Source organism: Microtus pennsylvanicus, chromosome 9 (assembly GCF_037038515.1).
Source record: "Microtus pennsylvanicus isolate mMicPen1 chromosome 9, mMicPen1.hap1, whole genome shotgun sequence".
NCBI classification, from domain to species: domain Eukaryota; kingdom Metazoa; phylum Chordata; class Mammalia; order Rodentia; family Cricetidae; genus Microtus; species Microtus pennsylvanicus.
In genome coordinates, this window is record NC_134587.1 from 40,474,962 (window position 1) to 40,752,627 (window position 277,666).

General features: G+C 52.0%; 10 protein-coding genes across 44 annotated transcripts; 2 read left to right on the top strand and 8 right to left on the bottom strand.

Annotated features, from left to right (window-relative positions):
• Window positions 1-961: 961 nt before the first annotated feature.
• On the bottom strand, window positions 962-53,006 carry Ccdc187 (coiled-coil domain containing 187). The gene is made up of 27 exons (XM_075984609.1): window positions 52,879-53,006; window positions 51,989-52,485; window positions 47,620-47,712; window positions 46,053-46,145; window positions 38,303-38,419; window positions 36,660-37,825; window positions 36,130-36,224; window positions 29,722-29,791; window positions 29,238-29,580; window positions 28,809-28,980; window positions 25,570-25,682; window positions 20,692-20,777; window positions 20,282-20,395; window positions 19,718-19,842; window positions 19,523-19,596; window positions 16,967-17,073; window positions 16,078-16,271; window positions 15,053-15,140; window positions 14,288-14,434; window positions 13,357-13,487; window positions 11,160-11,302; window positions 9,613-9,701; window positions 9,326-9,392; window positions 7,272-7,384; window positions 6,825-6,919; window positions 6,293-6,369; window positions 962-5,818 (listed from the first exon to the last, which is right to left on the bottom strand). The coding sequence occupies exons 1-27, from the start codon at window positions 53,004-53,006 to the stop codon at window positions 3,828-3,830; spliced, it is 6,528 nt and encodes a 2,175-aa protein (XP_075840724.1). The 3' UTR covers window positions 962-3,827.
• A 20,751-nt stretch (window positions 53,007-73,757) lies between these two features.
• Gpsm1 (G protein signaling modulator 1) lies at window positions 73,758-102,042 on the top strand. 7 transcript variants are annotated; one of them, XM_075985459.1, is made up of 14 exons: window positions 73,758-73,939; window positions 81,123-81,344; window positions 83,073-83,208; window positions 83,472-83,614; window positions 83,967-84,090; window positions 84,333-84,448; window positions 84,973-85,128; window positions 85,935-86,043; window positions 86,934-87,057; window positions 93,450-93,520; window positions 94,186-94,365; window positions 98,482-98,638; window positions 99,051-99,259; window positions 100,587-102,042. In XM_075985459.1, the coding sequence occupies exons 1-14, from the start codon at window positions 73,872-73,874 to the stop codon at window positions 100,791-100,793; spliced, it is 2,022 nt and encodes a 673-aa protein (XP_075841574.1). In that variant the 5' UTR covers window positions 73,758-73,871; the 3' UTR covers window positions 100,794-102,042. The 7 variants fall into 7 exon arrangements, with proteins under 7 accessions (XP_075841574.1, XP_075841575.1, XP_075841577.1 ...); XM_075985460.1 differs by lacking the exon at window positions 73,758-73,939 and adding an exon at window positions 74,033-74,378; XM_075985462.1 differs by lacking the exon at window positions 73,758-73,939 and adding an exon at window positions 75,585-75,699.
• Window positions 102,043-104,156: 2,114 nt separating this feature from the next.
• Window positions 104,157-111,096, bottom strand: Dnlz (DNL-type zinc finger). Of its 2 annotated transcripts, none has more exons than XM_075985475.1 (3): window positions 110,765-111,074; window positions 110,297-110,436; window positions 104,157-106,558 (listed from the first exon to the last, which is right to left on the bottom strand). In XM_075985475.1, exons 1-3 carry the CDS (start codon window positions 110,978-110,980, stop codon window positions 106,432-106,434), a joined length of 483 nt encoding a protein of 160 aa, XP_075841590.1. In that variant the 5' UTR covers window positions 110,981-111,074; the 3' UTR covers window positions 104,157-106,431. The 2 variants fall into 2 exon arrangements, with proteins under 2 accessions (XP_075841590.1, XP_075841592.1); XM_075985477.1 differs by lacking the exon at window positions 104,157-106,558 and adding an exon at window positions 109,424-110,123 and having other exon boundaries at window positions 110,765-111,096.
• Window positions 111,097-111,138: 42 nt separating this feature from the next.
• On the bottom strand, window positions 111,139-121,645 carry Card9 (caspase recruitment domain family member 9). 8 transcript variants are annotated; one of them, XM_075985472.1, is made up of 13 exons: window positions 121,538-121,645; window positions 119,130-119,386; window positions 118,581-118,718; window positions 117,524-117,828; window positions 117,271-117,450; window positions 117,014-117,157; window positions 116,561-116,686; window positions 114,860-115,051; window positions 114,326-114,367; window positions 113,891-113,939; window positions 112,416-112,489; window positions 111,441-111,517; window positions 111,139-111,365 (listed from the first exon to the last, which is right to left on the bottom strand). In XM_075985472.1, the coding sequence occupies exons 2-13, from the start codon at window positions 119,311-119,313 to the stop codon at window positions 111,266-111,268; spliced, it is 1,611 nt and encodes a 536-aa protein (XP_075841587.1). In that variant the 5' UTR covers window positions 119,314-119,386; window positions 121,538-121,645; the 3' UTR covers window positions 111,139-111,265. The 8 variants fall into 8 exon arrangements, with proteins under 8 accessions (XP_075841587.1, XP_075841583.1, XP_075841584.1 ...); XM_075985468.1 differs by having other exon boundaries at window positions 112,315-112,489; XM_075985469.1 differs by lacking the exon at window positions 121,538-121,645 and adding an exon at window positions 120,588-120,712 and having other exon boundaries at window positions 112,315-112,489; window positions 119,130-119,330.
• Window positions 121,646-122,800: 1,155 nt separating this feature from the next.
• Window positions 122,801-143,202, bottom strand: Snapc4 (small nuclear RNA activating complex polypeptide 4). 7 transcript variants are annotated; one of them, XM_075985479.1, is made up of 23 exons: window positions 143,114-143,193; window positions 140,686-140,824; window positions 140,231-140,277; window positions 138,476-138,643; window positions 137,840-137,965; window positions 137,294-137,372; window positions 136,783-136,864; window positions 135,755-135,859; window positions 135,607-135,679; window positions 135,089-135,253; window positions 134,013-134,160; window positions 133,662-133,768; window positions 133,453-133,547; window positions 131,398-131,492; window positions 130,325-130,404; window positions 129,690-130,070; window positions 128,610-128,937; window positions 128,193-128,263; window positions 127,558-127,668; window positions 126,662-126,689; window positions 124,634-126,075; window positions 123,681-123,802; window positions 122,801-123,054 (listed from the first exon to the last, which is right to left on the bottom strand). In XM_075985479.1, the coding sequence occupies exons 2-22, from the start codon at window positions 140,813-140,815 to the stop codon at window positions 123,689-123,691; spliced, it is 3,975 nt and encodes a 1,324-aa protein (XP_075841594.1). In that variant the 5' UTR covers window positions 140,816-140,824; window positions 143,114-143,193; the 3' UTR covers window positions 122,801-123,054; window positions 123,681-123,688. The 7 variants fall into 7 exon arrangements, with proteins under 7 accessions (XP_075841594.1, XP_075841596.1, XP_075841597.1 ...); XM_075985481.1 differs by having other exon boundaries at window positions 140,686-140,828; window positions 143,114-143,180; XM_075985482.1 differs by lacking the exon at window positions 143,114-143,193 and adding an exon at window positions 142,970-143,034.
• Window positions 143,203-144,272: 1,070 nt separating this feature from the next.
• Window positions 144,273-151,279, bottom strand: Entr1 (endosome associated trafficking regulator 1). 4 transcript variants are annotated; one of them, XM_075985485.1, is made up of 10 exons: window positions 151,117-151,279; window positions 150,884-151,033; window positions 150,497-150,565; window positions 149,666-149,781; window positions 149,024-149,434; window positions 148,165-148,238; window positions 147,662-147,773; window positions 147,260-147,322; window positions 146,820-146,959; window positions 144,273-145,260 (listed from the first exon to the last, which is right to left on the bottom strand). In XM_075985485.1, the coding sequence occupies exons 1-10, from the start codon at window positions 151,184-151,186 to the stop codon at window positions 145,164-145,166; spliced, it is 1,302 nt and encodes a 433-aa protein (XP_075841600.1). In that variant the 5' UTR covers window positions 151,187-151,279; the 3' UTR covers window positions 144,273-145,163. The 4 variants fall into 4 exon arrangements, with proteins under 4 accessions (XP_075841600.1, XP_075841603.1, XP_075841602.1 ...); XM_075985488.1 differs by lacking the exon at window positions 150,884-151,033; XM_075985487.1 differs by lacking the exon at window positions 150,497-150,565.
• Window positions 151,280-151,315: 36 nt separating this feature from the next.
• Window positions 151,316-158,477, top strand: Pmpca (peptidase, mitochondrial processing subunit alpha). The gene is made up of 13 exons (XM_075985491.1): window positions 151,316-151,400; window positions 152,091-152,293; window positions 152,696-152,775; window positions 152,970-153,052; window positions 153,445-153,539; window positions 154,123-154,223; window positions 154,510-154,773; window positions 154,997-155,089; window positions 155,167-155,285; window positions 155,382-155,472; window positions 155,597-155,659; window positions 156,902-157,046; window positions 158,160-158,477. The coding sequence occupies exons 1-13, from the start codon at window positions 151,333-151,335 to the stop codon at window positions 158,327-158,329; spliced, it is 1,575 nt and encodes a 524-aa protein (XP_075841606.1). The 5' UTR covers window positions 151,316-151,332; the 3' UTR covers window positions 158,330-158,477.
• A 1,266-nt stretch (window positions 158,478-159,743) lies between these two features.
• Inpp5e (inositol polyphosphate-5-phosphatase E) lies at window positions 159,744-172,190 on the bottom strand. The gene is made up of 11 exons (XM_075985490.1): window positions 171,909-172,190; window positions 170,666-171,712; window positions 165,471-165,594; window positions 164,906-165,003; window positions 164,078-164,202; window positions 163,161-163,280; window positions 162,791-162,898; window positions 162,140-162,301; window positions 161,959-162,074; window positions 161,333-161,469; window positions 159,744-160,860 (listed from the first exon to the last, which is right to left on the bottom strand). Exons 2-11 carry the CDS (start codon window positions 171,490-171,492, stop codon window positions 160,728-160,730), a joined length of 1,950 nt encoding a protein of 649 aa, XP_075841605.1. The 5' UTR covers window positions 171,493-171,712; window positions 171,909-172,190; the 3' UTR covers window positions 159,744-160,727.
• A 149-nt stretch (window positions 172,191-172,339) lies between these two features.
• Sec16a (SEC16 homolog A, endoplasmic reticulum export factor) lies at window positions 172,340-207,849 on the bottom strand. Of its 12 annotated transcripts, none has more exons than XM_075985498.1 (32): window positions 207,350-207,483; window positions 201,572-204,103; window positions 200,441-200,878; window positions 197,882-198,018; window positions 195,052-195,149; window positions 193,494-193,617; window positions 192,794-192,992; window positions 192,478-192,652; window positions 191,771-191,913; window positions 191,260-191,321; window positions 191,014-191,152; window positions 190,392-190,637; window positions 188,810-188,907; window positions 188,442-188,523; window positions 188,135-188,252; window positions 187,847-187,958; window positions 187,549-187,654; window positions 186,693-186,833; window positions 185,771-185,884; window positions 185,350-185,533; window positions 183,875-184,120; window positions 183,245-183,327; window positions 181,515-181,664; window positions 179,458-179,535; window positions 179,204-179,260; window positions 178,950-179,061; window positions 178,533-178,670; window positions 178,210-178,274; window positions 177,252-177,326; window positions 176,373-176,432; window positions 175,512-175,589; window positions 172,340-173,822 (listed from the first exon to the last, which is right to left on the bottom strand). In XM_075985498.1, exons 2-32 carry the CDS (start codon window positions 204,035-204,037, stop codon window positions 173,754-173,756), a joined length of 6,393 nt encoding a protein of 2,130 aa, XP_075841613.1. In that variant the 5' UTR covers window positions 204,038-204,103; window positions 207,350-207,483; the 3' UTR covers window positions 172,340-173,753. The 12 variants fall into 12 exon arrangements, with proteins under 12 accessions (XP_075841613.1, XP_075841612.1, XP_075841608.1 ...); XM_075985497.1 differs by having other exon boundaries at window positions 192,761-192,992; XM_075985493.1 differs by having other exon boundaries at window positions 192,761-192,992; window positions 200,441-204,103; window positions 207,436-207,507.
• Window positions 207,850-219,727: 11,878 nt separating this feature from the next.
• On the bottom strand, window positions 219,728-266,301 carry Notch1 (notch receptor 1). Its single transcript, XM_075985505.1, has 34 exons — window positions 265,988-266,301; window positions 264,350-264,428; window positions 247,510-247,772; window positions 246,683-247,021; window positions 243,971-244,093; window positions 242,989-243,222; window positions 242,259-242,414; window positions 241,955-242,140; window positions 241,550-241,663; window positions 240,708-240,821; window positions 240,187-240,420; window positions 239,993-240,103; window positions 239,281-239,473; window positions 238,682-238,827; window positions 238,373-238,486; window positions 236,478-236,597; window positions 236,023-236,175; window positions 235,149-235,377; window positions 234,428-234,629; window positions 233,494-233,647; window positions 233,176-233,360; window positions 232,623-232,755; window positions 232,159-232,416; window positions 231,962-232,074; window positions 230,543-231,114; window positions 229,942-230,343; window positions 228,769-228,917; window positions 227,675-227,891; window positions 227,373-227,460; window positions 227,117-227,282; window positions 225,551-225,846; window positions 224,157-224,304; window positions 223,963-224,060; window positions 219,728-222,811 (listed from the first exon to the last, which is right to left on the bottom strand). Exons 1-34 carry the CDS (start codon window positions 266,046-266,048, stop codon window positions 221,366-221,368), a joined length of 7,596 nt encoding a protein of 2,531 aa, XP_075841620.1. The 5' UTR covers window positions 266,049-266,301; the 3' UTR covers window positions 219,728-221,365.
• Window positions 266,302-277,666: the final 11,365 nt, after the last annotated feature.

Consider the following 277,666-nt stretch of genomic DNA (forward strand, 5'->3'; position numbering starts at 1 on the left):
AGACAAAGGCAGACCTCTGTGAGTTCGAGGCCAGCCTTATCTACAGAGTGAGTCCTAGGAGAGTCAGGGCTATTACACTGAGAAACCCTGTCTCCAAAAAACCAAAAAGGCAAAAAATGAAAACCACTTGGTTAGAAGAGCCCAGAGAGATGGCTCAGCAGCTAAGAGTACTTGGCGCTCTGGCAGAGGACCAGAATTTGATTCCCAAGCACCCATGTTGGTGGCTCACATGTTTGTGACTCTAGTTCCAGGGACTCAAACCCTCGCACCAAAGTACACGCATGGTGCACATATATCCATACAGACAAAACAGATGCACACTAAAATCTTTTTGTAAAAAGTTTTTAAAAGAGAGTAGAAGGGCAGGGGTGGTGGTGGGTGGGGGATGAGACTCACAGTGGAACACTTCACTAGCTCTACACTGGGCCTTATATTCCAACCCCAGCACTGGAAATCAGTGGTAAAAATGTAAGCTGACCACCGCAGGCCTGTGCTACTCAGGAGGCTGAGAAAGGGGGATCGGAGGTCGAGGGAGTTCAAGGCCAGCCTGGGCGTTTCCTAAGAACCTGTCCCTCCAGGTCTTTCTTTCTCCAGGTGCTGACAAAAAGTAAAAGGGACTTGCTGAGATGGCTCAGTGGGTAAAGGTGTTTGCTGCCAAGTCTGATGACCTGAATTGGATCCACAAAATCCACGTGGCAGGAGGAGAGAACTGACTCCCAGTTGTTCCGTGACCGCACAGACACTGAGGCACCGATACACATACAAGTAAATGAATGCTAAGTAAGTGAAGAGGGGCTGGGAATGTATTTCAGTCTTAGCACATTTTCCTAGCTTGTGCTAAAGCCTTGGGCCAATCCTCAGTACTGGGTGGCAGGGGCTATCTTGGCATATACAGAAGTATAAAGATGAGAAAAGATTTTCTGAAGACAATTTCTTCATATTTTAGACTATTTACCCAAGTAGTTCCTTTATTTTTAAAAATTATATATAAAACAAGAATATAATATTACCTGGCTACTGTGTTAAGTGTTCTACTGCTTTCATGTGTGGAATTTCTCATGATCAGAGAACTAAATTTCCCATGGTCATGAACTGAGCGCCAGCTCAGCGACCCAGCCTTTTCATGGAGCACAAGCCAATGTCATCAGCCCAGATTACGCCTAAGCATTGTTGAGGATTAAAGTAAGACGTGAGTGAGGCTGAGGGACAGAAGGGGAGTGGGGGAGGGAGATCAGGGCAAAGGATGAATGTAGTCGAAGTACATGATGCACTTGGGAAACAACGCCTTTATGAAATCCAGAAAACATCAATAAACAGGGAATTAAGACAAAGCAAATGGTGCGTGACAGATGAATAGATATGCACGCCCATGTATATACAAACACGCACACGCTGTACAGGTACGTACGCACGCATGCACACCCATGTATGCACGCCCATGTATATACAAACACGCACACGCTGTACAGGTACGTACGCACGCACACCCATGTATGCACGCCCATGTATATACAAACATGCACACGCCGTACACATACGTGCGCACGCACGTGCTGATTTAAGACACGGGAAAGTAACCTCTAGGAGTTCCGACCATGTATGTGAGCCCCATCCCATGAAATCCTTCTCAACCCTGATGCAGAAAACAGAGTCAAAAGCGGCTTCTTCTAAAAGACTTCTGGGTCTGTGTAAAAGCCTTTAGGGTGTGTGGCAACTCATGCCCATAATCCTAGCACTTGGGAGGCTGAGGCAGAGAGATTTACTGAATTTGAAGCTAACCTGGGTTATAGAGCAAAACCCAGTCATATAGAAACACATACATACAGTGCCACTTCCCCAGGGTACTGAAGACAAGAAGACAAAGCTGCACAAATAAGATGTACCAGGACAATCCCACCTGCATGGGGCATCCAGGCAGAGGAGTCTACAGGGGTTTCTAATATCCCTAGAATCCCTAAAGATAGCCTATGCCTCTAATCACTCTGGGTCCCAGAAAAGCCTCCGAGGAACTAAAAAAGCAGAGAGGTTTCCACTGTTGTCTGAGGCTGTGGGCCAGCACCCAGCAACTACAGTTGGTTGGGACAGCTCTCGGAGACGGGGCTGCTAGGAGGAGTAAGTGACAGGCAGGCTGTTCTCCCTCAGGAACACAGCAGAAACCACTAAGGGAGGAGAAGGTTTTTCCTGACATGTCACTGCTTTAGTGGCCTGTCTTCACCCTATATACGTGCTCCCAAATTGTTCTGTTCTAGGGGACTGACTAAAGGAGCCCATCCCTGGGCCACTCCACTTCCTTTAGAGATCCTGTACCCTAGACTCCTGGTAAGTCTAGGGTACAGGATCTCTTCAACCCCCAGCTGGATGAAGCCCTGGGCACTGCAAACATTTCCTCCTCTTGATTTTTTTCCACACAGCAAATCCTTCGGGGTTGGATCAACAAGTCCTTGGATGAGTGTCCTGAGGAAAAACGGCATTCTTGTGAAGAAAGGCCACTGCTCCCTTCTACAAGAGCCACCGGTGTCACTTGCCCACACTCTCAATCACCACTCTGGTCATTCTGTCCTGGAAGGGCCCTAGGGAAGAAAGCAGGCAGTCTAGGCCTTTGTCTAGTCAGCCAGGCCTATAAGGGACAACATGTCTTTTCGGGGCCCAGTCACTGTGTTCCTGAGAAAATTATTGTCTCAGAAAGTCCCATGAGAGCAAAAAAATCAAGAGCAGGAGAGACCCTCAGCCCCTGGGGACAAGCTCTAGGCCTTGTTTGTCAAGGGTGACCAGGTATCCGCTCTCCATCTCCATGGGATGAACAAATGCCCCCCAGTCAGAAGCACTCTGTTGGAAACAGGAGACGTAGCAAGCTTGAGATGGGACCGAAGAGATGGTTCAGTTGATAGAGCACTTGCCCTGCAAGTATGAGGCCCTACATTCAGTTCCCAGAACCAGTGTTTATAAAACAAACAAACTGGACATAGACAGCTCAGCCTGTAAAGCCCTTGCCATGCAAGCCTTGTGAGCTGAGTTTGATCCCTAGAACCCACTGCAGAAGGAACCAATTCCCAAAAGTTGTCCTCTAACCTCCACACAAGGACCATGGCATGTGCTTACACACATGCATGCACACACACCCTGCTCTTCCAGAGTACCCATATCAGGTGGCTCACAACCACCTGTAACTCCAGTTCTGGGCTTCTGACTCCCTCTTCTGGGAATCCAAGTACACCTGCACACATGTAGCAGATACATACCACACACACACACACACACACACACACACACACACACACACACGTCAAAGGTGAACATTGAGCATTCACAGGCTGAGACAAAGCTCCGGACAGTTTCTCCATGCACTCTAGTCACTCCCCCGTCCCCATGGTCTCCAACACTAATTTTCCCCCCTTGGCCTCACTGACTCCCACACTGCCTAATTCTAGCTGGAGCCTCTGACCTGGGCTTTCCTTGGCCAGCCATTAGACACCATCCCACGTAGCCTTTGATGTACATGCCTCAATCTCTGAGGTTAGGACCCCTCAAGAGCCTGATAGAAAGTGTGGATACTCTGCCCAGGGAAATACAGAGCCAGCCTGTAATGGGCATGATAGATTCTCACCCATGAGATCAACAGACTGCTTCAGATAACCATCCTGCCAGCCAGAGGCAGCGTGAACATTCTGTATGACAGTCCACAATGGGGAGACCTGGTCCCTCAAGTCAGGTTCTTGTATAGAAAGGACAGACAGACAGACAGACAGACACACACACACACATACACACACACACACACACACACACACACACCAGTCACATGTCAGATGGCTATGAGTTCCTATCGCCTAGGGACTGTCTCCAGGGGCCAGCCCTGACACTGCAGCCAGAGAATCACATAAGATCCTCCTGCTGAGCTGGGTGGACACCACATCCAGTGGCCCAGCATCTCCTGTCCCTGGAAAATCAACACAGGCACCAGAGGCAGGGCCAAAAGCCCAGTCTCTCCTACAGAGCTGCTGTCTGTCCAACAAATCCTGGAGCGTGGGCTGGTTCTCTATCCAGCAGCTCTGGCCTTCTGTCTTCGCACTAATGTGTTTAAGGGATTCAGCCTGGCCACCAACCACCGAGGGCACTGGGCCTGCGGGCGGGCTTTCAGAGGGTCCAAACCAGGAGGGTGAAGATGTGGCTGCCCTTCTGTCTAAGAGGTGTTCTATTCCTTGCTGGTGCTCTGCACCCTCAGAACACTGCACTGCTTCCCAGGGTCTACCCTGACTGCTTGAGGCCTCTGCAAGATTCTCTCTGGCCGCACAAGCCATTGGGGATGGACTCGGGGGCTGAGCTGACGGTCTTGGGGACATCTCAGGGGCACCGACCACGCAATTACTCAAGGGAGGTATTGAACTTGAGTCATCCAGGCTACCACCGTGCCCAGATGCTCCCAGGCAGTGCCCTGACTTCTGGGGACCCTGAAAAAGGGCTTCCTCCAAAGCCCCCTCAGATAAAGAGGACATATCCTCAGCAGTAATGGACATATCCTCTCCTAGGGTGTCCAGTGAGTCACCTGGAAACATGGCCTCCTCAGGCGGAGAAGGGAAGTCTTCTGAGCTGGGGTTGGGCTCATTTATGTCACTCTTTGCTTGGGGAGTTGGAGGAGGCAGAGGGAGATGAGCGTCCCTGTGGATGGAGGATGGAAGGTCCCCACTGCCATAAGACAGCTCCTCATCCACAGGAGACAATATTTCAGTCAGGAAGCCTTCTATATATGAGGGACTGGCTACCTCTGTGACAAGGGGAGCTTTGTCCTCAGAAGGAGCCTTCGGGGTCATGGTGGCCTTAGGATCAGGCAAGGCCTGTAGGGGCTTCTTTTGTATGAATGGACCAGTGTCAGCATCCTGTGGTTCCTCGGGAGGCATATTTTCTTTACTGGGATCTGTTTTCTCCGAGGTGGACGTGTCCAGACAGAAGGACAGTGGCAGAGTTGAGTCATTAGTAAAAGGGGTCTGATGTGGGAACACTGTGAAGGTGGCCACAGGAGATATCTGCATGGTTTTCCCTGTATTCGATGTCCCAGTCGGGCTTCTACAGGTTCTGGAAGCTTCTTGTTCCTCCCCAGATCCCGGGGAGGTATGAGTGGCATAGGATGCTCCATTGTCTTCCATGCCCAGGGAACCACGTGCAGGCAAGGAGCTCCCTGAAGGTGGCTCAACACCAGGGCTAGGTTCTTCAAAGTTCTCCTCATTGTTCTCATCCCAGATTTGGCTGGAGGACTCTGACAACTCGGACCCCAGTCTTGGAGAAGGGGCACGTGGGAATGACAATGGCCAGCCTGCCTGAAGTAAGTTGTACCCTGGCTCTAAGTCTCCTGCCACAGCTGCCTCCTCAGAGAAGCCACTCAGGAGTCTGGTCCTCCTGCCTTCCAGTTTCTGTAGGGTCACTGGACCTACATCCCCAGGAGCCCCCTCCAGCTGAGGAAGTCCCTGGGGGCCCCAGAAGGCAGGCAGGCCAGGTTCCTCCCAGGAATCATGAGCAGAAAGCTCCCTAGACCAGCTGGGGTCTGCATGCAGGGTATCTTCAGCTTCCAAGCTAGACAGGGATGTGGAGCTGTTAGAAAGATGGACGAGGGTGGCTGTGGCTTTCTGGAACTCCTGGAGAGATGAACAGGAAAGACTACTTGCTGAGCCCGCTGAGGGGGTGAGGGATAAGGCAGGGGCTTCCGAAGACCCTGAGCAGCTTCTAGAAGCAGACTTAGAACGTGTGTCCAAGATGGCAGCAGGCTGGGACGGAGGGCTGTCTAGGTGCCAGGCAGGCTGTGCCTCCTCCTCGCTGGCCACAGGAGCTGCTGAGATGAACTGAATTAGGGAGTGGCTCACAGTTCCCACACCCCTCATAGTAGACTATCCCGGAAGCAGTCCCAAACAGAAAAGATGGTCCAACAGAAGACACTAACAAGGGCTCTGGTACAAGCTACAGTCGGTACTAATGTGCTCAGTCCTTTGATAACCCCTAATAATTGTCCCAGCCCCTTCCCTACTGGTAGGTCATCATGTACCGATCCCTGAGTGTCTAGATTCAGTCTATACCACCTCAGTTATTGCTAGATCTGGTGGGTAGCTCTGTTTGGCTTGTTTTGAAGTTTTAGACTCAGAATGTAGCCCCTGGGGCAGGGGAGGGGAGTCAGCAGGGTACCCCATCCCACCCCAGCAGTATGGAAAAGCCTCACTTTGATTTGAATAGCCTCTAAGTGAAGACTTAAGGGTCTCTGAATAGCCCAGGGGTGGAGGTGAGAGTCCTAAAGGGGTGGGAGTCTCACCTGGGGAAGCAGCCTCCTGGTCAGCTTCCAGATGGGTGGAGGGGATGTCTGGGTTCTCCTGCTGAGAGGTTCCTCTCCTGCAAGCACAGGGTGAAGTCCTGGCTGCTAGGGAAGGAGTCTTGCCTTCCCGTTGCCTTTACCCCAGGGCTCACAGTCAGCGACCCCTATGACACTCTTCTGAACAGCCCTGGCCGATCACCCACCATTGGAAGCAACCATTGCCACACAGGGGGTACCCGGGAGGGGGTGGAGGGTGAGGGCAGTGGGAGTGTGTGTGAGGGGGTGGGGGACATCTGACTACCTTGATCAGGTGACAGATGGAAACACTTTCAGACACCTGCGTCCCCCAGCTGTGTCTTGGGCCTTCACTGTCCAACAACTTTGATACCAAGAGGGAGTCAGAGCCAGTGGTGTACAGCTGGGCCCAGTTCAGGTGGGATGGGGGTGGGGTCTGGGCACTGAGAGGTCCCAAAAGCTGACCAAGACTGTCTCTCTCCACGCTTCGGTGCCTTACCCTACCCACGTTCCACACCTTTGCTGCTCTAACTTCCAGTGTGCCTCTTCCTGGGGTTCCCCCTTTGGGCTTCTAGAAACATCCAGGCCTTGACTTGTTCTTTTTTCAGCCACCTGCAAGAAACACATTGGAAAAGTATGATACCCATTAGGGCCTCCCCCACCTCCTCTGTTGGGGATCAAAGGCTGTGCTTCCAGAGACAAAAGGAGTCCTTGAAGAGGGCCCCAAAGATCCCAACCATTAAACACCTCCGTCCAACCTGGGAAGACTTTCTGCTCACTCATTGAGTGCGAGGTGAAACCCATGGAAGCTGCAATTTGCAGAACCGCATGTAGCACCTGGAATGTCCTCTGAGCCCTCATCCCATGACAGCATCATGTGGTGTATAAGGCAGCCTCCAGAGGCCACACAGCAGGCCAACGCCCCCAGAGTCTGCAGACAGCACATGGCCACACCCTGACTCACTCTGGCTTCTTCACTTAGGGACTCTCCACATGGTCCATGCAAGCTCCAAGCATGGCTGTCCGTAGGCTGTCTCTCCACTACCCAGGCTGCACTGGGCTTGGTCTGTAGGTGGCCTATGGGACAAATAGACCGTGAATACTGACATGTATAGATCTTGGTGTGGGGGTGACTCCCAGGAAAATTATCTGAAAATTCAAAATGGATGCAAGACTGGACTGTGGCATTTGATTAGTGTGAGTACCTAAAAGATGTGATCATGTGTTTCCCAAATTATCCTGTTAGATAGTTAGTGATATGAAGTCCTAGGGGGAGGTGAAGAAATAATAATAGAATAATAGAAAGAATAATAGAAAAATTATTTTAAATTTAAATCCGGTTGGTGGCACCCACCTTAAAACAAGAACGTGGGAGGCAGAGGGAGGCTGATCTCTATGAGTTCCAGGCCAACCTGGTTTATATAGTGAGACCCTTGTCTCAGAAAACAAACAAGAACTGTGTATTTCTCTTTCCCGCTTTTGGGGACCTCCCCCGGGAGCCGGGAACCCTTGCCAGGGCTGTTCCTTTCCTTGTCTTAGCACTGTGCTGAGGCCCTTTAGCGCTGTGAGGGGATAGGCACTCAGGCAAGGGTAGGCCTTGGCCACGGCATGGTCTTCCATAGCAATCTAAAAGACCAGTCAAGTGGGCACAAAGCAGGCCACACAGAGTCAGGCTAGACCTCCGTATTCCTAGATCTGAGTCCTGCCTAGACCATGGTAGACTTTTGGGATCCTGAAGGCCCAAGGCTACTGGCCTATGGGACCAGAACTATGTTGCCTTAAACTCTCATCCAGAGCCTGGGATGGAGGCTAAGGTGGCAGGGTCATTGCAGGAAGGACCTTGGACTCTCGAATGGCCATACTGGGGTGCTCCCAAGAACCTTGCAGGAGCCATCTTCTGACAAGACAGCAGCTAGCACCAGTCAGACAGCTGAATCCTGGACCATTCCTAACAAGCTCACCATCGAGGTACTTCCGTCCTCAGTCTCCTCTCCTGCAGGGTCGGTAATGAGTATGCTCAGCTCAAGAGACAACTGGCTCCCTGGTATGGTGTAAGTACTGGTTGGCTTCAGTACGCGACAGCTAGCCTACACATGGCCACAGGGCAGAAGCCAGTGACATGAACGGCGAGGGGCACCCGGCCTAACAAATGTCCGCAGAACCTTGAACAACAGCCAACAGAGGTGTGGCTTCAGCAGACAGGAAGGCCATGGAAATGTCCTCTGTATGTCCCCTGCTCACCCTGGTCACCTGTGGACTCCTGGGAAACCCCATCTGTCCCAACCCTCCTGGATAATCCTATCGCACTGGGAAGGGCTTGCTTCTTTCAATCCTAACCGACTTGGAATTCACTCTTTCCAGCCCCAGATACAAAGAGTGCCCTGGTGCCGCAGAGTCTGACAAGATTTGGCTTCTGAGGGTCGATGCTGAGTAGTGGGTGGAGGGGTGGAGCTTATGAACCTAGGGCTGCAATCCGGGGGTGGGGAACTCAGAGGTGGAACCAACTCACAGAGAGCCAGCCAAGCCATGCCAGTCTCTCAATGTCAGTCCCAGGGCAAACCCCCAGAGTGAGAAGTCGACTCTCCCACTCCCTGAAGATCAGGAGTTCTGCCCTCAGGGCCAAGTGCATGGTTCAGAGAGTAAAGAATTTGATATGGATACAACTGGCGTCCGCTAATGAAGATGCTTCTGGCAGTGCTGCTTTCTAAGCTCTTGGAAACATCTAGATAAACCAAGCTACAGCTGAAATAGCCAGATAAGTATTGTCTTTAATGTCCCCAGAGGAGTAGCCAAGTCACCTCCCACAGGCAATGGAGTTGGCCAGTCTTCTAGCCAGGAAAGGGTCTGTGGTCTCGGGAAGGGGCCATGAGCATCCGTCCTCTTCAGCTTTCCCTGGGGACCTCCCTGTTCCTGCTTGACCGCTGGACACCAGACTTGGACAGGGTCCACTGGATGTGGGGGAAGCTCCTGGAAAGGTCCACACAGGGATGGCCCACAGACAGTTTCCAGGGGCATTACCTGGAAGAAGCAGTTCCTTGGCCTCCTGTGGCTTCAGCTGAGAGACCGGGTTATCATCTTTCTCGACCTGTGTCAACAAGATAGAAGGAGAATCATGACGAGAGTCCAGGAGCCACCTGGGGACAGAACTCCAGGGACTAGGATGAGCAGGGCCACCAGCACCACGGGCGCTAGCTCATGGGCACCCAGGAGTCCCAACCAAGATCAAACTATAGACTGGGAGAATGGTATGGGAGGTGCCCCAAACCAGCAGGGCTGGGGAGAGGGACTTCCTGGGGGTTGCATACAGGAAAGGCTGAGAGTTTATGATGTTCAGAGTCCAGGGAGCTCGAGTGCAGCAGACCAGGGGGAGAGACACAAGGCTGTTTTCCAGGTCCTGAAAAACACAATTCCTGGGGTCACTCACGCTGATTAGCCTGTGTAGAACCCCGGACTTAAGATACGCCACATGGCTTGCTGCTTTGGAAGCTAGATGAGGCTCTCTACTGCTTTCCGCTGCTGCTCCCAACACCCTCCCCTCCACACCTGCCTCATATTCCGGTCATAATGTTGTCTAGTTTTCTGCCCCCATGCCCAAACCTCTTCAGCATCACCAGACATAGATGCTAGTGTCTGGGGGGTGGGTAGCTCCACCATGTGTCCCCCCAGACTGTGTGCTCAAGTATTCTGGGGTGCTCAACTCATAAGCTGAAAACCTGGGAACGAGAGCTTATTTGTAAGAGGGCCTTTGCAGATATAATAAGAATCTCTAGACAAGCCCATCTTAGAGTTGGGCAGATCGTAACTCTAAAAGAAATGGGAGAGGGCTGGAGAGATGGCTCAGAGATTAAGAGCATTGCCTGCTCTTCCAAAGGTCCTGAGTTCAATTCCCAGCAACCGCATGGTGGCTCACAAACATCTGTAATGGGGTCTGGTGCCCTCTTCTGGCCTGCAGGCATACACACATACAGAATATTGTATACATAATAAAAAAAAAAGAAACAGGAGAGGAAATGGACACAGGAGAAAAGAGACAGGCACAAGGAGACAGAGTCTGGAGACAACCTTAGATCTGGGGAACATCTGGAGCCAAAAGGAGCTAGAAGGACCTTGTCCTGGAGCCTTTGGAGGGAACATAGATTTTCCCCTTCTGGTCTCCAGAATGTGAGAACACACATTTGCTTGAGTCATTCAGCTTGCAGAACTCTGAGTGGCAGCCTCCAAAAATGAATATGACATTTATCTCATAAGGAAGAGACTGAACATAGGAGGGGAAGAACATGGTGGAGGCAGAATGGAGCACAGGCCAAGTGGTCACACCAGCAGACCGTGGATTGATGGAGGCAGAGAGTGCACCCTTATTTTCCTGGATTCTTCCTTGGGGGACAGAGAGCAAATCTACCAGGCCATGGCAAGATGGGGAGGGACAGCCAGGAATTATGTTAGACTGTGTCCTACTATGTTTCTGCCCTGAACCAGGAAAACACTCCTTTTATGCCAGGGAAGGGCATGCTCAGCCTCAGTCTTTGCCTGGCAGCAGTGGGATATGACCAGGCCTTGCTGCTGACAGGTTTGTGTTCTGACAGCCCCAGGCCTGCAGTGATGGCCAGTCACATTAGCTCTGAGCAGCTGCTCCTGCCAGGAACCCTCTGCAGCGGGAGAGCCTGTCTGTGCAGTTTCCCATGACATCCCATGTTCTGTGTCTCCGAGCATGGTGAGGGGTGGTCCAATGGGCACTCTGCTGCAACTCACTGGCCTGGTGGCCTGGTACGTAGGACTGTCTCGCCCCAAGCTTAATGTTGCCCCCACAGAAGGCCGGCGCTGACAGATTGAGCAATTATCTGTTCTGGACTACCTTGGCTGTCATGTCCACTCTCCACAGATGTGCTTCCAGTTCCCAGTGTGACATCTGCACACTTCAGCCTCCGAGGCTGCAGGAGCTTATCTGTAGCTGAAGTTGTCTGGGGAGGTACCACTTCCTTCTGCTCTGGAGAAAGGCTGCAGGACAAGACACAGCAGACTAGATGTGAGTGGACCTCCAGCTGCTCCAGCCAGGGTGCCCATCCCTGACCACAAGACTCAGCAAGTCCTTGTCCAGGGTGCCCATCCCTGACCACAAGACTCAGCAAGTCCTTGTCCCTAGAACCACCTTGAGCTACATCCAGGGGCAACTGGACCAGTGGCCAAGCAGAAGACAGGGTCCTGGTCCCTTTTCACTCAGCAGCTTCCCAAGCAGGGCCTGGGCCTCAGATGGAGCAGCTGCTATGGGGCATGGATGGGGACCTAGGAGCCTCTGGTCCTTTTCCTTGTTGCCTGGGCCCACCATCGTGTGTGAACCAGTCAGCCTGCCTCTTAGGGCCCTGGGGACACTCTAGAGGTTCAAAAGGGAGGGCTCTGCCTAGGGGCAGCTTCTGGGTCCTGGCAGTTTCACCAACATCAAGTGCTGTAGGTCCGTTCAGGGCCTGGAATAGGCGTGCTATCCTGGCCCAGTCTGTACTCTGCTGACAGGCACAGAGAGGAGGGTCCAGAGTGACTGTTCTTGCCAAGGCTGTTGAGAGGTACCAGAGAAAGCTCTAGAAGATCTTTTCTCTTGCAGGCCAGCCTGAGGGAGGTGATTCTATCTCCAACCCCACCCTCAAGGTGGAGGGAAGAAGCCCAGGAACTAATCACTAGGGCCTGGGTGGTGATAGCCTTCCCAGGACTGGCAGTGGGTGCCTGGGGAAGAGGAGACTGCCAGGATGAGAACCATCCACAGATCACTCCGCCCCGACAGTGCTGCTGGGTGGAGCACAGTGTTTCCTGCTGTGGACTAGCACTTTAACTGTGTACAGGCTGTTAAGTTTGTTTACCCTGCGTCTGTTTAATGTTGTAAAGATATGCTGCATTTGTTCATGTAAAGACATGTTGCTTTGTCGGTCTAAGGAACTTGATTACTTGATTGGTCTAATAAAAAGCTGAGCTGCCAATAGCAAGGCAGTGGAGGGATAGGAGGGGCTGGCGGACAGAGAGGGGAGAGGGAGGGAGAGAGAGAGAGAGAGAGAGAGCTGGGGCCAGCCAGGCAGCTGCCAGCCAGGAGGAAGCAGTGAAAGTAATACATACAGAATGAAAGAAAGGTAAAAAGCCCCAAGGCAAACCGTAGACAAAGAGAGAAGAGAAGCAGGTTAAATTAAGTTCTAAGTGGGGGAGGGGGAGAGAAAAGGGAGGTGGGGAGGAGGCGGAAATTTTTAATAATAAAAAAAAGAACTAAAAAAAAAATTAAGTTCTAAGAGCTAGTGGGGCGAGCATAAGATAAAGCCAAGCATTCATTCATTAATAATAAGTTTCTGTGTCCTGCTTCTCAGACTGGTGGTCTGAGAAAGCCTGCTACAGTTTCCAGCATGGGGAAGCCACTATGGGGAAAGGCCTGCTGCTCCTTTCACTCATCTGTGGTCAAGGGACACTCTTCATGTCTCTCCTCCGAACACAGGCAGGAACCTCACCCCCTTTTGCTGCAAAATGGCCAGGCCTCAAAGAAAGTCCAGCTGCTGCTGGCCATAGAACAGCTCCTACAGTCCCAGAGGCTGGAGTGGTCACACACATGCTTTCTGCTGCCCCAAGCCAGGCTGTCTGTGTGCTCTGTCATCCTATGCCCCACAGAGTGCTCTAGGGAGCATCATGTGCCCATATCCCTCAACCACAGAGCCAGTAACTGTGGCGGCTGTTTGATCTGTCCTGGAGTTCAGGGCAGGTCTGGTCCTCCCACGCCCTTCTGCCCACCCCACCCCCATCCTCCTGGAGGAGTTCAGGGCAGGTCTGGTCCTCCCATGCCCTTCTCCCCCCATCCTCCTGGAGTTCAGGGCAGGTCTGGTCCTCCCATGCCCTTCTACCACCACCCCCCCCATCCACCTGGAGGAGTTCAGGGCAGGTCTGGTCCTCCCATGCCCTTCTCCCCCCCCATCCTCCTGGGAGCAGCGGAGTGAAATGGATCCATGCAGCAGAAAACAAATACACGAAAGGTTTGTCATGGTATGTGCCAGAGCCATCTTCCCTCACTCCCACTCTCCCCCACTCACTCTGAAACTTTCAAGCTGTCTGAGAGTTCCTGGGGGTTGTGGCTTTGGGGGCTCCCAGGTCTGTGTTCCTCTGTTTTCTGATGTGTATCAGAGACCCCTTCCCAGGCGACCTTGACGCTGGAGCTGGAACTCTAGGAAAAATAGCACAGGGCAAGCCTGGGATAGCTACCTTCAGCTGGTGCCCTCTGCAGAAAAGCAGGGGGGCAGGAGCACATGGCAGCGGCCACCGCAGGACACCCTTACCACTGTAGATAGAGTGGGCACCAGCTGAGACAAGCTGCCCCGTCCCTTACCAGGCCTAGACACCTGCTGATAGGTACAGACAGAAGACAGAGCTCGCTTTTCTGCCCACAGTTGCCAAGAGGCATAGAGAATTCTAGAGTCAGGTAGTCCAGAGCCCCCTCTCCTGAAGGTTGGCCTGTGGCAAGTGCTTCAGAGATGAAGCCACTGTCTTCCTGCTTACAGAGTTAGGGGTGTCTTCCTGCTTACAGAGTTAGGGGAACGCAGAGTGCCCAAGGGTCCCTTGCCCTCATCCATATTCCCTCTCATGCTCTTATCTGGGTGAAAGGAGCAGGGACTCAGCTCCACAGACACAGTGGGTACTTTGTCTGAGTGGCCTCTCCAGCACACCCAGGCCTGCTAGGGACAGAAGTCCCCATTGCTACCGCTGGCCCATCTGAGTGGTACCTGGGCCTCCTCGAGCTAGATCATTACCCCTCCACCCCCACCCACCAGGCTCTCCTCCTCCTACAGGGCCTTTCTTCTCCCCCTGGTCTGTAATAACTGCCATAGCTTGGAAGCCTGGCTCCTCCCCCAGGGCCCCCGGCAGGTCATCTTCTCCCTCAACACCATCATCCTGTTCCAGACCCTTTCCACCTAGAGTGGCAGGTGGGACACAAAGGGACCAAGCGAAGATGCTGGGAGCGCCCACCTGCAGCCGCTGGGTCCGGGCCTGGAGCTCCTGACGCAAGTGAGCCATGGACCTCTGCACATCGAGGATAGACTGCTGGTGCTGCAGGAGCTGCTTTCTGTCACGATGCAGGGACGCGTACACCTTCTTCAGGTACTGGATTTCCCTCTGAAGTTCCGGAGGAGAAAATTCCAGTTAGGACACCGGGGCAGGGAGGGGACGCCCAGGGGCCTCTGCCTCTCATGCTGCCTGACAACCCACCTCTCCTCCCCCAGGCCTTTTGCTTGGCCCTCCCTGCTCAGCCTCTTAGCTTTTGCTCTCCTCTGGGTTTGGTCTGGGCAGGAGGGAACCCATGAAGCTGGGGTACTCATGCACCAATGACTTCCATATGGAGGTCTCTCTCCCTATTCCCCCCTTCTCCCCTCCCCCCAGGTGTTGGCTACTGCCTTGCCTCTGTACCACCCTTTTATTCTAAAAGCCTCGCCAAGACTTCGGAAACAGACACTGCTCTACAGTGGGAACTTGAAGCTCCCAGAAGCTAAGCGACTTGTCGCAGGCCACAGTTAGCAGGAGGTTAAGCGTGGTTTAGACCCAGGGACATAGGGCCATGTGCCACTTAGATTTGCAGTCCTCTGACCGTGGGCTCTTCCAGGCCCCATAGAGTTGTAAGCATTACTGGAGGGTGGCAAGAGCTCAAGGACGTTCTGAGACACAGGGGCATTCTGGTGCCCCCACTGGGCGGGCCGCAGGCCTGCTTCTGTGTGGCCGTTCCTTGTCCGTGCCTACCTGTTCCTTCTCAAGCCTGCTGAGGGCTTGTTGTTGCTTCTCCCACAAAGTGGCCCGTGCCGCTTCGCGCCCCTTGAGCCCCAGACACCTAGGGAAGGGAAAAAGCCACAGGCAGTCTTGAGAGTCTCTCCAGATTGGGAGATCCACAAAGCAGGACCAGGCAGCTCCAGCAGCCAGGTACACCTAGATGTCCCCCAACCGAGCAGAGTCTGGGAGCCCCAGGGACCTTAGCCTGGGCTGTCAATCGTCCCTCCCAGCATATTGATGACTGTCTCATGGTCAAGGGTGTGAAGGCCTGAGGTGATGAAGTCTCCCACCTGCAGACTACATCCAGACAAGGGGTTCCCCACTGATAGACAGTAAGGACATGTCATGCCCAGGGTGGTGGTGGGCTGTGAATAGAGGAACCTCCAGAGGCCAGCCTCAGCAAGGCCAGAGGATTCTGGATTCGTTTCATTTATATATGAAAGTCCTATATCTAAGAAATCACTCTAAGGAAAAAGTTTCTCGGTAGTCATAATGGCAAAACGTTGGCTACACAGCGAAGGTCTGTAATTAGAGACGGGCCAAGGGAATGCTGATGGCCTGCAATGCCCATGTGCTGGCACGTATGTGGTGACGTGAGGCTTCCTGGCATGCAGCAGCGTGCGAAGCCTAAGCCCCCAGCAACACTCTGGAACACTCTGAAAATACTGCAGACACTACAGAGACAGGGACCGTGGCTGCTCGTTTAGTCTTTTGGGGACACTTACTATCTTCCCTAAATTTCTCCAAGTGCCTATCACTGCCTGGATCACTTCAGTCATCTTTCTGTGTCGTCTGGTCTGTGTGTGGGTAAGAGGGTGGGCACGTGGAGGGTGAGCACGTGGAGGGGGTGGGCACGTGGACAGGGGTGGGCACGTAGACTGGGTGGGCACATGGAGGGTGGGCACGTGGACAGGAGTGGGCACGTGGACGGAGTGGGCACGTGGGTGGGGGTGGGCACGTGGACGGGGTGGGCAGAACCAACCACACGTTGAGCTCACCCTATCTGATGCTCCAGGCAGGCCAGCTCAGCATGGGCTTTTTCCTCCAGCGCCATTTCACGCAGTCGGAGAACTGCAGCCTGGTGCTGGGCACGCAGCTCTTCGTCTCTCAGACTCTGCTCCAGCATCGCAATAGTGAAGCGGTGGAAGGTCCTGGACCTTTCTGTTCCTGGCTCTGGTCTCTCTATGTCCCGCTGCAGAGACACAGACCAACCCAGTCTTGTCACTACAAATTCCTCTCAAGGGCTGGGAGCGGTCCCAATTCTCTGGAAGATGCCACAGACTCCAAGAAGTCCTCTCTAAACGCCCACCAGCTTATCCCCTTCACAATGCTCCCTTCCTGGCAAGGCACCCCTTCCTGACTAGTAAGCTCCCAGAGGGCAGGCAGGGTCCTCATCATCCTGGACTCACTCCCATCCCAAGCTAGGCAGGACACTTGTTGATGCTCTGCAGGGTTTTAGCAAGGCAGGCTGGGCTGTGCACTGTCCTATCCAAAGCACCCTGTTGGCATGCAGGTCCTCAGCTATCACCCAGGGTGAGAGGAAGAGTTGGGGTAGCTACCAGCTGCAAGGATAGACACTGGAATGATGGGGTGACCCTTCCCAGATTAGGGCCAGTGGGGACCCACTACCCACCACCAGTATCATGTAGCCTTAAAGTCATGCCCCATTCTTTTTTTTTAAATATTTATTTATTTATTTATTATATTATGTGTATAGCATTCCTTCCACGTGTGCCTGCAAGCCAGAAGGGGGCGCCAGGTCTCATTATAGATGGCTGTAAGCTACCATGTGGTTGCTGGGAATTGAACTCAGGACCTCTGGAAGAGCAGTCAGTGCTCTTAACCTCTGAGCCATCTCTCCAGCCCCTCATGCCCCATTCTTTGTACCTTGTAGGTGGTTCTGTCTGAAGGGAAGAACTTGGTTAGAGCCAGCTGGGAGGGGGCTGGGTCCTGCTGCACCGGCTCCAAGACAGAAAACAGGCCTTGGTGGGGTCCTGAGGGAACCATTAACATGTGCTTAGGGCCTTTCCTAAGGAGGGCCTCCCAAATGAAGTATGTCCAAGGCAAGAACATACTTCATGCATCTACACACAACCTCTGACACACAGCATCCCACCAGATCACAAGGTAATACTGGAAGGGACTGGTGGCCTCTTGTTTCCTAAACTGGAACTCCAAAATGGAACCCACAATTGTACACAGAACCAGACCAAACACAAGGTTCTCAGAATAACAGCCCTTGCTCTCACACACAGAAGGAGACACTGAGGCCAGAGGGGATGTCCCAAGTCGAGTACTAAGTTGGCACAGAGACACACAGAGACCAGACTCCCTGCTTACCCAGCTCCCTTGCTGCTGACCCCTGCCTACCACCCTGCTATGGTGAGTTTCATAGAATAGGTGCCCCTCACCTTCACCCCCTGAGACAGGGTTTTTCTGTGTAACAACCCTGGCTGTCCTGGCATCTGCTCTTGTAGATCTGACTGGACTCGAACTCAAAAAGATCTGCCTACCTCTGCCTCGTAAGTGCTGGGATTAAAGACACTACCATGCCTGGCATAACAATACACATTTATAACCCTAGCACTTGGGAGGCAGAGGCAGGAGGGTCAGAAATTTAGGTAATCTTGGCTAACAGTGAGTTCCAGGCCAGACTAGGAGACCCAAGGCAAGATGCAAGCATAGTATCCCCATGCCCGCAAAACAAACAAACAAACAACAACAAAAACAAAAACCCACAACTAAACTTACATACAAAGTGGGCTCTAGGACAAAGCACACTGCAGAAGTGTCTCCATATCAAAAGGGTCAGTTCATCAAAAGTGTCAGGCTGGGGGTGAAGCTGTAGGCTGGCATACCTAGCTCCACAAGGCTCAAAGCTCATCTGGGAGGTTTTACAAGGTTCTTAGCCCTGCTCTACCCCTTACCTGCCAGCACACATCACAAACATTTACGTACTATAGCACTAATCGAACTGCCCAGGGGTCTAGACAACCTTCCAATCTGAAGGTTCCGTAGTGTGTCTCCCAGCCAACAATAGTAGAAACAAAGAAGAAAAGTCACAAACATGGGGTAGGTCAGAGCAATTCTGTCACCAACTGGTAACAGACGGTTCCACCCAACAGAGAGTATGGCATATCCCAACAAAAGCCTGAGTGTGGAGATCATCAAAAGTCTACAAATGGGGCTGGAGAGATGGCTCAGAGGTTAAGAGCACTGACTACTCTTCCAAAGGTCCTGAGTTCAATTCCCAGCAACCACATGGTGGCTCACAACCATCTATGATGAGGTCTGGTGCCCTCTTCTGGCATGTGAACATACATGGAAGGAATGTTGTATACATAATAAATAAATAAATCTTTAAAAAAAAAGTCTTGGCTATGGGAAGTAGACAAAATTGCGGGGAGAAAATTGGGATCTTGGGGGTGGGGTGGGATTGGGGTAAGGGGAGATGGGGAGAGAAAAATTAGAAGGGAAGGAGGGGGGGACTTGGGGAAACAGGAGGATTGGGATAAAGGAAGGTTGGACAGGGGAGCACAGAACCACAATTCTTAGTTAAGGGAGCCACTTTAGGGTTGGCAAGAGACTTGACCCTAGAGGGGCTCCCAGGAACCCATGGTGATGTCCCCTGTTAGTCCCTTGGGCAGCTGAGGATAGGCAACCTGAAATGACCCTATCCTATAGCAATACTGACGAATATCTTGCATACCACCATAGAACCTTCATCTGGTGATGGATGGAGATGGGGACAGGGACCCACACTGGAGCACTGGTCTGAGCTCCCAAGGTCCCAATGAGGAGCGGAAGGAGGGAGAAGATGAGCAAGAAAGTCAGGACCACGAGGGGCGCACCCACCCACTGAGACAAGGGGGATGATCTAGTGGGAGCTCACCAAGGCCAGCTGGACTGTGACTGAAAAAGCATGGAATAAAACCGGACTCTCTGAACATGGCGAACAATGAGGGCTGATGAGAAGCCAAGGACATTGGCCGGGGTTTTGACCCTACTTCATGTTCTGGCTTTGTGGGAGCCTAGCCAGTCTGGTTGTTCACCTTCCTAGACATGGACAGAGTGGGGCGGACCTTGGACTTTCCACAGGGCAGGGAAACCTGACTGCTTTATGGACTGGAGAGGGAGGGGGAGAGGAGTTTGGGGGAGGGGGAGAGGGGTGGGAGGAGAGGGAGGGAAAGGGGAGGCTGGGAGGAAGCGGATACTTTTTTTCCTTTTCTCAATAAAAAAAAAGTCTACAAATGTACTTTATGGCCACCAGAAATCAGCAGAGGGGCCAAGCTTTCCAGGGAAGTAGCTATGTCAGGCTGGAGATGAAGCTGTAGGCTGGCATACCTAGCTCCACGAGACTCAAAGCTCATCTGGGAGGTTTTACAAGGTTCTTAGCCCTGCTCTACCCCTTACCTGCCAGCACACATCACACAGGACGCTCACCTGCAGAAGCTGCCCTTGCCTCCTCAGGGTGCCTCAAGGACTCCGTGTTGTCTCTTTGTGGGAAGGGTGGTAATCTGAAGGGCCAGGAAACCACCAAAGGTCACTGTCACTGCCAGCACCTGAAACCTGAATTTAAGCCCGCCCTCGCCCTCCTCTACCCTGTGGGGCGGCATCTGGTCCCAGCCTTGGCCTCACCTGGATTTGGTCGTCACCGTATTGAGAGACGGTGTGCTCGGCTCTAGGCCACCACACGTCTGCTGCTGTTCCAGCTTCAAAGCCTTTTCTGGCTTTTGCTGGACTAGGGGTTTCTCCATCTGCTGCTGCAAGGAAAGAATCTGATGTTGCAGAGAGTGAGAGAGGAGGTTTCACAGCCAGCTGGGCCAGGCTGGATCCCAGAATCAGGCAAGAGAGGCATACTGGGGTTTGTATATCACACACACCATAGATTATAAACTCTGAGCTCCAACAGAGACCTCGCTGCTCGGGGCCTAACAGGCCTAACAGACAACGACCCCTATCTGTGACCCAGGTCTGGAACCAGCCATGGGCACCCCAGTGTGGGTGTTTTCAGGACGTTAGTGGCCAAAGCTTCCAGTCCCTTCAAACAAGTCCAGGGCCCCCAATTCATGTGGCTTTGTACTCCCTCCTAGACTAGTGGTGCCCACTTTAGAAGGACCTCAGCCTGGGTGGGGTGGGGTAGAAGGGACATTGGGAGGCGAAGCACACCAGTTAAAGTCCCAGAAGGGGCATCCCACTGACCTTCAGCTGGTGTTTGGAGACAAGCTCATCTAGCGCCATCTGCGTCTCCCATACCTCTTGCTCTGCCCGCTGTCTCAGAAGGTCCAGCGCCTGCTCCTGCTTCTGCTGGTCCAGCTGTCATGAGAACCCATACCCCACGGTTCACCGGTGCCTTGTTGGCGACAGACTATGAGGATCACTTTGGTAGATCCGACGCCTGGGCAGGGCCTGCCTCTCTTAGCGAATTCTACCTGGGACTTCCCTATCGGAGTTGAGTACCAGGGGTGGGGGCTGCTTCTAAACCCTCAGCTCTGTGTTTTGGAGCCTTTTACTCAGCCTCAGGCAAAGGCTGCTCACAGCTAATCTCCAAACAGAATATGCCTAAAGGGGACACAGCTGTCACTGGCCTAGTATCATGGGGCAGGACATACCTTCAGTGACTGGAGAAAATCCAAGGATTTCAGCTGGAAACTGGTCAGGTGCCCTCCAGAATGTGGCCCCTTGGGCTCCTGTTGACCTGCGGACCACGGAGGAGGGCACCTGAGTGGCAGGTACGCTCTGAGCCTCTCTCCTGGTTGAGCCTCAGCACTCACAGCTTCTTGGCCTGCAAGGAAACTCAGGCCAGAGGCCGGGAGGGAAAGCCCACACGACGCCAGAACTGCACTGGTAGCCAGCACTTCAAGAAGGGCCCCTTCCCTGAAGCCCTTCGAGACGGCATGGCTGCCACGCGGCTGTATTCCCTCTCTCAAGCTGGCTGTGCCTCCCTCTTTCCACCATTCATTTCAGAAGCAGGAATCGAGTTAGCATAGGTGACAGGAGCAACCAGACAGACCCAGGTACCAGTCTCAGCTCTGTCCTGCACTTTCTAGAGGACCCTAGATCATTGGCCAAACAGAGCCTTTGTGTGTGTGTGGGGGGGGGGAGATACAGCTTACCCATGTAAGGATTCCATAATAGCTTAACAGGGCCCGAAGGTCACTGTGGTTGACAGTGGTGCTCAGGTGTTACAGAGGTGAGTCCAGGGTGCTCCTCGGAATTCTGGGGTGTTCCCTCTTAGATTACAAAGTCTCCAAGGGTAGCAGATCAGGCTTCTTCCCCCTCCCCCTCCATGGCCAAGGCTCTACACACTGCTGGTGTTCACTACCCTGTAGGGGGTTCCACCAGGGGAGCTCTGGGGAAGAGCTGAGTTCAGGGGTTGGCTCTGTTCCCTCCTGACCTTATCCTTATCCTCAGCCTCATTTCTGCTAAGAGTTAGCTGTTAGGGGAGGGTTCAGAGGATGGTTGACTTGAACCCTCTGGCCTGGATGAGAGGGTCTTCCTGACAGCCCTCGATGGCCCTCAGTCACTGGCTAGTCATGATACAGGGAAGGCTACAGAGAGACTCTCAATCCTCCCTGGCAGACTGCATGTCATCACGGACAGAGAAGGAGCAGAAGAAAAGCTGTGAACAACAGCTACACAATCCCTGGGTATTACCACTGACAGAAAAGATCAAACAGTAGCAGGGTGCAGCCACAAGACATACAACGAGCACTCGAGGACTCTCGGAGGACCCCCGTGTAATTGGGCACAACTCTTGGGTTGACTGAGTTCCAGTTCCTTTGGAGAAGAAGAGGTTTCACTACTATGTCCAGGCCCTTGAGGATTCTAAGGCCAGAGCAGGTGCCCAACTCCATCATCCTTCCACGGACCTAAAGACTGAAGCCCAAAGCCTCTAAGCCATGCATCTGAGGGGGGTATCTCCTAGTCTTCTTGGGCCATACCAGCACCCCACAGGCCACAGACTGCATGTCCCTGAGCACTGACCCGTAACCCAGAAGAAAACTAGGTCAGCCCCCAGCTGAGATCACCATGGGCCTTAATCCCTAACTCTCCTCAAAAGACAGTTAGAAGCCCCCAGAATTCAGCACCTCCTAAAGCCAGTACTGCGGGTCCCAGTAAGAGCCAGTACTGCGAGACCCAGTAAGATGGCCTCATGAGTGCCCAGCACCCACGGCAGCCGGTTGATGGCAGGAAGGACAATGACAGTAAGTGCTTAGACTCTGGTTTATCTGCCACCCCCTCCCCCGCGGAGTCGCTGAGCCTGAGGGTAGAGCTTTGCCCCCAGAGAAGCAGCAAAAGGCACAGATGGCGTTTATTTTGGTACATTTAGGGGAGGAAAATGGGGCTCCAAGTTAGACTTCAAAACCTGTATATCCGAGGAAGAAAGAAAGAAAGAAAGAAAGAAAGAAAGAAAGAAAGAAAGAAAGAAAGAAAGAAAGAAAGAGAAAGAAAACCTGGGTGTGGTGGCCTGCACATATAATCCCAATGTTTCAGAGATGAGCCAGAGCAGAGCCTGGGCTCACCAGACAGTCAGGCTAGTCTGTGTGGTGAGTCCCAGCCAGCGAGATACTCTGTCTTAAAAACCAAGCTGGGAGTGTCTGAGGAATTATTACCCCAGATTGGCTTCTGGCCTCTACATATGCATGTGAGCATGTTCGTTCTCTCTCTCTCTCTCTCTCTCTCTATCTATCTATCTATCTATCTATCTATCTATCTATCTATCTCCATAAAACATAACATTTTCTGTCCCACCTCTTCACAGTTCCAGGTCTTGACAGCCACATGTCTGATAGCTACCACAGTATCCCCCATCAACAGACATCCCACTGAATAGGGATGTCCGGGTGTTGAAGTTCAGAAAGCTCCACCGGACAATGCTGCTTGTATAAACTAAAGACTGGAACTCTTGTTGCCGTTCCCGTGACCGACCAGCACTTCTGCTCAGGGAACGGCAAATGAGGCTGAGGGATACAGCAGGCTCCCCCCCCCCCAGCACACACACACCCCGGTAAGGAGAGGGCCACCTTGCTGTAATTAGGAATTGCTCTTGACTCCCACACAAAAGCAGACCCTGCCCAGTCAGTCTGGAGGAGGAGAGCGTATAAACCTAGTCCCAGGTGGGCAGAGCCCAGGGTATTCTGGAAATCTCACTGACTCTCTGGGCTACACTTTCTGTCAACAGATAGGGTTTTCCACTGATTTAAATGATTTTTCTCAAATTTATGTAAACATTTAGTAGCCATGGTAACAGAATAACTGATGAAGCCTTATCTATAAAGCAGTGAAGCCTTACACTAAAGTCAGGAATGGACTGATTATAAAGGGGAGGGCTGGCGTGTGAGGGTAGAGCTTTAGGTGTTTACCTTGGGTTCCATCTGCAGTACCCCATAAACAGGGTCTGGTTGTACATATCTGTTATCCCATCTCTTGGGAAACAGAGGCAACAGAATCAGAAGTTTAAGGCCACCCATGGCTACACAGTGGGTTAAATAAAGGCTACCCTGTCTCAAAAGAAAAGAAATGAGTACCAAAGGGAGGGTTAGCTCTGTGGCCTTCTGCTGCGATGGGGTAGCAGGAACCCACAGCAGTGCTCTTAACCCCCACCTTCTGAACCGTGAGCCCACACTTCCCTGTTCATCGAAAGTCCAGCTTGTTAGAGCAGCCACCCAGAAACAGGCTGGAGATCCAAGGAACACTGTCAACTGGGCAGGCTCTGGAGTCATTCAGGAGACAAGTCTCAGCAAACCTGTCGGGTCTACCTAGAGTGGGCTAACTGAGGTGAGAGACCCACCTTGTCTGTGGGTCCTAACATCTCTACAGTTATCTCTGGACCAAGCACTAGCATCTGCCATCTCTGCGTCCTAACTGCTGATGCTATGTGACCAGCTGCTCCGAGCGCCTGCCATTTGGCTCTCCACTATGACAGTCTCTACCTTTGATAACTTTTTTCCCTTGGGTTTAATTCCAGTCAGGCATTCTGTCACAGCAATGAGGCGAGTAACTAAAAAAAAAAAAAATCAACCAGGGCCTTCTCTGGCCGAGGATCTCCACAAATGCCCTTTCTGCCTCTCCTGACCCAGAAGTCTCACCTGCCATCTCCTGGTGCCCCCAAAATGTAGATTTTGCTGGGATAGAGGCTTGAGCTCTGATCAATAACAGGTGTGAGGTCATGCTCAGTCAGTATGGCAGGAGCAATAAGTCTGTGGACCTCTGAGGTTTTACTGTAGCCCTGGAGCCTAGGAGGGTTGCCAGCTCTTGCCTGAAGGCCCCCAGATATCCTACCCTAAGAGAAAGAGTCCCCCAGGTCCAGGGGCCAGAAGACTCCACCTGCTGGTTCTCACATTGTGTAGAGCTGGTAGCCCCTCAACACAAACACACACACTCAGCTCACACATATGAGATGACTCACACCTATCAGCTATGTCCATAGCTCTGAACCCAATATGAAACACTCCTCACCCACCCTGCTCTACCTTGGAGGCTAAGCCTGGGCCTTTCTCAGGCCTTGATGCCTATCCTACAATCCCCTAGGGTCACTCTGATTGAGGAGTCCGGGCAGAGCTAAGGGTGACATTTAATGTTTCTCTAAGACAGGCGTGATCACTTTTGTTGTTGCTGTTTGCTTTGGTTTCATTGTGCAGTTCTGGGAACTGAACCCACGGCATCATACATGCTAGGCAAGCACTTTACGTTTGAGCTGTATCTCCAGCACCGTTTACCTATTGTGTGTGTGTGTGTGTGTTTGCACCTTTGTTACTTGTTTGGTCGTTAGGTCTCACTGTGCATCCCAGGCTGGCCTGGAACTCTGTCTTACCCAGGCTGGCCTTACATTTGTGACCCTCTTCCCTCAGTCTCCTAAGGGCTGGAAGTACGGGATATGTTACTACCATATTCAAAACCTGTTTTCTGCAGAAAATAAGCCGATAGCAACGAAAGAGTGAACAGAGTCTCAGGCTTGTTCAAACCTGGCACCCATCTCCTGGCCGTTCTGTGCAGGAAGACTTCCCCTGCAGCCTAGAGACCGCTACCCGGATGCACCCTGAGGGCAGGTAGGCTCCCCCAGGATTCTGTGGCTACTGTGGTCAGCAAGAGGATGCCTCGTACCCCTTCTAGGTGCCAGATCTCCAGTCCCGAGTTCCTTCAGCTGAAATCTAGGAACAAGGACACTTAAGTACCAAGCAAAAGGAATAACCTGGGTGACAGTCATAAGGAAGGAAAGAAGGGTGGCACTCTCGGGCTGCAGGAGTGTGACTGTTCTGGAGACCAGCGATGACATACGTCATGACAGGCGCAGCAGGAGCAGAGTCGGCGGTGGGGGCTGGAGAGCCTCAAAACACTTTAATACGGACATGTGCCTGCCGTCCACATAGAACAAGGTCTCTACCCTGCGAGATCAAGCTCAAGCTAGGCAGTAGAAGAGGCCCATGGGAGGCCCCCCTGGCCACCCGACCAGCCAGCCCAGGGCCTGTCTTCAGGCTCGCCCTTACCGCAGCTCTGGGTGGTCCAGGGTGTTACCAAGCCTGCCTTTTTGGTTCCCAGTTTCTCCTCCTGCCAAAGGGAGCCACAGGTGGCGGCTGGTGCAGCTGGTAAACCAAGTGAGCTAGAAGACAATGATGAGTAAAGCCAGGATCAGGATGGGGGAAGAGGATGAGCACAAGTGCCCTTAACTCAGCAGGAATCTGCGCTCCTATGGCCGCCAGCAGCTCTAGGACCCAGGCAGTGTGTCAGAGCCAGACCTCAGGGCTTTAGGTCTGGTCCATCAGTCAAGTATGGTCACAATGTGTGTGTGTGTGTGTGTGTGTGTGTGTAGCAGCCTATCCAGTATGCAGTGTTAGCTCCATCACTACCAGCTCTGCAGGTGAGATCACAGCCTAGTGTGCCAATGTAGCTATCCTGTTCATCCCTGTTGGCTGATAAGGACACCCCCACAGGCTGTGTGGAATGAGGAGACACCTCACGGCTACTGTTGTGGCTCTGCCCTATCGCTGTGTCTGATGTAGAGCCGGGCCATCGGGGAGAGGTACAGCCATGACTAAGGACCCTAATTCTTTCCTCTGCACGGTCTCAGGCAGCTGCCCTCCTCAGATGGGAAAGGTCAAAGCGGCCACAGTGGGCGGCAAGCTGTCTGGTCCAGGTGGGCCTGCAGCAGGTGCAGGGATTAGAATGCTCTGGAACACAAAGGATGAGTATGCAAATTGGCTGGTGTGGGCTGTGAACACAGCCTCAGCTCAACTCTCCCTGAGGCACCATCTGTCCCTTGCACATAGTGACCTGGACTCCACCTGAATCACCAAACATGTCACCCATGCCTGTATCCAGCAGCCCCTGAGGCCCACAGGCCTCTGTCTCTGGCCTTCTTCGAGTTAGGTGCTGTGCAAGGCTATAGTATGGCATGACCATACCCAACCCCCACCTGGAGTAAAGGTCACTTTCTGAATATGTGGACATATGTTAAGGCTGCAAGGCACTGTGGGAACACAGACATGGAAAGAATTTTCAGAAAGCAGGAACAATTGGATAGAAATAAGTGTGAAGATAAGAGGGACCAAGTCCCATGGAGAGCTGGCTAGATCCCTGGTGTCCTTAACTGTGAGAAGATGGTGACAGACTGGGCCCTCACCCATCACCAAGTGCCTGTGGGATAAGGGAGAGGGTCCCACCTCTGCAGACTCAGCCTGGTTGTGCAGCTGAGGGCAACAGAAGGGGAAACACAGCCTGGAACACAGGAAGGCTGACTTTGATCCTCAAAAGAAACCCGGCAGGGCCACCTGGCTGCGACCAGCAAGTGACCTCCCTGCTCTCCTGGGCCCCACCTTTCTGGGAAACAGAACTTGAGTATGATTTCTGTCTCTTCTGGTCTCTCTTGGCTATTGGGCTTGCTTGTACCGGTCCTGTAGAACTCTGTGACCCACACAGGTGTGTTCATCTGGGGCAGGAGCCCAGTGGAAGGAGGCACAGGTATGTCCAGCCTCAGCCCACAGACAGTATGTGCCCCCAGGAGAGCTACATTTTAGCATTTAAGAAACTCTATCGGTGACTCTTAGGTGAACTATGGAGATCACAAGTGGGATACCCCTAGAGGGGAAGCCACAACCCCTGTGGCTTTGTACCAGGAATATCGGCACCAGGACCATCTGGGCCTGGGTCTGGGATATTGGGGTCACCTAGCCTGTCAGAACCTGGGACACTGAAATTAAATTTTTCTAATTTCTGGAACAGTCTATGGGGTTGTCGCATTAGCAGAGGAAACCCTTAGCACAATGCTGCCCCCTAATGGCCATTACGCATCAGTGATGACACAGGCTCTACCATCCGGGAAACACCAGATCTATCAAGAGGTTCCTAAGAGGAGGGGTGGGTTTCCTAGGGAGGTGGTGGCTGGAAGGAAGTGTTCCAGCTCCAGGAAGAGCACGGGTGGGGGTGGGGGAGATCACGTAGGTAAGTGCGCTCGGCAACCTCACCTGGGGAGGAAAGTATGTGCTTGATCAAGGTAAACACACAGCTGAGCGAGATTGGACATAAACGCCCTCCCCAGCATTGGGCCAGAAGTGGAGAAGCTTCCCCGCAGCAGCCATAACCACAGCCCCCTTCACAGTCCGTTCTCCCTGCTCCGAGAATGTGGCTCCCGCTCTCACCCCTGGCACGAGAGGGGCCACCCTCTAAGATAACGAACCAGCTGCTGAGTGGAAGGCAGCTCAGGCTGTAGTTAGCAGTGTAACGTAGCCCCAGTGCCAGGGAAGCAAGACGAGGTCACAGGATATTCTGGTGACCTCCGTCAAGCACAGACACAGGGCCTCCCGGCCTCCCCCAGACTGTGCACCCCTGCTTTGGCCACAGCTCCGCGGAGAGGCTGGAGTTACCTGTTGAGGATGCTGTCTAGGGACAGCAAAGTGAGAAGGACATAGGTTGTCCCTCTGGTGGGTAGCACATGGCACAAAGAGTCCCAAGGAGGCGGGGTGGGTGGGTGTTGGGGATCACAGAGCTTCTAATGCTGGAGGAGGCCCTGGGTAAGGCCCAGGCGGAAGGACAGTAGGCAGGTGCCGGGAAATATTGGAGGCAGAGAATGTTTTCTAGAGAGTGACCAAACATACTTCCAAGTTCTTGAAAGGACAGAAACCACAGCTGCACATAGAGGAAGCCATTAGCTTTCTGGTGGGCAATTGCTGATTCCTACAGGAAAAAACCCTCCTGGGTCCTCTCTAACCTTGGATTCAGTGGGGCCACTGAGGGCTGAGTGTGGTGGGGCAGAACAGGCCTTTCCAGGAATGGGAAGGAAACAGGGTGAGATGGGTGTGAGGGCCATGAAGGCTACAGAGGGGACATCTTAACCTCCTGTGTGGACTGCGCTGAGAAAAGGCTGGGGCCAGGGTCGGGGACACAGCCAGAAGAAGGTACAGGGAAAAGTCTAAGAACTCCTGGGACAGTGAACCCAGACAGGCTGACGAACCCTGTGTCAGCGTCCTCAGACATGGTCACCCTGCTAGCAATCAACGAGGAAATTAGGACAAATGCATCTCCCATTAACTGCGGGCCAGCACAAAGGAGTGTCTGTCGGTGAGTATGTCTCCCTGACCAGAGTGGCTCAGGCCAGAGGTAAACCAGATGTGTGAGGTGGGCCAGTATCAGAATCAGTACAACCCATGCCCCTCTCCACTGGCCGATGCACCCAGACTCTGGGCTCTGGGCCTTAGGCTAACACGAGGGGACGTGAGGGGTGGGCTCTCACCTCCTCATGCAGGCACCGAGGGCCTGGAGAGTAGCCATCTCTCTCTGCAGCTTCTTCTCCAGCTCCCGGTGTCTCTCCTCTATGGCACCTTTGGAAAGGGCGCCACGACTTGATGAACCAGCAAGGCAAGGCTGAACCTGAGACTCTGAGGCAGGGGTGCTAGATACAGGACCTGCAGAGCATCGAAGCCTTGCTGGCCTTCTTGCCCCTTGGGAAGGTGGGGCAGATAGGCAGCAGGCTTTGGGAAGAACCTCCACCCTCCCCCGACACGGTCTTGCTATATGTGACTCAGGGAGCATCTACTATTGTCACTACTCTCATTGTCTGGGCAGCTCCCATCCTGATCCCCAGACAGGAAAAGGAATGGGGCCCCGTCGCTCCCAGCCCAAGGATCCGCCAATAGGCATGATGCCCACTGCCCAGTCCCACCTTGGGGCTGGCTCTCAATGTGAGTCCCCAGGTTTGAGCTCAGAGGCTTCCAGCTGGGGCTGTCCTGGACGTAGGTGCTGGGGAGAAGGGGCTTGCCCTGCGTGTCCACCCAGTCCTGGGGAATTCCTCTGCTCCCGTCAGACACTAAATTTCTGAGGTAAGAGGGAGGCGTGAGAGTGGGGGTGGTAGGTGCTGTGCTGGGGCCCAAGGGCGGCATGTCGGAGGCCAGGTCACCAGCTGTGTCCGGCGATGTCGACTTGTGTAACTTGGTGGTTAAGATGTCGATACGCTGCTTGAGGACATCGGCCATGGTCTCCAGTGCCTGCAGCCGGGCCTGCTTGTACTGGAAGTGCGGGAGGCCCGATGGGCCCAGATGCTCAGTGTCCTGGGGGTCCAGGTAGACACATAGCCCCCCGGGCAGGTCCTGGAGCTTTATGGGGTCAGGGGAGGAATCAGTAGACAGTAGCAGAGGGGCACCACTTACGCCTTCCCGGGGGCATCCAGTGTCCTGGGTCTCAGCACAGTTCCATGGTTTGTTCAAACACAGACAGAAGCTGCAGAGAGAGAGGAGTGATGGGACACTCATCCCCAGCAACACGGCGTCGAACCGTATGTGCAAAACACACGTGTGCAAGCCGGGCGGTGGTGGCGCACGCCTTTAATCCCAGCGGCGGGAGGCAGAGGCAGGCGGATCTCTGTGAGTTCGAGACCAGCCTGGTCTACAGAGCTAGTTCCAGGACAGGCTCCAAAGCCACAGAGAAACCCTGTCTCGAAAAACCAAAAAACAAAACAAAAACAAAAAAACAAACACATGTGCAGCAAGGAGAGACAATGAGGCCATCTGTGAGAGAGTCAGGGTTCACCACAGACCAGAGGTCAAGGCTAGGACACCACGTATCATATCACACGTGGCTCAGTAGAATGGGGACCAAGTGTGGGTGAGGTATAGAGACACATGCTGGCAGGAATGTCAGACTCCACCGTCTCTGGGAAATAGTCTGGTGAGTCTTCACATACCAAACACCAAATTAACACAACTGCCGGCAGTTCTCCGTCTGGGTAAAAGTACCAGAAGCCAGGGTGTGAACAGATGTCTGCACACCATGCTCCCAGCAGCAATGCTCCCAACAGACAATGCTAAACAACAAACAAACGAGGTCCATGAGCAGATGATGGTTTGGCAACACGGGGCCCATCCACACAACAGTGTAGTGATATTTCATTTGTATTTTAATAAATAAAGCTTGCCTGAAGATCAAGAGTAAAACAGCCCCACTGGACAGCCTTACAGACCAGGCAGTGGTGACACACATCTTTCCTCCCAGTAGCCACACTAGTTTGCCATAGAAACCAGGAAGTGCACGCCTTTAATCCCAACTTTAATCCCATTTTGTGAGAGGAACACAAAATGCGAGGAGACAGCTCTTTCACACAGTCTCATTCTGAGATTCCTGGAGGGAGGATCACCATTTTGGACTGAGGTAGTGGTCAGAGTCAGCGGCTGGCTGTTTTGCTTTTCTGATCTTCAGGTTGAACCCCAATATCTAACTGTGCTCCACAATGGGATGTTTCTCAGCTTTAAGAAGGAAGAGGGAATGGTCCCTGTTACACCAGGGGTGAACCTCAGAGGCATCAAGCTGAGCGACATCGGCCACAAAAGGACAAGTCTCACAGGATTCCACACATCTGAGTTCATGTAGGCCATCAGATCAACAGACGATGATGCCAGGGACTGGCAAGGGCTTCTGGGTTGGGGTTAATGGGACAGAGGACCCATTGTGTGTGTGGGGGGGAGAGAGAATGTTCTGAGGATGGATGGTAGTGATGACTGCACAGTTATACGAATTGATGCCCCTGGCTGTGCCTCTAAAAGTTAAACCAGGCATGGTAGTCTATGTCTGCAACCTCAGCACTCTGAGAGGCTGAAAAAAACTGCACAGTGAGACCCTCACCTAAAACACAGAGCAAATGCTGATGTGATGTTATACGCCTTTAATCCCTCCTAGCAGGGGGAGGAGCATCTCTATGAGCCCTAGACCAGTCAGAGCTGCACAATGAGACCCTGTCTCCAAACAAATAAAAAAAAAAAAAAAAGAAGCGAATCAAAACAAACAACAAAAGAAGTTAGGTGGCGGCCCAGGCCTGAAAAAGCCAGTTTCCTAGGCAACCGTGGCAGGAAGAGTTTAATACCTGCCTGGGCAACTTAATAAACTTAATACAACTTAATAAAAGGCTGGTTTTGTTTGTTTTGTTGTGGTTTTAAAGACTGGGAAGGGGGTAAATACCTTTAGTCCCAGCACTCAGGAGACAGAGGCAGGTGGATCTTGGTGAGTTTGAGGCCAGCCAGGGAACAGTAAGTATATAAATAAACAAAAGCAAGGGATATAGCTCAGTGGTAGAGGGCTTGTCTAACAGGTGTGAAGCTCTGGGTTCAGTTCCCAACACAGAAGACCAGGGGAGGGTGTGTGAGACACCAGCGGAAAGAAGCCGATCAACTGGGCTATAGTTGAAGCTATTCTAATCGCCCTTTATAATAACATACCGTACAATACCAAAAAAAGATTAGAAAAAAAGAATGTTGAATATATTTTATCATACAGAAATGATAAACGTTTGGAGATGGATGCATTTAACCTAATTTAAATATCATGCAATGTGTGCATGTATCAAAACACCACATGTACCCCAGCCATCCATATGTACAATTTTTATGTTTTTATGTATCAGTTAAGCATAAACTTAAAACAAAATCCAGATGGATTGAGGATTTAAAAAATGGTTATCGTTGTAAATGTTATATGTGTTTCAGTATAGTTTTAAAGAGTGGAAATAAAAAGGGGGCCAGGATGCAGTAGAGAGAGACAGGTCTACAGCTTCCCACAGTGATGGGGACACCCCCTCTAACACTGCAGGACGCTGGAGGAGCTATGCAGGCTGTTGAGGACTACCCATGGGTATGGCAACTGGTTGGACCTGAGTCCTCCTCTGTTTGGCGATAGAGGCTGCTTTAGAAGTTCACAGATCCAGGCATCTAGGTTTCACTTCAGTCATGTCATCTCAGGATACAGCCAGGGAAAGACTGGGCAGAAGGAAGGAGGGAGCTGGGGAAAGGCGTCAAGAGGAGGAGGAGCATCCATCCCATCTGGCTAAAGGTATATACAAAGGGGTAAGAGCAGGCACCAAGGAGGCCATCTCAAAGTTTCTCCCAACACTAATGCCAAAAACATACCCACGAATGTCCCTAGTGAGCCTAGGGTAGGATATTTCTGGGAGCAATCTCCTATGAGGAGCTGCCAATCCCTTGTGTCTCCTCCTCCTCCTCGCCTTCCTGTGCTGGCCATGAGTACCTTAGCAGGTGGCCAGAATGAGACCAGGCCAAGGAGTGGCTGACAAGATCCAGAGGTGGAGGAGGGGAGGAGCTGTCCTGTTTTGGTGGTGATGGAAGGGAATGAGAGGGAAGGAAGGAGGGGAGGAAGAAGGAAAGAAGGGCACACATGTTGCTGGTGGGGATGGGAGATGCTGAAGCCACTGTGGCAAACAGCTTGCAAGTTCCTCAAAGAACTCCACAGAGAAACACAGTTCACACAAACCCCATACATCATCCTGGAGTGGACCTCTGGGTCCCTGTGGCTGGGCCGTGTGTTCCCAGCCTGCTGTGATGGAAACAGGTGGGCTACCTAGGACAGGAGTAATGGGTTAGGAGCTGGACACACAGGTGAAGTCCTCTTCCAGGTACTCAGTGCTAATCACAAACCCACATGTTGAAATCTTGAAAAAATAAATTTCTCATAAGTCTAAAATCCTGGTCCTGAAATATTAAAAGTCTGAATATTGAAACCAAAGCCCTGGGAGCTCATATCCCAGGGGGGAAAGCCTCAGGGGGGAAAGCCTGTATGAGAGGGTGGCAAGCCAGACATTGTGGCTTGGATCCTTCTGCTCTCTGCATGGCCTCAGCTCCTGCATCCTGAAGAATGCCTAGAATCCTGGGGACATATTTGTATACCTGCAAGGGATTCTCCAAAGTCCAGTATTTGGGAGATCCTCAAAAGAAATGAACGGGAAAATGGTCCCCAAGAAGCAAGGCCCTAACAGAAAAACAGAAGCTTCCCGCCGTGACTAAGACTCCCAAACAAGCCCAAGGCCAGACAGGTAGCATCTCTCAGAGATGGCCTGTATACGCTGTCCATGTCCACCCTGTGGCCTCTGTGGCCTTTGTTACAAATCCTTCACTTTTTCCCTCATTTTATTCTGTGGGGTTCTTTTCCCACATCTGATTTGTCGATGCTGTCTTTCATTTGTGTTTTCTCTTCACTCACATCCTCACAGGGCAGGAGATGTAAATTCACAAAGACGTCTAGAGAGCTCTAATGAATCATTTCTTGGCACTTTCTGCCAGTGTGGCTCTGCAAAGAGCACGTTCATACACTGGTTTGGGTGCACAAAATGGGCAGGAAACACTGAGGCCCCCTTGGCCTGTGAGATGTCTTTCCTACAGACCCATTTCGGCGAAAGAGTAAACTGTTGGGAACCACTCTTTGGGTGACATCTCTCCCCAGAGGATAGCTTATCTATCCCTTATCCAGATGACTAAGATGAGAAGGCTGGGTACTCAGCCACACAGATAGTGCCCTGTCTCCTACTGAATGTAGCCTGTCTGTCCACAGCCACCATATATTCACTGTGATTGTCCCTGAGTATTAATGACAAGTACCTGTGTCCTGCTTGCCTATTATACTGCATAAAGTGGCCTCTGGAATGTTCTGCTACGTTTATGTCTCTCAAGCAAATCTCCCTTTGAAATGTCAATATATCTCTTTAAAGACTTCAATTTTTGTATGTTTCCAGAATTTAATTTTCAATATTAGAAATTTGTTTGGCCGGCTGGAGAGATGGTTCAGAGGTTAGGAACACTGGCTGCTCTTCCAGAGGTCCTAAGTTCAATTTCCAGCAACCACATGGCGGCTCACAGCCATCTGTAATGAGATCTGGTGCCCTACATGCCAGAACACTGTCTATATAATGAATAAAAGGATCTTTGAAATGAAAGGAATCTGTTTTCCTTTGGGTATTTCGGCATTTAGGGGTCTGCTGTTCTGGACTGTTGTGTGGCACGAACACCAGGGAGAGCATCAGGAAAAACAAAGGCAGATGTTCAGACAAGTGCAGGGATTCCAGGAGCACCCCTTGGGGTAGCTGAATGGGAGATTAACCTGAGTCACAGCACTGGATAAAGGAAATGTGAGGAGACCCTGGTGCACCAGCAGGCTGCAAAAGCTGCGTCTACATCTTCCCAACAGGGAACAAAAAGAAGGACACTCAGGACACCACTGCCAGAAAGTGTCAGAAGCTACCTTCTGAGGGCTGGGGGTGGGGCTGGCACCTTACAGTGTGGAGTAGGGGGTGGAGGTGGCAGCTTACAGTGTGGATCTCCTATAGGGATGCTGGAGGTAACAGACAAGTAACATTTGCAGACCACAATGTTCTCATCCTGTGCATTTAAAAACAGGCTGGGAGCAGGCAGGATGTCTCAGTGGGTAAAGGCTCTTGCTACATAAGCCTGGCAACCTGAGTTCAGTCCTTGGAATTCATGTGAAGGTGGCAGGAGAGAGCCACCTCCACCAAGTTGTCCTCTGACCTCCACAGGCAAGCTATACAGCACGTCCTCACCTCTATACACACAATACTAACTAAATACATTCATATGTTAAAAATAAGTTGTTCTGGGCAGCCACCACTTGGAAGGTAAAGGTAGGCAGATCTCTGTGAGTTCTAGGCCAGTCTGGTATATAGAGCAAGTTTTTAAGACAGCCAGAACTACACCAGGAGGCCCTGTCTTGAAAAACAAACACCCCCCCCAACAAAAACAAACAAAAAGAAAGGAAGAAAAAGAGAGAGAGAGAGAGAGAGAGAGAGAGAGAAAGAGAGAGAAAGGGAGGAAGGGAGGAAGAAAGAAAGAGAGAAAGACAGACAGACAGACAGACAGAAAGAAAGAAAGAAAGAAAGAAAGAAAGAAAGAAAGAAGGAAAGAGATGGCTCAGTGGTTAAGAACACTGGCTGCTCTTCCAAAGGATATGGGTTCAAATCCCAGCTCCCACATGGCAGCTCACAGCTGTTGCTAACTCCAGTTCCAGGATACAACATCCTTATATAGGCATACATGCAGTCATAAAATAAATACATAAATAAAAAGGAAAAAAAAGATTCCAGTACTTGGGAGGCAAAGGCAGGAAGATCTCTGTGAGTTCAAGGCCAGCCAGGTCTACAAAGTGAGTTCCAAGACAGCCAGGACCATTACACAGAGAAACCCTGTCTTGAAAAACAAAAAACAAGAAACAAACAAAAATGCTGTTCTGTAGAGAGCTCAGTCAGTAACATGCCTGCCATATAAGCGTGGATTTACTCTCCAGAATCCACATTAAAACAAAACAGACATGGTGGTCCATCTTTATAATCCCAATGTTAGGGGAGCGGAGGCAGGAGAATTCCTGGAGCTCACTGGCTGGCCAGTCTATCCTAATCAACAAGACACAGGTACCAGGGAGAGACCCTGACTCAAATACCCAAGGTTGATAACTCCTGAGTTCCAATATCTGAGGTCAACCTCTGGCCTACAAACACACAAACATGTGGAACTGTATACACACAAAGTCCATTCACGTGCATGCACACATATCTACACAAATGTGTTGCTTCTAATCACAGTGACTTTCCCACCTCAGCAAAACACAGCAGTGTCTGCTCCCTAAAGCACCGGGGTTGCCACGGCTGGTCCCCAAGGAGCCACACTGTCATGAGCAATGTCCTGAGAGCCCCCAGCATCCATCCTCCCCTCCTCCACTCCGAGCTCCCTATATTTTTGCCCAGGCAGAGGATCCCTGCCATCCCCACCCACCTGTCTGGAGCCTCCTGGTTCCCAAGCACCATGCCAGATGTCACCTTGCTCCACTTCTGCGGTGGTGACCCGAGACTCCCGGGGGCTTCCAGGTCCTAAAGCAGAGAGGACACATAAGACCCACACCCTCATTTCAGGTCAGAGTTGGGCTCCAGCCTCTACCAGGGCATTTCAAAGAATTAGGGGTGAAGAGGCAAATAGGTCCCTCTAGTCCTGTCTATCTGTGGGGACTGTGCTGGAACTCCCCCCAGACAATCAAACAGGAACCAAGTTCAGCTAGGAACATTCCCCAACATTGCCACCATCCCAGCCAGGGACAAAGGTGTCCCAAGCTTATCCTCTTCTCATTAGCATTGTCTCCATCCCAGGTATTCTCTCAAGCTGCCCAGAGCCAATGCCATCTCACCCCCCAGGGCCCAGTGGCACCCAACCACCCACCTGTTGATGGGCAGTAGGCAGGCGGGGGTAGCAAAGAGCCTCAGGCTCAAAGGCTTGGCTAATTCCCTTCTCATCACCCACGGAGCACATACCTCAGACTGTACGGAACTGGGAACAAAGGTGACGATGCCAGGGCTCCTCTGGGAAACCACAGGGACAGCCTTGCCCAGGATGGCCTCTCGCTGTTTCCGATATAGCTCCTGCAGCCTCTGGTTCCGCAGCTCCAGAGTGTGTGCAGCCAAGGTCTTCTGCTCCATGGCCTGTTGGCGTCGGGCCTGGGCCTTCCGGCACATGAAGTCACACAAGGACTCAGAGTTACGTGGCTGGCCCAGAGGCTGCCGTGGCCTTGGACAGGGTGGGGTCTCCAGGGTGTCTTGCTCCTTTGCTGGTTTGCTCTGAGGGAAGTCCTGGGCAGACTCTGTCCAAGCTGGCTTGACTTTTGAAGGAGGAGGGCCAGCACATTTTTCCTTACTGTAGGGACTCTGAACAGAGGCACTACTCCAGGGCTGCTGGAGAACAGGATGTACCCTCGCCACAGAGCTCCATGGGCTGTACCCAGGAACCTCCCAGTCTGTACCAGCTGTGTAAGTCCTCTGTGAACAAGCTTGGCCAGCCAGAGCGCTCCAGGGTCGCTGTGAGAAGGGGCCTGACATTTTAGGGGGGCTTCCAGACCTCTGGAAGGAGGGATCCTGTCCTAGATTTTCCCAGGCCCTCTGTGGACTGGTTTGCCAAGCCACGGCACTCCAGGGCCGCTGGGAGAAGGAGCCTGGCTTTTCTGGGGTGCTTCCAGGCCTCTGGAAGGAGGTGTGTTGTCCCTGTGCTGCCCAAGCTCTCTGTGGACAAGACTCCCGCTCAGCTGCCGCTTTCTTCCAGTGTTGCTGGCTGTGCAAATTTCCAGCCCTACCCAAGGAAGAGCATTTCCCTTCTGTTTCAGGCCAAGCACTCTTTGGGGAGCCCTGAATGTCCCAGGGGTTCTGGAGTCTCTGCTGGCTCTTCCCTGCCAGGTTTTGTGGCTTTGGTTTTGATGACGAGAGCTTCCTTGCCACCCTGGGGCGCCTGGCAAGCTCCAGACCAGTCTGGATTTGCTGGCACAGGTCTTGTAGGATCTCAATGGCACCCTGGATAGTTCCTGACTGATCATGGAAAGCTAGGTTGGGTGTGTGCTCAGAAACCTGCTGGTCACCACGGGCACAGGGAAGCTTAGAGAACCAGGTGTGGACAGATGTGTCCCCGACGGTTCCTGCTTCCTTGTCAGAGCCTGCAAAGACAAGCGATGAAGGAGTGTTGGGGTCTGTGGGCTGGGGGAAAGAACAGACTTGATCCTCCATTCTGGACATCATGGGGTGACCAGGGAGACTTTGGCCTTGGCCCCACAAGCTCCCTCTCAGTCTCTGCCCTTATGATCAGCGCACAGGAGGGCAAGTGCTGCATTTGAGTGAGCCAGCTCCGCATGTGTTGGTGGAGTACACGGAAGGGCGGCAGGTGTCCCCCACAGGAGTGGCCATTTCCATCCACTCTCTTCACAAAAGCCCACGTAGCACATCTGCTCTCAAAGCTGAGAAAAGCTCTCTTCAGGTTTGTAAAGGTAATTACTCCCAAATGTCTATCTCTCAGGGAAATCTCGAGAGGCTGCCCAGTTACCACCCTCCCCCCGGGGGGGCAGCACAGAAATCTCTGTGCCTACTCACAAATGCCACAGCAAAACACAGCAGGCTAAGGCTGAGGCAAGAGGTACCTAATTCCGTGGCGGAGGCCTTGCTCTGGAGCCGGGAGAAGGCAGGAGGGGGCCCAAGCAGCCGCCTCACCAGGGCTTGTCCTTTCCTCCAGGCGTACACACCAGTCAACTCAGAATCTTAAATAGAAAACACACAGCCGGGCCACGGCCCTCAGACCACTGGCAATGGTTCACACCACTTCTGGAGACAACTTGGCATACCCCGCAAGGGCTCACAGGGAAACCCCTCACATCCAAACCCCTGTGGGAACAAAGCCAGATGTTTAGTCACTAGCCAGCGTGGGTGAGGAGCACCCCAGAGTGACTGATGGTGAACCCCAGGATCCTGTTCAATGGCGAGGGTAATAAAGACTCCCCAACAACAACTCTCCCCATGAGCACTCCACACCAGCCTAGGCACACAGCCCACATTTGACCAGGAACAACTGCAAGGCCGCAGCTTCGGTGACACCCGCAACCAGCCACTCAGCCAGGGGCTCCTGCCAGGGCCACGACGGAAGCCATGTCACAACCACATACCTTAGCTGGGAAATTAATACACCCTGAAGCTGGCCAGAGTCACAGCAATGGGGCCAGGATCAGAGATGGCGTTAGGCCTCCTAAACGGCCAGAAATAAATGACCGGCGTGGCTGAGCTGCCCTTAACAGACACTGACATACGACAAACACGGCCAATCGAGGTTTTACTCCATGATCTCAGATTGCATCCACCAATACCAACGCTGACTGGCCACCATGACGACCCCAGTCACAGGGCTCCACAAAAGCAGGAAGGAAGCAGGCTTTTCACCCACACTCGTATACACTTTCCCACATGCTCACAAGGCTCATTCTTACTCTCTCAAGCCATACTGCTCGGTTTCCCACGGGCACACACACACAGGTTCACATGCTCCGTGGAAGTCTGTGCAGGACAGTTGTGAACTTACTGCAAATTACGGATGTGGCAGACCACGTTCTTCCTTGCCGGGTGGTGGCAGCGCATGCCTTTAGTCCCAGGATTTGGGAGGCAGAAACAGGCAGAGTTCTGTGAATTGGAGGCCAGCCTTGGTCTACAGAGTGAGTTCCAGGTCAGCCAGGCTGATGATTACACAGAGAAATAAAACAAAACAACAACAACAACAAAACAACGTTCTGTCTCCAGAGAATATGGACATGCCAGGGCACACCCATCATGTCCTTGCTTTAAAATGCATTCAACTATCAAAATGTTCGCAATTCTTTCTAGAAGGCCACCTCATGGGATGAACCATAGTTCACAGTTTTCTTACACAGGCTTACACAAGGCTCACACACAGACACACACATTCACATGTTCACATGCTTGCACACACTCACCCATTCACACAGGTTCTCAGCTCATGATAATCCACATACTCATACATTCACATACAGGCTCACATAACTCATGTTCTTTCACATTAGCTTACATATTTCCACATGCTCATATGCTCACAAACATGCATTCATTCATTCAGACATGACCACACACTCAAATGCACAAGCAACCATATACGTATGCTTTTTACACTCACATGTGTGCAGTGCACATGCACACACAGCTCTCACACACACAAATCGCTCACAGACACAGACATACTACTTTGGGTCCAATCAGCTCTGCAAAACTCAGATCACACCTGGTGTGTTCCCAGCCACTCCACCCATGCTCCTGCCCAAGGTGACACTATCTGAGGCTTGGAATCACATCTTCATGTGGACTCAGGCAGGACTTGCCCTGTTTCTTATGGCTAGCCCATCACAGCTTGGATGATGCAGAACACTGACTCCTGAGGGCAGCGTACCTGAGTTAAGTCCTTCTCAGTCCTCCTCCTCCACTGACCTGACAGCTGGGAACTGAATTAGCAATCTGCCAGAGTTTAGAAAATTAAGCCATTGGGGACTGGAGAGATGGCTCAGCAGTTAAGAGCACTGGCTGCTTCCTGGCTCAGATCCAACACCCACATGGCAGCTCACTAACTGTAAGTTCCAAGAAGCTTACACCCTCTTCTGGCCTTTTTAGGCACAAGGCATGCAAGTAGTGCACAGACATTCATATAATCAGAATGCCCATACACATAAAATTTAAATTAAATATCTTTAAATTAAAAAACCTCTCGAAAAGTAGTTAAATCATGATAGTTGTAAAATAGTCACCTATCCAGGCCAAAGAAAGACAAAGCCCTATTTTGCACAAACTGAGTGATCTCTTCAGCCGGAAAGAACTCTGCTGCACTGAGCTGTTCCAGGCTACTCAATTCTCCAGCCCTGAAACTACCTATCTTGGGCACCCAGCCACACCCGCCATGGGGACAAAGCTTCCAGGCCTTGCTTTCTCTAGGCCCCAGCTTCTTAAACTGTAGGTCTTGGTCCCATATGGGGCTGCATCCTTACAGACACAGACATACCACCCCCAGTCCAGCTAGCTCTGCAAAACTGAAATGTGGGGGCAGAAAACAATGGCTACAGTAAAAGGTTTCTAGACATACAGCATCTGTGGTAATTTGAATGTAATGGACCCTTATAAACTCATAGGGAGTGGCACTATTCAGAGGTGCGGCTTTGTTGGAGTAGGTGTGGTCTTGTTGGAGGAAGTGTGTCACTGTGGGGGTGGGGTTTGAGGTCTCCTATGCTCAAGCTACACCCACTCAAGCTACGTTCACTTCCTGTTGCCTTCAGATCAAGATGTAGACATCTGAGCTCCTCCCCCAGTCCCATGTCTGCTGCGTGCTGCCATGTCCCACCATGATGATAATGGACGAAACCTCTGAAACTGTAAGCCATCCCAATTAAATGTTTTTCCTTTTAAGAGCTGCCGTAGTGTTAACTCTAATGTAGATTTATAATGAAAAGAAGCAAGCTGAGAAAGGAAATAAGCAAAATGTACAGATTGAGAAAAGGGGTACCAGGAAGTGGGATGGAGCTAAATCCTTTGTTCAAGGAGATAAACAGATTAGGAAATGGAATAAAGGGAGTGGTGATCTCAGGATCTTGCCCCAAGGCCAAGGCATATGACATGGGTGGAGCCTGAATTGCCTTGGAGACCCCAAGATGTTAGAGATGCTGGAACTTGCTGAGGAAAACTACTAACAGAGAATGAACAGCCCAAGAGGAAGAAGTGCATTGTGGTCAACAAAGCTGAAAGGAGATCTAAAGAGTGTTTTGACGTCAAACATGAAGAGGCAGAGTTTGAAGTTTTCCTAGCTATTTTCATTTTTGCTTTGGTCTAGTATTTCCTCACTATATTCCCCTTTGGAAAGGTAATGGATATCCTGTATCATTATACGTTGGAAGTATGTGATCTGTTTTTTGATTTGATTTCATAAGGGATTACAGTTAAGAGGTTGCATGTATCTCAGAAGAGACTTTGAACTTTGGACTTTTAAACATTGTTAAGACTGTGATAGATATGGGGACTTTTGAAGTTGGACTTTGGAACTTTTAAATGCATTTTGCATTATGATAGTGTTACAAGCTTATAAGGACCATGGAGTGGAATGTGGTAGTGTGAATATAATTGGCCCCCATAAGCTCATAGAGAATGGCAATATTAGAAGGTATGGCCTTGTTGGAGTAGGTACAGTCTTGTTGGAAGAAGTGTGTCACTATGAGGGTGGGTCTTGAGGTCTCCTATGCTCAAGCTACGCCCAGTGTAACAGTTTACTTCCTGATGCCTCCAGATCAAGATGTAGAACTCTCAGTTCCTTCCCCAGAACCATGCCTGCCTGTATGCCGCTGTGTCCCACCATGATGATAACGGACTAAATCTCTGAAACTGTAAGGCAGCTCCAATTAAATGTTTTCCTTTATAAAAGTTGCATGGTCATGGTGTCTCTTCACAGCAACGGAAACCCTATTTAGTGCAAAATCAATTTAAAAATCCAACGCATCATGAATCCAGGATGCTTCTGGCAGTGCTTGTCCATGTTACATCACAAAGATTCCCAGCAGCCTCAGTTCTGAACCCATGGCAGACACACGGTGCATGCCGTCATTCCACACAACTCCAACAGATACACCTGAAGTGCCTCAGCAAGATCCCAGACCACTGCATCTCATAAACCACAGAGATTTTATTATACTCACAAAACATTTTGTCTTTCTAGAGACAAAGTGGTTTTATTATAAAATTGTACTTCCCTATGACCATTCATCAGTATGTGAGTCTCAGATCAGTACAGCTGAATTATATTGTGTTAGAGTGATTTAGTTTTTCAAGACAGGGTTTCTCTCTGTAGTCCCGGAGCTCACTCTGTAGGCCAGACTCGCCTTTAACTCAGAGATCTCCCTACCTCTGCCTCCCAAGTGAAAGGATTAAAGGTGTGTGCCACTATTGCCCCATAGAGTATTTGATTTTTAAAACTGCTCTTTGAGTCTTGGAAAGAGCAGGGATACAAGGAACATACCTAAACATAATAAAGGTAATATACAGCAAGCCAACAGCCAACATCAAACTAAATGGAGAGACACTCAAAGCGATCCAACTGAAACCATGAACAAGACAAGGTTGTCCACTCTCTCCATATCTATTCAATATAGTTCTTGAGGTTCTAGCAATGAGACAACAAAAGGAGATGAGATCAAGGGGATACAAATCGGTAAAGAAGTCAAACTCTCACTATTTGCTGATGATATAATAGCTTACTTTAACAGTCACAAAAACTCTACCAAGAAACTTCTACAACTCATAAACACCTTCAGTTATGTAGCAAGAAACAAGATTAGCTCCAAAAAAAATCAGTGGTGCACGCCTTTAATCCCAGCACTTGGGAGGCAGAGGCAAGCTCTGTAAGCTCGAGGCCAACCTGGTCTACAAGAGCTAGCTCCAGGACAGGCTCCAAAGCTACAGAGAAACCCTGTCTCAAAAAATAAAAAACAAAAAACAAGACAAAACAAAAAAAAGACGATTATCATATGTACTCACTCATAAGTGGTTTTTAAACATAAAGCAAAGAAAACCAGCCTACAATTCATAATCCCAGAGAACCTAGACAACAACGACGACCCTGAGACATACATGGATCTTATCTACATGGGAAGTAAGACAAGATCTCCTGAGTAAATTGGGAGCATGGAGACCACGAGAGAGGTAGAAAGGGAGAAGAGAGAAAGGGAGGGGAGCAGAAAAAAATATATAGGTCAATAAAATAAAAAAAATTAAAAAACTGCTATTTGAATTGCTGACTTGAGTTTCACTTTTAAAAAAATCTTTAAGGGGCTGGAGATATGGCTCAGTGGTTAAGAGCACTGGCTGTTCTTCCAGAGGACCGGGGTTCAATTTCCAGCACCCACATGGTGGCTTACAACTGCCTGTAACTCCAGTTCCAGGGGATCAGCAACGCTCTTCTAGCTTCCAGAGGCTCCAGGAATGTATATGGTGCATATAGATACAGATAGGTAAAACACTCATATATAAACTTAAAAAAACAACTGTCAAGTGGATTTTGGGGGTTGGGACAGAATTTCCAACGATTTCTGAAAAAGCCCCAAGCACACGCCTGGCACATATTTATGTGAAAATCAATCAAGTTTGAAAAACCTTGAGGATGCTTTCGCATCCTGCGCTATCAAATATTCAGAGGAGATTTAATCCTTTATGCAAAATATGCAAATAAATAAGCAAGGCATCCATTAGTATGCAAATGTGCTTTTGTTTTAGCGGATGTTTGCATAATTGAACAGAGACCGGTTAAGACGGTCTGCTGCAGAACAGGACACCAGGCCAAGAAAGGTTAACCTTGGGGCCTCATAGTCCAGACCTGGTGCAAATCCCAGCTGCTGTCCATGAGCCATGGCTACAGGGCTAGTGCCTAGACTTCTCCATCTATAAGAGGTTTAACAGTGCTTAACAGTGCCTCCTGACAGGGCCTAGCATGGTTCCTGCCTTTTCAGGCCCGTGAGAATAGGAGCAGAATTCTTCAGTCTCAGGGTGAGGTGTTTGCCCAGGCTGGTCACACCCGGGTTTCAGTAGGGAGGGGGATGGTTGAGCTTCCCAAGAAGCATCTCAGTCCTGCCTTTATGTGCCGCACCCACCTGATCATGTGCTCTCTCTGCCAGGCACTGGGCCAGAGGCCCCATGTAGGGAAGACGGCCCCCACTGGCCTCTCACACTCATCCAGCCTCCCCATTAGCCCACCAGAGGAGTCCTGGTCGATAAATGGGTCCTGATGGGCACATTTTTTCTTCTGCCGAGCAGTTTAATGGCAATTAATTTTTTTACGGGAGGATTTTTAATCTGTGGAAATGGATGGAGTCCCCAAGTGCCCTGTCAAAGCTCCAGACCGACCTAATCTATGATAAAAAATGCAAAGCGAGGTGATATAATCTGAAATTAAATATCGGGCTTCATTTTCCTTTGGCCCGGATGGATGAATATTTTATATCTATTGTGATTTAATTTTTTGTTAACTACAGCAAATTTCTAATTCATCCAATTCCCAAGTCCTGTGGCTCTGACCCCTGAACCCAAACTCATCTCTCCTTATCCCAGCTGTGGCTTCGTCACTGACAGAAACTAATGGTCACTACCATCAGGGTGACAAGGTGACTACGATGATGAATGCAGCCGGTGGCACGCCCTCTGACCCTGTGTCAGGCAGACGGCAGGTCATTTTTCAAGCAAGCCATTAAAACAAAACAACAGAAAGCGGGGCGGGGGGGGGGAATGATGATGATGCGGAAGGTGGTTGTATTTTATGCATTTTCAGGGCACCTTCCAGAACCTTCTTGTCGTTACCGTGTCTCTCACTCTTGGGTGCCAAAGGTGTTTGTCCTCCCTACCCTGTGTCACCTCCGGAAGACTTGTGTGTAGGCAGAGACTCGTTATCCTAGAAGACACGGCTTTGCTTGGGAGCAGAGGCACCTCTCTCTCAACATGTCTCAAAGACATCCTAGACTCTTCCTGACCCCCCAACATCTGAAAATATGGCCTTTCGTTGGGGTCCAGCTAGATGGGGGGTAACCCTCCAGTTTACCCCCACAAGCTATAGAGGCAGCACCCTGACTGGGAGGCTGGGTATCTATAAGGATCCAAGCTCAGGACAGGCAGTGGTGGCACGCTCCTTTAATTCCAGCACTCTGGAGGCAGAGGCAGGCAAATCCCTATGAATTCAAGGCCAGCCTGGTCTACAGAGCAAGTCCCAGGATAGTCAGAACTGAAACAGAGAAACCCTTTCTCAAAAAACAAAAAAAGGATCCAAGCTCAATCTATCCTAGATAGAAGCCCACCGGGCTCACCCGCCACCCACAGGTCACTATCTAGATCCCCTGAGGACCTGCCCTAAAACTGGCAGCCATCCCATGGGTCAGGGCAGAACACCTACCTGCAGGCAGCTCACAGAGCCTCCCCACCCCCACTGCCCAAACATGCTTTCACCTAAAATCCCGGATCCCAAATCAGGGAAGGCACACAGCAAAGTGTCCACACACGTCAGACAAAGGGGAGAGCCAGGGCTTCCACCTTCCCCATCTTTTCAGCATGTTACTGGGAGAGCAGCAGGGTGGCAACACTTGGCGTGTGGCCAAACGGCTTTATGTCATTCCCATCTGCAGAAGCTTAAAGGACAGCTCACATCACTTGGGGAGTTGTGAACTTGCGCTTCACAACAAAGAATCCTCAGATCTTAAGACTCCCAAGCTTCCTTGCCTGTGGTAGAGTTGGCAGCCATGTCCCCAGCACAGAATCAAGAGCCGTGTGTCACCCTCACCAGCTAGAATCACAGACTCTGTGGTCCCTAGTAGCAAATCTCACCTCTGCCTTTGACAGTTCTGCGGGGGACAGATGACTTTGGAGTCTCTCTTTTGTAAGAAGCACTTCTGATCCTTTTGATGTTTGTCCTTGGAACTGAGTGAGGAGAAGGGGAGAGAGGGTGCGGGGAACCTTAATCAGACAACCTGCAAGCAGGCAACACATTCACCTTGACCCCAGAGCCTGGGTTAGTGTTTGCTGAGGGAAGGAATGATTGAATGAACCAAGTCGCAAGGAATTCCAGGTGTAGTGTCTTTGCCCTGGACATGACTCCTACCAGGGAAGGAAGATGGAGGCTGGAAATGAAGAGTCCACTCTGATTGACAGACATGTTGGCATCACTCTGATGGGGGAGAGCCTCTTCAAAGCTCCACAGGAAGTTCAGTGGCCAACTAGAGTGAACTTGTTCACTTGGGAGGCTGAAGGAGGAGGACAAGTTCAAGGCCAACCTAAGCTACTAGTGAGGTCCTATCTAAACAGGAAAGAGGAAGAGCACTAAGAGGAGGAGAAAGAGGAAAAGAGAAGCAGGAGGAGGAAGACGGGGGAGGAGGAGGACATGTCCTGTGGGATTCCTGTCATGTGACATGCCCAGCGTCATCAAAGCTACAGAGATAGGAAGCAGAATAGTAGGTCCGAGGCTTTCCTGCATGTCTTGCTTTCAGAGGAAAAGGAAAGTGTGACAGTCAAGAGCTGGGGACCAGTGGGCCTGGGAGGGCTGTGACTTCTGCATTCCGTACTTGACCTGTAGCCCAGCGGCCACACTCATGGTATGGAAGAAAAGATGGCTTATCTGACAATTGCTAGAACAGGATTTTGTGGAAGGCAGAAGAGAAGATAGGGCAAGGCTCAAGGAGGTCCTGTCTGACCTGTCCCTCAGCCAGCTTGGGACCCTGCCTACATCTGCCATTGACTCGCAACCACATGGCAGGGAGTGCCTCAATACACCTATGCCTGCTGTCCAACAGGTGCCAGCTGGAATACTGACCAGCCTTTACCCTAGCTATCACCTATGCCCCTCCCTCTCCATCCCCTCCCTCGCATCTACAAAACCTCCTAAAAGTCTACACAGAGTCTAACATGCAGTCTAACCAACAGCCCCTGAGCCCAACATCCTCAGACAGGGTTGAGGCTCCTGCTATCTCTTCATCCAGGTTCCTTTTTTGTTGAGCAAAACCATAGCTGTTGGGATGTAAAAGTCTTCAGCCCCACCACCCATCCTTCAGTACCCTCAGGGCCAGGCAAGGTCATCTTGGGCATTGCCTTCCATCTACAAAATGGAATAACAAGCCTCAAGGTTAGAAGGGATCTCGAGGTGTGGGTTCAAAACAGGTGGGCCTACAAGACTGTGGGAAGGACGTGGCCCTTCTCTGCACAAAGGATGCCTTTGCTGGAAGACAGCACCTGGTCCATTCCTACCGTGACTCCTCCATTGGAGAGGCAGAGAGTAAGAATCCAAGCTCCTAAGCACAGCAGGATGTCATCCACTCCCTGACTGATCCCTTTCTAGCCAGGGTCCTTTCTAACCATAAGTGTCCTTGTTAGTCTCAGGGTCCAACCTAGAGCCACTCACCTGAAGCATGGTGCTGGGGCATCCTCGAGAGCCCTCGTCTCAGGCCGAGAGGTGCCCGGTTTTTGCTTCTATGTTCAGCTGCACGAAGGATGCCTGAGCCAGGAGAATGGAAAGAAGAGATCAGAGCGAAGTAACTTCCAGAATGGAGTTCCAGTTTAGAGACCCTGTAAGCCTTTAAATTGTTCCTCTGCTCAACACCTCAGGCCAGAAAACACATCCCACAAGGCCATCTGGACATATACCACGGTGACTAGCTAAGAAGTCACACAGTCTCGTCAAAGCCAGCACAAACATCTTGGCCAGGGAAGCTTTCTCAGGCCAACTATGAGCAGAGCCCTCTAACAGGCCAACTTTCTTCTTTTTACACAGTCTAGGACCCAAGCCCAGAGAATGGTGCCACCCACCACGGACAACTCAATTAATACAACTGAGATAATCCTAGGGCCAGTGAGATGGTTCAGGGGGTAAAACCACATGGCCATGTAAGTTTGGTAACCTGAGTTCAAACCACGGTGCCCTCATAACGGTGGAAAGAGAGAACTAATGCTACAAAGTAGTCCTCTGACCTTCACACGCTTGTCATGGAACACATGCTACCACACACATACATCATGCATACAGAGAGGATTTTGCTTCGTTTTGCTTTGGTTTGGTTTTGATTTTTCAAGACAGGGCCTCTCTGTGTAACAGTCTTGGCTGTCCTGGAATTCCCTCTGTAGACCAGGCTGGTCTCGAACTCACAGACATACACCTGCCTCTGCCTCCCAAGAGCTGGGACTAAAGGCATGTGTTACCGCCATCCGGCAGGATTATTTATTTATTTATTTATTATGTATACAGTGTTCTGCCTACAGGTATGCCTGCAGGCCAGAAGAGGGCACCAGATCTCATTACAGATGGTTATGAGCCACCGGTTGCTGGGAATTGAACTCAGGACCTCTGGAAGAAGAGTCAGTACTCAACCACTGAGCCATCTCTCCAACCCAAGAATTATTTTTTTTAAAAGTCCATTTCCCATAAACTTATTGCTCAGGTGATTCTACAGCTCATCAAATTGACAAGTGAGATTAGTCATCACACGAGGTGACTTTGGCATAAACACAGAGGCCACAGTACTAACAGCAATGCAAACAATAGAGCCTGTGCTCTTAAGGGTCTGGGTTCTGCAAGGAGTTAGATTTGAGACCTTGTGTATTGTAGCAGAGAACTCTCCACTTTGCTTTCTCTCTGAGACTGTGTCTGAGGCTGAGTTTAAAGGTGATGAATTGTTTAATTTCAGAGAAAAAAAATTCCAAGCAACGCAGTGTTCAAGCTATAGCATGGGTATTGCTGGCTTTTAGCCAGGTTTGCAGTGAAAATCAGAAGCAAGAAGCAGAGAAGGATTTGAAAAGCCTTCGGTTTGACCCGAAAAGAGCCTTTCGCAACGTCGGAGCCGAGGATGATCTGCATGAAGATTAATTTCAGGAGAGAGCTGCTGGGGCAGCCTGCTTGCAGAGGGACACCTAGGCACTCAAAGGCCACTGAAGCCAAAGTCCAAGTGGGCCCACTACAGCTAGGCTGGTGGCAGACCTTAGTGTTGTCCATGTGATGCTAGTTTTGAGGCACAGAGAACACATAGATAATGAGCTTGTGGAGGCTCCTGATGAGATTTCAAAGCAAAGTCTTGGGAGGCAAAGTGAAGATTCCTGCAAGTTAGCCGGGCAGTGGTGGCACACGCCTTTAATCCCAGCACTTGGGAGGCAGAGGCAGGGGGATCTCTGTGAGTTCGAGGCCAGCCTGGTCTACAAGAGCTAGTTCCAGGACAGGCTCCAAAGCCACAGAGAAACCCTGTCTTGAAAATAAAAAAAAAAAATCCTGCAAGTTGTTTGCCCTTGGAAGGATGGAGTCTGAAGCTCCGAAGGTGAAACCTAAGCTGCAAAAGAGACCCCAGGAAGTTAGAGCTTCCTGGGCAGTGGATGTGCCGAGGAAAGCTGCCGGCAGCAGCACAAACAGCCCAGGAGAGAGAATGCGGGGGCTGCAGCAAGTAGGGCCTAGAGGTGGGACTGCCCAAGCCCTTTGGAGCTCATACCATGTTCCATGCACCCTAAATGCTGGACACAAACTACATAATACATACTACAGGGGCTGGACGGATGGCTCAGTGACTAAGCACACTTGCTGTTATTGCAGAAGATACTGGTTTGGCTCCCAGCAGCCACTACAGGCAGCTCATACTGATGTGTTTATATGAGTTCATCTTCTGGCCTCCATGGGCACCAAGGCACACATGTAGTGCACATTCAGACACACAGGCAAAACAGTACACATGTTAAAAAAATTTAAGCTATAGGATATAATATTTTCCTGATAGTTTCAATCTCAGCTTGGCCTAACATCTCCTTGATGTTTCTTTGTTTTCTTTGAAATGGACGTGTTTGGCCCATATCATTGTATCTTTTTTTTTTTTATTATTATTATTTATTTATTTATTATGTATACAATATTCTGTCTGTGTGTGTGTCCGCAGGCCAGAAGAGGGCACCAGACCTCATTACAGATGGTTGTGAGCCACCATGTGGTTGCTGGGAATTGAACTCAGAACCTTTGGAAGAGCAGGCAATGCTCTTAACCACTGAGCCATCTCTCCAGCCCCATATCATTGTATCTTAGAAAAACAAAACTTTCTGCCTTGAGTCTCAGAGGAAAGTTTGATTGAATCTTTTAGCAATTCTAGAATCTTTGAGCTTCTTGGAGATGAGCTAAGTGGATTTTTGCTCTGAGGTAAGACCTCAGAGTCCAGGGCAGAATGGTATGGTTTTGATATTAAAAGGTTTCAAAAGCTCCTGTGTTGAAGGCTTGATCCCAAATGGTGACAGCACCTGAGGTGTGACCAGATGCTAATTCTAGGAATGAGTTAATCCACTGATGGGTTTCTAGCCAAATAGGCTAGGGGAGCTTGATAGGAGGACAGAGTGTGTCTTTGCAGGGTACATTTTATCCCTGGGTCCTTATCTCTGTCTCTGCTTCACGTTCACTGCGTGGTATGCAGGTTGTCTCCACCACGCCCTTGCACCATGTCTGCAGGATGTCTCTGCAATGTCCTTGCACCATGATGCTCTTGCCTTATGGCAGGTCCAGAAACAATAGATGACCGTGGACAGAGCCCTCTGAAACACAGCCAAAGAAAATCCTCCTCTTCTAGATTCTTTTTTTCCCCAATATTCTGTCACAGTGTAAACTAACACGCACCTCAGAGAGCATAGTAGGGCAGTCGTGGGGGTATGGTACACCGTGACTGGTGAACAGTGTACACTAACACGCACCTCAGAGAGCATAGTAGGGCAGTCGTGGGGGTATGGCACACCGTGACTGGTGACGAACTTTGTTGCTTCCTCTGTACTTAACTGTACTTTCCAAAAAAAAAAAAAAAAGTACTCCTTGAAAGAAAGTCACAGAAGGACAAGACCCATGGGCTCCCATTTCTGAGGTACCCAGAGTCATCAAACCCACAGAGACAGGAAGCAGAAGGAGGCAGGTGCCAGGGGCTGGGGAGGGGATAGGCTGTTGGGGTTGGAATGAAGGATGGGTCATTCTAGAGAAGGATGGTGGTGATGGCTACATAACAAGAAGCAGGTGCCTACAGTGAACAGAACACTTTTAAATGGTAAAGACGGGACTGGAGCCATGACTCAGCAGGTGAAGGTACTTATTGTGAAGGCCCACATCTTAAGTTCCATTCCCAGGATGGATGATAGAAGGAGAGCCCCTGACTCCTGCAAGCCGTTCTTGACCTCCACAGCTGGGCCGTGGCAATGATCCCACACACATATACATACACACACAAATAAATAAATGTAATCGATTTTTAAAACATTAACACAACTAATTTTATGTTCTGTACTTTACCACGGTTTTTTGAAAACAAACCTACTGCCTTAGAAAAGATCCTTCTCTCCCCCAGAGAAACCCCTAAGCAGCTGTTTGGCCTCCAATGTCTCTGCCAAAAAGCTCTTGAGGTATTTGCTTAACTGTCACCCGCCTTTCCGGCTCCAGAAAACACAACCTGTCTTGCTGTGGGTAGTAGGTGGGCTTTGCTGGTTGCACCTAATGGCGCCCAGGTCTGTTTGAACAGCCCCCGAGGCTGGGGAGACAAAACAAAGACCCCACTCCCAGGAAACCAGGTCCCTCCTTCGTCTCCCACAGGCCCTCTGGGTCTCTGTCTTCCAAGGCTCCATCTCTCCCATACGACATGTAGCTCCCAGTTGTCTGTCTCGAGGGTTGTCTGTCCCGTGTGCCTCGGTCACCACCATAGCCTGGTCTGAAACACTACCAGCCCTCCCCTTTTCCCACAGTCTGTGGTCCACACCTGCTGGGCAAAGCAGCCACTGACCTGGGCAAGCAGCCACCGGAAGGTCATTTGTCATCCTTGGCGTCTTCCTCCGGAATCCTGTCGAGGAAGTCTTGTAGAGGCACGAGGCACTAGAGGGGACAGAGGTGCCCAGGGAGGCACAGCTAGCCTGCCACTGTGCCTGGGCCCGGATCTTGTCCCTCAACTGCTCCAGACGAGGGTTACTCTTCCTGGGCTGACGCTGGGGCCCCAACACCAGGGGTGGCCTTTCTTTCCAGGGCCCATGGAAAAGTGCGCATGAATCATGTCCGCCTGAGGAGCCGGAGAGCCGGCCAGATGACACTGAGCTGTTCTCATCCCTGGTGTCCAAGCACGGGGACCACACGGGCAGGCTGCAGGTCTTCATGTAGGGGCTTGGCTCCTTGATACAATCAGACCAGGCCACAGAGGGAGCTGCCCCAAGAGTCCCCAGCTTCTGGGAAAGCATAGGCCACCTCAGAAAGCTGTCCTTGGCTGCATGAGGATGGAACTCTTCTTCCCTTGGAGAGAGTGACAGCACAGCCAGTCAGAGAGGAAGATCTCAGGTGGAGTCCTGTGATCCGCAGAACCCCTTTCTCCTTATCTCTACCTCAAGCCTGAGAAAGACAGGAGGAACCGAAAAATGCCACCACCACGTGGACACACCCTGACATTCTCAGACACTAACCACAGCCTTTTAAGGTTGGTACCATGGTAAGTTCAATTTATGGATGAATAAATTGAGGTTAGGAGGAGCCAGGCCAAGCCCAAAGGCACAAGCAGGATTTGGTCAGAGACCCACACACCGGACCTCGGCATCTTCCCACCTCCCACAAAGACGCCTTCCCTGGGGGAAGGTGACCACAGGACTAGTAACAGTGTTGATAGTTTTGTCACGTCCGCACAAACACTACCTGGGCTTAACGGTGGCCTTCCGACTGGCCATTCTCCCTGAGGCCTTGGGGGAGTAGAGACCTTCTTGCTGGCTGTCCCTGGGGCAGGTCTGCCAGGTTACCCTTCGGAAGGTGGGCAGCTCACCCATGGCTGGGGTTGGCATTGCACCAAGGCAGGAGGGTATGGATGACAAGCCACACCACCTGGGGGCCCAGGTCTAACGGTATAGTCACATGGTAGCCTGCAGGTCTACCACCCAGTGCCCATCATGGACTGGCTACTGCCTTGCTCTGGGTACTGTCCAGTATGGGTCCTCCGGCCCTCAGAACAGTCATTAGAGATGGGTAGGGACAATGAGTATTAGCCCTGGGTAGACAATGGCTGTGGGACTTCCTGATGGGTTGCTTCTCATGGGGTGGGAGAGAATTCCAGGTGACCCATGACAGCATAATAACCCCGTGTCACTGAGTGACGGCCTGAGGCATCAACCCCTACATGTGGCTCTAGCCAACAGCTGCCCCTGACATTCTGGGGAGCACACATTCAACAGAGACTTCTGAACGTCAATATGGTGGGAAGGATTGGGTTCTGAGGTTGGTAAGCCCTGTGCTCAGCACAGTTCCACAAACAAAGGACTCAAAGCCCAGCCCTAAGCAGGATAACCTTGGACACCGGGACCACGCCCCACCCAGAGGATTGTGGGCACCTCACAGGCCCTTTGTTGCCTGTTGGCTGGGAAGGGAAGGTGCGGACAGAATCAGGAATCCCACAGGACTTGGGGCTTTTCTTCCCAAGAGTTCCCAGAGAACAGAAGACTACAGCATGAAAATACCCAAGACTTGATGTTTCTGTTCCTTAACGGTGCAGGAGATGGTTTACAGGGCTTGCGTATGTTGGGTGAGCCTCTACCTCTGAGCTATACTCCATCCCTGAGACTGTTACTGACGGGTCTGATCTAGGGAAAGGGACACAAATCCCCAAAGACAGCCTGATTGTGAGCCGAGCCTACCTGTGTCCCACCAGCTCCTAGGCTCTCCCTCATAGCCAGGACATTCTGGCACAGAAAAAATGGGACCCAGAATTGAGTTCCAGGGCCCTGGACAGACCTGGTGCCAGCTTCTCCATCTACTGCTTTCCCAGGGCTGAGGGAGAAGAGGAGTTCTAGCTGGCTGTTTCTAGAAAGGTCTGCGGGTGTGATACCCTTAGTGGGGTGAGCAGCATACCCATGACAGGCATCTGACACTGCTTTGGAACAGCAGCAAGGGGATGTGGTGGGTGAGCCCTGCCACCTGGGGGCCCAGGTCTACTAGAACAGTCAAGTATTCCTCTTGGCAGTAGTAACTACATGGTTCTTCCTTGACTGCTAGCCTAGAGTCATCCTGCCTGGGCACATCTGCTCCCATGGGCAGACCTGAAGCAAACCCCATTCATGTGTTCCAGATGACATTTTTAAGAGATCAGTGGTCTCTATGAGCAAACTACAGGGTGGCATCAGGTATTTTTAGATGTCTGGAAAACTTGTAAGCCTTCTAGGCTTTTCCAAACATGCTTCAAGAGGTGACTAGAGAGCCAGCTAGGATTATGCCAGACTGGGGCAGGCTAACCCAAGTCAGGACATGAGGAAGCAAAATAACAGGGAATGACCACAGCACCCTTGGGGTTCAGAGAACTCTGCTTTAGACTTCTCTGCTCCAGAGAGCCTTCCCAGAAGGGCCTCTGCAGCCTTGCTATCCTGTCTCTAACTTTGCTGCCTGTTAAGATTGGGGGGTGGGCAGCCCTGAAGTACTAGGGCTATCAAATCTCCAGGGACTTGGAACTATGTTACGTAACAGCTTTTTTTGTTTGTTTTTGTTTTTGTCTTTTTGGTTTTTCAAGACAGGGTTTTGCTGCAATTTTTGGAGCCTGTCCTGGAACTAGCTTTTGTAGACAAGGCTGGCCTCAAACTCACAGAGATCTGCCTGCCTCTGCCTCCAGAGTGCTGGGATTAAAGGCCTGTGCCACCACCAACAAACCAGATTTATGTAACAGTTTTTTTACCAATATTGAAACATTACAAACTGAAGGGAAGCTCTCTAGGCAGGGAGGCAAACAACTCAAAATAGATTTCAGGAAGTCCCTGAAACCTACCAGATTTACCATGCTCCTAATGCCAGAATATGCAATAAAAGACTTCTCTCAGAGAAGCCAAACTTCAAAGCTCAGCTGCCTGAGAGAAGCAGGAACCAGCCAAGCAGCCTAGAAGAGTTTTAGACAAGAGTCACTTGGAAAGGACAGTCTCCAGCCTGTTGTGCTGCCTCCAGACTGTGCAGTGTGCTCCAGGTTCCCAGCTTGTGTGAGCTGTCAGCTATGCTGAGGTGGGCCTTGGTGATTTAGCTGTTTTTGAGTCATTCTGCTCCTGTAAGTCACCCCCCCACCCATATTCCTATAAGTAACCCCAGTAAAACTCCTTGTTTCCTCAAGCTGAACTTGAGTGAGATCCCTACTTTGGTTTGTTGTGGACTCCCTATCAGGGGTGAGTGTTGCGTCTCCCCAGGAAAAGATCTGACACACAACACCCTTGAATCATGGTTACCTTTGGCATCAGGGAGCCCATGAGGTCCTGTTATGTTCTCCTAGAGGCAGAGGAACAGGGTGGTTCTGAGCTCAGGAGACAGTATTTTCTCGCTCGACTAGCATCCCTACTTCCCACCCACAGGAAGCTGCCTTGGGGCTGAGCTGTTACCACTAACTGGGGTTCGACTTATCTGAAAGAAACCGCACCATAAACACAGCGGATTAGCCGTAGCAAGTACTTGACTGCTGCTTCCAGCTAAGTTATTAAAGCAAAACCCTGGTGAGCAGAAAAATAAAACCCAGTGAACAAAAGCAGCAGCAGCCCCTGCAGGCTGGCTCCCACCCACTGTGTGGGAGCAGTGCCACCATCCTGCAGGCCAGGAGTGCCTATCCCTCTGTCTCCCATGCCACCCCACGGGTTTGGCACTCTGCCCTCCCTTGTCTCCCTCAGCCTTGGCAAACAGCCCAGTGGAGGCTGCCACCATGTCATTCTCACAGCCCAGGTTCACCCCCGAGGCCTCAGCTGCAGCTCCGAGGCCAAGGTCAAAGTCAGGGTGCCCTCTGCCGATATCCAGTCCATGGCAGGATAAAATCCACAGACGGCCCGTCCTGCCCCAGGACTGATCCAGCAGCTGACCGGACAAAACTGCACCATGTCTGCCATAGGGGAACTAGGGGTAAGGCATTGTGGCCTCTGGGCAAACCATTGCCCAGGAAAAGGATGGCACACGCACCTCCCCCCCCCCCAGGCACGCCTGCTCTTAGTGCCAGCAGCAGCATCCCCGCCAACCTGGACACACATCGCAAGGCCTGGAGGTCTGAACCTCAAGGACCCTGCTCTTGGGCTCCTGGCACTTCCCATTCCCTTTGCCCCCATGCTTGTGAAGTACGAGTGCAGTCTCAGAGGCCACGTGTCCCCATCCTTCCTGCATCCTCCCTCAGCTCTCTGGGAGGGCGGTGCCCTGCCATCCTACTGACCACATCCCCTTCTGCCTCCCTCAAAGGGCAGGGCCCCCTTAGTCATGAGCACAGCCTTGCTAGCAGCCAGACTGGCCAGGTCCTTTTACAGCATTCCCAGAGCCCCCTGTGAGGTGCTGTGCTAGCCACTGGGGAGTGTGACCTTGCATCAGACTTTGACAGCCTTGTGAAACTCACTGTACCAGAGGGACCAAGTCACATTTCGAAGGTCCTGGCTGGGCCATAGTCCAGAATCCTCACTACAATCCACCCACCATACCCTTGCAGCCAGCAGCAGCCACCTGTGCGTCCTCGGGACCATGTAGAACTTCACCTGAGGAGCAGCTTCTTGTCAGGGAAGGGATAGGAACGTCCAGCAGAATAGTCTTCTGTCCGGTGACCTCAAACAAGTCATTCAGAGCTCTCGGTCTAAGGATGGTTCTCAGAAGAGTGGGCCGAGCCTTAGGAGGGCTCCTGTGAGGGCAGAAGTGCACAGATTACAAGGTGCTCAGCCGGCTGGGCATAGGATAATAATTGAAAACATGCCAGGACAAGGAATGCTGGCCAGGACCCAGTTCGCTGTCCGGTTCCTCCATGAACCACAGAGGTACAGCTAAGCGTGACAGCTACTCGGCAGTAGAGCCCAAGAGGCACCTCCCCTCCGTCCCCTGTGACTGCAAAAAGTACACAAGCTTCAGCACGCAGCATATGCTATGCTTAGGCTACAGTCTGGGTGGGCAGGTGGCAGCGGGTGGGGAGGGGCTTTCTTCTGGAAACCTGCTATGACTCTAATTAGCCCCATTGTTTATTTCTCACCGCCTCCTCCCTGGAAAAGCAAAACCCAGCGCAATCAGCCAGTGAACCGTGAAGGGGAGCAGGGCACCACACCCACCACCCTGGGGGACCCTAGGGCTTGAAACCTCGGTGCACTCTTCAGCAACATTGACTCAAGTCTGGCGTCCTCATGTTGGCATGGCACCCAACTGCCAACATGACCGCCTGGACTACAGCCCAATCAACACCTCCCGCTGCCACAGGCCTACCTGGAACACACCAGAGTGCTGAAGGCAAGGAAAAGAAGTGGAGCCTCGGGCTTCTAACAAAAGCATCTTACATTCCGCAGGCCAAAGCAGGTCACAGCTGGGAATAACAGGCAGATGGCAGGGGCACCCTGTGTATAAACACAATTCTCTTTCATGACACACAACATACACTTAGCACACAGATGCATGCACGCACACACACACACACACACACACACACCCGAGGGTTAGCCAGCTCGGTGGCTGGGGGTGGGGTGTGGGCATCTGATTTGGGTGCACTTCTAAATCCGGTGACCCTATCTTTCTAGCCCCCCAGCCTGTTCCAACACCGACTGCTCTCCAGGGAAGTCAGCTGACGCCTCAGTCTGATCTGAGCCCCAGGAGACAAAGGCCACACAGAGGTGGCAGCTGCAAGGGTGGAAAGGAGCCAGAACAATAGCGATGATTTGGGAAGGATGCTGCCGTTTAAACAGGCAGGAGGAGGCGCGGAAAGGATGGAGATGAAGCAGACAAGTGGAGTGGACACATGGCTGTCCTCTCCTCAGAGGAGATGGCTGGCAGGAGATGCAGGCACAGATGCCAGGAATGCTCCTCCATCCCCCACCCCAAGAGCCCTGCTCTCGCAAAGCCCCTCTGCTTAGCAACCGTGACACAGCAGCCCCGCTAAAGCTTGGGAGACTCTATCCCTGCCCCGCAAGGAGGGAGATGACTGGAGACCCATGTCGACAAGAGAGAAAAAGGCAACAAGAAGAAATCCCAACCCAGCACCAGCACAAGCCTGCTCCACAAGAAGCACAGGCCTGCAGGCCCCTCCAGTACTGGTACCCTTCCTCTGCCCCACCTTCATAGCCCACAGCAGTAGCCCCTGCTGACCAGGCCCTGGTAGTCCTCAGTGGCTACTGTTGACAACAGTTCTCAGCAAACAACCACTGGGGCACTCAGACTTATTCCAGCATGTCACCAGGCTCTGGCTCCTCACTTTTAGCCGTGATCCACTTTCCATACCACTTCCTGAAACGGCAGCCCTCAGAGCTCTGCTCCTAGCGGCTTGACTATGCCAGGTCCTGGCCAGGGAGCATACTATGAAAGGAGCCTGTGGGCGACCCTCCCTGAAAGGGTCAGAACAGGGGTCTGGGAGGCACAGCTCTGGGTTTCCATCCAGTGCTCCCTTAGCCTTCAACACACAGAACCCCGCCCTCTGGGGGGCATTCCAGCAGGACTTTCAGCCAAGTGGTAGTGCCAAGAGCCCTCCAATTGACATAACAATGGGGGGGTCCCCAACAGTGGGGCCTGAGCCCAGTGAAGAGCAAACCTGCAGAAGAGAGGGGCAAGAATACTTCAGGCTGAAGAAGCTGAGAAACCGAAGTCTCCTCCTGCCCACCTCTGCCATACTACCCTTTCCCAGACCTTTCTCTAGAGACCTGGGGAAGACCTGCTAGGATCCCCTCCCAGGTACTCACTCAGTGGAGGCCAAGCCAGGAAGGGCCAAGAGTCTAGGAGCCCAGGGCTGAGTCAGGGAGGGAGGCAGACCTGTACACGGGTTGCCAGAGAAACCCTGACTCCTCCCCCCAAATCCCTGCTCAGCACCTGGGAGACTCAGTGTCAGGGAGGGGCCTTATCTGTGCTGCTGGCGTGCGGGAATTGTGGGTGGAGTGCGGGTGGGGCTTTACACCTGGGGCTCTCAACCCCATTAGTCCCTAAGGAGAGATAAAGGAAGGTGTTGTACACACCCCACTGCTCCCCACCCCAAGGCTGTGGTGATGTTTCTTCAGCCTGGTCCAGAGCTTCCCCCGGGTTTTGATGTTGACTCGGCTCCTGGCCTCTGCATGCTCCCCGCTGCAAACACCCTCAATCCCTGCCTCCTCTGGCAGCAGCAGCCTGGAGACCTGCAGGACCCCAGATTGCTAACCCACAGCTTCTGAACTGTGGGTTGAGGCAGACTGGACACAACAACCAGGCCTGGAGAGCAGCCCTGGAACCTTCCAGGAGGGTAGACAGATACGCATGGCCCAAGGTCTCAACACTCCCGGGTCTGATAATACCAAACTCAAAGCCTGCAAAGCCACTTTTGTAGCTGGAATGGGCATCTCTTGGGACAGTGATAGGAGGATATTGGGGCGACAAGCTGCTGGACTCAGGCTCCGCCTACACACTGCTACTTTGACTCTGCACGTGCTGGATCTTTGGAGTAAAAAACTTACATTTTTCCCAAGGCCATGACGCTTGAACTTTTTTTTAAATTTATTTATTTATTAAAGATTTCTGTCTCTTCCCCACCACCGCCTCCCATTTCCCTCCCCCTCCCCTTAATCAAGTCCCCCTCCCTCGTCAGCCCAAAGGGTGATCAGGGTTCCCTGCCCTGTGGGAAGTGACCACCCACCTCCATCCAGGTCTAGTAAGGTGAGCATCCAAACTGCCTAGGCTCCCACAAAGCCAGTACGTGCGGTAGGGTCAAAACCCCATTGCCATTGTTCTTGAGTTCTCAGTAGTCTTCATTGTCTGCTCTGTTCAGCGAGTCCGGTTTTATCCCAGGCTTTTTCAGACCCAGGCCAGCTGGCCTTGGTGAACGCTTGAACTTTTAGCTGTGGGAGCTATCAGCCCGACTTCTGTTCCCTGCTCCTAGGACTCCAGATAACAGTCTGATGAAGGTCCTCTCCAGCTGCAACTTCCAATGATGCCAGTAGGTGGTGGTGAAGGACGCAGAGTGCTCCTGCCACTCACAGTCCCTCTTGCAAAAAAGAGATACCCCTCTCACCCAAAAAGTATTCCAGGGGGGGAAAAAATCTTTTCTCAAAAAAAAAATTCCTCTGGGTGTTCAAAAAAATACGATTCGAGACAAAGACTGGAAGATGGCTTTGCCCCTGGAATACACAGGGCACTTCTTGTTCCCTAGAAGGAGCATGGTAGGGAAGTAGATAGGGACTCAGTGCTGACCAGGCGTAGCCCCGCCATCTGCAGCAAGACCACACTCTAGGTTGCTCTCACAGGGCACTAATCAGGCAATCCTGAAAGCGTGTCTTCTGAAGCCCATAGTTCTAGAGTTCTGGGGACATGCCAACGGCCACCCCAGTCATTATCTAAGACCTGGCCCCAACATCTGAGGTTCGTTCCTGCATGTGGACAGGCCTCAGGTGTGTGCTGGTCCCCGGAGATGAGGTGACGCTGAAGGGACACTAGACAGCCCCAGCATGGCAAACACAGCTCTGGTAGGCCTTGCTCCTGTGAAAAACTGTTAGATTATGTTCCTAAAGCTAGCCCCCAAGGTCTGGTCCTTTATTTGGTCATTTCCCCATCCTAAGGCTAACTACCAAGCTCTAGCTACCAAAGTATTGAGCCCAGTAACAAGAGTCCCCCTTCCCACAGGTCAGGGAACCCTGATTGCTCTTCGAGCTGATGAGGGAGGGGGACTTGATGGGGGAGGGGGAGGGAAATGGGAGGCGGTGGCGGGGAGGAAGCAGAAATCCTTAATAAATAAATTTAAAATAAGAAAAAGAGTCCCCCTTGGCTACCCTAATTAACATGCCCAATTAAAATTAAACACATTATTCTAGCACGGGGTTCCTCCTTTTACCATTATAAACCACCATTTCCCTGTGGCCTGCATCTGTCTCCTCTTTGCCCCACCCACACCCACCCCTGGAACAAATAACCCTTCCCTTCTCCCTTGTTCCTTTTCCCTTCTCCTTGTCCCCTGTCTCCTGTCTTTGTCTCTTATTCCCTGCCTTTTGTCCCTCTGGGACAAACTAATCTCCTTTGTGTTGAGAACTTCGTCGTGTCCTGAGCCAATACCGATCCCTTTCAGACTTTTTGATGTCAGAAAAGCAAGAAGTCCTCTGACCCAAACGATAAACAAAGCTTATGCTGGCTAGTATTTTTATGTCATCTTGACACAAGCTAGAGTCATCTGCGAGGAGAGACCCTCAACTGAGGAAATACCTCCCTAAGATATGGCTGTAGGGAAGCCTGTAGGACATATTTAAAAATTAATAATTGATGCTGGGTAGTGGTGGCACCTGCCTTTAATCCCAGCACGCAGGAGGCAGAGGTAGGAGACCAGCCTGGTCTTCAGAACGAGCTCTAGAATGACCAGGGCTACCCAAGGAAATTCTGCCTGGAAAATAAATAAATAAATAAGATGAATAAATGAATGAATGAATGATTGTTGTGAGAGGGATCAGCTCATATGGGGGCAGTGTCAACCCTGGACAAGTGGCCCTGGGTCTAAAAGAAAGCAAAATGAGCAAGTTATAAGGAACAAGCCAATAAGCAGCATCCATCCATGGCCTCAGCATCAGTTCCTGCCTCCAGGTTCCTACCCAGTTTGAGTTCCTGCCTTGGCTTCCCATAATGGACTGTGATTCAGAATATGTGAGCCAAATAAACCTTCCTCTCCCTAACTTGTTTTTGGTCATGGTGCTTCATCATAGCCATAGAAACCCTAACTAAGATAGAGGCCAATCTGTGAGGACCCAAAATATTCCCGAGGGAGATCCTGGGTCATCCCCCAGCAGCAGCAACTCTCTCGCCATGGGCAAAGTCCTCAAGTCAGTAAAACAAGATGGAGGCACCTCTCAGGGTGGCCTGGGTTCTCTGGGGCTCATCTGCAGCAGTCCCGACTCAGCCCCCTGTTTCACTTCCAGAAGGTAATGGTCTTTACACCATGTTGTGTGACAAAACTTCCTGGGGAGACACAACACACAAGTCTACTCATGACAGACAGACCACCAAGTACAGATAGCACCAAAGTCCAGCTTGGTGAACCAATGAGTTTTACTGGGACTATTTCCAGGGCTGTGTGGAAGGGGTTATTTCCAGGAGCAGAAATGCCTCACTGAGAGCGGCATCACCAAAGCCCACACCAGCACAGGTGACTGTTCACAAAAGCTGGGGAACCTGGAGCACGCCTCACAGTCTTGCAGGCAGCTCAGCAGGTTAGAAAGTGACTCCGTTGATTTAAGTCTCTTGCAGGCAGCTCAGCTTGTCTCAAGTCTTTGCAGCTCGGCTCACCTTAGAAGGACTCTTTTAACTTTTATTGCTTACTCTGGGTCTGCTCAGGAAGGGGTCTGGTGAATGTGTTCAGTTTCAGGGACTTCCTGAAGCTATTTTGAATTGTTTAGCTTCCTGGCTAAGGAACTTCCGACAGGATGGAACATTCCAATCTAGGAGGAAACTCTTACACAACATGCCAACTCTGCAGCTGGGCCACCGGATAGTCAGGGCCACTCGAGAGCTGCCTCGTGGGTATTAATTTCCATGTCACAGGCACTGGGCAGAAAGGATGATACCACACAGGTCTTGGCCAAAGTCAGAAGGCTTCTCGTTCAAAAGCACAAGGTTCTTTCTTTTCTTTTAAGATTTATTCATTTCAGGGTTGGAGAGAGGTGTCAGAGGTTAATTCCCAGCAACCACATGGTGGCTCACAACCATTTGTAATGGAATCTGATGCCCTCTTCTGGCAGGAAGGTGTATATGCAGATAGAGAACTCATACATAAACAATTTTTTTAAAAGATTATATTTCTTTATGAGCATGAAATTTTTACATGCATACATGTGTGTGTACCACATGCATACCTGTTGGATCCCCCCGAAATGGGGTTATGGATGGTTGTAAGCCACAGTGTGGATGATGAGAATAGAACCCAGGTCGAGGGGCTAGAGAGATGGCTCAGAGGTTGAGGGCGTTGCCTGCTCTTCCAGAGGTCCTGAGTTCAATTCCCAGCAACCATATGGTGGCTCACAACCATCTGTAATGGGGTCTGGTGCCCTCTTCTGGCCTGCAGGCATACACACAGACAGAATATTGTATACATAATAAATAAATATTAAAAAAAAAAGAACCCAGGTCGATCACAAATACAGCAGTGCTCTTAACCACTGAGCCATCTGTCCAGATCCCATAAAGTTATTTCTTTTCATTGACAGGTAATGTACTCAAACTACCTGGTCTCCTAACCTTTAAAAGAACTCTCAATCCTATGCCAGACTCTCCTGCTTTGGTTCCTATCCTTTTCTCCTCGGCCTGGCCTCCAGCCTCCTTTGCTGCATTGTCTCTGACCTGCAGCTGCAGAGTCATGGCTGTCCCTATGGAAGAGGAGAAGCCCAGCTGGAGCAGACATGAGCATGAACCTCACTATCTCTACATAACAGTCAATATCTTCTCTTAAGCAAACAGAGCCAAGAGACTCCGGGCTCCAAGTACAACAGAGTCCAAAGACTTGCTTCCAGGATGCTTGGATTCCAGGGTACTTTGCACACTTGTTATGTGACTTTAAGATTTCAACAGCATAAAGAAAGATTCCAGCATGTCTAGCTTGACAGAATGAATGAGTTTGCTGGGGTTATTTTCAGAAGTGAGCGACGCGTGAGCAGGTGGACCTCCAAGGAGGCCGGCCCATCTGTGTCAGCCTAGAACCCACAGACAATGTACAGAGGGAGGGAGTGGTAGCTTGAGTCTCATGTGCGGGCCAAGTGGCCCTCCTCTGTCCTTCCACAAGGGAATGTTAGCAGCCTCATCACCATAGACCTACTACTAACTATACCATTCTGTTTATTTTATTTCTATGACTGGGCCAAAGTCTCCTCTGGGTCACAACAGCACCGCTGCTTCATGAGAGTTACCAAGCCTGGAAGAAACAGGCATGCCATAGCACGCATCCCCATAGTGAATGTCTGTAACTGTCTTCCCCAAGTCTACCATTGCTCTCCCATCCCTACACTCAGCTGCTCTATGGCCAGGAGGAACGGGTTCCAGAGCCCCCAGAGTTTGAGGTTGCAGGACTTATAATACTACAGAATCTTCTTATTTGATCCACACTGACTTGTAGCCCTCTATCCCAGACGTAGAGCTGGCACGTCAACATCTTTCTGCACCCCACTCATTTGGAAGGTCCCCACACTGCTCTGAAAGAGCCTTATTCTTCCTTTTTCCTAGCTCTTCTTTCTAGTTGGCCTCTTAAGGTTTTGGGGACCCATTCTGCTAGCGGCTTCATGAGAACGGATGCTCTTGTGATGTCTTTGTCCCATTCTCCGTCTGAACGTTAGAGTAGTTAGCTTGACTAGGTATAGAATTCTGAGATATGAGGGCATTTCCTGTGACCTTCCAGCTTGCAGGTTGCTTTCAGAAGTCCAAGGCATACATCAATTAGAGGTTCAGGAAAGCAGGACTTGGTTGTGCACTCTTGTAATCCCAACTCTGGGGAGACGAAGCAAGCAGATTGCTGCAAACTCAAGGCCAACCTGATCTGCATATCAGGTTCTGGACGACAGAATAAGACCCTGTATCAAAAAAAAAAGTATCCAGAAAAACCTCTGTAAAGTTTATACAGGTCATGTGGACGGCCATAGTCAGTACATTAGCACCTCTAACGAGCTTGTACACACGATGATGGAGATGAGGGGACTCTAATATGACAGAGATCATGCTTAGCTGCCAAAAGTCATGTTGCGAATGCCATACTTAAGGGCAGGGACCAGAGGGTCTAACCCATGAAGTTATGGAGATGGCCAATAGAGAATGATATTCCTCCGTGGGCATCCTTAGCAGTTGGTTTACTTCCCATAGTGAACCCTTGGTCTTTTGAGGGACTATGGCATGACTGCAGTGAGGGCTTACGAGGAGCCTACGGAGTCACACCCCACCTAGTCAAAATATGAAAACCACCGACATGGACTGGGATGATGGAGACTTATCGCCATCCTTTTGAGGACCTAAAGATGTAGGGACATTCGCTCCCTTCACACCTCCTACCACCAGTCCTGCCCCTGCTAGAGCAGGACAGATGGGAGAGTGACGGAGAAGGCTGCCCAGCAGCTGGACCATATCCTCCAGGCTGATGCTGCTACGCTGCTCAGGTTGACGCGGCTCCAAGGCATCCTCCAAGCTACGCTGTGTGGCTGTGTGCGTGGCCCATCTGGCACGCTGCTCTCAAGACACATCGCTGCAAGAAGCTGGGCCCCATACAGCCCTGCCCGGACCAGGCTTCGATCTCCTGCCCAGCTGTGTAAACATTCTCCTAAGTGTCACAGCCACTGGCTTCCTCATGAGAAATGCTGCCTGCCGGGCCGGTTGAGCAACCGCACACACTAAGGGTGGTGGCCTCCGGTGACAGATCCCCGTCTGACGCTCACCAGCTATGATGACTGCAGACTCAGAGATCCTGAAGCCCTGACCTTACCAATTCCAGAGCCAGTGTTCAGAAGTGTTTCTGGGCGTTCCCTCTCCAGCAGAAGTCATCTTCCATGGTGACAGAGGAGACTGGCATCTGGCTACCTGCTCAGACTAGACAGGCAGTACAGTCCACACTAGTGATGTGCTCTGACCATCTGCACACTGACGGAAGCATCCAACTTTGAGTATGGCCTAGCACTGGAAAAGACTCCCAGCAGGCCAGGCTTCTGTGTGAGTGGCAGGTGGACACGTGAATGCAACGGGGATGGGTTTGTGTCTAGCTCCAAACAGAGAATCACAGCCCAGACTCGGGGCTCACATGAGCAATGAAACCTCACACACTGTGATTGTCTGAATGTATCCCCCAAGTTGATGTTGCATTAAAAATTAGATAAGGTCCTAAGGGTGTAATCCCAGTCTGCCAGGTCAGTGCTCTTATATGTTGGGAGCAGTGAGACCCCAGATCCTGAATTTCTTATAAACAACTTGTTTTCCCCTGATCTGAGTGCCTACAGCTGCTCTGAGCACGAGACCTTCAGGAGTTCCTGTGATTTCTGGTGGGTTTGGCTGGGGTGTGGCTATCTCTATATAATCTGCCCCTGAACAGTCTTGGGGAACTCAAGGATGACCCGTGTCGCTGTCTCTCTGTCTGTGTGTGTCTGTGTATTTTAACCTCCAGCTCCCTTGCCCGAAGCTTGCGATTGGGTGCCCGCACACAGAGCGCAGACACGGGGGCGTGGTGCGCAGCACTTATAAGAAGAACTAACAGGCCAGGTGGTGGTGGTGCGCGCCTTTAATCCCAACACTCACACTCAGGAGGCAGAGGCAGGTGGATCTCAAGGCCAGCCTGATCTACAGAGCCTGTTTCAAGACAGCCAAAACTGTTACACTGAGAAATCCTGTCTCAGAGAGAGAGAGAGAGAGAGAGAGAGAGAGAGAGAGAGAGAGAGAGAGAGAACAGGGCCTGGAGAGGTGACTCAGCATGTGAACTCCTTCAGCTTTCCTACTCACAGGCGGAGGTCATTTTGTCCCATCTCCCATTTTCTCTGGTCTTTGTCGGTATATTATTTAAAACCAAACCGCACAACTTATGGGCTATAAGTTTAAAAATTAAACTTATTTATTTATTTATTTTGCTTTTCAAGACAGGCTTTCTCTATGTAGCTTTGGAGCCTGTCCTGGAACTAGCTCTTGTAGACCAGGATGGCCTCGAACTCACAGAGATCCACCTGCCTCCTGAGTGCTGGGAGATTAAAGGTGTGTGCCACCACCGCCTGGCTAATTCATTCTCTTATTTACACACATATACACACACTGTGTACGAGCCTGTGTGTGTGTGTGTGTGTGTGTGTAAATGAAAGAATGAATGAGTTTTGTTTTTTAAAAAAACCAACAATTGTGATTTCAACGGTGTTTCCAGGGCGTCAGGAAGTCTGGCTTGGAAGTAAAACTTTACAGGCAGGCAAGGTGCCCTCAGCCTCGTACATCTCCACTTGGGCCCACATTTTAATTGGCTTTAGACCCTGGGATGTCGTCATCTGTGATAAGAACATCCAGTTCTCCCCAGCTGCAGAATCCCCCTGTAAGCTTTGGTGCCCTGGTCCTGCAGGAAGAATGTCTTAATTACTTTTTTATTGCTGTGATAAAACATTATGACCACGGCAACTTATAAAAGAAAGTGTTTAATTGGATTCTGGTTGTTGTTGCTGTTGTTTCAGAGGGTTAAAGCTCTTGATGGCGGAGCAAAGGCAGGGCAGCAGGAACAGCTAGCTGAGGGCTCACTTCTGCAACTGGGGATGCAGAAATCCCCACCCCACCCCCTAGGACACACCTCCTCCAACAAGGCCACTCCTCTTAATCTTTCCTAAAATAACTGGGTATCGATCATTCAAACTCGTGAGCCTAGGGGGCCATCCCATTCAGACCAGTATAGCAAAAGGGGAAAACTGAAGACCAAGCCAGCTGGCCAACTTTGACTGCTACGTTGAGAACAAGCTGAAGGAAAGCAGCCTGGGGGGGGGAAAGGGGGGGCTGTGAAAAGGACAGCTAGAAGCTTGTCACCAGGCTTGGGAGTGGGAGAATAGAGACTCGGGAGAGAGACTCGGGAGGTGAGGGTTCAAGTCCTCTCTCTTAAGGTCAATTAATCAGAAGGAGGTGCACAGGGACTTAATAAGGCACATGGAACAGCTGAGAAGTTTCCTGTCACATGACTAGGGGAGAGAATGTCCACAGCCGGTCGCACATTGGGGCTTAAATCTTGGAGGTCCAGGGAGGTATAATGAGCATCCCGGCTACATTCTGAGAACCTTGTCTCCTTGTCTCCTGCCATACTGGTCCTGCTCACAGCCCTTCAGACGTCCCTATGGGTCCCCACCAAGGTGAACATGCCACCCTATTCTACACCTATGCCAAGTTCCCATCTTGTGGCAAAGTGACTCTTGTCCCCAAACACTTGGTGCTAGAGCTTACGTGAGATCAGACGGGAGGACCATGGACCAGAGGACTCCTTGTGTCCCCAGAAGTTTTCCAGCATTATGACCAAAAGACTCCTGTTTCTCAGCCTGGAAGTTCCAGAGGTGTCCAGGTTCCCTGAGGTTTTTCTGTCATGGAGTAGCTGTCCCTGAGGGGGTTGTAACCCCTGAACCCACAGATGAGTCCACAGAATGGGGTCTGTGGGTGGGGCTATAGACAAAGCCATATGGGCTGAGGCTTCATTGTATAAAGAACTGAGGAAGGTTTGGACTAACCTCCTGATTTGTCCCTTTCTCTAGCAGATAGACCACATTACTGAGGCCCTGCTCTCTCTGATGCACCACCCATCTTGATGATTCCCGGCCTCTTCTCACAATGACACAACCTAGAATTTCAAACATCCTGGCCAAGACTCGAAGAGAGAGAGAGAGAATGCCCAGGCCATCCTCATGCCATGGTTGAAAAGTGATCCCAGTTATGGCACTGATGCTAAGCCCAGGAATCTGGTCCCCCACAGCTTAGGGGCAGCAGAGACAATAGTTTCTACCTTCCATGCAGGACACTGTCCAAATAGAAAGCTTGGTTCTGTGCTCAGTGAGTGTTTGCAGATCTGCTTTGTGCCGGGAGCTGCTGTGCTCTGGAATGTACAGTTCGGCCCCTACAGGGTCAGGTGGATCCAAGCCTCGGATCCACCCTCAAACCTGGCTGTGCAACCACAGCAGGCACCCACACAAAGTGCAGAAGATGGCCCTATTACTTTTGCTTAGACTGATGAGTCTTTGTCCATTTCAGCTGCTATAGCAAAATGCCTTAGACTGTACAATGTACAAACAACACGAGTCTACTTCTTACTGTAGTAAGGCTGGGACGTCTGCGTTCAAGATGCTGGCAGATCTGGTTTCTGGCGAGAGCTTCTCATTGCTTCCAACACAACACTTTCTTGTGTTCACATGGTGAAAGCTGAAGGGTAAAAGCCAAATGATGGCTGGCCCCCTGAATACTTTGGTGGTGTGGCTAAGTCCTACTGATGGAGAGGGATCCCTTCTGACTCAGTCATATCCCACAAGCCCCACCTCTTCCTCTATTTTTATTTTATGTGTATAGGTGTTTTGCCTGCATTTATGCACAACATGTGTGTGCACTGTCCATGAAGACCAAAAGGAGGCACTGGATCACTGGGACTGAAGTTATAGAAGGTCATGAGCTTCCATGTGGGCGCTGAGAACTGAACCAGGTCCCTCTGAAAGAGCAGCCAGTTCTCTTAACCGCTGAGCCATCTCTCCAGTTCCAGGTTCTCTTAATACTATCAAATCAGGTTGTACAGATTTGATCCCAACCTGGGTAAAAATAACAGTATAGTGTAAGTGAAAAAAATAAAAAGAGATACATATAGGTAGGTACTATATGACCCAAGTTCTATAATAGCCAGTGTAGGTGAGTGGGCTGAGCCATGGGTGCAGTGGCTGAATGGCACCCCCTGAATGGCACCTCAGAAGACACCCCCTGGAGAAAGGTGTTTGCAGATATAATGAAGGATCTCCAGATAAGATCATCTTAGATTTGGTTGGCTCATGTCTTCTTACAAGACACAGGGAGGAGAGAAGGCCGCACGGAGAAGTAGGGCCACAAGCCCAGAGATGTCTGCAGAGCCCCAAACTGTACCTGATGCAGATAGCTTCTGCTCTGAGTCTCTGGAAGGAGCATGTCCCGGATAAACACACATTGTGGGGAGCAGGTCCTGTTGCCATCTAGATCTGGGCTATCTAGCTCCGGCACTGTGGAGATATAAATATCTATTTTAAGCCACTCAGTTGTGGTCCTTGACTGCACCAGCCCTGAGACAACCCTGTGGAGGCACGTGCCTCTTCCTGGTCACAGTTAATGAGTACTTACTACCCATTACATCACCACCCTCGTGCACTCCATCTCAAGATTCTAGGAGGTCAGAATAAGAGCTGGGTGGTGCGTTAGTGGCCACACACACAGGAGGGCCTGCAGGCATATGAAGCTCCATTGCACAATCCCACTTCTAGTAAGCTTCAAGTCCGTACTCCTGCATCCCACTCCAAGCCTGGGGATCCAGAGCCTGTCTGTACAAGGAGGAACCTACTGGCTTCTGTTTGCTATGGGGGGGGGGTATCCAGGATTTGTGGGGAGAGCAGATGCGCACCTTCCTGACTCCGCTGGCTTTAGGCACCTGTCAAGTCTTTCCCACCATACACCCCACGCCAGGAGCATCTCAAACTACTCATGAGCCAGGTGCCTCCAGGTCCTGGTGAGTGCATACCTGGGTGTGTTACTCCCTGACACACTCACATCACTGGTCTGTGAGGTCCAGGAGGGCGCAGATGGGCGGGAAGCAGGACAAGGACAAGACCCACAGACAATGAGGAAGTGTAGGCCCACTTCCTGCGTGTTTCACCTGCTCCTGCAGGCCTCAGGGACAGCCTAGGTGACAAAGCTTACAACAGTCAGTGAGAGCCCCAGGAATGCTGTGTGGCTAGGTGTTTCGTGATGGCAGTGGTATTCAGTCTCACGTGGAGCTGGAGCTATTTTCCTCGGTGTGTGTGTGTGTGTGTGTGTCTGTGGGTATGTCATCTCCCTGAGGCTCTCGTGGGTGGGACAGACCATTTCCTTCTTGGCTCCTATGGAAAAATAACATAGACCCATCTATCTACTTGCTACTCCACCTCCCCAAGGCTTTGAAGCCCCCAACGACCATCAGTGGGTGATTCTGTCTTAGGAGAGTGTGTTTGATCAGGACAGCAAAGAAGAATTCACACCTACATCTTAAAAAAACAATTCTTTTCTTAGACCAGTGCACTTATTTGGAGACCAGGGTAAAATTGAGTACATTTTTTTTTACAGGTGAGTCTGGCTCTCTTTTCCTTCTCTCCCCAACATGTCTCCTTTCTTCTCCACTTACGTCTTCCTGTCTCTCTCACATACATCAGTTTGGAATATCTGGCAGAGGCTGTCTAGGTGCCATTGTCCTCAGTTAGACTTGGACTTGGGCTGGGCGGTGGTGGCACACACCTTTAATTCCAGCGCTCGGGAGGCAGAGGCAGGCGGATCTCTGTGAGTTCGAAGCCAACCTGGTCTACAAGAGCTAGTTCCAGGACAGGCTCCAAATCAAAGCAACAGAGAAACCCTGTCTTGAAAAAGCAAAAAAAAAAAAAAAAGACTTGGACTTGGTAGCACAACCAATGGCCTCTGGCCTCTGGGTTAGCCGCAGCCCCCTTAAGATCCTGAAGAAACAGCTCTGCTGGGGTAGGGGCCTGAGGAAGCAGCAGGTGGAAGACAGGGTCTAGATATTCATCACAGGGGTATTCAAATCCACTCCTGAACCAGGGTGACAGGCCCAGGACAAGACCAAGTTTAGGCTTGAGAAACCCAAGTCTGGCAGAAGACCTAGAATGAGTCACTACTGCCACCTTGTGCATGACACAGGCCATCAGGTGACGACCACAGGAAGTCATCTGGTCGTGTAGTGTGAAGATGACTGGAGCTGATATGAACCCCCTGGCGCTCACCTGATGCGCGGTGATGACAAAGCCACCCATCACCCACCCTTGGCCAGCATCAGTAGGATAGCTATTGGTGATGCCCAAATGGGAAATTGTTTTCTTCCCTCAAATCTTTAATAGGGAGGAAATACAAGCATTAGGGTTGAGGCCGAATTCTCCATTCTGCTGCTCCAGAATCTTTACGGGTGGAGGTAACTAGGTTCCTAGCTGTGCACAGGCAACGGAGCGGTGACAGGGGAGGGGTCAGAGGAAGGAGCTCTTTTTCAGGCTGAACAGATATGGGAGGGGGTACTCAGAGCTAGCAGGAGACAGGCAGAGATGTGGGTGGATACCCCAAGGATCCCTCCTGCCATAAACCCATCTTGCCCTTTTTTATGAGAGTCCTCTAGGTTGAGCCTATTCCCTCATCCCTCACCACATTCCACCTGAAAAGGCCCCTGATGAGAGAAGCTACCCTGGCTGTGTAGTGGAGGGTGTGCCCTGCATGAGGGCAGGGCTTCCCCAGAGTCCAGTACAAGTGTCACGGTGTTCTGATACCAGCAGTGTGTGTTGTTTACCAAGAAACATATGTACTGCACAGGCTGGGACAGGGTTGGCTCCTTTGCAGGTGACAGAACTGAAACAAAGAGAAAGTAGCTTGTTTCTAGTCACTAGGGACAGAGGTAGCCTTCAAGTTCAGGTCTTTCTCACTCAGAGCCAGAATTGTCAGCCATCGCGCTTCAGAGGATCCCTGCAAACGTGGACTCTCACAACCTGTGCCCCCCACCCCTGCCTCAAGGAAGAAAGAAATTGGTACATTTTGACAATTTCGTGGCCCACATATCCCCTTAACTTCAGAACTCTCTAACACTATGTGTGGGGCGTCTTGGTTTGGTCCCTGGCAAAGCTGGGGACCCACAGGGGATTGTATGGCTGTAGTGTGTCTCTAAGGGCCTCCTAAAGCCAGGAGCTGGAGACATAAGCCCAGCCTGACCCCCAGTGGGCCACAGCAGCCACTTCCATTTGGCGCCCTTTGAGGGGAATCAGGAAGTGCCTGCAGTCCAGGGCCTCCATGCTGGAGACTTCAGCAACCGTGGGTGGTTCCTGGCCAGCCACAACACCCACCCTGCCTCAGCCAAGTGAGAGCAAGGCCTGGCTCCTGTGGTCTTAGGGGGAGGTGTGGGGACAGCAGTCAGCCAGAGCCTCCTCGCCCCAGGCACAGATGGTTCTCATTGCTCCTGCCTGTTCTTTCCTTGGAAAACAAACCAGCTCTGGGCCAACAGACCCGTTTTATCTCATGTTTGTTTTTGTTGCCGGTTTTTTTTTTCTTTGCCTGAAGCCACTGTGGGCTGCGCCTGCAGGGTCTGTCTAGGGTGACCTTGGCATGGTGTCTGTCTTCAGGCCTGGGGCCAGGGAGGAAGAAAAGCTGCCCGGGAGGTAGCCATTTGCTGCACCCCGACTCAACCCTGTACCACTGAGGGTCACTGCTACTTTTCCAAGAATGTTGGGACTGGGCTGGAGAGCGGAGCAGAGAGCTAGGTGAGTCCCAGGAGGATTGGAAGATGAATGGTACCAGGCTCCCTGGTGTTCTACCAGTATGCTTTCCAAATGGTTGCATTCACAGGTACTGGCAACATGAAGTCTGGTGGTAAAAGCCCTAGGAAGGTAGGGACTTGCCCAGGGCCCCACAGCATCCCCCTCCCCCAGGTCAGGAAGACCCATATTCTATTCTCCTTAGCCCTGGGTGCATCTGCGTGATGTCTACCCCACAAGAGGTGACAGGAAAGGAACAGGATGAGTGTGTGCGTGCGTGTGTGTGTGTGTGTGTGTGTGTGTGTGACAGCAAAGGCAAAAAAGAGGTTTCAACACCTCAACCAGAGTGTAGGATGTAGTGATGTGTGGTGTGTGTGTGTGTGTGGTGTAAGAAAAAGGGATAATATGTAGGCACTCCAGGGGCTTACCAGGTCTTCTGCCAACAACAAAAAAGGGCATCCAGCATTGCCCTCACTAAGCCTACGACGCTCCCAGCACTGGACCTCAAAGACAGGGCCCCGCCCACCCCCGCCCACCCCGCGGAAGGCGGGACCGCCGCAGTGGTGGCCGGTGGGCGCCTGCCCCTCCTCACCCTCCCTCCGCCTGGCGGCGGTGACATCACGGCTCGGGCGGGAGGGGCGGTGGCACCCCAGCACATCACTTCCTCGGCGCCTCGCGCGGACGCGCGGACAGCCAGACGGACGCGCGGACAGGCGGGCAGATCGGCGGGCGGACGGCCGCAGCGCGGGGCGGTGCTCCTGCTCGGCGCGTCCCCGACTCATGGCGAGTCCAGCCCCGCCCGCGGCCGACGAGCTCCCGGGCCCGGCCGCCAGGCGCCTCTACTCCAGGTAGTTCGAGGACCGGGATGGGGACGGGGACCCGAGCGGCGGGCGCGGGCGGGAGGCTGCCGGCCCAGAACAAAGGCTGCGGCGGTGGCGCGCAACGTGGCCGGGGACGCGCCTCCCTAGCTCTGCGCAGAGAGCGGAGGGGACACGGGGCCCAAACATTGGCCCCGCGGTAGAGGGGCTGGGGGCTGGGTTCTGCCTGCAACCCGTCCCGGTGCCAGAGGGGCTTACAAGAGGGGCACTCCTCCACCGAGCTCTGCGGGCCCCTGAATAGCCAGAGATGGCAGGGTTCGTTGCCAGAGGAGTTTGCCTCTCAAGCCTGGGACTGCCATGACCCGGTGCTGGGGTGACATGGCCACGATCCAGGCAGTCATGACGGGGCCCTGCCTTCACTAACTATCCCCAGCCTCAGGCCAGCAGGACCTGGGCCTCAGCCAGGCAGGTGGGTGTGCCTCCTCACAAAGGCTTTTGCCTTCCAGGCAGGTTCACAGGTGATCCAGCGGTCTGTGCTCTGTACCCACGCCCACTGGGGATGACAGGATAGCCCTGCTTCTGGCTGCGTGCCTCCCTGGTGACTCCGTCCTGATGAGGGTGTTCCCCATGAGGTGTTGGTTCCAGAAGTGGACAGTAGCCGGGGTGCTGCCAGTTCACCCTGGCCTCAGGCTGAACTGGAAGGGCCTGAGTGTTGGGCAGGGTCTGCAGATTGTCACTAGCCCTAGAGGAAGGCCCAGCTCCTTGCTGTGAGCTTCTGACTCCCGCCTCTTCTAACCCTTCCCCAGATCTGGGGCCTCTGTGCTAGGAGCCAATCCTGAAGACATCTGCCCCAAGTGAGATGGCCTATCTGCTAGCCAAGCTCTACCCAGTCCCCCCAAAGATCAAAATGAAGGTTTGGTGGCTGGTGAAGAGAGGCTTGCCCCTCCCCATTCCACTCCGCTGCAGCTCAGAGACAGTATCCCCATTGTGTGGTGTTGAGATCAAGCCTGAGCCCTAGTCTCTGCCTCCTGGTTATAGTGCAGGGGTAAGAGGTTTGCTGGCAGCTTCTTCTTAGAGTCTCCCTGGGAATGGAAGCTGTACAGGGTCACATTTACCTCAGGACCAGCCACTTGTGAGGAGGAGGTGCTACGAGGCAGCGTGTGTGTGTGTGTGTGTGTGTGTGTGTGTGTGAGAGAGAGAGAGAGAGAGAGAGAGACACAGAGAGAGAGAGAGAGAGAGAGAGAGAGACAGAGAGAGACAGAGACGGTGGGGGGGGCACTATTCAAAGCACAGGTCTCCAAGCCGTGTCAGTTGCCCCCAGTTCTCCCTTGTGGTGACTCACTAGGCAGAATCCAGGCCCTGGGTAGCTCTCACTGGTTAGGGACAGTATTCAGGATACTGGTTGAGGCCCTGAGCTCAACCTGGCATCCCTCCAAGCTGAAACCCAAGCTGAGCTCAGAGGGTTGAGCTGGGACCAGATTTAAGTTTGAACAGCCAAGAGACCTTCCCACAGGGCCTTCCAGGCCTATGAGCTCTTTGGTCTCCATGGAGGGGTCCCAGCCAGGCCTGGGCAGCCAGTCCCTGGCTTTGATAGGCTGGGCAGATGTGACAATTTGAAGCAGGTCTTAGAGAGGGGTCCAAGAAGAAAAGTCTCTGCCATCAGGCCCAACAACCTGTGGCCACTGGAACTAAGAAGAAAGAAATCCATGCATGTCCTGTTCCCACGTCAACCCCCGGGTGACCAGGGAAGCTTGCATGCTGACGTAGGAGCCGGGACTGTGGCTGCTCAGGTACATGGATGCCTAGGTGAACTGGATCCACCATGTCTAAGAAGTCCTGTGGCTTTTCTGGGCTGATGGCATCCATCTTCCTAGGGGCATCCCCACTCTCACTGACGTCTGTCTGAGATGGGGCTGAGGAGCTGAGAAGAGCCAGAAATGTGCCACTGAACTACCAACTCTGCATGGAGTGTTGAGAGGAGCTGGCGCGGAGAGTCAGGGACACTGGGAGGGGCGGGGTAGAGGAGGGAGGCTCTCTGTTGAATCTCCCTGGTCCACTAACACTGGGGCCAGCGCAGGGGCTTGGGATAGAGGGTTCCCAGAGAAATGAACGAGCAGCTAGGAAATCCCTGCAAATCCTCTTTTGGCCTCCCAGCCCCAGAAGGCGGCACATAGCTAAGTGCCAAGACAGGCTGGGAAGGGAGGGGTGGAAGGGGAACATACATTGAGGTGGCCTTACAAAGGCATCCCTAGGTATGGGCAAGTCCTCTGTGGCTGCATGGCCAAGCAGTACTGGCCCCATCCACCCTACCACCTCTTTCTGTGTCTTTCCCCCAGCACTGGCCCGCACAGGACCATTCCCTATCCTAGCCCCAGTAGCACTGCAAACCTGATCCTCAGGTACCTTCCTGAAGCTGAGGTCTCCTTTCCCCTCCAGCAGTTTGCTATTCCCACCATGCTCCCTCCCAACCTTTCTGTTTCTTGCTGTCTCCCTCTTTTCCCGGCTGTTGAGGGAGGGTCAGTGGTGGTGCTTCCTTCTAGGACTGAACAGGGGGAGCTGGAACAGCAGTGAGCAAGGGGCTCTCAAGCCTTTGGCCAGGGACCAGTGCCGGGTGACTGCTCTCCGGTGAAGGAGGCAGGACAAAGATCAGGTAGAGCTAAGGGGCCAGCTGGTTGTAGGTACCAGAGGACACCAGGAGCCTTAAGGGGACAGGCAAGTGAGATCAGAAGGCCAGGGCGACATGGGCAGAATGTGTCTGGCCACTAGGGAGTCAATTACTGCTTCAGTGGCTGGGATACGGCAGGCAGTACCTGGTTCCCGGTTGTTGTGATCTGGCATATTTAAGTGGAACGGTGCAGGACTGTGATCTTTTAAAGTGGCTCGGTTGGTGACTCGGCTTGGGATCAGGACCTCAGTGTGGAGGTGGATCCGCTGGGGTGGTGAGGCGAAGGATTGCTGTTTACTTGTTCAGCAATAGGTCTGTCTAGCCAGAAGACAAACCCCGGGGAGAAGTTGCTCACTCCCAGGGTTGGGGTGGTGAGGCTGGTGGGAGACACTAAGATCCGAACCCCTTATGACTTCGATCCAGAACTTCAGGGGTAGGAATTCAGGTAAGGAGCAGGCAGGTCTTTCAGAGGCCTCAGATTACCCAGCATCTGTTTGTTCAAATGGCTGTAGCCCCTGGGCATATGAACACCTTGACAGGTGACAGCTGAGCAGTCCCTTGTGGGTCTGCGAGGTGATGTGGGAACACAGAGGTTTCAGGAACTTCTCTGCCCAGCCACATCAGTCTGGCTGGCCCCAAGAGTACAGGAGAGAGTGAAAAGCAAAGCGGGCACGTTAGCGAGGAGGCAGGGAGGCCCAAGAGAGCTCCCCTGGGGGCGGGGTTCTGGGCTGTACTCTGATACTCTTGGCCAAGGTATTCCATGAATGGAACCCCTGTCTCTACAGAGCCTCAGAGCAGAACTGAGTTATCCAGGGTCTGGAAGCCCTCTCCACCCTGGAGTTTCTATCTCCAGGACTAAGAGCTCAAAGTGCTGTCCAATCTCCTGTGACTGCAGCTATACCCCTTCTCTGGATTCCACAGCCAAAAGGCATATAGCTTGGCTGGAGGGCTTCCGGGGGTGGTCCTGTCATCACTGGGATGAGGCCAAAACGGGGCAGTGGTCTAGCGGAAGGCCTCTGAGAGCCCACCAGCACACTGCCCCCAGGCACTGGATTAGGCCCTCATCCTGTGGGCCTCTGTCCATAGGTGGGCATTGGTAGCTCCCCTCCTTTCTTGGAGCCCCTCCCTTTGCCCTGGTCGGGCTGAGAAGGTGTCTGGGAAATTAGAAGTTAAGAGGAAAATCTCAGCTTCCCTGGAAGCAGCATCTGCAGACCCCTCATGGCCCTATACCCTGGTTAGACCTGGAACCTGGAGCTTACCTTAAAGAGCTGGACAAGTGTAACAGCAGGCAGGAGTCCTGCAGGGTGAAGAGGACTCCGTGTTCCAGGTCAGATGAGTTGCCCATGCCAGGATCCAGGGCAGAACAAACGCCAGGGGCTGGAGAGAGTGAAGAGGCCAAGTACAACCTTGTCCAGAGTCCTAGCTTTGCCCAGCCGTGGGACGAGCTCTCCTAGCCTGCATTCCCGGTGGTAGGCTCCGGCTTCCTGCCAGCCTGTGTCAGCACGTGGTGGGGTGCAGAGCTGGATTTGGGGGCTCTCATGCACTATCCCTACCATCTTTCACCTCTAGTGTTGCCAGCGGCAGCTATGTGCAATCCTAACACTCCTGAAGTCCCTGAGTCCTGGGTCTGACCTGCATAAAAGTTAACCAAAGGATTGGCGCCATGCTTGCTGCCCAGCCCCCAAGGAGGACAGAAGGGCAATAGAGGATTACCTCAGGCTCCCCGCCCCACCCCCATCTACCATAGTGCTCATCCATCCATCCTGAGCTGCCCTTGATCCTTCCATCCACATCATATCCAGGGAAGGAGGGATGTGCTGTTGAAGAGCTTGGGGTCTCCTGGAACCCAGCCTTGGAGCCTGAGATTGGCACATCTCCTGGGACCATAACCAGAACTCTGTGATGCAGGCTACCACCATGGAGGGCCAGCCGTTGGCCCTGAGCTTGGCAGAGAAGGCTGTGTGCAAGGTGGTCTATGGTGCCCCTCGCCCCCGCCCCCTGCTACTGCCTGTGGGCCTGGAGCTGTGGCTGTATGTGCAGAAGATGCGCAATCTACAGAGAAAGAGGTGGGGACCAGGCAGGCGCCAGGCTTCAGGGCTGGGTGTCTGGGTGGGCCCAGGCATGATTTGGGAGTGTCTTGGAATCGGGGAGGGACAGGAACCTGCAGAGAAAAAGGTGGACTGGTGTCAAGGTGGGTGCTTGGCATGGTTCAGGGGTGTCTTGTGGGGAGGGGCTCTTTGTGTCGTGACCCGAGTCAGTTCTCTGTCTGGTACAAAGTAACCACATTGATGCCCCTCCCGGCATATTCTCCAGGGCTTCAGCCCCTAGCTTCTCCCAAACTTTTCCTTTCTGGGTGCCGGATCTCTGGACTAGGAGGATGGCAGGGTGCGATGGCAGTTCCCCCCAATCAGCAGTACCCCCATGTAGCAGACACTCCTGTATAGTCCTCTAGAAGGACGGCAGAACGGAGCCGTATCTGGCTGCTGAGAACCATGGGGCAGGGACAAATAGGCCTTAATTAAGAAGCCAGAACTTGGCACTGGCCACAGGAGAGATGATGTCTTGTGGCTGGTTGCCACGGTAACCATGCCTCTTGTGGCCAACGTGGCATCTGATGGCCTTTCCCAGAGGGCTTGGTAAGGTGGCTGTTGGGCAGTTCAGTGTGGATGGGAGTCCCTGAAATAGCAGGGTAGGTGAATAGCCCAAGGGCCTGACTTCCTGGTGTCAAGGCCACTGCCTTTCCCTGGAAGTGGCTCTGGGAGGAAATAGAGAAGTAGGGGGTGGGGAGAGAATCCTTGAGCCACTTCAGCCAGAAGCCCATTCTCCCGGATGCCAGGTGTGTTTGTAATGTCCTGCATACCCCTTTCTGATTATGTCACTGTCTTCAAATGTCACGCCTGGGCCTCAGCCCTGGTAAAAAAAAAAATGTCTGGACTGTGTGGAGAAGGGGCAGGCCTCCACAGTCTCCCTATGGCAGACAGACCTGACAGACCCAGAGAGTGACCCTCACACTGAACAGGGTCCTAGCTGGCATAGCATGGGTGTTTGGTAAGCAGACTGGGTGATAGCTAGAGATGCCCTAGCAAGAAAAGCCCAGACTGGACCACGAAGGCAGCTACCAGAAGCCTGAGAGTCAGGAGACAAGGTCTTGCCCACCCATCCTGAGAATTCACGTTCCATTCCCTGGGCAGAGTGGAGACACCTGATCTTCTGGTGTCAGAAGAGAAGGGCAGGACAGCCAGTGGTTGGCTTCTGGAAAATCAAGGACCTTACAAGTGGTGACTATACTACAGAAAAGAAGTCATAGGTGCTGTGGGCTTTGGGATAACACTAAAGGGACTTGACACCGTAGCGTGATTCCCAGGATACTGGCGTGTGGGCATGGGCAGGGTGGAACTTAGAGTGCTCTGAGCTCAGGGATGGAGATGTGTGGGCCAGCTTCTCAGGGGACCGTTGGCTCCACCATCTATTCACATGACAGTCTTATCTTAGGAAAGTTCAAAACACTCCATTTTCTTGATAACACAGAATACAGAGACTGTGTTTTGCAGTTTGTGTCAAAGAACCTTTGGTTAAAATGCTTCGCGTCTCTGTCCTTGATTTTTCTTTTCCTTTTTTTTTTTAAAGATTTATCTATTTATTATGTATACAACATTCTGCCTCCATGTATGCCTGCATGCCAGAAGAGGGCACCAGATCTCATTACAGATGGCTGTGAGCCACCATGTGGTTGCTGGGAACTGAACTCAGGACCTCTGTAAGAGTAGCCAGTGCTCTTAACCACTGAGCCATCTCTGCAGCCCCATTTTTCATCCCTTCCCTGCATCGCTCTGAATTTGACTGATTCTCGTGACACAGAGGAGGGGACAGCATCTTGGGCAGCAAGGCACTTGAAGTTGACCTTAAAATTATTCAATCAGTCCTGGTGGTGGTGGCACACACCTTTAATCTCAGCGCTCGGGAGGCCGAGGTAGGTGGACTCTGTGAGTTCGAGGCCAGCCTGGTCTACAGAGCGAGTTCCAGGACAGCCAGGGCTGTTACATAGAAAAACCCTGTCTTGAAAAAGCAAAACAACAACAACAAATTATTCAATCAGAGCTTGGTCAAATGCTACGTGTCTGTTATTCTAGTTTTGGGGGAGGCTAAGGCAAGAGAATTGCTTGGGCCTGGGTAGCATAGAGTGACTCCGACTCAACAGTGAAAAGTGAAGCCCGGAAGTGGTGACACACACCTTTAGTCCCAGCACTTGCGAGGCAGAGGCAGGCAGATCTCTGAGTTCGAGGCCAGCCTGGTCTACAGAGTGATTTCCAGGACAGCCATGATTACACAGAGAAACTCCATCTCAAAATAACAAGAACAAAACAAAAAAAGATGTGGTCAGGGCAAGCTGAACAGCTGGGGCACTGTATCTGCTCGGAGGCATGAATTCCCAGCAGGCGTATCGGTGAACAAAGCTGTGGCACGGGCAACAGCTGCTGAGGCACACTGTCTCTGTTGTGACCACAGAGGGTCCCCAGGGACGGGCCGTAATACTCCTTCTTTGCCCAGGATGGAGGCGTCCTGTCTGGAGCTGGCACTGGAAGGCGAGCGGCTGTGCAAGGCGGGGGACTTCAAGGCAGGTGTGGCCTTCTTTGAGGCCGCCGTGCAGGTGGGCACTGAGGACCTGAAGACACTCAGTGCCATCTATAGTCAGCTGGGCAATGCCTACTTCTATCTGAAGGAGTATGCCCGGGCCCTGCAGTTCCACAAACATGACCTCCTGCTGGCACGGTAAGTACTGGAGAATTGTGTCCTGATGGCACTAGCCTGGTACCCTGCCCTTGAGGAGGTTGGAAGGTGCCGGTCTCTCTGAGCCTGGAGAGCCCAGCAGGTGGCCCTGACCTGGAAGGGGCATTTGGGGGCCTCTTAGAGGTCTGTATTCAAGTCAAGGTGTGTGTGTGTGTGTGTGTGTGTGTGTGTGTACACATGTCTGTCCATGCGTTCTGTTTGGCCACCTGTGCCTGCTGGGACTCTTTCTCCCTGAGCCTATGTCTCTACCCCTATAGCTGTTCCTTTTCTGTGGTCTTTTTTTTTTATTTTAATTTATTTATTTATTAAGGATTTCTGCCTCCTCCCCGCAACCGCCTCCCATTTCCCTCCCCCTCCCCCGATCAAGTCACCCTCCCTCATCTGCTCCAAGAGCAATCAGGGTTCCCTGACCTGTGGGAAGCCCAAGGACCGCCCACCTCTATCCAGGTCTCCTAAGGTGAGCATCCAAACTGCCTAGGCTCCCCCAAAGCCAGTACGTGCAGTAGGATCAAAAACCCACTGCGATTGTTCTTGAGTTCTCAGTATTCCTCATTGTCCTCTATGTTCAGCTAGTCCGGATTTGTCCCATGCTTTTTCAGACCCAGGCCAGCTGGCCTTGGTGAGTTCCCGATAGAACATCCCCATTGTCTCAGTGTGTGGGTGCGCCCCTCGCGGTCCTGAGTTCCTTGCTCGTGCTCCGTCTCCTTCTGCTCCTGATTTGGACCTTGAGATTTCTGTCCCGTGCTCCTCTGTCTGTCTCTGTCTCCTTTCATTGCCTGATGAAGGTTAATATTCATGAGGATGCCTATGTGTTTGTCTTTGGGTTCACCTTCTTACTTAGCTTCTCTAGGAACATGCATTATAAGCCCAATGTCCTTTATTTATGGCTAGAAATCAAATATGAGTGAGTACATCCCATGTTCCTCTTTTTGGGTCTGGCTTACCTCACTCAGGATAGTGTTTTCTATTTCCATCCATTTGTATGCAAAATTCAAGAAGTCCTTGTTTTTTACTGCTGAGTAATACTCTAATATGTATATATTCCATACTTTCTTCATCCATTCTTCCATTGAAGGGCATCTAGGTTGTTTCCAGGTTCTGGCTATTACAAACACTGCTGCCATGAACATAGTTGAGCATATACTTTTGTTGTATGATAGGGCCTCTCTTGGGTATATTCCCAAGAGTGGTACCTTTTCTGTGGTCTTGAGTTCAGATTTACTCCTTCCTTGCCATCTGTTAGTGATCTTGCCCCCAGGGACTCCCTGTTCTCCCTGTGAACTTTAACCCCTTAAAGGCCTATGATCTCCCTCCTGCACACTGCTCAAATTTCCCACCATTCCTGAGTTTCTACCCTGATGTCTCCAGTTTTATCCAACCTCTGACTGTTGTTTTCTACAGTGTCCTACAGGGCCTTTCCCTTGTTCCACATTCAGCCCAGCTCCTTATTGAGACCTCAGAGCCACCCTGACTTCCTAGATGGGGATGGGGGTTTGGGGGAGCAGCCCATCCTCCCAGCCCTGCTCACCAGGGAGCCCATCCTGGCCTCAACACTCAGTCCAGATCTGGTGCTAGTGGCCTGAACAAGGGTTTGCTGATGGATGTGTCGAGCTAACTCTTGCCAGGCCTTCTCTAAGGCTTTTTTGGCCCTTGCTCAGCTCAGGGCCCAACTAGACCCCTGCCTGCTCCTCATTCCTTGCTACCTTCTAGGGCCATTGGCGACCGCATGGGGGAGGCCAAGGCCAGTGGGAATCTAGGCAACACACTCAAGGTCCTAGGCCGGTTCGATGAGGCCATCGTCTGCTGCCAGCGACACTTGGACATTGCCCAGGAGCAGGGGGACAAGGTGGGTGGTTGGCCCCTTGTATGTTCTGCCCATCCCATTCCTGGTGGGGCTCTTAACCTCAAACATTAGCAGACAGAGCAGTGACCCCGGCCGTCTCTGCCATCCAACTGGCAGAGGATAGAAGGGGTAGGGAGTAGAACCGGGTCTGCCCTTCCACAGGGACCTAGCAGGCCAGGGGACTGTGCAATCCCTGCAAGTGTACTTCGGGGTGAGTTCTCTGGGGGACTACAGAACATGCCCTCCTACCCTGCTGCTGCCCACAGGTTGGGGAGGCAAGGGCCCTCTACAACATTGGCAATGTGTACCACGCCAAGGGCAAGCAGCTGTCCTGGAATGCCGCGCAGGACCCTGGGCACCTGCCACCTGATGTCCGCGAGACGCTGCACAGGGCCTCTGAGTTCTATGAGTGAGTGAATGGGGAGGGCTGGCATCACGGGGTGGGAACTGCTGGCGCCAGGCTTGTCTGATCGCCCCTGTGTTCCACAGACACTTCTTGAGCCAATATGTGCCAGGCAAGGAACCGGGCAGGATCCCAGACACAAAATATCCCCACATACATCAGCCCTAATGCTTTGTGGCCACCCTTCCCCTCCCACACACCTGTCTGACCAAACCAGGCTGAGGCTCAGATGTCACCCTGAGCCACCTGTCTTCTGGGAGGACCCCTCAGTACTTTCCGACCTCAGGGTGGGGGGAAACTGTAAGCTACTCTTCTGGTGTTTGGAAGGGCACAGCTCAGACAGACTTGGTCCCCCTAGGAGGAACCTGTCCCTGGTGAAGGAACTAGGCGATCGCGCAGCCCAGGGCAGGGCCTATGGCAACCTGGGTAACACCCACTACCTGCTGGGAAACTTCACTGAGGCCACAACCTTCCACAAAGAGGTGAGTTGGGCCTGGGTGCTGGGGCAGGGATGCTACAGCAGGAAAGCTTAGGGTCACCCCTCAGAGTCCTCAACAACCGGGTAGCCCCACTGATCCCCCAGCTCCTGCTGTATTTGGTCCTGGAGTTCCTGTTTGCTCCCCTGGACACCCAGATCAAATCAGCACCTTGGGCAGGAAGGCATCCCTGGCTGTGTCTAGGGTTCCAGGGTTATGTGGTAATCTGAGATTGGGTCTGTCTGCAGCGCCTGGCCATTGCCAAGGAGTTTGGAGACAAGGCGGCTGAGAGGAGGGCCTACAGCAACTTGGGCAATGCCCACATCTTCCTGGGGCGCTTTGATGTGGCTGCTGAACATTACAAGTAAGCCCTGGGTGCACTGGATGACAGGCTACACAGAAATGCCCATCCCAGAGGGCAGCCCCCGGGGTGCACTGACCACCAGGCTACAGAGATCCCCCTCCCATGCTCCAGGGGGATCACTCATCACTTAGTATTCCCAGGAGCCAGTTGGGGACCCTGGCTGCCCTGCAAAAGGCCAATTCATGAAGCTCAAGGTGTCCCTGACCTCTGCTGAAGTATTTACTTAGTCCGTTGCTTCCTGGGTAGAGGGTGGCCTCTAGACACAAAGGAACTTCAGGACTGGGCCTACTGTAGGACCTATGTGCTCATCTGTGGTTCTGAGCTGTGGACACTTGGTCTTGGCTCCCCTGTGAAGTGTCATCAGCTTGGTGATCAGTGGCCTTACCCATTCCTTAGCCTAACCCACACACGCACGCACATCTGGGGCTGCGAATGAAAAGCTATGGCCACTTGAAGAGAGGTGTTCCGGGGAGGAAAGGAGACACTGCCACCCGCCTAGGTACTGACTCTCTCATTCTGCACAGGAAGACGCTGCAGCTGTCCCGGCAGCTCAGGGACCAGGCAGTGGAAGCGCAGGCCTGCTACAGCTTGGGCAACACCTACACGCTGCTGCAGGACTACGAGCGTGCTGCTGAGTACCACCTGCGGCACCTGGTCATTGCGCAGGAGCTGGCTGATAGGTGTGTGTGCCAACGAGGCCTTGGCCGGGCCCGGTACAGTGACGGCCTGGGTGTGAGTCCCTGCTCCCCTGCTAGGACAGCGAGGTCAGAGCAGCCTCCCACCCAGGCCCTGGGGCGGGGGGGGGCGCACACTTTAAGCAAATAGGTAAACCCAAGGCTTGCACAGGCCCTTGACAGGCCCTGGGATGGAGAAAGGTTTTTCCATCACTTAGACCTGCATCATTCTCCCCATGGCAACATAAATCTCATGGCCTCCAATTCTGAAATAGCAGCCTTAGATGCATATCTGCTGTACCAGGCAGGGTCTCAGGGCCACAGGTGGGCTATAGTGTGGGGGATTCTCTCCAAGAGCTGCCCTATCCCCAGGACTTTTTACCCCTTGGAGGGGCAAATAATGGAAGTGTTCTAGAACTAGAGACAGTGGCGGTACAACAGTGGGAACAGCTAAAGTCATTACTCGCTTGGGACCCTGGTGAGGGAGCTTGGAGCAGGGGATATTACCTTGATGGCCACTAGGGGGCGAGCCAGGCTTTGAGCAAGAGGACCCAAAGGCTGAGCCCTGAGGGCTCTATGAAGGTCTCAGCTGGCCCCAGGGTAAGCTGATCACAGACTCAGTTGATCAAGTTAATTCTTTCAGCAAGAAAGAATAAAAGTGCAGCTGGTTGTGCCCAGGGCCCATGGGCCCCTTGGGCAGCGGAGGAGTCACTGTGCTGTTGGTACCTTGTGTACCAGGGTTTGGAGACCGTCAGGGACTTGGGGCCACAGGCAGTCCTGGGAGGCAGGTGTGATTGTCTAACCTTCTGCAGGGTGGGAGAGGGCCGGGCATGCTGGAGCCTGGGGAACGCCTACGTGTCCATGGGGAGCCCCGCACAGGCCTTGACCTTTGCCAAGAAACATCTGCAGATCTCCCAGGAGGTGAGCTGGGCCCACTCCCCTAGGCCTCTGCTGGTGCCTCAGCAGCCGGTCATATCCTTCTGGGGGACCCCACTGGCCTTTCTGAACGTTGGGTCCCTAATGAATAATGGCCACGCATGTGTACAGGGGTCAGTGGATCTATGGAGAAGCAAGGATCTGTTTCCCACCCTTGGAGTGCTGGTGTCCCCTGTGTGGGGGACAGTGTTGGATTATGGGGATGCTGGGAGTAACCTCTTGGAGGGGGACCAGAGAGACAGAGGTTCTACTGTTCAGGAACTCCCTGGACACATCCCTAGGAAGCTGAGTTTCCCTCCTCTTGCTCAGTCACCTACTGTGGACAGTGCAGAGATATCCCAAGAAACCTGCCCTCCCTAACTAAGGGTGGGCCTCAAGCCCCCACAGCATCAAAAGGAGCTTCTTGGGCGCCCAGGTTCAGGTGGGAGGAGCAGAAGAGAGCCTGTCTGAAGGTCCCTCCACAGGGTGACCAGGCCCCCATCCCCAGAAGTGCACGCAAAAGTCACCAAAGACTGTGGCTCCCTGTATTCCTCATGTTGGGCTTGTACTCAGAAGGGCCCCACTGATGGAGCCTAAGAGACTGGCCCCTGGGGTTGAGACAGGTATAGCCCAGGGCAGGGACAAGCTGACCGCTCACAGGATATCTCCCAAGATCCTGAGTACTTCTAGGGTAGTCTAGAAGCCATCCAGAACACCTAGGAATCGACCTCTAGAATCAACTTTTGCTAGTGGGGACTGGCTCTCTAAGAAACCCAAGGTCTGGGGTCAGCCTAGGCTGTCCGGCAGGCCAAGGATGGTTGCTGGAGCCCTGTCACCACCACCAGAGCACAGTCCCAGGCCTCACCTGTCCATCTACCCACCCCTGCTTGCTTCAGATAGGAGACCGGAACGGAGAGCTCACAGCTCGCATGAATATTGCCCAGTTGCAGCTGGCACTGGGCCGGCTGACGAGCCCAGCAGCGGCAGAAAAGCCAGATCTGGCTGGCTACGAGGCACAAGGTGAGTTCTGGTCCTGAGGGCTGCGGTCTGCTTCTTCGTGGGCTCTGGCTTCAGACTGAGGGACAGTCAAAGCAGCATCCATCCAAGCAGGGGTATGGCAAGAGAGAAAATCAGGGGAAAAGACATAGGGTTCCATCAACAGGACTGACCCTTGGTTCAGGGAACAGGTCTGCCAGAAAGGGAAGCCCCGACAGCTGCTCCGTAAGGGGAGACCACTGCCCACTGCCCCAGGGAGCTCACAATGCTAGGAGAGAGACAAGTGGATACAGAACTGTGTTGCACTGTGATGTGGGGGATAGACAGGGTGTCCAGAGTTCTGGGGCGCAAACAGACCCCACTGGGGCAAACCAGAGATCAGGGGTAATTTAGTTGTTACTGTTCTGTTGCTGTAAAGAGACACCATGACCCAGGCAACTCCCATGGGGAAAGGCATTTAATTGGGAGCTTCTTTACGGTTTCAGAGGCTTCGTCCATCACGGTGGGGGAGTGTGGTGACAGGCAGGCGGGTGTGGTGTGCCCTAGGAGTACACACCTGATCTAAAAGTTGTGTGTCCAGCAAATGGACTTGGCTGGGCTTTTGATTTGAAGCTCTTGCTCTCTCTTTGGTTTTTTGTTTGTTTGTTTTTTCAAGACAGTTGTTTCTCTGTGAGGCAGGGACTGTCTTAGAACTCCTCTCTCTCTGGCTTTGAGCTCACAGTGATCCACCTACCTCTGCCTTCTGAGTGCTGCAGTTAAAGGCGTGTGCTACCACCGCCTGACTGAAGCAGGCTTTTGAAACTGCAAAGCCCATTCCAAGTGGCCATACCTCCTCCAACAAGGCCAGCTCTTAATTCTTAAACAGTTCCACTACCTAGGACCAAGCATACAAACATAGTCTTTAACAATAAGCATATAGGGGCTGGAGAGATGGCTCAGCGGTTAAGAGCATTGCCTGCTCTTCCAAAGGTCCTGAGTTCAATTCCCAGCAACCACATGGTGGCTCACAACCATCTGTAATGAGGTCTGGTGCCCTCTTCTGGCCTTCAGGCATACAAGCAGGAAGAATATTGTATACATAATAAATAAATAGTTAAAAAAAACAATAAGCATATAAAAATAGCCTTTGAGGGCTATTCCCATTCAAACCACTCCAAGGGGAAACTGAAAAAGGTTAGTCAGTAGCCAGGAACACCAATGAGGGATTGGTGGCCTGCTCTGCACTCTCCCTGAGATAGCGAGGACCTGTGGTCACCTCGAGCCCTTCCCTCCCTGATCCTGGTAGCACCACACGGCTAATGGCCAGAAGGCAGGAAATGGCTCCTTCCCAAGCAGCCTAGCAGCCAGAGTATCCATCATCCTGCTCTATAGGAGGGGCTTCTGGGAGGCTGGAGGGAGCCAGTCAGCGCCTGCCTGGAGTACTAATCAGGCAAAGCCATTTCAGTGACCTCATTCAGACTGATGATTGTCCCCTGCAGGTCAGACACTTAGTGAATGGAAGGACAGACTGTTCTCCACAAAGCAAACACATTAATACGAACAAAGGAGGGGCAAGGCAGATGCAGGCTGCTATGCTGAGTTGGCTTCTGGGGGCTCGTAGCTGCTCCCTCCCCCATGCCCCATTTCTTGAGTTTGCCAGGAGTGGAGCCCCAGCTATTCATGGGTCTTTTCCCAGGAGTACCCACTGACTCCAGCTCTCAGGATGTCGAGAAGGGATACTTCTTGCTATATGAGAGCCCCTAGTGCTTCAAACCTGGGAGTTTTCAGAGTGGCCCTGGTGTGGAATAGGAGGCTGGGGACAGAGGAGAGGAGCAAAGGCTTCTGGGACCCTCAGCCGTTCTATGTGGCGAGGGATGCAGCGATGAATGGGGTAGGATGGAACTGGACGGTGTGGGCCCATGGCGGGGGCTTTCCTGGAGTGAATATCTATATAGAGCTCTTAGCACAGCCCCCAGTCTGTGTACCCTGAGCAGGGCTGGGCGGCTTCTGGAAAGAGTCCCACAGAGGCGGCCAGCTCCTCATCCTGACTCTTTTTCCTCCTCCAAGCTAAGGGAAAAGTGTGTGTGGGGGGGAGTAAGTCACGAGTGAATGGCCAGGGACAAGGCAGCTCTGTCCTTCCCACATTGGCTTCTCTGCTCTGCCCTGCCTGCCAGACCCTTCCCAGCTGGGGCCCCCGGAAGTCTCCTCCCCACAGGGCTACTTGCGGCCAAAGGCCCGGGCCCTGGACACTGGAGAAGTTTATCCTCCAAGGAGGACATCAGGGAGAGGGAGCTGGTGCCCTGAAGTTCTGGGATGCAGCTGCTGAAGGCAGGCCGGCACTGTGAGAGTCTGGGTGGCCCTGAGGGAGACCCCCACTCAGGTGAGCAAGGAAGGAGCAGGGTAAGGAAGCCAGGAGAAAGCTAGACGCAGCTGAGACACTTGAGGAGGGCTGGCCCTGCCTCCTAGAAACTGACCAGGAGCTAGGCAGGTGCTTACCCAGTAGTTCTGGGTCAGGGGGGCTCAGTGGACACCCCAAAGGGCACAGACCCAGCAGGATTGGGGATAGGTGGCCTCCTGGGCCTGGGGAATTCATTCTGCTAGGGCTGGAGGGAAGTCACAGCCAGGGGAGCTGTGGCCTTCCGTTGTTAGACTCAGTCTGGTGTGGTATTTGCGTGTGGGCGTGGCCTGTGGGACTGTAGCACAGGGCACTCATTGTGGCCTTGCGAAAGTGGAGTGATTTGAGTGGGCTGTGGGGGGAAACGCGCATTTGGGCTTTGGGCAGTGATCCATGTGTGTTTTGAACTGAGCAGTGTGTGCTTGGAACATGGTGTGCTCTGTAGGTGTAATGGTGGCCAGGGGCTCGGGGCAGGCAAAGGTTCAGGTTTTCTCTCCAGAGCTGATGGACGTAAACAAGGGACTCGTTTGCAGGAAGACAGATCCCTTTACCTCCCCTTGGTGCTGTCTTCTCAGCCAGCAAAGCAGCAGCCCCAGACTGCCCTAGTCGGTGGGGCACTACCCTGCCAGCTGCTTCCCCTGCCCAGTCCCTCTGGTTGTGTGGCTGTCTGAGACCCTTATAGCATACTTGGCTATTCTGCCCATGCCACCCAGAATGCAGTGGTATGGGGAGCATTCAGGCGGAGTTTCCGAGTGACCTTTGGATGAGCATGCAAGGAAGAAAAGGAGCTAGTCCTGACCCCTGCCAGGCGTGACGGGCCTGGGCTACCCAGTGCACACAGTGACATGGTGGAAGCCCTCTGCTCTTGATGGTCTGTGGCCCTTCTCGTCCTCTGGGCCCAGAATTGTGGTATGAACACTTTGGGAAATGCACTAGAGGTCTTTCTCCACTTCACGGTCAGGGATGTTCTTTGTGCTTGGTGTGGTGTTTGAGGGACGGTGTAGGCTGTGGGCTCTAGTCTTGGTCCTGGCTGCCATAATCCTGCGTGTCACTGCCCCGTCTGGGAGGCAGACCTGCTGAGAATGACAGCCGGGCAAATCGCCAGAGTGCTGAGTCTGCTGCACAGATATGTCTGCAGCTGTTGGGGGCCGTAGAGAGGACCTACGGATCTGCAGACTCAGTAGACGGGAAGCAGATCTAACCAGGGGCTCACTGTGATCCCTGGCATGGAGAAGACACTAAAGGGTCAGGTGAGAGACTGACATAGGTCTGCCTGGAAGAAAAGAGCCAGTTTTTATGTATGGAGGTAAAACTACCACTAGCAGCCACCATGAACAGGGAATGGGGTGGGTACCTTCCCTTGTAGGGAGGGCTAGAACAAGGAACACACATACGTTTGGATGACTTTCCCTCAGACATAGTGGTCAGGAGCCTTCACAAGATAGTAACTGTCCATCTTGTGTGGGTAGACATGATAGAGAAGTTTCAAGACCTTGTACTATAGGTAGGGTGGACAGGAAGCTGAAGGAGGGGTTAGGGTCTGAGGCTTCGGTGGAGGTTTCTTAGCCAAGGAGGCCTGGCCGTTAGTACTGGCCGTACTTGACCTTTTTGACTCTAGACAGAGGATTCATTTAGCTGGGTCCAGTGGGCCTCTCCCTGTCTCCAGGAGGATGCCCGTCCTGAGCCAGCTGTGTGCTGTGGTTCAGAAGGACTGCTTAGTCACCACCACAGCTTGGGTCCACCCGTGCAGCATCGCAGGAGAAGGCCCTCTCTGCTCTTCAGAGAACTCATCCTGGTAGTCCTATCAGGACACGTGGAGACCCGGATGTCTCCATGCTCGTGTGTTAGACTTTCTCTCCTAACCCGGATACGGAGTGGGCACCAAGTGGCCCATGGCTGCTGTAACTGCCCCTGTGCCTGAAGGTGCAGGGTGTGTTGAAGACAGGAGAGACAGTGGCGGGGTTGGGGGGGCTCCTGGATGTCCAGAGCCACGCCTCTATGTATCTATCACTTGTTTGTAGTCTGTGTGTCGCGCCCCCACCCTCACCCCCCAACCTTACGTCCTTCTCAGTGGCTTTTCCTCCTGGGATCTTTTATTTCTGAACCACTCGAGGGCAGGACACAGGTTGTCTCCCTCAAAAAAAAACCCATCTTGGACAGTGGATGGAGTCACACATCCCTTTCTGATGGCCTTCCCTGTCTCACTGGGTGTGTGATGCTTTCACTAAAGGTTGGTCTGGAGCCATCTGACTAAAGGCCTAGTGACCATGCTGGAGACCTGGCTTGCCTTGCAGTAATCCCCATCATTTTGGTTTTTGAGAATATGGCTCAGGATGGCCTCAAGCTCACTACATAGCCAAGGGTGACCTTAAAGTTGCTGCTTTCACGAGTGCAGTGCTGACCACTTTTTCACACAATGCAACAGTGGCTAGGTCAGAGGGTAGCGGCCAGTTCCCCACACCTGTCCACCACTGGCGTTCACTCAGTACCCCTCCCCCTCGGCGGTGAGCCCTGTAGGGCAATGCTCCTCGTTGCACCCCCAGCCTCACAAGCCCCGCCCTGGATATGCATGCACTGTATGACGTGCTCATGAGCAGTAGGTGTCCAGTGCCTGTCCCGTGACTGCAGGATGCTTGGCAGACCCAGTGAGGGGTGGGAATGGTGGCAGGAATGTTGGGCTGTTAATGAGGTCCTGTTATCTGCAGCAGGCCAACAGGTCCTTTGAGAACTGGTACATCACACACAGGAAAGAGGCTGTGTCTTCAAATAGCCAGGCTCACTACACTCCTCTCTCCCCTCATCAGGGTCTGGGTCCTCCCAATACTGGCCCTTACCCAGTGTCCCCCTTGAATTGTCCATTTGTGGCTTGGCTGACCTGGCTGGCTCTCCCAAGACCTGGGCCTTGCAGGTAGTCAAAGCAGCTGTCTGCCGCGCACACCGTGCCCCCGTGTCTGCGCTCTGTGCGCTGACACCCAGTTACCGAGCTTCGGGCAAGGGGCTGGAGGTTAAAAACAGACACACACAGACAGTTTTTTTTTTTTTGACAGTGACACGGGTCATCCTTGAATTCCCCAAGAATGCCCCCTTTATTGTGTTCAGGGGCAGATTATATAGAGATAGCCACGCCCCAGCCAAACCCACCAGAAACCACTCTCCTGCCATCAGGAACTCCTGAAGGTCTCGTGCTCAGAGCAGCTATAGGCACTCAGATCAGGGGATTACAAGAAATTCAGGATCTGGGTTCTCACTGCTCCCAACAGCTGCTCAGACCAGGCTCACTTTCCCAGTCTCCTTCCCATCACTGACTGTGCTGGGAAAGACTAGGGTGAAGTAGCTCCCGACCCCACCTAGAAACGAAGGTCAGGGACCCCTAGGGCTGTGGTAGCACTGAGCAGTATGGGGTCAGGTAGTTGCTCCTTCCCTCCCAACTGTGGTTGTGGACTTGAGGGCTGGCGATATGTCTCCTGTGGGAGCCCAGAGCCTAGTTCAAACCATCTGCCAGGCCGTGCCCCCCCCCCAGGTTGTTCAGTGTCCAGAGTCCCCTGCAGCAGGACTGCCCTGAGGCACGTCACTGCTGCTCCAGTCTGGGTGGCCCACATGAGCCCCAGGGACCCAGAGGTTCCTCTCTGCCTCATCCCCATGTGGGTGCAGAAGGTCAGTTAGGGAGCTCAAGCATGGCTTCATGGAAGGGATGCTATGGATTACGCAGGCTGCCTTCCAGGAAGAAGGGATGGTACGTGGGGCATTGCTTGACAGGGAAAATCCCTTGTTTGTTGGACGGGGGTGGGGGGGACACCAAAGCTACCCCTGCTACATCCTTCCCAGGGCCACATTTGTCCTTAATCCTTGCCTGCCTTGTCTGGTGCCCACAGCCTAGTTTTTTACAAGACCCAGTGGACACTCAGAGACTATACTTCCCTGCACAAGAGGGATTTATGAACTCTGGCCCCAGGGCGTGGTACCGCTGTGTTCTTGGTCTCCCGGGTCCCTTGCTTGGCTGGTGGTCTCAAAGCTCAGGCTGATGGGCTGTGATCTCTTCAAGGAGCTAGACCCAAGAGGACACAGAGGCTGAGCGCCGAGACCTGGGACCTGCTGCGGCTCCCCCTGGACCGGGTGAGCTGGGGATCAGGGCTGGTGGCCCAGGGCCTGAGGAGCAGATGGCAGTGGAGACATGGTCAGCATGTGGGCCCTAGGTTAATGAGCCCCATGTGCAGTGTTTGCTGAGTTGTCAGCACCCTCTTAAGGGCCCTGTCCCCTGGGAGATAAATGTCCCTCCTCCAGCAGCCCGAGACCCTACAGGGAGCCCATCTGTCATTATTCCCCTGTGGGTGTTCCAACTCTACCCTCTGCATGAGCTTTCCCTGGGTGGCATGTCCAGGGTTCCTGTCTGCTCCCTGCCACTGGCCTGAATCTGGGGCAGGGAACACAGCTATTATTGTTGGAGAAGCTGGTGGGTTTTGTCAAACTTGGGGGGACTAGTATGGGTATTATATGGCCTGGACTCTCTGATCTTCTAGTTGTAAATAACCCTTGGGGCATAACATGAGTTCAAGCTCAGGAACACCTGTGGTCACCTCTGTTGCCTAGCATTCGAAGGCTGACATTTAAGGAAGATGGCACTCCTCAAATGTTTGTCTGTGCCCTCTCTGCTTCGTATTCCGTCCTTCAGAGTCCCTACTGTGTGTATCCAGGAAGGTGGGCAGCTGGGCCAGCTGCTGAGAGGAGACTTTGGTTTCCAGTTTCCTTGGCTCATGTCCAACCTGCCTTTCCCTCTCCAGGAGCAGAATGGAGACACCCACCACACAGGGGACTGGAGGGGGCCAGGCAGGGACTCGCTCCCCCTCCCCGGGAGGAGCAGGAAGTACCAGGAAGGGTCAGATGCCATTGAGAGGAGACTGCGGGAGGGCAGCCACTCTCCACTGGACAGCGCTGATGTGAGGGTCCAGGTGCCTCGTACGGTAGGTACCTCCTGAGCTGAGGGAATAGTTGTAAACACGGAGCTCTCCCTTCCCTTTCTCCCACCGTCCAGCCTATAGCCTGGGGTGGGGGTGGGGTCAACACTGAACCCATTACTGGGGAGGCTGAGCTGTAAGCTGCTGGGCCCTCCACCTGGCCTTGTGCAGTTCAGGCACTCTGTGGGGTACAGAGCTCATAACTGCACCTCGGGGAGCCCCCATGGGCACTCCAGGTCAGCCTTCCTGTAGACAGGCTCTGTCTCTGGGCCTAAGTTTCGACCTTTGACACCAGTCTTCAGGTGACCTCCCTCTGTATCACAGCCCCTTCTTTGCTTTATTGGGACACTTGAAACTTGGCTATACAAGCTAACAAAGCTGGACTATACAGCTTACTTCAGAGATTCAGCCTACTCCTGTGCCTCAGCAGTCACCTTAGAGGCTCCAGAGTGCCTGGACACAGGAGCTCTAATCGGGGAGTCGTCTGCTTCGAGCGCAAATGGTACAGCCTGTACCCCTCAGAGTCTAAGAGGCCTCCTGGGGAGTGGTGGCTGGAGATGGATGGGAAGTCCCCAAGCTTGCCCATAAGGCAGGTCCCCAAAGAAAAGACCTTAGTACTAGGGGCAGTTCAGTGTGAGAGGGGGCACATGCGTCGTCCCTGGAGTCGGGGAGTGGCATCATGTAGGGGGACATGCTGGGTGGCCAGTGCACAGCTGTGGAGCCAGGTGTGGAAGGAACAGCAGGGAGCTAGCATCTGCCCAGTTTCCAACAGGTCTGGGCTGGGAGGTGCCACCTACTCCAACTGGGCTTAGCATTGATCAAAGCTAGACTGGAGACCCGGTAGGGGGTTGCTGTGGTCCGGCAGGAGCCAACAGCACAGCCTGGATGCTCAAATCTGAGAACACTCGGCATTTCCGGCAGCACACAGAGATGGTAAGATGGGAAGTTCAATGGCCAGTTACAAGACTGGTGGCCAGCGGGTGGAGGGTGGGGCCTGCCAGGGCCAGTAGGTACCCACTGTGCCTGGGCAGTATCTCCAGGCACTGGGAGCTGGCAGAGGTCCAGAGGCAGAGAGTCTGTATTTAGGCTTAGAAGTCCCTGTGGAGGGCACTCAGGTCCTAAGGCTCTAGGAAGTAGCTTACAACACCCTCACCCTGCCACAGGCTCTGGCGGCCTGTGCTGCGTAGGGGCCTTGGTTATTCTTAGTGCCTGGAGCCCACCCTTCCTGCCGGGGCTGCTCCCTTCAACCCCACGCTCCAGCCCACTTTATTCCAATCACAGGGAGGCTTTGGAGGGGAGCTATGAAGGAAACACATAGCCTCTCATCCATGGGGCTTAGAGGAAGGTTGTGGTAGAGCCAAGGGGCCACCGTGCAGATGTCAAGGGCTGTCCAGGTCAGAGTGGAGTCCACCTGGGGTGGCCTCAGGAGCAAAGCTGAGGGAAGAGAGACTGCTTCTCCCAGGGGCCCAGATTTAGCTTTGGAAGGAAGCCCAGGGGCCAAGGGGTTGGGTGGGAAAGGGCTTTCAAATAAGCTGTCCACCCCCGCAGTCTTTAGCTTGCCCACCCACAGGCCTCAAGGGGTGTGCTCTGTTGAGCTGGGGGAAGCCAGCTCATTGTTGAGAGAGAGAGAGAGAGAGAGAGAGAGAGAGAGAGAGAGAGAGAGAGAGAGCGCTTGCACACTCGTGAGCTGCAGCAGGGAGGGTGGGTACTAGGAGAGCCCAGCCTTCTTCTCCCTGGAGCCTGGAGAGTGTGTGTGTGTGTGTGTGTGTGTGTGTGTGTGTGTGTGTGTGTTCGTTCAACCACTTGTGAGCTGCAACAGTGAGGGCGGGTACTAGGAGAGCCCAGCCTTCTCCCTGGATCCTATTTAAGCATCTGGAGAACACCGTGGGTCCCAGCAGCGGCAGTGAGGAGACACTTTGGGCAGGTGGTGGCGACTGTGCCTGGCACCTTGGCATCCTGCCTGGGTTGCACGTGGCCTGGCGCCTATACAGTTCCTGATTGCTGCTGCTGGAGGGAGCCTGTGATTCTGTGTGAGTGTGGGTTCTCGGGCATGCCGGGACTTTGGTCAGCCAGGGTAGGGGTGGGCTGGGCCAGAGCTGTACACATCTCTGGAACCTGGGCTTAAACTAAAGTAGTCGAGATTGCAGTCAGACCTTGGGAAAGAGCCAGAGACTTGTGGGCAGGGGACAGGGTTCAGGGAGGCCTTTACAGTCCTCACAGGACCCTCTCAGACATGAGATCATGCTCCTCAGGGGTATGGGGGGAGAGCAGGGCAGTGAGTAAGGGAGTCCAGGTCCCAAGTCTCCAGCCTGGATATGGTTCTACTATATCTTGACAGTTGAGTGAGGGCAAGAGGAGTCTCAGAACAAATGCAAGTCCTTCAGGGGCTTCCCTCAAGCGCTCTCTCTCTCTCTCTCTCTCTCTCTCTCTCTCTCTCTCTCTCTCTCTGTGTGTGTGTGTATGTGTGTGTGTGTAAGAACGGGGAGGGGGGAGGATAGCATGGAGCCACTCTATACTGCAGCTTGGACCCTGCAGCTATCCAGTTCTCCATACTGTGTAGCCCCTACTCCTCGGAGTGGTGGCTCAGCCAAGTGCTGCTTGTCCTCTGGCAGGGGCTGTGTATGTTAGCCTTCCTTTGCTTACAGCTCTGGTTTTTCTCCTGGCTCTGACAGTGTCGGGCTGCAGGACTCATTTAGGACAAAGCCTGAAGGAGAGCAAAGTCAACTTGAGGTCCCAGTAGGGTCTCTTTGCCATGTCACTGCCCTGTCCATAGCTCCCGTGACTGGGTTGCATTACCTTTGGAGCCCTGAATCTAGCTAGTCCTATGTTGGGCTTGTCTACCCGGTCTGCTTATATGCAGGTCTCAGTTCTGTTCTTACCTCTGTGTGACCTTGGAGAGGCCATACAACCTCTGTGCCTGTGCCTCTATTGCTGGGCAATCCCAGGCATGGAAAGTGCCCCTTATGGTAGAAACCTTCCTGCATTCTGAAGACCACAGCTTTGCAGGGTCAGGCCTTCCTGGGCATTGCTTCCTTGCTCTGTGTGGACTTTGATGGGCTAGAGCCAGGTTCCAGCTTCTTGCAGCAAGTGGTTCTGGACCTCCATTCCGTCCATTGCTAGGCTAGGACCCTGGGCCAGGCTTCTGAGACCCCACCCTGCAGAGTAGGCCTTTCCGTCCAAGGTTGTGAAAGCTGAGTCTGGGATGGCACAGCCTGCTCCAGTCACCTGATGCTCAGGATTCACAGACCCAAACTCTCCGTTTGGAAGTAGGCTCCCCCACCCCATAACTTATCTGGACTCAGGACAGTCACCCATGACCTAGGCCTTAGACTAGACCCCCACTCAGCTACCCATATATTGAAGAATAGATCCAGAGTCCAGTACGGACTCCAGAAAGTTCTTTCTCTTCAGGAAGGAACTCTCAGCAGTGTTCCCATCCTCAACCCCAGGCCCTCACCTCTCCCCCCAGCCAGCTCGCAGAGGACCTAGGGGTGTTAAGTCTTCCTCATACACCGGCCCCCACACCACTGGTGTCTTCTGAACTGGACATTGGTCTACCATCTCTGTGTGGCCTAAGCCCAGAAACAGGCAAGAAGACCATCGTCTCCCCACCTGGGTCTCCATGCCCTTGGTGATAAAACCTATAGATCCTTCTATCATTGCAGCCAGATTGGCCACTGAGGTCACATAGCTAGTGGCCAACCTGGCTCCATGCTTGCAGAGGTCGGCTCACTGGACATTGGAGGGTGACAGAATTGGGGGCCAGGTACAAATGGAGCTCTGTATGACTGACAGGGCCCTCTGGGGTGGAATCCATTTCTGAAGATGGTGGTTTCTGACCTGGGTCAGCTTGGGGAAAGTCCAGGCTGAGGCTGGGTAGGGGTGGCCCAGGCTAAGGTAGCAGCAAGACAGGAAGTGACTGAGACTGGCTGGAGGGGTGACAGCCACAGAACTGGGGACAGGAGACAGGCAGGTTTAGGGGCATCGTGTCATGGGGGCGGCATCCTGGAAGGTCTTGTGACCTCGCCTTGGGAATGTGTATAGTTAGGGTGGGCAGCCCTGTCAGTGGGTCTAGGACACTGAGGCACCGAGGGCTAAATTGTGGCCTCCCTTCTTATCCAGGGTATTCCCAGGGCCCCATCTTCGGACGAGGAGTGCTTCTTTGACCTGCTGAGTAAGTTCCAGAGCAGTCGTATGGATGACCAGCGCTGCCCCCTGGAGGAAGGCCAGGCAGGGGCTGCTGAGGCCACAGCTGCCCCAACCCTGGAGGAGAGGGCAGGTGAGGACAGATCCTAGGTGAGCCCACCAGCCAGACCCAGCACTAATCCTGTTAGCCCCCAACAAGCTAGTCTGGGGGGCAGGGGAGACCAGCTGCAAAGTGCCCCCATCACCCAGAGCTCCCTCCACACTTGTCCCTGAAGCCGCATCCTGGGAAGTATGTAATTACCCCACCCTGGAGAACACACAGTGTCTATGCTTCTCAGCCTTTGAGCGTGTGGGAGGCCAAAGCTTTCTCCTGTCAGCTCCTGAAGTCCTGGGAGGCAGGGCAGGGGCAAGATGGTTAGGAGCGGCCCCAGGCATAGAAGACTTACTGGGGCCATATTCCCTTTGAAGAGAGCTGGGCCAGTTCGAGGTGCCAGCATTCCCAGTGGTCGCCTCTCCAGGCCTCGCTTTCTGCTTGTCTCTTGCAGCTCAGCCCTCCGTGACAGCTTCACCACAGACTGAGGAGTTCTTTGAGCTCATTGCCAGCTCCCAGAGCCGTCGGCTGGATGACCAGAGGGCTAGCGTGGGCAGCCTGCCTGGGCTACGCATCACCCTCAACAATGTGGAGCACCTCCGAGGCGACGGGGACCCTCAGGAGCCAGGGGATGAGTTTTTCAACATGCTTATCAAGTACCAGGTGGGCCTGAACTCAGGAGACAGTGGGTGGGGTCTCTTCTAGGCCAGCCTTCTGGTGGTCCTCTGCCCGCTGCAGTATAGTCATCTAGCAGGCCCACAGCAAGCTCTGGTCTCTCTCTCTCTGGCCTTGTTGAAGGGATGCCTGAGGGAGACATAGTAACACGCTGGTGATGAGGATGGAATAGCCAGAGTCAGGGACCACCCCGCAGATGCTCAGGCCTGAAGCCCTCCTTCTGCCAAGGGGCTGAGCATGTCCTGAGATGCCAGCCTCAGCACATTTTGGTGCCAGAGGTCAGCCTGGGTTGCCAGGTCCCCAAATCCAGGGATGTCCACTTCAGCTTCCACATCTGGGCAGAGGAAGCTGAGGGTCAAGTGACACCCTGGAGTTGGGAGGGAAGAAGAGCTGGGGTGTTAACAGCTGGCTGGAGGGTTAGCGGCAAGAATGGCTATCACTGTGGGGTTGACAGGTAAAACGGAGAGCCCAGACCTGTGAAGACAGAACCAGGGTAGGGCTCCCCAGGGATGGGCTTCGGGATATGGGATGGGGTAGGGTTAGGGTGCTGCTGGGCTGAGCCAGCTGCCCTCCAGCTGGAGCAGTTATGTATGTGGTGGGACTTGGTCAGACGCAGGAAGGGCGGGGGCCGGCACCCCACCTCTGCATCAGGCTAAGCTTCCAGATCGATGTTCCTTCTCACAGAGACAGAACCCCAACAGCGTCCAGACAACCTCCTCTAAGTCAGCTCCTCCCGAGAAGCCCCGCCCACTCCAATACTTGGGCCATCAGCTGCACCGGCTCCAGTCCCTTCTGCTCCAGGCTCTGAAGAAAAAACAAACACCTTTCAGGCCCACGTCGGGACAGGCAGACAGAGCCCGTGGTGTCAGCTGATTGATCCAAAGGAGACCCTTGGTGGGGTGGGGGTTGGGGTGATTTCCAAGGAACAGGCTCTGAGCTGTGGCCCCCAGGGTTGTGCTAGGTTCCAGGGTAGTTTTAGGGGTACAGTCCCTGGATTAATGGGTTCCAGGAGTTGGCCCTAGGGCTGCCCAGTAGCTGCTGGCTTGCTCTATGCCTTTCTGTTTGGTTGGCCAGCCACAGCTCTGGGGAGATGTCATCAAGAGACATTGCTAGGGCAGGACTCCTAACACTATCCCAGAACCAGGGAGGCAAGAGGTGACTGAAAGCGGGTCCCACTTGGAGTACACTACTACTCTCGAGCCAGTGTTTGCTACCCTTAGATTTTCAGTAAGCTCATTGCCCACCCAGTGCTAGGATAGGCCCTCCAAAAGGCCTAAGAAATGTAAGACTGTCAATCTCCACTGTGTCTGCCCAGTCCTCCAGGATTGATGACCAGCGCTGCCCACCCCCGGATGTGCTGCCCCGAGGCCCCACCATGCCTGATGAGGATTTCTTCAGCCTCATCCAGAGAGTGCAGGCTAAGCGGATGGATGAGCAGCGTGTGGACCTTGCTGGGAGCCCGGAGCAGGAGGCCAGTGGGCTGCATGAGCCCCGGCAGCAGTGTCCACCAGGTGCCAGCTAAGGCCTCACCCCTCCAGCCAGGCACGCCGTGCCCTGGACTCTGGGGACTCAGTTGTCCACAGTGGCCATAACCCCTGATAAGCCAAATCTTCCCAAGGCCATGATGGAGAGCCAGCTCAGCCCCCCACCCCTTCCCACTGAGCCAATGATGGGCACCCAGCCCTCAAGGAACCCCCATCCCAGGGTGGTGGGCTCAGGTTAGAGCTGCTATATGGGGGAGGGCATGCTTCTGACCCCATATGGCCCATAGCTTCCTGCAGACCCCGCCCTACCCTGCTCCAGGCTGGGCCTTCAGCATGTTGGCCCCAAGCCCCGGTGCTGTCCAGACCCTTCTCCCTCAAGCCCTGCCCTGCCAAATGTGAAATTCTGCCAACTCCCCCAAGCTCCCCAGGGGAGCCTCAAAGACTCTTCTGGGGGCTACAGTGGCACGGCATGTTCTGTCCCCCAGCTGGTCCTGGGATGGCTATGCAGGAGGTACACTCTGTATTCTGCCTCACCTCCCCAGGGCAGGCCCTATCCTGGCCTGTCTGTGCCCAACTCCGCCGCAGGAGATTGACAGCTGCAAAGTTCAGACACCCTGACCAAGTAGTCGCCAGCCTTGCACTTGGCCTTTGAGGAAAGATGAACCTTCTCCAGCAGGGGGACAAGGCAAGCTTCCAAGCCAAAAACACAGGCAGGGTCTTGTCCTAGGAGGACTTGTCCTGCCGGCTGGCAGTGGGTATTATGAGGTATCTGTTCAGCTAGATCCTCCAGTCCCCTCAGTGAACACACACCCCTTTCTACTAGGGAAATGGTACCTTGGCTTTCTCCTCAAGGGGTCCAGCTGCAACATCTGAGTTGGACACAGGGCACTGCAGTTGGGGTGGAGATTCAGGCTGGACTGCTGGGGCATCCACGAGACAGACCTTTGGGGACTATTGTCCCAGCTCTTGCCTGCAGATCCTGCAAGTAGCCCTACTGGAGGGTTCTGTACAACCCAGGGCCTCTTACCCTGCAGCCTAGGGAGGGGGCCAGGGTAAGGGAAACTGTAGGGCCAGCCCTGTGATCCAACTTTTAAGAGGCAACAGCACCCCAAGGGCAGGAACAAATACCAGAGCACAGGGTCTCGGGCGGGACGTAGTGGCCGCCTGCATACTTGAATGTACATGCGTATTTATTGCTCACACGTGTTTGCCATGTTATCCACGGGTTCTTTCCAACCCGAGAGGTACGTTTTTGTTTTACCCAGAAATAAAACGTCTGCCAAGTGAGTGTGGCTTCTGGTGGAATTTGTGTCGGTCGGCCTTCCCAGGACGTGGGCTTGGCTTGTCCAGTGCAGTGTCCTCCAGCACACAAGCCCTCTGAGATCATGAGGAGCATGCCCGCCCCTGCTGCTTGTAGCAATGGGGGGCTAGGGCCTGGGCCTCTACTTGCTGCATCCTCTGCCTACTGCACTCTCTGCTGTTCTTCATGGTCCTGGCTTTCCAGAGATGTGGAACAGAAGCCAGGCTTGTTACTGTGCATTGGGGAACACTGGGGACTAGCCCTTCTCAGCAGCCTCACCCTCATTGGATTAGCTCCAGCCACAGGGCTCCCTTTGTTCCTAATTCTGGGACTGGATTGTGCCAGTCTAAGCAACAGAGAAACTGAGAGAGGGCCTGGCTTGTCCTCCACGTTCATGTGGTGAGCAGTACCCCATGGAGCTCAAGTCTATCCTGATAGGGCCCTTTGGGGAGAGGCCTGACCTAGGCCAAGGGAGGTGGAACATAAGACCAATAAAATAACCTAGAGAAGTCACTGGAGTCTGGAGCACTGTGGTGGCTCTAGAGGTAGCCAGATTCTTCCAGGCATGCCGGGACTGCTTAGGTGCTGGGAGGGCAACTTTGGAAGGAGCTGCCCTGGGAAGGGCATGTGATCAGAGGGCCGAGCCACTCCACGGGAGTCACGCTGAAAGCGCTGGGGTGGGAGGAAGGAGGAGACAACTCGACTAGTCAGAACTCCAAGCTGCCATGATTGACAACAGTGGCCCAAGGTGAGTCTGCAGGACAGGGTGAGCGTATGGACCGTGCAATAATGGTCTGTGTGGAGGGTGAGGCTTCAAGTGAGACCCCGATGTCCAGAGAGGCTCCCCGGAAGGAGAGGGCTCGAGCAGCAAGGCTCCAGATGGGGAGCAGCAGCATGCAGAAGGCACACACCAAGGTAAGTCCACAGTGGGTTTTGCCTTCCCATCCAGAGCAGGTCCCCTCCATCCAGTTCTGCACCATCAGGTCAAGCCACCTCTGGGCATCCTCGAACTCTGGTCCAGACACTTGAAGGCAAAAAAAGAGCCCAGTCGGGGCTCCACTGGCCTCTTGCACTTGAAGGCCCCTAAGCAACAGTTAGCCCCCTCTGACCTCTGTGTCCTCCACAGGAAGCAGGCTAGAGCTGGGGGCTGGTTCTGCCTCTAGGACTCCGACAGTTTGCACAAATGACACAGGAGGCTCTGGGTGGGGATAATAGCAGGGTGTTTGCCGAGGGAAGGACAGGGGGTAATTGAGTGCCTGCAAGTGCACCCGGCCTCCTACAGCCTAGAGTGAACTGCTAATCACCAGCTGGGTCCCAGGAGACAGGGCAGCATTGTGTCACTGTCACACCCCACCCTCCTGTCCCAGGTCTCTCCCTGCCAGATGGGCTGCTGATTAATGGTGAACATCACGGGGCCCAGAGACTCCCGCAAAAAGCCTGTCTTGGCCTCGCATCCACTTGTTTTCCTTAACACAAGAACATCCTGAAGGCGTGTCAAACAAAGTTGGGAGATGAACCACACACCAAGGCAAGCATGATATGGCCCTCATCACTGCCACACATGTCCTCGTAGGCCCCAACACAGGAAGGAGCATTAAGAGGTGCAGGCAGCTCAGGGGGGCCTCTTCTTTCTTCCCAGCCTCTGAGCAGAACCCCACAGGTCTACCAGCTGCACTGGGCAGCCAGTTCTGCTACAGAAGCCATGCCTCAGGGCTTGACTTGACACGAGCTCACACGATGGAAGCCACCAGGGCTAGGCAGGAGAGAGTGGGCAACAGAGGAGGAAGTAGTGGAGCTCTGAGGAACAGAAACTGCCCAGGGCCACAAGGGATGAGGTGACTGAAGAGGAAGGAAGCTCCTGAGGCTGGGGTCCCAGAGCCACAGAGTTGTTCTGAATTCAGAAAGGAAAACAGGAGCCAGGGCCCAGCACCTGGAAGTGACAGCTGTTTGCTGACAAGGAGCAGGCCAGACTTGGGGTTCCAGGTGGATGGGGTAACTTCTGGGAGACCGGAGTCCACAGCTGCAGGAGTGTACAAGTCAGTGTTATGCCCAAATCTGCGGAGTCCCCACAGAGCCAACAAAGGAGACCAAGTCCCATATGTAAAAGCAAAGAGCCTTTATTTTAATCAAGTTTGCAAACTTGGTCTCTCTGCAAGTCCAACATACTGGAATATCCAGAGAGCCTCGAGCTCAATTAGAATTGGGTTTTTTTTTTAAAAAATGTATACAATGTTCTGCTGAAAGAACCAGATAAATCCAGACCCCTCAATAGCAGAAAAAATAGAGCCAAAAATCTAAGCAGGGAGAGAAGAATCAAAAATCTAGTGCCTCTGTTTCAGGAACTAGCTGAAGATAAAGTTAAGATTATAATCTTGAGAATAATCTTGAGAAACAGGGAGCTGCCCCCTTATGATTATCATTGGTATTTTCCAATGACGCCCTCCCTACCCCCTTTGGATTATTGTGTTATGGTTTCTTCCCTTAAACACCCCTTCTCCCAGCTACTCGGGGTCGAACTCTCTACCCCTGCATGGGAAATGAGTTTTGGCCCCAGTGCACTGGTCCCTGTCCTGTCAATAAACCTCGTGTGATTGCAGCAAGTCTCTCGTGAATTCCTGGGGGGTCATGTTATACCGAGACTTGAGTGAGTCTCCCGGCTGTGGGGGGTGGGGGGGTAGGGGGTGGGGGTGGTGTCTTCCACTGCCTGCATGTACACCTGTAGGCCAGAAGAGAGCACCAGATCTCATAGATGGTTGTGAGCCACCATGTGGGTGCTGGGAATTGAACTCAGGACCTCTGAAAGAGCAGTCAGTGCTCTTAACCTCTGAGCCATCTCTCCAGCCCTAGGATTGGGTTTTTATAGTAGTTAATGTGGGGGTGAGGGGTTTCTGAGGTTCAGGACCTCTGATTGGCTGACATCTGTCTAGGGTGTCCTGGTGAATGTGCGTTGGCAGGTGGACCTATCTACAACGGTTGGAATGCCAGGCATTTCCTTTGGATGGTCTGTTCTTGGGTAGGAGTCTGGTAATCTCAGTTTGTGGTTCCTTCTACAGCAAGGCATTGCCTCAGGGTAAACTACTGAGACTCAGGCCTCTTATTAAATTTATCAATGGCCAAATTCTACTCTGGCAAAGAGCTTCCTTTGGGTGACCTGTCCATATTTAGCTTATTATGGCTGGCCCCCACATTTCCCCCTTCACAAGTAGCTAGACAGCACCCAATCTTGGGTCTGCTTTTCCCTGGCAGCCAGTGCTGCACTGGGAGTCATCTCGCCCAGTGGTCAGCATCATCGTAATCCAGGTGGAGACCTCCGGCATCTCATTCATAATCTTCTTTGGAGACCTTGGGTTACTGTTAGGATCTCTGAGTCTCTGTCTAATATAGTAAGTTTTTTTGTTTGTTTGTTTTTTTATTTGACTAAAGGCGTGTGCCACCACTGCCCCCCTTTTCTCTTTAAATATCTATTTATTTTATGTATATGAGTGCTCTATCACAAGTACTCCTTTATGCCAGAAGAGGGCATCAGATCCCACTATAGATGGTTGTAAACTACCATGTGGTTGCTGGGAATTGAACTTAGACCCTCTGGAAGAGCCATCTCTCCAGCCCCTGCAATAAGTTTTTTTTTTTAAAAAAAAATATTTATTTATTATGTATAAAATATTCTGTCTGCGTGTATGCCTGAAGGCCAGAAGAGGGCACCAGACCTCATTATAGATGGTTGTGAGCCATCATATAGTTGCTGGGAATTGAACTCAGGACCTTTGGAAGAGCAGGCAATGCTCTTAACTGCTAAGCCATCTCTCCAGCCCCTGTAATAAGTTTTTTAATCATTATTTTAAATGCCATATTCTGCAGATCTCTGAAGTATGAGGGCTGCCTAAGCACGTTGATTAGACAAATCCTGCTTTTTATTACCTGCTTTAAGTTTGACTTTGAAAACATACACAAGGAACTAAATGAGGCTCATTCCTGTAACCTACCACATCAGCACTTTAAAGATGACTAACTTGGTTTTTTAACAATCTATAATAAGTACAAGACTAGAACTCCATACTCTGTAAAGCTAATAAATAAACCAAATTAGTCATTTCGTGGGTAAGCACAGAGCAAGTGCATATCTAGCGGTTAATGCTTGTCTCCCACCAAGGCAAGGAACAGGTCCCAAGGTGAAATGGGAAGAGGAGGGAGTCTAAGAGCTAGCATTGCCCTACGGTAATCTGTTTGTGATTCCTCCTGCAGCCAGGCATTGCCTCAGGGTAAACTACTGAGACTCCTGCCTCTTATTAAATTATCAATGGCCAAGTTCTACTCTGGCAAAGAGCTTCCTTTGGGTGACCTGTCTGTATTTAGCTTATTAAGGTTGGCCCCCACAGTCAGCTCTGTTCAGTCTTGCCAGGGAGGGTGGCAGGTGGTTCAGCAGCCTCCGGATCAGTACCAGGGCATCCTTCAGGCACGCGGCGAACCTCCTCTCCTTGAGCTGCTAGGATTTCTTCAATGTTCCTGTGAGACAGGAAGGCAGCCTCAGTTCTGTACTGGGCTCCTTCAAGGGCATCACCCCACGGTCAATTTGGTCCTGGAAAACTTGTCCCAGAACCCAAGTGACACCAGTACCTCAAAGGTACCTAATGCACCTTCACCAAATCTGTGTGTCAGGAAGGGCCACCTCAGAAGTCAGCAAACAGGATGTCATCCCCCCCCCCACACACACAGCGTACCCCCAGGGGCCTCGGCCATGCCTCTCACCAGCTAGCCATCCCAGCAGTTCTGTCCTGTTCCTACGAATCAGACCTGAGATTTCTCTGCAGCACAGGTCCAACAAGCGAACCCAGAGACCCAGGGTCTGCATGCTTATCTCATGTCGGCTCTGCCCACACTCCTGCCACTAATCCCTCCTCACAGGAGGACACTAAAAAACCATCAGGCGGTCATAGACTCCTCCTCCACACTGGCTCCTGGCCCTCCGCACTGCCCTCCCACAAGTGGGAGCACCAACTGAAGTCCAGCACCCACTCCACAGTCTGACACACACCCATTTGCCCTGAGCTGGCAGAGGATAAAAGGCCTCCATTAGAAAGTAAAAATGCCCCAGCAAAATTCTTCAAAGATCTCGAAAGAACGGTACTCAACTTCATTTGGAAAAACAAAAAACCCAGGATAGCCAAAACAATCCTGTACAATAAAAGAACTTCTGGAGGCATTACAATCCCTGACTTCAAACTCTACCACAGAGCTAAAAACAGCCTGGTATTGGCATAAGAACAGACAGGAGGGGGGCTGGAGAGATGGCTCAGTGGTTAAGAGCATTGCCTGCTCTTCCAAAGGTCCTGAGTTTAATTCCCAGCAACCACATGGTGGCTCACAACCATCTATAATGAAGTCTGGTGCCCTCTTATGGCCTGCAGGCATATACACAGACAGAATATTGTATACATAATAAATAAATAAATATTTAAAAAAAAAACTCGGGAGGCAGAGGCAGGCAGATCTCTGTGAGTTTGAGGCCTGCCTGGTCTACAAAGGGAGTTCCAGGACAGGCTCCAAAGCTACAGAGAAACCCTGTCTCGAAAAACCAAAAAAAAAAAAAAAAAAAAAAAACCCAGACAGGAGGACCAATAGAACTGAATAGAAGACTCGGATATCAATCCACACATCTTCTAACACCTGATCTTTGAAAAAGAAGCAAAAAATATCAAATGGAAAAAAAGAAAGCATATTTAACAAGTGGTGCTGGCATAACTGGATATCAACATGTAGAAGAATGAAAATAGACCCATATCTATCACCATGCACAAAACTCAGTCTAAATGGATCAAAAACCTCAACATAAAGCCAGCCACACTAAACCTTAAAGAAGAGAAAGTGGGAAGTACACTTGAACACATTGGCACAGGGAACCACTTCCTAAATATAACCCCAGCAGCACAGACACTGAAAGAAACAATTAATAAATGGGACCTCCTGAAACTGAAAAGCTTCTTTAAAGCAAAGGACATGGTCAACAAGACAAAATGACAGCCTACAGAATGGGAAAAGATCTTCACTAACCCCACATCAGACAGAGGTCTGATCTCCAAAATATACAAAGAACTCAAGAAATTGGTCATCAAAAGATCACATAATCAAAAAAAAAAAATGGAGTGCAGACCTAAACAGAGAATTCTCAACAGAGAAATCTAAAATGGCTGAAAGACACTTAAGGAAATGTTCAACATCCTTAGTCATCAGAGAAAGGCAAATCAAAACAACTCTGAGATTCCATCTTACACCTGTAAGAATGGCCAAGATCAAAAACACTGATGACAACTTATGCTGGAGAGGTTGTGGAGAAAAGGGAACATTCTGCATTGCTGGTGGGAATGCAAGCTGGTACAGCCCCTTTGGATGTCAGTGTGGCGATTTCTCAGAAAATTAGGAAACAACCTTCCTCAAGACCCAGTAATACCACTTTTGGGTATATATCCAAAGGATGCTCAATCGTGCCACAAGGACATGTGCTCAACTATGTTCATAGCAGCTTTGTTTGTCATAGCCAGAACCTGGAAACAATCTAAATGCTTCTCAACCAAAGAATGGATAAGGAAAATGTGGTACATTTACACAATGGAGTACTACACAGCAGAAAAAAATAACGACAGCTTGAATTTTGCAGGAAAATGGATGGAACTAGAAAATATTATTTTGAGTGAGGTAACCCAGACACAGAAAGACAATTATCACATGTACTCACTCATAGGTGGTTTTTAAACATAAAGCAAAAAAGCCCAGCCTACAAACCACAATTCCAGAGAACTTAGACAACAATGAGGACACTAAGAGAGACTTATATAGATATAATCTACATGGGAAGTAGAAAGTAGAAAAAGACAAGATCTCCTGAGTAAATTGGGAGCATGGGGACCTTGGGGGAGGGCTGAAGGGGGGAGGGGAGAGGAAGGGAGGGGAGCAGAGAAAAACGTAGAGCTCAATAAATATCAATAAAAGAAAAAGTCCAGCTGGGCAGTGGTGGCGCACGCCTTTAATCTCAGCACTCAGGAGGCAGAAGCAGGTGGATCTGTGAGTTCAAGGCCAGGTTGGCCTATAAGAGCTAGTTCCAGGACAGGTTCCAAAGCTACAAAGAAACCCTGTCTTAAAAAACCCTCATTCCCCCCAAAAAGAAAGTAAAAATGAAAAAAAAAAAAGTGAAAAGGCAGGCTGGACAGATGGCTCAATGGTTAGGTGCACTGAATGCTCTTCCAGAGGTCCTAAATTCAATTCCCAACAACCACAGGGTGGCTCACAACTGTCTTATAGTGGATTCTAATGCCCTCTTCTGGCATAAAGTTGTACACACAGAGCACTCATATTTAAAATAAATAAATCTTTGGGTTTTTTTGTTTGTTTTGGTTTTTTATTATTTTTATTTTCGAGACAGGGTTTCTCTGTAGCTTTTGGTTCCTGTCCTGGAACTAGCTCTTGTAGACCAGGCTGGCCTCGAACTCACAGAGATCCGCCTGCCTCTGCCTCCTGAGTGCTGGGATTAAAGGCGTGCGCCACCACCGCCCGGCAAATAAATAAATCTTTAAAGAAAGAAAGTGAAAAGACCATAGGAGGTCAGGCAGTGGCAGAGGTGGAGCCACAGAACTAGATATAGTTTGCCACACTTGGGGGTTATTCATGGTTTATCTGAAGTTCAAATTCAAGTTTCTAGATCCACATGGAAGCTGTGCTATCCAGTGAAGCCAGGCAAGGCTCCTCCTGAAGGGCCACAATGTAATGATCTATCCTTTCCCTTTAAGAGACAAGCCAGGGGCTAGAGAGATGGCTCAGCGGTTAAGAGCACTGACTGCTCTTCCAGAGGTCCTGAGTTCAATTCCCAGCAACCACATGGTGGCTCACAACAACCTATAATGAGATCTGGTGCTCTCTTCTGGCCTACATAGGCAGGATACTGTATAAATAAATAAATGAATAAATAAATATCTTTAAAAAAAAAGAGACAAGCTATGTCCACTCCCTCTTCAGTCGGCTGAGGCAGGCAGATCTTCCTTCTTGCTTGCAGCCTGAGTCTCTTCCCTTTTCTGTCTCCCTGTCAAAGAGGCAGCTTTTCTGTCTCTCCCCACTTGTTCCCACTTCTCCCCTTCCCCCCTCCGTCCCTCCCTCCCCTGGCTGCTCGGGGACCTGCAGCTGCCAGAGATCCGCATTTTACTTAATCCATAACACACAATCCTACTGACTCCTATCCCTCCCAGCTGGCCTTACCTCTTCCCCTGCAAGTCAGAGAACCAGCCTAGGTTGTCGGCGATGATGTGGTTGTTCTGGCAACCAGGGCACTTAACGATGACCACAGTTTTGTGATAGGCCGACTTTGAGATGCGCTGGGATGACCGAGTCCCACAGACCTAGTTGGGTTAGAGAGGTGGTCAGGCCAGGTACACACAAGAAAGCCCCCTCCCGAGAGCTAACCACCCTGCGAGACAGCCCCAACTCTGTCCCAGATGGTCTCACCTAGGAGAGATCCCAGTTACTTCCTACCCAGAACGCCTGTCTCCATGTAACTTTCCCCATCCCTGGAAGCCTCTGTCCCTCAAAGATGGCTCCATCCCTTCCCAGCCCTCCCGCGGAAGACCCCGTCCCCTCCCCGGCCCGAAGGTTACTTCCAGTCCCTTCTCTGAGAACCACGCTCCTTCAGGAAGTGAACCAGCGCCAGGTTCTCTCGGCCGCGCCTACCTTGCAGGTGTAGTGGAGCTGGTAGTGGCTCGGCTCGACGCGCCCCAGCGCGGCCACAGACTCGGGTTCTGGTGCGGAGTTCGAACTCCGCGAGCCCCACCGTCTCTCCGCGGTCGTCAGGCGAGTTCCCGCATCCCAAAGTCGCCCAGGCCCGGGATTCCGGGTCCGCACAATACGCAGTAGTGTAGGCACGCGGTTCAGTGCTGTCCGCAACATCCCGTCTGTGGTCCTCGGCCGATCCTTGCCGCCCCGTGCTACAGAGTTGGAAATAGGCGCCGCGGCCGGAAGCGACCCTTTTCGGCTTCCGTAGCCGCCCGGCGCGCTGCCCTCTGTCGCCCCCTGGTGTCCCTCCGAGTGCACATCCACCCAATAGGTTCGGCTTGGTGGTCATTTTATTTAGCTGTATTTTCCAACACTTGTACAACACATGTGTAGCATACAGTAAAAAAAAATGCAGCATCCCTTCACATTTACACAGATGCTCGGCCTCGGTGAGGCCCGCTAGGAGCCCTCGGTGTCAGTATTGTCGCTGCCAGTGGTGTTCTCGCGGTCCCCCTCGTCCTGTCGCCAGCTGTTCTGCATCTTGCGGAGCGCCCGTTTCCTATGGGACCCGCAGTGTGAGCAGGTACACGCCAGTGTCCCACCCTTCCAGGTCGTCCTGCCCGCCGCCCCACACCTGCGGTAGTTCTCGAAGCTCTCCTTGAGGCGCCGCCGCTCCTTCTCCGGGGGTTCGCTGCTGCTGGGCCCCATGCCCTGCAGAAGGAACAGGGCCGGCAGCTAGACACTGTGGCCTTCCCAGGGCCGCCCTGGGATTCTAGCAAGTGTGAAGTTGAGCCAGCTGGCTGCGGGGCCTGATAAACTCCAAGATGAGAGAGCACGGGGGAACTACCCCTTTAGCCAGACTGATTAGATGACTTCTTTGTTGTGGAATATTACTTTAACTATGTAAAGGTATGTTGCTTTTGTTTATGCTGCATTTGTCTAGTTATGTAAAGATGTGTTGCTGCTTTACCTTGTCTCCCTAAGGCACCTACCTAACTGACGTAATAAAAAGCTGACCGGCCAATAGCTAGACATTAGAGGGATAGGCGGGGCTGGCAGGGAGAGAGAATAAGTAGGAGGAGGAATCTAGACTTGAGAGAGAAGAGAGTGAGGGAGAAAGACAGACAGCCAGGCAGCTGCCAGACAGACAGACACAGAGGAAGCAGGAAAAAATAGGACATACAGAATGAAAGAAAGGTTAAAAGCCCCAAGGCAAAATGTAGATGAAGAGAAACAGGTTAAATTAAATGATAAGAGCTAGTGGGACAAACATAAGATAAGGCTGAGCATTCATAATTAAGTTTCCGTGTCACTTGGGAGCTGGTTGGCAACCCGGAGAAAGCCTGTTACATTTCCTCCCTGTGGACAGCTGTAGGGGTGTCCTTTCATTGTTGCCCCGCCCCATCCAAGCACCCCACATCATCTAGGGTTCTGTCCACGAAGAGGGGCTCCACTTCATGCACCAAACACTACCCAAATGTTAAACCCCATGCATGCACTGCAAAGACCTTGTGATCCGCAGCTGTTCGGGGGTTACAGGTAGAGTCACCTTCTTCCCCAAGATCAGCCATCGAGTCACCAGGACTCTGGGGGCCCCAGTCAGCCTTACATGGGTTTGTGAAAGCGGCTCCTTGCTCTGAGCCACAAAGGGCTGCTCTGGGCTCTCTCTGTCTGCCAGGACACCTGAAAGGAAGAGCTGTGCTTGTGGGGTGCCCATCCGGCACGGCCACTACCTCCCTCTGCTAACAATCCAGCTAGCACTAGCCCAGGCCAGTGGAGACTGCATTTTCCAGGCAGGGACAGGCCGAGCCAGCCCTAGGCTGCCAGGAGCTCTCAACAGAGCTCCTACTATCACCCACCCAACCTTCCAAGCTGACTGTCACCAAACATACAAGGATGGATGGGTAGGAAAGACTCCTGGTCCCCAGGACAGTTTGCTCATGCATGTCCTAGGCCATGTCCCTGTTGGCTTGGCAACATTTATGTGCTTAGTGGTTCCCATGGGTGGGGTGGGAGCAGCCTCAGTGGAGAGCTCAGGACTTCTGGAGGTGAGAGCAAGTACACTATATTAGTTAGACCAGACTAGGTGGCCAGACCCAGCATGCCCAAGGTCCTGGGCAGAGTAAGGCTCAAGCTTCCAGGCAGATGTCCAGGGAGGGCTATGAACATCAAGAAACAGTTATATCCAAGGAGGACTCGGGATGTGAGAGCAACCAGCAGACCCACCTCCTTCCCCTCTCACTTTCATGGTGCCTAACTCCTGGCATGCCTTGCAGGGAGCTGGCTGTTCTTGGGTTCTCTTTCTTTTGTGCCCACATGGAGCTCAGTGGCCTAAAGTTGGGTCTTGGGGGCTGCAGTGGGTGACCCACCTCCACACTTCTCCATCCGCACCACTTGTTCCCCTTTTGCCTCTGGTGAGAGCCTGGGCTGAGGCTGAGCTGAGGAAGTCTATTTGACTTCTCAAGAAAGCTCTCAGGGCTCCTTCCTGCACCAGACATCCTTCCCCACCACCACCACCACCTCCCATCTCCAGCTACTTCAGGACACTCTGTTCTCGTCAGCTCCCCCACTGCCATCCCCAGGACTAACGAGCCAACCATCAGACCAGAGGAGGGTCCTGTCTAGCAGCCTGCTACTGTGATAGCATACACCCCATCTCCTTGCTTGCTGCCCTATCTATAGCACCATCCCTTACTTCCTCATTGAGAACACCTGGATGCTGGCTATTCGATCCCTCTGCAGGGGGGTGGCTGGTAGGGAAAGATGGGCCTAGGCAGGATGGGGGCTCCACACTCACTGCCGTCTGAACCACAGACCCTGAGACCTAAGCCCCATGTTCAAATCAGATTCCTTATTCTCGGGGTGTGTGAGCCTAAACATTTAGTCCTTCACCACTCTTCACCACTGCCACTCCCTGCCTCAGTTTCTCTGTCCTTGGAGTGGTGTGACTACTGAGACAGAGTAAGTCACACAGCTTTGTGTGCTGAGGATGGGCCAGGGTTCTGGGAGGCCCAGGAGACTCTAGTCCAGGTGCCTCTGGGCTAGGGGAGGGTCTGACGGTGCCTGGTACCCCCACCTGCTCACCTTTGTCTGAGAGCTGGGTATCCTCCTCCAGGTCCTGAGGCAGTGAGAGCTTCCAGACAGAGACATGCCACCCAGTTAGGCCATCCATGCTACAAGCCACCATTGCTCTTCCAGGACTAGGTGTGGCCTCCCCCACTGCCCACTTGATCTGCACAGAGATCTTTGGGGCTCAGTCCCAGTCGGGCCAATGGGTAAAGGGAAGCATGAAGTTCCTGTCCTAAGAGGCCAGGGTGTGGGCATTGGACTGCGTCTCACTTTGCTCACAAAGGCCCCAGACTTTGGCCAGCTGTCTTCCCTGTAACCAGCCCAAAGTGGGAGAGAAGGGACAGTCCAGTTCGGGTGGACAGGACCATGTGGGAGATGAGTGTAGGGTCGGAGGGAGGTTGGAGGCCAGGGAGAGGCTCACTCTGTGCCCACCCGTTGGATTGCACTCACCTCCTGGGAGTTCCTGGGTGAAGTATCCTCCAAGTCAGAGCTCTGCGGCCACAGAAAAGGAAATGGGTCAGTGCGCTACAGGGGTTCTAAGCACCTGGACATGAGGTGTGCAGGGCATAGGGAGGGGGGCCCCACCCCAGCCTCATCCTCTAGGGAGGCCCTGAGTGTATCTGAGTCAAGCCAGCAACCTCTTCAGGACCCTGACCCAGAACATCTGCCTTTCTTTAATGCTACCCCGCCAAGCCACGTGAAGGTTGTGCCTCGGTCAAGGCCACTGTTCAAAAGCCCCTGTGTGCTAACTGGACCTTGAGTTACATCTATGTCTGTCATTCCAGCATGAGCTCCAAAGAGGAAAAGGGATTCAGGAAGGCCCAGGCATTTTTGGAAGCCACAAGCAGGGCACCAGCCATGCCAGGCTAGGATTGGGGATGCCCCTAGGCTGATGATCCCTCCTGGAGTCTTGCCCTGAGCCCGGGTCCTCCCCAGCTCCCTCACTGCTCAGACCTCCCCAGGTAGAGAAGACACAGGACCTACCAGGATGAGCATGTCCAGCTGTTGCTGTTTGAGCCTGCCCTCAGCGGCCAGTAACCGGCCCTCGCTCTGGAACAGCTGCAGCTGCAGCTCGTCCGCCTTCTCGCTCAGCTCTCGAACCTGCTTTCGCAGCTCGTCCTTTTCCTGAAAGCTCTGGGCACACTGTGCATGCAGTTCTTCCCTCGAGGTCATAGCCTGTAGGGATAGGAGGAGCAAGAGACCTGACCAGTGAGGCTCTTGGCTTTTATTTGGCAGTAGAGACCCCACTCTACCAAAGGTCCCGGCTGGATGTCAGCCACCCTGTTGAGCAGTTGGAGTTGCTGAACTGGAGGGATTCTCAAAGTGGCCAGGGCTCTCAGTACAAAGGAACAGACACTGGGTGGGGTAGCGCATGCCCAGCATCCTTGGGAGTAGTTCAAGGTCCTCTTTGGACATAGTTTGAGTTTGAGGCAAGACTACATAAGACACTGTCTCAAAACAATAAAAAATAAATAAATAAAATTAATTTTAAAAGTAAGCCGGGTGACGGTGGTGCACGCCTTTAATCACAGCACTCGGGAGGCAGAGGCAGGTAGATCTCTGTGAGTATAAGGCCAGCCTGGTCTACAAGAGCTAGTTCCAGGACAGGCTCCAAAACTACAAAGAAACCCTGTCTTGAAAAAAACCAAAAAAAACAAAACAAACAAAAAAGTAAAACTCTCTGTGATCAGTGCTCAAGGCAGTTCCTAGGGAAGTCCAACTGAGGCGTCACATGTCCCTAGTAGATAGCATGTGTCTCTGTTCCACCCATGTGGCATTTTTTTGTAAATCCTGGATGCAGCTTGACATCAAGAACATGATCAATGCTTGGTGGTGGCGGCACACACCTTTAATCCCAGCACTAGGGAGACAGAGAGACAGACAGAGGTCTGTGAGTTTAAGACCAGCCTGTACTACAGAGTTAGTTCCAGGACAGTCAGGACTATACAGAGAAACCTTGTCTTGAAGAAAAAAAAAAGAAAGAAAAGAAAGAAAGAGAAATAAAAAAGAACATGATTGATGACTCTTCTTAAAACGAACACCATGCTTTTTCTTTTGTTTCCTGGGAGAAAGTTTCATTATCCCAAGCTGGCCTAAAATTTACTATGTAGCTGAGGATGGCCTTGAATTTCTGATCCTCCTGCCTCTACAAAGCCTGGGATTACATGCATGTGTCACCAAACCTGGCTCAGTTGCTACTACTTTTTGTTGTTTTTGGCTTTTTGAGACAAGGTCTCCCATTGTAGCCCAAACTGGCTCGGAACTCACTGTGTAATCCAGGCTGGCCTTAAACTCACAGTAATTATTTTGTCTCAACTTCCAAGTGCTAGAATTGCAGGTTTGAGCTACTATACTATTACCACCTATGCCAGGGAGCTACCACCAGCTCTTCCTACCCAATGCCTGCCCTCCACCCCCCACTTGTGCAGCTAGCAACTTCCTCTCCCCTACTGAAGTCTCCAACTTCATCCTTACCCTAACCAGCACAAGGGCCACTGGGACTCCCCTGTTTCATAAGTTCTTTCTGTGAGAAAGACAGACTTTCCTGTGTTTGTACGAGAGGCCCGGGGTCCTACCTAAGAGTAAACAAACAAAAGCCGCTTTGACCACAGCTCCAAAAGCTGCTGCACCGGCACCCCAACACGTCTCTCGCTCTCATCTTCTGAACACAAACGTGGCACCTACCTGGTCCCGCTCAATGGAGACCTCTTCCATCTGCTGCAGGATAGCCTCGATCCGGTCCTTGTACATCTTGGCATCCTTGCGCAAGGCCTGGCACTGCAGCTCGAACAGCTCCCTTTCCTCCATGCACTACAGGGAGCACCACTCAGCCTCACCCACTCTCCACTGCCCACCCGACCCCTGGGCAGGACTCAGGACAACAGCTCCAGAGTGCACAAGATCAGGCTAGCTGGGATGATGGGAAGGGCGCTGGAGTCTCAGGCTACAGTCGGCCAGCTTGGTCTGAGACCCTGGCCTCAGCCACCACTGGTCACATTGTAACCCAAAGGGTGACCCTAGCTGTGGACGCGACATGACCGTGCACCAGGAATTGGTGAAGGGGAGATAGTGAGGTAGATCCCAGACCCCACCTTCCGCGTACCCAGGGGGCATTGCTTGCCTGCCCTGGTCTCTCACCCGGATCCGGAGGGCCTCAGCCTGTCGGAGGTCCTTGCGTAGGAAGAAGATGGTATTGGCCTGCTCCTGATGCTCCTTCAGGGCCTGGCGCCAGTCCTCCTCCAGCACTTGAATGTAGGGGCTGTTTCTGTCCAGCTTCCCCTCCTGGAGGTGGCAGAGGGCAACAAGCCTGGCCACTGCAGTTGTACCACCTGGTGTGCCCCGCTTGAAGCCCCCCCGCAGAAATGAAGCCTGGTGTGCACTGCTGGTAGCCTTACCTGTACAGAGACCTCCAACTCTTGCACCCGGGCCTGCAACAGGTCCTTTTCCTGCTGCAGCTCCCACATCAGCTCCTGACTAGGCCGCTGCTCCATGGCGTGCCTGAGCTTCAGTGTATGTTTCCGCTCCACCTTGCAGTCATCCTCCGCCTTCATGAGGCTGTGCCTGAGCCGGTCCACCTGTGGGAGGTCCCGTCAGTGAGTGGCAGGCTCCTCCAGACCCCACTCTCCTGCAGATGGGGCCAGCGATCACCTCAAGCTGCAGGTCGCGGTTGCGCATGAGCGCGGAGCCCTTCTCTTCACTGAGATGCGCTAGGCGCTTGGCCAGGTCGTAGTTCTCATCCTTGCAACGCTTCAGCTCTCGGCTGCTCAGCTCGCACTCTTCCTTGAGCCGCTGGACGCGCTCCTGGTGTTTCCGCAGAAGGCTGTCCTTCAGCCGCAGCTCCTTGATGAAGTCGTCCTTGGAGTTCAGAAGTGCCGTCAGGTCCTGAACCTTCTTCTGCAGCTTCATGACCTCTGTCATCAGCAGCTGCGTCAGGCCCGACTCCCCTGATGCATCTGGGGACCATGCAGTGTCAGATGGAGCCTGTGGCTGTCACCTGCAGACCCTGTTCTTGTCCTCCAGGAGTGTGTGCTTGAAGACCAGCAGTGTGGGGACAGAGGGAGCAGTGCTGGTCACCCGCAGAGAGAAAGCTGGCAGGAAAGCTCCCTCAGGATAAGTGTGTTCACTAGGCCCAGTCTGCCTTGCTGCCCCTTACAGATGTCCTGACTGGGACCATTCATGTGCCAGTTGCTCTCTCTCTCTCTCTCTGAGTCAATGTCTCACTATGTAATCCAGGCTGGCCTCTAACTCAGAGATCTGCCTGCCTTTCCCTCCAGAGTGTGCTGGGATTAAAGGTGTGTGCCACCATGCCTGGCTCTCTACTTTTATAATGGTCTTTATGAGGACTGATAGGGATGTGGCTACCCTATCAGGAGACGACACTTCTGTCCCCTCTAGAAACTGTAGGATTTTGCCCTTAGGTGATAACTGGGTCCGGTGGAAATGGCACTTCTGAGGGGTCTCTGCTTCTCAGTGACTATTCTTAGGATGGGAAAAGCAAAGAAAGGTTCTCTTTCTGGAGACCAGCAGGACCTCAACAAGCCGGGGAGCCCTGACCCTGAGCAGCCGAGAGCAGTCACTCGGTACCACTACCCTGATATACACCGTAGGGCTTGTGTCAGACTCATTCACTCTGATGCAATCACAGAAGCCGGGACCCAGTGGCACCTGACTCCGCCCATAGCACCAACCCTCTTGTGCCTCTCACCAATGATCATGGAGAAGACACGTGCTGGCTCCTTGCCAGTGACTTTCCTGTATAACTGCGGGTAGTAGAGTTCCAGACTCTCAAGGAAGGCTACATAACCCTTGTGGCCTGTCCGCTGCAGGATGTCCAGGAGCACGCCTACAGGTGGAAGAGACGGGGTCAAGGCCAAGGTCCGGGTATGTAGACGCTCTGGGGTCCAGGTGGGATGGTGGAGGACTGCTCTGGGTAGAGATCCCAAGCTGTGTAACCCCCACCCCTCACTTCTGAGCCATCACAAAAGGCACCCTGTGGGACTCAGTCTAGGCAGGGCAGGGTTCTGCCTTCACTCTCGCAGTCCTCTCAGGGCCTGAACAATGGTAAGAACTCCTCTTCCTTCTGGGTGGCCCCAGGTAAGCATGAATGACGAGGGGAGTGGATGCTCTATCGCTCATACATCCTACGTGGAGATGGAGCTGGGTGGGGACAAGGTCAGGGCAGCCTCTGGCCACGTGTCTTGTAGGGATCATGAGGGACTCAGGCTGGGCCTGCCGGCACGGGAGCAGCCCTCACCCACTTTCCGCTTGCGGATGACCAGGTTGGGGTCACTGAGCACCTGCTCCTCGTCATCAGGGTTCAGGACTTTGCATTGGCGCAGGTAGGGTGTGATCCGTGAGGGGTCGATTACAGAGATGAGCTTCACCCGGAAGCTCTCCAGGGCGCTCCAGCACTCGTCGTCATTCTCGTAGTCTGACATGTCCTCTGTGGGCTGTGCTGACAGCGGAGGAAGTGCCCACCTTCTGTTCCCTGCTGGGTCTGCAGCAGTCAGCCTACGAGAGACCCAGGTCTGTGAGTGCCAGGCCACGGCTTTGGGCAGGGACACAGCCACTCATGTTAGGGAAATTTGAGGGCTCAGCCTCATCCTTGTTCCGCGGTTTCTGAGGGATAGCCGAGGTGCACAGACAGCCCCTTCTCAGGCCACCCTGTCAAGCTCACCTTCCCCAAGCAGCTGTCCTGCCCCTGTCACCCCTGGCTATGTCAGGGAAGGGACAGGTTGGGTCTAAGAGAAAACTCCTTGTACAATGGCTGTCACTAGCTTCTGCCCTCTACCCTAAAGTGCTCTGGCCCTCCCTGATGGTAGATGAGTGTACGGAGGAGTTTTTGCCCCTACTAGCCGTCCTACATGGCACCTTCTTGGGTGGCATGGACTCTGGCTGGCTAGTGTCCAGATTGGGGCTGAGAGGCAGGTTGGTTGGAGGCTTTCTCACTCTGCCAGGGAGCCAGGCCTGTGTGTGACTTCCTCATTCTCTGACAGGCCCCGTGTCCTTCAAGCTTTCCGTTGTACCCAGCCAGTGATGCAACAGCCCCCTGGCAGCTGCCCATGACATGGAGCTATTCCGGGAGGACAAGTGAGGGTTGGTCGTAGGAATATCTCTCTCTTCCTGCCAGGCTGGGTACATGGGAAGGGCAGCAATGCCATCCAGTCTTCAGACATCTGCTATGACTCCCCTCCAGGTTTTCGGGAGCTGGGCACCAGCAAACCCTGTGCTTTTCTGTTCCAGATGACCTCTGGCCTCTGGCCACATGTTGGGGATCAACCAGGTCAGTTGTTCACAGGGGAGCACTCATGTGGGACTGCCCACTGCTTCCACCGTGGACAGGTGACGTCTTAGTGAGTGGCTTCAGTGACTCCAGGGCTGAGTGAAGGCAGCCCAGTCTCCAGCCCTTGGAAAACACTGCGATCCTGCCCAGAGAAGCTGGCTCCCCAGCTCTAGCAGTGGCCACCTTCAGAAGCACTTCTCAGCACCCTGTGGCACCTTCTTGCTGACCCAGAAGACATTCCTCGGAAACTTGGGCCAATCGCCTGCCATTCCAGCCCCATGGTTGGCCACACAGTCCCAGCACTGGAGGAGAATGGAGGCCCCCTGAGGGTAGGCGCTAACTGACTGCTGGGTATAAGCTCCAGGAGAGTCCCAGCAGAGTCGCCACAGGCTCCACCCACCTTCCAGAAGTGGTACTAGCTGAACTTACCTCAGGGTCTTGTGGGAGCCGCCTGCCAGCGGGATGCTGCCTGGGCTATGAGCACACCAGAAGCCTGGGTCTCTGCGAGTGTGGGGATGGATGCTCCCGGACTGGAGAAGGCTGTGCACTTCCTGATGAGTTCTGGCTGACGCCACAGGCCAGCCAGTCCTCCCACAGGAGGACAGCCCCTTCTGGTCTACCTTCTAATTGGCCCATCAAGGAAGAGAACAGAGGGAAGTAGAAGTGCTTAGGGAGCAAAGGAGCCCTCCCTGCCTGCCCACACGCCTAGGATGAGGGGCCTGGAGCGACAGAGAAGCTGAACATCTATCTGGCATTGTGTGTGGATGGGTGGTCCCAGGCCCTCCTCCATCCAGGCTTCTAAAACTATTTTCCAGTATGGCACCGTGTCTCAGACCCTCTCTAACATCTAGGGACAGTGGTACAGGATAGGTGCAGCAGGACATGGTCACGACTACAGGGTAAAGGGTTTACCCACAACCCTGAGCTCACAAGCTCCGGCCACACCAGAGCTGGCAGTCCACAATAAGGCATTTAGTAGAGATATGACATCCCAATAACCTTCATCTCCATCATTGGAGCATTTTCACCCAGTGGTCAACTCAGAGCTAATCCAGGGAGTTGCAGAGCCAACCAGGCACCAGGACAAAGCTTGGTCCAAATCTACAGGCTATAGGCAGCTAGAGTCCTTTATGGACTGTGTCACAGCCTCTACTTCAGGGTGGCCCTTCAAGAGTCTGCTTGAGATGGGTGTAGTAATATGGGCGGCGGGGCTACGTCCCCAAAACCCCAGCCGCCTGCCCGGCTAGCTTATGCCCCGAAATAATTACACGGACACTGTATTCTTTTAATCACTGCTTGGCTCTTAGCTCTAGCCCTTACTGGCTAATTCTGATATCCCAATCAACCCATCTCTAATAATCTGTGAGCACCGGTCTTACCGGGAAGATTCTAGGTCAGAGCTTCATCGCGGGTGTCTGCCCGGGATCGGGGCATGGCGTCTCTCTCTGAAGTGTCTGCTCCCCAGTGGAGAGCTGTGGAGTCTGACCTCACTTCCTCTTCCTCCCAGCGTTTTGTTCTGTTTACTCCTCCCACCTATCTCCTAACCAATGAGAGCCAAGCAGCTTCTTTTTATTTAACCAATGACCTTCCTCCATCAGATGGGTGTGGGGACCTGCCAGCCCTGCTTAGCCAGTGTGGCTGTTTGACAGGTGCTGCTGCCTGGCTTGCTGGATTGCGTTAAGGTAAAACTCCCAGTGCCGTCGTGAGCCCCCAACTGGTCCCTTCCTTTGTGGCTTTCAACCCTTCTGCTGGCTCTTCTTTCTACCCTCTTTGGCCTTTGGGAGCCACACTGCTAAAGACTGGGCCTTGCCTGGGTTTCCAGGATGGCAAAGAGGGGTTCACGGCTTTGCAGTCACCCCAGGGAAGCCAGCACCAGGCCTTCACAGCTCTGTGTCCCCAAATAGCAAAAACACACATCATAGTGTCTTAAAGTGTTAGTAAAAATGCCAAGCTCTCGGCCATAAAACTGAGGAGGAAATCAATAGTACAAAGACACCCGAAAAACTCCCAAGTACTCCGAGATGAAGACATCTAAGGCAGAAGCTAGAGAGAGTCACTAAAAAGATGGTTCCTGGATGTATTGATGTCCTTGAAACAGGGGTAGGGGGCAGCCACAGCTGGAGCAGTGCGCATAATGAGCCATCTGCTGGCTCCAAGAGTGATCACCTGTTGTCAGCTGGTACAAGCACCAGGACCAGGTTAGTCACATTTACCCTTTCACTCTGAGTTGGAAATTTCCCACAACAGAGGATAAAGCACACGTAAGAACCATTCCTGGAGAGCCAAGGGGCTCGGGACTCAGAGAGTCAGGATCATAACAGTGACTAAGAAAAGCAAGAGGCTAGACCCAATCGGGTCTTGGGTCCATGCCAAAGACATGCCTACCATCATGAGGGGAACTGCTGTTGTGGCGGATGCTGGTTCTAGGAGCCCCACCTCGGAGGTATAGGCCAGCTGACACATTTTCACGAAATGGAAGAAGAGCTGTTTCTCCATTCTCCCTGCTCTCTGGAAAAGTACTGATGCAGGGGCTGCATGGGCAGCCAAGGGTGTGGGAGTCTCAGAACTGGCAGGTGACCACATCCTTAGATGCTGGTGGGTACCCAGCCCAAGATGACAAAAACCACAAAAGGCTATGCGTTGCTTTAAAGTAAAAAAATAGACATTTACTTTATTTCTTCAAATACATGGATTTTCATTTGTTAGCAGTTAAGCCTGTGACCATACGGTCACTGTTGTCAGAGTCCCTGTTGCTGGCTGCAGACAGGTTACTCTGCAGGCCTGCAGCTTCCTGGCCTCCGCTTCCTCTTGCAGACGGTTGTGGACTTCTGGTCAGGCCTAGGCCCTGCCTCTCGCCTGGTGTAAGAGTGGGTTTCTGGCCCCTTGAGTCCTTGTGCTGAAACACAGGGATACTCTTGACAGTGTTCTCACCGTAGCTGGCCCCAGGCTCCGGGACAGACCCGCAGGTGGTACTGCTGAGGGCATAAGCTGGCACTGCACTGAGGACAAGCAGCACAACTCATGGTGGCTTCACAAGCCAACGAGAACATCCTAGACACCCACCCCTCACAGTTCCGATGCCTTCTTTGCTTACTCTGGCCTGAACCCAGGGACTCAGCAATGAAAGCAAGGTACAGCCTGGAGTCTGTGATCAGAGACCACAAGCAGGTGACCATGCTGACGGGCTGCATGTGGGGAGCAGCTGAGACTCAGGCCGAGACAAGCTGTCAGAGAGGATGCACTGAGGAGCTGACACCCCAGGGAGGGGACAAAACCCAGGCAGAGGGAGTAGTGCCAAGGCCTTGTGGCACACTGAGCAACATGGGGCTTCAGGTAGAAGCCTTGCCTTGCCCTGCCCGCATAAGTCTAGCCTTTGGGTAGAAGCTTTGACCTGCCCGCATAAGTCCAGCTACAGACTTGATAGCGCTATCCTGGCCTCAGCTCAGTGGGAGGTTGAGGGAGCCCATACTCTGGATTCTGTGTCTTCCTGGTGACAGTGTGGCAGGCTCCATAGCGACTCACTTTGTGGCTCACAGCAGCCTCCGTGTCCGTGAATGGCAAGCATGCCGTGTCCTAAGCACGTCAAGGTCATCAGAAGTACTCAGGTGGGAGGGGGCAGAGTCCTCACCAGAACCAGGAGCTCTCTGAAATAATAAAAAGCCAGGCCAGGGAAGACAAGAGTGATGACAGCCAGAACAGGCAGGCAATGGGGAAGGGAGGACAACCCCCACCACCACCAGCCCGAACATCAGGGACAGGCAGTTGCTAGCATATGCTTCTCCAGGACAGGTACATGGGAGCAGCTAGGTCTAGCTTTCTGCAGTTCTGCCCCTCGGGTAGGGTCTCCAACCATTAGGCAATCCCATGGTAACCACTCTCCTGCTCTGAGGTGCTGAGCAAGGGAGACAGATTCCCAGGTCCCCTTGGAACTAAGGTAGCACGACCAGGTGTGGAGCGACAGCTGCGTGAAGGTTCTACATGTCTAACCCTTGTGGGGAAGAGGCCGGGTAGGGCTCCCTGGGACTAGCCAGGAAGGGCAGGAAATGGGTCCTATGGGAAACAGACAGTCTTGCCAGGCCCAGCTCTGTGAGCAAGAGATGCCTGGGAGGAACTCTGTACCCATGAGAGCACAAACAAGGGCAACTCTTACCTCCACTGTCCCCGCAGCCCATCTCATGTGTCACATGTCAGGCCTGCCTGTCTACCTTGAGTTTGGATGTGTGGTATGTGCGTGAGGTGGGGCTGTCACAGTAGAAGGCTGTCTCCCTCTTCTGCTACAGCCAGCCCAGGAGAGGCAGCTTCTGCTAAGCCTGTTCCCATCTAGGCAGACTGGACGAGCTTCCTCCTCCTTCAGAAACCCACAGAATACTCCCTTGCACAACTTCCACCTGCCCAGCTTAACACTCCCAGCAAGCCAGACACACACAGGCGGGCAAGGTACTGCAGGACCCGTCTGCCTGCCCCAGCATCCTTACCTGTATGGCGGCTGTGGCTGCTGGGTCCGCTTGTACTCTACAGGTGGGGCAGTCCAACTGCGAGGCCCTGTCCTTGAGTTCCAGGTCACCAAGGTCTTCACTGTCACTTTCAGAACCAACAGCCATGGCTGACAGTGTGGTAGGGACACTGTTGGGAGGCAGAGTGGCCAGGAGAGCGGGAAGAGAGAAGATAGCCAGGAAACGTGTCTTCAGCAGGAGGTAGGCTGGGTTGTCCCGGAATTGCCTCTGTACCAGTTCCAAGGAAGTCTGTAGGGCTCCAGGCTTGGGCTCAGTTTGGGACCCAGCTGCCTGGCTGGCCACCAGAGAAGAAGCCTTCTGCTCCAAGTCCTTTTTATGGAGGAGGAGGCTGGACAATGCTCGCAAGCTGCACAGTGAAGGGGGCTGATAGGGCATCCTGCTCCCCAGTGGGGGCACACAAGCGCCTTGGTAGCCTTTCAGCCACGCCAGTGTGGCTGCCTCACTCTCCTGGGAAAGCAGACTTAGGTTCAGGGTCTTCTTTTCGTGCCCAGATGTGGGTGGTGTTTCGTGGCCCTGAGGACCTTTGGGTTCTGTGTCTGCACTGACTGGAAGCTGTCCCTGGCAAGCAGGAGTCATGGCAGGGGAAGGTAGCTGTTTTGTTGGTGGTCCTACAGTCTCGGGGGCCATCACTGACTGGGGGAGGCCCACCACAGCTGGTACTGGGACAGAGAGCAGCTTCTGAGTTGTGAGTACCCAGTTGACAGGCAGGCTGGCCTTGGCTGCCAGGGGCTGCCCACTTGCCTGTGGGCCAAGAACTGGTGGTAGACTGAGGGGTTGCATAGGTAGCTGTGTGGGGCTGGGGGCTGCTGGGAGAAGGGGCAGGCCCTGTTTCTGGGATGTGGCAGAGGCCTGAGACTGTCCAAGAGTACTTGGGGGGCAGCTTGTGGGGACCTGCATGGGAGCTGGAGCCAGGCTCCTAAAAGCAGCAGGGGCTGCAATATGGGTCCCTTTGTGGGAAGGATTTAGGGGAACAGTTTGCAGGGTGGGGGGCTGCTTGTCTGTGGCTGAGAGCCCAGCCACCTGCCAGGAGCCAGAAGGACTTGAACTGACCATCACTGGGGCCACAGGAACAGCGAGTTCTACACTGGATGTGGCAGGGCCTGCTATGGGGGAACCCTGGGGGGCTGGCAGCAGAGGGGGCTGGAGGATCACAGGTGAGGAGATCAGCAACTGGCTATTGATGGCAGTGAGAGCCTGAGTGGCCTTCTTGGCACGGGACTCACGGAGTCGTTTTTCACGAAGCAGCTCAGACACAGTCTTGGGTTTTGGCCGGAGGCCACGTGGGGCTGCTACAGGAACTTGGGAGGAGGCAGCCGAAGCACCGCAGGATCCCAGCTGTGGACGCCCTTTGTGGCTGTCTCTCTTTGCAGTTTGCTGACCCGGGATGCTTGGGAGGAGGCAGCCTAGAGGAAGAGACAACTATCTTGATGAGAACTTCAGGCAATGTGCCCAGGAACACCAGCAAGCCCATGTGTGGAATTTTAGCTCACCTCATGGGCTCCAACTCAAGGCACTCTGTTCACAGAGGGCAGCAGATGCCAGAGACAGCCCAGTCTACATTTTTTTAAAATAATTTTTATTGTTTGTGTACTGATGTCTGTGTGAGGATGCTACATTCCCTGGAACACAAGTTCCAGACAGTTGTGAGCTGCCATGTGGGTGCTGGGAATTGAACCTGGGTCCTCTGGAAGAGCAGTCAATGCTCTTAACTTCTGAGCCATCTCTCCAGCCTCCACCCAGTCTACGTCTAACAAGCTGTGAGAGAATGGTTTGTAAACCTCAAAGATGCTCAAAACCAGGACTGCTGGTTCTCCCAACATGTGACACAACATGGTGCCTCGAGCCCTCAGGGGCTGCCCAAAGTTGAAAGTCCATGCAGTTCCAGGCCCTTCTAGCCTATTCTCAGGGCCACTGGCTGTGCTGCTAGAGGCCGTGGCTCAGATGCAGAGCATTTCCCACCATAAGAGAGAAAGATGTGACAGGTGGTACCTGTGCTGTTCTTGGCACTGGAGGACACCTGTGAAGACAGGAAAGTCGGTCTGTAGAATCTTTGCCGGATCCCATTAGTTCTTCCCGCTCACCACCCACTGCAACTCTGGGGCTTTCCTGTCTGCACTGAGCGCAGGGGGCCCGGGAAAGGACAGCCGCTGCTGGTGGCTTTCAGGACAGCTCCACTAAAGGCTGCTGGCCAGAGCTCATCAAATCATCACTGGACAGTGTGGGGCTTAGGGACTACGGGCACCAGAGTGCTCTTTTGGTTACTGCTTCCCCAGGAGACAGGGCTCCAAGCTAAAGCCTCCCCCAAACTGAACTGCAGCTGGTAAGTTACCTCCCTCAGACTCTAATCAGGCCTCCCGTGGGGCAGCTCACACAGATGCCTCCCTGAGAAGGTATGGTAAGGGATGTTCTGAGGGAGAGCCAACTTTTCTAAGGAAATGCCTGGAAATTGTTCCTCCAAGGAAGAGCTGAGACACCGAATCTGGGCCACCATGGGGCAGGGGTTGGAAGTATAGTTGTTCTCACTCCTTTTTTTCTTTTTGCTTTTCCAGTCAGGGTTTCTCTGTAGCTTTGGAGCCTGGAACTTGCTCTACAAACCAGGCTGGCCTTGAACTCAGAGATCTGCCCATTATCCATCTCTGCCTCTCTGCCTCCCGAGTGCCGGGATTAGAGATGTAAGCCACCACTGCCTGGCTTGCTCCTTTTTTTTTTTTTTTTTTTTTGAGGTTAGGTCTCATTATGTAGCTCTAGTTGGCCTGAAACTCATTGTGTAGGTCAGGTTGGCTTTGAATTCACAGAGATCCGCCTGTTTCTGCCTTCCGCGTGCTTGGATTAAAGGAGTATGCCACTGTACCCAACATGACCTTCTTGTTCCCAGTGTCTGTTACCTGCAGAAGATGTGGTTGGGGGTTCTGGGTGCCAGGCTGGAGCAGTGCAAGTGGCTGGGTCTTCCTTTCTCGAACTACCTCCATGCAGCCTGCAGTATCAATCTGCAATAGCTGAGACACCTGAGAATAAGAACCTCCCCGCAACGATGGTCAAGGAGATGGAAGGCAGTCCTAACCATGGCTGTTCCAGGAGTAGATCCAAACTCCTAAAGCCTCTGACTGCCCATGGAGGTCAAGACAATTTCACAGCCTCTAGCTTGGGCCTAGGCTCCATGCATGCTTCTTCACCAGTATAGAAGAAAGCACACCACATAGTTCAAAGAGGGAATGTCTTGTCATTTTGAATGTGGATTATCTGTATGAAACATGAAATATACTACTAAACCCTGAAAAAAAAAGAAGAAAGCAGACACTGGGCAGTGGTGGCGCACACCTCTAATCTCACCACTTGAGAGGCAGAGAGTTCGAGGTTAGCCTGGTCTCCAGAGAGAGCTCCAGGACAGCCTCCAAAGCTACAGAGAAACCCTGTCTCAAAAAACCAAAAAAAAGGAAGAAGGAGGAGGAGAAGGAGGAAGAGGAAGAGGAAAAGGAAGAAGAAGGAGAAGACAGCAGACAGCAATCTGCTAGGCGCTCACCTGAATAAGCAGTGTGAACACCGGAGTGCTGGTCAGGCGGGCGCTCTCTAACTGCATCCTGATGCCGTCAGCTAGAGGACAAGGGCAAAGCACAAAGTAGCCCCAGTTTTGAAGCTCCCCAACAGAGTCTGGGGCAGAGCAGCCTTAGTGTTCCACAATGCCTCCGAGAGCAGAAGGTAGGGCCCCCTAAGCCTCTCACTACTACCCCAGATCTAGCTGAACCTTGTTTTACAAGGGCAGGGAGGAAAGGGTGGCCCAACTGTTCATCTTCAAACCCTTTGGTGATAGTCCTATCTGTTCTTCATGGATCTGCCTCTCCACAGGTCCCTCCCCTGTGGTTCCCTCTGCCAGGAGAAGTACTTCCAGGGCTTGTTCCTGCCCCAGCTCCAGAAAGGTCCCAGGAGCCCTGGATCGTACCTTGAGTTTGCACTGCTGCAGGCCTCCTAGGAGCTTGTGTGCAGGACAGGTTGATGTCACCCACCCAGGGTATCACAGCCAGCAGAAGCCTGTGTTTAAGGAGCCTGCGATGCAAAGCCTGTCTCCTGCGTCTCAGCTTATGCTGTAAAGTTCCATGCCACAGCCGCCGCAGATGGGGCCCAGCCACACTGTCACCAGGGTCAGACCCCGAGCATGAATTAGGTAGGGGTGGCTGCATTGGTCTTTTCTTCACCAGTGTGTGGCTCTGGGTGGTTGGGCGGGTCCTGACCAACTTCAGCATTTTCTCTAGGGGCACTTTCAACGCAAGCTGTGTATCAAAAGAGACCACGTAAGGCTGGCTGCAGCAGAACCTGGTGCAGATGTAACACCTCCTTGTGAGACCCCATAGCATTCATCATGAACACCACTTGCTATTGGGAAAGCGCTCTGTAGTAAGACAAGTACGTGGTCTTCAGGTAGGGTCTGGCTCAGCTCCTTCTCTACGAGATGCTCTGGTCCACATGGCAGGCAGTGCCATGGCTGAGCTAGCTGCGCCATCCTTCCAGCAATGCTCTGGGCAGAGCAGCCTACGCAGCCCACAAGGCTGCTCTAGTCACTGCCAGAGCTGCATCCGGCTCCAGGCCCCAGCTCTGAGGCCAGAGAGAGACAGGTGGATGCACATGAGAAGCCAAGTTAGAAAGACACTGCCCAAGAACACCTTCTGGACTCAGCAGCTGGAGGTGGAAACCGCCCTCTCAGATGCGCCCTAAAGCAGATGTCATGACTTGGGGACAATGGAGGCTGCATTGTGAAGGCCACTATTACTGCACAACTCTGAAATCAGCCCTAAGCAACACATTTTAGTGAACAAGAGGACATGGCTGTGTCCAGGTCAGAAATCAAACTGTCCAGAGTGTCAGCGTTAGTGTCCACTAGGAGCACAGAGCACTCACTACTCCCCTTTCTCACATTTAGGGTGCACTGAGGCAAACCTTGCTGGCTGGGTCTTCCATGTTTGCTAGTACTGGACCCTCTTGGAACAGTGTTGTGGGGCTAACAGGGCATCTGCACCTGGTTTACCTCAGGAGTGGAGACGGTGGTGGAATCTTCCTTGTGGTGACTCTGAGTGGCATCAAGCGTGTAGGACACAGCACGGTGTTCCAGGTAGCGTCCTGCCCCTTCTCTCTGGGACTGGCTGGTGGTCTGCCTGGTAGGAACCCACAGGTCAATGTCTGGCACTCTGTGCTGTGGAGGAACCAGTGCTCTGCCATTCTCCAGAGACTCTTCCAGCTCCATTTCTGATCCCGAGTCTTCACTACTGCTGCTGTTGCTGCTGCTGCTGCTGCTGCTGCTGCCACCGTAACCCTCACTGTCGCTGCTGTTGCTACTGCTGCTGCTCGAGCTCCACTGGCTACTGTGATGGGGCCTCCGCCCCCTCCTCCTCTGGAGATGCTGCTTCTTCTGAGGGGAGGAAAGGAGTGCTTCAGGTCTCAGCTGCCCAGGGATGCTATGACAGGCAGGTAGGCTAGCCTTAAAGAGGTCCCGGGCATGAACACCTCCAGTGTCAGAGCACACTGTTGCTGAGGTATGGTCTCCTGAAAAGGAGGGCCAGAACCTGCATGCTCCCTCCCCTCCCCACTGCTCCGCCCTTGCCCAAGCACTCCCGCAGGTCATGGGCCTTCTACCCGAGCAAAGCAAGCAAACAAATGTCTCACCCTGGTCATTATTTTCCACTTGCTCAGACACTGGGAGCCTGACCGATGGGGCAGTTCAGAAGCTATCTGTGCCCAATGACCTGCAAAAACAACCACACTCCATTGAGGCTAAGTTATCAGGATGGTCGTCCCCCATGTGCTTGGCCAGAGGCAGTTCCTACTGAAGCCAGAGCACCTGTGTTTGGCAGGATCTGTATCTCAGGGCTGACCAACCCCTTGAGGAAGTTCTGGCACACACAGGTAGGAAGGCGAAGTCACTCCAGGCCCTGGTGCATCTGCTGTACCAAGGCTCTGAAGAGACAACGTCAAAGCTTTGTTCCTAGTGCTGCAGAGGGACACCTGGAGGTCGCACTTATAGGGAAGTGTGACAACAGGTGACAAAATCCTTTGGATTTTGCATGCCCCAGAACGACAGTTAGCGTTTTTCTGAGGTGGTATCACCAGTATCAGCAAGATGTACCTACAAACACCCACTCCTGCTCTGCAGTAAAAAGTTAGGAAATACTGCAAACACCAGTCACGAAAGATGTGACTGACATCCCAGAGCAGCCACAGAAGATGCGGGAGCAGGACCACAAGACTCCCAAAGGGTAGCACAGCTGTGACAATGTTAGGCAACATAATGACTGCAGGTGCGTGTGTGCACACGAACATGGAGGCCACAGGTGAATCTTGGGTAATGCTCATGAATGGTCTCTACCTGGTGCTTTATAGTTATTTGTGTGTGCTGTGTGTTTGTGCCAGGATGAAAGGTATGTATCACTTCGTCTGCTTCCCAATTTCCTGTAGTGACTATCACTCGTTTGTAATGGAGAGCATGGGGCTGGAGCCTGGAGGCAAGCCTGTCTAGCCAGCTAAGGTCCAGGATTTCATCCCCAGCACCAGCACTAAAACAAAAGAGCATTTGCAATGGGGAGACACACTACCGCACGTTAAGACTGAGCCTGAGGCAGAAGCTGACACCAGGAGAGCAGCCTAAGATCCGAAAAGACGCAGGTCTCCAGATGGTTGTGGGGATTCCCAGCATGCTCAGAGCCAGCAGCGACAGGAAAGACAAGTGCCCAACAACTCACCGACACCGTATTTTTCTATTAGTTGGATCAGCTGCTGCTCTTCTTTTGCATTCCACCTTCCCTTCTTCAGGTTGAAATGTAATCTTCTGATGTAGCTGGAAATGGTGTGCAAACAGAGGGACAGCTTAAGACCCACCACTGCTCCTCCGTCTTCTCCAATAATTTCTTAGACCGACACCACAAGCAAATAAATAAATAAAAATAAAGACAAGCTATGGACAGTGGTGGCGCGTGCCTTTAATCCCAGCACTCGGGAGGCAGAGGCAGGTGGATCTCTGTGAGTTCAAGGTCAGCCTGGTCTACAGAGCGAGTGCCAGGATGGGCTCCAAAGCTACAGAGAAGCCCTGTCTCAAAAAACAAACAAACAACAACAACAACAAAAAAAAAGAAAACAAAAAAAATAAAAATAAAGAGAAGCTGGACTTAATCAAACATTTAAAAACTTTTATGCTTTAAGGCAGTGGTTCTCAACCTTCCTGATGCTGTGCCTCTTTAATAGACTTCTTCATGGTGTGGTGACCCCCAACCATAAAATTATTTTTGTTGCTACATTATAACTGTAATTTTGCTACTGTTATGAATTGTTATGTAAATCCTGTGAAAGGGTGATTCAAATCCCAAAGGGGTCATGACCCACAGGTTGAGAACTACTGCTTTGAGGGCTCTGGAAAAGAAAGAGATGAGCCATTGACTGGCATACCATGCAAATCCTGCACCTGACAGGGACTTGCATCCAGAATGCATAAAGACGCACATAACCCTCACAAGCCAGTAATGCAAAGACAATTTAAACCAGGCAAGGCACTTGACAGATGTTTCTCCAAAGAGATGCACACATGTAAGAAACCAGCAGGCCCAGCAGAGAGGCTCAGCAGTGAGCCACAGGGGCTGCTGCAAGATGCTACTGCGGGAGGCTACTTCATGGGCACTTAGAAGGTGCAGTTCCAAGCAGAGACAGGAATACATGCTGGGGTGAAGACAGAGTGCCCCAACACTCACATGCTGCTTGTGGGAGCACACAATACTAGGGACACTTTGCACAAAGTCTAGCAGCTTCCAAAAAAGCCAAACACAAGAGTCACTGACTCAGGAACATTCCTGAAATAAGCATGTCTTGAGAAACACTTGTCCAAATGGTCAAAATGTTCAAGGTTCATGCACCTTTGAACCAAATGAACGGAAACACAGCATCTATCAGAATGCCCTTCCTTGCAAACGCCAGAATCCAAATTTGCATCCCACATGTTCCTATCGACAGTGATAAACAACGTTCTATAAACATTCTTGTCCGGTACAAGAGTCTGCCTGGGGCACTTGAGTTTTGCAGGTAGAGACTGCAACATCTCACATAGTGCTGCCTCATGCTCTGGATTCTCCAAAGGCCATGCTCTGCTCCCCAGGAGCACTTGTTACTGTGCTCTTTTGTTTCTGTTTGTTTGTTTTGACAGCTGTCCCTACCCATATCTGTGTGAAGTATTTCACTGTGGTTCTGATTTGCATTCCTGAAGTTAGTGACTGAGCATTTTTTCATGGCCTTCTGGCTGCTTGTGCATCTCCGGAGACAAGTCTACTGACCTTTGCCTGTTTGAATGGGGTTCTGTGGGGTTAGAGTGTGGACTGTAGGTGATGTACATTAACAAGGTAAAGTAAAACATGTCTGAACAAACCACTGAAAGAAAAGGAGAGAACCCTAGTAGCCTGATGGGGACCGTCTCCCCAGCAATGTGGGAGGACCTTATGGGGACCATCTCCCCAGCAATGTGGGGGACCTGATGGAGACCGTCTTCCCCAGCAATGTGGGAGGACCTTATGGGGACCATCTCCCCAGCATGTGGGGGACCTGATGGGGACCGTCTCCCCAGCAATGTGGGAGGACATCGGCAAGAGTTGCCACTAGCATTTGACTCCTTGTGGACAACAGAAATAGGAAAGTTCTGCTTCCCAGCAGTGCCACCCCTAGTATGCAAAGTGCTTGTGGACGAATCACTTTTGGGTTGCTGCCTATAGAAGTGTGACTCAAGCAAGTCGCTCCTTCAGCCAGTGTGGGCAACTCACCGGTCTCTGCATTGGGCATCGCTCCTACCTGGCACCTCTTCCCGGATTTTAAACCAGTCGTGAGCCCCATACTTGGCAACAGCTTGAAGCAACTTCTGCAGGAAAGAAGAGAACAGACAATGCCTCCACCCGAGCTTAAAAAGGGCACAGTTGTACTTAGGGTAGCCAGGCAAACGTCCTGAGTATTCTTCTCTGGGTGACAGACTTACAGCATCTTCCTCTGGGGTCCAGAACCCCCTTTTCAGGCTAGGATCCAAGCTCTTGGTCCAACGGTAGATCAGTTGCATGGAGTCTCTTCCTTCCATAAAGTAGACAACTGGGGACAGAGAAGACGGGGGCTCACCCATCTTATGCAGGCAATAAGCAGGAAGAGAGGGGTCTCCCAGAAGCTACAGAGAGGAGTGACTTTGGTCACCAGGCCCCTCACTCCCGGCCCACACTCCCTAGTACAGCTGTGAACTCTTCTACAAATCTCTGCTTCCAGGGACCTAGGCCTCAGGCCACTAGGGCTTGGAGCAGCTCAAGGGATGAGAAGATGCCTTTTGCTGTGGTGGGCTTACTCTTGCGGTATGGAATATGGTTCCCAACACGCATCTCTTGGACCAGCTGGGTGAGCATGTGGTCTTCCTCTTCTGTCCACTCCTTGCGTTTCAAGGCTTTGTTGTACTGCTGGAATTTCTGTAGGCACTGGAAGGCGCTGCGGCTTGTCTTCCCAAGGCCAAACAGAAATGAATGAGCATCACTGGGCTTCACCCTGCACACGCAGAGATGCCCAGAAACAGCCCTCCAAGGGCTTCCAGGAGAAGGGGGCCTGAACTACAGGCAGCACTCTGTACAGCAGAGCTCTCCTCTTCAGGCTCCTGGGGAGTGATAGTTTGCTAGACCATGGAGGGGCCCAGAATAGGAGCAGTTCAGAGAAGGTTCTATGGCTTGTAAAAGAAAACCTGGCCATAGACAACTGTGTTGCTAATCCCAGCATTTGGGAGCCTGAAGCAGGAGAGTGCCATGAGTCTTAAGTCAGCCTGAACTACAGAGTGAGACCCTGTATTAAAAACAAACAAGAAAAATCCTTGTGACAGCTAACTCAGATGTCTAGACGACACTGCCAATTCCTAGAGGGATGGGAGGAGATGCTGTGGGAATGCCTCTCAAAGCCTCTCACAGGAATCCTCTGGCTCTCAAGCTCGGAGGCAGGCTATTTAGAACCTTAGATAGGCAGGGATGAGGGACACACGGCAGATAAGACAGCCACACGACACTGCGTCTGCACCTGCCCATCACTCATCCCCTCATGGAAAGGCTTTTCTGGGAGACTCACTATCTGAGCCAGCTCACCAGCCATGGGACTTAGGGGTGGGATGTGGTAGGTGCTCAGCTATGGTTTGCTTCTAGGCATTTCCCCACAACAAATAAAAGGCAAAGAAATGCAGGAAATGGTTACATTTCACCAGACAAGATGGAAATTAAAGTTAAAAAGATAAAGGGACAAATCACTTGCTTTAAAGCACAATTTACCAAACAAATTAATTCCTAAGATTGTGTGTACCACACTATACAGCATGAGACTGAGCTCCATCTCAAGCCCAGAAGTCCATGTCCTCCCAGACTTCCAAGGTTTGCAGGTTCTGGTCCTTACCCCTAGCTCCTCTGCAACCAAATGCCACTCCAAGTGGCCGTGCGCGGCAGCAATGGCTTTCAGTCGCTCCACCTCCTCTGCGCTCCATTCTTGCTTGTTGATGCTTGGATGCTCAGAACTCTGCCAGAACTTCCGGATCTCCTCTGCACTGCGGCCTCCTTCAAACTGCACCCACGGAACACAGCTTTTAGAGCGTTACTGATGCCAAGCATATCAAAGTCATAGCCCCACCGCGGGGTTTTCACTGTGTGCCAGCCAGTGGCTTTTGTGGCCATTAAGTGAGCTGACTTGTTTGTGTAGCCAAAGGCACTGAAGACTGCACTTCTCAGGAAGTGCACCTTGTCACAGAGGGGCCCATGAAGTCCTTTGCCACTTCTGGCAGTGCTAGGCATGCTTGTTTGTAGAGTTTACAGTGGGATACGGCACAAGAGGAGGCGAGACTTTACCACCTAGTTCCCACCCACACTTGGCTTAGAAGCACTGCTGCAGCTGTGGGCACTCAGGGCTGCCCGACTTACATTGATGTTGGAAATCTTTTCCCAGTCGTGGTTGTCCAGCCGGTTCCCCAGCAAAGTTTCCTCTGGGAGCTGGCTACAGGAAAGAACAAGGAGCTGGTATCATGCAAGGCTTGCAGCTCTCCCCTGCACCCAGAAGGCCCCAGCTTACTTGATGTCCTGAATCTCCTTCTCTGCTTCTTTAATCTGCTTCTCCAGGGCCTGCCTGTCCAACTCGCTAGAGACTCGGCTCTGTTTCTCATGTAAGTACTCAAGTCTGCAAGGCAGGCAGAGTGGAGGAGTTGTGGATGAGATGTCCTAGGGAAACCGAAGTTCTGTCCTCTGAACTGCACTTGTGCAAGTCTCACGGATCAAAATGGGAAAACCTGCACAGGAATGTGCTTTCTCTCTTGCCTTGGTCCCTTACCACAAAGAAAGCCCTGGCACCACCTCTGGGGCACTCCTACCACCAGAATACCATCATCCAGGGTAGGAGTTGCCAGGTTGTTTGCAGTCTTGGCTTCCAGGACACAAACATCTCAGGCAAGCCTGACTTAGTTCTGTAGCTACTGCTACAGCAAATAGCAAACAGACCTTGTTTGGAAAGAGCTGGTTCACTCACACTTCAGGAAAACCATCAGTATTGAGCACACAAGTCCAGAGAGGACCGGTACCCTGTGGTCCAGCTCTAAGAGACACCTCTGATCTGATTACTCTGTTCTTAACATTGTCAGCATCATGTGGCCACTTCGCCCCTTTTAAATGTCACAGGCACAGCAGGTGTGGCTCTTTCGGCACAGCTCACACCCTGCCCCTGAGGACGTCTGTTTTCAGCAACTTATCAAAACAACAATGCCCTTCATTGTGTACTCACACGGGGCACTGCATGATGCCCTTTGGGCATGTGATATGTACCCATCAATGAACTCATAAAGCTGGTTTCACAGACAGGCCCAGAAACCCAGAGAAGAGAATCTGAGAAACTGACTGCAGCATGCCTTCTGACCTCCATGCTCCATACTGGGCCACATTGCCCAGCCACCCATTTCAGAACAGAGTAAAGGACGGACGTCGACGTCACAGGGTTGAAGGGGCAGCAGGAGAACGAAAAGAACACACGCCATGCTGACCCTCACCAGCCCCAGAGCGGCCTGGCCTTCAAGCGTGGGGAAGGCTATGGCGACCTATTTCCAGACTTACTTTAGCAACTTGGGCTGAAGCAGGCGTTGCAGGCGATCGCTCACAACAGACTTCCTGAGCAAGGCTTTCTCCCAGTGCTTCCCTGAGGAGGAGGAAATAGTGATGTGATGTCACGAGGCCTGGCCTACCCCACAGACACACACGTCCACTGAATCTGCTCTGCAGTTCTAGCCTACCCCCTGCATGACAGTGGGGCAGCCAGCCAGAACACCTTCCGGCCCATGATTCCACCCTCCACCCAAGCCTAGCTCAGAGTATTCTTTAGGGCTAGGTGTTCTAAGAATAGCTAGAGTTGGGAAGGGCTGTGTGTGGTCCAGCCTGCACCCAACTCAGCACTGGAGAGGCCAGTCCCAGCAACCAAGGCCTGAAGGAGCCCATGAGGCCACGGGAGGGAGGGCCTGAGAACTACCGCACATGTCCAGGAGAGGCCAGGCTGTGGGGATGCTGTAGGGATGCCCTCTGTGTTTTCCAGGGTTGGTGGATGCCCACCCAGAAGGCTATCTGGACTTACACTTGGTCACCAGGAGCTGTTCAAAGGGCTTGATTCCCTGGGCAGCCTTCTCTCGTGTGTCTTCATTGGCAGGAGGCCCCTGTCAGAGTGTAGTGTCAGGACATGGCACACTAACCACACTCACCCTTCCAGGCCCCCACGGAGACTCGAATCTTCCCTCTTGCCTCCTCATATGCTGTCCACATGCAGGGCCAGGCCCAAGACATCTGTTCTACAAGCTACTGCTGAGTGAAACGCTCTGGGCATGACCGCCCCAGCACAAGGGAGTGTTCAGAGGCTCCATGAGGCTGACGGGCACATAGAGCCATAAGCAGTTTCAGGTCTACACTGACTTGCTAAAGGCTGTGATTCTATTTCAAAGGAACACACCCCAAAGGGCAATGTTAGCTGGAGGCCTTGACTTTCATTAAAGGATGAGGTGGTTTTTGGGGGACAAAAAATTTTAACCCAAAAGACCCAAGGGAACTCACAAGTGTGGAAAAGAAGAGAGACCCTTCCTTTTAGGACACTCAACCAGCTGCTGAGAGAGGGGTTTTTACTACTTACCACTCCAGTGACCTTGTCCTTGAAGTACGGCTTCATAAAGTGGCCTATGTACATGTATGAAGGCAGGCTTTTGCCATCCTTCACCTTGGGACATTTGGTCCCAGCCAGATCAAACAGAATCTCTTCCTGGAACAAAAGCAAGGCCATTCGTGAGCCAAGAAGAGGAAGAGGGCAGGTAGATGGTGAACAGATGATGTGGGATTCCCCTCTGTATGCTGTGAATATGTTTATTTCCATTGGTTAATAAAGAAGCTGTTTTGGTCAATGGCTTAGCAGAGCAAAGCCTGGCAGGAAATCCGAATAGAGATATATAGAGTTGGCGGAGCCAAAGAGACACCATGTAGCTGCCAAAGGAGACAGATACCAGATCCTTACCAGTAAGCCACAGCCTCGTGATGATACATAGATTAATAGAAATGGGTTAATTCAAGATACAGAAATATGCCTGAGCCACTAGCTGAACAGTGTGGTAATTGATACAGTTTCTGTGCGATTATTCAGGTCAGGGCAGCCGGGAAACAAAAGAGCAGTCTCCATCTACAAACAGATCCATTGTGAGCACTGTCCTGGGAATCTGATCCTGTGGGACACTGAGGGTCAGGAGGGCTTAGACGGGCCTTGAGTAGGCAATCTTACCTGCTGTTCCTGGTTCTGGGCTAGCAGCTGGCTAACCTCTGCCAGCTTCTCCTGGATCACCTCCTGGTAGACCATATTTAGTTGCAGACAGGTCTCGGGGTCTTCAGGAAGAGCTTTGTCCTTAGGGTCCTCCTCCTCATTGCTGGCCTCACTCCACCTTTCTTCTCCCTGGTTAGGGGCCAGAAAAGGCAAATGAAGAGATAGCAACCCCCTTTCTTGTTGCCACGCTCAGGTCCACACCCACAAGGAATACTGGGGCAGCTCTGGTATGAGCCCCTGAATGCGGAACCATGAGCTGATCCTACCGGGGTGAGGGAGGAGTTCTATTTGGAAACAGAGCCCATCACCCTCAAGCCGGAGTGTGTGTATCTTTTCGAATCAACATGAGCTCTGCTTGTGAAGCACATGCTGGGGCTGGGGTACCATAGCAAGCAGCTTCTAATTTTGCAACAGACATCTCTGTGAAGCCCAAACTTCACAGCAAGTTTGTTGTACTCCCATCCCCAGTACCTCAAGTGTCAGATATCAGCAAAGAGACTCCCTGAATAGCCATGGGGGTCAAAACCTGGGAATGGCCGGGCCATGGTGGCACACGCCTTTAATCCCAGCACTCGGGAGGCAGAGGCAGATGGATCTCTGTGAGTTCGAGACCAGCCTGGTCTACAGAGCTAGTTCCAGGACAGGCTCCAAAGCCACAGAGAAACCCTGTCTCAAAAAAACCAAAAAAGAAGCCGGGCGGTGGTGGCGCACGCCTTTAATCCTAGCACTCGGGAGGCAGAGGCAGGCGGATCTCTGTGAGTTCGAGACCAGCCTGGTCTACAAGAGCTAGTTCCAGGATAGGCTCCAAAACCACAGAGAAACCCTGTCTCGAAAAACCAAAAAAAAAAAAAAAAAAAACCAAAAAAGAAAAGAAAAACAAACAAACCTGGGAATGCCAAAATGTCTCATGACTACAGGGCTGTGTCAATCTAGTGAGCAAACACATAGTCCTTAAACACTAAGGCCTCTATTCTTGCTTGTTTGGTAAAGAAATAAGAAAACTGTCAAAAAAAAAAAAAAAAACTCTCCAGGGGGCTGGAGAGATGGCTCAGAGGTTAAGAGCACTGGCTGCTCTTCCAGAGGTCCTGAGTTCAATTCCCAGTAACCACATGGTGACTCACAACCATCTGTACTGAGATCTGGCGCCCTCCTCTGGCGTGTGGGCATACATCGAGGCAGAATGTTGTATACATAATAAATAAATATATCTTAAAAAAAACCCTCTCCAAACAAAATTCCTCAAACGATCAAAATATGGTTAGCAAAACATGGTTATTCTGGTATGAATCGATCTCTGCCAGTCTTCTATGGTGACCACTGTCTAGATGGAAACAGGTACAGCGGCTAAGCTGTGAAACTGGCCAGACACATGGGCTGCTGCCTCCTACATCTGATGTTTTTAGAGTGAGTGCAGCAAAAGCCAGCAGTTAGAGTTAGCAGCCTGTTAGAGGGCTCAATTCTGCTGATAACTTTAGCTTTGCTAATAGCTTGTGTTCAGGGATGATCTCCATGGTACGGTGTGAGCTTAGTGTGAATGAGTCCCTGGATTCCATCACTAGCACAAGAAGCGAGCACTCTGTGATGCCTTATTTTCACAATGAATGGGCGTCTGTTGTAGGAAAACCAGCAGGAGTGCAAACAAGTCCTCCGGGTTGGTCTAGAAGGCAGCCAGCAGCAGATAAGCCCCAGCAGCCCAGCCGAGTAAGCAACAATTACCAGGACGGGGACAGCAGCAGTTCCCAAGTCCTCATCGGGCAGGAAATCTATAAGAAACACAAGCACACCATGTTAGAGTGGGAGCCTAGGCAGCAGGAGCATGCTGCAGACAGACGAGCCCTTACAACAGGGTCCCACGGGAGCGTTAGCCACTAAGCTTAGGAAAGAAATCCTGGGTGTCTGGGTCATGGAGATTACTCAAGCTGGCAGGATGGACTCTGGGCCCTCCCTTCCCTCCTGGATGCCACTGTTGTCTGGAGGCTCCAGGTCAGATACACATGCAGACCCAAGAGCTAAAGACTGAGGGAATAGAAGGAACTTTCTGAGGTAAAAGCAGAGGACAGTTTGGGCAAGAAACAAGAGTCTGGCCACAGAGCAGTTCACAGTCTAACATAGTTAAAGGGTACATACAGGTGCTCCGGCCATGCCATGCTATGCCAGACACATGGACATACCTGCTTCAGAGTCTGAACTGAGACTGGATTCAGAGATCTCCAAATGGGTGCTGGAGGATCCAGGATACAAAATCCTTTCAAGTTCTTGGATCTCCTGCGTTATTTTCTCTCTCTCCGCGTCGATGTCCATGGCTTCAGCCTGCCTTCACAGTATTATGAGACGTGAGAATTGAGTGTGCCTAGATCTCACCCTCCTTCAGACACAAACTTGCTGGAGATGGCAAGAGCCTGTTCAGAAGCAGGCAATGGGCTACCCAGATGGAGACCTAGGCTCAAGATCAGCTTTGGGGTGCCCTGAGTGTTCCTACAAGGTGACACTTTCACACCCAGGAACTCCTGTTCTTGATTCATCACCTGTCATCAACACCTGACACTGGCCCTGCCTTTCTTGTGGCTACCATCAGCATAGGTAAAAACACAGTCCACCTGTTGGCCCCTGTGCCCTTGTGTCCAATCAGAGGGAGCTGGTTACCAAATGCAGAAAATGCAAAGCAAAAGACGTTCAGTTGCTGTGATCTAAGAGTATCATGACCACAGCTGCAGGTGGTCCTGCTCGACACAGTGCTGAATGGCGAGCTTTCAGAGCAAGGCTTTGCTCGGGCTGTGACCTCGCTTATCAGAACAGCACCTGGCTCACAGTGCCGCCTGACACTGAGCACAAAGGAGGTGTTCTCATGGGAACACTAAGCAAAATCTGAGAGAGGAGGAAAGTGGGAAGGGAAGGGTGAAAGACTATTACAGAAAACACAAGCTTGGGCTGGAGAGATGGCTCAGTGGTTAAGAGTACTTGTTACTCTTCCAAAGGTCCCCAGTTCAATTCCTGGCAACCACATGGTGGCCCACAATCATCTCATAATGAGATCTGGCGCCCTCTTCTGGCCTGCAGGCATAGATGCAGGCAGAACACGGTATATATAATAAATAAATCTTAAAAAAAAAAAAGCGTGGTGGGTAAGATGGCGCTCCAGGTAAAGGTTCTTGCCACAAAAGCCTAATGACCCGAGTTCAATGCCAGGAAAACATAATGGAGAGATCCCATTCTAGGTTTTCCTCTGACAACCTCACCATACATATAAGTAAATAAACAAATACGATAAAGCTGGGTGTGAAAGTTGGGTATAATGGCCCAGGCCTTAAGTTCCAGCACTCTGGAGGCAAAGGCAGGTGGATCTCTGAGTTCGAGGCCAGTTTGATTTACAGAATGAGTTTCAAGAAAAGCCAGGGCATGGGCTGGAGTGATGGCTCAGTGGTTAAGAGCATTGCCTGCTCTTCCAGAGGTCCTGAGCTCAATTCCCGGCAACCACATGGTGGCTCACAACCATCTGTAATGAGGTCTGGTGCCCTCTTCTGGCCTGCAGACATATACACAGACAGAATATTGTATGCATAATAAATAAATAAATATTTAAAAAAAAAAAAAAGAAAAGTCAGGGCAACACAAAGAAACCTTGTTTGAAAAAAACCAACCAACCAAAACACCAAAAAAGGTAGTGGCACTCCCCCTTCTCTCTCTCTCTCTCTCTCTCTCTCTCTCTCTCTCTCTGTTTTTGGAGACAGGGTTTCCCTGTGCAACCCTGGCTGGCCTTGACCTCAGAAATCCGCCTGCCTCTGTCTCCCAGGTGCTGGGATTAAAGGCTTGTACCACCACCATCCTGCTGCACACATTTTTAATTCTAGCCTTTGGGAGAACAGGCAGATGGATCTCTGAGTTTCAGGCTATTAGTGAAATCCTGTCACAAACAAAAAAGTCAAACACAAGTTCACACTCAGATTCAGAAATGAAGAGAAACATTCTGCTCCTGGCTTGACTTTTTACTACCGAGGTGTTGGCAGCAGCTTTGCCTGATTGCATCAAAACAAAGCAATCCCTTCAGTGATGTCATTCCTGAACTAGATGCCTTACACTTCAACCAAACTCCTTACTTCAACCAAGTTTCGTTAGAAGCAGCCAGATCTACAGACCTAGCAATAACCATTGCCATTGGACCCCCGACCTCCAAAGAAAAGGCAACGTGTGTTTTGAGGCGACAGAAATTCCATCTCCCATCTCCCTCGCGCTGTGAATGAAGAAAAGGTCACATGTTCAAGCCTTCACTGACATCAGAGGCGCCTTTCTGCCTGTCCCTTCTAAGGGCATAACCCGATTCCGGGCTAGGCAGTTGAAGGCCCAGGCACCCTTCGTGGCTGGATTCGATTAGCCACGCTTGATCCCTGGGGCTGCGGCGCACAACCGGGAAGAGCAGCGGCTCGAAGCGCAGCACTGTGCAAACCTGCTGCGTCTCACCAGCTGCTGGACCTCGGCTGGGCTCGGGATGCGGGCTTTCCGCTCCGGCAAGGTAGTGGCCACACCGGGCCTCGAATTCCCCACGCTGCTTGCTCCGCCCCTCCGGGACACAACGCCGGCTAGCTGCAGCCCGCCCGTCCTCACCTGTTAGGCCGCTCCACACACTCCACAGCCTGTTCCGTCGCCCGGGCGACCACACGCACATCAAGCTTCTGGCGGCCCCGAAATTCAGCAGGCTCGTACCGGAAGTCCCGCCCCGGGCACGGCGCAGAGCGTGCTGGGACGGGGTCCTAGCGAGAAGCTCAACTTCTTCGGAGTTTCCTGGGAGTTCCATGGTCGTCCCTTGGTGTCCGTGGGTTTGGGTGAATGGTCAGTGAGGGGGTAGCTAAGTACCGTTCCACATTTGGCGACTTTGGAGCCCACAACCCGGGACCGCCTGAAGTGAACATTCATTCACTGAGGAACATTTTGCCTGACCTGTCTTAGACGCCAGCAAATCTACAGGGCTGGATAGAGGAGTTGGAGGTCTTCCTCGTGTCTAATAATGCGTGTGAGTGGCAGGGGCAGGGTAATGGTTTGAGGCACAAGATGGTCAGCACTTAGGAGGCGGATCTCTGTGAGTTCAAGTCCAGCCTGGTCTACGCAACAAATTCCCGGACTATATAGATCCTGTCTCAACTAAAAAAAGTCTGGCCCAGAGTTGGGATTGGTCATGGTGAGTCTGGGGCTCTGAAGCAGACCTGCAGGTGCCTGGTATTTAATCTTGCCTGGACAAGGACCTGTTGGTGTGGGGCAAGTCTGGTATAAACTGTCAGGCAAATTCGTACTTGTAACTTTAGAGCCGTTTGCCTTTCCACACTTGGCGCATAAACTAAGGGAAGCGCACAAAGAGCTGTGCAGCCCCATCTCACAGTGGTGGAGGCATGCTGAAGGAATGCTCCAGATGGCAACTCTGCGGGCAAAGGGAGCACTAGCCCAGTCTCCCTATGTGTCCCTCCACTTCGGGTCTGCTCTGAGTCACTGACAACAATGGGGGTTCTTTGTAGCTGAGTTAATGGGCCCAGTAGTTTCAAGATATCTGAAGATCTGATTTTAGGCTTCCATTCACCCAGCCTCAAAATTGCAGCAAGGATGTGGCTCACCCATCATACTGACAATGTAGTGATTTTTGCTGTGTGCCCTGACTCCAAGGGTCAAGAGCCTGGGGATCTTGACAGTGGGCAGGCAGACACTGAGGTTAAAAGAGCAGGGTAGCTCTCAAGCATGAATCCCTGACAAAGCCAGAATGACAAGACAGTACAAATGAGCTTCAGGATTTATTTAAGACAAGAAAGCTGTCGATCTCAACAAGAGGGGAAAAGAAAAATTTTTTAAAATCTATAGGAAAATGGTCCCCAAGCCCCCACCCCTCAGTACAGCACAGGGTGCCGATCATGCCTTGCTTGTCCTTGAACAATCAGAGAGCCCAGAGACCTGGTGCTGACTCCCCAGGATGTGTGTGTGGGTCCTTTAAGTTTCAGTCTGAACTGTATTATGCAAAAGGCTCATTGACATATAACATGAATCAGAACTGACAGCCCCAGATGGCTTTCTAAGGGCGAAGGCTCACCGGTGGTGAGTTTACGAAGATTTGCAATGTGGAGTATCTGTGACCTTGGCTGGTCCTATGGTCATGGTGGGAGGGCAGTATCAATTGGTGCTGCCTTACTGAGGTTGACTGCAGGAGCTACCCTGTGGAGGCCACAACGTTGACCATCAGCTAGTGAGGTACTAAGTGACAGAAAAAGGGCATGAATCCCTGTATAGGCTGCTCACTTCCACATGGGCTCACTTAGTGTTCAGCTTAACAAAGTTGAGGTTGAACCCAAGTTTATCCTACAGGTAAATTCAAGAGGATAGTGGAAGAGGCTTCTTATGAAAGTGCTGATTTCAGCTTTAGTGGTTTCTAAAAACTGCTGGATTTTATAAAAATGCCTTCCAGTAATTCTGTGAGTCTATCGACAGTGGGACTTTCCCCAAAGGACTGCAGGTAAACCGTCAGTGCAGCGCTGGAGAGGAGCCCACACTGCAGGGGGCCAGCAACACTGCTTAGGCCAGGAAATGCTTTGTGGAAGACTGCATAGTTAGGGGCACATTTGGAAGACGTGGTGGCACAGGTGCAGAGGTGGTGCGAGCTGGTGGCAGCTAGTGGTTCTCAAGAGTCTGTCTCATCTTTAACTTCAGTAATTCTGTCGATGGACTTAAGGATTTCAGCAACAAGGTTCAGTGTCTCTGCTCCAGACACCAGCTGCCTGAAACAGATGGATACCAGGGCCATTATTCCAGCTGTGCATAAGCAGCCAGCAACAGATAGAAAGGCAAGGGTCCCAGCCCAGAGAGAAAGTTCCTCCACTCAACCAAGGTTTGGCACACTGGACTTTGTGTGCTTGTCCTCAGGCCCCCATGCTTGTGCACTGGCCAGCGACCCTGGGTCTAGCAGCAGAGCTCAGGGAAGACGACAGGTACAGATGGCAGGCTGGAGACCAGACAGTTCAGTAGAAACTGATTCTGAGTTTTGGTCTTTGTCTAGGCCAAGGTGGTGGTGCAGTGCTCTTGATGTGGGCAGCATTCACTGAGAGTTACATTCCTAGTCATGAGGGGAACCACAAGCAGGACTGCTATGCTCTCGTGTGAAGGACGTCAGATAATAAAATACATTTCGACAGGCTTGGCAGCGTGCAGCCTCACCAAAAACTGACCGGTGCACAGTATGCTCACTGTGGCAGTCTTCTGGACAAGGGGAAAGTTACATCATCCCCTTTATTCAGAGCTGCAGGCTCTGTAGGGAAAAGAGCTAGATTCAAGCTGTGGTATCATCTACCCACATCTTCCAGGTGAGGAGGTTCTCTGGGACAGATTAGAAATAAAATTTGGGGGCTGGAGAGATGGCTCAGTGGTTAGGAGCACTGGCTGCTCTTCCAGAGAATCAAGATTCAATTCCTAATACCGACATGACAGTAACTCCAGTTTCAGGGAATCTGACACCTTTACACAGACATGCATGCAGGCAAAACACAAATGTACATGAAATAAAAATAAATTTTGGCCAGGTGGTAGTGGCGTACACCTTTAATCCAGCACTCGGTAGGCAGAGGCAGGCTAATCTCTGTGAGTTCAAGACCAGCGTGGTCTACAAAGCAAGTCCAGGACAGGCTCCAAAGCTACACAGGGAAAACCCTGTCTTGAAAGACCAAAGCAAATAAATAAATAAATATTTTTTTAAAAAGAGATTTTAAAAAAAATCCTGCCTGGCAGGTGGTGGCCCACGCCTTTAATCTTAGCACTTGGGAGGCAGAGGCAGGAGAATCTGAGTTTGAGGGTCAGCCTAGTCTTCAGAGTTCCAGGCCAGTCAGGGCTACACAGAGAAACCCTGGCTCGAAAAAGCAAAACAAAACAAAACAAAATCTTAAACTAGGCATGATAATGTATACCTTTAATCCTATAACTTGAGAGATAGAAGCAGGGGATCTCTGTCAATCTGAGGCCAGCCTGGTCTATACACAGTTCCAGAGCAGCCAGGGCTATATAGTGAGACTTTGTCTCAAAAAACAAGCCAGGCATGGAGGTGCACGCCTTTAATCCTGGCCTAGCACGCCAGGGCAGAGGCAGGCAGATCTCTGTGAGTTCAAAGCCAGCCTGATCTACGTAGTTCCAGAACAGTCAGAGCTACGTGGTGAGACCCTGTCTCAAAAAGAAGAGAATAACCGTGCTTGACTGCGTATAGTGTGAGCCAGACGGCTAGCCAGACCACTCAGCACATTTCCTTTCCTGGTCTAATCAGACTGTAGAGCCAGGCTATCCAGGGACTCACTTTATGGATGCATGTGCACTGTTCATGACAACATGGAGGTTCTGTAAGGCCACATCGGTGTTCTGCTTCACCACTGCTAGGCTGGCACCCTGGCCTGACCGCAGGGCTTCATTCTCTCGCTTGAAGTTGGAGAGCTGCGTCTACAAAGAGGGTGAGGAATTAGTGTCACAAGCAACCCAGTGGCAAACTGCATCACAGCTAAGAGGCAGACTTGCACATAGTGCTGAGCCTGGCCCTGATCTACTCACAACCGGCGCTTCTTGCCCTGTAGCCCATGCTGGTCATAAACGTCTGACTATTCTTTTGCCTCAGCCTCCTGAATGCTGGGATTATAAGCAAACAGCACCATGCCTGGGGCACATTTTGTTTCTTCCCTGAACTCACATCTCTGGGACTTTACAAAGGAAGGAGCAAACAGTTAAATCCTTCTTTTCACTTACCTGGAGCAAACTTACTTCCTGTTTCAGCTTCAAGACATGATTTTCTGCTTTTACAGCTCGTTTCTGTGGACCCCCAAAATAAACACAACACACATCACTAAGGCTGTATCAGTATAGGACACTTAGAGCAACAGACAGCAGTGAGCTAGTGAGCCACTCTGCCCATGGATACCCATCCCTTAGGACCTGGGCTCTACCTCGGCTCACCAACAGCATTGGGGGCCACCTACTCAAAGACACAGCCTGTTTATAGTATCAGGGAATGCTGGCCTACCACAGAACACATACTCAGCATGGTGAGAGACTCAGGGTCCAGCTGTGGACTCTGGCAACAGCAGCAAGTGCCGTCTTAGCAGCTTCTTGTCCCCTGCCCACTACCCCAGAGCAGAGCCCCCTCCGTACGGTCATCAGTTCGAGGTTCTGTTCGACTTGCTGGACCACTGACTCCAGGTCATGGAAGTCACTCTCCTCCTTGATCATCTTCGCTTCCAACTTTCGTTCAAGCGTCCTCACCCTCAGTAAAGGAAACACTGAATTGAGTTCTCCAGGCCACTGTCAAGGATGCTTCCAATAGCACTTTAGACTGATTAACTGGAGAAACCCACTAGCCCCATGGACAGAGCAGCTGCCTCAGGCAGCCACAAGGCGGCAAGGACCTCCAGCCACTGCTGTTTCATACTCCCAGTGGAAGGCACAAATACCATTTCCTCAAGCTCTGCCAACCAAGGCAAAGTTCAGCTGACTTGTGTCTGGTGCTTAAAAAGACTAAAACAGAACATGAGACGTGTGTTCGCTGCTTTAAGGGATATGGAAGACAAGCAGCTAGGCACCTCATCCCTTGGAACCAAGTTCTGTGAATGGTAGAGAAGGTCTGTAAGGTGATGCCTAACTACAAGTTTACATACATGTCTGTTTGAGTTTCAGAGAAGCTCTGAACCTCACTTAGCTTTCTTCTGAGCTTAGAATTTTCATCTTTCAGCTGTAGAGAGAAAAAAAAAATCCTCATTAGACACCCTTGCTACTATGGAACATACTTCTGTTCTAGAACATTTTCTTTGGTCAGTCTGCAGGTGGAACCCGGAGCCTTATGCATTGGAGGCAGGGCTGAGTGTGGAGACACATCTCACTTGCTCATGAAGTATCTTTTTGAGGCAGCATCTCCTGTAACCAGGTTGCGCTCTAATTTGTTCCTACATGACCAAGGATGGCCGTGACCTCTCGTTCCTTCTGCCCTCACTTTCTAAGTGTTGGAAGGACAGCTGTGCACCCAGCCCCAGGACTTAAACACCCAGGTCAATGGAACCAGCTTCCGGCCCTTAGATGACTGTGCCAACAGACTTGAATGTCTCCAGGTGACTGGTTTTAAAACCTTCCTTCCGTAGGACACTCAGCAGGATGTCCCCAGGCCAACATTTCCATTCATTTATTCTAGCTCATGCTTGCCCGACTCCACTCACCATAGTACTTCTCAGTCTGCTACACTAACAGCACAGTCAGAGCCAACCAAGGGGAGAGTGCTCCACGGAGAATTCCCATTTTCTCTCTTAGTTTTCAGGACCCTGGACCTCTCAAGTGTTGGAAAAAAATGCTACTACTGAACTATATCTCTAGGCTCCTCTCTAGGGGAAATTCTACAGCAGGATACTACATGACCAATTGTCTTGTCTCTGGCATTAAGCCCAGGCTGCCCAAGAAGCGGAGGACCGCAGCTCTTCCTCTAGAACACTGCCCAGCTATGTCTGGGGCCGCCCAGCCCTCACTCACCGCTTCATAGCTTATCTGCAGCGTCCGCAGGTGTCTGTCTCCCAGCGACTCTCCGAGAGCTGTAAAGTCTGCATTAGGACTCCCGGCTGGAGACGTTGGCAAGGTCCTTGAGTCGGTGTCACTCAGTGACCATGGGGGCAAAGAGTCAGGACCTGACAGCTCTGATGCGTTGGACAAAAAGGACAGGTAGGTGCCACAGGGCGAGGAATTCTCTGTGGCCCTAGAGGAATGAGTCTGCTCCACGGCGGACGGCAAGTAGGTGCCATTCCATCCATCTTCTTCCTCATCCTCCTCCAGGTTGCTGGCTCTCGTTGGGTCTTGAAAAAACGGCTGCTGATATTCCAAGCCATACCCCACGGGCTGGGAGGCAGGGGAGCTGTGGTCTAGTCCCAAGGGGTGCCTCGAGGCTTCCTAAAAACAGTGGAGACAAACACTGAGACCTGCGAGCCAATGCTCGGCCTTCTTTCTGCTCAGCTTGCACAAAGAAGGCCTAGTTCATCTACCAAAGGGGCCAAGCAGCTGCTCCCCCTGCTTCTCCATCAGCTGTCCTGCTTTGTTCCCCACACTCAAACGTCTGTCTCCGAAGCTGTGCGTTAGAAGAGATGCTGTCTAAGGCAGCCACCGACAGCTTCCCAGATGTACCTTCGGGTAAACTCGACTGTTGGTTGTGTCTTCTTTTGACAGGCTGAGGTTCTTGGTTTTCAGAAACTCTTTAAAGGAAAACGGATTGGCTTCTTCAAGGTCTTCAAGTTTGTCACCTGAAATGACGGACACCACAATGACTGTTAAAGGATCCAACCACATCTTATGTTACCATCGTATTTCAACTGGGACTCAAAGAATGCCACAGAACAAAAAAGAGGCCCAGAGCGAGTGGAGAACTTGGGTCTCCCCCAGATATCCCTTGTTACCTTAAAAAAAAAATGCTGTGCCAAAGACCAAATCCAGGGTCCCGCACACATTCAGGCAACTGGTCTAACACTGAAGCTGCCCAGGGAATCGTCCAGACGGTTAAGGCTGACTTCACTCCACACGCTCAGTTTGGGCTAAAGGGTACTTCTGTAGGAGAGTCACAGCTCCGGCGATGCCACAGTGCCCAGAACTGCTCCATGTCATCCCTTCTTCTGACCTTTTCTCCGGATTACCTAGTTGACCAGCCTCTACCTCCTTCCACACCTACCACACTCCAGTTACTTATGTGGGTCTGTCTCTTCCAGGTGCCAGCCCCTGTAAGGTGGGCTCCTGTGACTTGTGTCCCTTTGATGATACTCTCCACCTCCCAGGCACCTCTTGACACATCTTAGGTCATTTTGCCCTCACAACCAGTCTCCAATCCTTCGGTTTCTATCTTCACTGCTCTTTTGGGCTCCAGGCACACCCACTAAACCCTGTCATTCTGACTGTTCACGGCCATAGCACTGCCTGGCATCGTGTCTGAGGAAGAGGACAAGAAGAATCACTGAGCTACTCTACCTCCAAAGCGCGTCTCATGGGCTCCCGTCGGACTTTGCTTAGTACATTTCCCCTTTCCATAGCCAAAATCTGCAAAGAGACATTGTCAGCTCACCGTAATCACAGCAAGCCTTATGACTGCAGCATTTGTCCAGGGAGGTGAAGACCGCAGACCGCCTGATTCCCACTGACCGGTCTGGGAATAGGAGGACGTCTCCTAAAGCGGGGCGCAGTACACTACACACTCCTGCGCGCTCACTAGGTCCAGCCCCTGGCCTCTCCCTGTCCGGTGGGCTGAAGTGGTCTCCGAACTCCACCGGACACTGACCTTCCTGCCTTGGGGCGGGCTATGGGGAGGGCTCCCCGCGCTGCCCGGCTCCGCACTGCGGTCGGCGCCCCGACTCTCACCTGTGTCTCCTACCGAAGCCAGCACCGGGCTGGGAACATAGCACATAAACGTCGGCCGAAAGCCGAAGAGGTGGGGGTGCAGGTCCCCGCCATGGGGGCGCTCACAGTCTAGCTGGGGGAGACAAGACCGGCGCTCATAGAACGCAGGAGCTGTAAGCGACAACGAGAGCGGCTTCACCGCGGGCCGCCTCCGCCAGCGCCCCCCGGCCCGGCCCCAGTCGCGCGCCGCTCACCGTCAGGAACCACGAGGCTCCGCGTCCTCGATAGTGGGGGCGCGCCCGGCCGCCGCGCGTAGCCCGACATCGCCGCGCCCTAACCCGGCCGCGACCCCATGGCCCACCGCGCCGCTGCCAGCTTACGCCCGACCCGGCACGGCCGGCCGGAAGCCAGCGCCGAACGCCGCGGGGCGGGGCAGGAAGCGGAAGTGACCGCAGAAGCGCAGCGGCGCGATGGCGACGGCTGTATGGGCGGCTGCGCGGTTGCTTCGGGGCTCTGCGGCTCGGTGCGCGCGGCCCAGGTAAGCCGAGGCGTGACCTGGCGCGAAGAAGTAGGAACTCGGGGGGTCAGGCACCCTAGAGAACTGAAAAGGAGTACGGGCCCTGGAGCAGAGCTCTGATCGTTGGGCCTGAAGAATGAGCCCGGGACTGGAAGCTGTTTGGAGGGGTTGGTAGTCTGCCGGCTGGGGTCTTCCAGACCCCAAGGCAGAGCTCCGAAGGGCAGGGCTCGCCCTGGGCCTTATATGTGGCAAATGGTTTCTCACACAGCCTGCTGTCCAGAATGGGCAATGAAGACTCAAAGATCTGGGGCTGGAGAGGCGGCTCAGCAGCTAATCATTGATTGCTTCCTTCGGGTTTGGTTCCCGGCACCCACATGGTGGCTAACGGCATTCATATTGCCACTTCAGGGGACCCAGCGCTCTCTTCTGACCTCCTTGGACACCAGGCACGCACGTGATGCACATACATACGTGCAGGCAAACACTCAAACACATAAAATAAGAATAAATTATTATTTTTCTGTTAAAAAGGATCCAAAGTCTTGAACCAGCGTGCCTGAGATCCTATGGCAGAACCTGGATCTCTATCGCTTTACACATTTTGTTGAGGCCCATGGAATAAATTCCACTGAAGACTTCGCATGCACACACATGTGGTGCACATGAGTGGTCACCACTAGTGCATGTAACTGGCTGCTTGCTCTGTTGTAGGTTTGGACCTCCTGCACACAGACAGTTCAGCAGTGGCTCCCCATACCCCAACATCCCCCTCTCTTCTCCCTTACCTGGAGTGCCCAAGCCTGTCTTTGCTACAGTTGATGGACAGGAAAAGTTTGAAACCAAAATTACCACGCTGGACAATGGGCTTCGTGTGGCATCTCAAAATAAGTTTGGACAATTCTGTACCGTAGGAAGTAAGTTCTGTTGGCCTGTTCAAGGTGGGCTCTCGGTTTGACAGCTGCAATTAGCATGTCCATCCTGGACTACTCACAGGGGAATCTTGTTAATCTTGAAAGCTTATCCAAGATGTGAATGATGGCATGTTTGGAGGTGGTGTGTAGGGTATTCCTCTCCCCCCCATTTTACTTTTCTGTAATTTTAGAAGTTTCTATCATGTATAGATATACATTAACGTGTGTGTGTGTGTGTGTGTGTGTGTGTGTGTGTGTAAGACCATCACCTAGGATAGCAGATGTGTTCATTGCCCCCATGTAGTAATGACTGGCCAAGTTACAACCATGGTTTTGAAAGCTTTCTGTTGATTAAATATGTTTTGGCTATCTGACATAACCCTTCAATTTTCTTCTTATTACCAGTTCTTATTAATTCAGGATCACGATATGAAGCGAAGTATCTTAGTGGAATTGCCCATTTTTTGGAAAAATTGGCATTTTCGGTCAGTTTCTAATTTGTAATTTTCATGACTTTTAATTTTTTTCTCTATTTAGAACTTATATTAGTTAATGGTTCTATTGATGCTAAATCGTTAGAGACATATATATAATTTTGTGTGTTTGAAAGCAAAAGTAAACTTTCCTTAGTATTTCCTGGGTTTTGGATTGCTTACTTAAGCTTTTCTTATTTTTATAGTCTACTGCTCGATTTGACAGCAAAGATGAAATTCTGCTTACCCTGGAAAAACATGGCGGTATCTGTGACTGCCAGACCTCAAGGTATTGTGTGTCCATGTGGAGCTGTCCTCTTCATCCTTGGCCATACTCTGGGAGCCCCTTGAATCAGAGAGGCTGCAGAGATTAGCAGCCGGCCTGATGGGGTGCGGGGAACAGAGAGCATAGCGTGCTTGTTTCTTCCTTCCCTGCCATCCTGGGAACTTGTCCAGGCCTTGACCTGTGAGGGATGCTAAACTAGACAAGCAGGCCCCTGACAGCTGTCTGAAGGTAGTCTAGCTCTACCAGCTAGTTATTTAGCTGGAGAGACTTCGTCTATGGAGAGAGGGGAGTCAACTCTATCTGGTCTGTTGTATCTTTGAAAAGCCTCACTGTGGGCATTGGTGGCTCCTCTGATCTAAACCTAGCATCTTCCATTGTGGCTTATTTCCTTCCAGAGACACCACCATGTATGCTGTGTCTGCAGACAGCAAAGGCTTGGACACTGTGGTGGGCCTGTTGGCTGACGTGGTTCTGCACCCCTGCCTGACAGGTGTGGCTTTGTGACTGGGTGGTTAGAGGGGGCATCTCTCTAAAAACACTAAAGGGTTTGCTGAAATTCTGTTTCAGAATGCCTTTCATCCTGTGTGTAAACACCTAATGTCATCCATGCCTACACAAGTTTCCCTGGCATGGTCTCCATTGTTCCCTAGCCTTGCGAATGGTTGGACCTAGAGATTCCTGTTAGGATCCCAGAGGGAACAGCTGCTGGTCCGTAGCAGCTACCCTTTGCTGAGTTTCACAGGAGCCTGGCCTCATGTCATGGAGCCTGACTCAGTTAGTGTCTGTTTCCTAAGTGCCATCACATCCACCTTGTGTCACCCCAGGTGTGTGTTTTGGAACAGACAGCAGGTGAGGCAGCTGAGCTTGGAGCAAGTCCAAGGGACTTCAGAACAAGACAAGAGACCGGGGTCTCTACTATTCATCTGCATGCTCCTAAACGCTCCCTTTTAACGCAGGTGCTCTGAGGCTTCCCCTAAGAACTGATTATAGCACCTACCAGGCTCAGCTGCTCAGGCTTAGTGCTGCCTTCTGCCTTGTTGGTTCAGACCAAACCTTTGTTTGGATTATTGCAGATGAAGAAATTGAGATGACGAGGATGGCTGTCCAGTTTGAACTTGAGGACCTGAACATGAGACCTGACCCAGAGCCACTGCTCACCGAGATGATTCATGAAGTAAAATAGGAGTCCGCATGTGCCTCTCCCTGCTGTTGGCCTTGCAGGTGGCGAGGCTTATAGAACAGGCTTAGCTCTTTAGTATTCTGAGACTGCTGCTATACTGTTCAGGTTTAGTGAGTGCTAAGATAGACATGTGCCACCTCTCAAAAAAGAGGGCAAACCGTAGATAATGCCCAGCTTTTTTTGTCACAGATGGGGCAGTAGACCATGTTGGGGAGTCCTGCCTCAGGGGACCTGAAGTTTTCTTTCTCACTTTTGTTTATTCTCCTTTTCCCTGCTGCAGGCTGCTTTTAGGGAGAACACAGTGGGCCTGCACCGGTTTTGCCCTGCAGAAAACATAGCGAAGATTGATCGAGAAGTGCTGCATTCCTACCTGAAGAACTATTACACCCCCGACCGCATGGTGCTTGCTGGAGTGGGAGTGGAGCATGAGCACCTGGTAGAATGTGCCAGAAAGTACCTCCTGGGAGTTCGGCCTGCCTGGGGAGCTCCTGGAGCTGTGGATGTTGACAGATCAGTGGCACAGTATACTGGGGGGATTGTCAAGGTAACTCAGCAGGAAGGCGGGCAGGGCTTGTGCCATGTATTCTCTGGATATGTGCTTTGATGGATGTGTGTGTGTATGATTCCCCTTAGTGTACTGTCCAGCACTGACAGCATGAGGACATCCCTTGTTCAAGGCCAGAGTTGACAGGGCTGAGGTCACCTGGTGTCTATTTGCTTAGTGGAAGGTTTGCTGGTCTTGCTGACACGTGTCTGCTTGGTTACAGGTGGAGAGAGACATGTCCAATGTCAGCCTTGGTCCAACCCCAATTCCTGAGCTCACACACATCATGGTGGGACTAGAGAGCTGTTCCTTCCTGGTGAGTCCACGTATGATCCAGGTGCATCAGTAGGGCCATGCCACTGTGACTGACTGCTGTGACTCTACATTCCACAGGAGGAGGACTTCATCCCCTTTGCTGTGCTGAATATGATGATGGGAGGAGGGGGTTCCTTCTCTGCTGGAGGGCCTGGCAAAGGCATGTTCTCCAGGCTCTACCTCAACGTGCTCAATCGGTAGGTACTGCTGGGCTACTGCTGCTCATGCACGACTGTGCTGACACCTTCCAGCCATCCTGCCGCCGTCACCCGGACACAATATATCCCCCACAGGCACCACTGGATGTACAATGCAACCTCCTACCACCACAGCTATGAAGACACAGGCCTCCTGTGCATTCATGCCAGCGCAGACCCAAGACAGGTAAAGGCAGCACTCGTCCCACTGCAGTCTACACTCCAGAGCAGTAGCACAGCTCTAGGTGTGGCGGCAGGAGTAAGTCAGCAGGCCCTGCTCCAGCTCACCTTTGTCTCATGCTCCTTTACAGGTTCGAGAAATGGTGGAAATCATCACAAAGGAGTTTATCCTGATGGGCAGAACAGTGGATTTGGTGAGGCCTGGAGCATCCCTTGCACTGGGAGCCACTTAACTCACACACCTGCAGGAGCCACAGGCTGGCCATTCTACTATGGAGTCAGTCTCCTGAGCTCTATCCTAAGAACACTCTGTTCCTCTCAGTGGTTCTTATAGTCTGGCCATGAGTTAATGCAGCAGTGTACAATATGAGCAATAACGTGGGGCCTTTTCTAGACCTTTCTTTGGCTCCGTTTTATGTTGGAACCCAAGGTTTTTCTTTTGAGACAGGGTTTCTCTGTGTAGTCCTGGCTGTCCTGGAACTTGCTCTGTAGACTAGGCTGACCTCAAACTCAGAAATCCACTTGCCTCTGTCTCCAGAGTGCTGGGATTAAAGATGTGGGCAGCCATGCCTGGCTTTGGTTTTTGGTATCTTGATATCTGGAAGTTTAGCACATTTCCGGGTGTTACGGGTTTGCAGAGCACTGGTAGAGTAGATATGCTGGAGCGTGTTCTTTGCCTTCCCTTTCTGCATGATGCACGTTTTCTTCAGTGATCACATGCCATATACTGTCTTTTTAAGGAAAAAAGGCAGCATTATTGAAAAATTAAAATGTCCTTAAAAATCAAAAGCATGGCACGGCGAGGTAAAGCAAATACATACCTGCGACCCCAGCTCTCAGGAAGTGGAGGCAGGGGGTCCTGAGCTCAAGGCCAGCCTAAGCTAACATATAAAACAAATCAAAGTCTGGGAGTATGGCTCCGTGGTAGAGAGCTTGCTAGGTGTGCTCAAGGCCCTGGGTTCCACCCCCCAGGTGAGGGCAGACATATTCAGCTCGGTCTGTCCCCTTGTCCTGATCCTTTGGCGCCACATTTGAAGTACACCCTTGGCCAGAGGCTCGGCTGTTATTCTACTGTCTCCTCAGTAGCTCTAAGGGCTAGTGGCCTGGGTCCTGTGCTCCGGATTCTGAGCAGCCAGAGTCTTTGTTTCATCAATATCCTCTGGTTTCCTGTGTAGCTGAGTGTGGCTTCCCCATTGCATGCTGCTTTCCTGTGGTTCCAGAGATTGGGCATGTGTCTGTCTCGGGTGTGCTGAAGGCCTTCCCAGGACAGTTCCTCCAATACTCAGGAGGTGTACCAGACTGGAAACCAGACTGGGAACAGCATCTCCACTCTACCTGTCTTTGGGTACATGGAACCGTTTTACTGGGACATGTTCTGGTCAAGCCCTTTGCCAACATGAACCAGCTGTAGGTGACTGGTGGTGTCTGGCCCACAGGTGGAGCTAGAGCGGGCCAAGACGCAGCTGATGTCGATGCTCATGATGAACCTGGAGTCCAGGCCTGTGATCTTCGAGGATGTGGGGAGACAGGTGTTGGCTACACATTCAAGAAAGTTGCCCCATGAGCTATGTGCACTTATTCGTGAGTATAAACAAAAGCCTGGGTTGGGCTATTTAAGACTGCCCTGGAGCAGATAGACAGATGGGTCCACTGTCTGCCACAGCACAAGCTCTGCCTTCCCCAGCAATGTGGCAGGAAAGACCTGGGTAGAACTCAGATTCTGTTCTGAGCTCCATCCTGGACCAGCTAGGCTCCTCAGCCCTGGGATAGTTCCCAGGTGGTGCTCGTGGTGGAGCAGTGTCCTGGGCTGGGCACTGCTCATTGCAGGCTCTGCCCTGTGGCTCTGGCAGTGCCTCATGTCTGCAGTCTTCTGGAATTGGGCGTGAAGCTTGGTACAGAACTGTAGGTAGGGGCACCTGTCCCGAAGACACCTCAAACAATCTGCCTGGGCTTGGAGTCCTCATGGTGTGGGACAGGTGCCTGTCCTGCCCTCATGAGGGGCCTCATCTTCTCTAAAAAATGAGCTGACCTGGTTGTGGTTCTGGAGGATGGATGGCTGGGACCCCTTTGGAGGCCAGGCTGTGTGTGCATGGCTGCTGACAATGTAGCACTTGAGGATGTGGTCTGGAAAATAAAGTGGACTTAGGACAACCCATTCTGTCTAAACATGAGACTCCTCTTGGGGTGGCTATGCCCTCCCTTGTTGGATTGTTTTTTTAAATCTTACAGACTCACATCTCAGATTGACCTCAAACTCTGGGTCATTCAGCTTGGCCTGAGCATGCCTTACCTGCCTGGCCACCTGTGTGTGTTTGAAGTAGTGTTTCTTCTGCTGCACAGGGGATTTGAGACAGGGTCTTGAAGCCTGGGCTGATGCCAGTCCTGACCCTATTGCCTTTCCCTCCTGCGTGCTGGGATGACAGGTGCACAGCACTCAGCTAGAAAATAGTTTTAAGCCACTGTAGTTCCCCACCTAAAGGAAATTTATTCTGACTTTGCTCTGACTCACTCCTGGTCGGTCCAGCTGTAGCTGAGTTTCTGGATCCCTCGGCAGTGCCCACCTCCACCCCCAGTTGTGGAGATGGTGTAGGTCAGGGCTCCTCGGCCTGCCTTTGTGAGTGGAATGCACACATAGTCAGGGATAAAAATGGAGACTCTGCTCTTTTCTTCACTGCCTCTTGCTCTCTGTTTTAGGCAATGTGAAGCCAGAAGATATCAAGAGAGTTGCTTCCAAGATGCTCCGTGGGAAGCCTGCTGTGGCTGCCCTGGGTGATTTGACTGACCTACCCACCTATGAGCACATCCAGGCAGCGCTGTCCAGCAGAGATGGGCGCCTGCCCAGGACATACCGACTCTTCCGGTAGAGTCCCTGCAGGGCCCTTGAGGGCAGGCTGCAGAGTGCTCTGTGCATGTTATTGTTGGTGTGGACACTGTATAAGGATGGCTGGCTCTGTGAGCGCTGCCAACAGTGAGATGTGGAAAGCCTGAATGAAAGTTACTGTCGCCACTGCACCTGTGTCTCTAGCACAAGTGGCTTCTCCGTCATCTAACAAGTGTTCTTTACTAAGGAGTGCCTGTCTGGCCACTAGAGATTCTAAAACCAGGAAGGCCTGGGGAGTAGGGCACAGGCTTGAGGTCGGATCAGAGAATAAAGCATTGCAACCTAAAGCGTACAGGGTCTCCCAAGAATTAGGATCATGGGTGCTGCCATACTCACTCTTCTTCCTTTAACTAGGACCTCACAGCAGAGTCCTGACTGGCCTGGACCTCAGTATGTAGACACCAAGCTGGCCTCCATTATCCTGGGAATCCAAATAGGAGTCACTATGCCAGTTGAGCCTCCCAGTTATTTACAAAGCCCCATTTCTAGTTTCCCACCTCATCTGCACTGGCTTCAATGTTTAACTGACATTCCCTGGGTAAACTAATGGCTGTCTAAATGTAAATGGTCATCACTGCACTTTGCCCCCTTCCCAAGACTTGATGTTGTTCATCTCGGGTCAAACCTGGGATGTTCAGGATTACCTCAGTCCTTTTAAAGGGCCAGAGAATGTCCATCAAAGGTGGTGGTGGTACATACCTTTAATCCTAGCAGGAGGCAGAGGCAGAGAGATCTCTGTGAGTTAGAATCAGCCTGGTCTACAGAGTGAGTTCCAGGGCAGTCAAGTGTACCCAGAGAAGCTTTGCCTTGAATGCTGCCCCCCCCCCAAGTAAGAAAAAAAAAAGCACCAAACCTTATTCAAATCAGCAATAGTGGAAGCAGCTGAGGCAGAAAGCTAGCCTGTAGGAGGTCGGGGACAGACGGACATGGCAACATTCTGAGCTTCATTACCACAAGTCTCAATGGGAATTTGCAGCTCGCTGATTTGACATTCTGACACTTTCCACATACATTTGAGTGGTTTATTGAAGCAAAAAGGCCTGGCTTTGCTGACATCCCACATTCTAGAAGCTGATGTTGGCAAGTTTTATCTCATTTGTTAGCATGTTTTACTGTGATTCACTGGAGTCCCAAGTGGTCACTTTTCCCAGCCATTGCCACTTCTGGCCATGAGCAGGGACAACACCTAGCAGAAGGACCTGGGATGGGGCTGAGTAGCAGGTGACAGGTAAGACTAAAATTGTTGCCTTTGCTGGGAGGTCATAGCACACACATTTAAACCTGGCACTCGAGATTCTGAGGCAGGCAGATCTCCAAGTTTGAGACCAGCCTGGTCTACAAAGTGAGTCTCAGGACAGCCAGAGCTATTAAACAGAAACCCTGTTTTTTAATTTAAAAAAAAAAAAAAAAAGCTGCTTTTTGACTTCTATTGCCCTTTAAAAACCCGGGGTTGTCCTGAGGCCCTGGGATGCATGGCAGACTGCTTCTTCAAAGGTTCAGTCTTTGGCCAAAAAGAGCTCACAATTAAATATATGCATTTATTTAAAAATATAAATATGGAAAAATAAATTATTTAAAAGACTAGAGTGGATGCCCCTAGGTGTCTGTACATTCAAGGCTATGTCTCAGATGGGGCGAGACTGAGGGCTATGAGTTCTAAGCCGCCTTCAAGGAGTGGAGCCCACCAAGGCGCTGCCTGTGACACCACTTCTAATGCCATTCTGGGCTAGCAGCACAAAAGCAATGGTCTGAAGCTTCTAAAACCATGAGCTAATAACAGCTGTGGAGAGGAGAGGCCCCTTTCAACTGGAGGTCGGGAGCATGGAGCCAGGACGTAGAACCCAAAGCCTGCCAAAATGTCTGCTGGATATGTTCCAGAAGTGACTGGCTTTGGTCTCTGAATTCTAGGCCTTGGCAGGTTTTAGGACCATTGGTTACCTATGCTTTCAGAGGTTGCCTGATCCCTCCCCAGAAGAGGAAGGGGCTGGCGTGAGAACAGGAACAAAGAGGGTTAAGATGCTGCAGTGCCCCATGGCAGAAAGTTGGCCGTTCCTGTGGGGCGGGGGGAGGGCTGCTTAGGGCAAGCCTCACTGTCCACAGTTTTTGTGTGTGACTGCTGCTTGGTGGTATAAGCCCTGCTCAGAACAAATCCCCGGCATGTGCCTGTAGGAACATGGCATAAACAGCAGGCCTGCCCCGACATAAGCATGGCCTGACCAGCCCACTGCTGTCCTGAGGGGTGGGGTCTGTAGTGAGAGCAGGAGAGCCCCTAGCCATGGTTTATTAGACCGACCCCAACGTGGCAGGAGACACCCAAGCACAAGCCCAATCTCTCTTCAGTGGCCTTGGTCCCTGAGCTGTAGTGGCCAGTACTTGTGACTTCAAGACACAGTGCAGACAGCACTAGAGCTCTGATTTTTCATTGTCTGCTGTTTCTGAAGTTCTTTTGAAATCCGTCTTTTAATTCCTATCAAGTACAGTTCTCGGTCAAACTTGCCAGCGGCTAATGGGATGCTGTGGAAGAAAGACCCATTAGAAGAACTGGCTTAAACTTCATCCAGCCGTACACCTGCTGAGCCCCATATAGGCGGACTACTGTGTGCTTATAAGGTTATGGTTCATCCATCCCATCTAGGCCGCCCTAGCCCCAACCACAATCCTGTGTGTGGGATACTGCTCCAGGAGCTTGCTCAACCTCGGGGACCTGAGGTCATAGAACAAGATGCTGGTTCATGGAACCCCAAAGGTTAGCAACCTGAGGGTTACAGGGAAACCCTGAGAACTGCTAGGACCTAGGCTCAGATGAAAGCAACTTCATGTTAACCTAGGGGGTTGTTGGCACCCGGTCTGCCCGCTATGTTACAACATGAAACAGTGACCTGCTCTTCTACATCTAAGCCTGTCACCCCTCCCAAAAAGACATCCCATCCAAAACTGGTAAGGGCTCCCAGAGCCCAGCCAACTCTGAGGGTGAGCAGGGACTTACTTGTCTCTCCCTGGCCTCACTTTTACCCGGAACAGGCCATACACAGGACGGTGGTCTGAAGTCTTGATCCCAGGGCAAGAGGAATACTTCATGGGACAGATGTCACCCTTGTGGCGGCTTTTGTATAAGACCCGGTCCTTCAGAAGAGATGGCGAAGCAGGAGCAGAGACTGTGCCATTCTGCTGCAGATGCCTCTGCAGCAAGGGGCCTGCAGCCCTCCCCACTGAACCTGGACCTCTCACTGTTAGGAATGTAAAGACTTGTGTGGATGGCATCTGTTCCCTTCTAGCCCTCTGAGAGCAGTGGGGACCTGCCTTGCCTCAAGGATGTCCTGTGGTCCCACCAGGTGCTATCGTGGTCTGGTGGAAAAGCCAGGCAGGGTGCATGTGTCTCCCTTGTCCCTTCCTAGTACCAGGCAGATGAACCCAGTTGTGAATCAGGGATGGCTTGCTTAGCCCTGTAATACACTCAGAAACTCTCCTCCACCCCCAGTAAGCTGTGAGCATGCGGTCATTGGCCTCAGGCCCGGAGCTGAGTTTTAGGCTGGCTAAGCTGGCTGGCTGCTAGTCCCACACCGTTTGACATGAGCTACTGCTGGCAGGAATCCTGAGGCTGAAGTTACATACCGTGTAGGAAGGTGTCCTCTGCTTAGAGGTGCTGTCGTAGGTGTCCTTCCCAATGTCAAACTTGTAGGATGGGAGGAAGTGGATTTCCGCCTCCTCGAAGCCCCTGAAGATGGACCCTGTAACACGGGAGAGTTCAGGGAGGGCCTGCCACACCCAAAGAGCTGCTCCCCAGGCCACTCACCTTTCTTCATCTCCCGAGTGAGCTGGTCGTGTTGCAGGAGTGCCAGCACATCCACCTCTGGTTCCTGCTTCAGGAAGGCCTCCACAGCCACTCGTCCACCACTCAGGCGGAAGTTGAAGTCCCCAAACCAGAACACCTCGTCAAAGCGGGTAGTGACATCCCCTGGGCACATGTGGGAGAACACATTGGTTCTGGCCTCCCCTCACCTGCTATGGCCTGCTGACAGGTGGATGAGCTGTAGGCCAAGCGGGAAATCCTTTGTGTGGGTCCCCTTCCCCACAGCTCCCCCAGGAAGAGGCTAGTGAGGGGAACAGCCAAGGTCAACAGCTGCAGAGGACTGGGAAGACATCTGTGTAGTCCAGATGCAAGGGACAGCCTTGATGCATGCAGCAGGCTAGCCACAACCTATCAGCTCACAGCTCAGCGAGGGCCAGGAAGTGCTCAGCGGTGAGAACTTGTGGACAGTGATGGCCCTGGGCAAGCCACTGGACCTTGTGGTCTCCCATCTTTCCAGGTGCAAACCTACTAGCTGTTTCAGTAGTGAGGACTTCATGATTCTCAAAAGTCCTCCAGTGGTTTTGGCTAAGCTGCCAGGGGCCAAGGGACAGAAACAGTCATGTGCAGAGGGCCTTGTGCTACTACAACCCTCACCTGCACTGGAGCGGTAGGGATTCGTGTCTGGCACGTTCCGGGGCAGGGCTAGGGCTTGGATGGTTCTGCTGTAGTCCAGCAGCCGCTCAGCTACCTTCCCATCTCCAGCTATGAGGCCAACAGAGTAGACACTTAAGCTTCTGTGAAAAACCTGCCCGGAAGACTGCCCCACACCCAGACTGTCCCCCACTACCACCCAGTGGCCTGCTGCAGTGCTCTGCCTCGGAGGACTGTGGTTGACAGAAGCGAATGTCCTGAGTGTCAGGCCCTGAGGCGGAGCCCACCATGACCCACCCACAGCGGCCTGTGAGGAGGGGAAGCTGCTCCGAGGTTAGCATCAGGACCACATGACTGCCTTGCAAACACTTACAGGTGAAGTGAGATGTGATGAAGAGGAAGGAGGTGCCGAAAAAGGTGAAGCTGACGCCCAGGGCCCCCTTGGTCTTGATCTGAGACACGATGCGCGTAGTTACCGTGGAGTACTCGACCTCTGCAGGGTGAGGAACGGGGGTTCAGCACAGCTGCAGCAGGTGTGCTTGTGTATTCAGACACGGGAACCTCAGGGCCTTCACGAGCACAGCTGCAGCAGGTGTGCTTGTGTATTCAGACACGGGAACCTCAGGGCCTTCACGAGCACAGCTGCAGCAGGTGTGCTTGTGTATTCAGACACGGGAACCTCAGGGCCTTCACGAGCACAGCTGCAGCAGGTGTGCTTGTGTATTCAGACACGGGAACCTCAGGGCCTTCACGAGCACAGCTGCAGCAGGTGTGCTTGTGTATTCAGACACGGGAACCTCAGGGCCTTCACGAGCACAGCTGCAGCAGGTGTGCTTGTGTATTCAGACACGGGAACCTCAGGGCCTTCACGAGCACAGCTGCAGCAGGTGTGCTTGTGTATTCAGACACGGGAACCTCAGGGCCTTCACGAGCACAGCTGCAGCAGGTGTGCTTGTGTATTCAGACACGGGAACCTCAGAGGCTGGATGCCGGGCATGAGAGAGGTTGCAGTTTGCTGTCAGGGGACCCATATGTGGACAGGAGCTACATGTTATTAGAGCCTGTATATGGAGGTACCTAGATCCCTGGGAGTGGTAGATACAGAAGCCACGGCACAGGCCAGCGATATGTCAACCCTGAAGACCTGAGCTCATATCTGCGGTGGAAGAACTGACTCAGGTTGTCCTCTGACCTCCACATGTGCTCTGTGGTGCAGGCACACACGGGAGCAAGAGAGAGGGGGAAACGGAAAGAGGAGTGGTGGCGGAGAAGCCCCGTGGCGGCACCTACCTGAACAGAACCAGATGAGGTCCCTGCGGATAAACAGGGACATGTACAGGACCCCATGTGCTGCTGACGACAGCAACACATACTGAGGGCCCAGTGTCTCCTGCAGGCGTGTCTCCCACTCTCGCCTGTGAGGAGGAAGCAGGTTATAAGGCATGGCCTTTACATGAACGGTGGCCTTTTAGCGCCACCTTCTCCCATCTGCTGCCCAGAGAGCTCCTGGAAGCATTCCTAGGGGCCCCTCAAATTGGGCCTCGTACTGATGATAATGACAAGGCTAATGGCATCTTTGTGCGCTGTGAGACCCTTCAGGCTGGCTGCAGGCCCGAACCTCCCTCTGATGGTATGTGCAGACTTCCAATCCCACCTAAGACCAGAAGAGCTGTCAGAGTTCTGTAGGCTGGCAGGGGTGGGCCCCATCACTACTTGGGACCTCTGAGGACAGGTTCTCTAACCCAGAGCATGCAGGCCTGCTCTTCTCCTCACAGGCCAGTGAACCCCATGAACTGCAGTTAGAAGCACATAGCTATGGGATAACTTCCCAGGGACAGCAGTCAGGGTGCCACAGGATATGTGGCCAGAATTGCAGCAGCCCAGAACCTGTGTATGAACCAGGCATCTTGGTTGCTTCTGTGCTCCCTTGGCCAACTGCAGACAAAACCTGAAACACCACTGACTATAGGTACATTCATTTCAGTGAGGCATGGGGGCTGCTATCTAGCCCCATAGGAGGGCCTCACGTCCCACCCTTCAGGCTTACAGGCCTATCTCGGTGAACTGTCCACACAGGACGGTGGAGGCCCCAACAGTGGCGGCTGCACGGTGCCTCACCTGTCAGAGCAGCCCTCCTGAACGCCAATGACATACAAGTCCTGACTATAGTCGGCCTCCGTGGGGAGCAGAAACTCATCCAGGCTCGCTGGGAGCTCCTGCAGTGAAGAGCCACAGAACAGTCAAGACCACGAGGCTCCCTCCGGTCTGGGGGCAGAAGCTGAAGAGCAAGCCCCTGCACAGTCATCTTGAGGCGGTCACAGAACAGCCTCTTTTCAAAGAGAAGTTGTGCATGGCTGTGGGTTTGCTCTCCCAGGGAACCGTGACATGTCAGATATCTCAGTTTCCCTCTTTGAGCCCAGATTTGTTCACTTACTACCTTCCAGCCTGGGTCCCACCTTACCAGGTACCCTAGATTGTGCTGCATGGACCAGGTCTGATTATCCTCCCAGGTGCATGTCCGACCCTGGTCCTTCACAAGGGCTCACAGAGATGGAGGCAGCCCGCTTGCTTATCTTTATGCCCGTGTTGTGACCAGTGGACTGTGCTGGGGTCTCTGGGAATAGGCTCCCCAAGGACATGGAACGCAGCTGCCTCTGCCTTACCTCACTGTGACCCCTCTCACCTTCTGGCCCTGCATGTTCCAGGTGGCCACGAAGAGAGCCATGTTCCGGTCTGGGAAGTACCTGGCTAGTTCATCTGCTCCTAGCAGGGCTCCACTGGCCATAAGACTTCCCTCCAGATAGCTCCTGCGAAAAGAGACAAGTGAGCAGCTAGCCTCAGTGACAGGTGCCTCTGGAGCCACTCTCTCCAAAGCATCAATGTGAACCCTGAGGACAACACTGACATGCCAGGCATCAGTGTCACCTCTGGAGCTGGGAATTCCAGTGCAGGACCACTTTCATAGCAAGCCACTGTGATATCCATCTCCCCGACTTCAGCCCATCTCCAGATTTCAGTGGAATGAAGCCACGCCTGTCAAGCTGAGATACAGTCCTAACAGTGTGATGAATCTCTTGACCTACCCAGCACACATGTGTGCATGCGCCATGAACTAGAGGGCCTGCCCAAGCATCCTGGACAGAGATACTGGACATATACAGTCCTGTGGGTGACTGGGCCTCTATCCTATCACTCAACTTCATTGCCACAGCACAGAAGCGCAAAAACCCTTAGACAGAAATGATGTGTCTGTGTGCCCAGAAAGATGTGTTTATAAGGGCAATGAAATCTGAATCTCAGGGTCGGAGGGATGGACAGGCTAAATCATGGACAGAGATGGACAGTTAAGAGCACAGGCTGTTCTTCCTGAGGATCTGGGTTCAATTCTCAGCACCCATGTGGCAGTTCACAGCTGTCTATAACTCTAGCTCCAAGGGGTTTGACACCTTCACACACACAACATGCAGGCAAAACCCTAATGCACATGAAATATAAATAAATAGATCATTAAAAAATCCAAATCTCACATAATTTTTTATGCACTGAGAAATATTAGATTTGTTTGCATTATTCTCCAGCCCTTTAAGAAATGAACTGCTGGGCAGTGGTAGCAACCTCCTTTAGTCCCAGCACTCAGGAGGCAGAGGCAGACAGATTTCTGTGAGTTTGAGGCCAGCCTGGTCTACAAAGTAAGTACCAAGATGGTTTGGGCTGTCTTTCTTTCTTTCTTTTTTTTTTTTCTTTCTTTTTTTTTTTCTTTCTTTTTTTTTTTTTTTTTTTTTTTTTTTTTGGTTTTTCGAGACAGGGTTTCTCTGTGGTTTTTGGAGCCTGTCCTGGAACTAGCTCTTGTAGACCAGGCTGGTCTCGAACTCACAGAGATCCACCTGCCTCTGCCTCCCAAGTGCTGGGATTAAAGGCGTGCGCCACCACCGCCCGGCCTCTTTCTTTTTTTTTTAAAAAAGATTTATTTATTTATTTATTTATTACATATACAGTGTTCTGCTTGCATGTATGGTTGTAGGCCAGAAGAGGGCACCAGATCTCACTACAGATGGCTGTGAGCCACCATGTGGTTGCTGAGAATTGAACTCAGGACCTCTGGAAGAGCAGTCAGTGCTCTTAACCTCTGAGCCATCTCTCCAGACCCTGGGCTGTCTTTCTAAAAACAAACAAACAAAAACCAAAATTATTTTATTTGTACGAGTATTTTGCCTGCGTGTGTGTATGCGTACCATGTGCATGCCCGGTGCTTTTGGAGGTCAGAAGGTGGCATCAGACCCCCCTGGAACTGGACTTAGGATTGTGAGCCACCATGTGGGTGCTGGGAACCAAACCCAGGTCCTCTGCAAAAACAGCAGTGCTCTCAGCCACTGAGCCATCTCTCCAACTACCCCTCACCCTATTTTTAGTGATGCTTGAGATGGAACCCATATCTTCGTGCGTGCTACATGAGCTACCTCTCCCCTGAGCTACATCCTGGGCCTTTTTCGATTTGTTACTTGTGTTTTGTTTTGAGACGATGTGTTGCTGTGCCCAGGCTGACCTTCAACTGGGGATCTTCCTGCCTCTGTCTCCCAGTAGCTGGGATGAAGGTATGCTCCACAATGCTTAGCCTACCTTACTGGTTTTGCCAAACTTGCTAAGAATGCATGGACAAAACCATGTTCCTCTGAAGATCCAATTATAACCAAGTCCCGAAGATCAATGGCCAACTGAAGCCAGAACCATGCTCCTGAACCCCACTGGACAGAACATCTGATGGTACAGCTCTGTACACTTTCAGGAGGGAAACCGGGCTGTCACAGTGAGGGACCTTTTGGATCTCACCTCCAAGTAGATGAATCAGTTACTAATGTGCTAGCTCGGTTCAGACACCAGTTGGGGTGGAGCAAATTTCCAAGTCACATACCATTAGGAAAGGACCACTGAACAAAGGCAGGCCCAGGCTAGTCTTCAGTCACCAGCCCCTAAGCTTGTGTCTCTCCTTACAGGCTGACCCTGCTTCCTCCAACCTAGGGAGCCACAGTTTGTCCAGGTGGCTACAGAAAGTGACTGGACAGCGGCAGGGTAGAAGCTCACTGCTGTGCCCAGCCTTAGGAGGCACAGCTTCTTCCCAACCCATTTAGGGGAGGGTACCCCAGATCTTCTGGTGAAAAATGAAGTCTTTAATCAAAGAGGGTAGACATTTGTGAATTCAAGGCCAGCCTGGTCTATACAGTGAGACTTTGTCACACGCACACAAAGTGGCAGGTTAGGCTGGTGAAATGACTCAGTAGGTAAAGGTGCTTCCCACCAACCTGATGGCGTAAGTGATTCCCAGGACCCACACGGTAGGAAAGAACCAAACCCCACAAACTGCGGTTGTAAAGTATGAGGCAGAACTGGACCAAGCCCCTTGCTGCAGAATAATCTTTTTTGATCACTGTGAAGATGTGTCTTTGCCCAGGTGCCTTCTGATTGGTTTAATAAAGAGCCGAATGGCCAATAGCTAAGCAGGAAGAGGTTAGGCGGGACTTCTGGGCAGAGAGAAAGAGATGAATCAAATCTAGGCTTGGGAGGGAAGCCAGAGAAGATGGAGAGGAAGCAGGACATGCAAGGGGAGAGGTAAAAGCCATGAGCCAAGTGTCAGCACACAGATTTATAGAAATAGGTTAATTTAAGTTATAAGAGCTAGTTAGAAACAAGTCTAAGCTAATGCCGAGCTTTCATAATTAATAATAAGTGTATTATGATTTGGGGATTGGTGGTCCAAGAAAGTCTACTACAGCCCTCCTCCATTACTTCCCAGGGATGCAATAGGGGCCCACGGACATCACTCAGACTTATTTCCTCTTCCTATGGATTGCAAGTAATAATGCTTTGAATGTGGTAGATACAGTACTCTTTAAAAGACCCCTATGGGACTGGAGAAATGGCTCAGTGGTTAAGAGTGCTTGCTGCTTTTTCAGAGCATACAAATTTGGTACCCAGCACTCACATCTGACAGCTCACAACTACCTATAACTCCAGCTCTGGGGAATCCAACACTTGTGACCTTTGCAGACATCTGTACTCTCATGGACATACCTACATGCCCATGGGTGTGCACATGCACACACACACACCTACACCTAATTAAAAATAATAAAAATAGTTAAATATTTTAAATACTTAAAAGGCTTGCTGGGGGGCTGGAGAGATGGCTCAGCGGTTAAGAGCAGTGACTGCTCTCTTCCAGAGGACCCAGGTTCAATTCCCAGCACCCACGTGGCAGCTCACAACTATCCGTAACTCAAGTTTCAGTGGACCTGACTGCCTCACAAAGACATGCAGGCCAAATATCAATAGAGAGCCCTACCTGCAGGCCTGCCTATGAGTACAGGGACTAAGGCCTACCTTCAGCAGCTAAAGGAGACTGAATGGTATTCCCCACCTCCCAGCCCCTAAGAATGCGACCCTCTTTATAAGCAGTCTGTGCAGATACACGCACCGCAGCATCTCCAGAAGAGGGCCCTGCAGTTAGCATGGCTGGAGCCACTGACTGGAAACTTAGAAGTAACCACCTGGAGATGCAGGCAGGAGCTACACTGCCAGAGTTCACACCACTCTCAGAGGAAAGGTAGGTTCTTTTGGCTCTCTAGATCAAGGAAACCCTGCTGACAATCCGTTCCTTTTTCTGCCGCGAGGTCTCTTTGTACGAAACCTTCTAACCCATAGCCACCCGTCTGGGCAGCTCCTGGAAACAGCTGCAGGAGCATCTCCAGATTCTCCCTGCTCTCACTTCCCCACCCACCCATGTCCCACAACATGGTTGTGGGGGAGAGAGGGAGGATGCACTTTACGGGCCAAGAACAAGACCCCAGAAGGCGGCTAGCTTGGAAAATGAGGCTCTAGATTTGGACAGGCCATGTACTGGGCCTGTGCCCCCAGTGGTGGATGAGCTCGTGGATTCAGGAGAGGAGACTCAGCACTGAGAAGTCATAGGCAGAAAGGGCTCATCGTGGCTACACCCAGGCTCTTTTCTGTAAGTCCACACAAGTTAATGACTGGAGTCGGAAAGACCCAGCACAAGAAACAGAGGTCCTGTACATTCTTGGGATGTTATGGCATGTTAGAGGCCTCCGTGGACATCAGCAAGTCCCCACCACAGACACTGGGACCCTGTGGCTCAAGACAGTGTGGAAGCTCTCCCAAGGGCATACGGTAAACTAGTCAAGCCTGTGGCCCCAGGATGTCACTTGGTCCAGTAGTTTAACTGGTGTCTAAAAGTCCTGGTAAAATTCTGACCCATGGCCCACTGTGATGGGACAGTACTCAACCCTTCTTCAGGTGTCACTGAGGGTCGCTGACTGCTCCTCATGGGTAGTGGTTAAATAAAGGCATAGCTAAAGAAACCTGAGACCCTCCACACAGAAAAAACAAAGGGGCCAATTCAGACACCGAGAAAATTTCCCTCCAGGATGCGAGGACGTACCAACTACAGGAGCAATGATAGCAAGATGGGTGTGTCCTCATCTGCCTACATACGGTGGAGGTAGAATGATCTACGTTTACAGTGTCTGTGGATGACATTGAGCCACAAAGAAAAGGTTCTGGAATGAGACAGACAGAAGGAAAATGGCACGACATCTGAAAGAGGATGGGAGTCCTGCCTTATCTTCCGCATTCTTTATGCGAACCTGTTCAATGGCCCCTGTGCAGCTAGTCTTCCTCACTTACCTAGTTATAAAGATAGCTCACTATGTAGCTCAGGCTGGCTTTGAACTTGTAATTACCCTACCTCTGCCTTTCAAGCGCCGGGACTACAAGCACGAGCCACCATGCCTGGCTCAGTGTGCCCTTGGCCTGATTAGACAGAGCTGATAGCCCCTGAGTTCCCCACCACTCCAAGAAGCCTACCTGCTTCTGATGTCCTTGGTGCGGATGGGAGCCAGAAGGCTGAAGGAAGATCTAGCTGAGTGAATGGAGTGGTCGTCACCAGCCAGGGGGCTCCGGGGCCTGCTAGAGCCCAGGCTGCTGTGGGTCCTGACCAGCCTGGTCTGCATGCGGAGCTTGTAGTCTGCATGCTCGGGGTCAACCTTGTTAGCTGTTCTCAGAGAGCTGGAGGCTATGTTGAGGTCCATGGCGGGTGGTGTGTGTGCGGCATGCAAACTTGCCAACCTGGGGGAGCCCCCACTTGGGGAGGCCTCTCTGTGCAGGAGGTCCAAGGAGGTGCTGATCATACCAGGGAGACAGTCACTCCACAAGGATGGGCTCCCGCCCTCACTGCCTGTGGCCCTTCGGGGCTTAGGGATCTCCTGTAAAGATGTGCTGAGGCAGGGTAAGGGCCGGCTGCAGGCAGGAGACTGGGCAACAGCGTCCTGCATGGAGCCCCTGCAGGGACTGGTCCCATTCTGTGCAGTCAGATCCTCCTGACTATCCTGGAAACGCCTCCTTCTCCAGCCCTTGTCATCCAGGGACAAGGTTCGCTCCAACTTGGGTCTCATGGGCAGCTGTGGGGTGATGGGGTTTGCTTTAGCTTGTGGGTTCTGGTTGCTTGGTTTTGCTGGAATGCTGAAAGGAGGCATGGGGTTTATCTCTGGAGTGTGAGGGTCAGTGGCTGGTAGGGAGCCCGGTGTTGGGGTGAGGTTCTTGTCTGTGTTTGGAAGCTGTCCCTGGAGCATTCTGCCCTCCAGCTGCCCAGGTACCTCCATGTGACGACGCAGGCAAGCTGACTTGGACGGCATAGTCCGGACCAGGCCAGACCTCACCCACTTAGCCTGGCCCTCCTAAGGAAAGGGATCCTCTCTCGGTGGTTAGCAAGCAACTCGTGTTGTCAAGGATGCACGTCAGAGGTCACCAGCTGGATGCCAAGAAAATTCGGGTGGTTCCCTTTGAGGCATGGGGCGGTCCTTTTGGAGCAGGGCCTGAGGCTGCATGGCTGGAGTCCTGAGTTTTCATAGCTGCCTAAGGAGATCCGGAAAATCTCTCTTAGCTCCCTGAAACCAGCTTGCTGCTCTTAAAGCGACCTCGTAGGAATAGGCACCAGGGGGTCGGGGGCTGCACTTCCTCCTCAGAGCTGTAGAAATCTATCCCACACCCTGGGTGACCACTCCACCCGACCCTGGCAGAGTAGGGCAGCGCGCTCGCCGTCCTGGCTCACCTGTGCCCACCGTTCGGTCGCAGACCCGCCGCCAGGCGCCTGTTCTGATTCAGCAGGGCCCGGTGCTGGGAGGCGGGGCTAGCCCAGTCACGGTGGCGGCTGGAACAACGACTGCTGCCCCGTGCCCCGGCCCCCGCCCAGGGTTCGCCACAGCTCAGCCTAGTGGTCACCCTGGCCCAGGCCCCACTCTGTGGTTGCCTTACGAACTGCCCGGCTCAATATCACAACGCCGCCCACAGCGGCCCCTGGCGGCTGGAGGACTACACCCCGTGCCCGGAAGCCACACCCCCACACGAGGTCACGCCCTGTCCGACAGAGGCGGTACCTACTCCAGACAAACCATGCGCAACCCGACAGTAGCCCAAGGCTGTGGTCACACTTAGGATCTCACTGGTCAGCCTCTCAAAACACAAAGGAAGCCATAAATGAGGTTCTTGAGAGCCCAAAATATTTTATTTAACAATTTGAATTTAGGAAAAATAGCAGCTCCTAGGGAGGAAGCTTCTTGAATCAAAAGTGGTTGGCAGTCAACACAGAGCCTGGGCAGGGTTGCACCAGAGGCAAGGATCCTGCCTGGTCCCAGTAAGGACACAAGTTGCTACTGACCCTCAGGGACAGGCCTTTCTTAGTGACCATCCAGGAGGGTCTGGGTGCACTCACCTATGGAACATTCTGGAAACCATTCTGTGAGTCTTTCTAGATGATGCGGGGAACCAGAAAACCAGGAAGGGCTGTACTAATTCCACAGTCTACAATTTCTAAATTTAATACCAAACCAAACCATTTATGTTTTCTACCCAAATTACCTGCTGATTTTATTAAATATTTAAAAATCTCTGTCCCCTCCTCTTTAGAGTAAAAGGATAGTTTTAGGAACAGTCAGTGAAGCCTTAAAGCTCTGAGTCTGAGGCAGCAGCAGCTCCTTGAAGAGTGATGTGGCTGAGTCAGTGGGCAGCTGCTGCGGTCCCTGATGGGCTCTGGGGTAGAGATGTCAGGTTCCAGAGTGTCTGCTAGGACACTACCAAGTCCTTGAAAGATGTCTGTGCAGGTGAGTCAGCTGGAGGGCCTCACACAGCCCATACAGACCCCTCACTAGGAGGGCAGTATTTTGCAGCATGCAGCCAGGTTTTGACCTGGTTGGCTAATCAGATCAGCAGCTTCAGAACATCAGATCCCTGGGGCTCTCCCCAGTGACTGGGCCACAAGGGGAAGCTCTGAGCAGTAAAATCCACCCAGCCCTAATCAGGCCACAGAAAATGGAGTGAGGCTGGGAATTTCTTGGGGACATGCCCTGGTAATAGCTTTCCTCCCAGCCTGTGGGCCACTGCCATCTGGTGGCCCCAGAGGACCTGGTTCACAGGACAGGGCAGAGCAGGCAGCCCAACAGAGGCAGTTCATCTCCAGTCAAGCACTCACTCTCCTCTCAGCAGCCTAAGGAATCCTGGTCGGTTTGCACCATTTCTCAGGTGAGCAAGGCCCTGGTTTCCAAGGAACTGTGCTCTCCTGTGGGGAAGCCCTGTCTAGCCTCACGTTAGGAGTATTCTCAAAAGACTCAAACTATTAAATCCTTAATTTGTCTAAAGTGACTAGGAAAGAAACATAGTTCTTTTACATAAAAGACTTTGAATTAGATTCATTCTATCCAGCATCAGAAAGGAAGCATGGAATCAATTTTTCAGTAATTCATATACATGGGCTGTAAGGAGGGAGACACACAGTATGACCGGCTCTGGGTTACTGCCAAGTCCATCTGGGATCCACGAGGCCTGAGGCAGCCAGTTTGGTTCTTGGTGGAGAACAGTTATCTAGTCATCTCAGGGTTCCAAGTACAATCCAGCAGCACTCCTAGTTCAATGCCACGTATTTTCTTTGGCCAATCCTCCCTGGCCTTGAGTTCCCCGAGGTGACAGAAGCCTGGAACAAAAGGAACAGCAATGACCTACAGTGTCCATGCCCAGGGACCGTGCAGCAGGATGAGTCTACAGGGTAAGTAAGCACAGGGAGAACTGAAAACAGGCAAGCTCTGTGTTAGTGTCAAGCATGAGACCTTCTGTAGGTGCCACGTTTCTGCTGCTCAGCACTTCCTGCCCACAGCACTGCAGACATGCTTTGTTTGCACTTGGTCACACTTCTGTCAAGGCCAGAGGGCTGAGGCTAGCTCTACAGAGCTGGGCCAGCTAAGGGTTCAGTGAGTCCAAGAGTGGATGTGGCCTATGGTCTTCCGTTGCTGCAAAGCACAGGGATGCTCCATGCCAGGAGAGAACACTGGCACACATTCTTCCTCCCTCACAAGACTGCACTGGGATCAAAGCCAAGGAATCTGGCAGAACTACTCAACTACAAGGTCAAAAGAAAAATGAGATTTTGTAGTTGAAAATATGGACATAAATGGTGACTAGGGGTACAGTAACCTCATCAGCACAGGGCCAGCACCCCCAAGAGGACTATATAGAGACCATGACTGGGTCTAGCACAGCCAAGGGCAGGGTCCCTGTGAGCGTGAGCTGAGAATAGCACATTCAAATTTAAGCTACTGTCTGTAACTCCAGTTCCTGGAGATCTGTTGCCTTCTTCTGGTCTCTGTAGGTGCCAAGCATGCACATGACATAGACATATATGCAGCAAAATACATACACATAAAATAAAAATTTAAATAATAAACTTTGATTGTTTATTCTTCTATTAAAAACAAACAACCCACACACATACAAGATGCATGCCGCAGGACTGGGGATGTAACTCAGTTTGTAGAGTACTTGTTTAGCATGTATGAGTGCCTGACTCAAGTCCCCTGCTCCCAAAATAAAAATGCCTGCCAAGAGCTTGTCCCTTCCACAGCTCCCCCTAACAGTGGCCAGACTACAAAAGATAGGTAGAGAAAGAGAGAAAGCATACAGTGCATTCCCGACTCTTCCTGGCAGGCAATGACTGACCCCAGAGGAAAGATGCCATTTCAGTCTTCAGAAACAGAATGAGGGCCTCTACTGTCACAGTGGGCACCAGAAAATGGCACTACTTCTTTTGACCTGGTGAAAATTCCCATCTGAAAACCGCACCCAGTAAACTCCCAACCCAGCACTTAGGGCAGAGCCAAAGTCAGCTGCTGAGGCCTGAAGCTGCTGGACAGTGTGTTACCCAGACAGAGGGATTAATCAGGAATGAAACAATAAAAGATTCCAAACTAGGGGTCTCCTTGTTAGAGCTCCTCTCAAGGATAAAAGGAGGGAGGAGGGAGTGCTGATGACTGGGGCTGGGAGGCTGTGGCTAAAGCCATACATCCTATGCAGCAATGGGAGACTGGCAATACGGGAGGCTGCCCTCAGCCCATGGCAAGGAACAGAAAGAAAAGTCCTAAACCTGAAAAGCCCAAAGTAGTGGGAGGAACAGGAGGCAAGCAGAGGATGCAGGTTAAGTAAGAAGGCAAATCTACGGCATGAAAGAACAGCCAGGCACCTACAAAGGTGAGTTCTAGGACAGCCAGGGCTACACAGAGAAACCACATCTCAAAAAAACAAAAACAAAAAGAAGAGTCAGAGAAAAAAAAATCCAACTCACTGAACAGGCAAGCTAGGGCTGTGGGGAGCATAGGCAAGGGTCACTCACCTGCACCAACTGAGCAGGGTTGTAAAAGGGCACAGACCCGCCTGGAGTGGCTCCTGCAGGACAGTGGTCTCCAGGAGCCTGTGAAGCACAGAGAAGGAGCTCAGCAAGCCAGTGTTACACAGCAGTTGCTGACCCAGCAGCAGACAAAAGCCACACCTCAGAAAGCACCATTAATGCGCCAAACAGGCCCCAGAGAGAGACAGCTCTGGCAACACTGGTTTTCATTACTGGATGGCTCACAGAATAGCCAAAGTCAAAGCACCATGCAGCAAAACAATCCGAACAGAAACATGCAGACAATGAACACACAACACTGATATTTCATTAGTGCTGGTCAAGCGGTTAGGAGACCTGGACAGTGTGCTTGCTCTACAGCCACAGGCAGCCAGAAATGCTCCCTTAAGACTTTCCGTTGAAAGCTACTGACACAGCCTGGCTCCAGAACAGAAAGTGAAGCATCCTTGCCTCCTTTAGACTAGTCGCATGATGGCCATTACAGCCATACTCTCCCTGGCTGCAAACAGACTTCCTCAAGCCTCATCAGCAAGAAGAAATCTTTCTTTCCAAGTGGTGTCCTAACTCAGGTGATGCTGACAGTATGGCTGGGGTCAGGCCCACTTCACAAGGAGCAGAGTTATAGCTCACCTGGGCATTCAAAACCCTGTGAGGCAAGTCCATCATCATGTCCAGGCAGTATCCTAAACCCAGGTCCTTTAATGGAGGAAAACTGCATCTTTGCCCACATGATGCTTGAGTAAGTCAAGGGGTTAGTGACAAGTGAAGAGGACAACAGACTCTCTAAGGGACATAGGGGCTACACAGCCAGCCCCGTGGAAGGAGGGAGCCACCAGCCACAGGTACCTGATGGAAATGTCGGCTCACTTCCTGTGAGAGCGAGCTCAGAGAGCTACAGCGCGAGAGCTACGGAACAGCAAGAACACACACAGATACAGACATGAAGATCAGCATGCGCCACTGCTCCAAGCTGCCAGCTGGGTTCAAAAGCTTTATGATGCCATTAGAATCAATGTCACTCAAATGAAGACAGTCAGAGGTAGCTTCAAATGCCCTCCACAGTTTTGGTAAGAAACCATCATTACTCTTGGGGAGGGGAAAAATCTGTATAGCCCTTAGCAATTGCCAGACTACTCTGAGGGAGACCTGGCTAGAGGATGATGATGTCAGGAGCTCAGAGCTCCTGAGCCAAAGTGATCACACAAGTTAATGTCTTTCCGTAAATAAAATACATTAAGTGTTTCAGCCTTGCATTTCCTTTTTCTGCAGACTCACACACATTTCTTTTTTTCTTTTTTTTTTTTTTTCGAGACAGGGTTTCTCTGTGGTTTTGGAGCCTGTCCTGGAACTAGCTCTTGTAGACCAGGCTGGTCTCGAACTCACAGAGATCCGCCTGCCTCTGCCTCCCAAGTGCTGGGATTAAAGACGTGCGCCACCACCGCCCGGCTCTCACACACATTTCTAAAGAGAGAAGCCACTAAGCAATCCACTGAGCTGGCTAAGCTTCCATTACAGGCCATAATACCCCACCGCACCCACACACGACCACACGTACATGCACATGCACACACCCATGCACATGCATACACATGCCCCCCCTTTTCACCCATGCATACACATAAGACACAAATGCACAACACACACACACACACACACACACACACACATACACACACACACACACACACACACACACGCTGTACTCATATGGTGTGGTGTCCCTACCTCTCCTCCCTGGGAGCCATCTAGTTTGGAGGGTGAGAGTTCAGGTCCCGGGGGTGATGCTGCAGAACTTATCATCTGTTGAGGAAATATGAAATGTGGTAACTCTGAAATTCCAAAGAGTTTTTACACCAAGCAAAAGAAAAACTGCCTGCTCCTGTAGCCTAGAGACTGTTCTGACATGCCCAGGAGCCTCTATGAGGGGTCACACAGGTGTTTTCACCAGGACCCACTGTTCTGCTTGGAGTAGTTCTTGATGCAACAGCCATCAAATCATGCTAGGCATAGACCACATGCCTGTATGTGCTCCACATTATTGCCCTCCAACTTTTTGTTTGTTTGTTTGTTTTTTTCGAGACAGGGTTTCTCTGTAGCTTTGGTGCCTGTCCCGGAACTAGCTTTTGTAGACCAGGCTGGCCTCGAACTCCCAGAGATCCACCTGCCTCTGCCTCCGGAGTGCTGGGATTAAAGGTGTGCGCCACCACCGCCTGGCTTGCCCTCCAACTTTATGGAGGCAGTGAGAAGCCATGGGGTCCAGACCAGGGCAGGCTTCCCTAATCACATGGGATGCATTTGCTCTCTTTGCATTGAGATACACTTTTTTTTTTTTTACTTTTAGTACTGCTAGCTAATTCTTTGTTTTCTAACTTTTTTCTTATTTTTAAAATTTTGGTAAAATATATTTAATGTAAAAGTCAATTATCTACACCATGTCAAAGCAAGAAGCATTAATGCACTGACTTCTGTACAGCCATCACTCCCATTGGCCTTTATAGTTTTCTACCTTTCCAAACTGAACCTTGACCGCCTTTCTCAGGCCTTCTAGTCTCTCTACCAAACAAATGTAGACAGTGTGATCAGAGTCATCACCTAGGCATACCAGACACTGACCTGCAGGGGGGAAGGAATCCTGAAGGACACAGGGAAGCCCCCTCACCTTCTTCCCACTGACTATACATACCTTGGGTTCCAGGGTGGGCTCTGCCTTAGACTGAGCTCCTTCTGCAGGATGTGACTCCTCTGCATCTGTGAATGAGGAGGCATGAAGTCGTCAGCATCCCAATCTCTGGGACATCCTGTATAGCAAGCTACATGAAAGGGTTTGACCCTGGACCCTCAGAGAGGAAAGGTCAATTGCCAAAGAAGTACATGCAAGCCTCTGGTCCTTTGTACCTTAGCCCAGTCATTCATTTTTCTAAGGAGGACAGGCCAGAGACTCATAAACAGAGACTGAACAGGAAGAAGCAGGGTGGACAGGGATCAGCTAGCACATGGGCTGCCTACCTGGGTTTGGTACGAACAAGTTAGAAGGGATTGGGAGCGGAGCAAGTGGAGCAAAGAAATCCGAAGGAGCAAGAGCTGGCTCACTCCGCTGTGTCCCACTTGGGTTTAGAACATCCACATAGCGAGCTCTGGACCCACCTACCAATGAGAAGAGGAGTCAAATTCAGTTGCGCACAAGCAACCTACAACATCCAATATACTCTGTTCCCACTGAGTCAGAAGAACAATGAGGTCCACCAGAGAAGAGGTCTCAGCAGAACTGTCTATTGGGAATCTGCGGGCCATCCACTCAGGTCCCAAGGCATCATCATGTACTAGATAACTGGACAGCGTGAGTACTGTGACAGCTGTCTGTGCTCTGAATGCCATAGGGCAGTGTTCTCCCCAGACACCTCTGATTTCTGCTGTAGCTATTACCTGCTTTTCTAGAAAACATGTTCACGGAGGCTGTGGGTGGTCCTGTAGGTCCAGCAGGAGTCACCTGGGGAGCCCTGGGGAACGATGTTGGAGGTGGGGGTGGAGCCTTCTTCTGCAGAGGGAGAGAGAGCTCAGCAATGCCTTTAACAGGATGGAGATCAGTGAGGACTCTCCAAAGGGAGGCAGAAAGGTGACCAGGAGTAAAGCAAACACCCCCTTCCCCCCCCCCACAGGGACCTAGAGGCACTACTTACCTCCTCCTCTGGTTCATTCAAATTCACCCACCGGTTTTTCTTTTCATCCCAAACAATCTGCCAAAAATTTTAAAAGAAAAAAAATCAGTAGAATGAAACGAAAAAGAATTAGAACCTGATTTAGATATTTTACAACTTCAGAAAATGTCAACTCTCAGGTATGTCCTAAGCCCCAAGACATTATACTATCAGCCAGTGACAGATCATCACTACCCACTCCCACTGAGCAACTGTCACACCTGGACAATACTCACTGATTTGTTCTTATCATCTGGTAGATAAGCCTCTGTCCTTTTCTTCCCAGGCAGCCAGCGAGAGAACCAGGACTCACTCTAAATAAAACCATTGGAAGAGCATGAGGACACTTCGCAGTGAGAGGAGTTCAGCACAGTTAGGAGAGCATTATGTGATGCCATCTACAATAGTGCCTGCGAAACCACATCCATAGAGATGAAACGTCAACAGAAGACAGGGCTGAGAAGTCAGTGATCATGGAGACAGAGGGTCAGCGTGGACAATGAGGATGTTATCATGGGATTATTCCCATCTGGGATGCTCTCACCATGCAAATCAAAGAGGCTCTGCTGTGCAATGATCTGTACACTTTCATAGTGCTGGGGAGGAGACTCAGGACCCCTCAAATGCCAGGGAAGCATTCTACCACTGCGCAACAAACACCCCATAACCCTAAGCATATCTTTTTGTGAGAAGTGGCTCACTATGTAGATCTAGTTGTCCTGGAACTCACAGAGATCTACCTGCCTTTGCCTCCTGAGTGCTAGAATTAAAGACACGCACCACCCCAGGCTGATAAATGTTATCTTTAAGCCGGGCAATGGTGGCGCACGCCTTTAATCCCAGCACTTGGGAGGCAGAGGCAGGCGGATCTCTGTGAGTTCGAGACCAGCCTGGTCTACAGAGCTAGCTCCAGGACAGGCTCCAAAGCCACAGAGAAACCCTGTCTCGAAAAACCAAAAAAAGAAAAAAGGTTATCTTTAACAGGATGACAATATGCCACCTACACTCATTCCATAGAAACATTCCATATTCAAGCTCTGGAAAACAGAGTGAGCATCAGATCAGGCTCTTCCCACCCCAGGAAGTTGAGCAGTCAGGATGGCCTCCACACAAAGACCCTCTTCCTGCACAAAGAGAATCTTGGTGATCAGAATTTTATGTCTTTACTGTTCTGGACCATTTTATTTAAAAGGAGAAGAGAGCCGGGCGGTGGTGGCGCACGCCTTTAATCCCAGCACTCGGGAGGCAGAGGCAGGCGGATCTCTGTGAGTTCGAGGCCAGCCTGGTCTACAAGAGCTAGTGCCAGGACAGGCTCCAAAGCTGCAGAGAAACCCTGTCTCGAAAAACCAAAAAAAAAAAAAGGAGAAGAGAATAGCTGTAGAACAGAACCCACATTCTCAGGGATACTGGGTAAACACTGTATCCCTGAGCCATGGAAAAAGAGGCAATTGCCTACCTCCTAGGACAGGTTATTTCCCCTGTGGATTCCAGGAGAAATAGAATGTGGGTTCTGTACTACAGTTATTTACATTTAATTTAAACATTATATAAAATATTTCTAAAATTGAAGAACTGTATTCTTTTTTTTTTTTGCTTTTTCGAGACAGGGTTTCTCTGTGGCTTTGGAGCCTGTCCTGGAACTAGCTCTATAGACCAGGCTGGTCTTGAACTCACAGAGATCCACCTGCCTCTGCCTCCTGAGTGCTGGGATTAAAGGCGTGCGCCACCATCGCCTGGCTAGAACTGTATTCTTTATTAAGACATCATCAAGAACAAAGAGGTGGTCTATGGCCTGGGAGGGATTGTGCACCACACAGTCATTCAACAAAGAATCTATACCCACCATACAGGGTCTCCCAGTAGTCACTGAAACTACAGTTCAGAATGAAGAACACAGAACAAGTACAAGACAAAGGAGCACTTGGGGCTAAACTTGTGCAAAGGTACTCAGCTTCGCTGGTGACATCAAGAGTCACATATTGTCCTCTGGTTGCACTAGGGCTTGTCTATTATGAACTGGCTATGAATGAATCTCTAGGGAGCCTGGGTGTGTCCTCACCAACCTGGCTGTGCTTACACAGACACACACACACTCTGAGAGAGACTTGTCTAGCTGCTATATGCTTTACACACTCAAGTTCATATATGCTTCATCTTGAGAAAAGAATTTATAAATGAATGTCTTTTCTTTGGCTCCAGTTTCCAAAGAAAGCTGTTCCAGGGTATTGAGCTTCCCTCCACCACTTGCCCCACCTCTCTGTCCACTAGAAAAGTTGGCAGGACTGGGTTATACCTTCTTGGTCTCCTTGGCCTCCTTTTTGACAGCTTGTGCAGGTTTCTTCCCTTCCGAAGCAGGGGTCAGAGAAGGAGCAGGCGTCAGACTGGAGCTGCCACGATCCCACACTGGGGGTGTCTCCAAGTCCTGTGCTGCTCTGGAGGAGCCCTGTCACAAGGCAAGATGAAAACCAGCTCTCCTGGAGCTCCTTGTGAGGAACTGAAGGGGGCCAAGGGAGTAGACCTCACTAGTATCTACCTAGTAGGGCAGAGAGCCAGTGGGAACAGAGAAGAGTGATATGACAGCATCCTAGCTGGGCTTTCGAAACATTCTCCGTCTGCTGGAGAAATGCTAGCTACACCTCACAAGCACCTAACAGGGAGCATCACAGTACTCCAAGAGATGGAATATATGTATGCCCTGAGGGTAGAGGCAGTCAGAGCTGGGAAAGGTACCTTTGGAAAACATCACAACCTAAAATATCCTCTACATGAGCCGATGAACAGCTTAGTGTTAAGGTACTTGCACAGCTCAAGTTTGACAACCTGAGTTTAAGCCCCAGAACCCACGTGAAGGTAGGAGAGAACCAATTCCACAAAGCTTCCCCTGACCTCCATGCATGTCACATGCCCGCCACCCATACAAACGCTCCCATACACCATACACTAATGTTAAGAGATAAAATAAAGGGACTGGAGAGCTGACTCAGTTGAGTGCTACTGCTCTTGTAGAGGACTAGACTTCAGTTCTCAGCACTCACATCCAGCAGCTCACCAATACCTGTAACTCCAGCTCCATGGGGTCCAATGCCCTCCTCCACCCTCCACAGGAACCCATGCATGCACACACATAAATAAAAATAAAGTTTACAGAAAAAATGGCCGGGCAGTGGTGGTACATGTCTTTAATCCCAGCATTTGGGAGGCAGAGACAGGCAGATCTCTGTGAGTTCAAGGCTAGCCTGGTCTACAGAGTGAGTTCCAGAACAGTCAGGGCTATATATACAGAGAGAAACCCTGCCCAGGTGAAGGCATGATCACCACACAGTGAAGCGCCTCCTCCCCCCATTGCTTTTCAGGAACAAGCTATCTGAAATAATAAGAGGAAGTACCTATTGAAGGAACATCCATCAAGGACAGGGTATCTGTAAAGAACTTCCAGAATGTGCCATCTGTCCATCTTAGTTGAGAGCACACATAAGAATATCTGTACCAAACTTTGTGTGCTGCAATAACTGCAATTTTAGGGACATCAAGATGTCAGGTTCTGTTGTACAAAGGGGAGAGATCACCTTTGGAAACTAAATCTGGAGTCTCACTGCACTGGAGGTGGGTGTTTCTGCTTTCACACCACCCGGTTCTCTCTCTCACCTCTTTCCCACCAACGTTTTCACAACTTTCACATTTGAAGAGTTAAAGCAACTTTTAAAATTAACTCTTTGTATGTGTGTGGGGCATGCGTGTTACATAACTTGTGGGAAGGACAAAGGGTAACTTGTAGGAGTTGATTCTCTCTGTCTCCATGTGAGAATGAGCTCAGGTCATCAGGCTCGGTGGCAAGCACCCTTACCAACTGAGCCATCTCCATGGCCCCAGCCAATGATTTTAGAAATACATTTTCTTTAAGAATCAAATTTAAACGTAATCTCCTTACCTTTATTACCTTCCTATTTCAGGCTAAGAACAAGGAGCCAAGGTATCTACTCAACAAACTCACAGAAAACAGTTACAACAAGATATGGGAAGTACCGGGTCAGAAAAGTTCCCACCAAACTCCTCTTCATTGAACTCTGGAGGTGAGTGTCTGACAGGTGAGCCCCGTGGTACCATTTCTGTCAAAAACAAAAGAGAATGACTGGGTCCTGGAGCTGCTGCCATGTGACAGGAGGGAAGCGAGGCACTGGCAGGGCTCAGACTGAGAACAAACGTAGTACCAGACTTGGCCGACAGTGTTCCTTTTCAATACCCAAAAGGAAGGTTTTCCCAAATATTTGGCATCTGTTTTGATCTTTAGAAACAAGCCTATGTTTTGTTTTGTTCAGATAGTCAGACAGGCACAGGATCCACCAAATTTGACTTCCAGAGAAACATTCTCCACCTATACCTGTGTAGCTCAAGGGACGTAGTACAGCACCAAGACAGACCCTGCAAATGCCCTGCAGCCATTCCATTATAAGTGGGCAGCTGGGCTTCAGATGGTAGTACATGGCCAAGCCACAACAGAAATTAGCAATAGTGCTTCACTGCACTGAGACTCTTAATCCAGTCTGTTTGGAATTCTAGTACTTTTGGTCCACATAATTTCTTCTGCCAGCTACTTCAACACCAAGACCAACTCGCTCTGCTCTCAGGACAGCATCTATCCCTCCGCAAACATACCTGGGTCAGGGCTTCTGGACTCCTGGAGTGGAACTCCACTTTCCTGGAGACATGGTGTAGTGGGTGGCAGGGCCGGCCCAGGGTGTAATATTGCAGGATCAGATCTGGAGGACTCTGGGAAGCCAAGCGCAGACCCTGGGGGTCCATAGGTAGGACCCAGTTCTAGGGGGCCCCGGGATATTGGCACTGGGAACATCGGCACCCTGGCAAGGTGAGCTGACTGGCCATCAGGGAATGTCTGCGGAGCTGCAGGGCACAGTGGAGAAGAGGAAGTCTAAGGTCACTGAGGCTGACTGCTCCCAGGCAGGCACTGACTGGCACATCATGAACACGTCCTACAAGCTGTTCTGCAGTCATACTTCTTTTATAATGAGGTAGTTGAAAACAGCACCCACCAGTGGTCTAGAAAAAGCAGAACATTCATGTCCTAGGCACCCAAGGGCAGGATGGCTGCACTAGTGCCTATCAGTAGATGTGATGTGGGTCATAGGTTACAACCTATATCGAGTGGCACCTAACACAGTGCTGCTTTGGCAGTGCACTCTCCCCATTGCCAGGGGTCAAATGGACTAATTGTGCATACAAGTATCCACAGTTCAACTTTTGAGCAAGTCCTCTCTACCAGCTCAACACTGGGCACAAAGGCACATGCCTATGGTCCCAATTTCTTAGTTTAGATGGGAATTTGTGAACCACAAGTTCCAGACCAGTCTGCACAACAGAGTGAGATTCCTATCTCCCAATACAAAACAGGAATCTTGATGCAGGGAATGAACTGGGAAGAAGGAAACCAGGCACTGAGGGTAGTTAATTCCAGGATGGTGACAGGAAACTTGCAGGAATAGGGAGTGGCTAGAGGCCACAGGGTGGAGTCCAGCAGCAGTCTGAGTCAGGAGTGGCTAGAAGGCCAGGTGGGAGGGGAGCTATGGAATAGAGGATATCAGGGCAGACCTGCTGGGAAGACCTGCTTGTTCTCAGGCCAGTTGGAGACACCTGCAGAGCAGGGGCAGAATGAAAGACAGGTGGGCAGAAAAGGTGCCTGCCTGACAAGGAAAGAGGTTCATGAAACGAGTGAGAAATCTGGGCCCCACCTTCTGGAGGAATGGGGTAACTAATCCATCCCAAGATGAGAAAGATGGGGAGAAATAGCTGCAAAATGAGAAGCAGCGGCACTTGTTCTGACTGAGCTGTGAGGCTCCACAGGAAGCAAGCAGCGCTAAACGGCAGCTGGAGGCAAAGGCAGGGCTAGGGGAGCAAGGCCAGGGGTGCATGAGCATCAGTGATATGGGCAGAAGAGCACCTAAAGCTCTGCAACTCCATATGCTCACCACAGGAGGAAGCATAGAGAGAAAGGAGGAGGAAGCCCAAACATCACCAACCACCATGGTGGCATACTGCCTCAACTCTGGCAGCAAAACACTCTCTAGTCCAAAGCAGACATCAGTGAGCTGGGTCTGTGGTACTGTGGGTCCCACCTGTGGGCAGCAGCTGCACGCTGTGCATCAAGGGCTCAGTGCTTGGCATCAGTAAAGGGTTTTCGGTCCTCAGCCCTGCCTGCTGGCTGAGTCCTGGACCATCCAACTGCTCTACCTCAGAGCCTGGTGTGTTGTGACATTGCTGGGGGTCAGTTCCATCTGGGCTCCACAGCACAGTGCCCTCCTAGAGAAACAGAGTCAAACTGCAGCCCATGCTTAACAGTCCATGTAGACCCAAGAGCATCCTCTAATGCCCTCCTGGCAACACGGAAACTCCCACAGTATATACCCTTCTGAAGTGTCATATTGTCACCATCAAATGCTTCAGTGTGAACACAACAGGGGTTGTGAGATACAAACCCTCTCATCAAACGCTTCCAGGACAAGCTTTAGGACAAGGCTGTGCTGTCAAAAGGCATACCTGGATCTGCTTCTCCACATCCCGCAGCTGCACCAACCAGGAAGGCTCCACAGAGGACTCTTCCTCTGGCTTCTCCTTCAGCTGAGGATCGAAGAGGCATAACTGGGAAGCCATCTAAACCAAAGAGAACAGAGGTCCTTGATATTGCTGGATGGCACCAGCGAAACTGTCCCCAAGTGCAACACAGTGGTTAGAGTGGAAGGAGGTCATGTGTGGGCTGTACAAAGCTGAGTGATCAGAGTGAGCCCAGAGTGGAGCCCAGGCCTGTCCCAGTGCTCAGCTGACCAGGGAAGATGCAGTTCTTTGATAGGGCCTTGGAAGGATGTGAGTGGCTCCAGAAGAACCAAATTTAGACATAAGCTGTGACTGTTAAAGATGGGGCAGAGCATGAGCCTCCTTTATCTGAATATTTCCACAATAACAATTTTTTTTACTTATTTCATGGACATATTTTTAGGAATGGAACTGTTAGGGAAGGGATACCTTGACATGCCATGTACTGGGACCTGCTTAGAGTGGCTGTGGGCTTCCTGCACCTGTACTGGGGGCTGATCAAACTAATAAGAAAAGAAATGCCTGGCAGAGGTACAACTAGGACTCAGACCTAGTTGCTGACTCACAAGCATGTGCTTTTAACTAAGTGAAAGCACTTTAAATGCAGGTTCCCTGACACAGATGGATCTTTCCACCTTGAAGCTTATGGCTGAATTTCTGCATGGGCACAGGGTACCTGTAGAGTTCCTATATTAATACTGCAAAGCCAAAACAGCCAGTCAAGAGCACGGAAATATCTGAAGCAGGTTCTGGGTGTCACTCTGTTGAGTACTACTTACTACAACCCCATCCCCAAGCCCAGCAAGATGAAGCCTGTGTCTTCCCAGAGTTGGCACAATGCCTACAGAAAGGTATGAGACGGTCCTACCTGAATCAACTGGGTAATCAGCACTGGAGAATATGCACCAGGCTGTGCCAGGATGTTCTTGGCTATCACTTCACAGTAGTGGAAGGCCTGTGTGGCTAGTCCCATTTCAGCCAGGCGGCACAAGTAGATGAATTTAAACACCTGAAATGACAAGTGCGCCATCGCAGTTCTGAGGCTTCCTACTAAGTGCACTGTCACAATCCTTGGGTTTTCCATCACTCCTCAACTCTTAGATGCTGTGTACCACAGCAGCCTCTGTGATTAGTGCAGGGTCAAAATTGACACCTGCACTCCTCATAACACCTCTGATATAATCAGAGGCTCAAGATTTGATGTTCTGCTGCTGCCAGACATTCAGACAACTACCTTTGTCATGGGCAAACTATTTTTATTTATTTAATCTTTTTGTTGTTGTTGTTTGTTTTCAAAGACAGGATGTCACTGTGTAGCCTGGGCTGTCCTGGTACTCTATACACCAGGCTGGCCTTGAAGCCACAGAGATCCGCCTGCCTCTGCCTTCTGAGTGCTAGGATTAAAGGCATGTGCTACCACAGCCCAGCACCATGGGCAAACTGTAAACATTTCCTGTTAATACACACACATGCCCATATTGGGTCAGATCACACAATCTCATTAAAAAATACCTTATATATAAAAAAGCTCTTGAAACCTAGTCTGAAATATTAAAAACAAAAATAGAAATATAGCATTTTGACCAACTAATGGTATATTCAAGGTATCAAAAAACAAAAAAACCCCACAAAACAAAATGCCTCATCATTACTTCTCTGAGAATTCAAAACCTAACCAAGCAAGCACTGGTGAGCACTGGCCACCCCACACAGCCCCTGCTCACCTGGAAATTAGGTAAGGAGCAGGTGTGCACCCCAAGAGACTGAGCATACTCATAAGCCTCCGTCCTTTGAATAGCTTCATTGGTGGCAAACTTTAAAAACGGCAAACTGTGGAAGAAGCGAATTATTCCTTTTGAAAAGTGGCCAATTATGGCATCATCAACCTCCGAGCAGGTCATCCCAAGCATGTCTCATTATGTGACAAAGATGCAAGGCTGGCCATTTTCAAATTAAATGAAGGACAGGAGTTTTTTGCTTCTTAGAGAAAAAGGATACTGCTGTATTGATTTGAGTCCTTACCTATGATTTGAGCCTATCAAGACAAGTTTCGTGGTTTTCTTTGTATAAACCCCAAATCCAACCTGGGCCATCAGGTAGCAGAAGTGTGCAGCATCCAGGAGGCCTTTCGATGCTGAAGAGAAAAAACAACCACATCTCATCAGTCCCTGGAACCATTCCAGGGATGGTGCCATAAGACATCAGACTTATTAGGATGTACCATGTCTCTTAGGTCCTGGCACAGTTTACACAGTCAGACTCTGGGGTCTATCACATGACAGCTAAAGGCCTACCTCACACCTAACTCACCTAGAGTATCGCCCATTGTAGCCATGGTCCTAGACTCAACGTCCATGTTGTTGTTCAGGTTGGATAAAACCATTGCAAGATGCGGCCTCCAATCTCCCCATTTCTCATCTCCACAACACTACAAAGAGAACACCAAACAAATCTTTATCCTTCAGAGACTGTCACCTTTAATTTCCTGATGGCCAAGCCCAATGAGAAAGCAAGACAAGAAACAGGTTTCAGAGACTCCATGATCAAAGTCTTTAGCATGCACAAATTCTACTGGACTACAGGTCTCCACTAGTGTCCTGGGGACCTGTACACTCACCGTGGATGCAGCAGGCATCCGTCCAGACATGAGCTGGTAGACAGTCTGTAGGGGGTCATTGATTGGAAGACTGTTGGCAAACCTATGTGTAAAGAGAACAGTCAGATCTTTCTCTGGCTTAGCTAGTAGAAACCACAACCCATTTTCAGCCCTTTAGCAATTGTCAGAATGAAGAGGTCCCTGAAGTTTTACAGAAAATATGTTTTAAAAAAGCAATAAAGAATTCAAAACTCCCTTAACAGTATAACCCAAGAAGGGTCAAGGAAGCCTATGATTCCACAGCTGAAAGTGCCAAAGTAGAGGCAAGGTACTTGAGAACCAAAGTCAGGTTATGTAAATGCATGGGGGTGCACTATAAGCCAACTCACCTGGTCATGACACGGGCATGTGTCCGGCTGTCCATCTTACTTGCAAGTAGCAGGGCATGACCCCACAAGCCATTTTTCATAGCAGATTCCAGAGCATCCTGCAACGCATTTCAGGGCTCATGAGAACGATCAGAACACTTACTGTTGGATCAGGCAGAACCACATGCCGTCAAGCACACAGAAAATAGGACAAACGTGGCAGGTCAAAAGGCAAACATGGTTTATAGATGACACTAAAGTCTTGTCCTTCTGCCCTTGCTCTCTAGTAAGCATCTGTAGATGCATGCTATGAAGAACCAGCACACCAGCTAGAAACAAGTGGCAGCACCACAATGTGAGGAATGCAGTATCAGTCTGGGTTCCCCATCCAGGTGACATGTGGCTGCCTCAAAGACTCTCCCCAAACAAACAACATCTTCAACATAATCTCCCTTCACCCCAAATAATCTGTGGTACAACTGAGCACTTTTGGCTAGGTTTGGCTAGGTTTGGCAAAACCTTAGCAATAGAAGTAAATATTCACAAAAGTCAATGGGGTCTATGATTTCCACCAGCTGTGAAACATCCACATTAAAATCCCAAGGACTACATATGAGTTTTTCCTAAGCACAGGAGCACACACTTATAGTCTCAGCTCCCCAGGAAACAGAGCAGACCACCATTTGAGCCCAGAAGTTCAAGGCCTGCCTGAGTAACATAGCAAGACTGTTACAAAAAATAAGCTTTCTAGTCAGGTGTGGCGGCACACACCTGAAATCACAGAACTTCAGAGGCTGGGGCCAGGAGGATCATGAGTTTCATGCTGCCCTGGGCCAAAAAGATTCTATTTTAAAGACAAAAAACTTTCTAAGTTGTAGTATTTTTGAGAGTATATGTTTACCAATGCACATGTTCCTGGGTCGGTTCTCAGATCCAAAGCAGACTAAAGCCATGACCTCCTAAGTGAATCATAGTGTGAAGGGCAGAGAACCCTGGGCCTATCAGATGTCCGGACAGAGACCTCTACCGGAACCAGTATGAAGCACCTCCACTCTCAGGGCATCCTCTGCCCCAATGTGCACACTTTACGCAATCTTTTTTTTTCTTTTCTTTTTTAACTTTTTGGTTTTTCATGACAGGGTTTCTCTATGTGTAGTCCTGGCTGTCCTGGAACTCACTCTGTAGACCAGGCTGGCCTCAAACTCACAGATCCACCTGCCTCTGCCTCCTGAGTGCTGGAATTAAAGGTATGTGCCACCACCGCCCAGCTACTTTCAACACTCTTGTGCACACTATCAGCCTCAGGTATATAGAACCCTGTCTTAACAAAAATACACATGACTGGCCTGAAGCTTCAGTCTGTAAGAAGACTTCATCCCAAGACTCTGCATACAGACGGGCATGCACGCTCTCCAAATGACTGTAAACTGAGCTGGTCAGATTTCTACATGGGTCCTTCTCAGAGAAAACACTACTGATACCTTCAGAGATGTCAGGCAAAGGGTCAGATATCATCCCTAAACAGCACTTGCTTCCTGGAGAAGGTTGGTCTTTTCCCTGGGCCAATAGATGGACTATAAGAAACATCTGCAGGGTTGCCTACCTTCTTCCGGCCGTACAGCAAGAGCTCACGGAACCGCTCAGTCTCCTTCTCCAGCACGCTGGTGGTCGCTGTCTGACTGTCTGTGAGAAACGAGAGCTGGGCCTCCCCTGACTCCTCCTCTTCCACTTGTTCCACGGCCTCATTAGTGAAATCTATCAAGTTTGCCTCATTGGGTGACTTCCCAGGAAGCCACACAGTTCTGTGGTCTCGTAACAAAAGCTCTGCAATGTCTGTTCCCACCACGGTCTGCAGGGCCAGTGGGGGCGGATGGAAAGCAGCATAAGATTGTATTAGAAACAGGGTTTCTAGCCAGATGACAAGAAATTCCCATGCTGTCAGGGCCTGGCCAGGTCTGCATAGGTAGCACATATTAGACCTCAGGAAGGAAGCCTGATTCTTCATGAAGGCAGGGACAGCCTCCCATAAAAGCTGAGGTGTCAGCTCATCACAACTCTTACACCTCCTTTTCCTCCTACTTTCCCAGGTTGCTGCCATGACACGCTTCCCAAGGAAGCATGGCATGGAAGGCTTGACACTGCCCACAGCTCAGGAAAGGAATAGGAAACAGATTCCAAGACTAAAGGCAAACAGAGAGAACATTCAAAAGTAAAAGGGAACATACCCCATTTTGTCTGCATAACAGAATAATGAAATTCCAAAGAAGACTTGCAGATTCTTTGTCAATTAAACTCTCATTCTGCAAACATCTTGTTGCTTTGTTCTGTGCAAAGTTAATAACATCTACTTTGTGGGTATCATCTCTGGGAAAGAATGAATATTCAGTGAATGGTGGTCACAAAACTGTAAGCCAAACTCAGCAGCTGCTATTAGGGCAGACATCAAGAGACAGTGCCACGGGGAACCTTACTTTCCAAGAGGTCCTGGAAAGGAGCGCATCTCTTCCTGCTCAGGTGTGTGCTGCAGCAGCGTCTGCAATGAGAGGGACAAAGTGGCTCACAGGTACAGTCAGAACCACCAGCAGACTGAGCCACAAGCCAATCCTGGGATCACACTCATCCCTCCACGCAGAGGGTAAAGGTGATTGCTACAATTATATGAGTGGGAACTACAATGAAGATTTTCAATTTTTAAACAGCAAAACCTATTTTGGTCTTGACAGATGTATCAAGAGAAGGCTTCTGAGGCTATAGAGTGTGTACCCAGTCTTTTTCATTACTGAAAAAAAAAAAGAACTCTCAAAACACAAAAGGCAGAAGAGCACACACAAGCAACCCTAACAACCATAGCACCTGCTTAAGTACTGACTTCTAGAAGAGCCAGCCTTTAAATACAAAGAAAGCCCTATAAGCCAGAGCTTCCCAGGAAAGCAGGCTTTCCAAGGCTGTGGAGGGCAGAGAGCACCACGGGTCCAAGCTTACCTCTAAGCTGTGGATCTCCACTAGTGCAGGCTGTCCTTCTGAAGGCAGGTTGGGAATCACTTTAAGGAGCTGACCACCAGGACAAAACCTGGCACAGACATGAGGCACCGTAAATTTCTCAGGAGAGGTGGGTCTTGATGGAACTGAATTTGAATAAATGGGGGGGGGGAGGCGACAAAAAAAAACAACAAAAAAAAAACCAGTGAGCTATTTGGTCATGTCTAATAGCTTCTGAACCAGACTCCCAGCTAAGCTTCAGACTGGCTATCACTGGGCACCCAAGAGCAAAAGAGGTGAGCAACTCACAAACAAAAACAGTTTCTCACTGACTGGTGCTTCAGTTAGGAGAGCTCTCAGCAACCCCTTCTCAGGAGTGAGTCAAAATGGGATACTGGCACAAATCAGAACAAGAGTCTCTAATGGGAAGCTGGGCGTTCCAAGAGTGCTCACCCACATAGCCGGTGTGGGAACACAGAGAAGAGCCACCCAAGGCTTGACTGGACTCAAAGTTCCACATTAACAATGCATATGTGGGGAAGCAAACAGCTCTCAGACCCTGAGCCAAACGTCAACCCAAGGGCCAGCACTGGCCTGTACCAACAAACCATGACACTGGAGACAGTGGGCACAGCGTGTAAAGAAGAGCTGATTGGACTCCCTTGTTCTATCCCAACCTGATGGCTTCAATCTGAACTGCTGAGACGCACCTTGCTCCACAGCAGGCCAGGAGGTGTCTGCAGGGTAGCTGTACTCTGGAAAACCATGGGCACCGGTGAAATTGCTGGCATAGGTGCCATAGGCATAATCACCATGAAATGATCCTGGGGCATGAGGGGCCTCAAAGGAACCGCCAGTCACATTGTGGCTTCTGTAAATCTGACTCTTGAGAAAGAAATCAAGCAGAGAAAGCAAATTTCCATAAATGTCAGAAAGATTGTGGGTACACTTTTAGAAGTAGGCAGAGACAAAATTGTGGCCAAGACTTAACACCTGTTCTTCCCCAGCCACGCCTGCCCAGCTCACCTGGTGTGAGTGGGAGCTGAGGCTGCTTCGGCGGCTGGGCAGGCTGTGAGTGCTGCGCAGGCTCCGTGCTGAGTGCTCGCTGTGGATGCTGCGCCTGTCCACTTCTTCTCCATAGGGGTCCCTGGGGAGCTCAGTATCATCATCAAAGCTTCCTGTGAAGCGAGGGTCGTACCTCCAGTGATCATCACATTTCTCAGGCCTAGAGTAAGCAGGGGACAAAGACAGGGAATTGGAAGGGCAATTATGGAACACTACATAACTGCCTAGGAACCTCCTAAAGCTGCAATTAACCCTCAGTGCTCACTGCCCTCCCTTTGCCCCTCTATCCTGAGGCTGTCTTCATCCTGAAGAATGTTAGTTAAACCTAACCATGCAGAAACCAAATCCTAGGTTCAGATGCAGGTGACCTCAGAGAACACACTGCAGGTGCAACTTGAGGGTGGTTCCTTTCCTGGGTTATGGCAGGGTGGAGAAGGGACACTGCAGAAAGGAGGCAGAATTAAGATTCTCCCAAAGTCACTGGGAAGAAACACATTTGAGCCAGTTCTTCTCCCATAGGCTGGAGGTGGGCACAGGGAGGGGTGACCAACACCTCTTTCAGACACTAAGAGATTACTTCCCAGAAGCCCCAGAACTATAGCAGATTACTTCCAAAGACAGAGACCCTCCAACTTCCTTCACACATGTGCAGTTCACCAACCTGTCACTGTAAGCATAGTTTTCCTTCCTGTATGGGTCATGTTCGGAGTCATACCAGTATCTCCGATCCCAGGTGCGAGGGTCCCTGAAGCGAGACCCATAGTAACGATCCCAGCGGCCTGGGTCTGTAAGTGAAGAATGAATGGATGAGTGCGGCAGTGACACACTGAAGACACCCAGCTCCCTGGAGCAGGCATCCCGACAGCTCAGGAGGAAAGGACAGGCACGGCCTAGAGAAAGTTCGGGGAGCTGCCTGCTGCTCATGATGTGGCAGTCACTAGCTGTTCTCTCAGTACATATATCTGGATGAAAAAAAGGAAAGCCACTACAAGAGTTCTATATTAAATTCTATATTCTTCACTTTTTTAGTTTGTTTTGCCATGTGAGGGATCAAACTTAAGGCTTCAAGAATAGTCAGGTGTATAACTAGGTACCACAGGTACAGTCCCAGTGTTGATAATATTTTTTAATAGTTAATTTAATCTCAACTACAAATTATACTAATTATCTTCCTAACGTGATTCAGGAAATATATATATATACACATATATATGATTTCTTTCTATGTGTACTTGTGTTTTGCCTGTGCATATGTCTCTGCGAGGTTAGAACTGGAGTTACAGATGTTGTGGGTACTTAAGGTGAACTCAGGTGCTCTTAACAGCTGACCCATCTCTCCAGTTTGTGCTTCAGGATTTTTTTAATTAATTAATTAATTAAAGATTTTAAGAAAAAAATTCAGCAGGGCTGGGGTGGTGCACGCCTTTAATCCCAGCACTCAGGAGGCAGAGGCAGGCAGATCTCTGTGAGTTCAAGGCCAGCCTGGTCTACAAGAGCTAGTTCCAGGACAGACTCCAAAGCCACAGAGAAACCCTGTCTTGAAAAAAAAAGAACAAGAAAAAAGAAAAATGAAAAAAAAATGATTTCATTAAAACCTAACTCTGAAAAGAAATATTAAGATAGCATTTTAGAGGCATATGGCAAAGAGCCCCTTGAGAAGCACCATGGAGACCTGTCAAGGGACCGCAAGGCCTTATGGTAAAATAGCATACAACACGGCTACTAAGGGAACTCATAGCTTTTCCCAGGATATGTTTTGTGGAAAGGAAGTATGGAGGTTTGCAAAGTAACTGGAACTGCCACAGTGGGTGGGCTATACCTGTCACCAAGGAGCACGCATCAGCTTCATTTGACTTCTGAGCATTGAAGTGTGGCAATGTGATTGGGGAGCCAGTCTCGCATTCCACCACAGCCTCATTAGTTCACACTTGAGCAGTCACAAGTGGACTAGGAAGTTGCAGAACTAGTCACTATTCTTCATGACAATACAACAGACACCGTGGTGTGGGTACAATGTGACTTTTCAATAAAGTTGTCAAAAATGGTATTTCTCAGATGCTAAGCGTTCTCAATTACTTTGGCTCTTGGGATAAAAACACAGGCCAGTGAGAGAAAAAGTGATCTTGATTCGCCTGCCAGACCATGACTTGTACATGGCTGTATGATCACAGGAAGTGGTTGGACAGTCCCCTGCTAATGGCTACAATTTCTAAACATACCTCCATAATCATACTGGCCGGAGTAATAATTTGCATAGTAATCACTCTGACTGCTCCATCCACTTTTAGAATTATAGTATCCTTCAGGATACCCTTGCCTGGAAAAACAAACAAACAAAAAAGCTGTTAAATACAGTCTCTGTTTCTTAAAGTTGTGAGAAATTAGCCAACCCACATACAGACATTCATAAAATCACTCAGTTGTGGAAAACGCACAGACCACAAGAAAAACAGACAAGACTATGGAATTCCCCAGTACGTACCTACCTGAAGTTGAGCTCATCAAAATGACTGCTGGACCATGGTCAGCAAAAGAATTGATTCCCCTTGTGTTTAAGTGCTGCATCCTAACAAGTTTTTATGTCATACTGTGCAGCATCAAGAAGCACTAAGCCCAAAACCAATCTAAAATTCCTACTGTTTTCTTCCTCTCTCTCACTCTGTTTTGTTTTTGTTTTTGAGACAAGGTCTCACTGTGTAGCTTAGGCTGACTTTAAACTCATGACAATCCTCCTGCCCATGCCTCCACAGTAATGGGATTACAGCTGTGAGAAATGACAATTTCAGCAGCCTTTAGGGAGGATCACTAGCTATGTGTGTTCAGTGTGGCCTTGCAGGAACAGATCTGTACGCTGGGCCAGGGCCAGTAGATCAGTAAGAAGTTAGCCTCTTCTGTGCCCAATAGACTGACCCATGACCCCCAACTCGAGTGCTTCTGGAACTCTTAGGATTCTCAAAAGCACTAAACATTGCTCAGCTGAACTTGGCTGTTTGGCTAGCATAAGAACTGCTCAACCAGCTGCCCAGCCACAGAAATATCACCAGCCTGTCCTTAAAGTTTCATTCAGGTTGGCCACTCTAGACTTTCATCTGAGTGGTAGTGGCTCTAGAAAAACATTTTGATATAAAGCAAGATCAAGAGCATGCCAATACCTCAATTGCTCTCAACAACTTACCTACATACAGTTCAGGAAGAACAGTCACAAACATGAGAAATGTGCTCCCCCTCAAGCAGGTCTGACAGTTACCTTATCCCCCTAACACTGAGTATCACATCAATACTGAGTGTCCACACACACAAACAGAGGAGACAAGAGAACAGACGCTCCTGCAGGATGAGACAAATGTGGGCTGAAAACACTCAGAGGACCCCAAAAGCTGAGCTGAAGGCAAAGCTGCAGTCATAATGACAAATCACAATGGTAGGAACATGACCTAGTCTGAGGCTCTGTGGCATACAGTCAGTCACTCTTGGAAGTTAATTCTTTTTTTTTCCCCCAAGAGGGTTTTTCTATACAGTCTTGGCTGCCTTGAAACTTGCTCTGTAGACCAAGCTGTTCTCAAACTCAGAGAACCTCTACCTCCCAAATGCTGAGTGAGATTAAAGGCATGTGCCACCACTGCCCAGCACTGGAAGTTAATTCTTAAATGAAACTGCAGGCAGACATGTGGAAAGCAAAGAGACACAGTGGGAAGACACACTCTGGCTCTGGCCCCGTGCTCTCTTCCTTCTGCACTCCAGCACATAGATCCACATGCCTCCTGTCTTCTCACAGATGCTGAATCAGAAAGCTAAGCTGTATGAGTCCAAATGCTACTTCCCATCTAAGATCCCAAGAATTTTCTCACAATCATGTGTCTGTCTTTCTCTCTATCTCTGCCCCTGCTCTCATATGTGTATGTGTGCGTTCATACATGCATACATGTACATTTGCTCAAGTATATTAGGAATCAAACACAGAACCTTACACCTATCAGGCAATACCCCATAATTCACCTAAGCTTCAGAATTGCTATGTTTCATAAAGACCCAGAATGGTCAGCTATGCATGTATGCACACAGTTTAGAGTGCACCTTTTGAGGGAGGTACACTAGGGCTAGCTAAATGGACAAAGGTTCACACGCAAAGCAGTCTGTCTTCAGACAAGTCACCAAATACCTCCAAGAACCCGTCCACAGAAAATTCTGAAAGCAAGGGCACATTTAACCCCAGCAGTTGGGAGCTACTAAGCAAAAGAGTGAAACATCCTTTGTAGCAAAGGTAGTTCCATGAGTACCTACTCTAGGACTTGACTAACCAGGACAACTGCAGAACTGAGGTACCAGAGTCCACAGTGGCCAAGGCCCACACTTCATTATTTTGTGCAATGGTCTGGAGTGGACACAAGATCAAAAGCAGGCCTGGGCAACGGAGAATGCAAATGGAACTTTGACCTGGCTCACAGACTTACTCAGAGGGCACAAGGCCAGAGTTCTTTTCAAATCTCTTCTCTATGACTACAAAAGAGAGGCATGGATAACCAGTATAGGAGATATACAAGCTCAGGCAGTGGTGGGGGCAGGGGGTGGGGGGGTGGGGAAGAGCTTCTAGCAAAGTAGGCAGAGTCAGGCACAGAACACAGCTCGTAGTTCCTGTATTAGAGAACAGGCCCCGTATTTTTAGTCCCTATATTGATGAATCTATGGACTATGCCATCACTGTGATCAATGTTCAAGACTTTGCAGTCTAAGAGCTCTAACCATGCACCATCAAATTGCCAAAAGAACCAGGTGTGCCTATGACAGGAACAACCACCCATCTACTAACATCTACTTCTTTATGGCCTTGCATAGGGTCTAACCTAGCTAGGGGTTGGGGAACAAATGCTAACAGCTCTGCTAGGGCTGCATGTGGCAGTGTGCTTAGTTCCTGTTTGTTCATGCTGACTAAATGGGTTTGTAGAATTCTCTACAGATAAGGAATTATTTTAATCATTAAGTTACCATCACAGCCAGCAATACAAACAACTGAGCATGAGAGTAAGCAGCCGCATGGGACGCAGCTCCCACCTGGGAATGAGCTGGTCGGAATAGTGACTTGCTCGGGAGCTGGGCCGCTCAGGCTCCGAATAGCGATGGTTTTCGGCATAAGCAGATGCTGAGCTGTCATAGGGTCTGTATCGAGGCTCATACAGGGCATAGATATCCTGTGGAGAGAAGTTTTGGGGATTGTTAGACTCAATGAAGAGCAGATACCGAATGGTCAGGACTAGCTCTAGGTGCTCCAGATGCCCACTGTCCAAGAGCAGTATGGTGGGTAGGATTCTCTCATGAAAACAAAGTCTACAGTGCAATCTACATCAACAGGCAGCCAGTAGACTCTCCCTAAGGCCCAGGGCAATCTTTTTCCTATAGTCTTAAACATGGAGTCAGTATGAGCTGAACAGCATAAATGTGCATCAGTCACTACCTCAGTAAAACAATAGGACCAGAGGTCCACATGAATGAACCCTAAAACTATCAGTTTTTAAAGCCTCACAAGAGATCTCATTGTTTTGTTTTGTGACAGAGTCTCATATTAACCTAAGCTGGTCTGAAATTACACTGACCTCAAACTTGTGGAAGCCACCTTTATCAGCCTTTCTAGTCTTAGAATTACAGGCAAGAACTACCATACCTGTCTTAAAAAAAATTGTACCTTATTCTGATAAGGATTTCAGCCCCATTATAACAAAAACCATGGCCCCTGCCCTATCTCTAAAAAAGGCCCCACAGGACATGTGGAGGTCTGAAGAGAGATGAGGTGATAGGGGCATGAATCAGAGCTCATCCTCCATGTGCAAAAACCTTAGCTCTGCCATCAGCTGATAAGTAACATGACATCATGGGAAATGGTTCTTCTGACTACTGAGGACCACAGCAATAAGGGGACATGGATGCACAGAAGAGCTGTGAAGATTGGGGTTCCCAAGGAGCCTGCAACCTATCTGTGGTTCCACCTACTCTGCAGCCCAAAGTCAGGCCACAAAGCTGAACTCCCTCATACACTAATAGTTACAGCTCCTCCTTCTAGAATCTAGAATTTAGTAGTCTTTAGGGCACATATGTAACTGTTTACACATGTATACCTGATGGCACACCAGGCTGACAAGAAGGTATAAGCCAGTGGCAGCTTCTGGCTTAGCTGCTACAACCCTGTTCCTACAGTTCTTTTTGACCCATCTTCCTGTACAGTGCAGTGCCAACTGTTCTCAGACCATACACACAGAATTCAACACCACCTGGCCCCAAACACTGGAGGACTTGGGTCTTGCACCTTTCAGTAACACAATCCACCTACCTTGAGTAATGAGGAGTCTGAGTCAGAGGTAATAAAAAGCTAACAGTGATCAAGTGTGTTCACAGACAACACCATTTTAAATGACTGCAGGATTAAGCAGAACCTAAGCAGCAGCTGTAGGCTTATCCCACTGCAGAAGGAGGCAGGAAGGAATTCAAGGAACCTCCTGATCTGCTCCCATTCTGCAGAGTCACTGCTATGTACCAGAGATGTTTAGAATCCCTCAAACTCTTTTCATTATTGCACACGGATAATCTAACGTTTTCCCTCAACGATTTTATTCTCAAGGAAGGATATAAAAGACTCCTAAAGTTACTCCCATCGTTGGTTTCAGTTGATTATGTTGTTAAAACCATATGAAAGGTACCAGCAAATTGGCTGACCTGAGTTTGATCCCTGGAACCCACATAGTGGAAGAAGAAAACTAACTCCTGAAAGTTGTCTTCTGATCTTATTGTGTAATGTGGTATGTGTATATCCACATGCAAATACAAATACACATACACATGCATACAAAAACATGTTTTAAAAAACATAAAAGAGTTGAATGTAGTGGCACACATTGGTAATTCCAGCACTCAGGAGGTGGAGGCAGGATAAGGACTTCAAAATTTCAAGGTCATCCTTAGTTACGTATGAGACTAGATAGAACTAAAGGAGGCATGTCAAAAACAAAACCAAAATCACCACATACAAAAGCCAGGCATAAGCCCCGGCAATGGTGGCGCACACCTTTAATCCCAGCACTTGGGAGGCAGAGGCAGGTGGATCTCTGTGAGTTTGAGGCCAGCCTGGTCTACAGAGCAAGTTCCAGGACATGCTCCAAAGCTACAGAGAAACCCTGTCTTCAAAAACCAAAGGGGGAGGGGGGGGGGGAAAGCCAGGCATACTGAGGCAGAAGGATTTTAAATTCACAGCTAACTTGGCCAAGACAGTGAGTGAAACAACGTCTCAAAGCACAACAACAACAACAAAATAAAACATACAATCTAACAAAGGCTTTTCCCTAAAGGGGAAAGCAATTCTCTGAAACTGTAGCAAGCCATGAATGCCACTCTTTTGTCAATGAGATGTTGGATTACACAAAAACCACACTGGTATTCCAAGCAACCCAACATACTACATCTGAGGACCCTCTGAAAGAAGATCTTCACTCGTGGCCAAGGAAGACGTTTTTTCAGGGGCACCACATGGGTCTGAAGATGGGCCACTCTTGAGAAAAACAGCATAAGAGGAGGAAAAGGGGATAGAATGAGGAGAGAAAGATGGTTAAATGTTACTGTTCTTACCTGGTAGTATAGGGAGGCCGTCCCAGGATCTGATGGGTATGGTGAAGGGTACTGAGACTGATAGGCATCATACAGAGGCCTATAATAGTAGTAAGATGCCAAGTCTTGAGGTGCTGGACCAAAAGCATTGGGAGGTGGTGGGTGTAGCCACGGCTGGTCTGACCGCACAGCTGCCTGGCTGGCGCTGGTAGATGTAACCGATGCACTGGAGGACTGTGGTGGCTGAGGCGGCACCTGCTGGCCCATGTTGACTGGAGCTGCACTTGCTGGTGGCTGGGTCAAGCTTTCAGACTGTCCTTGTGTGGGTGGGCTTTCTGGATTTGGAGGCTCTGGACACGCTGCTTGGGGCACTTTTGGGGGAGAATTCTGTGGCTGAGGAGGCACCAGCTCTTTTTGGGCTTTTTCTAGGCTATACTGGTCCTGGGCATCTTTTGTTACCTGCTGGTAGAAATGATCCTGGTTATGCAGTCCAGGCCCAGATTGTCTGGGATGATTAGCAAAAGACTGCCGAGAAGCTGGGCCATCTGAATGAGATGGGCTATATACTCTCACAGGATTTTCCAAAGTTCTATTTAATGTGAAGTCTAGGGCACCAACAGCTTCTTCCTGATTACTGGAGTGGTTTGCCTTATTACTATTAGGTACCAAGGTGCTGTTTGCAGGTGGCACTAGCATCACACATGTACTTCCAGCAGGGCTATTAAACTCAGGAGGACCCTTCTCTGCATTAGGATTCTGACTTTTAGGAAATGAGTTCTTTGCAATTGGAGGGGATAGCCGCTGAACCAACAAACTGGCAGGCTGGCTAGCAATCATTTCTGAAGACCCAGAACCTCGAGGGACATTGTTAGGCAAAGATAAGCCAATGACAGCACTGGTTGGAACTCCAGACAAAGCAGCATGTTCTTCAGGATCACCACTGAGAGCCCGATTGCTGCTCACTATGGATTTCTCCCCCACCACAGGATCTCCCCAGGATTGATTCTTCTCATTAGGATTCAGTAAGGACACAGAAAAATTAATGGGCTGAGCCAAATTATAGCTTTGATCAGGCTGGGCAATCAGGACAGGTTGATTGTGCAAAGATTCAGTGGGCGGCGAGGACAGCAAACTTGCATAACCAGAACTTGCCTGCAATGGAAGGGCCTCCTCTTCTCCCACCTTGGGAGGGTTCTCAAGGTTTTCAGAAGCACCAGGAGGGTCTTGGTTCTGCAAGGGTGGCATGGATCCTGGTTTCCGGGACTGTTGTCCAGACATTCCCTTTTCTGGATGATGAATAACTTCTGAAGGTTTTGGTTTTACAGGGACATAAAGTGCAGGGGCAGCAGGGGCTAAAAGGACATTGCCACCAAAATCTGGTAGCTCATTTTGTGCCCACAGAGTTGTTGCTGGGCTCTCACACTTCACAGGCCCCTGGGCCCTGGTCAAGGGCCTCTTCTCAGGCACTGGGCGAACGGCATCCAAGGGTGGACCAGCTGTGTGCGAAACCAGGTGTCCAGCTTCTCCAGTGGTGCTAAGAGGCAGAGGGCAGGCCTGAGGTGCACACAGTGTCTCCATGTTATCTGGTGGCTGTTCTAGGTTCCCTGGGGTGGCATCAGATGATACAGAAGCTGCCCTATGCTTCTTCTGGCGGTCCTGGGTCCCTCTCACTTCAGCTACCATGTTGGCACGATCTGCTTCAACTGGTTTCACTCCAACCAAGTGGGACTTTACTGGTTCAAAAGAACTATTTGCACTTGTCTGGAACACTCCTGTGGGTTTTGGAGGGCTTGGGGTTGAGGGCTGGGACAGGCTGCTGCAGTAATTTTGGCTCCCAGTAACCTCATCTGTCTCACCTCCAACAGGAGAAGAATCAATTTGCTTAAAAAAACTCCCTGAAGTATCATCTTCAAGTTTTCCAACTTCTTGCTGAATGAATGTGCCTACCAATTCTTGGGGTCTGGCTGATCCTGGAGGACTTCTGTGGCTGTGGCTGCTGTAGCTGGATGACACACTGTCAGGTCGTGTAGGATGCAGTGGTATGTCAGGGGCCTCGAGATTAGGCCCCCCACCTTTGGGGAGGCCCACAGTAACAGGCCTGGAGACAGCTGGCCCAGGAAGGGACCCATGTCGAAACTGATCACTCAGGGAAGAGGGATCCACATTCAGGGTCTCACGTGGCAAAACTTCTTGATTCTGAACAAATTCTAAGTTCTCAACATTCTCACACTGTGGCCCACTAGCACAGTGGGTCCCAGCCCCTGAAGTATCACCCCATGTATCACTAGCGGGGGTCATAGTGGTCTGTCTGTCATGCCGGATGCCCAGAGACTGAGAAAAATAAGGTTGTACATCTCCTTCCTGAGCAGCCTCGCTACCAGGGCCTTTGGGAAAAGCCTGGTAGACACTGCCAGGTCCATGTGCAGGCGGTGGTTGATGGCCTAATCTGAGGGTAGAAGAGAAGTCATCCGAGTCCAATCTGTCATCAAGGCCTGCCTTTTCAGAGGAGAGATTCTCCTCATTTTCTGTCTCCTCCCCTTGAAAAAACATTGAGAGAGCTCCAGAGGCTGCATCTTGCTGGGCATGGTTAGTTGAAGCCTCTGAGGGACGGTGCGCCTGGTTTTCAGGGCTAGTTCCCTGAGTGAAGGGAGTCACATGGGTAGGGTCGAGCACATGCCCTTTACTTGCTCCTGGATTCTGCCTGAACTCTGGGTTTGCCCACATATTCCCAACTCTGGAGTTCTGTTCAAAAGTATTTTTAGGGGGAAAGCTACTCCATGAGTGAACTACCTCATTTCCTTCACCACTGGCCAAGGATGCTGGAGTAGACATCAGTGGAACATGGGGCTCATGGCTAGGCCCCTGATATAGACTAGATTGAGAGGAGAAATGGGGCAAGTTGGTAACCTGGGGCCCCATGTTTTGAACAGGTCCCTCTGGGCAGGGTGACTGATGCTGATAGGAGGGCTGAGGACCTCCCTGGACTGGCCCCCACTGACCTGGCATCTGTGGCTGAGGGAAGAAAGGAGATGCTGCTTGGGCCACAGTACCATCATATGGGGTGTGCCTATTCATGGGTTGGTCGGGTCCAGAACCACTGTCATTCGGATGTCCCCCATGAGGCTGCTCAGGACCCACTCCTGGAATGTAGTGAGGTGGATGTGACAGCATCTGTACTCCAGGTCCTGAGCTGGAACCAACTTCAGCACTCCGGTTCATCTCCGGCCCAGGCAGTGAAGAAGGGGCAGACACAGGGGGAAATGGACTGGTATCTGCTCTGGGCTGTGAGAGAGGTTCATGAAGTCCTGGGGCGCTATCCCCAGCATTTGTGGGAGGCACAGGCAAACCAGGCCACTGAGAAAAAGCAGAGGGGGCTGGGCCTGGCAAACTGGGCAGGTTGCTTTTGGAGGAATTGCCTAGTGGTGCGTTTTGATGAGTCTGTCTATTAAAAGCAAACGGATCCGTTACTGGCTGTAATGGGCGTGTTATGGGAGCCACTGGTGCATTAATACTGGCTGGCCTCCTGTAAGGGCTGTTGGCCCAGAACATGCTCCGAGGATTCCCAGCTGGGGGTGGTCCAGTCACACCAGATGGGACTGCCTGAGGTGGTGGCTGCATGCTGGAGTCTTTCACACAAGGAGATGCTGCTTATAGGAGGCAGGTCGAGTTTTTCTTTAATTTGTGCTAAAAAAGAAAACAGAAGAGGAATATAAAACCTAGAGATCCCAGTCCTGGATGCAATCAATAAAGCTATGAAAATAAAAAGCCTAAATGTGATTTCAATCATTTAACTACCAAGGACTCCACTTCTTCCATCCCCACCCCACATCCTCAGGGACAAGAAACTACCTTATTGTTAGTCTGACACACTACCAGATGTTCCTTAGTCCTTGACCCTTCTCGAAGCCACAACTACCACATCCAGAAAGAGCCAACTCCACTACTAAGAAAGAAACATGCATACCATGCTTTTGGGAATGTTCATTTTAAAAGAAGAGTTTATACTTCCTAAAACGCAGTTAGAAAGTTACTAAGGATGTTTACTGCACCAAATGAAATGCCTGGGGTTGTCCTCTCAAACAAGCGAAACAAAGTTGCTTCTGACCACTGAAGTTGTAACAAGGCAGAGACTAAAAATCCCAAGAAAATTTATTGAAGCTTTACTGGACTCATGTTTCCAACAGGCAGATCTCAACAAACCTCAAAAAAAGGGGCGGGGGTGGGAGGGAGGCAAAATCCTCACTAGTGATTTTTGTTTTTGAGCAAGGCACAACTCAAGTATGGCAGCTTGAAACCCCCTTTCCTTGTGTCAGAACTTTTTCCTGGCACCATCCTCAAGAAAAAGTTTGTTTAGCTAATCCACAGAAAAATAAAGTAAAGTCAGTTTAATTCACAGATGTACACTTTGTCCTTGAACATCTTTCTGATACTCAAGATTAAAAAAAAACCAAAACACTGATGTATTTTAAGTAAAGTCATTTACAAAAGATCGCCAATCCCTATCTAAATGTTCTATTAATCTATTAACTCAGTTCCATTACTGCCCACATATACTCCTTCCTATGTCAACAAAGAACCCTATCCTGACTAGAACCATGACATGGACTACAGTGGAACTTCAATTAGAAGCAATGCAGGAGTTCGTTAGGCTCTAATTTGTTTTAAGTAGCAAAGAAAATTGCTGTTTCCCTTTACACGAACCAAAAGGAGAAGAGAGCTGCTACTCCATCCCTGTTTATCTGGATCTAGACCCAGTCTGGACACGAAGACTTCTTCCATGTTCCTCCCAAAACCTGGTTGGCAAGAGTAAAAGGCAACAGAGGCTTCCTTCATCTCAAGATTTCAAACACCCCAAACAATTAAAAACAAACAAAAACTAAACTAAAATACAATACATTGTACAGGGTTGATGCATCAGGTTATCAATAGGTTGGGTATACACTGAGCAGTTGAGGGCAATTATCTCTCTCTGCAACTAGTTTCTACATCTACAGAATGAGAGAATAAGTTTCTTTTAAATTTACTTTTAACAAGATTCTACCCACAGATTCTTCTTTAAAGGACCTAATCCCTATAGGTGACTACTATAATCTAAATTGCCTAAATTTATACTCTTGTTTGTAGAAACTTGAAGTTATTTTCTCAATAGTAATAGACCAAGAGCTGTTTTATGAGCTAACACTATCATCTACAAAGAAAACCCCCAGCTCCCATGCCCAGAGCTTTTCACAATATGCTTGTTTCAGGTAGAACAATCTCATGACTTGAACATTATTAATGGGGCAAGGGGGGTGTGTGTCGAGACAGGGTTTCTCTTTGTAGCTCTGCCTATACTGGAACTCATTTTGCAGACCAGACTGGCTTCGAACTCACAGAGATCTGCCTGTCTCTGCCTCCCGAGAGCTGGTATTAAAGGCCTGTGCTACCACAGACAGGGACCATTATTCTTTTACTTTTGTTTACTTACAAACAGAAAGATAATGAACTGCCTATTATTTAACTCAGAATTATAGACACTTTTATTCTGTTCAGCCAGTTATGTACTTTTCAAAAAAGCACCTGCTTCAGAGAGACCTACTGATTTCAAAGATGCATTATTCATAAACCCAGTTCCGCAGCTCAGCTGCTTCCTATCTACATAATATTTACACAAGACATTTGAAGTCTGACTCTGTGTAACTGAGGTATTTAAAACACATCCCCTCCTCTCACTGTCACTGACTAAAACTGTAAACTGTAAGCCTGAGGCACCCACATTAGTGAGTTCCACTATGTCAACAAGTTCCCCCATGGTGACAGCTAGTGATACACTTAACAGATAGACACGATAAACACTTCTCTTCTAACTCAGAATCTGAACCTGAACCTTTCAATGTTGAAGGAGGCATCCACAGAAGAGGAAGGGCTATATACACTAAGTGAGGAAGACACAGGACACAGTGACATTCAGAAACGGTTACTAATTCAGGACGGAATTTCAAACTCTGCACAGCACCTCACAAAAACAATTTCAAGGGCAATTTGGAGATTCACTCAGATACATGCCACCAGGAGTAACCACAAGAAGAAGAACCAATCCCTACTTTGCTTCTTATCTCCAAGATTCGAGCAATGAGACCCTAAGAAAGGGTACGTGGAGAAAACGTGCAAGGAGGCTGCACTGTGCTGCAACTTGCAAAAGGACCCGCAGGGACAGTAACCTGCGAGTCTGCTGTTTCCTACTGCCATAGTCAGGATGGAAGATGCCTAGAGTTAACACATCTGAAAGGAAATCTCTGTGCACGACCACTCTACAAGCCATTTAAAAATGTGTATCAGCAAAGCAGCCAGAGTTGATTCTGCAGGACTTAGTGTCTGGACGCTCCACAGTCATGCCGACATTCTTGTACACTTGATAGAAAACAATCCACGACCTCCCTTGCGACATCCTGCTCTGCCGGCCAAGAGATTACAAATAAATGCTCCTACTCTCTGGTTCATATGAAAATGTGTCTCATCACCAGCTCTGCAGAGGAAGCCTTCGAGCCAACGAGAATCAAAAATCTTCAGAAACCAGCAAAAGTCACGCTCGACAATTTCCTGCCCCTTCCTTCGTTTTAAACAAGTTGCAAGTTTCTTCTGAGACGTCACGGTCTGGCCAGGCTAACACCTTCCCCAGTGGCCAACCAGCAACCTAGACCCGGCACCGGCCTCCCGTCGGGCCCGGCAAAAGCGGACCCCCGGGACAACCCACCAAAGCGACACGGCCCGTGGCCTTCCCGGTGTCTCAGCACCAGGCGACCCGGTACTGCCGTTCTCTCCAGACCCGGCGGCGTCTCTTGAGATGCGCTCGCCACTCCGGGTTAGGCCCGGTGCTCACAGCGCCTACCCGGCCTCCACAGCCTCGCCCGCCCACGGGCCTCCGCCGGGATCCACACGCTCGGCCCTCACCCGCGCAGCTGCGGCTGGCCTCTCAGGCGCCGCGGACTGAAACCCAGCCGGAGACAGCGGCGGCAGTAGGGGGAACTTGCGCGTACCTAGCAGCAGCCGCAGCCATCTTGGCACATCCGGCTCCGGTCGCCGCCGCCGCCGACGTGTCCGACGGCTACGTCAGCGCGCGCCACGCCCCTGGATCGCCCCGCCTCTCGCCTTCGTCCAGTCTTTCGCTGCCTCACCCCCCCTGCCCCGCCCCCACAGTCCTGCCCCCTTGGCCTTGCTCCGAGCTGGTACGCCTGCGCCGCGATCTCGCCACGCCCCCTTTTGGCTCCGTCTCTCTCGTCCCGTTTTTGGTTTTTTTTTTTTTTTTTTTGCCCCTTCATCCTTTTGTCCCGCCCCATGGCCCCCACCCCTTCCCTCTAGAGCTCTCTTTTCGTAGAGCCCCTCTTGACTCCGCCCCTCGTTCTCCTCCAGTCTTTCGCCGCCTCATCTCTTCGTCCCACCCCATAGGCCCCGCCCCCTCGCGTCAGTCCTTTACAGCTCCACCCCCGTGACCCCGCCCCTCACCCACCTGCCGGGTCCAGAGCGCAGGCCCCGCCTCCCGACGTCGCCCTGGTTACGCCGGTTCTGTCCCGCAGCCTTCCTGTTTCTGGATTTGACGAGACTCCCCGGGGAGAAACAGTCTAGGAAGACCGAAGCCAGCAACTCCACTGAGTCCAAAGCTCCAGTGGGTCCTACCGCCCTCCCCTTCTTCCTCCCCACTTTTCCGTTGGATCCCCCCCCCCCACCCAGACGCCGGCGGGGTGACTGCGCCTGCGCCACCCTGCTTGTTCGCTTGGCTGGGCTGTCTTCTTCTAGGGGTTGTACTAGCGCGTGCGCGGGGCCGCAGCCGTTGCTTGGTTACAGCTTTCACCTGCAGCCTGCGGGGTGCAGTTCTCCCGGCTACTGTCTTTGCCAGGAGCTGTCCGAAGCGCTCACGCAGCCCGCGGGTCTCTACCAGAGGAGAGGAGCCCGAGTCTGACGCCACGGTCCTCTAACCTCCTTCACGCCGGTGGGGCGCTGGACCTCTTAGACCAGGGACATCCGCAGGTCAGGCTTGCGTCTGTCGGTGCAGAGGCTCTCTGGAAAAGGTGGGTGATGTCATCTGGGAAGTGACCAGGCCCGGCCCCCTCACCTGTATTCCAGAGGGCACGAAGGTGGCGCGTCTGCTAGGTCGCCTGGTCTTGGCAGACCCAAGAGGAGGAGGGCGTGTGGTGCAGCTGGCCTGCACTCAGCCACGCAAGCAGAGCCGCGAGCTCTGAGAGCCAGTTTCAGCCTGTCTGACGTGGCACTGTGGGTCACTTTGTAAAGCTAACATTTGTCTTTCGAGAGCCAGGTTCCCAGCCTCTTTCAACACAGGAGAATACGTGGTAAACTTAGCCCTAGGCCCCTAGGGATAAGCAGCAACCCCCAGCCCCAGGATGGCTAGAACTACATAATAGAAAGGCCTTGTCTCGAGAAAACCAATAATAAATAACAAAACACATAGTGTTCACCCCCAGTTTCCCAAAAGTAAGGATGTTAGAGAGGCAGCTGGGTTCTAACTTCTTCCTGTCCTAGGGTAAAGACGGGACTCACTTGTCTGTAGTTAGGCTGGTGTCCTGCAGCCCAAGTGAGTCTGGCCTCTGAGTGACACAGACTTATTGACACAGTTTAAGGCCCAGTCTGTACTACCCACATGTCCTGCTTTGGTGACTGTAACCTCTGTGGGCATCGGGAGAGCCAGTGGGCAGGCTGAGGACTGGAATAGACTACTTCTTCTTCTTCTTCTTCTTTTTTTTTTTTTTGGTTTTTCTTTTTTTTGATTTTCGAGACAGGGTTTCTCTGTGGCTTTGGAGCCTGTCCTGGAACTAGCTCTGTAGACCAGGGTGGTCTCGAACTCACGGAGATCCGCCTGCCTCTGCCTCCCGAGTGCTGGGATTAACGGCGTGCATCATCACCACCACCCGGTGAATAGACTACTTCTAATGTATATGTTGGTGCAACAGGCCCAAACTGGGACTGCCTGGGGCAGGCAGGGCACGTGGTGACTCCTGTGCCTAGGGGTGTTCCCACTGTCACCATGGATACCTTTGCCTGGAGACTCTTCATCTAGTTAGAAGTTTGGCCCAGTGTTTCCAGCTCCCTGCAGTCCCATGAAGCCAGCATCCGATAAGAATTGTTATAGCCTGTGTTGCACCGCAGAGCACACAGGATTTTTATGCATGGAGGCCATGTCAGAATTTCCCTGCCCTTCTGTCCCTATGACCAACAGTTGGTGATGTTGTAGTCGCTGTATCTCCACCCAGTCAGCCTCTCCCAGTAGCTGTACTGTTTGGTGTGGTGGCCTCTGGGTGATTACATGTAGCTGGTTCACTCTGGGCTGGGCTCTAAACATAAGAGACACTAGACAGATAAGTAAGAATTCAGTGATTCATTGCTGAGTGTTTATTGCATGTTGAAACAGCAGTGTTCTGAGTATGTTGAATTGAATAAACCCCTATTAAAAATTATGTTTTTTTTCTTTCATGTAACTAGGAAATATAAAATTCCACTTGTGGCTGGGAGTGCGTCCCCCTGGACAGTGCTGGCCTAAATGGTGTGTACTTGGCATCCCTAGTCTAGAGCTTATAGACTCCTTGAGAAGGCCATGCGTTGCTGGCTCTTATCTGACAGTGAGGAGCCGGGGCAGGCCTCTGAGGTGTACTAGAGGAAGAGGTGAAGAGAGGGTAGCTCCTGTCCTCCAGTCTCTGTCCTGTGCACCTGTTGGATGTAGCTCCAGCATCAGATGTGCTTGGTGGTCTGTGCCTGCTCCGTGTGGCACTGTGCTCAGCCCCTGACCGACCCCGAGCATGGACACAGAACCTGGAGAGGAGAAAGGGTCACTATTCAGGATCCAGGGCTCCCTGAAAAGTCCCAGCCAAAAGCATGCGAGGGCCACGGGTAGATAGAGCTGACCGGGAGGGCTTCCTGGACGAAAAGGAAATATGGCTGAGGGTAATGGGGAAGCAGAGACAGCTGTGATTTAGAGCTGTATGCCATTTGCTCCCAGGCCCTATAATGTACAGGCTGCTACCATTGTGCCATCTGGGCTACCACGGCTACCATGCACCCAATGTGAGGAGAGATCCTTTCTTGAAGGTTAAGGCCCGGCCCCTGTGGCAATGGTGGGCAGCATGAAAGGAGCTTCAGGCCAGCTTCACTTTTTCACATGCCCATAGTACAGGGCTGCTCGTAAATGAGACTCCATACCCAGACAGTTGTGCCTCGGAAGCCCTGCTTTCCATCCATAGTGTCTTAGGCACTCTGGGTACTCACTGGGCACGTGAATGAGGGTGGACCTGTGGACAGAAGGTGCCAGCCAAAGAAACCCTAGCCACTGTATTCCTATTCTGGGTTGCTGAGAATGGGGCCCGCAGTCTTTCTTCGCCGTAGGAACGGGTACACTTTGGGTGCCCACCTGTCTGGTAGAACATAGATAAAATGGCTTGAGCAATTGTTGGGTAGCTGTTATGTCCAACTGTACCGAAAGATTCTAGAAGCCATGGGGGCTGGAGAGATGGCTTAGCAGTTAAGAGCACTGGCTGCTCTTCCAGAGGTCTTGAGTTCATCCTATCTCCCCCGCCCCTCACATGGTGGATCACAAGCATCTGTAATGAGAGCTGATGCCCTCTTCTGGCCTGCAGGTATACATGCAGACACAGTACTCATACATAAAATAAATAAGTCTAAGAAAAATATTAAAAGAAGAATAGTTTTAAAAAAAAGATTCTAGAAGCCAGAGAGTCAAGGGTATTAGACAATTGTATTTCCTCACCTGTGAAAACAGGTGATTATCACAGCCTGTCCTGGACTTCTGGAACCATCTCTGTAGGTAACAAGGACTCAGAATCCACAGTAGGCCACTCCCTGGTTCCTTCCAGGTATGGTTCATGTTAACCGCACTGCTGGTAGCCTCCTGGTTGGGCTTATGGGTGCACGTTCATGTCTCCAGAGTCCCACGATAGGCTTGGCCTGTGCTATGTGTCAGGCAGCCTTAAGTTACAGAGCCAGTAACAGGGATGAAGTAGAAAGCACGAGACAGATGTTGACATCACACTAACACAGGACCACAAATAGAGCAGGAAGATCTCTCAACTGTTTGGGGTCCCTGAGAAGAGTAGGGGTCCTCTTTCCAGCACACAGCACACACTCAAAGGTGATGCCAGGCCCCTGCTGTACTCCAGACATGGCAGACTGGGATTGGACACATAGGCCGGCCCTCTGTCCTGGAGCGGGTGTGGGCACTAGAGAGCTGCAGACATGGAGCTGTGTGAGACACTCGTCAAAGCAGGGTCAGGAGCTCTTAGGGTTGAAGGGACAGTCTGGGTAAGGCTTCTGTATGGCAAGGAAAGGGATCCTGGGATGTGGCTCTGTAGGCTCATCAAGGGCTATTTGCCATGGGATATTATCAAACAAGGCAGGTCCTGGGGGCTTTTCAGCTCAGTTTGGCCTGCCACAGAGGCAGCTTGGGCATCTCAAGCAAATGGTGTGCTGTCTGCATCAAATGTAGAACCCACCTTAGATGAGGCCTTTGTACAGAGATTAAGCTGCAACTTCTTCTGTAGTCCCCACAGCAACATTACATAACACAGCGCGTGAATCTGAAACATGGGTCGTGATTTGCATTGCATGGGTGAACTCCCCTGGAGTCTGGGCAGGGAAGGGACAAAGGGTGCCGGGTGCCAAACTGACTTTGGCCAGGGATCCTGGAAAAGTGGCCTGCCAAACCTCTCTTTCTCTCTGAGCATCCATTTCTGCTTTTGGAGTGATTGTGAAGGGCAACGTGGCTAGATGGATTTCTTACATTCTTTCTACGGAGATGACCTCTCTCATGGATCTGGGAGTCTCTTGGCCCTGGCTCTAGTGAATAAACTTGAATGAACCGCACGCCTCTTTGAGCTTCAGTTCCCTTGTTTGCAGCATGAATAATAGTATCTTGGGATGGGCACAAATACCATCTGGAGGACATCCTGCTGGTCAGAGGAGCAGTAGTGGAACACTGCCAGCAGAGGGCAGCAGAAAACCACCTACAAATCTGACCAGCTATTGAGGGCTCCTTCCAGCCTTCCTCACTTTAGTTAGGTGTTGCACACCCTGCAAACTCCCCCCTCCCACCACCCTACCCCCCCCCCCCCCCCCCGCACAGCAGCCCTCTCTGAGGGAAGTCTCTATTTCTGGATCCTCTGAGGGTTGTGGGCTTGCTGAAGACAGCAGGTGCTGCATAAATGCTCCCTGAGTTGAGCACAGTGGCGTCGTGGAAGATGATGGATTTCTAAGAGCTGAGGCCAGAGACTCAACCCTCAACCTTACAGGAGCCAGTAGCAGTGCTGTTAAGATAAGGGAAAGGACCTTGTTCTGTATCATCCCTTCTACCTAGTCTGCTATAGCTAAGGTCTGTGACCTTTTTCTCCCCTTCCCTTTCCCAGATTAAGAAGACTGGGTTGGTGGCAAGTAAAGAAGTAGCTTAGGTCAGGCTTGTTTCTTAATCCCAACTCCAGTAGAAGTCATGTTTACTGCCTGTCTCCCCCCGCAGAGGACTCTCATCAGAAACAATACAGTGTTGAATATAGAGTCAAAGAAATTACATGGTGCTGTAGAGATTGAAGCAGTGGGATACAAAAACAACCATGAGGTCAAAATTGTGTGAAGGCATCAAATCATGTATTTTGTGCTACACACTGGGTGGCCTGTGCACATAAAAGCCCAGCAGCACACATGCCTGGCCGCTGGAAGCCCGGTATCACCATCTTACCGTGAGGATGATGACCAGCAACTATATATGCTGGGCTTGACTGCTTAGGGATGCTCCTAAAATCCACGGTGAGGGCAAAGTGGCCATGCTCCAGACAGAGCGCCGGTTCTATGTTTATGGCCAAACCATCCACACACAGGCCTCAGAGGCCAGCACCTTACATAGAAGCACACTCTAGGGATCTTTTATCCTAAAGCTGCCAGGTAGAACATGAAAACACCAACCAGGAGAGTGGTCGGGAACCAGGGTAGAGTCACAGCATCTTAAAGTTCAGGTCCAGAGAGTAGCGCCACAGCATCTTTAATGTTCAGGTCCAGAGGGTAGAGCCACAGCATCTTTAATATTCAGGTCCAGAGGGTAGAGCCACAGCATCTTTAATGTTCAGGTCCAGAGGGTAGAGCCACAGCATCTTAAAGTTCTGGTCCAGAGGGTAGAGCCACAGCATCTTTAATGTTCAGGTCCAGAGGGTAGAGCCACAGCATCTTAAAGTTCAGGTCCAGAGGGTAGAGCCACAGCATCTTAAAGTTCAGGTCCAGAGGGTAGAGCCACAGCATCTTTAAGGTGCATATGCAGAATATAGAATCACCCTATCTTTAAGGTACACGTGTAAGGTACATGTGTAGATAGCAACCCTGTCATTGATCTACAAGATAAAGAAGTTCTTTGGGAAGGTTCCACGACTTCTCTTTTTATTATTATTATTATTTATATTATGTGCTTTGATGTTTTGCTTGCATAAAGGTCTTGGATCCCCTGGAAATAAAGTTACAGACAATTGTGAGCTTCCTTGTGGTACTGGGAATTGAACCTAGTTCTGAAAGAGTAACCGTCCCTTTTAACTACCGAGCCATCTCTCCAGCTCCCTCACACCCCTCTTTAGAGATCCACAGTACACATAGCCCATTCAGGCTTGGGGATCCTGTAGTAAAGAGCCCCATTTCCCCCTAACTCCTCACTCTGAGTTTCTCAAGATAGCATTTTTTGGTACCATACTAACTAGCAGTGTTCAAGTATTGTATCAAAATACCTTTGCAGAGAAATGTATCTTATGCTATGCCAAGAACTTCTGCTGGGACCTTTACCAGAGGCCCTCGTGTGCAGCTGAGGATTGGTCTGGAGTCACATGGTAAAAATCATCTCCCCATGGAGCTTCCCTGTTGGTAAGGCTCAGGATAAGGCAAGACTCGTGGCTGGTTGGTTCCTGGAGCTGCATGAGGATGCCAGCACTCCACTGGTTTTGGCTGCAGGCGGAGCCCTGCTGCCTTGGCTGGGTCTGTGCACAGATACCCTTGGATCCCTCTTTGTACTGGACAGCGCAATGCAGAGCCGCAGTTGGTGCCCCTCTAACAACAAGGGACAGAACACCAGTGTGGCAGTCTTACCTCCTCACCTCTTTTACTTATTTCCTTTTTTATTTATCGACAGGGTCTGGCCTTGAATTCCCGAGCCTATCTTCGTCTCCCATCTGGCTCCATGGATTGTTTATCTCTGATGGTGGCAGAGGTTTTGAAGTCTAAATCTTCCTGTCTAGGATGACAGTTTGAGCCACATGTGACCTCTGAGCACCTTCAGTGTAGCCAACCAACCCTGGGTTCAGGCACAGTGCAAATAATCATAATACCAGTGAGATGGTTCAGTGGGGTGCCTGTTCCCAAGCTGGACTAAGTTCAACTGGTAGGGGAGAGAACTGGCTCACACTAGTTGTCCTCTGACCTCTACATGTATGCCATGTGTGGGTATACACACATACAAATAAATAAATATAAATAATGATAAAAAGAATGTGAATTCAGTCTTTTTAGTACTTTATGTGGACTGTTGGTTAAGTGGTAACTGTGGTTTTATTGGTTAAACCAAAATGTATATATGTATGTACTGGTCTTTCGAGACAGGGTTTCTCTTAGTAGCCCTGGCTATCCTGGAACTCACTCTGTAGACCAGCCTGACTTTGAACTCAACAGAGGTCGGCCTGTCCTTTCCTCCTGATTGCTAAGATTAAAGACATTTGCCACCACTGCCCAGCCAAGATGTATTATCAAAATAAATTCACTTGCTCCTTTGTACTTTTTTTTTTTGAAGGGCTGTGAAGGATTTTAAATGACCTACGTGGTTTCAGTAACATTTCTGTTGGCATGGGCTTCTCTGAATCACCCTGAGAGGCCAAGGAAGCCCTTCTTCTTCAAAAGTATGGAACCTCACATACCCCAGCACTACACAGGAAAAGGAAGGACATTTCGGGGAGGGGAGGAAGAAGGGGCTAGTTCTTGCAGGGGTGTGTGTGTGTGTGTGTGTGTTTCTTTTTGTTTTTTTGAGACAAGATTTCTCAGTGTAGCCTTGGCTGTTCTGGAATGTGCCCTATAGACCAGGCTGGCCTTAGATTCACAGAGATCCTTTGCTTCCTGAGAGCTAGAATTAAAGGCATGCACCCAGATGTTCTGGATTATTTATAACTAATTGTTCGTTAGTTTTGAAACAGGGTCTAGCTGTTAATATGACTCAGGATAGCCTTGAACTTGTGTCGATCCTCCTGTCTCAGCCCCTTGAGCACTGGGTTTACTATGCTTGAATGTCTCTACTTACATACTTTGAATGTTGAAAAGTGGGACTTATAGAGCAAAGCCTGGTGGAGCATACCTATAGTCGGGAGGCTGAGGCAGGGGGATCACAAGTTCCATGCCTGCCAGAGTGACATAGTGAGCCCCGTCTCAGGCTGCTCTACTTATTGACCACCCACTCCCCTCTTGTAGTCTCTGTGTAATAACTCTTCTTCTGAAGTAAAAGCAAACAAGAACCGTGTAAGATGACAGATCCCTGGGAAAAGGATAGTTCTTAGGGGACCCACTAGCCTATGTCCCTGGAAGATTTTGGCATCCAAGAGCCAACTTGGGCCTTGGACTCTTGGATAATCTACTTGAGTTGCTGTGTAACAGCTCCACACACTGGTTGGCTCTCAGAGGAATTCACTTTATCCTGGAGGCAGATGTCTTAGACAAGTTGCCACAGGGCAGGTTGTTTCAAGCCCACTCTCAGCCTGCAGTTGCCTCTGCTCCCGTGTATATGACCCTCTGTGTGTCTGTGTCGCAGAGCTCATCCCCACACTTCTGTCTGCTTGGCTTTTGGTCCTGGGATATTTCTGCTGGGAGATGGCAGGACACTGTCCTGTATTCCTCCTAAACAAGGAAGACCAAGGCTGGAAGACTCCCTTTCCTCTCTGGGCTATATAGCTTCTGAGTGCCCCAATTAGTCCTTAAATTGTGTGTGTGTATGTGTGTGTGTGTGTGTGCATGTGTGTATACATGTGCATGTGGAGGACAGAGGGTGTCTTTCTCATTCTCCATTTGGATTTTTAGTTTGTTTTTGAGACAGAGACTATTAGCTCTGGGCTGTCCTGGAATTCACTGTGTAGACTAGGCTGGCCTGGAACTCACACATTCAACTCTGCCTCCCAATGCTGGGATTAAAAGTGTACGCCACCATGCACATTCTATTCCATTCCCCCCACCTTGGTGTCCTGGAACTCACTTTGTAGACCAGGCTGGCCGCAAAGTCATAGATATCCACCTGCCTCTGCCTCCTGAATGCCGGGGATTAAAGGCGTGTGCTACCAATGCCTGACCCACCCTATTTGAGGCACGGTCTTTCACAGGACCTAGTGCTCCACCGATTGGCTAGGCCGATGCAGCTCCAGGATCCTGTCTTCCTCTCCACCCCAACATGGGGTCACAGATGTGTGGTCATGCCAAGCTTTTATGTGGTTGCTCAGGATCCAAACTCAGTCCTTTATACTAGTGCAGCAGGGATTTTCACTATCTGAGCCATCTCCCCAGTCCTCACTGACTAGGCAAGGCTGGCTATCTAATGAGCCCCAAGAATCCATCTACCTCCACCTCCCCACCTCCTGGTGCTGCTGAGATTACAGCCCTTTACCACACCCAGATTTTGTTTTGTTTTGTTTTTGTTTTTTCAAGACAGGGTTTCTCTGTGGCTTTGGAGCCTGTCCTGGAACTAGCTCTGTAGACCAGGCTGGTCTCGAACTCACAGACATCCGCCTGCCTCTGCCTCCCGAGTGCTGGGATTAAAGGCGTGTGCCACCACCGCCCGGCCACACCCAGATTTTTTTATAGAGGCTCAAACCCAGGTTTACAGGACAAGCACTTTATTGACGGTTATCTCCCAAGTCAATTTATTGATTACTTTCTTTGGTCCTGGAGATGGAATCTGTGCATAGTAAACAAATTTTCTAGTAGTGGGCTACATCCCTAGTCCTTAAAAAGTATTGTTTTACATTTCTTGTTTTTTTCCAATGACATCAGAGACAGAGAGACGCTCCTTGAAAGTACTAGGCTGAGTTGAGTGGGGTGATGCACGCCTGGAATCCCGACACTTGGGAGACCGAGGCAGGAGGCTAATCTGGGATACCCAGCAAGATCCTGTCACAAAATAAAAGAGAACCTGTCACTGTATCCAGAGGGACAAACTAAAAGTTCATGTAAGATCCTGTCACAAAATAAAAGAGAACCTGTCATTGCATCCATAGGGACAAACTAAAAGTTCACAGATTGTGGGATTCTAGCATTGACGGGTCTGGGACCGTCACCATGCCACGCAGCCTCCCTCCTCTTAGACAGTGCAGGTATCCATCATACCAAGTCATACTTGTAGCCACCAGACAGTCATACCCATTTCCCCAACCCCAGGGATAGCCACTCTGTTTTCTGCCTCTGTGGCTTTAATTACTGGGGACATTTCATAAAAATGGTCACTTGCGAGGCTTCTTTCACTGAGCCCGATGTCCTCCCACAACTCACCCACATTTTAGTAGGGTCTTAGAGCTTTGTTCCTTTCAACTGCTAAAAATTATTCCTCTGAATGTTTATTAGGGTGTATACAAAGAAAAATGGGCCATAGGGTGCACACAGTTGTGGGGTTGACAAGTCCTCAGAGCTGCACCTGATTGCTGGAGACCCAGGATATTAATGGCCCAAATTATAGAGATCTAGGAAGGAAAGGCAATCTTTCAGAGGGAATCTGAGGACAGGAGAGGACTCAAGCTCTGCCACAACAGGCAGAGTGTTCCCACTCTCTTGCTCTTTGGTAGTGTGGCTTCTTCTCACTGGCTAGAGATTTGTTCACACAGGTAAGGCTCCTGTGAATGCAAATGCCATCACTCCAAACCCAGCCCAAGTGTGTGCCTAGAGGTCAGCCTTCTCAGTGTGAACAGGCTATGTCCTTCATCTGATGCCATTGTGGGTGGTGCTACAGAGAACACAGGCATATGGGCCTGCTAGGCCCTTTCCATCGTCATTTCCATTTCAGGGTGGAAGTTTAGCGGTGCTAGGAGTTCTCTGGGCAAAATTCAGGCCCAGACATTCCCTTGAGGGCAAGAATCAGACACCTTACCATAATTCTGGGTGTGAACACACTTTATGGAACCTCTGCTATCACAATGTACAACTCTGGGCCCAGGACAGGACATCTGAACTTGATGGATTCACTCTTGTCCTCAGATGGCCAGACTCTGAAAGGGAGCCACACTCCCCCTTGTCACTTCGGTTAGAGACTCCTGTGGTGCTCCAAGGTGTGGGTCAGGTGGAGAGGACCTGGCAGGAAGAGAGATGATCCACACCTGTACTGTGCTGACTTCTTCTCAGGCCTAGGATGCCTTTGTGGCTAGCACTCAATGTCTTAGAATCATGGAACTTTCCAGACCCACCTTGCCCTGTCACCTGCTACCGTATTCTGTGGTTTCTGCAGTTCTCCGTCCTCTTAGGTCTGGTGCATGCCCCAAGGCTCCTCCCCATGTTCCTTTCTGCCTGCTGCAGGGGTTCTCTGACTAGATGAGTGTTGCTAAAATTCCTTCCCAGGGGGAGACAACACCTACCCCTCCTCCTAAGGTCCTAATGACAGTCCCAGGCACGATTCCATTAAAGTTGACTCTAGGATACCAATGGATTTACTGGGCTGACGTAAAGAACATAGGTGAAGGGTTACTTTCTGAGTGTGGCTGCTTCTCCCCGATTAAAAAAGAAAATCCACATTGGAAAGTATCCAGCAGGGCTAAGGCTTTCCCACAGCCGCATAGATGGAGACACCTCCCACTTGTCTTCCTAGACTAATATTCTATCCCTCCTTGAGGTCAGGCACAATTAGGGCAGGAATGCATACAACAGGCAGTATAGATTGGCTGGATCACCAGGAGAAGGTTCTGTGCGTCCCATTGGGGGGATATAAACAGTCAACAGGTTCAGCGGGGATGACCGTTTGCAAGAGGGCACAGCTGAACTTGAAGAAGCTAGTGGTTATTGGGCTCAGAGGATTGTCATTATACAAGGTTGCCTCCTCTGATGGGGATGGAGCTGACATCAAATCCATGTCCCCCTAAGGGGACTGCATCAACTTCTCTGGCAGCTGTCTTCCCAGCTTGCTCTCCTGTGCTGTCCAGCTTCTAGAAATGGTATGTCCCTATGATCAACCTTGCTGTTATTACTGTGTATGAGAGGATTCGGATTTCGGTTATCTCAGTGTAGAGTGGCCCTTGCTCTGCCACCCACCCCACAGAGTGAGCCAAACAACACGGGAAGTTTAGCAAAATCTGGACAACCATCAACAACATTTTTTTTATTGCAAATTAGTTAACAAAAAAGATGAAAAAATACATCATTTTCATTACCTACAGTTTTACATGTAGATAACTTTTTTTTTAAGTTTCCTTTTTCTGTAAACTACACTTTATTTTATAAAACATGGTAAGAATCAACATCTTAGGATGTGTCTGGTCATACCTACTAGGAATGGCCCAGACACTGACCCCCCCAGAAGCCAGGAGGAGCTGCCCTGAGGAGGTGGGCACCTGCCCCTGAGCGAGCCTCCAGCACACAGTGTCTGGGTGAGGGCTTGGTGGACGGCAGATGGGCCATCCTGAGTTGTGCTCTTAGGAGCTACTGGTTCGGCAGCTGTAGGTCATGAGGCCTGGGTCACAGTGAGCCACGTTCTGACATTCCTCATCAGCTTGACACAGGACAGACTTGTTCCTTTAGATTTTTTAAACAAAATCCACCTTTAAACATGTATTTACAGGTACTTATTCTGCCACAGGCTTATACTTGATACTGCAAGAATCTGTTGTGAGCACTGCCCTGAACCAGGAGGGACTTGGCAGAAGCAGGCACCACCTACATTCCAGCACACTCAATGTGAGAGTCCCCACCCAGGGCAGTTAGGGGATCAAAGCCCAGATTTCCTTGAGGCCTCCTCAGTGCAGGCCACTCTGGCGAATCCACATGCACATTGGAGCCCTTCAGCAGTCAGGTCTCGGGAGCCCAGGCCCACGCACGGACAGTCCATCCTCAGTTGAGTTTGGATGATGCTGGGGCCCCACAGGAAAATGTCCGGGCAGTATCTTTCTCCAGAGGGTGGGGTTACTCCACATGGCCCCAGGAGGCACCACATCCTGCATGGCTCACTGGCTCAAGATGTCAGGAAGGGGACAGTGGGGCAGGGCCAGGGGGGAGCGAAGTACTCCCAAGGCCCATAAACACTACTGTGGAACACGGAAGCCTGAAGACTCATGACTGGTACTGGGTAGCACATGCCAAGACATCTCTTTAAACCCACACTGGTGGTTTTAGAAAAATGTATAAACCACATCATTTTACTTGTTTCCTGTTTTAGGTACAAAACTAATCTCCGAGCCCAAGGTGTGAAGGTCTTGGCCTGTCTCTAAACACATCTACAAATCCGGGAGGAGGGGGCAGTGGTTGGAGGTTGGCAGGCATCTTGGGTAGATGGGGATTTCTGACCATGGCAGGTTCCAGCTTCCCTTCTGTCATGGTTTCTCTTTTGATTTTGGAAAGAAGCAATCAATAAATAAACAGCATTTACAAATCATGAGTCCTTGTTCATATTTTACAAACACACAGGGAACTTCACCCTGACCAGGAAAATCAAGGCTCTGAGAACTAGTTTATTTTCTTGGAACAGATAGGTCTTTCCCTAGTGCCATAGAAAACAATACATATAAATAAAAAGGCAGTGTTTCTGTGGAAAATAAAAGTACATAAATAAATACTAAAAAAAATGGAAATTCTTGTCCTCTTATTTTGTATAAAAACATTTTTTTAAAAAAGCTCCTTTGGTCGCCCCTGCATCCTGGAGCACTGGAAACGACTCCCAACAGGGCTTGGGAACGGAAGCTGGGGTCCTGCATCCCGCATCACTGTTTACTTAAACGCCTCTGGAATGTGGGTGATCTGGGACGGCATGCTGGTGGGCGGGCTGGAGATGCCCTCGGACCAATCAGAGATGTTGGAATGCGGGGAGGAGCTGGACCACTGGTCAGGGGACTCGGGGGATGGGGTGAGGAAGGGGTGCTCTGGCACCTGCAGCTGGTGGCTGGGGGTGTTGTCCACAGGTGAGGATGAGTAGCTATGCTGGGAAGGAGGGGTCAGGAACTGGGTGGTGGTTATGGGCGGGACCATCGAGGATGGCAGCGATGTGGGCAGGGCCTGGTTCTCCTGGGGCAGGATGGTGTGCACAGGCAGACTGCTGGGGCCCAGGGGCTGTACATCCGCCTGGCTGTGCTCCCCACCCAGGAAGCTCCGGCCCAGGTGCCCATTGGCTGCTGAGCTCACACTGAGGTGTGGCTGTGATGGCGGCTGCAGGTTCTGAGGCTGGATTTGTAAGTTCTGTGGCTGCACCTGCTGGGTCTGCACCAGATGGGGCTGAGTAGCCAGCCTTGTGTTGGGCAAGCCCTGGTAGATCATCGGGGACAAAGTATTGGTGGAAAGGCTGCTGTGTAGCGGGGCCATCATGCCATGCTGGAGGCCAGCTGCCTGTGTGCTTAGCGTGCCCGATGCCACACCTGATCGCAGTGGGTTGTACTGGCTGGGCACCATGCCGTTCTGCAGCCGGGGCAGCCACTCGCACTGGCTATTCAAGCTTGCAGGTGTACCCACGGTGAAATTCATAGCCCCTGTGCCATTGGTACTCAGCACTGTGCTGGCACTGGAGGTTACAGGCAGGTGGGAGAGGCGTGGGGGCGGCGGCTCAAAGGCCAGCCGGCTGCTTCCTGCCAGCGCTGCCATCTCAGGTTTGGCCGCCACATTCAAGTGGCTGATGCCCAGGTGGGTGTCAGGCATACCAGGCAGGTGGCTGAGAGGCATGGATGGAGACTGCTGGAACGGGGAGGGGAGGAGAGGTGGAGAGGCCACGTCTGACAAGTAGCCATGAGGCGACTCGAGGGAGTCCACAGGCGACAGCATGCTTGAGCTGTCCAACAGGCAGCCCTTGCCATCCTGTGACTTCTTCCTCCGTGCTTTGAGGTCCTTAGCTTCCTTGCTGCCACAGGCCAGCCCTTTGGTGCTGGGCTTGCGGGCCTTTTTGCCTTGGGTGGCAGACTTGAGGTTGCCCAGGTAGCCATTGGGTGAGCAGAGTGTGGGAGACAGTGTGGGCGTGCCACCCAGGGCAGTGCCGTGCAGCTGCGGACTGCGCACCAGGTTGTACTCATCCAGCAGCCGCACGATATCATGGTGCATGCGCTCCTGAGCAATGTCCCTGGGCAGTCGGTCCATGTGATCTGTGATGTCCCGGTTGGCGAAGTGGTCCAGCAGCACTTTGGCGGTCTCGTAGCTGCCCTCACGGGCGGCCAGGAACAGGGGAGTCTCCTCCTGCAGGACATGGACAGGAGGCCTATGAGGGAGCTGGGCCTGGGATAGGACCTGCTGAGTCATCCATGATGGATGGCCTGGGAGGAGGAGCTAGGGAAGCAGGGGTTCCTCTTCCTCTTTTCACAGTGGGCCTAGACTACCAGGCTTGGAGAAAGGAGGGTTATAGTGGGGCCTCCCTATGTTACCCAAGATGGCCTGCAACTCAAAATCATCTTGCCTCAACATCCTAGTGCTAGGATTACAGGCGTGTGCCACCACACCTGGCTGGTCCTGAGCCCCCTTTTTAGAGAATCTAGATATATCACTTCATACCAGAGAAGGTCTGTGGGACCCTCCATACTAAATCCACAGGGCTTCCTCTGTGTGGGGTCAGGCTGCCAAAAACCTACTGAACCTCGTGCCCTTTACCCTCCTCAAAATACTGCAATTTGGGGACTCAGGAACCTTTAAGGAAAATCTGTCCAAAGGACTGCCAATGGCTGTGGCATCTCAGTTCCTTCCAGGTCTGCTCTGCTCAGTAGACATAACCATACTTCTGCGAGGGGTGTGAAAGGCCTAGGAACCTAGAGAGGCGTCTACCAGGCTCTGATTCTCTTGATAACCACTGGCCCACCCCACACCGGGGAGAGGCCCTGGTGCCTGCTGCCTGCTGCATTTCCTGCCCTGCAGTGAAGCTGGTGAGCGAGGCATGGACTTGGCACTTCTGAGCAACTAAACAGTACTGGAGCAGTAACTAGCCCTCGACAAACGACAAACAGAGACATTGGGAAAGCAAGGTGGGGAGATGCAGCCTAGGATTTCCTTTATCCCAACAGAGGGAAGATGGTAGTAGTGGGCCATACAGAGCCACCCCACCCAAGCCCTTTGGCCAATCCTGAACCCCTAGGGTCACCATACCCCCCAAGGACAGAGGGGAACAAAAGGTAAGGTTCAAGTAACAGTGACATAGGACATTGGCTGCTGCCTCACCCCATCTCCTCGGCAAGGGTAAGTTACTTTATCTGCTGTTGTCCCAAACCCCAGCCCCCACACTTAGGAGGTGCCAGAAGAATTAGCTGTGTCCCAGACACTCTAACACCCCAAGTGGTCCCCATATGGGTACACTGGAGTCCCTGTACTGCCCCTGCGGTTAAGGCAGCCCCTTTGCTCACCTTGTTGTTTTGCATGTCTTTGTTGGCTCCGTTCTTCAGGAGGACAACTGCAGCATCCACGTTGTTCACTGCCGCTGCCCAGTGCAGGGCTGACTTGCCTGGAAAGGAAGCAAGGAGAGAGGAAATTAGGTTAGGGCTGACCAGACCGTGGAGTGGTTGATGCCTTCCATAGCCGGGCTCTAGCTTGGGCCTACCTAGGTCGTCCACAGCATTGACGTCTGCATGTGAGTTAATGAGGTCCTCCAGCATACCCTCCACGGCCAGGCGTGCAGCCAGGATCAGCGGGGTTGTGCCATCATGCATGCGGGCATCCAGGTCTGTGGCTCGGTTCCGGAGCAGGATCTGGAAGGAGGGATGGATTCAGGCAGACTGATCCAAACACAAGCTGGTATCTCCAGGAACCAATGCCCAGTTGTTCCCATGACTCAGATGAACTCCCGAGGAAGATGGGATGTTATGGAGCTACAGTCAATGTGCAGGAGGGGCTAGGGTTCCTACCCCAACCCCTGGTGACAGAGATGACCCACTGTGACCACATGTGGCCTCATCTTATGGTCATGGCTACCAGAAACATCTCCAGGTTAAAGGAGTCAAGCTTCTGCCTGGCATGGGGGACAGAAGGGAGGGGAACCAGGGTGCATACACACAGCCCACAGCCATACTTGGAACTGCTAAGCTGCCCTGATTGAGTCACAAGTGGGAGGAGTGGGATAGAGACCTGAGTAAGGACTCTCAGCACTGCCTAGATTCCTGCAGGTCATACACAGATCTGTGTAGGCAAAGCAGGCCATGTGGGCCTGCCCTGGGCTCATCTTACCCTGTGGCTGATGTCAGCCTCTCTTTGCTATTTTGAAACAGGGTCTTTCTTTAATGATCAGGCTAGCCTTGCGCTCATAATCCTCTCAGATTCTAGAGTGCTGGGATAACAGGTGTGCACTGCCCTGTCTGGTTAAATCTCCTCTGCAGACTGACAGTATGTAGCTCGAGTTAAGACATGATGAAATGGCAAGCTTTTTGACGTCAGGTCTATGCCCCATTGGAGCCTGCTCCAGGGCAACCTAGAAGATGGGACCTGGTAGCCGGGGTCAACGGCTGGCAGCATACAGGAGTATTTACTAGGGATGGTCCCTGGAGACCCAGGCAACTCAATCTCTAAATCTACCCTGGCTGACTTCAGGCTTCCAGGCAAAGGCCAGGAACAGCAGCCTCTAAAACTCTCTTCCTGCCGCCATGGGCTATGCCTGCAGCCACAGCTGAATGGGGTGGGACTAGGCTGCAAGGCTATAGCACTGGTCCAGGGGCCTCAAGTCAGGCCATAGCCTGTAGACAGAAGGGTCTTACTGAGGGTAGGGAGGCCCTGCTACACTCTGTAGGTTTCTCAGAACCACCTTCAGCCAGCTAGCCCAGAGAACGCAGGTGGGGCTTGATGCCCTCTGTAACCTGGACTTTCTTCAATGTGCAGTTTCAGTGTTGAAATGCCAGCTGTTCTTGCCAAGTCACACTTGGAATTAGGGCTTGCAGAGCCTATGCCAGTCAGACCACCGCCCCAGATCAGGTCCACTGTCCCCAGGGATGGAGGGCTGCCTACCTGGAAGACACCCTGAGCATCTGCAGAAACAGCTGCATGCAGTGGGGTGCGCCCCATGTTGTCCTGGATGTTGGCATCTGCGCTGGCCTCCAGCAAGCGCTTGGCAGCATCTGAACGAGAGTATCTGGCAGCCAGGTGCAGGGCAGTCTCCCCTGTGCGGTCCGTCTGGTTGTGCAAGCTGGCGCCCTGGTAGATGAAGTCGGAGATGACAGCAGGTGCATCTTCCTCTTCCTCACTATTGCCTGTCTCAAGGCCCCCTCCACTGCAGGAGGCGATCATGAGGGGTGTGAAGCCATCTGCAGAGAGGAGAGAGACAGGGGTGGGCATGGAAGTGGTGGTATCGGCCTCAGGGAGGGTCAGTACCCAGCCATGACCATGGCAGTCCTGCTACAGCCTTCAGTTCAAGGGACAGTTGTGGGGACAGACACACACCTCTCAGCACACAGTGGCTACTGGGGGCTGTTGAAGTTACCTTGAGTTTCTGCAGGATAGAGCCCTAGTATAGCTACCAATCTGTAGTATGGAGTGATGAAGACCCCTCCAGTTTTACTTCCTGACCTGCCCTTCAAAGAGGATACCCTTCATTGAAGATCCATCCAGGAAAAAGACAAGAAAAATGTACTTTAAAAGTCACTATTGGGCAAATGAGATGGCTCAGTGGGTAAAGGCCTTTGCTGCCATTCCAGAAAACCTGAGCTTGATCCCCGGGAGCCACATGGCAAAGAGAGAATAAACTGATGCAAGTTGTCCTCTGACCCCCACGTGTGCACACTATGGCACATGTGTGCCACTCACACTTGAATAAATGCTTTAAAATATAATAAAATAATTTCCCACAGGTCAGGGAACCCTGATTGCTCTCCGAGCTGATGAGGGAGAGGGACTTGATCGGGGGAGGGGGAGGGAAATGGGAGGCGGTGGCGGGGAGGAGGCAGAAATCCTTAATAAATAAATAAATTAGAAAAAAAATATAATAAAACAAGGGCTGGAGAGGTAGCTCAACAGTTAGAGCACTGGCTACTCTTCCAGAAGACCTGGGTTCAATACCCAGCACCCATACAGCCGCTCACAGCAATCTACAATTCTAGTTCCAGGGGATCAAATAGCCTCTTCTAGCTTCCACAGACACTAGGCATGCACATGGTACACAGACATGTATGTATAAGCAGAACCATGCACATAAAATAATATATATACACACATATATTTTACATACATATATTCATATAATTTAAAAAGTCAACACTTTAGCTAGTCGTGGGGGCCACACCTATAAACCCAGCACACTAGAAGCTGAGACAGAAGAATCATATTTGGGGCCCAGCTTCAAAAAACAAAGGAAAAAAAATCAACACTTGGATGTATTGCAAAGCAGCATTTCATGAAAAAGTATACCGTGGGGGCAGTGGTGCTGCTAGGCAGAGCTATTCTATGAGTCAACCCTTCTCAAGTCCTACTGGCCTCTAAGTCTATGCTAGTGTGTGTGTGTGTGTGTGTGTGTGTGTGTGTGTGTGTGCGTGTGCGTGTGTGTGTGCGTGTGTGTGTGTGTGTCTCCAGTGGCCTTACCTGGTCCTCGGACATTAACATCCATGCAGTCAGCGTCCACCTCACCCTGAGGCGGTGTTGGGGCCATGGCAGACATGCGTAAGTCGGCGGCATCCAGGTGCTGCTGGGTCCACTGCCGGTGGTCAGTCTGATCATCCAGGTCAGGAAGAACCACTGGCTCCTCAAACTGAATTTGGACAGAGTAAGCAGAGCCTCATCACTGGGGGACCAGGTGGGAAGTGCCGCCCAGGGAAGCCTCGGAGCCTGCTGGACTTACCCGGAACTTCTTGGTCTCCAGATCTTCGTCCCCCCACTCGTTCTGATTGTCGTCCATCAGGGCACCGTCTGAGGCATTCTTCAGGGGCCTGGGTAAGGGCATGGGGAGACTGAGCAGGGGCTCCAGGGAGTGCCCTGTAGCCACAGTACCTATGGATATCCTCTACATGCAGGTGGGCTCAGAGCGAGGACAGGGAGCGATGGGCCCAGGGGCTTGCAGGAGGTAATCACCCCCACCCACCCACCCACCCTGCTACTCACTCACCCCCCCACACACACATAGTGGGAACAGTGTCCACTCACTTGAGGCCGACAGAGTCCTCGCCGAGGGGCTCTCTTCGCTTCTTCTTGCTGGCCTCTGACACTTTGAAGCCCTCGGGGAACCAGAGCTGGCCATGCTGCCGCCGGCGCTTGCGGGACAGCAGTACCCCACAGCCCACAAAGAACAGGAGCACGAAGGCGGCGGCTGCCACGTACATGAGGTGCAGCTGCGGGGGCACGGAAGGCTCCACCGTCTCACCTGCGGGCAGGGGCGGCAGGCAAGCACCCCACGTCAGGCGTGGTGATGCTGTGGGCCGGCGGGGGGCGGCGGACTGGCTCCACAGCCAGTTCCTCCTCACCCACTCTCCTCCATCCCACCCCCCAAAATAAGGTCATTTTCTACGTGATTAATCAGAATTGCAAACTATCGCTAAATTCTCTCCTGCACCAGCCGATCTGTCTGGAGACAGTGCTCACTTCTCCCCTTTCGAGGAGGAGGATTAGCGAACTTCAAATCGCTGCGCTCGCATTGAGCTGTTAAGACAAAGGATTTAGGGGGATTTTCAAGATACAAACTTCAACACTTCACATGACACCGATCAATTCTCTCTCTCTCTTAAAAAAAAAAACTGTAATGATTTTGAAATAATACCCAACAAAGAAAAATCAGGGGTAAAGAATGGGGAGACAAAAAAGCTCCCCCACACTTTCTGGTATATGTGTACAACTAAGCTTTATCCATGGCTGTTACCATCCACAGGGAGGGAAGGCCATCAGGAAAATTCCAGAAAAGCACTCCCTGAGCTCTGGAGGGCAGTTGGCACAAGGAGTGAGAGACAGGCTCTGCCCCTCCCAGACAGACTCCAGCAACCCATCCCTGAAGAAGCGCGGCTGGGGAGTGGGACGCTCACTTAAATTTTCTTTTTAATGTGTGTATGTTTTGCCTGCATGTACGTCTGTGAACCCTGAGCATGCCTGGTGCCTGCGAAGGTCAGAAGGTGTCAGATCCCCTGGGACTGGAGTTACAGAGAGTTATAAGATACCATGTGGATTGTGAGATTTGAACCGGGGTTCTCTGCCAGTTCTCAGCCGGCGTCCTTAACTACCAAGTCTTCCTTCCAACCATGACCACTCACTCTTTACGGCCTCGATCTTGTAGGGGATATTGAGGTTGCCCAGTGAAGCCAGCGCGCCCAGGAAGGCGGCCACATCGGTGGCACTCTGGAAGCACTGCGAGTATGACTGGACACATTGCCGGTTGTCGATCTCCAGGTAGACAATGGAGCTGGGAACACACACATCGGCTTGAGATCAGACATAGCCTAGCATGCTGCCTGCACACCTATCACCCTGATCCAGAGAGCATGTCTGACAACAATAGCCCTGCAACTGGACGGTCTCTCTGCAGCCCCGTTTTCAGCACTTAGCAGGGGCTCATCCCCCTGCCCAACATGTCTTTCACCCTTGCCCCTTAGGTACCACAGCACCCCTTTGCTTCAACTCAGAGAAGAGAATGTCCTCAGGCATCCATGGCCCTCTTGAAAGCAGTATGTGATGCCCCACAGAAGTGCAGGGATGCAATTGTGGGTTATTCCTCAGAACTCCCCAGGGAGTGGCTTGAGGCAACAGCAGGATCGGATGCCAGAGAGGTGAGACTCTCATGCCAGCCGGGTTACCCACTCTCAGGCTCTGGCCCCTCAAACACAGGATTCTAATACAGCCTCCAGGTGACAATACATTTCTGACCTCTACTGCAGTTCCATGCCAAGGAAATCAGGACTAAGAACCACTGGGGTCAGGAGACACTAAGGTGCCATTCTGGGACCCTCAAATGCAGGGTGTGGGGGAGGCATAACTTGACCTCGTTGGTCATCCCCAGGTGGCTTCGTGAAGCATCCACGAGATGCCCTCACTCACTGCCACCCTTGGGTCTTCAGCTGTCAAGGCTCAGCAACAACGCCCTCTTCATTCCCCACCTGCCTCCTCTGCAGTGCGGGTAAGGGGGCTGTAGAGACTGAGGTGCAGGCTTGGTCTAGGATGACTTAGCTTCAGGGAACACCCTGGAGGCTTTAATCAGGTTGGTCCCAATTAATCACCTGGTACATAGTGGGGCCTCAAAACCTCAAGCTTGGCAAAGAGTAAAGCCTGCCACGTGCCTGAAGAGGGGTGACCTCAGCACTGCAGATCCCTTTTGACCATAAGTCGCGGTGAATACTATCTCCCCAGAGTTCACCTCCAGGACTAAGCTGGCAACAGGGTCCCGGGATGTGGGAAATAGCCCATGGCGGCTGGATCTGGTGCTCACTCACCCCCGGATGTCCATGGGGTCCAGTTCCCTGCGTTGGCGACTCCCACTGGTGCCAGGAAGCAGCGAAGGGGTGGTCCAACCCACAGCGGAGCGCTTGATAGGGTGCTTGCGCAGCTCCTCCTCGCGGCCATAGTAGGGGAAGATCATCTGCTGGCCTTGCGCGTCACGCTTGAAGACCACGTTGGTGTGCAAGACGTGGCTGAGTTCCCGCAGGAAGTGGAAGGAGTTGTTGCGTAGCTGCTCAGGGGGAAGCAGCACCACCAACACCAACGTGCCGGCTGCCAGCTGCTCGGGCACGTGTTCAGCGCAGTCCAGTCCGTCCCACTCACACTCAGCGCTGTTGCAGCCCTGGTCGCAATGGCCGTCACTGAAGTGGTCCTTGCAGTACTGGTCATACAGGGGGCTGAGGGATACGTGACACACTCAGTCTTATCCCAGTCTGTGGGTCTCACACCCACCCTGACCAGCCCAGACCTGGGAAACGTGCTTGGTATCCCCTAAGAGCAGGGGTAGACATTGGCCTCAGGTTCCCGGTATTTGGTCCTTCCTCCCCCAGCTATCTGCTGAGCCTTGGGATTCTGAAGCAACCCAGCCTTACTTACTTGCACTGCCCTTCGGTTTGCTGGCAATCAAAGCCATCAAAGAGGCAGCCAGGTGAGTTGCACTGGCGGTCACAGTGGCCGTCACTGAAATACTTCCAGCACTGCAGGGACTGTGTGCAGTTCTTCCAAGGGTCGTTGAAGTTGAGGGAGCAGTCGCCACCATCCCAGCCACATGCGTGGTTGTTGCACTGGAGGTTGCAGACCTTGTTGCCTGCGTCCACCTGGCACTCGGGCAGCTCACAGTCCTCCTCAATTGGTGGCGGGGGAATGTCTCGTCCAGCACCTCCCGTGAAGCTGTAGTCTAGGATGTGGCACAGCAGCCCGTTGAATTTGGCAGGACAAAGGCAGCGGTAGAAAGGGCTCTCGGATGTGGGCTCACAGGTGCCCTGATTGTAGCAGGGGTTGCTACCCACACAGGGGCTGCTGGCCGGAAACTGGCACTCGGGACCAGTGAAGGAGCCCAAGCAGAGGCAGGTGGGACTGCGGGGGCCTGAGATACATGTACCGCCGTTGAGGCAGCGCAGACTGCCACAGGTGCGGGCATCATTCTCACACGTGGCGCCCTCAAAACCCTGTGGTGGAGAGAGAGGATGGAGCATTGGATCAGGGTGCTAGGATTCAGGGACACCATGCATCCCAGCCTAGGCCTAGCCACATCCCATGACCTATGAAAGGTGTCTGTGGCCTTTCCCCAGTAACAAGACCCTTGAAACATCCTCGCCACAGGAAGGTCAGAATTGCCAAAGGCTTTGAAACAGAGCAATAGCTGAGTGGGTAGAACCCTAGGAGTTTTTAGAGCCATGAAAAACCAGGCCGACACTGCTCCACTGTATGTGTGAATTCCCAAGGGGTTAACACCCAGAGCAAACACTGCACACCAGTGCCAACTCTGAGTGTGACCAGCGACACCTTCCATGCAAGGTGGTAACCATAGGAGATGGCAGGCAGGGTAGGGACCTGGCCCTCCTGATAAGTTCTCATGCAAACCTAAAACTGCTTTAAAATGAACATCTATATAAAAACAAGAGGCTGGGCTGGGACCCAGTACCAGAACATTTGCCCAGAATGTGTGAGGACCTAGATGCTCAATCCAGCAGAGCAGGAAATAAACTTCTTTAAATAGAGTCTTGCTCTGTAGCCTAAGGTGGCCTTGAATGCAGGGCAATCTTTCAGCCTCAGCCCCAGAGGACTAGAATCACAGGCATATATGTGTTATGCCCACTCAAGTTTTATGAATGAGCTGAGAGAGTGGGCATAAGGGAGCATGGTTCTTGGTCCCTAGCCTCAGCTAGACGCCTTCAGGCTAAACTACTCTGGGTGAGGGTGGGTAAGGGACAGGTCCATCCAATGTAAGATTCAGGGGTTCTGGCACCCTCAGACACGGCACCCTAGCAGCTGTACAGGGCCAGGGGCACCTACCGCAGGGCACCTGCAGATAAATCCGCGGGCGGTGTTGGAGGCCACGGCACAGACACCCCCATTCTTGCACGGTTTGCCCCTGCAGCCATTGATGACTGACTCACAGCGGCGTCCTGGGTGAGAAGACAGTAAGTAAGGAGCATGCCCTGCTGCCACTGCCCGTCCCCCCATTCGGCCCACCTGCCCAAGGCACGCACCAGTGTGGCCTGCCCGGCACTCGCAATGGAAGTCGTTAACCCGCTGCACGCAGTCCTGGGTGCCATGCGGGTCACAGGGGTTGGAGAGACACTCGTTGACATCGCCCTCACACCGCTCCCCGACGAAGCCTGGTGGGCAGGTGCAGCTATAGCCACCCACCTGGTCCACACAGGTGCCATTGTTGAAGCACTTGGGGCTTCGAGTGGCAGGGTCAAGGTGGGGGTGGCAGTCATCAACATTGATCTCACAGTGTACACCTGCAGAGTGACCAGGGACATTATCAAGGAACGGTACTGGCTGTACTCTGTCCTATGTGGTCCAGCACAGCAGTTAGGAACCGGGACCCAAAGAAAGCGGCACAGGGCCAGTGAAGTCCATCTTCCTACTAAGATTGGTCCCACAAAGCGAGATAGAATGAGTTCCGGCTGGATCCTCGTCACCCTACCCAGGTCCCCATTCTTACCCTGTGTACCCCTGGGGCAGGAGCACTTGTAGGTGTTGGTCAGATCGATGCAGGTCCCCCCGTTTTGGCAGGGCTGGGACAGACACTCGTTGATCTCCTCAGAACAGTTAGCTCCGTGATAGCCAGCCACACACTGTAGAAATGGCACAGGCCACAGCTTGGTTGGAGTCAGGGTACACACTTAGGCCTACACTGGCAGTCTGAATGGGGGCTCTACCTAGCAGACCCTAGGTAGGACCTCGGTAAATTAAAGTCAATGTCCAAGGTGGGGAGGGGACAACACCTGGTCCCACAGGGGTGAGGTCTTGGAGCAGGAGTTGGGTAGCATAAAGCTCTCTAGGAAGAGTACCCTGGGCCACTGCTTGCACCTCCTCTTCCAGCACATCTGCAATGTGAATGGATCCTGCCCAGGTGTGTGACACCTTGCTCTAACAAGACACTGGACTCAGTCGGCCATCATACACCAGGTCCCAGCTCCAAAGCCCTCCTGCGGCAACACTCATGCCAATAACCCCTGCCCCGCGCCACCCCCCCACTTCAAGACAGCCCATACCTTGCAGGAAAAGCCACCGAGGTAGTCAGTGCAGGTGGCTCCATTCTGGCACGGGTTAGGTGAGCACTCGTCCACCTCCTCCTCACAGTAGCTGCCGGTGTAGCCCGCCTGGCAGTGGCAGTAATGCTTGTCTTCCTCATCCACACAGAGGCCTCCGTGCTGGCACAGGAGGGTGACGTCGATGCCTGTGGGGACCAGACGAAAAGGAGCTGAGACTTGGGTCATGACTTCCAGGACGACTACTGCCCACGTCCTCCTGACCTGGTAGGCCTGGCCTGGGCTGAGCCAGGGCAAGGACAGACGGGCTGGGCCAATTACCTCGCTTCTGTGCAGCCACCTCGCAGGACACGCTGAGCACGTCGCAATTGAAGCCAGTCCAGCCGCTACGGCACTCACAGTGGTACTGCGTGTTGGTCTGCCAGCACTTGCCACCGTTCTTGCAGGGAGCCGAGTCGCACCAACGCACAAGGTTCTGAGGACACAGACAATCGTCAACCTCCTCCCCCACCAACTCTGACTGCCAGGGACTTCCTCTTGCCCTGGTCCTGGCCAGCTCTGAGTAGCGCAGCGGTTCTCAGCCTTCCTAAGGCTGGGACCCTTTAGTACAGTTCCTCATGTTGTGGTGACCCCAACCATAAAATAATTTCATTGCTCCTGCATCACTGTGATCTTGCTGCTGTCGCAGACTGTAATGTAAATATCAGATATGCAGGAGATCTAAAATGCAACCCCTGTGGGGGTTGTGACCCAAGGTGAGACCCACTGGAGGGGGACATTCTGTCCCTCCCTCACCTCCTCTTACACCAGTTCAGAGAGAATGTCACCTAAGAACTCCCAGGCACCGGGCTCACAGACTCCTGCCCTGGGAGCACTCTGGGCACACATGGAACACCATGTCTCCCTTGCTCTTCTTCAAGGCCCTCTGCAAAGTCAGAATGTCTACTGCCTTCCCTTGGACATCCTCCACCAGAAGGGAGCATGCCCCCAGGCTGCTTTAGATAAATGGCCATATAATGCATTCCATAGACGCAAGAGCCTGGCATCCCCACCCACTCTCTCCCTTAGAAAAACCCATCCTGGCATTTTCCCAGAGAATGTGGGTCCACTCTGGCCCCATAAACCCATAATGACACCTGGGAGCCCTCTCTGCTCCTGTGTCCCTGGCCTTCTGAAGGCAGCATGGCCAAGGGCTGGGCACCGGGCAGTGGAGAGTCCTAGGCCCTCGGGGTCATACTCTGCAACCTCGGCTCACCTGGCAGTTGAGGCCAGTATAGCCCTGTGGGCAGGTGCACTTATAGGTACCATAGCTGTCTTGGCAGGTGCCACCGTGCAGACAGGGCCGTGAGTCACACTCATTGACATCATACTGGCAGTAGCTGCCTGTGAAGCCAGGTGGACACAGACAGGTGAAGGAGTTGATGCCATCCACACAGGTGCCACCATTGAAGCAGGAGCTGCGGAGGTAGACAGGAGCAGAGGAGAGTGAGGGAGTGTGCTAAGGTCCTTGCCTGGAGAAGTCAACGCCATGCTAGCCTGGCTACAACACTCACGTCACGACCAGAGATTTTACAGCACACAGGTACATGACGGTTAAAAAGGAAAAAAAAAATCAAGGGCAAAATCAGAATACTATAGGAAACACATTGCAAACCAGGCGTGAGATTGACATTTAACATTAAGCTTCCTGGCAATCAGGGCAAAGGGGGAAATAAGATGGATTATAGAGCTTCTGTTTAGTAGGAGGCTGGCTCACCAATTCCTCTGGATAAACTTCCTTGTTCTAAGTCACTGGAGGTCACAATGGCCCTTTTAGGAGGGACACCGTAGTATAATGAACAATGCTGGACTCAACTCAATTAGGGCTCAATGCCCACTGGGTCTGGGCAAGACACTTGCTTGAGGTGCCATGCTGTGAGTCCCTATGTGCCCCCCACCATCCTCTCCCTGCCTCAGCCCAGGCTGGCGGGACCCACCTCTCGGTACAGTCAGGTATGTTATTCTCGCAGTGGATGCCGTTGAAGCCCGCGGGGCAGGTGCACGTGTAACTGTCCACGCAGTCGGTGCAGTTGGCACCATTTCGGCAGGGATTGCTGGCACATTCGTTGATATCCTCCTCACAGAAGGCGCCCTGGAAGCCAGGCAGGCAGTCGCAGAAGGCCGTGTTGATGCCATCAGTGCAGGAACCCCCATTGTGACATGGGTCTGAAGGGACAAAAGGATGAGCCTTAGGGTGGCCAGGGCTCGCAGCAAGCCTCTGGGAACACCAGTCAGTGGGGCCACTCACTCCAGGCTGATCCCAGCTCTGAGTCTGGGCTCTGCTCCACATACCTCCCTTCCCCCAGGCCCAAGGCAGTGGGGAGACAAGAATTGACCAGCTTTGCAGACCAGCCATGGGGAAATTCATCCTCTTACACACACCCTGATGGTGCCAGGCAGACCCTCAATCTCTCTAAGTCTTAGCTTTGACTCAGGATGGGGGCAACCCCAGAGCCCTGCACAACTCAGTGGGTTCTGACAAGAGCCAAGTGTCAAGGTTAAATACAGTTAGGCCTATGCCATCATTGCGAAGCGCCTGGCGCCTCTGTTCCATGCCATTCAATTGGGTTGGGCAATCTAGCTGCAAAGCCTTTTGGAGCCGCATTGCTCAGCCCATGTGGAGCACGCAGTGGTGCACAACAGCCACCTCTTGGTCTGAGGGCACAGCTACCCACAGCCCCGAAGCTGACATCACTGGCTGTCACTGGATGCCAGGACTAATGTCCCATCTCAGATTCGGCAGCTCACTGCCATGCGTGCCTAAGGGACAGACGCCGAAACGTCGGGTGGACAGAGCTGGGTACCACTTACTGGGCCGGCAGTCATCGATGTCACTCTCACAGTTGCGACCTGTGTAGCCAGCCTGGCAGAGGCAGCGGTAACTGCCATTGGTGTTCTGGCAGGAGGCCCCGTGGCGACATGGACTCTTCACACACTCATTGATGTCAATCTCACAGGTTTGACCTGTTAGGACAAGATCCAGTTGGCTACCCTGCCCCTGCCCTCTGAGCCTCTGCCCTAGCTGGTCTTTCTACCTGCAATGCTACTTCCTGACCTCTGGGAAAAAGAAAGCTACAGAGTCAAGATGGGAAGGGCCACCCAAGGTCACCTCCTGCTTTTGGAGCTTCCCAGAGCAGGTGGCTCAGTACCTATGGGCTCATCTCTGGAGACTGGCACCTACTCCCTCCTGACCTAGAGCTGGCCGGGGCTCTTGACTTCCCACCCGCCACCACTGCCCCAGTCTGGTGGAACCAGGCAAGCCTTACCCTGCCAGCCTGTGGGACAGACACAGGAAAAACTCTCATAGTCCTCAGACTCCTTGCACACCCCGCTGTTTTTGCAAGGGCTGGCGGCACACGGGGCCAGTACCACTTCACATGTGGCTCCTAAGGGGAAAGATACGTAGTTGAACCCAGTGGGCATGACCCATAGCATCTCTCATTGGGGGGGGGGTGATATGGGGACCCTGTATGATTGGCCAGCCAGAATCTGATCCTGGGAGGAGTGATAATCACAGACAGGAAGTTAGAGACACAGCAGAAACAAGTCTCTTTCTGAAGCCACTTTCTTTTTAAGTGTATGGTATGTGCATGTGGGGTGTGAGTGTGTACGCAGACAGAGACGGACATCAAATGTCTTCTCTCAATTCCGCACTTTACTCCTTGGAGACCAAGTCTCAATGAACTGGAAGACTGTCAATTCAGCTAGGCTGGCCAGCCAGTGAGCTCCGAGGATACATCAGTCCCTGCTCCCAAACGTTGGGGTAATGGGCATTTAGTCACATCCTGTCTTCATGTAACACGGGTCTCAAGTTTCCACAGCCAGCACTCTTCCTCCATGAGCTGCCTACCTAGCCCCTGAAGCCACCTCTTGTCTCTCAAACTCTCCAAGATGAAGCCTGGGCCTTGCCCAACCAGAAAACCTCAAAACAAGACCCATCCTACAACAGGTGGTTAAGCTTGGTGAACCCTGGCCTGTTCCCATTCCAGGAAAAGCCCTGCCTGCAACCAGTCCTGAGGCTTTAGATCCCAGAACCCATTGTGGCTACTCCAAGCACATCCTACTTGTTGGGGAGCATGGGGTGCAGCCTCATGCCAGGACAGTGAATCCGATAACCGCCTGGGGGAGCCATGTGCACCCACACTCCTTGTAATCCAGGCTAGCTTTCCTGTTTATGGCTATGGTTGGCTCCACAGCTGAGCAAGGAAGCCTTATCTTCCTTGTCTCCCACCGTGTCCCTAGCCTGCTGGTGTGAGTCTCCAGGGCCCCTATCTCTATCGGTTTCCACGGTGACCTGGGCAGACAGGAACTTTGACAGAGTTTCCGACAATTGTGCAAAGGGAAGCAGGAAGCAGGCCAGCAGGAAGCAGGTCAGCATGGCTTGACTCCTCCCGCCAGCCCCGATAGCAACAAGACCTAGAGGAACACGGGGTTCGCCCAGCTGCTGACAGTTTCCTCACTGACCAACACAGGAGACAAAATCCAGGCCCTTTAACTTTTGTCAAAAAAAAAAAAACCAGCATCCTGGTCACCAGCTGCCAGACATAAGAGGACCCTCCCGTCCAACTTCAGAGACCCACTTGGGATGTCCAGAGACCAGCAGCATGAAGCCACCAGTACCCAGTGGCAGCAGTATCAGGAGCTGAGAGGGTTGGGGGGACAATGTGGCCATGGCTTTCATGTTCGTTGCTTTGCTCATCTCTCCTGCAAGGGGTCCACTTCTCGCCATTCCTCAGGCAGTGCCCATGGCAGGAGCTGCTTCTGTTCATCTGAACAGAGAGCTCCTTGTCCCCTCACACAAAGAAGCTGCCATCAAAGGCATCTCAGGCCCAGCCGGCAGAGGAGAGCAGCCAGGCCCCTCAGAAGCACAGGGTGGACACTAATCCATGCACTGTCTACTGGCCCCCTGGGCTTTCCCCAGAGGAGTCCAGCGCACATCTCACTACGAGCCTGCCAGATAGACACCTGGACATACACACCCTGGTATCTGAGTCCTTCCAGGCATCCTCTATAGAGACCCTATCCCTAGACCCAGGCCCAAGCACTGCAGGACCTAAGGCTCTCAGCAAGAAGCAGAACCTTCTAAAATGCCTGGTGATCCCAATACTCTCAGTCCCACTAGCTACCACCAGAGCCCATTACACCCCTTTGCTGCTTGTACCTGTATAGGGTAGAGGGCAGTTGCACTTGTACCCGGCGACATCATCAATGCAGGTCCCCTGGTTCAGGCAGGGGTTGGAGGCACACTCGTTGATGTTGGTCTGGCAGTTAGGGCCTGTAAGAAGAGGAGCAAGAGTGGGTGGGCCTGCGCCTCTCCCCTATGCATTTACTCTAGCGAGTCAGAGGCCCAGCCTGAGACATCAGCAGCTCTTGTGTATCAGGTGAACCAAGAAGAGGATATTATGGGCTGTATTGCCAGCCCCAGGTCACCCATGGGACCCCACTGGGCCATGCCACCCACCGCACTCACCACTGAAGCCTTCTCGGCAGGTGCACACGTAGCCACTGGTCATGTCTTTGCAGGTGCCACCGTTGACACAAGGGTTCGACTCACACTCGTTGTTGTTGATGTCACAGTTTGTTCCACTCCACCCAGGGGCACAGTCACACTTATACCTACACAGAAGACTGAGCTGCAGCCCGGGCTCAGAGCCCATCATCTACTGGGACACTCTTAAGGTGAGCTGGAGATAACCACTTTGCCCAAAACCACGAAAGGGCTCCAGACTGGGACAATGTGAATGTGACAAAGTACTGACCTTCTGTGTAAAACTTTATTAGTTTCAATAAAGACTTTAATAGTCCATTCACCTATCCACGTCCCCTCCACCCTGCACCAGACAAAGGGCTGCTGTCCTTATCATAAGTGTCAGAAGACTGCTTTAGCTGCCACAGTGGGTTTAGGGTACTTGTGGCTGTATCTTCAGCTGAAGCTGGCCAATGAGGACCCAGAGCAGGGATACTGGGAAGATGCTGGGGGCTGACCTCAATACCATTGGAGCACACATCCACCCGGCCTGTGTCTGCCCCAGGCTTCGAGCTGATACCTCCCGTGCCAGCCTGCCGTACCCGTTGAGGCCATCCCGGCAAACCCCGTGGATGCAGGGGTTGCTGTTGCACTCGTTGACTTCGGACAGACACGTGGGATCGTGGTAGCCTTCGGGGCAGCGGCAGGTGAAGCCAGCGATGCCATCCTCACAGGTACCCCCATTGTGGCAGGGGCTGCCTGCACACTCGTCAATGTTGACGTTGCACATGCTCCCTGTGGGTGGGGAGGGACTCAGATGCCAGGCCTGCCTCCCGGAGCCCACCCCTCCCTTTCTGGGCCTCAGTTTCCCCATGCTCATCTGTGAAATCCTGAGCTACGGTAAACTGCTTTATGTAGCAACGAGCCACAGGACTGTAGTGCCAGTAGCTTCAGGGTCTCGTGTGTTCCAGCCTAGCTACAGACCCATTAGGTAGCTGAGGACGACCTGAACTTCTCCTCTTCTCGCTTTCGATGTCAGAGTGCTAGGGTTACAAACATACGCCACTACGTCTGGTTTGTGTGGTTGCAGAACTGGACCCAGGGCTTCATGCCTGGTAGACCAACATCTCATTGACTGAGCCATTCTTCAGACCAGCTTCACTACAGTCCTGAGACCCATTCTCTTCTGCTGTCCCCCCAGGGTCGTGGGCACCCAGGCTTGTGTCATCCATTTCCTGCTAACTCCAGAGATCCTCCCAGACCTGACTCATCTAACTCTACGGTTGACCTTGACCTCTGACTTCAGCCATTCACCTGTGTAGCCTGGCTCGCAGGCGCACTCGTAGCCGTCAATCTTGTCCAGACAGGTGCCTGAGTCGCAGGGGTTGCTGGCACAGTCATCCAAGTTGATCTCGCAGTTGGGTCCTAGGGTCATGTGACACATGGGTCAGCTAGCTTCCAAGCTGAGCCCCGCCCTTTCCCACCCACTGCCGGCTCTGGCCAGTCACCTGTGGTTCCCTTGAGGCATAAGCAGAGGTAGGAGTTGTCGCGGTCTTGGCAGGTGCCCCCGTGGCGGCATGGCTGGCTGTGGCACTCATTAATGTTGGTCTCACAGTGATGGCCCGTGTAGCCTGGCTGGCAGAGGCAGGTAAAGGTGGCCACACCATCCTTGCAGGAACCATAGTGACAGGGGTCAGGGTCACATTCATCGATGTCCACCTCGCAGTGGGTCCCCGTGTAACCTAGATCACAAGAAGGGTGGGCACAGGTGAGCTTCAGGGCCAGTAACTCCCTCAACACTTAGCTGGACATACATTGGGAAACCACTGAGCCATCCCGGGGTCACTGCCAGGTCACTGATGGATGTAGAGGTGTCATATACCCTGGCATATCCTTATTACTCCTGCCTGGCGTCAAAACTGAGCAAAGTTCCTGATCCTCAGATCAGATGACCCCAGACTAAGGCCTCCCCAGTCTCCTGGCCTCTTCCTACCATCTAGCCCCAGAGACCCCACACTGCCTCTTATACCTTCTGTGCACACGCAGGTGTAGGTGTTGGGCCCATCCAGACACTTGGCACCATTCTTGCAAGGTGTGCTGGCACACTCATCCACATCATACTGGCACAAGTGCCCGCTGAAGCCTGTGGTCAGGGAAGAGGAGATGGTTACATCTGACCATATCTTAGCCCCTTGGTTGCTACCCACAAACCTTAGCGTTAGCTGAATGCCTGCCTACATGGGCTCCCCAGAGGGTGCTTTGTCTCTAGGTTCAGATGACCTGAAGGCTTCTACCTGCTTCTTGTATCCTGCCCCTTACACCCTGCCCCTCTGATCAGAGGTCCCTGTTCAGCACTGCTTGGTGGCTGCCTCCCTGGCCCAACAGAGGGTCCTTTTTCTCCAAACCGCCTCTGGTTGCTATGGTTACAACTGCGCTAGGCTGTGAATGGGGCTCCCCTGGCTCAACCATGTCTAGGATGGCTGATTTACATCTCAGAAGGCCCAAGGCCTTGTCCAGTCCTGGGGTAGGCAAGACACCCTCCATCTCAGTTCCTCCAAGTCCTTCCCATCCCTATTAAGTCAGATCCCCATGCTATGTCCTCACTCCCCATGACCATCAAGAATGGGGAGAGCCAGGCAGCTGGGCCCTCCTATCTCAGAGGTACTGCACTTCATCATCCTTCCCTCCTTCAGTAAAGGTTTTCAGGTGCCAGGCTCCCTACATCTCAGCATGGGCTCAATTGCCTACTGCCTTCACCTTTGAGGAAGACCTGAAAACATCCTGGTCAACTCACAAGGCAAAGTCCTCCCTCAGAGTAGTCTGGGAGGAGATCAAGAGGACGCAGGTCCTGTGGTAAGCAGGTGGCCTCACCTTTGGGGCACTGACACAGGAACTCGTTGATTTTGTCTACGCAGTGGCCATTGTGCAGGCAGGGGCTGCTGGCACACTCGTCCGTGTTGATCTCACAGTATACACCCTCATAACCTGTGGACGGGAGATGGTGACACTGAGGATGGCTTCAGTAGGCCCTACTAGAGCCCTCCCCCAACTGAAGATATGAGACAGAAGTGACCCTCCCTCATACAGTCCTAGTATGCCAGCCCACTTGGGTTCGGGTCTGTATCTGCTCCGCTTTGTCCTGTTCACCTGGTCTCAGTTCCCCATGTGCTGCCTGCCAACCCTGACAGAAGCCTTACTTGAAGCTATCCAGCCTCGACTCAGTCTCCAGCTTCCTGCTCTTGGCAGCCCCCAGGGCAGGAGGCAGCAGAAACATACCCGGCATACATATACACTGGAACTCCCCAATCTGGTCCAGGCAGGTGGCATCATTCTGACACGGGTTGGAGATACACTCATTGACATCGATCTCACAGCGGGGCCCCGTGTAGCCCTGTAGACACTGGCACTCAAAGGAACCCAGAGTGTTGATGCACTTGCCCGCATGCTCACAGGGGTTGGCACCTGGTGGGGGAGGTACAGATGAGGGTTGATCTGGCCTTCCGGCCTCCAGATCATCTGCAATGCCCCAGCCCATGTCATCAAACTGGTGGATCTCCAGGACAGGTCACCTGCCACCTACCCAGAGCACATTCATCCACGTCCTGGCTGCAGGCTGGCCCCGTGTACCCGGACGGGCAAGTGCAGATGGCCTTGCCATTGACAGGGTTGGTGTCACAGTTGGATCCCTCGTTGCAGGGGTTGCTGATGCATGCATCGTTGAGGTGGCACAGCAGACCTAGAAGAGCAGCCGTGATGAGTGCTCATTGCTTTTCCCTACTGACTGGCTGTTGCAGCTGGCTCATCCTTACCCAACACCCTGAAATGAATCTCTGTGACTCATTCAAGCAACCCATAACATCCCATAATGCTTGGATCACTGCAAGTATCTTGTCAATGTCTACCTGGTCATGAGAGCCACAGCTTTATCTGCTTTTTTTGTTTTGTTTTGTCTTGTCTTTTGGTTGGTTGTGCTTTTCTGAGACAGGGTCTCTTTCGTATTCCAGGATGGACTCAAGTTTGCTATATAGCTAAAGAAGACCTTGAACTTTCGGTCCATTGTTCCCTGAGTGTTAGACCAATGGGCATATGCCACCACCACCCACACAGCTGATGTGGCACTGAGAGTTGAATCCAGGGCCTTGTGCATGCCAGGCAAGCACTCTACCAGCTGAGCCACGTGCCCAGCCCTGTAGCTATGTTGGAGTGAAGCTGGTCCCTGCCATTTCACTCGCAGTGCCCCAGGTGTGTGCAGCCAAGGTTGACAAGCCAACCAAGCTTGCCTTCTCCTCGGAGACTCCACGCTCACTCACCCGTGCGCCCATGTGGACACTCGCAATAGAAGGAGGCCACGCGGTCGTGGCAGGTGGCACCCTGGAAACAGGCGGCACTGGCACAGTCATCAATGTTCTCACTGCAGTCTTCCCCGGTCCAGCCATTGACACACACGCAGTTGTAGCCGCCGTGTGTATTGTGGCAGGTTCCACCATTCTGGCAGGCATTGGGCATCAGCTGACACTCATCCACATCCTCTGTGCAGTACTGACCTGGGAGGACCACAGGACCATCAGCCTCAGGGGATGCTACGTGCTGAGCATCCTCTGTGCAGACTGACCTGGGAGGACCACAGGACCATCAGCCTCAGGGGATGCTACGTGCTGAGCATCCTCTGTGCAGACTAACCTGGGAGGACCACAGGACCATTAGCCTCAGGGAATGCTACGTGCTGAGCATCCTCTGTGCAGACTGACCTGGGAGGACCACAGGACCATCAGCCTCAGGGGATGCTACGTGCTGAGCATCCTCTGTACAGACTGACCTGGGAGGACCACAGGACCATCAACCTCATTAGATGCTACGTGTTGAGCTCCCTGCCCTAGCCTGTGGGACTGTAAGCCACTCTCTCCAGGAAGTCTTCCTAGCTGACTTATGCAGCCAGCATGAACCCCATTCTCCAGCCCAAAGGACCATCAGTCCTAGTTTATCATTAATTTATCATTAACATTAGTGATCCCCCTGAGGACAGCTTTGTGTTCATCCCTGGGTAGCTTGCCCAGAATGCTAGACCTCTGTCTGACTCAGTGCTGGGGACCTGATTTTGGATGTGTGCTAATAGCCCACAAGAACCAGCTGATGCTGAGCTGTGCTGACTCTAAGTGGAGGTCCAGGAGTTGTCATCCTGGGTCTCTCAGCCTGGGCTTCCCGAGCATGGAACAGAGCTCAGACCTCCCTACCACTCCACTGCATGCAGTTAGATGAGTGGAAGGCTGTCCCACAGACGTCCCACGTACACACCTGTCCACTCCGGTGGGCAGCGGCAATTATAGGTATTCACGCCATCCACGCATGCACCCCCATTCTTGCAGTTGTTTCCTGGACAGTCATCCACATTTTCTTCACAGTTCTGGCCAGCAAAGCCTGTGGGGCAGAGGCCAGCAGGTCAACCTGACCTTAGGGGTCAGCTGAGAAGCCCCGCTGGGCTCCAGTGTCTTCAGTTTCTAGCTGGGCTCAGTGTACTACTCAGGACAAGGTATCTATCTGTCCCTCCATGGCCTCCCTGCTCCCGTGTCCAGGTGACAGGTGACAGCTCCCTTCTAGACAGTCGCTGTATAAAGAGCTAGCTAAACAGACAGGGATCCAGAAACATAGTGTTCCAGAAGGTTCTGCTATAAAACTACTAACAGTGTTTCTGGAAACTGCACATTGGGGTTCTCTATCAGTGGGGTAGGCACGAATACTTAAAACTGCTGGAGTTGACACTAGGGCCTGGGCGTGGGACCCAGGCAGGCCTGCCGAATCAGGACCTGTGAGCTATTTTCCCTAGAGCACGGTGAGGGCACCTGTCTCTCCTCCACAGGCTAAAGCAGCTCATCTAGCCTGGGGCTGGGCCCCGAGGTGTGGCCTGCAGCGTGGCCTTCATGAGGGCCTCCTGAGCAGCCAGTTAGCTATTAATCTCCTCAACTCCTGCCGGTTCAATGATCAACCCAGAAAGGCGAGTCTGGCAACAGCCAAACCTGCAGCCAGTTACTAATTAACACCCTCTCCGAGGATGCCTTTGAACCCCTCTTGCCCTTGGAGAACCCACCTGTTTGGCTCCTCCTCAAAGATTCCCCCTCCACCCCACCACCTTGCACCACAGCAAAAAGCTGGAGGCTGGGAAAAGCCAAAGAGAAGAACAAATGCTTGTCTGGGAGGGGGAAGAGCCAACCGGGAGTCTAGCGCCCACCTAGGGGTCAGCGAGACCAAACACCCTGACTCCCTGCCTGTGCAGGGCTTTATTCTAAGGCAAGCCACATTTCCAGGCTAGAACTGAGCCTGGAGGCGCCCTGAGCAGTGCAGAATGATCTCACTCAGGGGAGAGGACAAGAGAGCTTAAGTCCAACATGCAGCCTGGCTGGAGCCTCCTCTATACAGCATCCTCTAGGGAAACAGGGCCTATGAGAGCACAAGGGAGCCTGGTGGGACCCAGCAAGGTACCCATGAGCCAGAGTCACTTTAATCCCTAGCCAGAGCTCCCAGGGCTGAGTTCAGTCTGGACCTTAGTGCCCTAGATCTCCTTAGGTCATGTGCCCCTCAGGGGACCTGGTACAAGGTTACCTGAGAGCCCAAAGGGTGGGTATACCTGAGCCCTGACTGAATCCCTTCAGCAATTTGGGCAAACAATTCTCACCTCTTCTTACTCTGAAAGTCTCCATGCTTTTCAGGGTGTCCTGCTTTTAGGGGTGACCCAGCCACTAACACATCAACCTCTAAGACCCACCAGTCAGGGTAAGCAGACCCCACCCAGCCCTTCCTTCCCTCCTGCCCACCTCCCAACACCCTGAGTTGACCCACCCCACCCTGCGTAAGGTGGATCGGTGCCAGCGCCATGCACAAACTCCTTGGACAAAGTCGTTTTCTCCCAGCCCCCATGACAGACCTGACCTCTCAACACAGGTTCTAACACCTGAGGTCTGATGTGGCCACCAAGGCGGATCTGAACCCAGAGCTCTGGGGCCTACTGAGCATGAAGATTCTGTCCCAGCCCTCCAGAAAGCCTAGCTGGCCACAGAATGTGTAGGCAGCTGTCTGTTACCTCCAAGCTTGCCCAACGACTTTCAGGAAATGCACAAGCCAGAGTCTGCACGCAGACTCTTGAGGCTGGCTCTGCAAGCTCGGAGCAGAAGGGAACTTCCCTTTTTCAGGGGGTAGTGTGGCCCCAGGGTTGCAAAGGGGGTGGGGTGGCCTGAGGTTACCTCTAGCAACCAAACCTATTCCTATTTCCTGAGCCCATTCTCAACCTCCTGGTATGAGAGGAGGTCTCAAACCTTTGAGTTACCATCCTTAGCAGAAAGGCCCCACCCCTGCAGAAACAGCAGGCCCAGAGGGACGAACACTGCCGAGGAAATAATGAGCAATTCTCCGCCCCTCAGGTCCTCAAGGCCCTACTAACCAACTTCCATCCCCTGAGACAGGGGAAACCCCAGGGACTGCCCGTGACAGGTTGATCCTCCAACATACAGATTCACACGCAGATGCCCGGCAGCTCACGAGCTGGCTATACAGGCAGGTTGGCCCCAGCCCTAAGAGGCTCAGGGTATAGACAGGGTGATAGGCAGCCAGAATCAGGGGAGTTCCAGGATGAAGGAAATATCAGGGGAAGGCACCCTTAGCAGAAAGAAGGCTTGGGGCTCACGCACCCAGCTGATGGATCTCAGCAGATGGGTCAGATGGAAATGGACCAATGGGGCCTTAAGTGTGTAGTGCCATTGAGAGTGCCACCTGGCTTTGATACCTCTATCTTAACATGCTCTTACACTACACCTGAGGCTTCCTTCATGGGCGCCTGCTCCTGAGAACCATGCCCTGGTCGCCAGGCTCTCTGTGGCCGGCCTCCTCTAAACTTCCTCTGTGCTCTCCCCCACAAAAGGTATGATCCCTTTTCTGTACCCCTCTGGCTTGACAGCAGAACACGCATGGGTGTGGACGTCCAGGCTAGATAGGCCAGTATATTGAGATGGGACCTACCTGGCAGGCAGGCACACTCGTGGGTGGTGTCTCCCGTAGGGCGGCAGGTGCCCCCATTCTGGCAGGGTGAGGGGCTGCAGGGCACGTAGGGCAGTTCACAGTGGGGACCCGTATGGGTGGCACGGCAGGCACAGCGGTAGGAGCCGAACTCGTTGTGGCAGGTGCCTCCGTGGCGACACAGCCCGGGGTTCTGGCTGCACTCGTTAACATCTTGCCTGCAGGTGGGGCCATGGAAGCCAGGAGGGCAGCCACAGATGTATGAAGACTCAAAGGGTAGGCACTGACCACCATTGGCACAAGGGTTGGAGGCACACGGGTCGGCTTGCTGACATGACTTTCCTGGAGCGGGGAAGCAAGAGGGTCAGCTGTAGCCAGGGCCTCCCTTATGATTCCACGGCAAATTTGGACATCATGGAGGCACCAACTAGGGGTGTTTCTTAGTACCTGATGCAAAATGTAGATATCTTTCTATACACAGAGGCCTGGGGATTACAAGAGACCAAGTGAGACCCAAGGACAGAGACAGGAGTAGGAATGGGTAGCCCCAAATTTGTACTAGCTGTCTCCTGGACCCCACATATCTAACCAATGGCAGCTGAATGCATCCCAGCATGGAGGGGGTGAGACCAGCGCTGAATGAGGACTCCCCCTCTGCTCACAGAAACAGAGGGTTTGGGGCTCTGGCAGCCAAATATCAGACAGTTCGGGGCTGGAAAGGACCAGAGTTCCTGAGGAACCCCAAGAGTTTTCAGGATAGTAGATCCCTGCTTATTTCGGAGAAAGTTTGGCCCCAGCCAGGAGGTTCACAGCCTTCTCACAGCCCTTACCTGACCATCCTGGGGGGCAGCGGCACTTGTATTCTGTGAGAGTGAGCAGGTCACAGGTGCCCCCATTGCGGCAGGGGTTGGCTAGGCAGGCATTGTCCAGGGGTGTCAGGCAGAGGGGCCCAGAGAAACCCAGGGGACAGCTGCAGGCGTAATCCACAGTGCCACCATGGTCCACAACATGGCATGTCCCGGCATTCTTGCAGGGTGTGCTCAGGCACGGATTGGGGTCCTGGCATCGTTGGCCCACAAAGGCCCCGCTGCAGCTGTTGACAGACACACAGGGCAGTTAGCACCCCAGCCTTCTTTTCTGTTAGCCACAGCTCTTCTCACCCTGGGTAGCAGGTGCAACTGGAATCAGGCTCTAGAAGCGAGGAGCAGTAGCTGCTCGGTGGGCAGAGGTTTCCGAGGTGATGAAACCTCTGGAGCACGCACCAGTACCTCGGAGGCACTCACTTTAAAGTGGCTACTTTCACATAGTCACTGAACTTCACCTCAATAAAAAGAAATAATAGCAACTGTTAATTGGGGCCAGGCTGGAGAGACAAGACCAGCTTGAATTTCAAACCAGGCAGATTTCAAACCCATGGGTCTCTACTTGTGAGTATAGAGTGAGCCATGGAGAAGGGGCCCCTGCAGGCCCAGCAGAGCCCCCGGGGGTAGGGGTGGGGGCACTCCGTGAAACTCTCATTTGGGAGGCTGATCTGCTTTTTCTCTCCCAGCTTCTGTCATGAATATGCATCATCTGGGTAATAAAAGAGTTCACGGTTCCTTCGACTTTCAAACATCAATAGCACAGTAAACGCGGGAAGCAGAGCAGACTGGAGAGTGTATGTGCTTTCTTCCTATTCAGTTCCTGCCCCATAGCCAGGGGGGCTATGCCAGGATGCAGGCTGGTGCCCACTCTCTACAGCTCAGCTCCCAGACACAGGTTCCTCATAGCATACCTCTGGCAGCAATGACACTCCCTCAGGGGGACAAATTAAATTTCCAGACACAAGTTCTCTGTGCCACGCATCCAGCAGCAGCACTACCAGTCTCTGAGGACACAATGCAGCGAAGGATAGCTCTCCTCAGCACTTTGGTGGGCTGAGAGCCTGCCCCATCTCTGTACAAGTGGGGGCTTCCTGTCTTCATGCCTAGACTCACTGGTTCCCTGAAGGGACAAGCTCAAGGTCCACCACCGCCCCAACCACAGGAGCCTCCTTAGCCACCTGCCTGCCTTGCTCCCAGAGCCTGGGCCATAAATTCCCTGACCCCACTCCTGCCCCGCCTTCAGGTCCCACACTCCCAGAGAAGGCTCTGGGAGCAGCCGGGCCAAGCTCTTCCCAGAGGTAAAGGCTGTGAGGCAGAACGTGCTGGCTGACAAAACAGCCCCACGGCAGGGTCACAGCCAGGTTCTGGGTGGACACAGCCCCTGCCAACAGGCATCCTGCTTTCCAGAGGTTACCCACCGGCATAGATACTGCCCCTTGATCCCCAAGCACCCAAGGCTGAGGCCGTAACCTGCCCCAATCCCCACTTCCAGTGCCAGCCTGTTAGTCTCCACTTGCTTCTGAACGGCTATTTATAACCAAACCTCTGTGTGAGAGTTGGCCCCAGGAGAGACCTTCCCACTAAGAGCTGCTGGAGGCAGCGTGGGGCCTGGAGTCAGGTATCTCCACAGAATACTGGGAGGCATCTGTCTGCTCTGAAGCCTTTCATCTGTGTCCATGGCTTGGGTAAGGAGGACACAAAATGGCCACTCCGGTGACCATCTGTTGCCAGAAGCCAAAAGTCTCAAACCAACTGGCTTAAAGAAAACAAATCACCTCCTCCCCTGGGGAGTTAACTCAAGCCTTTGCAAGAGTTCCCGCACAAATTGGGAAGTGTGTGTTTGGTGTAAGTGCTGGAGGGGGGGCCATCTGGCTCCTCCTGCATGGGGTAGCCCTGGAGGGTACCTCCCACCAGTGTGCCCAGCCGCTGAGATCCACACCTGCTTCTCTGTGGCACCTAGTCTCTGACAGAAGCACACTTGGGGAGGAAAGGAGGCAGGCATTGCCTTGGCTACTCATGGATCCAGTTACCAGTCAGCTGGAGAGGCCCCTGGGAGCCTGGGATCTGCAGGCTGAGGCTGGCCCCTAGAAGCAGCCCTCCTCTCTGGATCAATGCCCCTTTGTTGGGCAGAGTTGGCCTTAGCCCACTTGGAGAAAAGGTTTTTTTCTTTCCCAGCCACTGGTGAAGCTGCGGGGGAGGGGGTGTTGAGGGACAGAGGGAGCTTCATCTTCAAAGCCATGGAGCTGCCATCCACCCATCCCTGCAGACTAGGGAAGTGGGGGGAGCTCTTGGCCAGTGAGACCAAGGCTTCAAGAGGCGGGAAGATTTCCCTGGGTGAGAAAATGGGGTAAGCCCAATGCCATTCTGGGTCTACAGCCCTTAAGCAACCCCGGGTTAGGTTTCTTAAGGTAAAGACACTGAACGTAGCCGAAGGCTCCAGACCTGCTCACACCCCTATTCCCCCGCCCCCAGCCATGGGCTGCATTCCCTACAGCACCCTGAAAAGAAACCACCATGGCAGGACTGGGGGAAACCCGCCTAAACGGGATGTACACTTGTCAGCGCGGCTGGGTTCTGCTGGACCAGCAAGGGGGAAAATATGGCCAATAAATCAGGCGCCGGCAGCATGGACAAAGGGCAGCAGGGAGCAGGTGCGTCTGTGGAGGGGACAGCTGCTCCTGCTGGGCGCGGCCAGATGCCAACCCCAGCGGGTGGGGCAGGAGCTGGGAAGTTGGTGGCCAGGGAAGCTCCTCCGTGGGGGAATGCGGTGGCTGAGAAGGCCCATTGTCCACCCGATAAGCCACCCTGGGCTTGGGGACACCATAGTGCAGGCATGTTGCCTGGCTGGGCCTACCAGGGTGAGGCCACCATCCACCACCAACGTACTACAGCAAGTACCTGGATGGGACTGTCCCTCAGATGCCTGGCACCAGATGGCAGGGTCTAGCTCAGGGTCAGCTGGGGAAGGAAAGGGGGCAGGCCAAAGGCCCGTGTTTCCTCTGTCTGTGCCCTTCCTGTCTCACGCTCTACCACCTAGTCACATTCTCTCCTCACAGCATGCAGATGCCCCTGAGATGGTAAAAGGGGCCTTGCAGCCATGCCACAGTCCCCAGCATCACTGGCCATTTGGTCCTCAGTGCTGACAGGAGGATGTGAGCAACAAAGAGGCACCTGAGCCCTGCATGGGAGGCTGTACCCAACAGTGGCCTCGCTCACTGGGGAGTCCCTGAGCACCAAACCAGAGCCTCCCTGAGTGACCCAGGATGTCCCCTCTGCTTCCCCAGAGTCACCTCCTATCCGTGTAGCAGAAGGACCCTCCCAGGACTGAAAGGTAGGACTTCCTCAGGGCAGGAGCCTGATCTGTCAGCAAGAGAAGAGCTGCCTGCGCTCTGCAATGCTTTGGCACGCAAGGCTCCCCACAGCCGGAACCTGGCCATGGCAGGTGCACCCTCTCCTTACTTCCTTCTTGAGGTCTCCTCAGAGCACCTACTTCTCCACCTCACCTCTTCTAGGCAGCACACTCCAAGGCCTGAGGTGTGACCTGTGCCACCGTGGCTGGCTGCCCAGGAAGGGGGCGGGCTTCCGCAGAAGCAGAGGAGTACAAGTGGCCCCTGTGCCTGTCATCCCCCAACTGCTGCCTGCAGTTTTGTTGGCGGCTTCAGTATTTCCACTGCGCTGCCTCCCACCTCCCTGGCCGCGCTGCTGCTCCATAGAAATGCGACTCCCCAAAGCATCCGGAGGCAGATGTTGCTGTGGCCTCTCACCCGGGACTAATTCAAAATTGTGCTGTTTTCCTTTCCAAACTACGCGGCCATCTGCCGCCCCCAGGGGACAGATGACGGCTCCTCCATCCCAAAATGAGGAGGGGGCAGAGGACTGTGGTAGGAGTTTCTTAGCTCTTGCTCTTGATGGGTTTATGGTCAAGCAGGCTGGGGAAAGGAGTAGAGGATCTATTAGAGCTCAGATGGCTGAGTGGGGGTCTCAATGCTGGGGGACCCTTCATTGGCTTCCAAGAACCTAGCGGCCAGAGAAACCTTTGGGTGAGAAAGCACTTCCAGTAGGGGGTGGGGCTTGTGGGATCCTCCCAGCTCTGCTTTAGCTGCTACACTCAAGTGTAGCCTCAGTTTCACAGAAGAGCTCTGTGTGTGTGCGTGGGTGTGGATGTATGCGTGGGGCAGGGTGGTTGTTGAAGGTGGACCCTTGCAGCAGGCACCAGCAGACCCAAGATGCTGAGGGGCTCTCGGGCTGGTTTGATTCACAAAGGTGCAGTCCTGTCCCTTGGGGGGGGGCACATTTCATTGTCCAGGTAAGCATACCCCTCTGAGGACTGGAAGGCACCATAGGTCCCTATCTGAGCACCAAGATCCTTGCTTACTCTTCTCTGGGGCCAGGAGCCTGCAGGGAGGCATCTGAAGCCCTGAGCCCAGAATGTACACCTCCCCAACCAAAGGGTGGCCTCCCCACCCACGGAATTACTGTATACCTTGGTCACTCACACCACTGAGAGTGTCTGGCACCGGGTGGTGGTGGTGGAGGGAGCCCCTGTCTTCACTTTAATCTTTTTTGCCTGTGTCTAGAGCTACCCAAATATAGCCAAGACCCTTCTTCTGCAAGCTCTCACTCAACAAGTGGTGGCCATGCTCTTCTTGTACCTCAGGGAGGGTTCCGTGTAGAAATGTAGATCCCTCCCCGAGCCTGACTTTGGTCTGTTCAGCTGAAACACAGTGAGGATGGCTGCCTGCCTGCTGACCTTCCCACAGTGGGTCCAAATCAGGACCACCTCTTACTCAAACAGCCCACCCTGTAGGGTTTTCATAGGGTCAATAGTCCCAGCCCCATGCTTGGCAAAGGCTTCTGGGAGCAGGAGAGAGGTTCTGGGACCTCAGCTCTTCCTTGAGCACAGGCCAATCCAAGTCCCCCCAAATCCCAGTGCCTTGCAGAAGACTGAGCAGTGGCTCAGTGACCTGCTGACTCTCGGGCACTCTCCCTTGTCCAAAAGACAAAAGACACCTACAAACCACAGCCCTATCCCTTCGCTTCCCCACAGCCCTCAGGGCAAAGAACATACAAGACTCCAGCTTCCTACCAAACCTGCCTGAATCCAAATACTTATCTGAAAATCATTTAGAACACAAGGGTGGGAACAGCCCCCTTCATCCTCACGGTCTCTTGCCTTTATACCCACAACCAAGTTTCCTCCCCCACCCTGGCTGGATGAGGTGTACAAGCATGTGGGTACCCACGTAGCCCAGGGCACTGGTAGCCTTGCCCCTAATGGGAGCAGCAACACTGCTACTTATAGCCTGCACCTGTGGCTGCACCTGTCCTGGCAGGGGTGGCAGGCGGGAATAACTGAACTGTGGTCTCCTCCCTGGCCCCGAGGCCCTGTCACCCACTGGTGGCCAGAGCAGCAGAAAGGTGAGAGGGCAGTAAGGGCCGTGGGTAGGTAGACTCTCCTGCCCCAAACACCAGCTGCTGCTCAAGCTGCCTGGACAGAGGGGGAAAGTGGGTCAGGGCTGGGGCAGGTGTGGCGTGTCTGCAGGTGGCTACAGGTGCCAGCCAGGACTGAGGCCAGGGCCCAGGCTTTCCAGCTCAGAGAGCCACTCCCAGCATGCTCAGCGCTTTTGTCTTCAAATCTTTCCCCCCAGTTGCATCCTTGGGTGGTTTAAAATATGCTGGAAAAGGAAGCTCAGGAAAAGCACCCGCTTCCTGGCCTGGCGCAGGAAAGCCCTTTGTGTGGGAGACAGTTGAGGTTGGAACCTGCCCTCCAGGGAAGCCACCTTTCCCACTATAGGGAAAACAATGCCCCTGGCTGCTGCCTGTGACGGCCCCTTTGAGGGGACCAAAAGCTTCCTGGGGGAGGGGCAATCAAATAATTTCCTGGAGTTGATCTGTGGGAAGTGGAGACCCATGGGAGCAAGGGTGGGAGACTCCACCCAACCTGCCCCTTCTACCACTGGTGAAAGCATCACCCGGCAAACTGGGGTCACCAGGAAGCAGAGGTCACTGCTAGGGTGTGAAAAACACCTGCTTAAGCTCCTGCTTCCACTGAGGACAGTTTCCTGCTTCATCTTCCCAAAACACAGACAGCCTCAAGTTTCAGGCAAAGGCCAGGAGGAATCTGTCTTCCTTTGGTACTCCACAATGCCTGCCACCCATTCTGAGTGGTCCTGGGGACTCACAGGGACAACAGTATCAAGAAAGGCCAGGGAGAGCCGCAGGCAACAACTACAGGCCTCTCTGGTCTGTACAGGATGGAGCTCAACCCTGTACCTGCTCAGGTTAAGCAAAGAGAGAAGAGCTTCGTCCAGAGTGAGGCGAAGCCAGATACCCCACACTGAACTCTATGCTCCTGCCCATCTCTGCTTTCCTAAGTAAATATAAAGATGGTGAAGGGGGCTGCTCAGGGGCTACCCTGTTTTCCTTCCCAGGTCCAAAAGAGAAGACACACTCCCTCTTGGCTAAACTGGTCCTTGGAATATAGAAGCTTCACCTCACTAGACCCTTACTCCAGTCCTAGAGGTAGCTAGGTCCATTTTACAGATGGGAAGACAAAGGCCCAGCAGGCTCTGCACACACATGCACAGTTCTATAGTGCTTAATTCCTGTCACCCATGGCAGACCAGCCTTGGCTCAGAGAACAGTCACAGGCAGAGCAGAGTAGCAGAGGCTTCTAGGGAAAGAGGCAGAGGTGCCCCGTGCCCCAAGATGCCTCATCCCTCAGTCTAGATTGTGGCTTGATCACCTGATCTCCCAGAAAGAAAGGAGGTGGAGTCTGGCTGCAACAAAACTGGTAGGAAGGGGGCAGGGCTCTTAGGGAGACACCCAGGAACTGAGAGGTACTTGCCACTGCAAGGGAAACCTCAAAACTCCTAGCTTCCCCAAACCCCTCAAGACCCTCCCTGTAGAAGGGTAGTCTCATGCCATCCCTGTGGCCATCCTTCCCAACTGTGGGCACTGAAGACATGGCAGTGAAACCCATGTCCAGCTACCCACTGGGGCAGAGCCACTGGCTGCTGGGCAGACAAAGAGAGACAGGCCTCGGCTGCATTCTTCCCGGAGCTCCCAGGAAACCTGCTTCAGTGAATCCTTCAGATGACTGGCTGAAGTGCAGACTGCAGCTTTGGTAGGGTCCCCAGAGGTCACCCCCACCCTTCAAAACTCAGCAGCTCCCACCCCAGCCAAATGTTTTCCAACAAGAAAGAGCTCCCCTGCCAGGGAGGTCCCCACACCCCAGCGGACGGCTAGGCCTAATCCCAATCCTGATCACAGAAAGTCTCACAGTGTACCGGCTCTCCATAAGAAACTCTCATTCCGCCTCAGGACACAGTAAACTCTGGAAGACAGGGAGAGCCACTTGCGTGTATTCTGCTCTAGAAGGGGCGCAGGGAAGAGCGGGCACTCTGGGAGGAATCTGTATGGGATCTGAGGTGTCCTAGTTCAGCTGGGCTAGGGCAAGCTTTGGGCTTGCAGGTTCTGGACCCTTAATTCCTGTGGACACTGATACCCCATGCCTGGCCTTTTCTCTTATATTGTGGTTGTGAGCCTAGCCTTTAATGGCTGAGCCATCACACCAGCCTGCCTGGCCTATTCTCAAACATCAGTTCACTGACATCCTGTGAACCCTCAAAGCCTTAGTCGGGGTTGAACAAAACAAAAAGAACATGCTCCATTAAGTCAGAGCAGTCCAAGGTCAACCTGGCACTTTCTGTAGCCTCATGATAACACATGGGGATCTCAAAGTGAGACCCCAGAGACCGCAAAGACAACAACGTCCAATACACAGCAGTGAGGCCAGCCAGCACCTTTAGCATCAGAAGCCCCATGGGATCCTCCACTCACCCCAAGGAGATGGTCCTGTCTGATGAAAAGGAAGTGTGAGAATGTAGCTGCAGGCCCCACTGTGAAGGAAACATCCTCATTCTGAGCTTTGACCAGACACATGCTAACGGAACAGGATGCTAGAAGGGTACACGCTGGCTTAGAGGCCAAGTCCAGAGTACGTGGGCTGTGTGTGTGTGTCCAGCCTGCATCGTGGTTTCTGAAAACTGTGAGCCAGGTCTTAGCAACCTAGGGCTACCCACCTGGCCCAGGCCTGCCCCAGTCCATCTGACTAGACCGCCTAGCTTAACTCAGTTGCCAACACCGCAGACTGGGCCAGTTTCTGGACCATGAAGACAGAATACAGCCACGGCCTGACCTGTCCTGGTCTCGACTGTCAGGCTCTGAGACAGAGTTGAGGTCATCCTCGTCTGACCCTGAGAAGAGGAAGGAAGGGAGGAAAGCCCCACATCACGGGACCCCTAGAAGTCATGTTCCACCAGACCCAGACAAGAAACAGAGGTCCATGGTGCAGCAGCGGGTCAGGCACACAGGCAGCACCTGCCCCTACCCCAGCCACCTCAGGGCAAAGCACAAACCCTGGAAGCCCCGCTTTCACTCAAACCTCTCATTTCCAGTAACTGTGCTGTTTCCGCTCACTAAGAACCAAAACTGAGAGGAAATGGTAGGAGGCAGGTCCCCAAGCCCGAGGCCCAAGCTGCTGCTGTTCAGGCCTGGGTGATCTTTCCAGAGTCTACCACCCACATTTCTCCTTAAGCAGAGCATCGGCCCTGGGAGCCCGGAGTGTGAGCTGCTTCCCCTGGGGTCTCTCTGGGATCTGGCCTATGGATACATGGTCTACAATAGGGGACACTGCACACCAAGAGCTCTACCTGCGAGACACTGGGGCACTGGCTCCGTCCGGAAAGTGTTTGCTGAGCAAGCATGACAACTTAAGGTCAATTCTCAGCACCCGAATCAGCCAAGAATGGTGGTGCACCAGCACTGGGGAGGAGGAGGCAGGAGGATCCTTGGGACTTGTCGGCTAGCCAGTCTAGCCGAATCAGTGAGCTCAAAAATAAGATGGGGTGCAATAGAAGACACACAGTGTTGACCTCTGACCTCCACACACGTCAAACACACACACATACATATATGAACACACACAAACACACAGAACGTTGAATCGGTAGGCAAAGCACCTGCTGTGCAAGCACAAGGACCTAAGTTCAAATCCCCAGAACCCAGGTAAAAATGTGGGTGTGATGGCATGTTCCTGTAGTGTTGCCCCAGCCTTCCAAGGAGAGAAGATAGGAGAAGGACCCCTGAAGATGAGTGACCGTCTGTCTGGCTGAACTGATGAGCTTCAGATTCAGTGAGAGACCCTCCACAAAAAAATGGAAGTGGAGCACGGTGAAGGAAAGAAAGCCGCTGTTAACTCTGTCTCCTCCCATCCCCACGTACCCTCCCGTATATGAGCGCACGCGCGCACACACACACACACACACACACACACACACACACACACACGAAAAAAAACAGGGTCACACAAGCGTGATTCTGGGCCGTGGGAAAACCTGCTCCAGGGAGCGGGCTGCCGCCCAGCTTTCTTCCTGAACTTGATTAAACACAGATGTTTCTCTAGGAAAGCCAGTGGCCTCCATGCTGCCTGCGGCTCCCTGGCCTCCCTGTGGCTGGGCTATGATTCATGCAGGGTGACCCACATGTGGTGTTAAGGAAGGAGGCCCAGAGCCAAACTACAGCCTCGGTGCCTGGGTATCATCTTGGGAAGACAGCTCTTCGTCCCCCTGCTCAGGCCTAAGGACTCTTGGCGGTAGCTGTGGCCACCTCTCAAGTCCTCAGCTAGTTGCATGGGGCAGGGCTGCTTGCACAAGATTGACAGCGCTTGCGGCGGCTCTGCCTCCTCAGGCCTGTGCTAGGGCTTGGGGGCAGACTGGCCTCTGGCGTTACCTGTGGTAGAATTTGTTCAGCAAATTAGCAGTGTCGACAGATGACAAGGGGCTCATTTACTTAGCTCAGAAGGACAAGCACTTTAAGCACGTCAGTCGCACCAGGGACACCCAGCCAGGTGGTAGGATAAGCCAACACAAGTCCAATGACAACCCTTCTTATCTGCCTGTTAGGGCAAGGCTGCAACCAGCATTTGGCCTCGATCCACAACGGGTGACAGTCATTCCCTACCTGTGCCTCAGGAGTGGATGAAACTCACCTGGTGGGTACCATATAAAGAAACTGCTTTAAAAGGGGTGGGGGGCAGGAAGAAAAGAATTAGTCTAGCTAATTCATTCTAGAGTGTACATTACAGGAGCACAGGGGAAAGTTGGGAGGACCACCTATCCAGAGCACTTCTGGCCCAGGAGCTGCTGGAGGGAAGAGATGTAACAGAAAGGCGCGGTCCAGAAGTAAGGTCCTAGGGGAAGAGGCTTCTACTTCTAGAATCCTGTAGATCTCAGGGACACTGAGAAAGCAGCCCTCAAATTCAAAGTCCATTCAATTACTCCTCTCCCCTGCACTGGCGACACTTAGAGGTCTGGATGGTCAAACTCCCACTTGTGCTTGCTAGGGAGACAGTCCTGCAGGAGATACTACACCTCTCTGAGCCCCAGGGGCAACTGAGGGGGTAGTCTCTACGTCTAAGGTAAGCACCCAGCTCTTTCCTTTTACAGAGTTTGGTTCTCCTCCTAGGGAACAGAAAGTGCTTGTGAGTGACTGGCAGGTCCTCTCAAAGGTCCCAGTCCATGGAGGGGAAACCACAGCATAGGCCAACGGGAGGCAGGGCCAGAGCTTCCCTCCCTGCCGTCCCCAACACACTGCACACTGCCCCTGCTGGCTATGGCTCCCCTGCCTGCTGGTCCATCTAGGCTACCATAGATGCCACCCTGCGGTGGGCCTCACCCAAAGCTACAAAAGGCCTAGCACACTCAGACAAGGTATTCCCCAAGCTTTACCCTTTGAAGACTAAGTTTCACCCCAGCAGCCCACCTACCCTGGTTTCCCATCTCCTCATAGCTGTGTGCCAAAGTAGGGTGGGCTGCCTTGCCTGCCCTAAATCCTAGGGTCCAGCGCATACTAAGCGCTCAGCAAAAATCCACTGCCTCGGTTGGCCTGCACTGGGCACACTGACCTCACTAGGTCTCCCTTCAGGTTGTAAGAGGCCAAGCGGCTAGATGGCCGTGGGAAAGCAAGATGAGGTGGCTGAGAGTCTGCCATGCACACTGGGAAATGTGGGGCTTTGGGTACTGTAGGCCATTATCAGACTCACATGGGAGCATGCTAGGCCCCACTCCCCTACAGCCCCAGGTGGCAACACAGGCCCAGAGACGTACATTCTGGTCCCTGTAGGACTCGTCAGGACTCAGAACAGGGCTCATCCTGACGGTACCAGAAGCTGAATCTATAATAAGAGGAGGGCAGAGCTGGCACCCACAGAGGCACAGAGAGACCCTGACATCTTCCACGTTCAGAAAGCAGCACTCAGTGGTCACAGACTGGGTAACTTCATTCACAGGAAATGGAACAGCAAAGGCTCAGGGTCAGAGGGCAGCTCAGTAGATGCCAGGGAGGAGAGGGGGCTGGCAAGCGGCTGCCTCTGGGTGATTACAAGCCTGGAACTGGATAGGTGTGCCGGTTGTGCAACCCACGCCTCTACTAAGCATGCTGTTCTGTGTACTTTCCATGGCTCAAATGGCGCATTTTACAAAGCATGTAAATCCGCCACCCCAAAGCCCCATCTCCCAAATCGGTCCTAGAACCCTGGGCTCTGGGTAAGCAAGAGAGGGCAGGGTGAGGCCACAAGAAAGACATCCCCTGCCCTCCCACACTGACAATCACTCTCTTCTCCAGTAGGGGTGTCCCCAGCCCGAGGCCAAAATACGCCCCAGCTTGCAGAACTGGCCCTGCCACACGGCTACTTTTCAGTCCTAGGTAATGCTACCTGCAACAGCCATTCTTACACCTGTGGGTTATCCCTGAGCCCAGCCTAGATGCAGCAGAAAAGAGGTTATGGGGCCCTCCCATGCACGGGGGGTAAACTGAGACTTGAGTACAGTTTACCACAGCCAGCTGGTCTGTGTCTTCCAGTCGGCAGGTGCCAGGGTGTGCCCTGCCTGGGAAACAAGGGGGATCAGACACATCCTGACGTAGTCACAACGATGCCCTGAAGCCAGCCGCTCGTTAAAGCTGGTGATGATTCCCCTCGGCCTCTGGGAAAGGCCTGGAAAGTTCTGGATACGCCTGCACATGAAGGTGAAAGCTGATGCAAGCTGGCCTTGGGTCCTCCACCCCCCCACCCTCTTCAGCCTTAGCTTCAGTTTTTCCCACCTATAAACTGGAGATGAAACACACAGGATGGGCCAGGCCTTCAGGGAAAACCCGGCTCACTGCCACCAAGTTTCCGGGGCTGATCACGGCAGCCCCGGCTCTGCAAGGGCTGCTACCTTCACGTTTTTCAGGAAAGCAGCGTGGACTCCACTCGCCTGCGAAGCCACATCCTCTCACTATTTATAGCTGAGACACAAGCATGTCCCTCCGCACACGATAGGGGCCAACCCCTCAGCCCAGGCTGCCACTGCCATCTGGGTCTTCTGAACGCCAGTGCACTACCCCACCACAGGGGGCAGGGATGAGGGCCAGAGCCATCTTCTTCCCCTGTGGAGTTTCCATCTTTGACACTGGCCATGAAACCCTGCGGAAACCCCTCTACCACCCAGTTTCTGGGGACTGCAGCTGCCGGCCCTGCTTATCTACACCGTGCTCAGCTCCTTGAAAGAGGACTCTCCTGTCTGCCCTACCCCACCCTCTTCCTGCTGAGGTCACAGCTTGCTCTCGGTCTCTCTCCTTTTTAGCATTATTATTATTCCTTCAGTGGAAAAACTGTTGGCTGCTGGCCAGAGGCAGGGCTGCCCACAGAGACACTTTACTTCACGGAACACCCCGCCTCTACTCAGGTGTCCCGGTACCTGGACGGCTCCCCACAGGTTCCATGACAAGTGAGGCTGGGAGGCTGTTTTTCACCTGTTTTTCTAACCTCCCGTCCTTGAAGACTAGACAAGACACCGCACAGACAGGCAGGCCTGAGACAGCCTCGGCTCTCCTCCTGGGGAGGATGGGACCAAACCAAGATGGCAAGTGACTCAACGGAACCGAACCGTAGCAAGGCCAGATGACGGAAGACATATGACATTTTGCTGGGTCCCTCCTCAGCCCACCAATCACTTCCTGCCTCACCCGTTTCCTCGCCAAACAGGCGGGAAGTGATGGGCCGGGGATGTGACCATAACACAGCATCAGCTGAGACACTCAGGGCCAAGCATGGCTGGTCTGACCGACCCACTGAGAGTCCTGGCAGGCCATGGTGGGGCAGGCCCACCTGCTATATGTCACACCCATGCTGGATGACTCTCTTAATCCTGAGTGGTCCCGGACAGTTCTGGGCTATACCTGGTGTAGAGCTCAGAAAACAGGAGTTGCTTTAAGGTGTCTGAAGAAGTGGCGAGATGGCGCAGAGGGAAAAGACAGTTACTATACAAGCCTGACTGCCTGAGTTTGATCCCCAGACCTCACGCTGACTCGTAAAAGTTGTCCTCTGACCTCCATGCATATGCCTGCTGTGATAGCACAGACAGAGAAAGTCCAAAAAAAGGAAACCAAAGGAGCTGACAACTGTAGCCACGTCCCAGGTTAGAATCCTCAGAACCAAATACAAATACAAATACTTTTGGGATGGCGAATTCATTCATTAACCAACTTACTATAGGAGAACGAGGCCCTTGAAAGCAGCCCCATGAGCTCACCAGGACAGCATGTGAAGGACCCCGACATTCTACAGTGTCCACCACTCACAGTTCCTACTCAGTCCTGAGGCACCACCGATCCATCAATCCTGCATCTGCCCCGATTTAAAGATGGCGTGGCTGAAGTCATTTCTCAACTGTAGGGCACCCCAAGATTATCATCCATCAGCTCAAGCTTCTCTGGCTAGTTCATCAGGTTTCTAAATGCATTTAAAAAATGTCCTCATCACATTGGACTTTGCCCCCAGTGACGGGGGTCTCTTAGTCGCCCTAACACTATTCTTGCGCTCCCTCAGCTCAGAGTCTACACCCCCTTTTTGATCAGTAAATTCATGTTTACCCAAGTGTATAGGTACCTCCTCCTCACCCCGCTTCAAATGACAGCTCTTGTTCAGCCTTCCTCCTCAGCACACACTGGATCTACAAGGAAGCCACAGTGAGTCCCAAACTTCCCCAAAGGGTCTCTGATACCCCACAGCACACAGCAGCTACCCAGACTGTGCTCAGTCTACAGGATGTAACCCCAGGCCTTTCCCATATGATCACTGGCTAGCTAGACCTCAGGGGTACTGGACCTTTCCAGAAGGCCCTTGGTACCAAAAGGATTCACTTTCCAATCCTAAGTCCTGAAACTCCCTGTCCAGAAGTTTCTGGGGAAATTTCTCTGTTTGGGTAGAAGAGATAATTTACAAGGTACTAATTCACCATCCTATGGTTCCATTTTCAGGCCTTCCTTGGAGTAGGCAGCACCAGACGTCAAAAACCACTCGAGGTCATGGCTAGTTGTGACAGAGGCCTACAGGCTCCTAGTTTGCCCTTGAGGAAAAGAGGAGGCTTCCTTTCCTCAGCCAGGAGAGGTGGACCCTCTGTGAGTGCTGTGGTCAACTCTTGAGTAGGTCCTGAGGCCATCTGAAGAAGTGGTCAGGAGTGGGAATAGGGGAGGAGAGGTGTCCTCAAGCACCCAAGCCCAGACCGTGAGCTGGGCCCCTCCATGGATTGACTGCGAAGTCCCCTAAACTGCACAGTGTGTCCAGACCTGTGCATCACAAGCCGGGCCTAGCTGTAGCCTTGGGCTCACGCTCTGTTGCCCAGAAGTGAGCAAGTACATCTATCTCATCTCATTGGACTTACAAAGTGAGCACAATGGGGCCTCTGTGGACAGAACTCCATGGAACTCTGAGCCAAACTGAGGCCAGTTTTCCGCCAAGGAGGAAGGACCTTAAGATCCAGCGCAAGACAGAAGGCCTGGCACCAATGATCCTCTCAGTGGCCTGGCTTGTACTGCAAGGGACTTGCAAGCAGCTTCCCCAAGTTTGGGAGGTGGGAGAGAAAGTACAGCTCCCGTTTGCCTTCAGCTTGAAAGGTCTTCACACAGATAACAAGATACAAGCTATTGGGATTGCAGCAAGCAGACTGGACCCCACGCACAACTCCACCATATAGCGCAGCACAAGTGACTGGCATGTAGCAGGCCAGGCTGTGCCCATTGCCTGGCGGGGCTAAGAAGAAACTACCCCACCTTCCTCCGTCTGAAGTAAGAAGTAAGCATAAGAAGCCTTTCAGTCCTGCCCTGCCAGTGAGGCAGGCAGGCAGGCAGAGCAAGGAGCATGGTGGCAGGGAAGGGGGTTGTGCATTCTGGGAAGCCACGCATAATTAATCACACAGCATTAATCGCCTCCCAACAATAGCCGCTGCCCTTCTACTGAATCCCAGCTGTCGGCCTCTGAATGGAAGGAAATAAGATTTAGGGCATCAAGCGTCCGTGAGGCTTCTGCAGGGGGAGAAAGGGGCCCCCCAAAAAAGCAAAAAAAAAAAAGTAGTGCGCATTCATTAGTGTCGGACAGAGGCACAATCGGCTTTGTCCAATAAACTGCTCACAGACCTGCTTAATTGGCTTCAGTACAGGGCGGGCCGGCCAGGGAGGTGGGGCTGCAGCCCACAGGCTGGGTACTGTAGGCAGTAGCACCCGTTGTCAAGGGGATGGGCCCTTCAGCAGATGGAATGAGGGCGCGCCACGCAGGCTGGAGCCGTTTCTGTCTGCAGACTCCAGGGGAGGCCTGGGCCTCCAGCACCTCGCTGGTCTCATCAGGGAGAAGCTCAAGTTGAAGGGCACTGGCCCTAGCCCCAGTGGAGACTTACCCTGGCTGGCTGGTCCAGAAGATTTCCCGGCTCGGAACAGACCTTCCCACCCCACCCCCAGTCACGCCCATTTCACAGCTGAGGACCTGAGGCTGCGGAGCTCTGGCATAGAGTGGGGAGGTAGGACTGCAGCTGCCAGGATAGAAACCAGACTCCAGCACTTACCCACACCCACCACCCAGGCAGCAGTGCCAACAAGGACCATTCCAGCTTCTCCCAACCTCACCTTGAACCCAAGAAGCAAGGAGGGGTGGGTGAGTCTTGTCTTAAAATAGGCATTTTCCACTGGCTCATGGTGGCTCGCACTTGGGAGGCAGAGGCAGGCAGATCTCTGAATTAAAGGGCTTTACATGGGCTGGAGAGATGGCTCAGAGGTTAAGAGCATTGTCTGCTCTTCCAAAGGTCCTGAGTTCAATTCCCAGCAACCACACGGTGGCTCAAAACCATCTGTAATGGGGTCTGGTGCCCTCTTCTGGCCTATAGACATACACACAGACAGAATATTGTATACATAATAAATAAATAAATATTTAAAAAAAACAAAAAAAAAATAAAGGGCTCTACATTATGAGCTCCAGGACAGCCAGAGCTACTTAGTACCCTGTCTCAAGAAAGCAAAAACTAGAAACAAACAAAACAAAAAAAGGGTAATTTCCTACCTAGTGTTCTCCCGCCTAGAAGAGGGCTCCCAGATGACAGGGGGCGGGGGCTCAGACTCAGTAAGTGATCCAGACTGCTCATCAAAAATAACTGTTTCTCAAGCATTTTAAATAAGAATTAGGGTACCATGGATTCCCAGGAGCCTGAGGGGGCCCATGAAGGAGTGTGCCAACCTCCAGGGGCCAGAGTAGCTCCACACGCGGCATAATTGCTGGTGATTAAGTAATTGCCAGACTTTGTCCAATAAAAGTCAGCACGTGACTGCACTCAGCCTCTGGGCTGTCTTCCGAAGACAATGGCCCAGTGTTCTGTCCCCAGAAGGAAGGGGCTCTGCTCTGACAAAAGCAACAGGTCCCCTCAGGGGCGGTACTCACACACAGGCTTCGGTGCCGTTGGCCACTTCGCACCTCCCTCCATTCAGGCAGGTCCCACTAGGCTGGGAGCATCTCAAGCCTGGGGAAGGGTCAGAAGAGAGAGGTCAGTCTGGGATCTGGGCAGCCGACTCCTCGTGGTCCAGATTGTGGAAGGAGACTACTGCCATGGAGCTGTGTGCTAGTTATTGGAAGTCGGGAGGTGGGGGTGGGGACTTTGGGCAACCCTTCGGGATCCGGGTTCGGCTCACACGGTTTTAGTCAGAAATAAGTGGAAAAGGGATAAGCTGGCTAGGTGGCAGGTGTACAGCCCCAGTCACAGTGGGTCGAAGTGGAAAGCAATAGAAAGAACTGAGTGACTTGGGACATTCTCCCAAACTTCATACACACCCAGCCAAAAGTGGGTGTGGATTAAGAAGTCCTGCAAAGCCCCCGACCAGCCTCCACCCTTGCCTCGGTTCAAACACAAAATACAAGGGGGCAGTAGGAGGGAGGGGGCGGCCACACTCAGCTCCCCCGATCGTGGGAAAAAGCGACAGCTGCGGAGCCCGCCACCCCGCCCTCCAACAAAGCGCCGGCCCGGGAATCAGAGCGGCCCATTGTCGCGCCAGGGCCGCCTCCTGGGGCAGCGGGGCCGCACCCGGAGACCTGCCCCGCCTCCTCCGACACCCAATACCTGTTCGCAGGCATCTCCAGGGGCAGCCCCCGCCGCATCCAAGGAGGGGGTCTTAGAGCCCGCACTTGGAAGGAATTCCACCCTATTCTCGGGAAGGAGGGAATCTTAATCAAGTCCCTCCCACCATAATCTTAAGAAGCGCCAGAAATTAAGCCCCGATGTGGGGGCCTAGCTGAAGTGATACATAAAACCCCACTTTTAAGAAAAGGGCAGGCAGTTTTCCCCTCCAATTACTGGGAGACGGATGTAGTTGGTCACTACAAGACTCCTCAGAAGTCCCCGTTCGGTGATGCCAGCAGGCAAATAAGCGCCCCCGCCCCCAGGTTCCAGTCTTTGCCCGCGCAGGGGTCCCAAATTTCCAAAGTGAGTCTGTCCCACTCCCCACCCTAGGCAGCAAGCCGCCAGTACATTGCCTCTCTTCGAAAGTTTGAGTCCCGCTAGGGGACAGCGGTCCCAAAACCCGGGACTGGGAATCCAGGGCACAACTCCCCCACCCAGCGCTAAGCAAGGCGAGCACAGAGCCCCAACATCCGCCCCAGCACGGGCCAGAGGCGAAGAAGAAAGAAAATAATGGTCCCAAGAAGCAACAGGAAACCAAAACCGATTCGATTCAAATCGAAAAGTAGCAGGCGCAGGCAGCCTGTCCGCCCCCGCGGCGAGCCCCAGGCGCGGCTGCCCAAGAGCGAGCCAGGGTTGAGTCTCTCGGGTCCCGGGCCCCGAAGCCCCAGAGTCCCACACTGAGCTTCCAACGACTTAGGGAGCTCTGGGTAAAGCGAGTTCACCCGGAAGGGGGGCTGAAGAGAAGGACCCCCCCATGCGAGGACGCCAGGTCCCCATGTCCATCCGCCAGCTCCGGCTACCAACTCTGGCAGCTGGTGCTCTCACTCCCGTCTACCCACGGCGCGCGCAGGGCGCAGCCGAAGTTTCCGAAGGGTGCGCGAAGTTGCGGGCTCGCAGGCGCCTACCTCTTGCGGCGAGCGCGGGCAGCAGTGTTAGGCAGAGCAAGGGCGCCAGAAGCCGCGGCATGCCTGCTCGCCGGCTGCCCGCTGCCGGGGCGGCGGCCTCTTGCGGTGGCCGGCGGGGATCGGACGTACACGCGCACCACCAGCGGTCCCGCGGGCGTCCACCCACTGATGCCCTCTCTTTCCTGGCGGGTGGGCGGCGCTGGGTTCTCAGGGTCTCCCCAGCCCTACTAGGCACCCCGGCTCGTTCCTTCACAGCGCTCGCACCCGCGCTCAGCGCCCGCGCCCTGCGCCCCACGCCCCTGCGCTCCCTCCCGCGGCCGAGGCACTAGTGAGGTTCAGGACTGGCGTGCGCTCCGCCCCCGAGGGGACCCGCCCCTGCCCCGCCCCATCCCACTGCGCTCCGCCCCCGGTTCCTGAGCACTCTGGAAACCCTTCGTTGGCCCTGTCCCTCTCTGCGCCCTGGTGGGCTCAGCGCCTTCTCGGGCTAGGGAGAACGTCCCGATCTAGGACCCTATGGTCTGCAAGACAAGGAAGCGTGGAGGGGTGCAGGGAATCGGCGGTTAGGGACTACTTCTTGTTCGAAAGTTTACAGAGACCAAAAGTTTGAACTGGGCTGCGGAAGGATCAGGCTTCGTGTGTCGCCTCCCTCGGGGGACATTTGGCCAGGATTTGCATTTCAATAGCCGAGAAGATTCTGGCCATGTAGGAAAAGGCGAAACTGCCCCGGGAACCAGGTCTGTCCCAGAGCTAGGTCTGGAGCCGTGGGCAGGAGCAACTGAAGTCAAGTTTGGGGGACTCCCGGAGCGGGAGTTTAGAAGTCGCGCCCTGACGGCGTTGGGTGCGTCTGGGGCCCCACTCCTGGGAGCCGTTTGGTCTCGGCTTTAGGCAACTGGATGTCTGAGGTCAGGCACTCCTAGCAGTGACTTCCGGAACGCTTGACCTTAAAGGATAGAGACTTCGCGCCCGCAGCCTCTATAGAAGGGAGCTCGGGGCTCGCCAAGGGAACTCCCCCAAACGGCCAGTGCCTTGCTGAACAAATTGTGCTCTCGCTCCCCAGAAGGAACCCGCGTCTAGACGTTCCACGGTCACTCTTTGGTTCCTGGCTCTGCCCAACTATGGTGACCCGGAAAAGTGCAGAACCCCAGTACAATGATTGTACCCGCGCAGCGATTCTCACGTGGTTCTCTTTGATCAGTTATCTCTCCACCTCGGTGCTGGACTTGGACATCTTGTGCCAAACTGGCTAACTCTGGGCATCCAAGATGCTTTCCTTGTCCCTATGCAATCAAAGTTCAGTGGAATCTGGACCGGACAACACCTCCCATCCCAAAAAAGGATGGTGAGTGCAACACAGGATACAGCCCCAGCTTATATTGTCCTAGAAGGCTCGCTCCCAGAGCAGGGGGTTGCCTAAAGGGGCCTTAAATGCTGACTGGAAGCTGCCAGGAGAATCCTGAGTCAGGAAAACCAAAGGAATTTGGGAGTCCAGAATTTGGAAGGCAGCCCTTGCCTAGGGAGACAGAAGTGGGCTCATTTCTCCTGCAGCCCCACCCCATCTCTCTTGACACACCTGTTTGTAGAGGGCATTCTAAAGGGCCAATGAGGACAGCTTGTTCAGCCCCCTCCCCTGCTCCTCTCAAAAGCTGGCCTCAAGCCTGGAGGGGTGGGGGGTAGCAGCATGGGGTCAGTACCCAGGAGAAAAGGCGCCCAATGCTGCAGAAATATTTATATAACAGATCTGCGGCCCCAGAGAGCAGTTTCCATAGAAGGAAGGGCTGGCTAACTGTGCAGAGTTCACAGACTCAAGCCTCTGCAAGTGCCTCTTCTGAGATGGGCCCTGAAGGCCTCCGGCTGCTGCTGCTGTGTGGCAACTATATCCCAGCCTTGCTGCAGGGGCCACCCAGCCTGGCTTGGATACAAAGAAAGTCTCAACCTTCTGGAGTCTGGGGAGAAGTGCACTGGTTGGGCAGCAACTCCTTACCTGCCCTCCTGTCCGTCCATGGGTACCTGTGTCTCTCCTTTTTTTCTGTCTTTGTCCAGCAATGAGTATGGCTGCACATCAGACCAGCTGACACCAGGCACTCACCGGCTCTCTTTATAGATGGAGGCCAAGCACACAGGCAGGAGAGATGCATATCCTTAGCTACAGAACACTCAAACAGCTGGACCAAGTAAAAGGCCCGGTGGGGGCAGCGCTGGGGCTGAGCCCTTAGCAAGTGGGTGTGAAGCTGTTTCACACAGGAGGCCGAGATACTGGGCCTCCTCTTCCCAGTCTACCAGGAAAAGGGCTTACAGAGTAAGAAAACCAAATCCTGGCCAGTAAGGAAGAGGAAGGCCACCCCAGTGGGAAGTCACTTTTAGCTCGCTGTCCCAACTTATAATGGGAGCCAGGGTAATTTTCTCAGGCAGGTAAGGCTAGAGCCTGGAGTGAGGAGTGGAGAAGCAGAGTGGCTAGCAGCCATCTCTTCTCTTGGGGCTCACCTCACACTATCAGTCCAGAGAGGCCACTTAAGCCGGCGTTGGCTCCGTCCCTCTTCTTTCCTCGGAATGCCTGTCTGAGCAGTGTCAGGACCGCAGGGCATCCTAAAGACTGCCAGCACTTCTTGGAGCAGGGTGTCTGTAGATAAACCAGAAAGGTTCCCAGGCCAGACTCTAGACCCTTCTAAAGCACAGCTGGTCAAGACACAGTTGGGCTTCAGGTGCTTTGTGGCCTTTAGACTTGGAACATTGTAACATAGCCTTCAGGTACTGGGCAGTATGGAGGCCAGAAACATTGTAACCACCTGCTTCAGAGTACACACCAGCATGGCCTGGTTGTCCTAGAGAGACCAGGTCTTCATGAGGGTGTGATGGGCAGCAGAAGCCCAGGAGCACCAGGATTAAACCTCCCAAGCCTGGGTTTCAGGTGCCTTTCCCTCCTGCAGGGTCTCACCTTGGCACTTATACCCTGAAGGACCCGGCAGTGTGGGTGCCGGCAGAATGAGGCTCTCTAGTTCTCAGGAGAGGCTCAGAGATGTCCCTACGGGAATAATTCCAGGTCAAGCCAGCTCAGGGTATGTGGTATGTTGTTTTCATGGTGTCGCCTGGTTGGAGTGACAAAGGAGACAGGATGGGGAAGGGGGAAGGAAGGGCTGAACTTAAAGGTGGTCTGTGGTGGTGAGTATCCTGTCCCCAGTGGAGTGCCAGCAGAACAGGCAGCTATGAGAATATTCCAGATCACCATCCTTGGAATCCATCTGTTTACATTACTTGGGCTTAGAGATCCAAGAAGCACCCAGCCCAGAGGGTGCTTCTTGCTACCTCTGCATCCACCACAGCCAGGCTGCTGCCCCGCCATATCTATCAGCCTCTGAACTAGATCCCTGGATTCTGAATCAGAGCTACTAACTGACCTGCTCACTGTAGGTCTCTCAGGCCTCTAGGCCTCGGTTTCCGGTTTCCCCCTGTTAAGTGATCTGTAGATTCCTGTCTATGTTTTGCACTTAAACACGGCTTTGAACATTTTCTAGAAGTTTAAACATCTCTCCATATGCTTTCAGTGGCCTGAACTGTTGTTCCAGATGAGCAGGCCCAGGCTGGCTCCCCTGTGACTGGCGTTGGTTATCTCAGCGCTACCAGTGGGAAAGCACAGTCTAAGCCCCCTGTCTTGAAAGATGCCCTCCTGGTTCTGGGCCTCCGTCCCTAGACCTTTGCCAGCTAAGCCTTTGTGATACCCTGTCTTCTGCTTGGCTCTCTGAGGAAGGGCCCAGCCCTGCTGGGTCCCAGAACCAAATGCTCAGAAACGTTTGATAATTGACCCATCACTAAGGGAGGCTGAAAGGAGAGTACAGAGGCCAGCAGAGATGATTCAGCGGTCTCTTGGTGAGTCTGGCATCCTGAAGAACCACCGATATACTGACCAGCCCTTCGGCAAGAGTCCAGTACCTCCCTGAGCCCATCTACAAGGTCAATGGCTCCTGTGTGTACCTGGGAGCCTGCCTATGGCTTCCTGCTGCCCTAAAAGCCTAAGAAGAAGGAAAAGCACCCCAAAGGCAGGTCCTGCTGCTTCACTACTGTGGGGAGGCCTAAGAGTGTGCTGCCCGGGCAAGTCCCTGAGACAGGTACCTAGTAGCTCCCCAGCAGGTGAGCTGCCAAGGCCCACATGAGGTGCACTCAGACTGCAGGCCTGGCCTACTGGGCTGGTTTACCACTGTCATCGCAGAGGTAGCCTTAGGCCTGATGACCTGTATTCTACCCTCTGATGGAGACCATTTGCCTGGCCCCAGGAGTTCCCAAATTGTTCAGAGAACAGCCTATAGACTCCTGAAATTTAGCGGGTGGTGGAGGAGGTTGGGTGGGCGTGGGCATAGTCTGAGGAGTGTCTCACTGAAGTTTACCCAGGCCCTGAGTTTCCCTCAGCTGTTCACAAAGCCTAGAATGGGATCCCTTGGTGATCAGTAGTCACTTCTGTTACTTCCTAAGATCCCCAGGGAAACAGTGCCTGGCTGTGGCATGATGTGAGTTAGGGTACACTGGGACATTTGCTCGCTCAAATCAGGGGAGCTTAATGGAGGGGGAATCCCAACAGGATTGGGAGGCTGAACCCAGAAACTGTACCTCTGGGCAGGGGCTGGGCCCACAGGAAGCTGTCACCATACTACCCTGCTTATCCTGTGTAGGGTTGTGGAACCCGGCCAGGCCTCAGGGTCTGCCCACACATCTTTAGAGTCTCAGGATCCCGGGGCCCAAGAACCCCTGCAGTGCTGGGAGGAGGGGGGCCTCCACCCTGCCTGGCCCCCTGCCCACTCCAGCTCAGAACTTTCTCCAAAAAGAAAAGGCCCCAGGGGACGAAACTGCGAAGCTCCACCCTTCGGGCTCGGTACCAGCTCAGCCTAGAGGCTGAGTCACTGCAAAAGCCAACTCCTTCTTCTCTTTTCCCTCCTTTTTCCTTCCTTTCTTTCACTCTTCTTCCTTCCTCCTCTTTCCTCTCTTCCTTTTTGGTGATAAAAATAGCAGGAAAGTTGCTTTTTAAAAATAATAATAATAATAAAAAGAGTCCACTTTAGTTTTTCTGGGACGGGGTGGGTTTCTCACTCAAGTCTCCTGCCCCAGCAGAAATCCGTGAGGTCCTGAACCCATTCCCTGCCCACTCTTGCCCTGGCTACGATCCTAGAGACCCCCTCCCACACACGAGTTGGCTTCTCACTGGCCTGCGTTTCCTGGAATTTGCTGCAGACACATTTAGACATGTTTAGAACTTCCGTCCTCTAGGCTCGCTTCCCCCACAGCCCCCTCTTTAACAGAAAATGGACCTGGGAATCACGGTTTGGGTTACAGGGAAGGCTGGGAGTTCTGATGGTAAAGTAACAAGAGCTCGAACAATAGCAGGTACAGCACATCTGTGAGCTATTTTTGGGTCTCTAGAGAAAAGGGGTAAAAAAAAAAACTCAACAAATCTTTAAGTAATACCAGAATTCTTCTATATTTTTGCCATGACAGCTGAGGGAAAAAAAAATTACCCCAAACCAGAGGCGCTGCCGAGAGTTGGCGTGGGAATGTTAGTTTAGTCAGCCTTGCTCAGGGCCATTTAAATAAAAACAGGCACCTCTGTGGCGATGCCAGTCAAATGTGCAAGCATGCTTGGTGCTTCTGGGACAGGACCCAGGAAGGGGGTTCAAGAGCTTAAGCTGCTTATCACTGGGAACATCTATCTCACTGGTGGAATACTGAAAATCGGTAGGGTCAGACCAGTCCTTGTGGCCTGGAGCTGGACGGAGAGCTTTCTCAGCATCTCCTGGTGCTCAACGCTGAGGCACTAGGGTCTTTGCCACATATAAATCAGAGGAATTATCGCCGGGGTGGAGGGGTCAGAGCCAAGAGACTGCAGTAGGACTTGTATTCCCAGGGGCTCCCAGTGACAGGCAAGTCCTTCCAGGGGACATGGAAACCCTGGGAACCAGGGTACCAGGGCTATGCATGTGGGGCCAGGACACAAGGCTGGTGAGCACGTGCCATGCCCCCGTTGTGCCAGGCTGGGTGCTGACAGCGCTTCTGAGCGTTCCCTGTGGACTGGCAGTCTCAGGGGCCTCTTAGAATTTATTGGTCTTTCCACTCTTCTGTTCTCACCCATGAAAAGAATTCTGCTTCCCATCAGCAGAATGTGGGGGCGGGAAGGGGGTGTGTGACATCCCAGGATTTTTCTAGTGAAGGACAGTGTGTTGTGGGGGGGGGGTCCTTGAGTCATTCCTTGATGACATCGAGCTGGCTGGTAAGTTCCCCTAAGCTAGGGTGACACTTGGGGACAATGGGAAGGTGACCTGCTGCAGAGAGTCTGACCTGATCGAATCCTCTGGTCCTCAGAGCCCACATTCCTGGGAGCATCTGACCTCCTTCCCTCAAAGCTGGGGGTCCTGAGTTCAGTCGCGGCAACATCTGCCGCAAACGTAGAACAGCCAGTCCTAGAGCCCCTTCTGGGGAACAGTGATACAAAGCAAATGCTGTCTGTACGGAGACCCCCTACATTCCACCTCCAGAGCGTGGGAGCCGGTGAAGCTGCAAGAACTTGTGGGGGTGGGGAGGGGACTGAGAGAGAGAGCTTGCTGGATTTTGTATCGCTGTGGGGAACCCCAGAGCCTAGGGAACCAGAACAAGGTATGGGAGCCACAGACAGGCCGGCAGGTCGGAGTGGGGGTGAGAGAGGTGGAGTACCAGGCACCATTTGGGGTATGAGGCCCTAAAGAAGTCATGTGTGAATGAAGAACCAAGAAGGTGTGGGAAAGAGGTGCAAACAGTTCTCTGCTGTCCTGGACCCATCTGAGCATCTGGGGGATGGACCTCCAGGTTTGAAGGGACTGAAAGCAATGAGTGTTTGAGGAACTCCAGCCAGGCCAGACTGGGCCACATGGTTTGACCTTACGAGGCCACCCTCCCTAGTTCTGCTTTGATTCTTCCCACCGGAACCCAGTTCCTGCATTGTCAATTGTTGTAGTTCATGGAGTGTTAGGAGTGGAAGCATGTCCCTCCAAGATAGGTTGCTAGGCTCCCCTGGAATCTGTGTAGCTCTATTTCGAAGACTTGTGGATGTAATCAATTAAGAGCATGGTCCTCTGCTGAGGCTGGCACTGTAGGAGAGAAGGGAGAGCAGCAATGAAGATACACACTGAAGGGAGAGGGACACAGGAGCCTGCAGGGAGCACCCTGTAGGCGGCAAGGCTCTGCCACACCTACATCAAGGCTATTGGCTCAACCATAATCCCAGCCCTTGGGATGGAGGCAAGAGAATCAATAGTTGAATCTCATCTTTGATTTTACAGAAAAATGGAGACCAGGCTCGGCTATAAGGAACCCTGCCTCAGTGAAGAAATGAGTGATGAATGAATGAATGATATCATAGTCTCCAGAATTGAGAAATCATACATTTCCATGGTTTTAGGCCACAAAGGTCCTGGTAACTTGCTATCCTGGAAGCAGATACATTTTCATGATGACAAGCGTAGCTCTTGACTGTCTCAACTTTGTCCAAGGCTGGCAGGAGTGTGGGTCAATGGAAGAGAGCTGGGCCTTCCTAAAGATGCTAGGCACCTGTGTCTTCTGTACCCAAGGCCTGGAAGTCTCACTTTAGGTAATGTCTTAGTGTCTGTTAACCACCCACCAGGGCAGCACACCTGGCTTTCCAAAGGCAAGAGCACTTGGGCCCTGGGCCCCATGGTTTTCTGATGATACAGAAGGAACTAAATGGCAGACTGCATCTTTAACTGTTGTCTTGCTCTGACCAACCTTACCCAAGGAAACAAGACAGCCAGACAGCACTGGTTTACGTCACAAATATCCTGAGGTGGCTTTGAAGGTGGGAACTAAACCAGAGAAGGAAGGGCTCAGGCCCTTTAGGCCTCCATTTCCACCTCTCCTCTCTGTGAGAAAGACAGTTTAGGTGATGATGGGGGAACAAGTTTGTGTTAACTGGTTGCATACGTGTGTGTGTGTGTGTGTGTGTGTGTGTGTGTGTGTACAAATGACTCTGCTTGACCTCCTGGGGTAGTTAGACATCCTAGAAACAGAGAGAGGACTCCCAAGGGAGCTTGTCTACAGAAAATACGGACAGGACCAGGATCTTGGGGCTGTAGATCATCTCTACGAAGCCCAGCTGATGCCCCGGTAGTTCCCACTCCTATGACTCTGCACCCACATTTTCAAAACTGACTCAGCACTTGAGAATACTTCCTGCTCTTGCAGAGAACCCAGGTTCAGGTCCCAGCACCTCTGTGGAGGCTCACAACAGTTCCATGCGATATTACATCTTCTACTGGCTTCCATAGGTGCTATAAGCATGGTGCGCACGCGCACACACACACACACACACACGTACACACACACACACACAGACACGTGTGCAAGTAAACATATGGACAAAAATTAAATATAAATAATGGTTTTGGGGGTTTTTTTGGTTTGGTTTTTCGAGACAGGGTTTCTTTGTGACTTTGGAGCCTGTCCTGGAACTAGCTCTTGTAGACCAGGCTGGCCTTGAACTCACAGAGATGCACCTACCTCTGCCTCACGAGTGCTGGGATTAAAAATAATGGGTTTTAAAAAACTGAATTTACACCAGGCAATGGCGTCCCAGCACTTGGGAGGCAAGAGGCAGCAAGCAGATTTCTGAGTTCGAGGCCAGCTTGGTCTACAGAGTGAGTTCCAGAACAGCCAGGGCTGTTACGTAGAGAAACTCTATCTCCCTATCTCAAAGCAAAACAAAACAACAACAACCAAAAAAAAAAAACAGCAAACCAAACAAACAAAAAACAAACTTGAATTTACATTTACTTTTGAGTAAAAAGCTGATTTGTTCCCAAGAAATACCTCTGAGCTAGAGACGTAACTCAGCAGAGTGTTTCTCTAGCATGTGCAAAGCCCTAGGGTTTGAACCCCGGCCCCCTATAAAACCATGCACACATGGTTGTAAACCCAGCACTTGGGAAGCAGAGGCAGAGGATTTAGTCTGAGTTCTCCCCCCAAAGAATTCACAAGCCCAGTGCCTACTAAGGAGTTGGGGAGCTGACTTCAGGTTTAGAAGCAAGTCCTGACTACGGGCCCTCAGACTGGGGTCTAGCAAGCAGACGGCAGTCCTGCTTTGTGCCTCAGGCTCCCCGTCATGGAAGGGACCTGCTTTGGGCACTGTGGGGTAAGTGGGATAACTGGACTCTCTGTTACTGCCCTGATACATCTGCGGTCAGTATTTTTAGTGGACATCTGAGATGGGGGGCCTATGATGCCTGCCTTCTCTGCCTCTCTATCCAGACTATGTCCAGGGGTGGGTCAGGCTGGCCAACATGAGGACCAGGATAGCCGCAGAGCCTGTTTTTCAGAGCCACTGACCAGTCAGTGTATGTGGGAAGGGCCATGGCCCTAAGTCTGTCACAAGAACATTGTGTCCATTCCCTTCCTTGCCAGGCTACTGAGGCCAGTCCCGGGGTCTGCCATAGTGCCTGCCTCAGGGCCATGCACCCCCTTAACACCTGGCCAAGTGGCATCCCCCTCTCTGGTTAAAGACATTTACCCACCTGCCCCTTGCCCACTTCCTCAATCCAACCAGCTATAGTTGTGGCTGTGGTTGGTGGCTCCTTAGGGAAACGGCCACCCAGTGCTCTCCCATGTGCCGAGTTGTGTCTGCTGCCAGCGTTCTAGGGCCAACAGGTGTTTCCGCACACACAGGCGCTTGGGAGGACTCCAGTCCTCACCATGGGGTCAGAGGTGCTGGGGGCCCCACAGCCAGACTGCAGGTTTTGTTTGCTCTCAGAAGAAGAAAGCTTCCTCTGGAGCGTGGGGAGAGCCTGCCCTGGGGTGACTTTCTACCACCTGTCCCTGCTTAGCTGAGACTTTTAGACAGCATCAGTTCAGAGCTCAGAGCAGAGGGACGGTCCCAGGGCCCTGTGACAGACGAGGCGAGAGGTGAGCAGAGTATGGTGATAGGAAGACCCAGTTGGATTGTTTGGATGGAGGCTGGAAGGCAGACGATGGGATCCGATCCAGATGTGGACAGTGACCAGCAGGGAATGAGCGTGACCTGAGGTTCCGCCACGCTGGCTGTAAGGTTAACGATCTGTAGCGTCATGTTATTCTAAGGACAGTGAGTTCCAGGATGCTCTGCTTCTGCGAATGCAGTCACGCTTGCCTACGGTACACAGCAAGCCAGCCCTGGGGAAGTCCTTTGGGTCCCTAACTGCCAGGCTCTCGTCCTTGTCCTTGTCAGGGAGGGGTCACTGTTTTCAGGAGTGTCTTGTTTCCTTTGGCTGTGATAAGGAAGACTTTTCCCAGGAACCAGGCTCAGTTAAGAAGGGCAAACCTGAGTGGAAAAGGGAGTGTTGGAGATTGTCCCCCACCTCAGTGACAGAAACCTGTTCTTCCAGGAGCCCGACTTTGTGGACACTCGATAAATGCCCATGGAAATAGGGTACATCCTTTCTTTCTCCTGCACTCTCCCATGGGTGGGTCAAGAATATAAATCACAATACAATTGTTTGCCTGGCATGGTGGACCACACACTTAGTCCCAGCATTCAGAGGCAGAGACAGAGGCAGATGGAGTTCGAGGCCAGCCTGGTCTACAGACTGAGTTCTAGGACAGTCAGGGCCATTAAACAGAGAAACCCTGTCTTGAAAAACAAAACAAGCCTGGCGGTGGTGGTGCATGCCTTTAATCTTAGCACTAGGGAGACAGAGGCGGTTGGAGCTCTGTGAGTTCAAGGTCAGCCTGGTCTACAGAGCTAGTTCCAGGATAGCCAGGGCTGTTACACAGAGAAACCCTGACTTGAAAAACAAAAAACAAAAGAAGGAAAGAAGGAAGAAAGGAAGGAAGAACGAAAGAAAACATGCAAACAAATAAAGACAATGTGGTTAAAAGCATAGGCTGGGTCTCAGGGGGTAGAGGGTGGAGAGCTTGCTTGCCTAGGAAGCACAAAGGCCCCCATCCCCAGCGCTGTATAAACTATAAATGGGCTGTGGTAGCACATGCCTGCATTTCTAACTCTTGAGAGGTAGAGGCAAAAGAATCCAAAAATCGAGGTTATCCTTATGAAAAGTTCAGATTACTTCAGCGGTGTTATCTGACCATGCCTGCTTGGGAAACATTGCCTGAATGTGAGCTGGACACATGGTAATTAACAGAGGAAGGCTGGCATTGAAGTTTGTCCTTCCTAGTTCACTGAACCTTTTTCCTGATCTCTGGGTGGCCTCTCCCCGCCCCCCACTTACTCACCTGCAGCTATTGAGCAGTCCTGGGACAGGTAGGAGACAGTCCCCTCCCCTTCTTAGCCTCTGCTTCCTTAATATCTGCAACTGAGCCAACAGTCTGAGGCATGTGTCAGTGTGGGGATCTCACAGTTCCCTGGCAAGGCCCTGCTCAAGGTCCTGGCTCTGAGCACCAGTCTGGGAGTCACACTGCTTAGAGACCTACACAGGTAGCTAGGATGTAGGCTTGGGTGAGAAGTGCCCATGGCAGACTGTTCCTTTGCCCCCTCAAGCTTGGGAATAGCTTCCTATAGAAGGGGCAGCCAAGCTGGGCTGGGTCACTGAAGAGGCCTGGGCCACTAAGCCAGGGTCCAGGGTAGAGCAGGTGAGAGACGAGCCTACCTCTGCCAGCCCTATGCCCGGCAGCGCTGTGACCCAGGAGAGAGATGATCATGGACTCCGACAACTAGCCCTGACC

What these genes read in the sequence shown, in the direction of transcription:
- Ccdc187 (XM_075984609.1), bottom strand. Translation starts at nt 53,006, where the DNA reads ATGGGTGAGCTGCCCACCTTCCGAAGGGTAACCTGGCAGACCTGCCCC. An exon ending in GGCCTCCGCCACGGAATTAG is followed by an intron (nt 37,826 to 38,302) that starts GTACCTCTTGCC and finishes TTGTCTTTGCAG; the next exon opens with GCTCTGACAAGGAAGCAGGA. An exon ending in ATTTTCTCCAGTCACTGAAG is followed by an intron (nt 20,396 to 20,691) that starts GTATGTCCTGCC and finishes TTCTCATGACAG; the next exon opens with CTGGACCAGCAGAAGCAGGA.
- Gpsm1 (XM_075985465.1), top strand. Translation starts at nt 78,477, where the DNA reads ATGCAGGCTACCACCATGGAGGGCCAGCCGTTGGCCCTGAGCTTGGCA. An exon ending in GGCTGGCTACGAGGCACAAG is followed by an intron (nt 87,058 to 93,449) that starts GTGAGTTCTGGT and finishes GATCTCTTCAAG; the next exon opens with GAGCTAGACCCAAGAGGACA. An exon ending in TGCGGCTCCCCCTGGACCGG is followed by an intron (nt 93,521 to 94,185) that starts GTGAGCTGGGGA and finishes TTCCCTCTCCAG; the next exon opens with GAGCAGAATGGAGACACCCA.
- Pmpca (XM_075985491.1), top strand. Translation starts at nt 151,333, where the DNA reads ATGGCGACGGCTGTATGGGCGGCTGCGCGGTTGCTTCGGGGCTCTGCG. An exon ending in ACAATTCTGTACCGTAGGAA is followed by an intron (nt 152,294 to 152,695) that starts GTAAGTTCTGTT and finishes TCTTATTACCAG; the next exon opens with TTCTTATTAATTCAGGATCA. An exon ending in TCTGCACCCCTGCCTGACAG is followed by an intron (nt 153,540 to 154,122) that starts GTGTGGCTTTGT and finishes GGATTATTGCAG; the next exon opens with ATGAAGAAATTGAGATGACG.
- Inpp5e (XM_075985490.1), bottom strand. Translation starts at nt 171,492, where the DNA reads ATGCCGTCCAAGTCAGCTTGCCTGCGTCGTCACATGGAGGTACCTGGG. An exon ending in GGAACATGCAGGGCCAGAAG is followed by an intron (nt 165,004 to 165,470) that starts GTGAGAGGGGTC and finishes TCTTCACTGCAG; the next exon opens with GAGCTCCCAGCGAGCCTGGA. An exon ending in TCCCTACCGCTCCAGTGCAG is followed by an intron (nt 162,302 to 162,790) that starts GTGAGGGTTGTA and finishes ACATGTGCCCAG; the next exon opens with GGGATGTCACTACCCGCTTT.
- Snapc4 (XM_075985478.1), bottom strand. Translation starts at nt 140,815, where the DNA reads ATGGACATCGACGCGGAGAGAGAGAAAATAACGCAGGAGATCCAAGAA. An exon ending in TGTTCACACTGCTTATTCAG is followed by an intron (nt 127,669 to 128,192) that starts GTGAGCGCCTAG and finishes CAGGTGTCTCAG; the next exon opens with CTATTGCAGATTGATACTGC. An exon ending in CAGCCACAGCCGCCATACAG is followed by an intron (nt 123,803 to 124,633) that starts GTAAGGATGCTG and finishes TTATTATTTCAG; the next exon opens with AGAGCTCCTGGTTCTGGTGA.
- Sec16a (XM_075985493.1), bottom strand. Translation starts at nt 204,037, where the DNA reads ATGCAGCCACCACCTCAGGCAGTCCCATCTGGTGTGACTGGACCACCC. An exon ending in TGCTGTACGGCCGGAAGAAG is followed by an intron (nt 188,908 to 190,391) that starts GTAGGCAACCCT and finishes AATGCGTTGCAG; the next exon opens with GATGCTCTGGAATCTGCTAT. An exon ending in ACCCTGCTCAGTTGGTGCAG is followed by an intron (nt 173,823 to 175,511) that starts GTGAGTGACCCT and finishes CTTTTGTTCCAG; the next exon opens with GCTTCTGTCACCTCGGGGAA.
- Card9 (XM_075985468.1), bottom strand. Translation starts at nt 119,313, where the DNA reads ATGTCAGACTACGAGAATGACGACGAGTGCTGGAGCGCCCTGGAGAGC. An exon ending in AGCTGGACATGCTCATCCTG is followed by an intron (nt 114,368 to 114,859) that starts GTAGGTCCTGTG and finishes CTGTGGCCGCAG; the next exon opens with AGCTCTGACTTGGAGGATAC. An exon ending in AGCTTCGAGAACTACCGCAG is followed by an intron (nt 111,366 to 111,440) that starts GTGTGGGGCGGC and finishes CGGGTCCCATAG; the next exon opens with GAAACGGGCGCTCCGCAAGA.
- Dnlz (XM_075985475.1), bottom strand. Translation starts at nt 110,980, where the DNA reads ATGTTGCGGACAGCACTGAACCGCGTGCCTACACTACTGCGTATTGTG. An exon ending in AGCTCCACTACACCTGCAAG is followed by an intron (nt 110,437 to 110,764) that starts GTAGGCGCGGCC and finishes TAACCCAACTAG; the next exon opens with GTCTGTGGGACTCGGTCATC. An exon ending in TCTGACTTGCAGGGGAAGAG is followed by an intron (nt 106,559 to 110,296) that starts GTAAGGCCAGCT and finishes CCTGTCTCACAG; the next exon opens with GAACATTGAAGAAATCCTAG.
- Notch1 (XM_075985505.1), bottom strand. Translation starts at nt 266,048, where the DNA reads ATGCCGCGGCTTCTGGCGCCCTTGCTCTGCCTAACACTGCTGCCCGCG. An exon ending in CTGCCCCCCAGGATGGTCAG is followed by an intron (nt 247,022 to 247,509) that starts GTAAGGGCTGTG and finishes TCCCCGCTCCAG; the next exon opens with GAAAGTCATGTCAGCAAGCC. An exon ending in GTGCCGGGCAGGCCACACTG is followed by an intron (nt 232,075 to 232,158) that starts GTGCGTGCCTTG and finishes CTTCTCACCCAG; the next exon opens with GACGCCGCTGTGAGTCAGTC.
- Entr1 (XM_075985485.1), bottom strand. Translation starts at nt 151,186, where the DNA reads ATGTCGGGCTACGCGCGGCGGCCGGGCGCGCCCCCACTATCGAGGACG. An exon ending in CCATGAGACGCGCTTTGGAG is followed by an intron (nt 149,782 to 150,496) that starts GTAGAGTAGCTC and finishes CCGTCATTTCAG; the next exon opens with GTGACAAACTTGAAGACCTT. An exon ending in AGTGCACATGCATCCATAAA is followed by an intron (nt 145,261 to 146,819) that starts GTGAGTCCCTGG and finishes CATCTGTTTCAG; the next exon opens with GCAGCTGGTGTCTGGAGCAG.